The sequence below is a fragment of the Ranitomeya imitator genome, chromosome 1 (assembly GCF_032444005.1).
Source record: "Ranitomeya imitator isolate aRanImi1 chromosome 1, aRanImi1.pri, whole genome shotgun sequence".
NCBI lineage: Eukaryota > Metazoa > Chordata > Amphibia > Anura > Dendrobatidae > Ranitomeya > Ranitomeya imitator.
In genome coordinates, this window is record NC_091282.1 from 1217659218 (window position 1) to 1217911456 (window position 252239).

General features: G+C 48.1%; 4 protein-coding genes across 10 annotated transcripts; 2 read left to right on the plus strand and 2 right to left on the minus strand.

Annotated features, from left to right (window-relative positions):
• Positions 1–23173: 23173 nt before the first annotated feature.
• LOC138657327 (probable N-acetyltransferase camello) lies at positions 23174–77029 on the plus strand. 2 transcript variants are annotated; one of them, XM_069745058.1, is made up of 2 exons: positions 23174–23289; positions 74863–77029. In XM_069745058.1, exon 2 carries the CDS (start codon positions 74891–74893, stop codon positions 75548–75550), a length of 660 nt encoding a protein of 219 aa, XP_069601159.1. In that variant the 5' UTR covers positions 23174–23289; positions 74863–74890; the 3' UTR covers positions 75551–77029. The 2 variants fall into 2 exon arrangements, with proteins under 2 accessions (XP_069601159.1, XP_069601160.1); XM_069745059.1 differs by lacking the exon at positions 23174–23289 and adding an exon at positions 23423–23501.
• Positions 23236–103766, plus strand: LOC138657324 (probable N-acetyltransferase camello). 4 transcript variants are annotated; one of them, XM_069745052.1, is made up of 3 exons: positions 23236–23316; positions 83785–84118; positions 102857–103766. In XM_069745052.1, exons 2-3 carry the CDS (start codon positions 83813–83815, stop codon positions 103553–103555), a joined length of 1005 nt encoding a protein of 334 aa, XP_069601153.1. In that variant the 5' UTR covers positions 23236–23316; positions 83785–83812; the 3' UTR covers positions 103556–103766. The 4 variants fall into 4 exon arrangements, with proteins under 4 accessions (XP_069601153.1, XP_069601155.1, XP_069601152.1 ...); XM_069745054.1 differs by lacking the exon at positions 23236–23316 and adding an exon at positions 77347–77370; XM_069745051.1 differs by lacking the exon at positions 23236–23316 and adding an exon at positions 78704–78854.
• Positions 103767–109062: 5296 nt separating this feature from the next.
• On the minus strand, positions 109063–128250 carry LOC138657328 (SLAM family member 9-like). Of its 3 annotated transcripts, none has more exons than XM_069745061.1 (5): positions 128191–128250; positions 113249–113539; positions 112079–112354; positions 111706–111831; positions 109063–110631 (listed from the first exon to the last, which is right to left on the minus strand). In XM_069745061.1, the coding sequence occupies exons 2-5, from the start codon at positions 113511–113513 to the stop codon at positions 110321–110323; spliced, it is 978 nt and encodes a 325-aa protein (XP_069601162.1). In that variant the 5' UTR covers positions 113514–113539; positions 128191–128250; the 3' UTR covers positions 109063–110320. The 3 variants fall into 3 exon arrangements, with proteins under 3 accessions (XP_069601162.1, XP_069601161.1, XP_069601163.1); XM_069745060.1 differs by lacking the exon at positions 128191–128250 and adding an exon at positions 127682–127789 and having other exon boundaries at positions 109194–110631; XM_069745062.1 differs by lacking the exon at positions 128191–128250 and adding an exon at positions 120343–120418 and having other exon boundaries at positions 110204–110631.
• Positions 128251–169150: 40900 nt separating this feature from the next.
• Positions 169151–170173, minus strand: LOC138658385 (uncharacterized; the record flags this gene model as incomplete). The annotated part of the gene is made up of 1 exon (XM_069745828.1): positions 169151–170173. A coding segment is annotated over exon 1 (1023 nt), but the record flags the coding sequence as incomplete, so codon positions are not given.
• Positions 170174–252239: the final 82066 nt, after the last annotated feature.

Below are 252239 nucleotides of genomic sequence, written 5' to 3' on the forward strand. Positions count from 1 at the left end.
TTTATGGAGGTCTGACCTGGCTGTGCCCCTTTATGGAGGTCTGACCTGGCTGTGCCCCTTTATGGAGGTCTGACCTGGCTTTGCCCCTTTATGGAGGTCTGACCTGGCTGTGCCCCTTTATGGAGGTCTGACCTGGCTGTGCCCCTTTATGGAGGTCTGACCTGGCTGTGCCCCTTTATGGAGGTCTGTCCTGGCTTTGCCCCTTTATGGAGGTCTGACCTGGCTGTGCCCCTTTATGACCGTCTGACCTGGCTGTGGCCCTTTATGGAGGTCTGACCTGGCTTTGCCCCTTTATGGAGGTCTGACCTGGCTGTGCCCCTTTATGGAGGTCTGACCTGGCTTTGCCCCTTTATGGAGGTCTGACCTGGCTGTGCCCCTTTATGGAGGTCTGACCTGGCTGTGGCCCTTTATGGAGGTCTGACCTGGCTTTGCCCCTTTATGGAGGTCTGACCTGGCTGTGCCCCTTTATGGAGGTCTGACCTGGCTGTGCACCTTTATGGAGGTCTGACCTGGCTGTGCCCCTTTATGGAGGTCTGACCTGGCTTTGCCCCTTTATGGAGGTCTGACCTGGCTGTGCCCCTTTATGGAGGTCTGACCTGGCTGTGCCCCTTTATGGAGGTCTGACCTGGCTGTGCCCCTTTATGGAGGTCTGTCCTGGCTTTGCCCCTTTATGGAGGTCTGACCTGGCTGTGCCCCTTTATGGAGGCCTGACCTGGCTGTGCCAGTTTATGGCCGTCTGACCTGGCTTTGCCCCTTTATGGAGGTCTGACCTGGCTGTGCCCCTTTATGGAGGTCTGACCTGGCTGTGCCCCTTTATGGAGGTCTGACCTGGCTGTGCCCCTTTATGGAGGTCTGACCTGGCTTTGCCCCTTTATGGAGGTCTGTCCTGGCTTTGCCCCTTTATGGAGGTCTGTCCTGGCTTTGCCCCTTTATGGAGGTCTGTCCTGGCTTTGCCCCTTTATGGAGGTCTGACCTGGCTGTGCCCCTTTATGGAGGTCTGACCTGGCTGTGCCCCTTTATGGAGGTCTGACCTGGCTGTGCCCCTTTATGGAGGTCTGACCTGGCTGTGCCCCTTTATGGAGGTCTGACCTGGCTGTGCCCCTTTATGGAGGTCTGACCTGGCTGTGCCCCTTTATGACCGTCTGACCTGGCTGTGGCCCTTTATGGAGGTCTGACCTGGCTTTGCCCCTTTATGGAGGTCTGACCTGGCTGTGCCCCTTTATGGAGGTCTGGCCTTGCTGTGGCCCTTTATGGAGGTCTGACCTGGCTTTGCCCCTTTATGGAGGTCTGACCTGGCTGTGCCCCTTTATGGAGGTCTGACCTGGCTGTGCCCCTTTATGGAGGTCTGACCTGGCTTTGCCCCTTTATGGAGGTCTGACCTGGCTGTGCCCCTTTATGGAGGTCTGACCTGGCTTTGCCCCTTTATGGAGGTCTGACCTGGCTTTGCCCCTTTATGGAGGTCTGACCTGGCTTTGCCCCTTTATGGAGGTCTGACCTGGCTGTGCCCCTTTATGGAGGTCTGGCCTTGCTGTGGCCCTTTATGGAGGTCTGACCTGGCTGTACCCCTTTATGACCGTCTGACCTGGCTGTGCCCCTTTATGGAGGTCTGACCTGGCTGTGCCCCTTTATGGAGGTCTGACCTGGCTGTGCCCCTTTATGGAGGTCTGACCTGGCTGTGCCCCTTTATGGAGGTCTGACCTGGCTGTGCCCCTTTATGGAGGTCTGACCTGGCTGTGCCCCTTTATGACCGTCTGACCTGGCTTTGCCCCTTTATGGAGGTCTGACCTGGCTTTGCCCCTTTATGGAGGTCTGTCCTGGCTTTGCCCCTTTATGGAGGTCTGACCTGGCTGTGCCCCTTTATGACCGTCTGACCTGGCTGTGGCCCTTTATGGAGGTCTGACCTGGCTGTGCCCCTTTATGGAGGTCTGACCTTGCTGTGGCCCTTTATGGAGGTCTGACCTGGCTTTGCCCCTTTATGGAGGTCTGACCTGGCTGTGCCCCTTTATGGAGGTCTGACCTGGCTTTGCCCCTTTATGGAGGTCTGACCTGGCTGTGCCCCTTTATGGAGGTCTGACCTGGCTGTGCCCCTTTATGGAGGTCTGACCTGGCTTTGCCCCTTTATGGAGGTCTGACCTGGCTGTGCCCCTTTATGGAGGTCTGACCTGGCTTTGCCCCTTTATGGAGGTCTGACCTGGCTGTGGCCCTTTATGGAGGTCTGACCTGGCTGTGCCCCTTTATGACCGTCTGACCTGGCTGTGGCCCTTTATGGAGGTCTGACCTGGCTTTGCCCCTTTATGGAGGTCTGACCTGGCTGTGGCCCTTTATGGAGGTCTGACCTGGCTGTGGCCCTTTATGGAGGTCTGACCTGGCTGTGCCCCTTTATGGAGGTCTGACCTGGCTGTGGCCCTTTATGACCGTCTGACCTGGCTGTGGCCCTTTATGGAGGTCTGACCTGGCTTTGCCCCTTTATGGAGGTCTGACCTGGCTGTGCCCCTTTATGGAGGTCTGACCTGGCTGTGCCCCTTTATGGAGGTCTGACCTGGCTGTGCCCCTTTATGGAGGTCTGACCTGGCTTTGCCCCTTTATGGAGGTCTGACCTGGCTGTGGCCCTTTATGGAGGTCTGACCTGGCTTTGCCCCTTTATGGAGGTCTGACCTGGCTGTGGCCCTTTATGGAGGTCTGACCTGGCTGTGGCCCTTTATGGAGGTCTGACCTGGCTGTGCCCCTTTATGGAGGTCTGACCTGGCTGTGGCCCTTTATGACCGTCTGACCTGGCTGTGGCCCTTTATGGAGGTCTGACCTGGCTTTGCCCCTTTATGGAGGTCTGACCTGGCTGTGCCCCTTTATGGAGGTCTGACCTGGCTGTGCCCCTTTATGGAGGTCTGACCTGGCTGTGCCCCTTTATGGAGGTCTGACCTGGCTTTGCCCCTTTATGGAGGTCTGACCTGGCTGTGCCCCTTTATGGAGGTCTGACCTGGCTTTGCCCCTTTATGGAGGTCTGACCTGGCTTTGCCCCTTTATGGAGGTCTGACCTGGCTGTGCCCCTTTATGACCGTCTGACCTGGCTGTGCCCCTTTATGGAGGTCTGACCTGGCTTTGCCCCTTTATGGAGGTCTGACCTGGCTTTGCCCCTTTATGGAGGTCTGACCTGGCTGTGCCCCTTTATGACCGTCTGACCTGGCTGTGCCCCTTTATGGAGGTCTGACCTGGCTGTGCCCCTTTATGACCGTCTGACCTGGCTGTGGCCCTTTATGGAGGTCTGACCTGGCTTTGCCCCTTTATGGAGGTCTGACCTGGCTGTGGCCCTTTATGGAGGTCTGACCTGGCTGTGGCCCTTTATGGAGGTCTGACCTGGCTGTGCCCCTTTATGGAGGTCTGACCTGGCTGTGGCCCTTTATGACCGTCTGACCTGGCTGTGGCCCTTTATGGAGGTCTGACCTGGCTTTGCCCCTTTATGGAGGTCTGACCTGGCTGTGCCCCTTTATGGAGGTCTGACCTGGCTGTGCCCCTTTATGGAGGTCTGACCTGGCTGTGCCCCTTTATGGAGGTCTGACCTGGCTTTGCCCCTTTATGGAGGTCTGACCTGGCTTTGCCCCTTTATGGAGGTCTGACCTGGCTGTGCCCCTTTATGGAGGTCTGACCTGGCTTTGCCCCTTTATGGAGGTCTGACCTGGCTTTGCCCCTTTATGGAGGTCTGACCTGGCTGTGCCCCTTTATGACCGTCTGACCTGGCTGTGCCCCTTTATGGAGGTCTGACCTGGCTGTGCCCCTTTATGGAGGTCTGACCTGGCCGTGCCCCTTTATGACCGTCTGACCTGGCTGTGGCCCTTTATGGAGGTCTGACCTGGCTGTGCCCCTTTATGGAGGTCTGACCTGGCTTTGCCCCTTTATGGAGGTCTGACCTGGCTGTGCTCCTTTATGGAGGTCTGACCTGGCTTTGCCCCTTTATGGAGGTCTGACCTGGCTGTGCCCCTTTATGGAGGTCTGACCTGGCTGTGCCCCTTTATGGAGGTCTGACCTGGCTGTGCCCCTTTATGGAGGTCTGACCTGGCTGTGGCCCTTTATGACCGTCTGACCTGGCTGTGCCCCTTCATGGAGGTCTGACCTGGCTGTGCCCCTTTATGGAGGTCTGACCTGCCTGTGCCCCTTTATGGAGGTCTGACCTGGCTGTGCCCCTTTATGGAGGTCTGACCTGGCTGTGCCCCTTTATGGAGGTCTGTCCTGGCTTTGCCCCTTTATGGAGGTCTGACCTGGCTGTGCCCCTTTATGGAGGTCTGACCTGGCTGTGCCCCTTTATGGAGGTCTGACCTGGCTGTGCCCCTTTATGGAGGTCTGACCTGGCTGTGCCCCTTTATGGAGGTCTGTCCTGGCTTTGCCCCTTTATGGAGGTCTGACCTGGCTGTGCCCCTTTATGACCGTCTGACCTGGCTGTGGCCCTTTATGGAGGTCTGACCTGGCTTTGCCCCTTTATGGAGGTCTGACCTGGCTGTGCCCCTTTATGGAGGTCTGACCTGGCTTTGCCCCTTTATGGAGGTCTGACCTGGCTGTGCCCCTTTATGGAGGTCTGACCTGGCTGTGGCCCTTTATGGAGGTCTGACCTGGCTTTGCCCCTTTATGGAGGTCTGACCTGGCTGTGCCCCTTTATGGAGGTCTGACCTGGCTGTGCCCCTTTATGGAGGTCTGACCTGGCTGTGCCCCTTTATGGAGGTCTGACCTGGCTGTGCCCCTTTATGGAGGTCTGACCTGGCTTTGCCCCTTTATGGAGGTCTGACCTGGCTGTGCCCCTTTATGGAGGCCTGACCTGGCTGTGCCAGTTTATGGCCGTCTGACCTGGCTTTGCCCCTTTATGGAGGTCTGACCTGGCTGTGCCCCTTTATGGAGGTCTGACCTGGCTGTGCCCCTTTATGGAGGTCTGACCTGGCTGTGCCCCTTTATGGAGGTCTGACCTGGCTTTGCCCCTTTATGGAGGTCTGTCCTGGCTTTGCCCCTTTATGGAGGTCTGTCCTGGCTTTGCCCCTTTATGGAGGTCTGTCCTGGCTTTGCCCCTTTATGGAGGTCTGACCTGGCTGTGCCCCTTTATGGAGGTCTGACCTGGCTGTGCCCCTTTATGGAGGTCTGACCTGGCTGTGCCCCTTTATGGAGGTCTGACCTGGCTGTGCCCCTTTATGGAGGTCTGACCTGGCTGTGCCCCTTTATGGAGGTCTGACCTGGCTGTGCCCCTTTATGACCGTCTGACCTGGCTGTGGCCCTTTATGGAGGTCTGACCTGGCTTTGCCCCTTTATGGAGGTCTGACCTGGCTGTGCCCCTTTATGGAGGTCTGGCCTTGCTGTGGCCCTTTATGGAGGTCTGACCTGGCTTTGCCCCTTTATGGAGGTCTGACCTGGCTGTGCCCCTTTATGGAGGTCTGACCTGGCTGTGCCCCTTTATGGAGGTCTGACCTGGCTTTGCCCCTTTATGGAGGTCTGACCTGGCTGTGCCCCTTTATGGAGGTCTGACCTGGCTTTGCCCCTTTATGGAGGTCTGACCTGGCTTTGCCCCTTTATGGAGGTCTGACCTGGCTTTGCCCCTTTATGGAGGTCTGACCTGGCTGTGCCCCTTTATGGAGGTCTGACCTGGCTTTGCCCCTTTATGGAGGTCTGACCTGGCTGTGCCCCTTTATGGAGGTCTGACCTGGCTGTGGCCCTTTATGGAGGTCTGACCTGGCTTTGCCCCTTTATGGAGGTCTGACCTGGCTGTGCCCCTTTATGGAGGTCTGACCTGGCTGTGCCCCTTTATGGAGGTCTGACCTGGCTGTGCCCCTTTATGGAGGTCTGACCTGGCTGTGCCCCTTTATGGAGGTCTGACCTGGCTTTGCCCCTTTATGGAGGTCTGACCTGGCTGTGCCCCTTTATGGAGGCCTGACCTGGCTGTGCCAGTTTATGGCCGTCTGACCTGGCTTTGCCCCTTTATGGAGGTCTGACCTGGCTGTGCCCCTTTATGGAGGTCTGACCTGGCTGTGCCCCTTTATGGAGGTCTGACCTGGCTGTGCCCCTTTATGGAGGTCTGACCTGGCTTTGCCCCTTTATGGAGGTCTGTCCTGGCTTTGCCCCTTTATGGAGGTCTGTCCTGGCTTTGCCCCTTTATGGAGGTCTGTCCTGGCTTTGCCCCTTTATGGAGGTCTGACCTGGCTGTGCCCCTTTATGGAGGTCTGACCTGGCTGTGCCCCTTTATGGAGGTCTGACCTGGCTGTGCCCCTTTATGGAGGTCTGACCTGGCTGTGCCCCTTTATGGAGGTCTGACCTGGCTGTGCCCCTTTATGGAGGTCTGACCTGGCTGTGCCCCTTTATGACCGTCTGACCTGGCTGTGGCCCTTTATGGAGGTCTGACCTGGCTTTGCCCCTTTATGGAGGTCTGACCTGGCTGTGCCCCTTTATGGAGGTCTGGCCTTGCTGTGGCCCTTTATGGAGGTCTGACCTGGCTTTGCCCCTTTATGGAGGTCTGACCTGGCTGTGCCCCTTTATGGAGGTCTGACCTGGCTGTGCCCCTTTATGGAGGTCTGACCTGGCTTTGCCCCTTTATGGAGGTCTGACCTGGCTGTGCCCCTTTATGGAGGTCTGACCTGGCTTTGCCCCTTTATGGAGGTCTGACCTGGCTTTGCCCCTTTATGGAGGTCTGACCTGGCTTTGCCCCTTTATGGAGGTCTGACCTGGCTGTGCCCCTTTATGGAGGTCTGGCCTTGCTGTGGCCCTTTATGGAGGTCTGACCTGGCTGTACCCCTTTATGACCGTCTGACCTGGCTGTGCCCCTTTATGGAGGTCTGACCTGGCTGTGCCCCTTTATGGAGGTCTGACCTGGCTGTGCCCCTTTATGGAGGTCTGACCTGGCTGTGCCCCTTTATGGAGGTCTGACCTGGCTGTGCCCCTTTATGGAGGTCTGACCTGGCTGTGCCCCTTTATGACCGTCTGACCTGGCTTTGCCCCTTTATGGAGGTCTGACCTGGCTTTGCCCCTTTATGGAGGTCTGACCTGGCTGTGCCCCTTTATGACCGTCTGACCTGGCTGTGGCCCTTTATGGAGGTCTGACCTGGCTGTGCCCCTTTATGGAGGTCTGACCTTGCTGTGGCCCTTTATGGAGGTCTGACCTGGCTTTGCCCCTTTATGGAGGTCTGACCTGGCTGTGCCCCTTTATGGAGGTCTGACCTGGCTTTGCCCCTTTATGGAGGTCTGACCTGGCTGTGCCCCTTTATGACCGTCTGACCTGGCTGTGGCCCTTTATGGAGGTCTGACCTGGCTGTGCCCCTTTATGGAGGTCTGACCTTGCTGTGGCCCTTTATGGAGGTCTGACCTGGCTTTGCCCCTTTATGGAGGTCTGACCTGGCTGTGCCCCTTTATGGCCGTCTGTCCTTGCTGTGCCCCTTTCTGGCTGTCTGTCCTGAAGCCGCCCCTTTATGGCCGTCTGTCCTGGTGCTGCCCCTTTATGGCTGCCTGTCCTGGAGCCGCCCCTTTATGGCCTTCTGTCCTGGTGCCGCCCCTTTATTGACGTCTGTCCTGGAGCCGCCCCTTTATAGCCTTCTGTCCTGGTGCCGCCCCTTTATTGACGTCTGTCCTGGTGCCGCCCATTTATGGCCGTCTGTCCTGGTTCCGCCCCTTTATGGCCATCTGTCATGGTGCTGCCCCTTTATGGCCATCTGTCCTGGTGCCGCCCATTCATGGCCGTCTGTCCTGGTTCCGCCCCTTTATGGCTGTCTGTCCTGGAACTGCCCCTTTATGGCCTTCGGTCCTGGTGCCGCCCCTTTATGGCCGTCTGTCTTGGTTCCGCCCCTTTATGGCTGTCTGTCCTGGAACTGCCCCTTTATGGCCATCTGTCCTGGTGCCGCCCATTTATGGCCATCTGTCATGGTGCCGCCCCTTTATGGCCGTCTGTCATGGTGCCGCCCCTTTATGGCCGTCTGTCCTGGTGCCGCCCATTTATGGCCGTCTGTCCTGGTTCCGCCCCTTAATGGCTGTCTGTCCTGGAACTGCCCCTTTATGGCCTTCGATCCTGGTGCCGCCCCTTTATGGCCATCTGTCATGGTGCCGCCCCTTTATGGCCGTCTGTCCTGGTGCCGCCCATTTATGGCCGTCTGTGCTGGTTCCGCCCCTTTATGGCTGTCTGTCCTGGAACTGCCCCTTTATGGCCTTCGATCCTGGCTGTGCCCCTTTATGGCCATCTGTCATGGTGCCGCCCCTTTATGGCCGTCTGTCCTGGCTGTGCCCCTTTATGGCCGTCTGACCTGGCTGTGCCCCTTTATGGAGGTCTGACCTGGCTTTGCCCCTTTATGGAGGTCTGACCTGGCTGTGCCCCTTTATGGAGGTCTGACCTGGCTGTGCCTCTTTATGGAGGTCTGACCTGGCTGTGCCCCTTTATGGAGGTCTGACCTGGCTGTGCCCCTTTATGGAGGTCTGACCTGGCTTTGCCCCTTTATGGAGGTCTGACCTGGCTGTGCCCCTTTATGGAGGTCTGACCTGGCTGTGCCCCTTTATGGAGGTCTGACCTGGCTGTGCCCCTTTATGGAGGTCTGACCTGGCTTTGCCCCTTTATGGAGGTCTGACCTGGCTGTGCCCCTTTATGGAGGTCTGACCTGGCTGTGCCCCTTTATGGAGGTCTGACCTGGCTGTGCCCCTTTATGGAGGTCTGTCCTGGCTTTGCCCCTTTATGGAGGTCTGACCTGGCTGTGCCCCTTTATGACCGTCTGACCTGGCTGTGGCCCTTTATGGAGGTCTGACCTGGCTTTGCCCCTTTATGGAGGTCTGACCTGGCTGTGCCCCTTTATGGAGGTCTGACCTGGCTTTGCCCCTTTATGGAGGTCTGACCTGGCTGTGCCCCTTTATGGAGGTCTGACCTGGCTGTGGCCCTTTATGGAGGTCTGACCTGGCTTTGCCCCTTTATGGAGGTCTGACCTGGCTGTGCCCCTTTATGGAGGTCTGACCTGGCTGTGCCCCTTTATGGAGGTCTGACCTGGCTGTGCCCCTTTATGGAGGTCTGACCTGGCTTTGCCCCTTTATGGAGGTCTGACCTGGCTGTGCCCCTTTATGGAGGTCTGACCTGGCTGTGCCCCTTTATGGAGGTCTGACCTGGCTGTGCCCCTTTATGGAGGTCTGTCCTGGCTTTGCCCCTTTATGGAGGTCTGACCTGGCTGTGCCCCTTTATGGAGGTCTGACCTGGCTGTGCCCCTTTATGGAGGCCTGACCTGGCTGTGCCCCTTTATGGAGGTCTGACCTGGCTGTGCCCCTTTATGGAGGCCTGACCTGGCTGTGCCAGTTTATGGCCGTCTGACCTGGCTTTGCCCCTTTATGGAGGTCTGACCTGGCTGTGCCCCTTTATGGAGGTCTGACCTGGCTGTGCCCCTTTATGGAGGTCTGACCTGGCTGTGCCCCTTTATGGAGGTCTGACCTGGCTTTGCCCCTTTATGGAGGTCTGTCCTGGCTTTGCCCCTTTATGGAGGTCTGTCCTGGCTTTGCCCCTTTATGGAGGTCTGTCCTGGCTTTGCCCCTTTATGGAGGTCTGACCTGGCTGTGCCCCTTTATGGAGGTCTGACCTGGCTGTGCCCCTTTATGGAGGTCTGACCTGGCTGTGCCCCTTTATGGAGGTCTGACCTGGCTGTGCCCCTTTATGGAGGTCTGACCTGGCTGTGCCCCTTTATGGAGGTCTGACCTGGCTGTGCCCCTTTATGACCGTCTGACCTGGCTGTGGCCCTTTATGGAGGTCTGACCTGGCTTTGCCCCTTTATGGAGGTCTGACCTGGCTGTGCCCCTTTATGGAGGTCTGGCCTTGCTGTGGCCCTTTATGGAGGTCTGACCTGGCTTTGCCCCTTTATGGAGGTCTGACCTGGCTGTGCCCCTTTATGGAGGTCTGACCTGGCTGTGCCCCTTTATGGAGGTCTGACCTGGCTTTGCCCCTTTATGGAGGTCTGACCTGGCTGTGCCCCTTTATGGAGGTCTGACCTTGCTGTGGCCCTTTATGGAGGTCTGACCTGGCTTTGCCCCTTTATGGAGGTCTGACCTGGCTGTGCCCCTTTATGGAGGTCTGACCTGGCTTTGCCCCTTTATGGAGGTCTGACCTGGCTGTGCTCCTTTATGGAGGTCTGACCTGGCTGTGCCCCTTTATGGAGGTCTGACCTGGCTTTGCCCCTTTATGGAGGTCTGACCTGGCTGTGCCCCTTTATGGAGGTCTGACCTGGCTTTGCCCCTTTATGGAGGTCTGACCTGGCTGTGGCCCTTTATGGAGGTCTGACCTGGCTGTGCCCCTTTATGACCGTCTGACCTGGCTGTGGCCCTTTATGGAGGTCTGACCTGGCTTTGCCCCTTTATGGAGGTCTGACCTGGCTGTGGCCCTTTATGGAGGTCTGACCTGGCTGTGGCCCTTTATGGAGGTCTGACCTGGCTGTGCCCCTTTATGGAGGTCTGACCTGGCTGTGGCCCTTTATGACCGTCTGACCTGGCTGTGGCCCTTTATGGAGGTCTGACCTGGCTTTGCCCCTTTATGGAGGTCTGACCTGGCTGTGCCCCTTTATGGAGGTCTGACCTGGCTGTGCCCCTTTATGGAGGTCTGACCTGGCTGTGCCCCTTTATGGAGGTCTGACCTGGCTTTGCCCCTTTATGGAGGTCTGACCTGGCTGTGGCCCTTTATGGAGGTCTGACCTGGCTTTGCCCCTTTATGGAGGTCTGACCTGGCTGTGGCCCTTTATGGAGGTCTGACCTGGCTGTGGCCCTTTATGGAGGTCTGACCTGGCTGTGCCCCTTTATGGAGGTCTGACCTGGCTGTGGCCCTTTATGACCGTCTGACCTGGCTGTGGCCCTTTATGGAGGTCTGACCTGGCTTTGCCCCTTTATGGAGGTCTGACCTGGCTGTGCCCCTTTATGGAGGTCTGACCTGGCTGTGCCCCTTTATGGAGGTCTGACCTGGCTGTGCCCCTTTATGGAGGTCTGACCTGGCTTTGCCCCTTTATGGAGGTCTGACCTGGCTGTGCCCCTTTATGGAGGTCTGACCTGGCTTTGCCCCTTTATGGAGGTCTGACCTGGCTTTGCCCCTTTATGGAGGTCTGACCTGGCTGTGCCCCTTTATGACCGTCTGACCTGGCTGTGCCCCTTTATGGAGGTCTGACCTGGCTTTGCCCCTTTATGGAGGTCTGACCTGGCTTTGCCCCTTTATGGAGGTCTGACCTGGCTGTGCCCCTTTATGACCGTCTGACCTGGCTGTGCCCCTTTATGGAGGTCTGACCTGGCTGTGCCCCTTTATGACCGTCTGACCTGGCTGTGGCCCTTTATGGAGGTCTGACCTGGCTGTGGCCCTTTATGGAGGTCTGACCTGGCTGTGCCCCTTTATGGAGGTCTGACCTGGCTGTGCCCCTTTATGGAGGTCTGACCTGGCTGTGCCCCTTTATGGAGGTCTGACCTGGCTTTGCCCCTTTATGGAGGTCTGACCTGGCTTTGCCCCTTTATGGAGGTCTGACCTGGCTGTGCCCCTTTATGGAGGTCTGACCTGGCTTTGCCCCTTTATGGAGGTCTGACCTGGCTTTGCCCCTTTATGGAGGTCTGACCTGGCTGTGCCCCTTTATGACCGTCTGACCTGGCTGTGCCCCTTTATGGAGGTCTGACCTGGCTGTGCCCCTTTATGGAGGTCTGACCTGGCCGTGCCCCTTTATGACCGTCTGACCTGGCTGTGGCCCTTTATGGAGGTCTGACCTGGCTGTGCCCCTTTATGGAGGTCTGACCTGGCTTTGCCCCTTTATGGAGGTCTGACCTGGCTGTGCTCCTTTATGGAGGTCTGACCTGGCTTTGCCCCTTTATGGAGGTCTGACCTGGCTGTGCCCCTTTATGGAGGTCTGACCTGGCTGTGCCCCTTTATGGAGGTCTGTCCTGGCTTTGCCCCTTTATGGAGGTCTGACCTGGCTGTGCCCCTTTATGGAGGTCTGACCTGGCTGTGCCCCTTTATGGAGGTCTGACCTGGCTGTGCCCCTTTATGACCGTCTAGATAAACTTGGCACACATGTGGTCAAATGAAAGTGAGATTTAATTGAAAGAGAGAACATACAATACTGACGTTTCGGTCTTGGGTTAGACCTTCATCAATGCACCTCTCTTATTTCATAGACTGATGTACTAATAGGAGATTAATCCCTCTGCTTGTGGCTGGTGCAGCTATAAATAGCCGGCTACACTGGGCGCCGGTGCTGTGCTGTGCGGACGCGGCATCCACCACTCAGGACGGCCATAAAGGGGCACAGCCAGGTCAGACCTCCATAAAGGGGCAAAGCCAGGACCAAAGGCCATAAAGGGGCAGCACCAGGACAGACGGCCATAAAGGGGCGGCACCAGGACCAAAGGCCATAAAGGGGCAGCACCAGGACAGACGGCCATAAAGGGGCGGCACCAGGATCGAAGGCCATAAAGGGGCGGCACCAGGATCGAAGGCCATAAAGGGGCGGCACCAGGACAGACAGTTATAAAGGGGCGGCACCAGGACAGACAGTTATAAAGGGGAGGCACCAGGACAGACGGCCATAAAGGGGTGGCACCAGGACAGACGGCCATAAAAGGGCGGCACCAGGACAGACAGCCATAAAAGGGCGGCACCAGGACAGACAGCCATCAAGGGGCGGCACCAGGACAGCCTGACCTGGCTTTGCCCCTTTATGGCCGTCTGACCTGGCTTTGCCCCTTTATGGCCGTCTGACCTGGCTTTGCCCCTTTATGGCTGTCTTTCCAGGCTGTGCCCCTTTATGGCCGTCAGTCCTGGCTGTGCCCCTTTATGGCCGTCTGTCCTGGATGTGCCCCTTTATGACCGTCTATCCTGGTGCCTCCCCTTTATGGCCGTCTGTCCTTGCTGTGCCCCTTTATGGACGTCTGTCCCGATGCCGCCCCTTTATGGCCATGTGTCCTGGTGCTGCCCCTTTCTGGCTGTCTGTCCTGAAGCTGCCCCTTCATGGCCATCTAACCTGGTGCCGCCCCTTTATGGTTGCCTGTCCTGGAGCCGCCCCTTTATGGCCATCTTTCCTGGTGCCGCCCCTTTATGGCCATCTGTCCTGGTGCCGCCCCTTTATGGCCATCTGTCCTGGTGCCGCCCCTTTATGGCCATCTGTCCTGGTGCCGCCACTTTATGGCCATGTGTCCTGATGCTGCCCTGTTATGATCAGGTGGCTGTAACAACTCAGCATGGCCTCACATCTCTCACACAATCTTACCCACTGCTCCAGGCCATGATGTGGTTTCTGTTTCATGCCAGCTCCATGTTCTGTGTCTCTGCTCTCTGCATGCCTCATGGCTGTGTGTATAGGGGGCCGGCGCCTGAACTCTCTGGTTCTTATAGGAATCAGGTGCACCTGTCCAATCAGTTCCTGACCAATTACCAAGAGGCCTCCTGTATATAGTGCAGCTCCACCCTGTGGTCTGGGCCTGTGCAATGTGTTTGCTCAGTTAGTGTTTAGCTGCTGAGTTTGCCAGGCCTTGCTCTGAGTTACTCCCTCTCTGGAGGCTTTTCTCTGTGCTATTGCCTTGTTCTTGTAGTCCGCCCTCCAGGAGGCAGAATATCCTGGTCCCTGTGTCTTTGTCCCTGTGTCTTGTTCTATTGCCTTGTCTGTACTTTGTCTTTTCTCGGTCTCCTTGTCTGTGGCTTTCTTCCCTGCTTTCTTTCCTTGTGTTCTCAGTCTGCTTACACTCCGCACTCTTGCGGCTCTGCACTCAGACTTTGCTTCGCACTCTCTGGCTTTGCTCTGTGGCTCCGCTCTTTGCGGTTCTATCTGGCTCCGCTCTTTGCGGTACTATCTGGCTACGCCTCCTGTGTTTCTGCACTTGGCTCCGTCTCTGCTCTTGGCTCCGCCTCCAGCGTCTCCGCTCTTGGCTCCGCTTCCAGCGTCTCCGCTCTTGGCTCCGCCTCCAGCGTCTCCGCTCTTGGCTCCGCCTCTAGCGTCTCCGCTCTTGGCTCCGCCACCAGCATCTCCGCTCTTGGCTCCGCCTCCAGCATCTCCGCTCTTGGCTCCTCCTCCAGCGTCTCCGCTCTTGGCTCCGCCTCCAGCGTCTCCGCCCTTGGCTCCGCCTCTTGCGGCTCCGCCCTTGGCTCTGCCTTCGCCTTCTCTTCTCTTAGTTCCCCCTTCTACTTGTTATTTGGTCCTCCTGTGTGAACAGGTCCCTACCTGTTTCTTCATACCTCATTCCTTTCTGCTTGTTTCCTTTCCTGCACCTCCTGTGTGAACAGGTCCCTACCTGTTCCTTCATTCTCCTTTCCTTCTGGCTTGTTTCCGTACCTGCATCTTCTGTGTGTACAGGTCCCTACCTGTTCCTTCATCACACTCACAATAGGACTGCACTCGGGTGTCATCTGAGTGCAGCCTGATTCATACACCACATCAACCAGTCTTGTGTATCCTGTGTTTCTGCCAGTCCTGCCGTTCCTGCCCTGCCTTCCAGTCCTGTGTTCCTGCTGTCCTAGCCAGTCCTGTTTCCTGCCGTGTCTCTGCCAGCCCTGAGTTCTCTGCCGTGTCTCTACCAGCCCTGTCTCAGCCGTGCCAGCCTACTCGTCTGAGTTCCAGCCGTGTTCTTCTGTCAGTCCTGCCTATTGCCCGCACCAATCCTGGTGTTCCTGTCTCCCAAGTGGGATCAGCAGCCACAGCCAGACACCACCCTGGAGTAGCACCTGGCAGCTGCACAAGCCTGTCCTCACCATCAGAGGCTCCAGTGAAAACCCAGGCAGCTGTCATAGTCACGCCCCTTCCAGGGTAGTCTGGTTTGTGGCACAGTGGGGCCACAAAACCCCCGAGCTCACGCCCACCAGTCAGGGCATGAGCGTGACAGTGGCCTTGGAGCAGCATGAAATGACCTTCGCTGGAGCAGTGGTAACTTTACTGACCGCAACCCCTGATCCTATCACCGCAACTAGAAGTAGCCGTGGGGTGTGCCTAACCAGACCTAGACACCTCGACACAGCCTAAAGACTAAATATCCCTAAAGATGGAAATAGGAAAACTCTCTTGCCTCAGAGTAGACCCCCAAAGGATAGGTAGCCCCCACAAATTACGACTGTGAGTGGGAGAGGAAAAGACACACGCAGACAGAAAACAGGGATAAGCAAAGGAGGCCACTTCTACCTAGATAGGAAAGGATAGTACAGGATACTATGCGGTCAGCATAAAACACTACAAAATATCCACAGCAGAAAAATACAAAAACTCCACCACCTAACTAAAGATGTGGAGAGTATATCTGCGACTCCAGCGAGTCCAACTAGACTGAGAAAAACAACAGGCACAGTCTAGCAGGAACAAAATAGAAACAAGATAAGCACAGAAAATAAACACACAGCAGTGTGTCTAAAAAAATGTAGAAAACACTTATCTTAGCTGAATTGGCAGCAAGCCGGAGGGGCCAGGCAGAGGACCAACACTTCCAAAGGAACATTGACTACTGGCAAGGACTAATGAGTCCTGCACAGCTAAATACCCCAGTCCGAATTGCAATTAGCAGAAACACCTGTCCAAGACTGCTGCTCAAGAATAACTGCATTACCATCAACAACCACCGGAGGGAGCCCAAGAGCAGAATTCACAACACTGCCCCTTTCTGGCTGTCTGTCCTGAAGCTGCCCCTTTATGGCCTTCGATCCTGGTGCCGCCCCTTTATGGCAGTCTGTCCTGGTGCCGTCCCTTTATGGCCGTCTGTCCTGGTGCCACCCCTTTATGGCCTTCGGTCCTGGTGCCGCCCCTTTATGACTGTCTGTCCTGGTGCCGCCCCTTTATGGCCGTCTGTCCTGGTGCCGCCCCTTTATGGCCGTCTGTCCTGGTGCCGCCCCTTTATGGCCGTCGGTATGTGAGCGTGGGGGAGAGAGCAGTGCAGTATGTCAGAGCGGAGGATAGAGCAGCGCAGTATGTGAGCGCGGAGGAGAGAGAGCAGCGCAGTATGTGATAGTGGGGGAGAGAGCAGCGCAGTATGTGATAGTGGGGGAGAGAGCAGTGCAGTATGTGATAGTGGGGGAGAGAGCAGTGCAGTATGTGAGTGCGGGGGAGAGAGCAGAGCAGTATGTGAGTGTGGAGGAGAGAGCAGGGCAGTATGTGAGAGCGGGGGAGACAGCAGAGCAGTATGTGAGTGTGGAGGAGAGAGCAGCGCAGTATGTGAGCGCTGGGGAGAGAGCAGAGCAGTATGTGAGTGTGGAGGAGAGAGCAGCGCAGTATGTGAGAGCAGCAGAGAGCAGCGCAGTATGTGAGTGTGGAGGAGAGAGCAGAGCAGTATGTGAGTGTGGAGGAGAGAGCAGAGCAGTAGGTGAGTGTGGAGGAGAGAGCAGAGCAGTAGGTGAGTGTGGGGGAGAGAGCAGAGCAGTAGGTGAGTGTGGAGGAGAGAGCAGAGCAGTAGGTGAGTGTGGAGGAGAGAGCAGAGCAGTAGGTGAGTGTGGAGGAGAGAGCAGAGCAGTAGGTGAGTGTGGAGGAGAGAGCAGAGCAGTAGGTGAGTGTGGGGGAGAGAGCAGAGCAGTAGGTGAGTGTGGAGAGAGCAGAGCAGTAGGTGAGTGTGGAGGAGAGAGCAGAGCAGTATGTGAGTGTGGAGAGAGCAGAGCAGTATGTGAGCGTGGGGGAGAGAGCAGAGCAGTATGTGAGTGTGGAGAGAGCAGAGCAGTATGTGAGTGTGGGGGAGAGAGCAGAGCAGTAGGTGAGTGTGGAGAGAGCAGAGCAGTAGGTGAGTGTGGAGGAGAGAGCAGAGCAGTATGTGAGTGTGGAGAGAGCAGAGCAGTAGGTGAGTGTGGAGGAGAGAGCAGAGCAGTATGTGAGTGTGGAGAGAGCAGAGCAGTAGGTGAGTGCGGAGGAGAGAGCAGAGCAGTATGTGAGTGTGGAGAGAGCAGAGCAGTATGTGAGCGTGGGGGAGAGAGCAGAGCAGTAGGTGAGTGTGGAGAGAACAGTGCAGTATGTGAGTGTGGAGGAGAGAGCAGAGCAGTAGGTGAGTGTGGAGGAGAGAGCAGAGCAGTATGTGAGTGTGGAGGAGAGAGCAGAGCAGTAGGTGAGTGTGGAGGAGAGAGCAGAGCAGTATGTGAGTGTGGGGGAGAGAGCAGAGCAGTAGGTGAGTGTGGAGAGAGCAGAGCAGTAGGTGAGTGGAGGAGAGAGCAGAGCAGTATGTGAGTGTGGAGAGAGCAGAGCAGTAGGTGAGTGTGGAGGAGAGAGCAGAGCAGTATGTGAGTGTGGAGAGAGCAGAGCAGTAGGTGAGTGCGGAGGAGAGAGCAGAGCAGTATGTGAGTGTGGAGAGAGCAGAGCAGTATGTGAGCGTGGGGGAGAGAGCAGAGCAGTAGGTGAGTGTGGAGAGAGCAGAGCAGTATGTGAGTGTGGAGGAGAGAGCAGAGCAGTAGGTGAGTGTGGAGGAGAGAGCAGAGCAGTAGGTGAGTGTGGAGGAGAGAGCAGAGCAGTAGGTGAGTGTGGAGGAGAGAGCAGAGCAGTAGGTGAGTGTGGAGGAGAGAGCAGAGCAGTAGGTGAGTGTGGAGGAGAGAGCAGTGCAGTAGGTGAGTGTGGAGGAGAGAGCAGAGCAGTATGTGAGTGTGGAGGAGAGAGCAGAGCAGTAGGTGAGTGCGGAGGAGAGAGCAGAGCAGTATGTGAGTGTGGAGGAGAGAGCAGAGCAGTAGGTGAGTGTGGAGGAGAGAGCAGAGCAGTAGGTGAGTGAGGAGAGAGCAGAGCAGTAGGTGAGTGTGGAGGAGAGAGCAGAGCAGTAGGTGAGTGAGGAGAGAGCAGAGCAGTAGGTGAGTGTGGAGGAGAGAGCAGAGCAGTAGGTGAGTGTGGAGAGAGCAGAGCAGTAGGTGAGTGTGGAGGAGAGAGCAGAGCAGTATGTGAGTGTGGAGAGAGCAGAGCAGTAGGTGAGTGTGGAGGAGAGAGCAGAGCAGTAGGTGAGTGAGGAGAGAGCAGAGCAGTAGGTGAGTGTGGAGGAGAGAGCAGAGCAATAGGTGAGTGAGGAGAGAGCAGAGCAGTAGGTGAGTGTGGAGGAGAGAGCAGAGCAGTAGGTGAGTGTGGAGAGAGCAGAGCAGTAGGTGAGTGTGGAGGAGAGAGCAGAGCAGTATGTGAGTGTGGAGAGAGCAGAGCAGTAGGTGAGTGTGGAGGAGAGAGCAGAGCAGTATGTGAGTGTGGAGAGAGCAGAGCAGTAGGTGAGTGCGGAGGAGAGAGCAGAGCAGTATGTGAGTGTGGAGAGAGCAGAGCAGTATGTGAGCGTGGGGGAGAGAGCAGAGCAGTAGGTGAGTGTGGAGAGAGCAGAGCAGTATGTGAGTGTGGAGGAGAGAGCAGAGCAGTAGGTGAGTGTGGAGGAGAGAGCAGAGCAGTAGGTGAGTGTGGAGGAGAGAGCAGAGCAGTAGGTGAGTGTGGAGGAGAGAGCAGAGCAGTAGGTGAGTGTGGAGGAGAGAGCAGTGCAGTAGGTGAGTGTGGAGGAGAGAGCAGAGCAGTAGGTGAGTGTGGAGAGAGCAGAGCAGTAGGTGAGTGTGGAGGAGAGAGCAGAGCAGTAGGTGAGTGAGGAGAGAGCAGAGCAGTAGGTGAGTGTGGAGGAGAGAGCAGAGCAGTAGGTGAGTGAGGAGAGAGCAGAGCAGTAGGTGAGTGTGGAGGAGAGAGCAGAGCAGTAGGTGAGTGAGGAGAGAGCAGAGCAGTATGTGAGTGTGGGGGAGAGAGCAGAGCAGTATGTGAGTGCGGGGGAGAGAGCAGAGCAGTATGTGAGTGTGGAGGAGAGAGCAGAGCAGTATGTGAGTGTGGGGGAGAGAGCAGAGCAGTATGTGAGTGTGGGGGAGAGAGCAGAGCAGTAGGTGAGTGCGGAGGAGAGAGCAGAGCAGTATGTGAGTGTGGAGAGAGCAGAGCAGTATGTGAGTGCGGGGGAGAGAGCAGAGCAGTATGTGAGTGTGGAGGAGAGAGCAGAGCAGTATGTGAGTGTGGAGGAGAGAGCAGAGCAGTATGTGAGTGTGGAGAGAGCAGAGCAGTATGTGAGTGTGGAGGAGAGAGCAGAGCAGTAGGTGAGTGTGGGGGAGAGAGCAGAGCAGTAGGTGAGTGTGGAGGAGAGAGCAGAGCAGTAGGTGAGTGAGGAGAGAGCAGAGCAGTAGGTGAGTGTGGAGGAGAGAGCAGTGCAGTAGGTGAGTGTGGAGGAGAGAGCAGAGCAGTATGTGAGTGTGGAGGAGAGAGCAGTGCAGTAGGTGAGTGTGGGGGAGAGAGCAGAGCAGTAGGTGAGTGTGGAGGAGAGAGCAGAGCAGTATGTGAGTGTGGAGGAGAGAGCAGTGCAGTAGGTGAGTGTGGAGGAGAGAGCAGAGCAGTATGTGAGTGTGGAGGAGAGAGCAGAGCAGTAGGTGAGTGTGGGGGAGAGAGCAGAGCAGTAGGTGAGTGTGGAGGAGAGAGCAGAGCAGTAGGTGAGTGTGGAGGAGAGAGCAGTGCAGTAGGTGAGTGTGGAGGAGAGAGCAGAGCAGTATGTGAGTGTGGAGGAGAGAGCAGAGCAGTAGGTGAGTGTGGGGGAGAGAGCAGAGCAGTAGGTGAGTGTGGAGGAGAGAGCAGAGCAGTATGTGAGTGTGGAGGAGAGAGCAGAGCAGTATGTGAGTGTGGGGGAGAGAGCAGAGCAGTATGTGAGTGTGGGGGAGAGAGCAGAGCAGTAGGTGAGTGCGGAGGAGAGAGCAGAGCAGTATGTGAGTGTGGAGAGAGCAGAGCAGTATGTGAGTGCGGGGGAGAGAGCAGAGCAGTATGTGAGTGTGGAGGAGAGAGCAGAGCAGTATGTGAGTGTGGAGGAGAGAGCAGAGCAGTATGTGAGTGTGGAGAGAGCAGAGCAGTATGTGAGTGTGGAGGAGAGAGCAGAGCAGTAGGTGAGTGTGGGGGAGAGAGCAGAGCAGTAGGTGAGTGTGGAGGAGAGAGCAGAGCAGTAGGTGAGTGAGGAGAGAGCAGAGCAGTAGGTGAGTGTGGAGGAGAGAGCAGAGCAGTAGGTGAGTGTGGAGAGAGCAGAGCAGTAGGTGAGTGCGGGGGAGAGAGCAGAGCAGTAGGTGAGTGTGGAGGAGAGAGCAGAGCAGTAGGTGAGTGTGGAGAGAGCAGAGCAGTATGTGAGTGTGGAGGAGAGAGCAGTGCAGTAGGTGAGTGTGGAGGAGAGAGCAGAGCAGTATGTGAGTGTGGAGGAGAGAGCAGAGCAGTAGGTGAGTGTGGGGGAGAGAGCAGAGCAGTAGGTGAGTGTGGAGGAGAGAGCAGAGCAGTAGGTGAGTGTGGAGGAGAGAGCAGTACAGTAGGTGAGTGTGGAGGAGAGAGCAGAGCAGTATGTGAGTGTGGAGGAGAGAGCAGAGCAGTAGGTGAGTGAGGAGAGAGCAGAGCAGTAGGTGAGTGTGGGGGAGAGAGCAGAGCAGTAGGTGAGTGTGGAGAGAGCAGAGCAGTAGGTGAGTGTGGGGGAGAGAGCAGAGCAGTATGTGAGTGTGGAGGAGAGAGCAGAGCAGTAGGTGAGTGCGGGGGAGAGAGCAGAGCAGTATGTGAGTGTGGAGGAGAGAGCAGAGCAGTAGGTGAGTGTGGAGGAGAGAGCAGAGCAGTATGTGAGTGTGGAGGAGAGAGCAGAGCAGTAGGTGAGTGTGGGGGAGAGAGCAGAGCAGTAGGTGAGTGTGGAGGAGAGAGCAGAGCAGTATGTGAGTGTGGAGGAGAGAGCAGAGCAGTATGTGAGTGTGGGGGAGAGAGCAGAGCAGTATGTGAGTGTGGGGGAGAGAGCAGAGCAGTAGGTGAGTGCGGAGGAGAGAGCAGAGCAGTATGTGAGTGTGGAGAGAGCAGAGCAGTATGTGAGTGCGGGGGAGAGAGCAGAGCAGTATGTGAGTGTGGAGGAGAGAGCAGAGCAGTATGTGAGTGTGGAGGAGAGAGCAGAGCAGTATGTGAGTGTGGAGAGAGCAGAGCAGTATGTGAGTGTGGAGGAGAGAGCAGAGCAGTAGGTGAGTGTGGGGGAGAGAGCAGAGCAGTAGGTGAGTGTGGAGGAGAGAGCAGAGCAGTAGGTGAGTGAGGAGAGAGCAGAGCAGTAGGTGAGTGTGGAGGAGAGAGCAGAGCAGTAGGTGAGTGTGGAGAGAGCAGAGCAGTAGGTGAGTGCGGGGGAGAGAGCAGAGCAGTAGGTGAGTGTGGAGGAGAGAGCAGAGCAGTAGGTGAGTGTGGAGAGAGCAGAGCAGTATGTGAGTGTGGAGGAGAGAGCAGTGCAGTAGGTGAGTGTGGAGGAGAGAGCAGAGCAGTATGTGAGTGTGGAGGAGAGAGCAGAGCAGTAGGTGAGTGTGGGGGAGAGAGCAGAGCAGTAGGTGAGTGTGGAGGAGAGAGCAGAGCAGTAGGTGAGTGTGGAGGAGAGAGCAGTACAGTAGGTGAGTGTGGAGGAGAGAGCAGAGCAGTATGTGAGTGTGGAGGAGAGAGCAGAGCAGTAGGTGAGTGAGGAGAGAGCAGAGCAGTAGGTGAGTGTGGGGGAGAGAGCAGAGCAGTAGGTGAGTGTGGAGAGAGCAGAGCAGTAGGTGAGTGTGGGGGAGAGAGCAGAGCAGTATGTGAGTGTGGAGGAGAGAGCAGAGCAGTAGGTGAGTGTGGAGGAGAGAGCAGAGCAGTATGTGAGTGTGGAGGAGAGAGCAGAGCAGTAGGTGAGTGTGGGGGAGAGAGCAGAGCAGTATGTGAGTGTGGAGGAGAGAGCAGAGCAGTAGGTGAGTGTGGGGGAGAGAGCAGAGCAGTATGTGAGTGTGGAGGAGAGAGCAGAGCAGTAGGTGAGTGTGGAGGAGAGAGCAGAGCAGTATGTGAGTGTGGAGGAGAGAGCAGAGCAGTAGGTGAGTGTGGAGGAGAGAGCAGAGCAGTAGGTGAGTGTGGAGGAGAGAGCAGAGCAGTAGGTGAGTGTGGAGAGAGCAGAGCAGTATGTGAGTGTGGAGGAGAGAGCAGAGCAGTAGGTGAGTGTGGAGAGAGCAGAGCAGTAGGTGAGTGTGGAGGAGAGAGCAGAGCAGTATGTGAGTGTGGAGGAGAGAGCAGAGCAGTAGGTGAGTGTGGAGAGAGCAGAGCAGTAGGTGAGTGTGGGGGAGAGAGCAGAGCAGTAGGTGAGTGTGGAGAGAGCAGAGCAGTAGGTGAGTGCGGGGGAGAGAGCAGAGCAGTATGTGAGTGTGGAGGAGAGAGCAGAGCAGTATGTGAGTGTGGAGGAGAGAGCAGAGCAGTAGGTGAGTGTGGAGGAGAGAGCAGAGCAGTAGGTGAGTGTGGAGAGAGCAGAGCAGTAGGTGAGTGTGGAGGAGAGAGCAGAGCAGTAGGTGAGTGTGGAGAGAGCAGAGCAGTAGGTGAGTGTGGAGGAGAGAGCAGAGCAGTATGTGAGTGTGGAGGAGAGAGCAGAGCAGTAGGTGAGTGTGGAGGAGAGAGCAGAGCAGTATGTGAGTGTGGGGGAGAGAGCAGAGCAGTATGTGAGTGTGGAGGAGAGAGCAGAGCAGTATGTGAGTGTGGAGAGAGCAGAGCAGTAGGTGAGTGTGGAGGAGAGAGCAGAGCAGTAGGTGAGTGTGGGGGAGAGAGCAGAGCAGTAGGTGAGTGTGGAGAGAGCAGAGCAGTAGGTGAGTGTGGGGGAGAGAGCAGAGCAGTAGGTGAGTGTGGGGGAGAGAGCAGAGCAGTAGGTGAGTGTGGAGAGAGCAGAGCAGTAGGTGAGTGTGGGGGAGAGAGCAGAGCAGTAGGTGAGTGTGGAGAGAGCAGAGCAGTAGGTGAGTGCGGGGGAGAGAGCAGAGCAGTAGGTGAGTGTGGAGAGAGCAGAGCAGTAGGTGAGTGCGGGGGAGAGAGCAGAGCAGTAGGTGAGTGTGGAGGAGAGAGCAGAGCAGTATGTGAGTGTGGGGGAGAGAGCAGAGCAGTATGTGAGTGTGGAGGAGAGAGCAGAGCAGTAGGTGAGTGTGGAGAGAGCAGAGCAGTAGGTGAGTGTGGAGAGAGCAGAGCAGTAGGTGAGTGCGGGGGAGAGAGCAGAGCAGTAGGTGAGTGTGGAGAGAGCAGAGCAGTAGGTGAGTGTGGAGGAGAGAGCAGAGCAGTAGGTGAGTGTGGAGGAGAGAGCAGAGCAGTAGGTGAGCGCTGCCATAGACTGTGAGAAGGACAGCCATGATAGGCCATGGACTTCCTTACCTCCCACCCTGCACCAGCCTATATCTGTGCTCTGTATATTGGGGGCTGTAGACTTCTGCTCCTCTCAGATACAGTTACAGCAGCTGAGGGGAAGCTGAGAGCAGGGCATTGTGGGTAGAGGCTGGGAGAGAGAAGTGCACTGTGACTGCAGGGCATTGTGGGTGGTGGTGTGCAGGCAGTGCAGAGCCGTCCGTTCACAGCAGGGTGCCGGCTCTTTGTGTCACTACAGGAAGGCGCTCAGGTTTGTTCCGTTCCTGTGTATCCTCCGGTCAGTGCCCCTCCCCCGTGCTGTGTGCTGTATATATATATATATATATATATATATATATATATATATATATATATATATATCTCCTCCATGTTCCTCCTCACTGGCTGTAGATGATGTGCTCCCAATCTGACAGTCATCTCCTCCCCTGTGACCCCGCGAGCTGCTGTATAGGGGGCAGAGAGGTCAGTTTTGTTATTTCTCTGTATTTGTGCTTCATGAATGAGCATTTCACATCCAGCGTCCCCCCATCATAAGCTACAGGGTCCCCCCATCATAAGCTACAGGGTCCCCCATCATAAGCTACAGGGTCCCCCCATCATAAGCTATAGGGTCCCCATCATAAGCTACAGGGTCCCCCATCATAAGCTACAGGGTCCCCCATCATAAGCTATAGGGTCCCCATCATAAGCTACAGGGTCCCCCATCATAAGCTACAGGGTCCCCCATCATAAGCTACAGGGCCCCCCATCATAAGCTACAGCCCCCCCCCCATCATAAGCTACAGGCCCCCCATCATAAGCTACAGGGTCCCCATCATAAGCTACAGGCCCCCCATCATAAGCTACAGGGTCCCCCCATCATAAGCTACAGGCCCCCCCATCATAAGCTACAGGCCCCCCCATCATAAGCTACAGGCCCCCCCATCATAAGCTACAGGGTCCCCCATCATAAGCTACAGGCCCCCCCATCATAAGCTACAGGGTCCCCCCATCATAAGCTACAGGGTCCCCATCATAAGCTACAGGGTCCCCCATCATAAGCTACAGGCCCCCCCATCATAAGCTACAGGGTCCCCATCATAAGCTACAGGCCCCCCCATCATAAGCTACAGGCCCCCCATCATAAGCTACAGGGTCCCCATCATAAGCTACAGGCCCCCCCATCATAAGCTACAGGCCCCCCCATCATAAGCTACAGGGTCCCCCCATCATAAGCTACAGGACCCCCATCATAAGCTACAGGGTCCCCATCATAAGCTACAGGGTCCCCCCATCATAAGCTACAGGGTCCCCATCATAAGCTACAGGGTCCCCATCATAAGCTACAGGCCCCCCATCATAAGCTACAGGGTCCCCCCATCATAAGCTACAGGGTCCCCCCATCATAAGCTACAGGGCCCCCCATCATAAGCTACAGGGCCCCCCATCATAAGCTACAGGGTCCCCCCATCATAAGCTACAGGGTCCCCATCATAAGCTACAGGGTCCCCATCATAAGCTACAGGCCCCCCATCATAAGCTACAGGGTCCCCCCTCATAAGCTACAGGGTCCCCCCTCATAAGCTACAGGGTCCCCCCATCATAAGCTACAGGGCCCCCCCTCATAAGCTACAGGCCCCCCCATCATAAGCTACAGCCCCCCCCCATCATAAGCTACAGTGCCCCCCATCATAAGCTACAGGGTCCCCCCTCATAAGCTACAGGGTCCCCCCATCATAAGCTACAGGGTCCCCATCATAAGCTACAGGGCCCCCCCTCATAAGCTACAGGGTCCCCCCATCATAAGCTACAGGGTCCCCATCATAAGCTACAGGGTCCCCCCATCATAAGCTACAGGGTCCCCCATCATAAGCTACAGGGTCCCCCCATCATAAGCTACAGGGCCCCCCATCATAAGCTACAGGGCCCCCATCATAAGCTACAGGGCCCCCATCATAAGCTACACGGTCCCCATCATAAGCTACAGGGTCCCTATCATAAGCTACAGGGTCCCCCCATCATAAGCTACAGGGTCCCCATCATAAGCTACAGGGCCCCCCATCATAAGCTACAGGGCCCCCCATCATAAGCTACAGGGTCCCCCATCATAAGCTACAGGGTCCCCCCATCATAAGCTACAGGGTCCCCCCATCATAAGCTACAGGGTCCCCCATCATAAGCTACAGGGCCCCCCATCATAAGCTACAGGGTCCCCCATCATAAGCTACAGGGTCCCCCCATCATAAGCTACAGGGTCCACCATCATAAGCTACAGGGTCCCCCCATCATAAGCTGCAGGGCCCCCCATCATAAGCTACAGGGCCCCCATCATAAGCTACAGGGCCCCCATCATAAGCTACAGGGTCCCCATCATAAGCTACAGGGTCCCCCCATCATAAGCTACAGGGCCCCCCATCATAAGCTACAGGGCCCCCATCATAAGCTACAGGGCCCCCATCATAAGCTACAGGGTCCCCATCATAAGCTACAGGGTCCCCCATCATAAGCTACAGGGTCCCCATCATAAGCTACAGGGTCCCTATCATAAGCTACAGGGTCCCCCCATCATAAGCTACAGGGTCCCCCCATCATAAGCTACAGGGCCCCCCATCATAAGCTACAGGGCCCCCCATCATAAGCTACAGGGTCCCCCCATCATAAGCTACAGGCCCCCCATCATAAGCTACAGGGTCCCCATCATAAGCTACAGGCCCCCCCATCATAAGCTACAGGGTCCCCCCTCATAAGCTACAGGCCCCCCATCATAAGCTACAGGGTCCCCATCATAAGCTACAGGCCCCCCATCATAAGCTACAGGCCCCCCCATCATAAGCTACAGGGTCCCCCCTCATAAGCTACAGGGTCCCCCCATCATAAGCTACAGGGCCCCCCCTCATAAGCTACAGGCCCCCCCATCATAAGCTACAGCCCCCCCCCCCATCATAAGCTACAGTGCCCCCCATCATAAGCTACAGGGTCCCCCCTCATAAGCTACAGGGTCCCCCCATCATAAGCTACAGGGTCCCCATCATAAGCTACAGGGCCCCCCCTCATAAGCTACAGGGTCCCCCCATCATAAGCTACAGGGTCCCCCCATCATAAGCTACAGGGTCCCCCCATCATAAGCTACAGGGCCCCCATCATAAGCTACACGGTCCCCCATCATAAGCTACAGGGTCCCCCATCATAAGCTACAGGGTCCCCATCATAAGCTACAGGGCCCCCATCATAAGCTACAGGGCCCCCCCATCATAAGCTACAGGGCCCCCATCATAAGCTACACGGTCCCCCATCATAAGCTACAGGGTCCCCCATCATAAGCTACAGGGCCCCCATCATAAGCTACACGGTCCCCCATCATAAGCTACAGGGTCCCCATCATAAGCTACAGGGTCCCCATCATAAGCTACAGGGTCCCCCCATCATAAGCTACAGGGTCCCCCATCATAAGCTACAGGGTCCCCCCATCATAAGCTACAGGGTCCCCATCATAAGCTACAGGGTCCCCATCATAAGCTACAGGGTCCCCCCATCATAAGCTACAGGCCCCCCCATCATAAGCTACAGGGTCCCCCATCATAAGCTACAGGGTCCCCATCATAAGCTACAGGGTCCCCCATCATAAGCTACAGGGTCCCCCCATCATAAGCTACAACCCCCCCATCATAAGCTACTGGGTCCCCATCATAAGCTACAGCCCCCCCCCCCCCATCATAAGCTACAGTGCCCCCCCATCATAAGCTACAGGGTCCCCCCATCATAAGCTACAGGCCCCCCCATCATAAGCTACAGGGTCCCCCATCATAAGCTACAGGGTCCCCATCATAAGCTACAGGGTCCCCCATCATAAGCTACAGGGTCCCCCATCATTAGCTACAGGGTCCCCATCATAAGCTACAGGGTCCCCCATCATAAGCTACAGGGCCCCCCATCATAAGCTACAGGGCCCCCCATCATAAGCTACAGGGTCCCCCCATCATAAGCTACAGGGTCCCCATCATAAGCTACAGGCCCCCCCCATCATAAGCTACAGGGCCCCCATCATAAGCTACAGGCCCCCCCATCATAAGCTACAGGGTCCCCATCATAAGCTACAGGGTCCCCCCATCATAAGCTACAGGGCCCCCCATCATAAGCTACAGGGTCCCCATCATAAGCTACAGGGTCCCCCATCATAAGCTACAGGGTCCCCCATCATAAGCTACAGGGTCCCCATCATAAGATACAGGGTCCCCCATCATAAGCTACAGGGTCCCCCCATCATAAGCTACAGGGTCCCCCATCATAAGCTACAGGGTCCCCCCATCATAAGCTACAGGGTCCCCATCATAAGCTACAGGGTCCCCCCATCATAAGCTACAGGGCCCCCCATCATAAGCTACAGGGTCCCCATCATAAGCTACAGGGTCCCCCATCATAAGCTACAGGGTCCCCCATCATAAGCTACAGCCCCCCCCCATCATAAGCTACAGCCCCCCCCCCCCCATCATAAGCTACAGTGCCCCCCCATCATAAGCTACAGGGTCCCCCCATCATTAGCTACAGGGTCCCCATCATAAGCTACAGGGTCCCCCATCATAAGCTACAGCCCCCCCCATCATAAGCTACTGGGTCCCCATCATAAGCTACAGGGTCCCCATCATAAGCTACAGGGTCCCCATCATAAGCTACAGGGCCCCCCATCATAAGCTACAGGGCCTCCCATCATAAGCTACAGGGTCCCCCATCATAAGCTACAGGACCCCCATCATAAGCTACAGGCCCCCCCATCATAAGCTACAGAGTCCCCCCATCATAAGCTACAGCGTCCCCATCATAAGCTACAGGGTCCCCCATCATAAGCTACAGGGTCGCCCCATCATAAGCTACAGGGTCCCCCATCATAAGCTACAGAGTCCCCCCATCATAAGCTACAGGGTCCCCATCATAAGCTACAGGGTCCCCATCATAAGCTACAGGGTCCCCATCATAAGTTACAGGGTCCCCCATCATAAGCTACAGGGCCCCCCATCATAAGCTACAGGGTCCCCATCATAAGCTACAGGGTCCCCATCATAAGCTACAGGGTCCCCCATCATAAGCTACAGGGTCCCCATCATAAGTTACAGGGTCCCCCATCATAAGCTACAGGGCCCCCCATCATAAGCTACAGGCCCCCCATCATAAGCTACAGGGTCCCCCCATCATAAGCTACAGGGTCCCCATCATAAGCTACAGGGTCCCCCCATCATAAGCTACAGTGCCCCCCCATCATAAGCTGCAGGGTCCCCCCATCATAAGCTACAGGGTCCCCCATCATAAGCTACAGGGTCCCCATCATAAGCTACAGGGTCCCCCCATCATAAGCTACAGGGTCCCCCATCATAAGCTACATGTTCCCCATCATAAGCTACAGGACCCCCCCCATCATAAGCTACAGGGTCCCCCCATCATAAGCTACAGGGTCCCCATCATAAGCTACAGGGTCCCCCCATCATAAGCTACAGTGCCCCCCATCATAAGCTACAAACCCCCCCATCATAAGCTACAGGGTCCCCATCATAAGCTACAGGGTCCCCCCATCATAAGCTACAGGCCCCCCCATCATAAGCTACAGGGTCCCCATCATAAGCTACAGGGTCCCCCCATCATAAGCTACAGGGTCCCCCCATCATAAGCTACAGGGTCCCGCATCATAAGCTACAGGGCCCCCCATCATAAGCTACAGGGTCCCCATCATAAGTTACAGGACCTCCCCCATCATAAGCTACAGGGTCCCCCCATCATAAGCTACAGGGCCCCCCATCATAAGCTACAGGGCCCCCCATCATAAGCTACAGGGTCCCCATCATAAGCTACAGGGTCCCCATCATAAGCTACAGGGTCCCCCCATCATAAGCTACAGGGTCCCCCCATCATAAGCTACAGGCCCCCCCATCATAAGCTACAGGGTCCCCATCATAAGCTACAGGGTCCCCCCATCATAAGCTACAGGGTCCCCATCATAAGCTACAGGGTCCCCATCATAAGCTACAGGGTCCCCCCATCATAAGCTACAGGGTCCCCCATCATAAGCTACAGGGCCCCCCATCATAAGATACAGGGTCCCCATCATAAGCTACAGGCCCCCCCATCATAAGCTACAGGGTCCCCATCATAAGCTACAGGGTCCCCATCATAAGCTACAGGGTCCCCCCATCATAAGCTACAGTGCCCCCCCATCATAAGCTGCAGGGTCCCCCCATCATAAGCTACAGGCCCCCCCATCATAAGCTACAGGGTCCCCATCATAAGCTACAGGGTCCCCCCATCGTAAGCTACAGGGTCCCCATCATAAGCTACAGGGCCCCCCATCATAAGCTACAGGGTCCCCATCATAAGCTACAGGGTCCCCATCATAAGCTACAGGGCCCCCCATCATAAGCTACAGGGTCCCCATCATAAGCTACAGGACCCCCCCCCCCATCATAAGCTACAGGGTCCCCATCATAAGCTACAGGGTCCCCATCATAAGCTACAGGGTCCCCATCATAAGCTACAGGGTCCCCATCATAAGCTACAGGGCCCCCCATCATAAGCTACAGGGTCCCCATCATAAGCTACAGGACCCCCCCCCCCCCCATCATAAGCTACAGGGTCCCCATCATAAGCTACAGGGTCCCCCATCATAAGCTACAGGGCCCCCCATCATAAGATACAGGGTCCCCATCATAAGCTACAGGCCCCCCCATCATAAGCTACAGGGTCCCCCATCATAAGCTACAGGGCCCCCCATCATAAGCTACAGGGCCCCCCATCATAAGATACAGGGTCCCCCCATCATAAGCTACAGGGTCCCCCCATCATAAGCTACAGGGTCCCCCATCATAAGCTACAGGGCCCCCCATCATAAGATACAGGGTCCCCATCATAAGCTACAGGCCCCCCCATCATAAGCTACACGGTCCCCATCATAAGCTACAGGGTCCCCATCATAAGCTACAGTGCCCCCCCATCATAAGCTACAGGGTCCCCATCATAAGCTACAGGGCCCCCCATCATAAGCTACAGGGTCCCCATCATAAGCTACAGGGTCCCCATCATAAGCTACAGGACCCCCCCCCCATCATAAGCTACAGGGTCCCCATCATAAGCTACAGGGTCCCCATCATAAGCTACAGGGCCCCCCATCATAAGCTACAGGGTCCCCATCATAAGCTACAGGACCCCCCCCCCATCATAAGCTACAGGGCCCCCCCCTCATAAGCTACAGGGTCCCCATCATAAGCTACAGGGTCCCCCCATCATAAGCTACAGTGCCCCCCATCATAAGCTACAGGACCCCCCCCATCATAAGCTGCAGGGTCCCCATCATAAGCTACAGGGTCCCCCCATCATAAGCTACAGGCCCCCCCATCATAAGCTACAGGGTCCCCCCATCATAAGCTACAGGGTCCCCATCATAAGCTACAGGCCCCCCCATCATAAGCTACAGGGTCCCCCCATCATAAGCTACAGGGTCCCCATCATAAGCTACAGGGTCCCCATCATAAGCTACAGGGTCCCCCATCATAAGCTACAGGGCCCCCCATCATAAGCTACAGGTTCCCCATCATAAGCTACAGGACCCCCCCCATCATAAGCTACAGGGTCCCCCCATCATAAGCTACAGGGCCCCCCATCATAAGCTACAGGGTCCCCATCATAAGCTACAGGACCCCCATCATAAGCTACAGGGTCCCCATCATAAGCTACAGGGCCCCCCCATCATAAGCTACAGGCCCCCCCATCATAAGCTACAGGGTCCCCATCATAAGCTACAGGGTCCCCCCATCATAAGCTACAGGGTCCCCATCATAAGCTACAGGGTCCCCATCATAAGCTACAGGGTCCCCCCATCATAAGCTACAGGGTCCCCATCATAAGCTACAGGGCCCCCCATCATAAGCTACAGGGTCCCCATCATAAGCTACAGGCCCCCCCATCATAAGCTACAGGGCCCCCCATCATAAGCTACAGGGTCCCCATCATAAGCTACAGGGTCCCCATCATAAGCTACAGGGTCCCCCCATCATAAGCTACAGGGTCCCCATCATAAGCTACAGGCCCCCCCATCATAAGCTACAGGGTCCCCCCATCATAAGCTACAGGGTCCCCATCATAAGCTACAGGGTCCCCATCATAAGCTACAGGGTCCCCCCATCATAAGCTACAGGGTCCCCCATCATAAGCTACAGGGCCCCCCATCATAAGCTACAGGTTCCCCATCATAAGCTACAGGACCCCCCCCATCATAAGCTACAGGGTCCCCCCATCATAAGCTACAGGGCCCCCCATCATAAGCTACAGGGTCCCCATCATAAGCTACAGGACCCCCATCATAAGCTACAGGGTCCCCATCATAAGCTACAGGGCCCCCCCATCATAAGCTACAGGCCCCCCCATCATAAGCTACAGGGTCCCCATCATAAGCTACAGGGCCCCCATCATAAGCTACAGGGTCCCCATCATAAGCTACAGGGTCCCCATCATAAGCTACAGGGTCCCCCCATCATAAGCTACAGGGTCCCCATCATAAGCTACAGGGCCCCCCATCATAAGCTACAGGGTCCCCATCATAAGCTACAGGCCCCCCCATCATAAGCTACAGGCCCCCCCATCATAAGCTACAGGGCCCCCCATCATAAGCTACAGGGCCCCCCATCATAAGCTACAGGGTCCCCATCATAAGCTACAGGGTCCCCCCATCATAAGCTACAGGGTCCCCATCATAAGCTACAGGGTCCCCCCATCATAAGCTACAGGCCCCCCCATCATAAGCTACAGGGCCCCCCATCATAAGTTACAGGGTCCCCCATCATAAGCTACAGGACCCCCATCATAAGCTACAGGCCCCCCATCATAAGCTACAGGGTCCCCCATCATAAGCTACAGGGTCCCCCATCATAAGCTACAGGACCCCCATCATAAGCTACAGGCCCCCCATCATAAGCTACAGGGTCCCCCATCATAAGCTACAGGGTCCCCCCATCATAAGCTACAGGGTCCCCCATCATAAGCTACAGAGTCCCCCCATCATAAGCTACAGAGTCCCCCCATCATAAGCTACAGGGTCCCCATCATAAGCTACAGGGTCCCCCCATCATAAGCTACAGGGTCCCCCCATCATAAGCTACAGGGTCCCCCCATCATAAGCTACAGGGTCCCCCATCATAAGCTACAGGGCCCCCCATCATAAGCTACAGGGTCCCCATCATAAGCTACAGGGTCCCCCCATCATAAGCTACAGGGTCCCCCATCATAAGCTACAGGGCCCCCCATCATAAGCTACAGGTTCCCCATCATAAGCTACAGGGTCCCCATCATAAGCTACAGGCCCCCCATCATAAGCTACAGGGTCCCCCCATCATAAGCTACAGGGTCCCCATCATAAGCTACAGGCCCCCCATCATAAGCTACAGGCCCCCCCATCATAAGCTACAGGACCCCCATCATAAGCTACAGGGTCCCCATCATAAGCTACAGGGTCCCCCCATCATAAGCTACAGGGTCCCCCCATCATAAGCTACAGGGTCCCCATCATAAGCTACAGGCCCCCCATCATAAGCTACAGGCCCCCCCATCATAAGCTACAGGACCCCCATCATAAGCTACAGGGTCCCCATCATAAGCTACAGGGCCCCCCATCATAAGCTACAGGCCCCCCCATCATAAGCTACAGGGTCCCCCATCATAAGCTACAGGGCCCCCCATCATAAGCTACAGGGCCCCCCATCATAAGCTACAGGGTCCCCATCATAAGCTACAGGTCCCCCCATCATAAGCTACAGGGTCCCCCCATCATAAGCTACAGGGTCCCCCCATCATAAGCTACAGGGTCCCCCATCATAAGCTACAGGGCCCCCCATCATAAGCTACAGGGCCCCCCATCATAAGCTACAGGGCCCCCCATCATAAGCTACAGGGCCCCCCATCATAAGCTACAGGGTCCCCCCATCATAAGCTACAGGGTCCACCATCATAAGCTACAGGGTCCCCATCATAAGCTACAGGGTCCCCATCATAAGCTACAGGGTCCCCATCATAAGCTACAGGCCCCCCCATCATAAGCTACAGGGTCCCCATCATAAGCTACAGGGCCCCCCATCATAAGCTACAGGGTCCCCCATCATAAGCTACAGGACCCCCATCATAAGCTACAGGCCCCCCATCATAAGCTACAGGGTCCCCCATCATAAGCTACAGGGTCCCCATCATAAGCTACAGGGTCCCCATCATAAGCTACAGGGCCCCCCATCATAAGCTACAGGCCCCCCATCATAAGCTACAGGGTCCCCCCATCATAAGCTACAGGGTCCCCATCATAAGCTACAGCCCCCCCCCCCCATCATAAGCTACAGGGTCCCCCCATCATAAGCTACAGGGTCCCCATCATAAGCTACAGCCCCCCCCCCCATCATAAGCTACAGAGTCCCCCCATCATAAGCTACATAGTCCCCCCATCATAAGCTACAGGGTCCCCATCATAAGCTACAGGGTCCCCCATCATAAGCTACAGAGTCCCCCCATCATAAGCTACATAGTCCCCCCATCATAAGCTACAGGGTCCCCATCATAAGCTACAGGGTCCCCCATCATAAGCTACAGGGTCCCCATCATAAGCTACAGGGTCCCCCCATCATAAGCTACAGGGTCCCCATCATAAGCTACAGGGCCCCCCCATCATAAGTTACAGGGCCCCCCATCATAAGCTACAGGGTCCCCCCATCATAAGCTACAGGGTCCCCATCATAAGCTACAGCCCCCCCCCCCCCCATCATAAGCTACAGGGTCCCCCATCATAAGCTACAGCCCCCCCCCCATCATAAGCTACAGGGTCCCCATCATAAGCTACAGGGTCCCCATCATAAGCTACAGGGTCCCCCCATCATAAGCTACAGGGTCCCCATCATAAGCTACAGGGTCCCCATCATAAGCTACAGGGTCCCCATCATAAGCTACAGGGCCCCCCCATCATAAGCTACAGGGTCCCCATCATAAGCTACAGGGTCCCCATCATAAGCTACAGGGTCCCCCCATCATAAGCTACAGGGTCCCCATCATAAGCTACAGCCCCCCCCCCCATCATAAGCTACAGGGTCCCCATCGTAAGCTACAGGGTCCTCCATCATAAGCTACAGAGTCCCCCATCATAAGCTACAGGGTCCCCCATCATAAGCTACAGGGTCCCCCATCATAAGCTACAGGGTCCCCCATCATAAGCTACAGCCCCCCCCCATCATAAGCTACAGGGTCCACCATAATAAGCTACAGGACCCCCCATCATAACCTACAGGGTCCCCCATCATAAGCTACAGGACCCCCCATCATAAGCTACAGGGTCCCCCCATCATAAGCTACAGGCCCCCCCATCATAAGCTACAGGGTCCCCCCATCATAAGCTACAGGGTCCCCCCATCATAAGCTACAGGGTCCCCCCATCATAAGCTACAGGCCCCCCCATCATAAGCTACAGTGCCCCCCCATCATAAGCTACAGGGTCCCCCCATCATAAGCTACAGGGTCCCCATCATAAGCTACAGGGTCCCCCCATCATAAGCTACAGGCCCCCCCATCATAAGCTACAGGGTCCCCATCATAAGCTACAGGGTCCCCCCATCATAAGCTACAGGCCCCCCCATCATAAGCTACAGGGTCCCCCATCATAAGCTACAGGGTCCCCCCATCATAAGCTACAGGGTCCCCATCATAAGCTACAGGGTCCCCCCATCATAAGCTACAGGCCCCCCCATCATAAGCTACAGGGTCCCCCATCATAAGCTACAGGGCCCCCCATCATAAGCTACAGGCCCCCCCATCATAAGCTACAGGGTCCCCCCATCATAAGCTACAGGCCCCCCCATCATAAGCTACAGGCCCCCCCATCATAAGCTACAGGGCCCCCCATCATAAGCTACAGGCCCCCCCATCATAAGCTACAGGGCCCCCCATCATAAGCTACAGGCCCCCCCATCATAAGCTACAGCGTCCCCCATCATAAGCTACAGGCCCCCCCATCATAAGCTACAGGGTCCCCCATCATAAGCTACAGGGTCCCCCCATCATAAGCTACAGGCCCCCCCATCATAAGCTACAGGGTCCCCCATCATAAGCTACAGGGTCCCCCATCATAAGCTACAGGCCCCCCCATCATAAGCTACAGGGTCCCCCCATCATAAGCTACAGGCCCCCCCATCATAAGCTACAGGGTCCCCCATCATAAGCTACAGGCCCCCCCATCATAACCTGCAGGGTCCCCCCATCATAAGCTGCAGGGTCCCCCCATCATAAGCTACAGGCCCCCCCATCATAAGCTACAGCGTCCCCCATCATAAGCTATAGGGTCCCCCCATCATAAGCTACAGGGTCCCCATCATAAGCTACAGGGTCCCCCCATCATAAGCTACAGGGCCCCCCATCATAAGCTACAGGGTCCCCCATCATAAGCTACAGGGTCCCCCATCATAAGCTACAGGGTCCCCCATCATAAGCTACAGGGTCCCCCATCATAAGCTACAGGGTCCCCCCATCATAAGCTACAGGGCCCCCCATCATAAGCTACAGGGTCCCCCATCATAAGCTACAGGGTCCCCCCATCATAAGCTACAGGGCCCCCCATCATAAGCTACAGGGTCCCCATCATAAGCTACAGGGTCCCCCCATCATAAGCTACAGGGTCCCCATCATAAGCTACAGGGTCCCCCCATCATAAGCTACAGGGCCCCCCATCATAAGCTACAGGGTCCCCATCATAAGCTACAGGGTCCCCCATCATAAGCTACAGGGTCCCCCATCATAAGCTACAGGGTCCCCCCATCATAAGCTACAGGGTCCCCCATCATAAGCTACAGGGTCCCCCATCATAAGCTACAGGGTCCCCCCATCATAAGCTACAGGGCCCCCCATCATAAGCTACAGGGTCCCCATCATAAGCTGCAGGGTCCCCCCATCATAAGCTACAGGGTCCCCATCATAAGCTACAGGGTCCCCCCATCATAAGCTACAGGGCCCCCCATCATAAGCTACAGGGCCCCCCATCATAAGCTACAGGGCCCCCCATCATAATCTACAGGGTCCCCATCATAAGCTACAGGACCCCCCATCATAAGCTACAGGGCCCCCATAATAAGCTACAGGGCCCCCCATCATAAGCTACAGGGTCCCCATCATAAGCTGCAGGGTCCCCCCATCATAAGCTACAGTGCCCCCCCCATCATAAGCTACAGGGTCCCCCCATCATAAGCTACAAGCCCCCCCATCATAAGCTACAGGGTCCCCATCATAAGCTACAGGGTCCCCCCATCATAAGCTACAGGCCCCCCCATCATAAGCTACAGGGTCCCCATCATAAGCTACAGGGTCCCCCCATCATAAGCTACAGGGTCCCCATCATAAGCTACAGGGCCCCCCATCATAAGCTACAGGGTCCCCCATCATAAGCTACAGGGTCCCCCCATCATAAGCTACAGAGTCCCCCCATCATAAGCTACATAGTCCCCCCATCATAAGCTACAGGGTCCCCATCATAAGCTACAGGGTCCCCCATCATAAGCTACAGGGTCCCCATCATAAGCTACAGGGTCCCCCCATCATAAGCTACAGGGTCCCCATCATAAGCTACAGGGCCCCCCCATCATAAGTTACAGGGCCCCCCATCATAAGCTACAGGGTCCCCCCATCATAAGCCACAGGGTCCCCATCATAAGCTACAGCCCCCCCCCCCCCATCATAAGCTACAGGGTCCCCATCATAAGCTACAGGGTCCCCATCATAAGCTACAGGGTCCCCATCATAAGCTACAGGGTCCCCCCATCATAAGCTACAGGGTCCCCATCATAAGCTACAGCCCCCCCCCCCATCATAAGCTACAGGGTCCCCATCGTAAGCTACAGGGTCCTCCATCATAAGCTACAGGGTCCCCCATCATAAGCTACAGGGTCCCCCATCATAAGCTACAGGGTCCCCCATCATAAGCTACAGGGTCCCCCATCATAAGCTACAGCCCCCCCCCATCATAAGCTACAGGGTCCACCATAATAAGCTACAGGACCCCCCATCATAACCTACAGGGTCCCCCATCATAAGCTACAGGACCCCCCATCATAAGCTACAGGGTCCCCCCATCATAAGCTACAGGCCCCCCCATCATAAGCTACAGGGTCCCCCATCATAAGCTACAGGGTCCCCCCATCATAAGCTACAGGCCCCCCCATCATAAGCTACAGTGCCCCCCCATCATAAGCTACAGGGTCCCCCCATCATAAGCTACAGGGTCCCCATCATAAGCTACAGGGTCCCCCCATCATAAGCTACAGGCCCCCCCATCATAAGCTACAGGGTCCCCATCATAAGCTACAGGGTCCCCCCATCATAAGCTACAGGCCCCCCCATCATAAGCTACAGGGTCCCCCATCATAAGCTACAGGGTCCCCCCATCATAAGCTACAGGGTCCCCATCATAAGCTACAGGGTCCCCCCATCATAAGCTACAGGCCCCCCCATCATAAGCTACAGGGTCCCCCATCATAAGCTACAGGGCCCCCCATCATAAGCTACAGGCCCCCCCATCATAAGCTACAGGGTCCCCCCATCATAAGCTACAGGGTCCCCATCATAAGCTACAGGCCCCCCCATCATAAGCTACAGGGTCCCCCCTCATAAGCTACAGGCCCCCCATCATAAGCTACAGGGTCCCCATCATAAGCTACAGGCCCCCCATCATAAGCTACAGGGTCCCCCCATCATAAGCTACAGGGTCCCCCCATCATAAGCTACAGGGTCCCCCCATCATAAGCTACAGGGTCCCCCCATCATAAGCTACAGGGTCCCCATCATAAGCTACAGGGCCCCCCCTCATAAGCTACAGGGTCCCCCCATCATAAGCTACAGGGTCCCCATCAAAAGCTACAGGGTCCCCCCATCATAAGCTACAGGGTCCCCCATCATAAGCTACAGGGTCCCCCCATCATAAGCTACAGGGCCCCCCATCATAAGCTACAGGGCCCCCATCATAAGCTACAGGGCCCCCATCATAAGCTACAGGGCCCCCATCATAAGCTACACGGTCCCCCATCATAAGCTACAGGGTCCCCATCATAAGCTACAGGGTCCCCCCATCATAAGCTACAGGGTCCCCCCATCATAAGCTACAGGGTCCCCCCATCATAAGCTACAGGCCCCCCATCATAAGCTACAGGGTCCCCCCATCATAAGCTACAGGCCCCCCATCATAAGCTACAGGCCCCCCATCATAAGCTACAGGGTCCCCCCATCATAAGCTACAGGCCCGCCATCATAAGCTACAGGGCCCCCCATCATAAGCTACAGGGTCCCCCCATCATAAGCTACAGGCCCCCCATCATAAGCTACAGGGTCCCCATCATAAGCTACAGGCCCCCCCATCATAAGCTACAGGGTCCCCCCTCATAAGCTACAGGCCCCCCATCATAAGCTACAGGGTCCCCATCATAAGCTACAGGCCCCCCATCATAAGCTACAGGCCCCCCCATCATAAGCTACAGGGTCCCCCCTCATAAGCTACAGGGTCCCCCCATCATAAGCTACAGGGCCCCCCCTCATAAGCTACAGGCCCCCCCATCATAAGCTACAGCCCCCCCCCCATCATAAGCTACAGTGCCCCCCATCATAAGCTACAGGGTCCCCCCTCATAAGCTACAGGGTCCCCCCATCATAAGCTACAGGGTCCCCATCATAAGCTACAGGGCCCCCCCTCATAAGCTACAGGGTCCCCCCATCATAAGCTACAGGGTCCCCATCATAAGCTACAGGGTCCCCCCATCATAAGCTACAGGGCCCCCCCATCATAAGCTACAGGGTCCCCCATCATAAGCTACAGGGTCCCCATCATAAGCTACAGGGTGCCCCCCATCATAAGCTACAGGGCCCCCCATCATAAGCTACAGCCCCCCCCCCCCATCATAAGCTACAGGGCCCCCAACGTAAGCTACAGGGTCCCCCATCATAAGCTACAGCCCCCCCCCCCATCATAAGCTACAGGGTCCCCCCATCATAAGCTACAGGGCCCCCATCATAAGCTACAGCCCCCCCCCCCCCCATCATAAGCTACAGGGTCCCCCCATCATAAGCTAAAGCCCCCCCCCCCATCAAAAGCTGCAGGGCCCCCATCATAAGCTACAGGGCCCCCATCATAAGCTACAGCCCCCCCCCATCATAAGCTGCAGGGCCCCCCATCATAAGCTACAGGGTCCCCATCATAAGCTACAGGGTCCCCCCATCATAAGCTACAGGGTCCCCCATCATAAGCTACAGGGCCCCCATCATAAGCTACAGGGCCCCCCATCATAAGCTACAGGGCCCCCATCATAAGCTACAGGGCCCACCATCATAAGCTATAGGGCCCCCATCATAAGCTACAGCCCCCCCCCCCCATCATAAGCTGCAGGGTCCCCCCATCATAAGCTACAGGGTCCCCCCATCATAAGCTACAGGCCCCCCATCATAAGCTACAGGGTCCCCCCATCATAAGCTACAGGGTCCCCCCATCATAAGCTACAGGCCCCCCCATCATAAGCTACAGGCCCCCCCATCATAAGCTACAGTGCCCCCCATCATAAGCTACAGCCCCCCCATCATAAGCTACAGGGTCCCCATCATAAGCTACAGGGCCCCCCATCATAAGCTACAGGGTCCCCCATCATAAGCTACAGGGCCCCCCATCATAAGCTACAGGGCCTCCCATCATAAGCTACAGGGTCCCCCATCATAAGCTACAGGACCCCCATCATAAGCTACAGGGTCCCCCCATCATAAGCTACAGGGTCCCCCATCATAAGCTACAGAGTCCCCCCATCATAAGCTACAGGGTCCCCATCATAAGCTACAGGGTCCCCCATCATAAGCTACAGGGTCCCCCCATCATAAGCTACAGGGTCCCCCATCATAAGCTACAGAGTCCCCCCATCATAAGCTACAGGGTCCCCATCATAAGCTACAGGGTCCCCCCATCATAAGCTACAGAGTCCCCATCATAAGTTACAGGGTCCCCCCATCATAAGCTACAGGGTCCCCCCATCATAAGCTACAGGGTCCCCATCATAAGCTACAGGGTCCCCCCATCATAAGCTACAGTGCCCCCCATCATAAGCTGCATGGTCCCCCCATCATAAGCTACAGGGTCCCCCCATCATAAGCTACAGGGTCCCCATCATAAGCTACAGGCCCCCCCATCATAAGCTGCAGGGTCCCCCCATCATAAGCTACAGGGTCCCCCCATCATAAGCTACAGGGTCCCCATCATAAGCTACAGGGTCCCCCCATCATAAGCTACAGGGTCCCCCATCATAAGCTACAGGTTCCCCATCATAAGCTACAGGACCCCCCCCATCATAAGCTACAGGGTCCCCCCATCATAAGCTACAGGGTCCCCATCATAAGCTACAGGGTCCCCCCATCATAAGCTACAGTGCCCCCCCATCATAAGCTACAGGGTCCCCCATCATAAGCTACAAACCCCCCCATCATAAGCTACAGGGTCCCCATCATAAGCTACAGGGTCCCCCCATCATAAGCTACAGGCCCCCCCATCATAAGCTACAGGGTCCCCATCATAAGCTACAGGGTCCCCCCATCATAAGCTACAGGGTCCCCATCATAAGCTACAGGGTCCCCATCATAAGCTACAGGGTCCCCCCATCATAAGCTACAGGGTCCCGCATCATAAGCTACAGGGCCCCCCATCATAAGCTACAGGGTCCCCATCATAAGTTACAGGACCTCCCCCATCATAAGCTACAGGGTCCCCCCATCATAAGCTACAGGGCCCCCCATCATAAGCTACAGGGCCCCCCATCATAAGCTACAGGGTCCCCATCATAAGCTACAGGGTCCCCATCATAAGCTACAGGGTCCCCCCATCATAAGCTACAGGGTCCCCCCATCATAAGCTACAGGCCCCCCCATCATAAGCTACAGGGTCCCCATCATAAGCTACAGGGTCCCCATCATAAGCTACAGGGTCCCCCCATCATAAGCTACAGTGCCCCCCCATCATAAGCTGCAGGGTCCCCCCATCATAAGCTACAGGCCCCCCCATCATAAGCTACAGGGTCCCCATCATAAGCTACAGGGTCCCCATCATAAGCTACAGGGTCCCCATCATAAGCTACAGGGCCCCCCATCATAAGCTACAGGGTCCCCATCATAAGCTACAGGGTCCCCATCATAAGCTACAGGGCCCCCCATCATAAGCTACAGGGTCCCCATCATAAGCTACAGGGCCCCCCATCATAAGCTACAGGGTCCCCCCATCATAAGCTACAGGGTCCCCATCATAAGCTACAGGGTCCCCATCATAAGCTACAGGGTCCCCCCATCATAAGCTACAGGGTCCCGCATCATAAGCTACAGGGCCCCCCATCATAAGCTACAGGGTCCCCATCATAAGTTACAGGACCTCCCCCATCATAAGCTACAGGGTCCCCCCATCATAAGCTACAGGGCCCCCCATCATAAGCTACAGGGTCCCCATCATAAGCTACAGGGTCCCCATCATAAGCTACAGGGTCCCCCCATCATAAGCTACAGGGTCCCCCCATCATAAGCTACAGGCCCCCCCATCATAAGCTACAGGGTCCCCATCATAAGCTACAGGGTCCCCATCATAAGCTACAGGGTCCCCCCATCATAAGCTACAGGGTCCCCCATCATAAGCTACAGGGCCCCCCATCATAAGATACAGGGTCCCCATCATAAGCTACAGGCCCCCCCATCATAAGCTACAGGGTCCCCATCATAAGCTACAGGGTCCCCATCATAAGCTACAGGGTCCCCCCATCATAAGCTACAGTGCCCCCCCATCATAAGCTGCAGGGTCCCCCCATCATAAGCTACAGGCCCCCCCATCATAAGCTACAGGGTCCCCATCATAAGCTACAGGGTCCCCATCATAAGCTACAGGGTCCCCATCATAAGCTACAGGGCCCCCCATCATAAGCTACAGGGTCCCCATCATAAGCTACAGGGTCCCCATCATAAGCTACAGGGCCCCCCATCATAAGCTACAGGGTCCCCATCATAAGCTACAGGACCCCCCCCCCATCATAAGCTACAGGGTCCCCCCATCATAAGCTACAGGGTCCCCATCATAAGCTACAGGGTCCCCATCATAAGCTACAGGGCCCCCCATCATAAGCTACAGGGTCCCCCATCATAAGCTACAGGACCCCCCCCCCATCATAAGCTACAGGGTCCCCCCCTCATAAGCTACAGGGTCCCCATCATAAGCTACAGGGTCCCCCATCATAAGCTACAGGGCCCCCCATCATAAGATACAGGGTCCCCATCATAAGCTACAGGCCCCCCCATCATAAGCTACAGGGTCCCCCATCATAAGCTACAGGGCCCCCCATCATAAGCTACAGGGCCCCCCATCATAAGATACAGGGTCCCCCCATCATAAGCTACAGGGTCCCCCCATCATAAGCTACAGGGCCCCCATCATAAGCTACAGGGCCCACCATCATAAGCTATAGGGCCCCCATCATAAGCTACAGCCCCCCCCCCCCATCATAAGCTGCAGGGTCCCCCCATCATAAGCTACAGGGTCCCCCCATCATAAGCTACAGGCCCCCCATCATAAGCTACAGGGTCCCCCCATCATAAGCTACAGGGTCCCCCCATCATAAGCTACAGGCCCCCCCATCATAAGCTACAGGCCCCCCCATCATAAGCTACAGTGCCCCCCATCATAAGCTACAGCCCCCCCATCATAAGCTACAGGGTCCCCATCATAAGCTACAGGGCCCCCCATCATAAGCTACAGGGTCCCCCATCATAAGCTACAGGGCCCCCCATCATAAGCTACCGGGCCTCCCATCATAAGCTACAGGGTCCCCCATCATAAGCTACAGGACCCCCATCATAAGCTACAGGCCCCCCCATCATAAGCTACAGGGTCCCCCATCATAAGCTACAGGCCCCCCCATCATAAGCTACAGAGTCCCCCCATCATAAGCTACAGGGTCCCCATCATAAGCTACAGGGTCCCCCATCATAAGCTACAGGGTCCCCCCATCATAAGCTACAGGGTCCCCCATCATAAGCTACAGAGTCCCCCCATCATAAGCTACAGGGTCCCCATCATAAGCTACAGGGTCCCCCCATCATAAGCTACAGAGTCCCCATCATAAGTTACAGGGTCCCCCCATCATAAGCTACAGGGTCCCCCCATCATAAGCTACAGGGTCCCCATCATAAGCTACAGGGTCCCCCCATCATAAGCTACAGTGCCCCCCATCATAAGCTGCAGGGTCCCCCCATCATAAGCTACAGGGTCCCCCCATCATAAGCTACAGGGTCCCCATCATAAGCTACAGGCCCCCCCATCATAAGCTGCAGGGTCCCCCCATCATAAGCTACAGGGTCCCCCCATCATAAGCTACAGGGTCCCCATCATAAGCTACAGGGTCCCCCCATCATAAGCTACAGGGTCCCCCATCATAAGCTACAGGTTCCCCATCATAAGCTACAGGACCCCCCCCATCATAAGCTACAGGGTCCCCCCATCATAAGCTACAGGGTCCCCATCATAAGCTACAGGGTCCCCCCATCATAAGCTACAGTGCCCCCCCATCATAAGCTACAGGGTCCCCCATCATAAGCTACAAACCCCCCCATCATAAGCTACAGGGTCCCCATCATAAGCTACAGGGTCCCCCCATCATAAGCTACAGGCCCCCCCATCATAAGCTACAGGGTCCCCATCATAAGCTACAGGGTCCCCCCATCATAAGCTACAGGGTCCCCATCATAAGCTACAGGGTCCCCATCATAAGCTACAGGGTCCCCCCATCATAAGTTACAGGGTCCCGCATCATAAGCTACAGGGCCCCCCATCATAAGCTACAGGGTCCCCATCATAAGTTACAGGACCTCCCCCATCATAAGCTACAGGGTCCCCCCATCATAAGCTACAGGGCCCCCCATCATAAGCTACAGGGCCCCCCATCATAAGCTACAGGGTCCCCATCATAAGCTACAGGGTCCCCATCATAAGCTACAGGGTCCCCCCATCATAAGCTACAGGGTCCCCCCATCATAAGCTACAGGCCCCCCCATCATAAGCTACAGGGTCCCCATCATAAGCTACAGGGTCCCCATCATAAGCTACAGGGTCCCCCCATCATAAGCTACAGTGCCCCCCCATCATAAGCTGCAGGGTCCCCCCATCATAAGCTACAGGCCCCCCCATCATAAGCTACAGGGTCCCCATCATAAGCTACAGGGTCCCCATCATAAGCTACAGGGTCCCCATCATAAGCTACAGGGCCCCCCATCATAAGCTACAGGGTCCCCATCATAAGCTACAGGGTCCCCATCATAAGCTACAGGGCCCCCCATCATAAGCTACAGGGTCCCCATCATAAGCTACAGGACCCCCCCCCCCCATCATAAGCTACAGGGTCCCCCCATCATAAGCTACAGGGTCCCCATCATAAGCTACAGGGTCCCCATCATAAGCTACAGGGCCCCCCATCATAAGCTACAGGGTCCCCCATCATAAGCTACAGGACCCCCCCCCATCATAAGCTACAGGGTCCCCCCATCATAAGCTACAGGGTCCCCATCATAAGCTACAGGGTCCCCCCATCATAAGCTACAGTGCCCCCCCATCATAAGCTACAGGGTCCCCCATCATAAGCTACAAACCCCCCCATCATAAGCTACAGGGTCCCCATCATAAGCTACAGGGTCCCCCCATCATAAGCTACAGGCCCCCCCATCATAAGCTACAGGGTCCCCATCATAAGCTACAGGGTCCCCCCATCATAAGCTACAGGGTCCCCATCATAAGCTACAGGGTCCCCATCATAAGCTACAGGGTCCCCCCATCATAAGCTACAGGGTCCCGCATCATAAGCTACAGGGCCCCCCATCATAAGCTACAGGGTCCCCATCATAAGTTACAGGACCTCCCCCATCATAAGCTACAGGGTCCCCCCATCATAAGCTACAGGGCCCCCCATCATAAGCTACAGGGTCCCCATCATAAGCTACAGGGTCCCCATCATAAGCTACAGGGTCCCCCCATCATAAGCTACAGGGTCCCCCCATCATAAGCTACAGGCCCCCCCATCATAAGCTACAGGGTCCCCATCATAAGCTACAGGGTCCCCCCATCATAAGCTACAGGGTCCCCATCATAAGCTACAGGGTCCCCATCATAAGCTACAGGGTCCCCCCATCATAAGCTACAGGGTCCCCCATCATAAGCTACAGGGCCCCCCATCATAAGATACAGGGTCCCCATCATAAGCTACAGGCCCCCCCATCATAAGCTACAGGGTCCCCATCATAAGCTACAGGGTCCCCATCATAAGCTACAGGGTCCCCCCATCATAAGCTACAGTGCCCCCCCATCATAAGCTGCAGGGTCCCCCCATCATAAGCTACAGGCCCCCCCATCATAAGCTACAGGGTCCCCATCATAAGCTACAGGGTCCCCATCATAAGCTACAGGGTCCCCATCATAAGCTACAGGGCCCCCCATCATAAGCTACAGGGTCCCCATCATAAGCTACAGGGTCCCCATCATAAGCTACAGGGCCCCCCATCATAAGCTACAGGGTCCCCATCATAAGCTACAGGACCCCCCCCCCATCATAAGCTACAGGGTCCCCCCATCATAAGCTACAGGGTCCCCATCATAAGCTACAGGGTCCCCATCATAAGCTACAGGGCCCCCCATCATAAGCTACAGGGTCCCCCATCATAAGCTACAGGACCCCCCCCCCCATCATAAGCTACAGGGTCCCCCCCTCATAAGCTACAGGGTCCCCATCATAAGCTACAGGGTCCCCCATCATAAGATACAGGGTCCCCATCATAAGCTACAGGCCCCCCCATCATAAGCTACAGGGTCCCCCATCATAAGCTACAGGGCCCCCCATCATAAGATACAGGGTCCCCATCATAAGCTACAGGCCCCCCCATCATAAGCTACAGGGTCCCCCATCATAAGCTACAGGGCCCCCCATCATAAGCTACAGGGCCCCCCATCATAAGATACAGGGTCCCCCCATCATAAGCTACAGGGTCCCCCCATCATAAGCTACAGGGTCCCCCATCATAAGCTACAGGGCCCCCCATCATAAGATACAGGGCCCCCCATCATAAGCTACAGGCCCCCCCATCATAAGCTACAGGGTCCCCATCATAAGCTACAGGGTCCCCCCATCATAAGCTACAGGCCCCCCCATCATAAGCTACAGGGTCCCCATCATAAGCTACAGGGTCCCCTCATCGTAAGCTACAGGGTCCCCATCATAAGCTACAGGCCCCCCCATCATAAGCTACAGGGTCCCCATCATAAGCTACAGGGTCCCCTCATCGTAAGCTACAGGGTCCCCATCATAAGCTACAGGCCCCCCCATCATAAGCTACAGTGCCCCCCCATCATAAGCTACAGTGCCCCCCCATCATATGCTACAGGGTCCCCTCATCGTAAGCTACAGGGTCCCCATCATAAGCTACAGGGCCCCCCATCATAAGCTACAGGGTCCCCATCATAAGCTACAGGGTCCCCATCATAAGCTACAGGGCCCCCCATCATAAGCTACAGGGTCCCCATCATAAGCTACAGGACCCCCCCCCCCCATCATAAGGTACAGGGTCCCCCCATCATAAGCTACAGGGTCCCCATCATAAGCTACAGGGTCCCCATCATAAGCTACAGGCCCCCCCATCATAAGCTACAGGGTCCCCATCATAAGCTACAGGACCCCCCCCCCCATCATAAGCTACAGGGCCCCCCCCTCATAAGCTACAGGGTCCCCATCATAAGCTACAGGACCCCCCCCCCCCATCATAAGCTACAGGGTCCCCCATCATAAGCTACAGGCCCCCCCATCATAAGCTACAGGGTCCCCCCATCATAAGCTACAGTGCCCCCCCCATCATAAGCTGCAGGGTCCCCCCATCATAAGCTACAGGCCCCCCCATCATAAGCTACAGGGTCCCCCCATCATAAGCTACAGGGTCCCCATCATAAGCTACAGGGTCCCCATCATAAGCTACAGGACCCCCATCATAAGCTACAGGGTCCCCATCATAGGCTACAGGGCCCCCCCATCATAAGCTACAGGCCCCCCCATCATAAGCTACAGGGTCCCCCCATCATAAGCTACAGGCCCCCCCATCATAAGCTACAGGGTCCCCCATCATAAGCTACAGGGTCCCCCATCATAAGCTACAGGGCCCCCCATCATAAGCTACAGGGCCCCCCATCATAAGCTACAGGGTCCCCATCATAAGCTACAGGGTCCCCCCATCATAAGCTACAGGGTCCCCATCATAAGCTACAGGCCCCCCCATCATAAGCTACAGGGTCCCCCCATCATAAGCTACAGGGTCCCCATCATAAGCTACAGGGTCCCCATCATAAGCTACAGGGTCCCCCCATCATAAGCTACAGGGTCCCCCATCATAAGCTACAGGGCCCCCCATCATAAGCTACAGGTTCCCCATCATAAGCTACAGGACCCCCCCCCCATCATAAGCTACAGGGTCCCCCCATCATAAGCTAAAGGGCCCCCCATCATAAGCTACAGGGTCCCCATCATAAGCTACAGGACCCCCATCATAAGCTACAGGGTCCCCATCATAAGCTACAGGGCCCCCCCATCATAAGCTACAGGCCCCCCCATCATAAGCTACAGGGTCCCCATCATAAGCTACAGGGTCCCCCCATCATAAGCTACAGGGTCCCCATCATAAGCTACAGGGTCCCCATCATAAGCTACAGGGTCCCCATCATAAGCTACAGGGTCCCCCCATCATAAGCTACAGGGCCCCCCATCATAAGCTACAGGGTCCCCATCATAAGCTACAGGCCCCCCCATCATAAGCTACAGGGTCCCCCATCATAAGCTACAGGGTCCCCCCATCATAAGCTACAGGGTCCCCATCATAAGCTACAGGGTCCCCCATCATAAGCTACAGGGCCCCCCATCATAAGCTACAGGGCCCCCCATCATAAGCTACAGGGTCCCCATCATAAGCTACAGGGTCCCCCCATCATAAGCTACAGGGTCCCCATCATAAGCTACAGGGTCCCCCCATCATAAGCTACAGGCCCCCCCATCATAAGCTACAGGGCCCCCCATCATAAGTTACAGGGTCCCCCATCATAAGCTACAGGACCCCCATCATAAGCTACAGGCCCCCCCATCATAAGCTACAGGGCCCCCCATCATAAGTTACAGGGTCCCCCATCATAAGCTACAGGACCCCCATCATAAGCTACAGGCCCCCCATCATAAGCTACAGGGTCCCCCATCATAAGCTACAGTCCCCCATCATAAGCTACAGGACCCCCATCATAAGCTACAGGCCCCCCATCATAAGCTACAGGGTCCCCCATCATAAGCTACAGGGTCCCCCCATCATAAGCTACAGGGTCCCCCATCATAAGCTACAGAGTCCCCCCATCATAAGCTACAGAGTCCCCCCATCATAAGCTACAGGGTCCCCATCATAAGCTACAGGGTCCCCATCATAAGCTACAGGGTCCCCCCATCATAAGCTACAGGGTCCCCCCATCATAAGCTACAGGGTCCCCCCATCATAAGCTACAGGGTCCCCCCATCATAAGCTACAGGGTCCCCTATCATAAGCTACAGGGCCCCCCATCATAAGCTACAGGGTCCCCATCATAAGCTACAGGGTCCCCCCATCATAAGCTACAGGGTCCCCCATCATAAGCTACAGGGCCCCCCATCATAAGCTACAGGTTCCCCATCATAAGCTACAGGACCCCCCCCCCATCATAAGCTACAGGGTCCCCCCATCATAAGCTACAGGGCCCCCCATCATAAGCTACAGGACCCCCATCATAAGCTACAGGACCCCCATCATAAGCTACAGGGTCCCCATCATAAGCTACAGGGCCCCCCCATCATAAGCTACAGGCCCCCCCATCATAAGCTACAGGGTCCCCATCATAAGCTACAGGGTCCCCCCATCATAAGCTACAGGGTCCCCATCATAAGCTACAGGGTCCCCATCATAAGCTACAGGGTCCCCCCATCATAAGCTACAGGGTCCACCATCATAAGCTACAGGGTCTCCATCATAAGCTACAGGGTCCCCATCATAAGCTACAGGCCCCCCCATCATAAGCTACAGGGTCCCCATCATAAGCTACAGGGCCCCCCATCATAAGCTACAGGGTCCCCCATCATAAGCTACAGGACCCCCATCATAAGCTACAGGCCCCCCATCATAAGCTACAGGGTCCCCCATCATAAGCTACAGGGTCCCCATCATAAGCTACAGGGTCCCCCATCATAAGCTACAGAGTCCCCCCATCATAAGCTACATAGTCCCCCCATCATAAGCTACAGGGTCCCCATCATGAGCTACAGGGTCCCCCCATCATAAGCTACAGGACCCCCCCCATCATAAGCTACAGGCCCCCCATCATAAGCTACAGGGTCCCCATCATAAGCTACAGGGTCCCCATCATAAGCTACAGGGTCCCCCCATCATAAGCTACAGGGTCCCCATCATAAGCTACAGGGCCCCCCCATCATAAGTTACAGGGCCCCCCATCATAAGCTACAGGGTCCCCCCATCATAAGCTACAGGGTCCCCATCATAAGCTACAGCCCCCCCCCCCCCCATCATAAGCTACAGGGTCCCCATCATAAGCTACAGGGTCCCCATCATAAGCTACAGGGTCCCCATCATAAGCTACAGGGCCCCCCATCATAAGCTACAGGGTCCCCATCATAAGCTACAGGGTCCCCCCATCATAAGCTACAGGGTCCCCATCATAAGCTACAGCCCCCCCCCCCCCATCATAAGCTACAGGGTCCCCATCATAAGCTACAGGGCCCCCATCGTAAGCTACAGGGTCCCCCATCGTAAGCTACAGGGTCCCCCATCATAATCTACAGGGACCCCCATCGTAAGCTACAGGGTCCCCCCGTCATAAGCTACAGGGCCCCCATCATAAGCTACAGGTCCCCCCATCATAAGCTGCAGGGTCCCCCCATCATAAGCTACAGGCCCCCCCATCATAAGCTGTAGCGTCCCCATCATAAGTTACAGGGCCCCCATCATAAGCTACAGGGTCCTCCATCATAAGCTACAGGGTCCCTCATCATAAGCTACAGCCCCCCCCCATCATAAGCTACAGGGTCCCCCCATCATAACCTACAGGGTCCCCCCATCATAAGCTACAGGCCCCCCCATCATAAGCTACAGGGTCCCCCCATCATAAGCTACAGGGTCCCCCCATCATAAGCTACAGGGTCCCCCCATCATAAGCTACAGGCCCCCCCATCATAAGCTACAGTGCCCCCCCATCATAAGCTACAGGGTCCCCCCATCATAAGCTATAGGGTCCCCATCATAAGCTACAGGACCCCCCATCATAACCTACAGGGTCCCCCCATCATAAGCTACAGGCCCCCCCATCATAAGCTACAGGGTCCCCCCATCATAAGCTACAGGGTCCCCCCATCATAAGCTACAGGGTCCCCCCATCATAAGCTACAGGCCCCCCCATCATAAGCTACAGTGCCCCCCCATCATAAGCTACAGGGTCCCCCCATCATAAGCTATAGGGTCCCCATCATAAGCTACAGGACCCCCCATCATAAGCTACAGGGTCCCCCCATCATAAGCTACAGGCCCCCCCATCATAAGCTACAGGGTCCCCCCATCATAAGCTACAGGGTCCCCCCATCATAAGCTACAGGGTCCCCATCATAAGCTACAGGACCCCCCATCATAAGCTACAGGGTCCCCCCATCATAAGCTACAGGCCCCCCCATCATAAGCTACAGGCCCCCCCATCATAAGCTACAGGGTCCCCCCATCATAAGCTACAGGGTCCCCCCATCATAAGCTACAGGCCCCCCCATCATAAGCTACAGGGTCCCCCCATCATAAGCTACAGGGTCCCCCCATCATAAGCTACAGTGCCCCCCCATCATAAGCTACAGGGTCCCCCCATCATAAGCTACAGGGTCCCCCCATCATAAGCTACAGGCCCCCCCCATCATAAGCTACAGGGTCCCCATCATAAGCTACAGGGTCCCCCCATCATAAGCTACAGGGTCCCCCCATCATAAGCTACAGGGTCCCCATCATAAGCTACAGGGTCCCCCCATCATAAGCTACAGGCCCCCCCATCATAAGCTACAGGGTCCCCCATCATAAGCTTCAGGGCCCCCCATCATAAGCTACAGGGCCCCCCATCATAAGCTACAGGCCCCCCCATCATAAGCTACAGGGTCCCCCCATCATAAGCTACAGGCCCCCCCATCATAAGCTACAGGCCCCCCCATCATAAGCTACAGGGCCCCCCATCATAAGCTACAGGCCCCCCCATCATAAGCTACAGGCCCCCCCATCATAAGCTACAGGGCCCCCCATCATAAGCTACAGGCCCCCCCATCATAAGCTACAGCGTCCCCCATCATAAGCTACAGGCCCCCCATCATAAGCTACAGGGTCCCCCATCATAAGCTACAGGGTCCCCCATCATAAGCTACAGGCCCCCCCATCATAAGCTATAGGGTCCCCCCATCATAAGCTACAGGCCCCCCCATCATAAGCTACAGTGCCCCCCCATCATAAGCTGCAGGGTCCCCCCATCATAAGCTGCAGGGTCCCCCCATCATAAGCTACAGGCCCCCCCATCATAAGCTACAGCGTCCCCCATCATAAGCTACAGGGTCCCCCCATCATAAGCTACAGGGTCCCCATCATAAGCTACAGGGTCCCCCCATCATAAGCTACAGGGCCCCCCATCATAAGCTGCAGGGTCCCCCCATCATAAGCTACAGGGTCCCCCATCATAAGCTACAGGGTCCCCCATCATAAGCTACAGGGTCCCCCCATCATAAGCTACAGGGCCCCCCATCATAAGCTACAGGGTCCCCATCATAAGCTACAGGGTCCCCCCATCATAAGCTACAGGGCCCCCCATCATAAGCTACAGGGTCCCCATCATAAGCTACAGGGTCCCCCCATCATAAGCTACAGGGCCCCCCATCATAAGCTACAGGGCCCCCCATCATAAGCTACAGGGCCCCCCATCATAATCTACAGGGTCCCCATCATAAGCTACAGGACCCCCCATCATAAGCTACAGGGCCCCCATAATAAGCTACAGGGCCCCCCATCATAAGCTACAGGGTCCCCATCATAAGCTGCAGGGTCCCCCCATCATAAGCTACAGTGCCCCCCCCATCATAAGCTACAGGGTCCCCCCATCATAAGCTACAAGCCCCCCCATCATAAGCTACAGGGTCCCCATCATAAGCTACAGGGTCCCCCCATCATAAGCTACAGGCCCCCCCATCATAAGCTACAGGGTCCCCATCATAAGCTACAGGGTCCCCCCATCATAAGCTACAGGGTCCCCATCATAAGCTACAGGGCCCCCCATCATAAGCTACAGGGTCCCCCATCATAAGCTACAGGGCCCCCCATCATAAGCTACAGGGTCCCCATCATAAGTTACAGGACCTCCCCCATCATAAGCTACAGGGTCCCCCCATCATAAGCTACAGGGCCCCCCATCATAAGCTACAGGGTCCCCCCATCATAAGCTACAGGGTCCCCCCATCATAAGCTACAGGGTCCCCCATCATAAGCTTCAGGGCCCCCCATCATAAGCTACAGGGTCCCCATCATAAGTTACAGGACCTCCCCCATCATAAGCTACAGGGTCCCCCCATCATAAGCTACAGGGCCCCCCATCATAAGCTACAGGGCCCCCCATCATAAGCTACAGGGTCCCCATCATAAGCTACAGGGTCCCCATCATAAGCTACAGGGTCCCCCCATCATACGCTACAGTGCCCCCCATCATAAGCTACAGGGTCCCCATCATAAGCTACAGGCCCACCCATCATAAGCTACAGGGTCCCCATCATAAGCTACAGGGTCCCCATCATAAGCTACAGGGTCCCCATCATAAGCTACAGGACCCCCCCCCATCATAAGCTACAGAGTCCCCATCATAAGCTACAGGGTCCCCATCATAAGCTACAGGGTCCCCCCATCATAAGCTACAGTGCTCCCCCATCATAAGCTGCAGGGTCCCCCCATCATAAGCTACAGGCCCCCCCATCATAAGCTACAGGGTCCCCCCATCATAAGCTACAGGGTCCCCATCATAAGCTACAGGGTCCCCATCATAAGCTACAGGGTCCCCCCATCATAAGCTACAGGGTCCCCCATCATAAGCTACAGGGACCCCCATCATAAGCTACAGGTTCCCCATCATAAGCTACAGGACCCCCCCCATCATAAGCTACAGGGTCCCCCCATCATAAGCTACAGGACCCCCATCATAAGCTACAGGCCCCCCATCATAAGCTACAGGGTCCCCCATCATAAGCTACAGAGTCCCCCCATCATAAGCTACAGGGTCCCCATCATAAGCTACAGGGTCCCCCCATCATAAGCTACAGGACCCCCATCATAAGCTACAGGCCCCCCATCATAAGCTACAGGGTCCCCCATCATAAGCTACAGAGTCCCCCCATCATAAGCTACAGGGTCCCCATCATAAGCTACAGGGTCCCCATCGTAAGCTACAGGGTCCCCCATCGTAAGCTACAGGGTCCCCCATCGTAATCTACAGGGACCCCCATCATAAGCTACAGGGTCCCCCCATCATAAGCTACAGGGTCCCCCCATCATAAGCTACAGGCCCCCCCATCATAAGCTGCAGGGTCCCCCCATCATAAGCTACAGGCCCCCCCATCATAAGCTACAGGTCCCCCCATCATAAGCTACAGGGTCCCCCATCATAAGCTACAGGGTCCCCATCATAAGCTACAGGGTCCCCCATCATAAGCTACAGGGTCCCCATCATAAGCTACAGCGTCCCCATCATAAGTTACAGGGCCCCCCATCATAAGCTACAGGGTCCCCATTATAAGCTACAGCCCCCCCCATCATAAGCTACAGGGTCCACCATCATAAGCTACAGGACCCCCCATCATAAGCTACAGGGTCCCCCCATCATAAGCTACAGGGTCCCCATCATAAGCTACAGCCCCCCTCCATCATAATCTACAGGGTCCCCATCATAAGCTACAGGGTCCCCCATCATAAGCTACAGGCCCCCCCATCATAAACTACAGGACCCCCCATCATAAGCTACAGGGCCCCCATAATAAGCTACAGGGTCTCCCATAATAAGCTACAGGGCCCCCCATCATAAGCTACAGGGCCCCCATCATAAGCTACAGGCCCCCCATCATAAGCTACAGCCCCCCCCATCATAAGCTACAGGGTCCCCCCATCAAAAGCTACAGGCCCCCCCATCATAAGCTACAGGGTCCCCCATCATAAGCTACAGGGTCCCCCATCATAAGCTACAGCCCCCCCCCCCCCCATCATAAGCTACAGGGTCCCCCATCATAAGCTACAGGGTCCCCCATCATAAGTTACAGGCCCCCCATCATAAGCTACAGCCCCCCCCCCCATCATAAGCTACAGGCCCCCCCCATCATAAGCTACAGCGTCCCCCATCATAAACTACAGGGCCCCCCATCATAAGCTACAGGCCCCCCCATCATAAGCTACAGCCCCCCCCCCCATCATAAGCTGCAGGGCCCCCATCATAAGCTACAGGGCCCCCCATCATAAGCTACAGGGTCCCCCCATCATAAGCTACAGCCCCCCCCCCCCCCCATCATAAGCTGCAGGGCCCCCATCATAAGCTACAGGGCCCCCCATCATAAGCTACAGGCCCCCCCATCATAAGCTACAGGGCCCCCCATCATAAGCTACAGGGGCCCCCATCATAAGCTACAGGGTCCCCATCATAAGCTACAGGGTCCCCCCATCGTAAGCTACAGGGTCCCCCATCATAAGCTACAGGGCCCCCCCATCATAAGCTACAGGGCCCCCCATCATAAGCTACAGGGCCCCCCATCATAAGCTACAGTGCCCCCCATCATAAGCTACAGGGCCCCCCCATCATAAGTTACAGGGTCCCCCATCATAAGCTACAGGGTCCCCCCATCATAAGCTACAGGGTCCCCATCATAAGCTACAGCCCCCCCCCCCCATCATAAGCTACAGGGCCCCCCCCATCATAAGTTACAGGGTCCCCATCGTAAGCTACAGGGTCCCCATCATAAGCTACAGGGTCCCCATCATAAGCTACAGCCCCCCCCCCATCATAAGCTACAGGGTCCCCCATCATAAGCTACAGGGTCCCCCATCATAAGCTACAGGGTCCCCATCATAAGCTACAGCCCCCCCCCCCATCATAAGCTACAGGGCCCCCCCATCATAAGCTACAGGGTCCCCCATGATAAGCTACAGGGTCCCCCATCATAAGCTACAGCCCCCCCCCATCATAAGCTACAGGGTCCCCCATCATAAGCTACAGCTCCCCCCCCATCATAAGCTACAGGGTCCCCCATCATAAGCTACAGGGTCCCCCATCATAAGCTACAGGGTCCCCATCATAAGCTACAGCCCCCCCCCCCCCCATCATAAGCTACAGGGCCCCCCATCATAAGTTACAGGGTCCCCATCATAAGCTACAGGGCCCCCCATCATAAGCTACAGGGCCCCCATGATAAGCTACAGGGTCCCCATCATAAGCTACAGCCCCCCCCCCCATCATAAGCTACAGGGCCCCCCATCATAAGTTACAGGGTCCCCATCATAAGCTACAGGGTCCCCATCATAAGCTACAGGCCCCCCCATCATAAGCTACAGGGCCCCCATCATAAGCTACAGGCCCCCCCATCATAAGCTACAGGGCCCCCCATCATAAGCTACAGGGCCCCCATCATAAGCTACAGGGCCCCCCATCATAAGCTACAGGGTCCCCCATCATAAGCTACAGGGCCCCCATCGTAAGCTACAGGGTCCCCCATCATAAGCTACAGGGTCCCCCCATCGTAAGCTACAGGGTCCCCCCATCATAAGCTACAGGGCCCCCCATCATAAGCTACAGGGCCCCCATCGTAAGCTACAGGGTCCCCCCATCGTAAGCTACAGGGTCCCCCCATCATAAGCTACAGGGCCCCCCATCATAAGCTACAGGCCCCCCCATCATAAGCTACAGGGTCCCCCCATCATAAGCTACAGGGCCCCCCATCATAAGCTACAGGGTCCCCATCATAAGCTACAGGGCCCCCATCGTAAGCTACAGGGTCCCCCCATCGTAAGCTACAGGGTCCCCCATCATAAGCTACAGCCCCCCCCCCATCATAAGCTACAGGGTCCCCCCATCATAAGCTACAGTGCCCCCCATCATAAGCTACAGTGCCCCCCATCATAAGCTACAGGGTCCCCCCATCATAAGCTACAGGACCCCCATCATAAGCTACAGGGTCTTCCATCATAAGCTACAGGGCCCCCATCATAAGCTACAGCCCCCCCCCCCCCCCATCATAAGCTACAGGGTCCCCCCATCATAAGCTACAGCCCCCCCCCCCATCATAAGCTACAGGGTCCCCCATCATAAGCTACAGGGCCCCCATCATAAGCTACAGGGCCCCCATCATAAGCTACAGGGTCCCCCATCATAAGCTACAGGCCCCCCCATCATAAGCTATAGGGCCCCCATCATAAGCTACAGCCCCCCCCATCATAAGCTGCAGGGCCCACCATCATAAGCTACAGGGTCCCCCCATCATAAGCTACAGGCCCCCCATCATAAGCTACAGGGTCCCCCCATCATAAGCTACAGGGTCCCCCCATCATAAGCTACAGGCCCCCCCATCATAAGCTACAGTGCCCCCCATCATAAGCTACAGCCCCCCCCATCATAAGCTACAGGCCCCCCCATCATAAGCTACAGGGTCCCCATCATAAGCTACAGGGCCCCCCATCATAAGCTACAGGCCCCCCCATCATAAGCTACAGCCCCCCCCCCATCATAAGCTACAGGGTCCCCCATCATAAGCTACAGGGTCCCCCCATCATAAGCTACAGGGTCCCCCATCATAAGCTACAGGGTCCCCATCATAAGCTACAGGGTCCCCCCATCATAAGCTACAGGGCCCCCCATCATAAGCTACAGCCCCCCCCCCCCATCATAAGCTACAGGCCCCCCCATCATAAGCTACAGGGTCCCGCATCATAAGCTACAGGGCCCCCATCATAAGCTACAGGGTCCCCCCATCATAAGCTACAGGGTCCCCCCATCATAAGCTACAGTCCCCCATCATAAGCTACAGGGTCCCCCCATCATAAGCTACAGGGCCCCCATCATAAGCTACAGGCCCCCCCATCATAAGCTACAGCCCCCCCCCCCCATCATAAGCTACAGCCCCCCCCCCCCCCATCATAAGCTACAGGTTCCCCCATCATAAGCTACAGCCCCCCCATCATAAGCTACAGGGCCCCCATCATAAGCTACAGGGTCCCCCCATCATAAGCTACAGGGTCCCCCCATCATAAGCTACAGGGTCCCCCATCATAAGCTACAGTCCCCCATCATAAGCTACAGGGTCCCCCCATCATAAGCTACAGGGCCCCCATCATAAGCTACAGGCCCCCCCATCATAAGCTACAGGGTCCCCCCATCATAAGCTACAGCCCCCCCCATCATAAGCTACAGGGTCCCCCCATCATAAGCTACAGGGTCCCCAAATCATAAGCTACAGGGTCCCCCATCATAAGCTACAGCCCCCCCATCATAAGCTACAGGCCCCCCCCATCATAAGCTTCAGGGTGCCCCCATCATAAGCTACAGTGCCCCCCATCATAAGCTACAGGGTCCCCCCATCATAAGCTACAGCCCCCCCCCATCATAAGCTACAGGGTCCCCCATCATAAGCTACAGTGCCCCCCATCATAAGCTACAGGGTCCCCCCATCATAAGCTACAGGGTCCCCCCATCATAAGCTACAGGGTCCCCCCATCATAAGCTACAGGGCCCCCCATCATAAGCTACAGGGCCCCCCATCATAAGCTACAGTGCCCCCCATCATAAGCTACAGGCCCCCCCCATCATAAGCTACAGGGTGCCCCCATCATAAGCTATAGGGTCCCCCATCATAAGCTACAGTGCCCCCCATCATAAGCTACAGGGTCCCCCCATCATAAGCTACAGGGTCCCCCCATCATAGGCTACAGGGTCCCCATCATAAGCTACAGGGTCCCCCCATCATAGGCTACAGGGTCCCCCCATCATAAGCTACAGGGCCCCCCATCATAAGCTACAGTGCCCCCCATCATAAGCTACAGGGCCCCCCATCATAAGCTACAGGGTCCCCCCATCATAAGCTACAGGGTCCCCCATAATAAGTACAGCGTCCCCCATCATAAGCTACAGGGTCCCCCATCATAAGCTACAGGACCCCCCCCATCATAAGCTACAGGGTCCCCCCATAAGATTCTCCAGGTCACCCATCAGATTCTACCATGTCCCCCCATTAGATGCTACAGGGTCCGGCTCTCGCTGCCTTAACTGCTGCATATGCGGCATCATTGCTGCGTGATCTTGTGTGCGTTGTTGCAATCCTGAATTTGGGGACCAAAGTATCGGAACCTGTGGACGCTGCAGATACTTTTCCATCTCTTTCTTCTCCTTCATATATTTGCCTCTTTTTCATCTTTCCTCCTTTTTATCATCTTTGCCGTTCTTTTTCTCATTAAAGTGCCATGTCGGCGCCGTTATACTGATTACACTGATACCTGTGATCAGGATTGTGCTCAGTGACTACAGTGTCAGGTCGGCGCCGTTATACTGATTACACTGATACCTGTGATCAGGATTGTGTTCAGTGACTACAGACAGTGTCAGGTCGGTGCCGTTATACTGATTACACTGATACCTGTGATCAGGATTGTGCTCAGTGACTACAGTGTCAGGTCGGCGCCGTTATACTGATTACACTGATACCTGTGATCAGGATTGTGTTCAGTGACTACAGACAGTGTCAGGTCGGTGCCGTTATACTGATTACACTGATACCTGTGATCAGGATTGTGCTCAGTGACTACAGACAGTGTCAGGTCGGTGCCATTATACTGATTACACTGATACCTGTGATCAGGATTGTGCTCAGTGACTACAGACAGTGTCAGGTCGGTGCCGTTATACTGATTACACTGATACCTGTGATCAGGATTGTGCTCAGTGACTACAGTGTCAGGTCGGCGCCGTTATACTGATTACACTGATACCTGTGATCAGGATTGTGCTCAGTGACTACAGACAGTGTCAGGTCGGTGCCGTTATACTGATTACACTGATACCTGTGATCAGGATTGTGCTCAGTGACTACAGACAGTGTCAGGTCGGTGCCGTTATACTGATTACACTGATACCTGTGATCAGGATTGTGCTCAGTGACTACAGACAGTGTCAGGTTGGAGCCGTTATACTGATTACAGTGATACCTGTGATAAGGATTGTGCTCAGTGACTACAGACAGTGTCAGGTCGGTGCCGTTATACTGATTACACTGATACCTGTGATCAGGATTGTGCTCAGTGACTACAGACAGTGTCAGGTCGGTGCCGTTATTCTGATTACACTGATACCTGTGATCAGGATTGTGCTCAGTGACTACAGACAGTGTCAGGTCGGTGCCGTTATACTGATTACACTGATACCTGTGATCAGGATTGTGCTCAGTGACTACAGACAGTGTCAGGTCGGTGCCGTTATACTGATTACACTGATACCTGTGATCAGGATTGTGCTCAGTGACTACAGACAGTGTCAGGTCGGTGCCGTTATACTGATTACACTGATACCTGTGATCAGGATTGTGCTCAGTGACTACAGACAGTGTCAGGTCGGTGCCGTTATACTGGTTACACTGATACCTGTGATCAGGATTGTGCACAGTGTCTACAGAAAGTGTCAGGTAGGTGCCGTTATACTGATTACACTGATACCTGTGATCAGGATTGTGCTCAGTGACTACAGACAGTGTCAGGTCGGTGCCGTGATACTGATTACACTGATACCTGTGATCAGGATTGTGCTCAGTGACTGCAGACAGTGTCAGGTCGGTGCCGTGATACTGATTACACTGATACCTGTGATCAGGATTGTGCACAGTGTCTACAGAAAGTGTCAGGTAGGTGCCGTTATACTGATTACACTGATACCTGTGATCAGGATTGTGCTCAGTGACTACAGACAGTGTCAGGTCGGTGCCGTGATACTGATTACACTGATACCTGTGATCAGGATTGTGCTCAGTGACTACAGACAGTGTCAGGTCGGTGCCGTTATACTGATTACACTGATACCTGTGATCAGGATTGTGCTCAGTGACTACAGACAGTGTCAGGTCGGTGCCGTTATACTGATTACACTGATACCTGTGATCAGGATTGTGCTCAGTGACTACAGACAGTGTCAGGTCGGTGCCGTTATACTGGTTACACTGATACCTGTGATCAGGATTGTGCACAGTGTCTACAGAAAGTGTCAGGTAGGTGCCGTTATACTGATTACACTGATACCTGTGATCAGGATTGTGCTCAGTGACTACAGACAGTGTCAGGTCGGTGCCGTGATACTGATTACACTGATACCTGTGATCAGGATTGTGCTCAGTGACTGCAGACAGTGTCAGGTCGGTGCCGTTATACTGATTACACTGATACCTGTGATCAGGATTGTGCTCAGTGACTACAGTGTCAGGTCGGAGCCGTTATACTGATTACACTGATACCTGTGATCAGGATTGTGCTCGGTGACTACAGACAGTGTCAGGTCGGTGCCGTTATACTGATTACACTGATACCTGTGATCAGGATTGTGCTCAGTGACTACAGACAGTGTCAGGTCGGTGCCGTTATACTGATTACACTGATACCTGTGATCAGGATTGTGCTCAGTGACTACAGACAGTGTCAGGTCGGTGCCGTTATACTGATTACACTGATACCTGTGATCAGGATTGTGCTCAGTGACTACAGACAGTGTCAGGTCGGTGCCGTTATACTGATTACACTGATGCCTCCGCCATTTCATTCTTTCCTCCGCCATCTCATTCTGTCCTCTGCCTTCTCATTCTGTCCTCCGCCATCTCATTCTGTCCTCCGCCATCTCATTCTGACCTCCGCCTTCTCATTCTGTCCTCCGCCATCTCATTCTGTCCTCCGCCATCTCATTCTGTCCTCCGCCTTCTCATTCTGTCCTCCGCCATCTCATTCTGTCCTCCGCCTTCTCATTCTGTCCTCCGCCTTCTCATTCTGTCCTCCGCCATCTCATTCTGTCCTCCGCCTTCTCATTCTGTCCTCCGCCATCTCATTCTCTCCTCCGCTTTCTCATTCTGTCCTCCGCTTTCTCATTCTGTCCTCCGCCATCTCATTCTGTCCTCCGCCATCTCATTCTGACCTCCGCCATCTCATTCTGTCCTCCGCCTTCTCATTCTGTCCTCCGCCTTCTCATTCTGTCCTCCGCCATCTCATTCTGTCCTCCGCCTTCTCATTCTGTCCTCCGCCATCTCATTCTCTCCTCCGCTTTCTCATTCTGTCCTCCGCTTTCTCATTCTGTCCTCCGCCATCTTATTCTGACCTCCGCCATCTCATTCTGTCCTCCGCTTTCTCATTCTGTCCTCCGCCTTCTCATTCTGTCCTCCGCCTTCTCATTCTGTCCTCCGCCTTCTCATTCTGTCCTCCGCCTTCTCATTCTGTCCTCCGCCATCTCATTCTGACCACCGCCTTCTCATTCTGACCTCCGCCTTCTCATTCTGTCCTCCGCCATCTCATTCTGTCCTCCGCCTTCTCATTCTCTCCTCCGCCTTCTCATTCTGTCCTCCGCCTTCTCATTCTGTCCTCCGCCTTCTCATTCTATTCTCTGCCTTCTCATTCTATCCTCCGCCATCTCATTTTGTCCTCCTCCTTCTCATTCTCTCCTCTGCCTTCTCATTCTGTCCTCTGCCTTCTCATTCTATCCTCTGCCTTCTCATTCTGTCCTCCGCCATCTCATTCTGTCCTCCGCCTTCTCATTCTATCCTCCGCCATCTCATTCTGTCCTCCGCCATCTCATTCTATCCTCCGCCATCTCATTCTATCCTCCGCCATCTCATTCTGTCCTCCGTCTTCTCATTCTCTCCTCCTCCGACTTCTCATTCTCTCCTCCGCCTTCTCATTCTATCCTCTGCCTTCTCATTCTGTCCTCCGCCATCTCATTCTGTCCTCCGTCATCTCATTCTGTCCTCCGTCTTCTCATTTTTTCCTCCGCCTTCTCATTCTATCCTCCGCCATCTCATTCTGTCCTCCGCCTTCTCATTCTATCCTCCGCCATCTCATTCTATCCTCCGCCATCTCATTCTGTCCTCCGCCATCTCATTCTGTCCTCCGCCTTCTCATTCTGTCCTCCGCCATCTCATTCTGTCCTCCGCCTTCTCATTCTCTCCTCCGCCTTCTCATTCTGTCCTCCGCCTTCTCATTCTATCCTCTGCCTTCTCATTCTATCCTCCGCCATGTCATTCTGTCCTCCGCCTTCTCATTCTATCCTCCGCCATGTCATTCTGTCCTCCGCCTTCTCATTCTCTCCTCCGCCTTCTCATTCTATCCTCCGCCATGTCATTCTGTCCTCCGCCTTCTCATTCTATCCTCCGCCTTCTCATTCTATCCTCCGCCATGTCATTCTTTCCTCCGCCTTCTCATTCTCTCCTCCGCCTTCTCATTCTGTCCTCCGCCTTCTCATTCTTTCCTCTGCCTTCTCATTCTTTCCTCCGCCTTCTCATTCTCTCCTCCGCCTTCTCATTCTGTCCTCCACCTTCTCATTCTGTCCTCCGCCTTCTCATTCTGTCCTCCGCCATCTCATTCTTTCCTCTGCCTTCTCATTCTTTCCTCCGCCTTCTCATTCTCTCCTCCGCCTTCTCATTCTGTCCTCCGCCATCTCATTCTGACCACCGCCTTCTCATTCTGTCCTCCGCCTTCTCATTCTGTCGTCCGCCTTCTCATTCTCTCCTCCGCCTTCTCATTCTATTCTCTGCCTTCTCATTCTATCCTCCGCCATGTCATTCTGTCCTCCGCCTTCTCATTCTATCTGTCTGGGATCTGATATTTGTCAGGACTTTCTTAATCCCACGAATCCCTGATATCACTGGCCGGGAAGGTCAAGAGTTCCAGCCTCTGAGATCTTTGGAGCTAACAGCTCTCTACCGCCCCCTATCGTCCGGACAATTAGACGATTTGCCGACGATCATCGGAGAAGGCCGCAGCCTGTTGGCTCCACTCGGCCGGTTATCGGAAAGCTAATGGTGAGCGTACGGCGTATACACCTCCGGATGCCAACACATGGAGTATGTGTTCACACCCCGCCACGATCACAGCTAACTCTCCGATAACCCCAGACTACTCGCCGACACCACTAATCTGTTTTGGTTGATTAGACACTGTACGTAGCTCATGGCTTTGAGGCGTGGTTTATAGAACAGAAGGAACAGAACGATTAGATTTTATAATTCAAAGGGAGGCAGTGTGTCTGACAAATATGCAAATGATTTTACACGGGGACAAAACAATGCAGCGTAAACAGAAGAACTTACTGCACCGATCGCAGAGACGATTCCGAGCGATTGGATTGGTCGGTCCATACACAGGGCCCCTGCATATATGATATGTATCTGTGCGAGCACCGGTGATAATTGGGGTAGGTCTTTATCAGACCCTGAGTCCCACCAGCACACCCCTCTACTATGACCCCACAACGGCCCGGACTCAGCACTTCAGAATTTTAGGAACTCCCAATTTATGTAATAACTCCTCATAGAGCGATCTCCGAAGGCCGGACTGATATCTCTTCTATCGGGATGTTGGCTATGCTTAGCTCTAACATGGCCGAGCTGCTGCTGCTGGGGGTTTTACCCCTATGGATTTGGGACTTTTTGATGTTATGATTATGAGAAAATGTCTGTATTGGCCTAGTTATCCCAGTGCCAACAATGTACGTCTCATTAATATTGGATGTATAGAAATTCCAATATTCCATATTGGTGGGGGGAACATGAGGGACCTCAAGGAGTTTTAATATTTTCTTTGACACTGTCCTCCTCTTCATTCTTTCCTCCTCCTTCATTCTTACCTCCTCATTCTCATTCTTTCCTCCTCCTTCCTTCTTTCCTCCTCATTCTTTCTTCCTCCTTTCCTCCTCCTCATTCTTTCCTCCTCCTCATTCTTTCCTCCTCCTTCATTCTTTCCTCCGTCTTTTCTTCTTCCATTTCATGATCTTTCTTCCTCCTTCCATGATGGGGTAGATCTTCCGAGCTCCATTCTGATTTACTCATAGATCCTTAGTTTTGCCAATGATTTTCATCATGGCCAATATACCAGGAACATTCTCCTCAGCCTTCCACATACAGTGCTCAGCATAAATGAGTACACCCCAACAGATTTGTTAGAAAACTGTTGGTTCAACACTACAAAATACTCCCACAACTGTCGGCCATTGATTGCAAACACTATTTGTTATTTTGGACTCCAAAGAAGAAATTTTTACCAACAAATTGATTCCAGACAATGTTGCAAAAATGAGTACACCCCAATGAAAGTCTTAGGAGAAGAGCTAAAGTTTAAACTCCAAAATTCTAATTAAACAAGAATTCCACCTCAGATTGGTATTCTTCATTACACCGGTGTCCATAACACGGGCGACTATAAGAGGGTGATCCTGAAAAAGAAAACCCTTTACCATTTCATGCTGTCAGCAATGGCACCACATGGAAGAGAAATGTCAGAAGACGAAAGAAAATCATTTCTGTACTCAAGAAAGGTGACGACTACAAGAAGATCAGTGAAACTTTACTAACCAATCAGATACTGGAACAAAAGTGATAGAAAATGTAAGAAAGATGGAACTGCAGAATCTCAGACGTCCAAGCGGCCACAAAAGTGACCACCTAAACAGGAACGTTGTCTGGTGAGAAGGGGAAAGAAAATCCGCCTGTAAGTTCCCTGCCATTATTTAAAGAAGTGGAAAGCCGATCTGGGGGACACAAACCAGTGCACACTGCAGAGGAGCCACAGCATGGGGGGCGTCCACGGAGGAACCGCTCCTAAAATCCAGACACAAAAAAGCCTCCTACAATGTGCCGGGGCCCAGGGTGAGAAATATGGAGACACTGGGACTCTGTGCTCCGGGGGATGAGACCAAGAGAAAGATTTTTAGAACTAATGGCTTCATGACTGCAGAGACCCGTGTGTCGTAACCAGTGCCTTCCCCCGTCCCACCACTCCGTAATAAAAGATACCAACAATCCTGGATGGGTTGAACAGGTCGGTCACAGTTTTATTAATTGCAAAGTAGAGAAGGGCAATTACACATCGCGACGCACTCATTGCTGAAGGCCCCAGCCGACGACCGCTGGGCCAGCAAGCCGATGAGAGGTTACGAACCTTTGCCCCCCTCTACCTACCGCCACTGTGACGTATATAAAAGAACATCAAAATCTTTTTTTTTTTTTTTTTTTAAATTTAAAATTCAAAACATTTTAACAGTAATTGCACAGCACATTTATCAATTTATAAGGGAGGGAGGGTGGGACAACAGCTTCCAAGGGTCAACCGGGGAGAAAGAGGGAGAACCTGGCCCGGTCACTGGAATTTAACCCCTGAGGGTGTGGCCTGACTCACCTCCTCTCCCCGGTTGGTCCGCTGGGCGTCCCAATCATGACCTCACCTGGGGAGGTAGTGGGAGGGGGGAATTGGGCACTGCACTGATTTCCCCTCTAGCTATCCCTTAGGGGCTCTGCAGTCAGAGGCACGTTCCTTATACAGTGCCGTGCCTACCAGACTGCAGAGACCCGTGTGTCGTAACCAGTGCCTTCCCCCGTCCCACCACTCCGTAATAAAAGATACCAACAATCCTGGATGGGTTGAACAGGTCGGTCACAGTTTTATTAATTGCAAAGTAGAGAAGGGCAATTACACATCGCGACGCACTCATTGCTGAAGGCCCCAGCCGACGACCGCTGGGCCAGCAAGCCGATGAGAGGTTACGAACCTTTGCCCCCCTCTACCTACCGCCACGGAGGATCATGTGTATGACCTACACAAGACTCCGACCCCCACACAACATCATTAGAGCCTGTTCAACACCATCCCGCAAACCCTCCAAGAATATGTCCAGTCCGATGTCCGTGAGGTGGATGCCATCTGGTCTCAGCAAAGCAAAATTGTTCCCTTCTAACTCCTGGTGTCGAACCACAATGCCGTAATTTTCTCTCACAAACTTCGACATCTTTGTGTTAATCCTTTTTCTTGCGTTTTCGATGGCTTTTACGTCCTTAGCTCCGTGCCAGACCGCTCGAGGTATTATCTCTGACCACACCACCACCATATCTGGTAATAAACAGACAAACCGCTCGATGTCCGTTGACATTACTGTGTACAGCTCGGCCCCTTTCCGCTTGCCCAAATCATTGCCTCCGGCATGTAGCACCAGAACCACCGGCCCCTTGGCCTTCTTAGCGATGTCGACCAACTCCGGGAAGATCTGACGCCACCGAAGCCCTCTGACGCCTCTCCAGTTGACTTCCAAATTCGGAAAGCCAAAATTGGTTCCCCCCGTCCTGAGTTTGGCCCTTTTGCACGCCCAGTAGACAAAAGAATGCCCCACTACCCAAACTGTGGGCTTAAAGCTGCCTGGAAGAGACAAGAAGTGTTAGAGCAGGTCTGGTCTTATGTATCTTGCAAAGCATGCGGATTTCCAGCGGCCCATTCTCTGCACCTCGACTTCCGATACCCCCGCTCTAGCTGCTTCGGTCGCCGCCCCTATTCGGAATGAATGTGTCCCATATTCCTTTGGAACCACGCCGAGTGCCTCTAGGCACTGTCTAAAAATCGCTTGAAATTGATATTTAGTAAGAGGGGACCCGTCGGTGTGTGAAAGGAGGAATCTACCCGGATGTCTTACTAGCGCATAGTTTTTAACTATTTTTACGGGGCATATAGGGCCGCCTGACGCCTTGACCAATACCCATGTCCCCCTCCCGGTGGGGTCGCACTTGGATCTCCGTACTCTAATGCGCAGAGCTTCGCTGCATATGACGAGGTCTTCATTGATTAAGCCGCCTATTGATGCTGTTTTTGACTGGGGCACTAATTCGCTGATGCGAAGTGCCCCGAAGAAGGCGATTGCGAACGCTGCGGATATCAGCGTTGCCTCGTATTGTGATTTGCACACCGATGAAGAAATTGCAATTATGTCGGCCAGCAGCCTTAAGGAAACTGGGCGTCGGCATTCCTGACTAGGTTGCAGCCTTCTCCAGCCTTTAACGGCTTGTTTGATGAAAAAATATTTGGTTACGTCCACCCACCCCAGCAGCTGAAAGAAGAATGCTATTCCCACCAGATGACGTTGCGCTAATGTCCCTGACGCACCTCCCTGCCTGAGCTTTTCTAAAAGTTCTACTAGGACGTCGCATCTCGTCCGGTTGCACCTATCGACTGGTCTTCCTTGCGTTAGCGAGCACCACTCCTCCCACGCCTTACCGTAAACCTGCCAAGTCGCCGGTGTCACTGAAGCGCGGATCAAGGGCATCAATGATTGGACACCATGTCCAAGAGAGAAGGAGGACACCGCAGGCCCGACGTTCGCGCCCTGGGGAGGAAGAGTTTGAATGCCTGCCAATCGGAAGATAACAAAGAGTTAACAATTTTATCATCGACAGTCGCCGTAAATCTGGCCCGGCACCAGATGTTGTGCTTCAGGCATAATAGTGCTAGGCGGCGCAACAGCGCGAGTACCGGCTGAGAAGAAGAGGACATGCTGTTTAGGGCTTTTGCTGTTCTCAGCTGCTTTGTTGTAAATCTGATGTTTGTATTTTCCAATTGGGCACCCCATAGCTCGACTGATGTTACTATCGCCAGAATTTCCACCAGTGCTGGGTCACGGCCCCATGCGGCCGTGGTCCATAGTTCAGGCCATTGGCCTTTGCACCACTGGTTTTTGTATATCGCCGCAAAACCATCAGTAATATTTCCACCAACCATCAAGTCTAAATCTTTGCTTGGCGTCTCCTGCGCCATAACGCATGTATGCCCATTGTAGGACTCCAGGAATGTCCTCCAGACCAGCAAGTCTGCCTTCAGGGAACGGTTTAGCCTAATTCTGTGGCTCGGCTGGGCTATGCCCTTGGTTGCCAGTGATAGTCGGCGTGAAAACGCTCTGCCCGCCGGCATTACACGACAGGCAAAGTTGAGCAATCCTAGCAGGGACTGCATCTGCTGCAGGGTAACTTTTTTTGCTTCGTAGCAATTTTTAACCATTTGCAGAGTTTTTTGCAGCTTATCAGCTGGTAATCGAAACACCATTGCATTGGTGTCTATTTCAATACCGAGGAAAGGCAAAACGTTACAAGGGCCGACTGTTTTATCCGGTGAAAGTGGTACCCCAAATTTTTTGGCTAAAAACTTAAACTTTTGGAGAAGAAAGGAGCAGAGTCTGGAGTCCCCGGGACCGACGAACAAAAAATCGTCGAGGTAGTGAATCGTTGAGTTGCTACCAGTTTCGTATCGTAATACCCAGTCTAGGAAGGTGCTGAAAAGCTCGAAGTAATGACAGGAAATGGAGCAGCCCATTGGTAGGCACATATCAAAGTAAAATAGCCTGTCCACCTCACAGCCTAATAAATGAAAACATTCCGGGTGAACGGGCAAAAGGCGGAAGGCTGACTCTATGTCGGATTTCGCCAGCAGGGCACCGGGCCCGGCTGCGCGCACGAGCTCGACCGCCTTGTCAAAAGAAGAGTAGGTTACGGACGAGTCTTCCGCGGGTATTGCGTCGTTAACCGATGCGCCTTTCGGGTAGGAAAGGTGATGTATTAGCCGATATTTTCCTGGCTCCTTTTTGGGAACAATACCTAAAGGCGAGATTCTGAGATTTTTAAATGGCAACGAACTAAAAGGTCCCGCCATCCTGCCCAGCTCAACTTCTTTTTGGATTTTTTGCTGTAAAATATCAGGGAATTCGCGTGCCGATTTTAAATTATTTGCAATAGTTGGCGAGGGGCTGGGTTTGAAAGGGATATAAAAACCGTGTTTAAAACCGAAATATAGTTGTTCTGCCGCTTCTTTATTGGGATAACGGCTTAGCCATGGGCCCATTGCGGTTACGTTCACTGGGGTTAAACCTCGCAGGTGCTCTATTTGACTGGCGGGTACATCTGGCCGCAGGGTGTCCTCCTCCGCAGGAGGAGCATTCGTGTCTATATTTACAGGACCCTTGGAAACGGCAGTATCCATCGTTAAACAGTAAGCAGGCCCCAGGTCCGCGTGCGACCACTGTGTTCTGGCCTGCTGCTGTTGAGTGATAAGTGGTCGCTGCCGAAAAGGGGGGCTGCTTTTGGGACAACATCAGTCGTAACCAAACGTCCGTCGCTTTCACCCCCCAGCCCAAGTCTGGTTGCATGGCCAACCGCCTGCGGAACTCCTCGTCGTACCGTTTCCATGCCGCCCCGCTGTGGCACTTATATGAATTATATATTAGATCTTGGTAAATAAATAATTCGGAACAACGCTCTGGGTGCTTTTGGCCCATTATACATCCGAGAACCGCGAAGGCCTGGAGCCAGTTATTCATTGTTTGAGCTATTTTTGGTTTGCTCCTATCTTGCAACCGCTCGCCAGTCCTCCTTTCCTTGTCTACGGACTGTTGGTCGGCCGATAACAGTGACCATATATCCACATAACCATTTTCCCAAATTTTTTGCTTTGTCTCCAAGTCAACATGCGCTCCCAGTGGGCTAACTCCACAGAAAAATGCATCCTTGTGCAGACTAGCTGCTTGGGTGGTGCTAGCATCAGTTGGTACGCCTGGGCGTGTCAACTGCTGAACTAGGGTCTTAATAGCAGCCGCCAGCTCGCTTTCTCCCACATTTTGCAATGTAGAATGTTCACCAACATCAAAGAACTCACCGCTGTCAGATGCCGGCCGAGTGTCTCCGGACGGAGGTACTCTGGCTCCTGCCGTGGCGCTGTCCTGGTGCTGGCCGCCCGCCCGGGAGGATGAAGATGGCAGGCCAGCGGCCAGCGCCGTGGCACGGGGATGTATTCTCGTCTGGTGCCGAGCGTCCCCTGGAGAGGGAGGTGCTCCGGCGTCAGTTGTCTCCATGGTTCGGTGCTGGCTGGTGGACCGGGGAGGTACGTATGGCGTGTCTCCCTGTGCGTCAGCCCAGGACGGAGCTCGGTGCTGGCTGGTGGACCGGGGAGGTACGTATGGCATGTCTCCCCGTGCGTCAGCCAATGACGGAGCACGTGACGGATGAGATCTGTCGTGTGCTCGATGATGAGAGGCTATTGGGGCTCCGATCTCTGCCTGGTCGGTAACGGGGGGTGTCAGTGTCTGTTCCCACCGGGTACCCGCTCTGGGTGTCCGGTGAGACCGCCGTCTTTCGGCGTGTGACCGGTACCGCCCGTTGTGACTCCCCGATGTTTCTGAACCGGTTGTGGATGGCGAACGCCATCTGGAGGAGCGGGATCTGTGGTGGCTCCTGCGTGAGTGGTGTCGGCGTCTGGAGTGGGAATGGCGACAGCTAGAGGGACAGCGGGAACGGTGGCGGGAATCTACTGATGAGGGTGAGGACGATCTGCGGCATCTATGTCTGCGATCGCCCTGTCTAGGGGTTGTGTTAGGTGCATTTACCTCGGGAGTAAGGGGGACGTTATCTTGGCCACGGGGCGTGAGTGGCGGTGCAGGGGGTAGAGCCGGGGAAGGTGCGGAGACTATTAGGCTGGAACCGCAGGGTGAGCGCAAAAGGGCGGGGACTGATAGGAAACTGTGTGCAATTTGCGTTTGGGAGCATGGGGGTGTTGGCGGCGCGTAATTTATTGCAGCTGTGTTAGTGTTTGGTGCGACTGTATGTGTGTTTGGTGCATACATTCCTGGCTGTGGAGCGTGCTGGCTGGTCTGAATAGACCAGGCATCACGCTCTGCGGCCGTGTTCGTGGCTCTGGCCCCCGACTGCCTGCCCCCCCGCACAGGCAACGCCGATGTGCCTGCTGGGGGGACGCGGTGGGCCAGGGGTGGGCTGGCCAGAGGTCCACGGTGCTGCAGTCCTGTTCTGGCAGGGGCCGGTCCAGCGCTCCGTGGTGGGTACTGGCACGGGGGGCTAGTGAGCGCTGTCTGTGAGGCGCCCCCCCGACCGATTTGGCGGGTTGGGGCCCCACAGACTAAAGCTGCGCTGCTGCTGCCTCCCGGGGAGTAAGTGGGCATCAGGGAGGGGAGAGTCCCTGACGCTGCAGGGGACTCGCGGTGTGCCTGGGCTGGCTGCCCACGCTGCCCCCTGGTCCTCTTGAGCGGCTGGCGCGCCGCCGAGGACACCGAGGCAGCGGGCGATCCCCTGCATGCCTCCGCAGCACTGAATATCTGCCGGGAGGAAGTGGGGCCAGAAGTGGGCGTGTCCCACAGGGCCCGCACTGCACTCTGGGAGGCAGGGCGGCCTGTGTGAGAGGGGGAGGCTGCAACTATGTGCGCCGGGCCCTGGGCCTTAGATTGGGGACCGGAAGTGACCGGGGCCCGGGCGCACTTGTAGTTAGGAGCGGGCGCTTGGCACCGGCGGGCAGCGGAGCCCGATGTAAACGTCGCGACGCCCGCCGCGCCCCCCGGAGCCACACGTGGGGCAGGAGCACGGCGGCTAGTCAGCGCCGGCTCTGCTCCAACATGCAGGCGCTCGGGAGGACGGGAGGAACGCCCCGAGCGTCTACCTGGCGTCGCAGCTGTACCATGATCAGCGGGAGCGCCGGGAGCTGAGAGAGGAGGCCCAGGGTGACCGAGGTCTGCGGTGGACGGGGCCAACACTAAGGGCAGGTGAGTAGGGGTTAGCTGCGCTGGGGAGACAGGAGAGAACGAGGCCCCAGGGGAGCATGTTGCAGGGACAGAGCCCTGGGGGATGCCGGGGAGGCTAATGGATGAGGAGGGGGCACAGGAAGGTGAGCACCCAGGCCAGAATTAGGGGATCGCGACCATTGCTCACCTTCCTGTGCAGCTCCTTGCTGCAGGGCCTCGGTCGCAGGGGCAGCCATGGTGGCCAGGAGATCAGGGACACAACAGCTTCCAAGGGTCAACCGGGGAGAAAGAGGGAGAACCTGGCCCGGTCACTGGAATTTAACCCCTGAGGGTGTGGCCTGACTCACCTCCTCTCCCCGGTTGGTCCGCTGGGCGTCCCAATCATGACCTCACCTGGGGAGGTAGTGGGAGGGGGGAATTGGGCACTGCACTGATTTCCCCTCTAGCTATCCCTTAGGGGCTCTGCAGTCAGAGGCACGTTCCTTATACAGTGCCGTGCCTACCAAACTGGTGAGGTGTACAAGCAAAAATGCAGGGTGCTTACAGTGAGACCTGGTTTTGGCTGTGTCCTTACATGGAGCTGCATGAGCCATGCTTATGTCGGGGGGCACATGAGCTGCTGGTCTTGGGGGACACATGAGTTGGTGGTGTTGTGGAACACATGAACCCTGATAGTGTTGGGGGTCATATGAGCTGGTGGTGTCGGGGAACACATGAGCTGGTGGTGTCGGGGGAACACATGAGCTGGTGGTGTTGGGGGACACATGAGCTGGTGGTGTTGGGGGACACATGAGCTGGTGGTGTTGGGGGAACACATGAGCTGGTGGTGTTGGGGGACACATGAGCTGGTGGTGTTGGGGAACACGAGCTGGTGGTGTTGGGGGACACATGAGTTGGTGGTGTTGGGGAACACATGAGCTGCTGGTGTTGGGGGACACATGAGTTGGTGTTGGGGAACACATGAGCTGCTGGTGTTGGGGGACACATGAGTTGGTGGTGTTGGGGAACACATGAGCTGCTAGTGTTGGGGGGCACATTAGCTGCTGGTGTCGGGGGCGGCACATGAGCTGCTGGTGTCGGGGGGCACATGAGCTGTTGGTGTCGGGGGGGCACATGAGCTGCCAGAGTCGAGGGGGGCACATGAGGTGTCGGGGGGCACATGAGCTGTTGGTCTTTGGGGGCACATGAGGTGTCGGGGGACACGAGCTGTTGGAGTCGGGGGGCACATGGGCTTCCGGTGTCAGGGGAGGCACATGAGCTGCCAGTGTCAGGGGGGGCACATGAGCTGCCAGTGTCAGGGGGGGCACATGAGCTGCCGATGTCGGGGGGGCACATGAGCTGCTGATGTCGGGAAGGCACATGAGCTGCCGGTGTTGGGGGGGGGGCACATGAGCTGCCGGTGTCGGGGGGGGGGGCACATGAGCTGCCGGTGTCGGGGGAACATGAGTTGCCGATGTTGGGGGGGGGCACATGAGCTGCCGGAGTTGGGGGGGCACATGAGGTGTCGGGGGAGGGGGGGCACATGAGCTGCCGGTGTTGGGGGGGGGGGCACATGAGCTGCCGGTGTCGGGGGAACATGAGTTGCCGATGTTGGGGGGGGGCACATGAGCTGCCAGAGTCGAGGGGGGCACATGAGGTGTCGGGGGGCACATGAGCTGTTGGTCTTTGGGGGCACATGAGGTGTCGGGGGACACGAGCTGTTGGAGTCGGGGGGCACATGGGCTTCCGGTGTCAGGGGAGGCACATGAGCTGCCAGTGTCAGGGGGGGCACATGAGCTGCCAGTGTCAGGGGGGGCACATGAGCTGCCGATGTCGGGGGGGCACATGAGCTGCTGATGTCGGGAAGGCACATGAGCTGCCGGTGTTGGGGGGGGGCACATGAGCTGCCGGTGTCGGGGGGGGGGGCACATGAGCTGCCGGTGTCGGGGGAACATGAGTTGCCGATGTTGGGGGGGGGGCACATGAGCTGCCGGAGTTGGGGGGGGCACATGAGGTGTCGGGGGAGGGGGGGCACATGAGCTGCCGGTGTTGGGGGGGGGGCACATGAGCTGCCGGTGTCGGGGGAACATGAGTTGCCGATGTTGGGGGGGGGGCACATGAGCTGCCGGTGTTGGGGGGGGGGCACATGAGGTGTCGGGGGAGGGGGGGCACATGAGCTGCCGGTGTTGGGGGGGGGCACATGAGCTGCCGGTGTCGAGGGAACATGAGTTGCCGGTGTTGGGGAGGGTACATGAGCTGCCGGTGTTGGGGGGGGCACATGAGCTGCTGGTGACAGAGGGGGCACATGAGCTGCCAGTGTCGGGGGGAGGACACATGAGCTGTTGGTGTCGGGGGGGTGGGGGGTGAACATGAGCTGCCGATGGGGAAGCACGTGAGCTGCCGGTGTCGAGAGGCGCATGTTATTGATGGGATCATGAAGTCACAGATGTGCTGCTCTATAGTGACAGAGAAGATGCCGCCATCTCTTGGCCCTCGGTAGACAGCAATTTCGCCATCGCCGCCGCCTCGCCCCTACCTTCTGTCTCTTCCCCACTATCCCATAGAATGTAAGTCCGCAAGGACAGGGTCCTCTCCCCTCTGTACCAGTCCGTCACTGTAAACCTGCTTACTGTAATCGATATCTATAACTCTGTACGTAACCCCTTCTCATGTACAGCACTATGGAATTAATGGTGCTATATAAATAAATAATAATAATATTTTCCCACATGACAGTGATACAAAACGGCCATCTGCTCCATTTCTGTTTCTGGAGAAGAACAGGTGATGGTGACTCAGCGGCCAAGTGTCTCCTGACAACCGACCCCTATGGGAAGTTCTGGAGACAAGTTGTCATCACTCTCCATCCAGCATCCAGGCTCTAGAGCTGGTTCTGGCGATGGAGAAAGATGGACGCTGCAATAAGTGGCCACTTTGTACTCTCCAGGTGGAGCAGACTCGGTGCCTCCACACACATCATGGAGGTCACACACAACGTTAGATGGAGGAGTTATTGATGGGTGTACTCATTTATGCTCAGCATTGTATAAGTATTGCATAATTTCGTCATGAAGGTACATAAATGTCTGAGATTGAGGTTCTCCTACCTGTCTTCTGTCTCCACAGGTTCTTCCACGTATAGCACTGTGGGACCATGGCTGACTACACCATACGGGTGTACAAGAACCGGGACTACAATGCCGTCCGTATGCTGTTTGCTGAAGGCATGGTGGAGCACATCCCGGCCACTTGTGCCTACTTGCTGAAGCTTCCCCGGGCCCAGTTTGTGCTCTTCATATCCTTCATCACCCTGCTCCTAATCTCCAGGTCCTACCTACTCTCTCTAGTAAGCCTGGCCATTGTGTTCACTGCAGGACGGCGCTTACTGACCTCCGAGTACCACCAGTATGTGGACAAGTGTCAGAGAGAAGACTTGCTCGACATTGAGGAGTCCTACATGGCAAGTAACAACTCTTGTTTCTGGGTGGTGGAGACTGACGGCAGGGTCATAGGCATGGTGGGCGTCCAGTCAGCCCCCCGCTCTAGTGAAGTCATGGTGTTGAGACGGCTGTCAGTGGCTAAGGACAAAAGACATCTAGGAATCGCCAGCGCTTTGTGCCAGAAGGTCATGGACTTCACTCGACAACGTGGCTACAAAATGTTGACTCTGGAAACGTCAATGATACAAGTCGCTGCTCATAAATTGTATGAAAAATTAGGCTTCGAAAAAACAGATGTGAAGATCGTTCCATCACTGATTGGAAGATTCGCCAATTTCTCTATCCTGACCTATGAATATCGGATTAAAGACTAGTGGGACAGACACACCTCATGGACTGAAGGCTGGACTGATGCACACCATTAATATTATTGCATGAAGGCAAAGTACAGGAAATCCGTCAATATGTCGGCCGTCACGGTTCATCTGAACCTGTGTGGATTTGTCTATCACATTATTGCATTTTTTGCCATTGTTCCAAAGGGAAACACTCAGACACCCCCTCATATAAGAGTTAAGGTCCCCATGGTCCCATCACAGCCGAGGGCGGATGACACTTCTGAGCACAAGTTTTATTTTCCACAGTAGTAAATGTTAGTAAAAACTTTGTCAATAAAAAATATCCTGTGTGTTGAGCGGAGTCTGAAATGGTTGATGGTGGTAACACCTGATGACTTCAGGGTCATATGAAGACCTATGCTATGAGGATGGAGCCAGGACCATGAAGACCAATGCTATGAGGATGGAGACAGGAACATGAAGACCAATGCTATGAGGATGAAGGCAGGACCATGAAGACCAATGTTATGAGGATGGAGACAGGAACATGATGACCAATGCTATGAGGATGAAGGCAGGACCATGAAGACCAATGCTATGAGGATGAAGGCAGGACCATGAAGACCAATGTTATGAGGATGGAGACAGGAACATGATGACCAATGCTCTTGAGGATGGAAGCAGGACCATGAAGACCAATGCTATGAGGATGGAGACAGGAACATGAAGACCAATGCTATGAGGATGAAGGCAGGACCATGAAGACCAATGTTATGAGGATGGAGACAGGAACATGATGACCAATGCTCTTGAGGAAGGAAGCAGGACCATGAAGACCAATGCTATGAGGATGGAGACAGGAACATGAAGACCAATGCTATGAAGATGAAGGTAGGACCATGAAGACCAATGTTATGATGAGGATGGAGGCAGGAACATGATGACCAATGCTCTTGAGGATGGAAGCAGGACCATGAAGACCAATGCTCTTGAGGATGGAAGCAGGACCATGAAGACCAATGCTATGAGGATGGAGCCAGGACCATGAAGACCAATGCTATGAGGATGGAGGCAGGACCATAAAGACCAATGTTATGAGGATGGAGACAGGAACATGATGACCAATGCTATGAGGATGAAGGCAGGACCATGAAGACCAATGTTATGAGGATGGAGACAGGACTATGAAGACCAATGTTATGATGAGGATGGAGGCAGGAACATGATGACCAATGCTCTTGAGGATGGAAGCAGGACTATGAAGACCAAGGCTATGAGGATGGAGGCAAGAAGAGGATCACCACCGATATAACCATGACCAGAAATCATGTAAAATGAGTTATGAGACATTAATACATTACATTGTGTGAGATGAGGTTGATGAAAGGCAGAAATTTACCTCCAGGAAGTTGGTCGCCTTTGCTCATAGCGTTTAGCTCCAGATCCACTGTATATCTGCTGGTTTTGTCTTCATATTTTATGCTATGAATATAAAGGGTTTTCTTAGTAGAGTAAGTTTTTTTCCAACCATAGAATAAAGGTAACTTATTGATCATTGGAGATCTGACTGCAAACCCCAAAGATCCCAAAAACGGTTCAACAGCGGCTTCTTCCAGCAGCCGCGTAGATTAAGCCCCTTCCTCAGGATCGATATGGTTCCTATCAATAGGGAGTAACTTACTGTCTTGGGAAAATCTCTCTGAGTTCTGCTTTTAGTGTTTGTAAGATCATTTCTGTGATATACAGAGATTGCATAATTCCATCAACACCCATGATCGCTGGCTCCTCCATGACCATGAAGTCTCTCATCTCTGAGGAGCGACGTATCAGCTGGATACATTTATTGTTTCCCATGGGTGAGTTGTTTCACATCGGAAGACTCTTTATATTTCTGATGGACCTCAGTGAGATAAATATGTGTATGAGCAGCACAAGGTTTGTCTGAGTTATCAGCTTCTGATGGAGAACAATGTGATCTAAAGCTACCACTGATGTCTTCTCACCCAGGTTTTCTTTCTTAACTGCTCAGTACAGAAAAGAATAGTGTGGCGTGTATCCTGTATGGACAACTGCTGCCATACAAACTGAAGAGGGCCCCTAAGTCACCTCTGTCCCCTCCAAGCTTTTCAGTCTCCTGTAGGTTTCTCAAGACTGATGTCTCCAGACTCCTCTGTCCTCTCCAGACTCCTCTGTCCACTCCATACTACTCTGACCTATGCAGGCTCCCTGTCTCCTACAGACTCCTCTGTCCTCTCAAGAGGCTCTTCCAGACTCTTCAGTCACCTCCCGCCCCAGACCCCTCTGTCCTCTCTGGGCTTCCCTGTCCTTCCCGGGCACTCCTCTGTCCTCCCTGGCTCGCCTTTCATCCCTGGTCTTCGCTCCTCTATCCTCCCCGGGCTCCGCTCCTCTGTCCTCCTCGGGCTCCGCTCTCCTGTCCTCTCCAGACTCCCCTGTCCTCTCCAGGCTCATCTGTCCTCTCCAGGCTTCTCTGTCCTCTCCAGACTCCCCTGTCCTCTCCGAGCTCCTCTGTCCTCTCCAGGCTTCTCTGTCCTCTCCAGGCTTCTCTGTCCTCTCCAGGCTTCTCTGTCCTCTCCAGGCTTCTCTGTCCTCTCCAGGTTCCTCTGTCCTCTCCAGGCTCCCCTGTCCTCTCCAGGCTCCCCTGTCCTCTCCAGACTCCCCTGTCCTCTCCAGACTCCCCTCTCCTCTCCAGACTCCCCTGTCCTCTCCAGACTCCCCTGTCCTCTCCAGGCTTCTCTGTCCTCTGCAGGTTCCTCTGTCCTCTCCAGGCTCCTCTGTCCTCTCCAGACTCCCCTGTCCTCTCCAGGCTTCTCTGTCCTCTGCAGGTTCCTCTGTCCTCTGCAGGTTCCTCTGTCCTCTCCAGGCTCCTCTGTCCTCTCCAGGCTTCTCTGTCCTCTCCAGACCTCTCTGTTCCCTCCATACTCCTCTTTACCTCCGGGTTCTTAACTCATAACTTTGCATCAGAGTTGCATGAAGAAGCTTCTGACTGGCTTACTGCAGCTAATATGCCCTTATATTCTTCAGGTTGTCGGTGCTCAGGTCATTTACAGATAAGAGAAGTTCATATGTGAGATGCAAAAATTGTCTTATCTACCAGAGGTTCAAAAAGAGTTAATGGGTGTGGGAGCCTTCAGCACTTCTGCCCAGGCTTCCCACCATCCCCCATGTTAGACCTTTCACCCTGTCACATCTGTAGATGACATTGTTCCGTATCCTCAGCGGTGGAGGTGGAGTCGGCAGGTTATTATGATAAAGACGACAGGTGACTCTCCAGTGTCTGCAGGACGAGTCGGGAGAAGACGATCACCTCCACCATCCACAGGTGGGTCTGTTAATCCACCACCACACAGGACTCTTCCCCCTCCGATTTGTCACTCATGAGAGCCGCCATCCTCTTCTGCTGCAAGTACTTTCGTTTGTGGCCTGAATTAGGTGACAACTGGGTGCGGCCATGAGATCTTCCCTGTGTGGTTGTCGCCCAACAGTCCAAGAAGATCAACCTTTCAGGCTTCTAGGAAAGAGGGGCCGGTCCTGAACGAGGACGAGCGAATCAATTCTTGATTAATCAAATGAGGTTAAAATTTCCCAAAATTTGTGGCTTCTATCGAATGGGAATTTTTGGGGATTCAATTTTTCTGGATTAATGTGTAGTGGAAAATAGCTGTCCGTGTTGCCGCCTCCTGCCCATCCTCCGCTCACTCCTTTAGGCACCTGCTCTGGTTTCCTCTTTACTCCTCGGTGACACTTCTCAGGCCACCGATTAGGTCTTGATTCACATTATGACACTGGCACGCGGGGCGACATAGGTATAATATCGTGACGTCAATGTGTTCTGAGGCCTAGTCGGTGGCGTCCAAAGCATCAGTGAAGAACCAAAGCCGGTGCCTCCAGGAGAAAGCACAGGACATCTGGGGGTCTCCAGTGGCACGGACAGCACCGGGGCGAGGTCAGGAGGACATTGTATTGTATTTTATCCCCTTCCCATTGTACTTTGGGGTCTGTAATTGGGGCTCATTCAAATAGAATTTCCTGGCTGAAATCAAGTTTCTTCCTCCTCATTCTTTCTTTTTCCTTCTCATTATTTCCTCATTCATATTTTCCTCATCCTTCTCATACTTTCCTCATTCTCATTCTGTCCTTCTCATTCTTTCCTCCTCCTTTTCATTCTTTCCTCCTCATTCATTCTTTTTCCTTCTCATTCTTTTCTTCTCATTCTTTCCTCATTCTCATATTTTCCTCATCCTTTTCATTCTGTCCTCCTCCTTTTCATACTGCCCTCCTTTTCATTCTTTCCTCATTTTCATTCTTTCCTCCTTTTCACTCTTTCCTCCTCCTTTTCATTCTTTCCTCCTTTTCATTCTGTCCTCATTTTCATTCTTTCCTCCTTTTCACTCTTTCCTCCTCCTTTTCATTCTTTCCTCGTCCTCCTCCTTTTCATTCTTTCCTCCTCCTTCATTCTTTCCTCCTTTTCTTCTTCCATTTCATGATCTTTCTTCCTCTTTCCATGATGGGGTAGATCTTCCGAGCTCCATTCTGATTTACTCATGGATCGTTACTTTTGTCTGATTTTCATCATGGCCAATATACCAGGAACATTCTCCTCAGCCTTCCACATACAGTGCTCAGCATAAATGAGTACACCCCAACAAATTTGTTAGAAAACCGTTAGTTCAACACTACAAAATACTCCCACAACTGTCGGCCATTGATATCAAAGACTATTTGTTATTTTGGACCCCAAAGAAGAAATTTTACTAACAAATTGATTCCAGACAATGTTGCAAAAATGAGTACACCCCAATGAAAGTCTCAGGAGAAGAGCTAAAGTTTAAACTTCTAATTAAACTAGAATTCCCCCTCAGATTAGTATTCTTCATTACACCTGTGTCTATAACACGGGCGACTATAAGAGGGTGATCCTGGAAAAGAAAACCCTTTACCATTTCATGCTGTCAGCAATGGCACCACATGGAAGAGAAAAACTGACCTAGCTTCAAAGGTACTTCCAACTATCATTAAACCTATAACATACGGAAGCATATCCCAAGTAGTAAAAAAATAACTAATTTTATTAACAAAAAGATAAACATACAAGTTTTATAAAAACTTTTGAAACAAGTATTGTCTTAGCGAGTAGATACAAAAATTGACCTGAAAACACAGGATTATCATAAGAAAATGAGGCAACTTTCAGAATAGGGGTGGTAATAACATGTAGCGATATTTCTTACAGTATGTATAGGGGAATTACATTGCAGTTTATATGATATATTTAAATATAGTATAAACTTTCTTTGCAAGGAAAATGGCGCCATCCTGAAAACCAGGTCATGTAGACCATTCTCATATAAACCAATGCTTACCTTTTCCCATAGGTTTAATCACCACAAACCTGAGTAGCACTAATGCACCTTATTTTATATACTCTCCTATGATGGTATATTTTCTGAGTGAGCACTTTATTCCTCCCGGGTGGAGATTAAAATATATATATATATATATATATATATATATATATATATATATAATCTTTATAATATGAGTTAGCGAATTAGTATAATATCTTGAGCCCAGTCTGATTGCACAGAATTTTTCACTGGCTTTTTTTTTGGAATTATGTGGATATCACCTTTTAATCAGGGTTATGTTGGCGCTATGCATTTATTGAAAGAATATACAACATTCAGCAATTTGTTGAATTATACCTAGGTGTTACATTTTCCTTGCAAAGAAAGTTTATACTATATTTAAATATATAAACTGCAATGTAATTCTGGTATACATACTGTAAGAAATATCACTACATGTTATTACCATCCCTATTCTGAAAGTTGGCTCATTTGCTTATGATAATCCTGTGTTTTCAGGTCCATTTTTGTATTGTCTTAGCGGGTAGATACTGGTTTCAAAAGTTTTTATAAAACTTGTATGTTTATCTTTTTGTTAATTAAATTAGTTATTTTTTTACTACTTGGTATATGCTTCCGTATGTTGTAGGTTTAATGGCACCACATGGAAGAGAAATGTCACAAGACCTGAGAAAGAAAATTATTTCTGTACACAAGAAAGGTGACGTCTACAAGAAGATCAGTGAAACTTTTCTGACCAGTCAGATACTGGAGCAAAAGTGATAGAAAATGTAAAAAAGCTGCAACTGCAGAATCTCAGAGACGTCCAAGCGACCATGAAAGTGACCACCTAAACAGGAATGTCTTCTGGTGAGAAGGGGGAACAAAATCCGCCTGTAAGTTCCCTGCCATTATTTAAAGAAGTGGAAAGCCGATCTGGGGGACACAAACCAGTGCACACTGCAGGGGGGCGACAGCATGGGGGGCGTCCACGGAGGAACCGCTCCTAAAATCCAGACACAAAAACACCTACAATGTGCCGGGGCCCAGGGTGAGAAATATGGAGACACTGGGACTCTGTGCTCCGGGGGATGAGACCAAGAGAAAGATTTTTAGAACTAATGGCTTCATAACTGGTGAGGTGTACAAGCAAAAATGCAGGGTGCTTACAGTGAGACCTGGTTTTGGCTGTGTCCTTACATGGAGCTGCATGAGCCATGCTAGTGTCGGGGGGCACATGAGCTGCTGGTGTTGGGGAACACATGAGTTGGTGGTGTTGGGGAACACATGAGCCCTGATAGTGTTGGGGGCCATATGAGCTGGTGGTGTTGGGGAACACATGAGTTGGTGTTGGGGAAAACATGAGTTGGTGGTGTTGAGGAACACATGAGCTGCTGGTGTTGGGGGACACATGAGTTGGTGGTGTTGGGGAACACATGAGTTGGTGGTGTTGGGGAACACATGAGCCCTGCTAGTGTTGGGGGCCAGATGAGCTGTTGGTGTCAGGGGAGCACATGAGCTGGTGGTGTTGCGGGTGCATGACATAGTGCTTACAGTGAGACCTGGTTTTGGCTGTGCCCTTACATGGAGCTGCATGAGCCATGCTAGTGTCGGGGGGCACATGAGCTGCTGGTGTTGGGGGACACATGAGTTGGGGAACACATGAGCCCTGATAGTGTTGGGGGCCATATGAGCTGGTGGTGTCGGGGGAGCACATGAGCTGGTGGTGTTGGGGAACACATGAGTTGGTGGTGTTGGGGAACACAAGAGCTGGTGGTGTTGGGGAACACATGAGTTGGTGGTGTTGGGGAGCACATGAGCTGGTGGTGTTGGGGAACACATGAGTTGGTGTTGGGGAGCACATGAGCTGGTGGTGTTGGGGAACACGAGTTGGTGGTGTTGGGGAACACATGAGCTGGTGGTGTTGGGGAACACATGAGTTGGTGGTGTTGGGGAGCACATTAGCTGGTGGTGTTGGGGAACACATGAGTTGGTGGTGTTGGGGAGCACATGAGCTGGTGGTGTTGGGGAAAACATGAGTTGGTGGTGTTGGGGAACACATGAGCTGCTGGTGTTGGGGGACACATGAGTTGGTGGTGTTGGGGAACACATGAGTTGGTGGTGTTGGGGAACACATGAGCCCTGCTAGTGTTGGGGGCCAGATGAGCAGTTGGTGTCGGGGGCCATATGAGCTGTTGGTGTCGGGGGAGCACATGAGCTGGTGGTGTTGCGGGTGCATGACCCCTGCTGGTGTTGGTGGGCACATGAGTTGCTGGTGATGTGCTGCTCTGTAGTGACAGAGAAGATGCCACCATCCCAGTCCTCGGCAGATGGCACTTTATCACATGACAATAACATAAAACTCACATGTGCTGCATTTCTGGAGAAGAACAAGTGACTCAGTGGCCAAGTGTACCCTGACAACCAGACCCTATGGAGAGCTCTGGAAACAAGTTGTCATCACTTTCCATTCGGCATCCAGGCTCTAGAGCTCGTTCTAGAGATGGAGAAAGATGGATGTTTTAATCTGTCACCACCTTGTTCCTTCCAGGCCTAGGAGACTCGGTGCCTCCTCACACATCATGGGAGGTCACACACAATTAATGATGGGGGTGCACTCATTTTTACATTAACTAATTTGAATAAAACTGAAGCTTTTGTAATGAGAGTTACAGTATATTATAACCCCGCTGATGTTATGGGGGAAAAATGTTCTATGAAACTCAGACTTGTCAAAATATTGGAAAATGTTCTTGTGTTCTGTCAGATATTTATTACACTCTGACTTTTCAAAGGGGGTGTACTCATTTATGCTCAGGATTGTGTAAGTATTGCATAATTTCGTCATGAAGGTATATATATGTCTGAGATTGAGGTTCTCCTACCTGTCTACTGTCTCCACAGGTTCTTCCACGTATAGCACTGTGGAACCATGGCTGACTACACCATACGGGTGTACAAGAACCGGGACTACAATGCCGTCCGTATGCTGTTTGCTGAAGGCATGGTGGAGCACATCCCGGCCGCTTATGCCTACTTGCTGAAGCTTCCCCAGGTTCAGTTTGTGCTCTTCATATCCATCATCACCCTGTTCCTAATCTCCAGGTCCTACCTACTCTCTCTAGTAAGCCTGGCCATTGTGTTAACTGCAGGATGGCGCTTACTGACCTCCGAGTACCACCAGTATGTGGACAAGTGTCAGAGAGAAGACTTGCTCGACATTGAGGAGTCCTACATGGCAAGTAACAACTCTTGTTTCTGGGTGGTGGAGACTGACGGCAGGGTCATAGGCATGGTGGGTGTCCAGTCAGCACCCCGCTCTAGTGAAGTCATGGTGTTGAGACGGCTGTCAGTGGCTAAGGACAAAAGACATCTAGGAATCGCCAGCGCTTTGTGCCAGAAGGTCATGGACTTCGCTCGACAACGTGGCTACAAAATGTTGACTCTGGAAACATCAATGATACAAGTCGCTGCTCATAAATTGTATGAAAAATTAGGCTTCGAAAAAACAGATGTGATGATCGTTCCAACACTGATTGGAAGATTCACCAATTTCTCTATCCTGACCTATGAATATCGGATTAAAGACTAGTGGGACAGACACACCTCATGGACTGAACACTGGACTGATGCACAAAATTAATATTATTGCATGAAGGCAAAGTACAGAAAGTCCGTGAATATGTCGGCCAGCGCGGTTCATCTGAACCTCTGTGGATTTGTCTATCACATTATTGCATTATTTGCCATTGTTCCAAAGGGAAACACTCAGACACCCCCTCATATAAGAGTTGAGGTCCCCATGGTCTCATCACAGCCGAGGGCGGATGACACTAATAAGCACAGGTTTTATTTTCCACAGTAGTAAATGATGTTAGTAAAAACTTTGTCAATAAAAAATATCCTGTGTGTTGAGCGGAGTCTGAAATGTTTAATGATGGTGACACGTGACAACTTCAGGGTCATATGAAGACCAATGCTATGAGGATGGAGGCAGGAACAAAAAGACCAATGCTATGAGGATGGAGGCAGGACTATGAAGACCAATGCTATGAGGATGGAGGCAGGACCTTAAAGACCAATGCTATGAGGATGGAGGCAGGACTATGAAGACCAATGCTATGAGGATGGAGGCAGGACCTTAAAGACCAATGTTATGAGGGTGGAGGCAGGACCTTAAAGACCAATGTTATGAGGATGGAGGCAGGACCATGAAGACCAATGCTATGAGGATGGAGGCAGGACTATGAAGACCAATGCTATGAGGATGGAGATAGGAACATGAAGACCAATGCTATGAGGATGGAGGCAGGAACATGAAGACCAATGCTATGAGGATGGAGGCAGGAACATGAAGACCAATGCTATGAGGATGGAGGCAGGACCTTAAAGACCAATGTTATGAGGATGGAGGCAGGACCATGAAGACCAATGCTATGAGGATGGAGGCAGGACCATGAAGACTAATGCTATGAGGATGGAGATAGGAACATGAAGACCAATGCTATGAGGATGGAGGCAGGACCTTAAAGACCAATGTTATGAGGATGGAGGCAGGACCATGAAGACCAATGCTATGAGGATGGAGACAGGAGCATAAAGACCAATGCTATGAGGATGTAGACAGGAACATGAAGACCAATGCTATGAGGATGGAGGCAGGACCTTAAAGACCAATGTTATGAGGATGGAGGCAGGACCATGAAGACCAGTGTTATGAGGATGGAGGCAGGACCATCAAGACCAATGCTATGAGGATGGAGATAGGAACATGAAGACCAATGCTATGAGGATGGAGGCAGGACCTTAAAGACCGATGATATGAGGCTGGAGGCAGGACCATGAAGACCAATGCTATGAAGATGGAGGCAGGACCATGAAGACCAATGCTATGAGGATGGAGGCAGGACCATGAAGACCAATGCTATGAAGATGGAGGAAAATCAGGACCACCACCTATACAACCTGTCATGAACTGGGGGTGTTTGGTTGCCCCAGTTTTTCAGGGGATTTACTATATCCCACTTTCCAGTTCCGGTTTAGAACTTGCAGCTCTCTGGCACCCCCTTACCCTCAGGTCTGTCAGGGAACTACACCTAGGATGAGTGGTCGCCAGAAGGGCCGCCTTGCTGTGTACTGGCTATTGGGCATGCTGCAGTGAGGGCAATATAACTTCCCAGTCAGGCGGGAAATACACGTATAAATGTCCATCCGTCACTGCCAGAGTCTCCCCAAATGCCTAGAACTCTTTGCTGCCACTAGCTCCTAGTTCTTATGATTAATATCGGGACAGGAGCCAACCCAATCAGTAGCGTTGATTTAGTTCAGCGGATGTGGCAATAAGTTATTAGAGCAAGGAAAACAAAACTAGTAAATATTATAGCTTTTACTCCAAAAATAAATAGGCAGTGTTTGCTAAAAGTATATAAAAGATATTACAAATGAGACAATTACAGTATGTACAGGCAATTACAAAATAAAGATAAGCTTACATGTTTCAGTTACTGGCACGCCACGTGGAGATGGTTGGCGGGGGAGGGGAACCATCTCATTTCATCAGGTCACAATTCACAGCCTCTGATAGCTGGATCCCTGGGCAAATTACACTCTCCTCATTGGGCTTCATAATCTTATACTCGTTGTTCATGACCTTACTGAGTGGGTGGACCTCTGGAATGTACTCCCCTTATCCAACAGTTACTAAAAACTCATAACCGTCATAACTTGGGCTGCGAGGCTCGTAGAGTGGTGGCAGAACCATCATTTTTCTGAGTATGAAATTGGTGTGTTTTTTTAAGTCTAAACATGAAGTGGCTGTATGACCCAGTTAAGTAGAAATCCATTTCTCGGATTCTGCTGGTGCCGAAGCTTATAAAACTCACTGCTGGGTGGTTCTACCGATGCACATGCCAAAAATGTATTTGTCTTACTTCCAGGTCTAATCTGCGTGATCATATATCAGTGTAGGGGAACAAAGAGATCTGAAGCCATGTGCTCCTACTTTTTACTTTCAGTTTCCCAGCTGTATACAGGATGGAGGGTGTTATAATAATAATATGTGTATGAGCAGCACGAGGTTTGGCTGAGTGTCATCTGCTTCTGATGGAAAACAAAGTGATACATAGCCACCACTGATGTTTCCACTCCCCAGGTTTTCTTTCTTAAGTGCTCAGTACACTTAATGTGGCGAGTATCCTGTATGGACAACTGCTGCCATACAGACTGAAGAGGGCCCCTCGGTCACCTCTGTCCCCTCCAAGCTTTTCAGTCTCCTGTATGTTTCTCAAGACTGTCCTTGCCAGGCTCTGTCTTCTCTAGGGTCTCCTGTCCTCTCCAGGCTCATCTGTTCTTCCCGGCTCCTCTGTCCTCTCCAGACTCCCCTGTCCTCCCCAGGCTTCCCTGTCCTCCCCAGTCTCCTCTGTTCTCTCCAGACTCCCCTGTCCTCCCCAGGCTTCCCTGTCCTCCCCAGTCTCCTCTGTTCTCTGCAGGCTCCCCTGTCCTCCCTAGGCTCTTCTGTCCTCCCCAGAACCTTCTATCTTCTCCAGGCTCCTCTGTATTCGTCAGGCTTCTCCGTCCTCCCCAGGCTGATCTCTCCAGGGTCCTCTGTTCTCCCCAGGCTCCTCTTTCCTCTCCAGGCTACCCTGTCCTTCCTAGGCTCCTCTGTCCTACAGGGTTCCCTGTCCTCTCCAGGCTCCTCTGTTCTCCCCAGGCTCCCCTGTCCTCCCCAGGCTCCTCTGTCCCTCTCAGACTTTTCTATCCCTACATAGCCATATCTCCCTCAATGCTTCTCTGTCCTCTCCAGGGTCCTCTGTCCTCCCCAGGGTCCTCTGTCCTCACCAGGTTCCACTGTCCTCTACAGGCTCCTCTATCTTCCCCAGGCTCCTTTGTCCTCCCTAGGCTCCTTTGTCCTCTCCAGGCTCCTCTGTCCTCTCCGAGCTCCTTAGTCCTCTCCAGGCTCCTCTGTCCTCTCCGAGCTCCTCTGTCCTCTCCAGGCATCTCTGTCCCTCTCAGACTTTTCTATTCCTACATAATCGTATCTCCCTCAATGCTCTGTCCTCTCCAGGCTCCTCTGTCCTCCCCAGGCTCCTCTGTCCTCCTTAGGCTCCTCTGTCCTCTCCAGGGTCCTCTGTCCTCCCCAGGCTCCTCTGTCCTCTACAGGCATGTCTTCCCTAGGCTCCTCTGTTCTCCCTTGGCTCCTTTGTCCTCTCCAGGCTCCTCTGTCCTCCAGGCTCCTCTGTACTCTCCGAGCTCCTCTGTCCTCTCCAGGCTTCTCTGTCTTCTACAGGCATGTCTTCCCCAGGCTCCTCTGTTCTCCCTTGGCTCCTTTGTCCTCTCCAGGCTCCTCTGTCCTCCAGGCTCCTCTGTACTCTCCGAGCTCCTCTGTCCTCTCCAGGCTTCTCTGTCCTCCCCAGGCTCCTCTGTCCCTCTCTGACTTTTCTCTCCCTACATAATCATATCTCCCTCAATGCTTCTCTGTCCTCTCCAGGCTCCTCTGTCCTCCCTAGGCTCCTCTGTCCTGACCAGGGTCCTCTGTCCTCCCCAAGTTCCTCTTTCCTCTCCAGGCTCGTCTGTCCTCACCAGGTTCCTCTGTCCTCTACAGGCTCCTCTATCTTCCCCAGGCTCCTCTGTCCTCCCTAGGCTCCACTGTCCTCTCCAGGCTCCTCTGTCCTCCAGGCTCCTCTATACTCTCTATGCTCCTCTGTCCTCTCCAGGCTCCTCTTTCCTCTGCAGGCTTATCTGTCCTCTCCAGGCTTCTCTGTCCTCCCTAGGCTCCTCTGTCCTCTCCAGGCTCCTCTGTCCTCTCCAGGCTCCTCTGTCCTCCAGGCTCCTCTATACTCTCTGAGCACCTCTGTCCTCTCCAGGCTCCTCTTTCCTCTGCAGGCTTCTCTGTCCTCCAGGCTCCTCTGTCCTCTCCAGGCTCCTCTGTCCTCTCCAGACCTCTCTGTTCCCTCCATACTCCTCTTTCCCTCCGGGTTCTTAACTCATCACTGTGCATCAGAGTTGCATGAAGAAGCTTCTGACTGGGTTACTGCAGCTAATATGCCCTTATATTCTTCAGGTTGTCGGTGCTCAGATCACTTACAGATTAGGAGTTAATATGTGAGGTGGAAAAACTGTTTAACAGAGGTTCAAAAAGAGTTAATGGGTGTGGGAGCCTTCAGCACTTCTGCCCAGGCTTCCCACCATCCCCCATGTTAGACCTTTCACCCTGTCACATCTGTAGATGACATTGTTCCGTATCCTCAGCGGTGGAGGTGGAGTCGGCAGGTTATTATGATAAAGACGACAGGTGACTCTCCAGTGTCTGCAGGACGAGTCGGGAGAAGACGATCACCTCCACCATCCACAGGTGGGTCTGTTAATCCACCACCACACAGGACTCTTCCCCCTCCGATTTGTCACTCATGAGAGCCGCCATCCTCTTCTGCTGCAAGTACTTTCGTTTGTGGCCTGAATTAGGTGACAACTGGGTGCGGCCATGAGATCTTCCCTGTGTGGTTGTCGCCCAACAGTCCAAGAAGATCAACCTTTCAGGCTTCTAGGAAAGAGGGGCCGGTCCTGAACGAGGACGAGCGAATCAATTCTTGATTAATCAAATGAGGTTAAAATTTCCCCAAATTTGCGTCTTCTATCGAATGGGAATTTTTTGGGATTCAATTTTCCTGGATTCATATGTAGTGGAAAAGTTATAAAAATACGGTAATATAATATCCTCATCATCCGCCCTGAGCTGCCCCTACTGCTACCTCCTGCCCATCCTCCGCTCACTCCTTTAGGCACCTGCTCTGGTTTCCTCTTTACTCCTCGGTGACACTTCTCAGGCCACCGATTAGGTCTTGATTCACATTATGACATTGTGGCACGCGGGGCGACATAGGTATAATATCATGATGTCAAGATGTGCTGAGGCCTAGTCAGTGGCGTCCAAAGCATCAGTGAAGAACCAAAGCCGGTGCCTCCAGGAGAAAGCACAGGACATCTGGGGGTCTCCAGTGGCACGGACAGCACCGGGGCGAGGTCAGGAGGACATTGTATTGTATTTTATCCCCTTCCCAGGTTATCCTCTTATTGTACTTTGGGGTCTGTAATTGGGGCTCATTCAAATAGAATTTCCTGGCTAAAATCGAGCAAATTTGCAGATTCACAGTCCTGAGAGAACAGTAGTAGCCGCGAGTTACTGCTAGAAGTCCCTTTTCCTTTTATTGAGGTTACTCCCTTTAATTTGTTCCCCTCATTTATTTTGTCTCTTCATTTATTTAGGCTTTCATTTAAGTCCCTTTTTATTTTGGCCCCTCCTTTTTTCTCCTTTTATTTAAGCTCCACCCTTTATTTTGGCTCCTCCCTTATTGTTTTTTTTTATATTTTACTTCCTCTTTTTATTTTGTCTCTTTTTTTATTTTGGCCTTTACTTTTATGTTGGCTCCTCCTTCCATGTTGATACCGTTTTAATTTTGGTCCCTCCTGTTATTTTGGGCCCACTCCTTTAATTTAGGCTCCTCCTTTAATTTTGGCTCCTTTCATTTTTGCTCTGCCTTTCATTTAGGCCCCTCCTTTAATTTTGGCTCCTCCTTTCATTTTTGCTCTGCCTTTCATTTAGGCCCCTCCTTTAATTTTGGCTCCTCCTTTCATTTTTGCTCTGCCTTTCATTTAGGCTCCTGCTTTAATTTTGTCTCTTTTCATTTTTGCTCTGCCTTTCATTTAGGCCCCTCCTTTCATTTTGGCCCCTCCTTTCATTTTTGGCCCCTCCTTTCGTTGAGACTCTTCCATTTATTTTGGCTCCTCCTTTCATTTAGGCCCCTCCCTCTGTGATCAGCAATTTCTTTTGCTCCCTATAGGTTTAGTTGCCTGCAGTTTATAATCATTCTGTCCTGGAGTCTGTAATGTGAACCGTCTCTCCATTTATAACATTCCTTCGGAGTTTGTTAATGGACATAGCAGCCATTCTAAAAAAATAAAAAATCAGAACTAGTGATGGGTGAGCTGTCACGATATGGTATGAAATATCATATAAGTAGCTTCTCTTGCTCAAGGCTGTGGGCTAACAAGCCCCCCTTCCCTTTCACTCAGCCAAGAGCTGCCTTGTCAATGTAGATGGGGGAAGAAGAGTTTATTACCTCTAGCTCAGAGAGCAGAAGTATTTACGACCGGCATTTCCTGTGTAAGCTCTTGTCCAGTTATAAGTGAACTAGAAACTTCGAGGATCCATGAAAGATTCTTTGTTTAGTTTTTGTAAGATATTAGGCAAACGATTTAAGCTAGAAATAGGAAAAATATATATTCCTTAACATCACTCGGCGGAGCTGTCAACCGCTGTAAACATGAACTTCTAACTCCATCTGGTAAAGAAGTAGGGATTTCTCTGTAAATATGTATCCCAGATAGGACATATTTGATCTCATTAGAATGCCCACGTTAATCCGAGATGAATGATGGGTTTGTTATGACTATGACATGTTTTGTAGCGAAGTTATAGAAATTAGAGAGAATAGTTTTAAGTTTAGTCAGAATGTAGAGAGAGGAGGGTCTGGATAAACCAGCCTTTCTGTGATGTCACAGCCTTATGGTTTTAAGTGTCTGGAAGGCTCTGAGGAGACTCTTCTTCCTGCTTGCTTGCTTGCGTCTTCTTTTCCTGGAAGAGCTGAACTGGGACGTATGGAAAACTGCACTAGCCTGGGTGCCTGCCATGCTTTGAACATGTGAGTGTTACTTTTTCTCATTTAATCCCTGTTTATTTCATAATTACCCTTGTACATATTTGCAATTGTCTCATTTGTAACATCTTTATAAAATATTTTTGATAAAGCACTGCCTAATTTTTTATGGGATATAATATTATATGTTAGTTCATTCTCCATGCTCTAAACGTACCCTGTCTCTTGAAGAGAATTACGCTACTGTGTGGGGTTAGCTTCGGACCCGTTTAATCGAAGCTGGTGGCAGCGATAGTGTGCAGACTGTTGAGTGATGCTGTAGCGACTGCGGCGTTGATAATTATTGTTCCTGCCTGAGTGGGAGTAGTTATCGCGTCGCTGCAGCGTGCCCAATAGCCAGTACATAGCAGGCAGCCTTTCTGGCGACTAATTACCCAGGATGCAGTACCTAATCTGACCTGAGAGTAAGGGGGCGCCAGAGAGCTGCAAGTTTTAAGTGGAACTGTAAGCGGGATATACATAAATCCCTGCAGTTTGTGGTATATTGAAAGCAGTGGGATACCTAGAATAAGCCCCTGCTGTAAACTAAGAGGTCAATAGCCTTGTGTGTGTTTTCTCATCACATTGTTAGCAGTGGAGGGATAACTAAGATAAGCCCCCCTGCACATGTGATAGCGATCTGTTGGCCTGAAGTCACACCAACCCGTGACGTAGGGGTGACGGTCACGGTGTGAATCGTGACAAATTGGTGGCAGCGGTCAGGGGAATCCTGACATGAGCGTACTCGACTGAGCATCCAGGTGCTGGAGATGCTCGGGCGCCATGCTCGATTTCCTGCCCCACGTTTCAGCCACTATTCATGCGGGGATTGCCAGCCATGCTGTACCATGTTGGTAATGGCCAAGCAAGTGATACACTGGCGCACCTGTAGGGAAAAGAAGGGGGTAGTGTAAGCTGCTGCTGTCGGGTCAGCCTCTGTGCTGACTATTGCCCGTGAAAGCCACTAAACATGAAAACACCTGCGCTTCTAATAGTCGCTGTTTCTCTTATAACCACCCACTATGGGTGTATGAAGAATCATATACTAAGAACCTATGGAACACACCTATAGGGAAACCCAAAATATATAGTGTGTGAGGAGGCAAAAACTTCCATTTCTTCACTAGATGTGCATGATCATGATTAAGCCCCCTAGGCGCTAAACTGTCCAGGGTGAAAATCCAATGTGATTCTGCGCTTGAGGTAATCGCCCCTTCTTGTGATTGTGCAAACCACCTGAATCTCACAAAAATATACTCCCCGTGTGGATTTATTATGGGATTCCAAAAAGTGTCTAGAAAGTGGGTGACCGTTGAAACCCTTTCTATATTATTGAGGCTATGTTCACACGCTGCGGATTTTGCTGCGAGTCCGCAGCAGTTTCCCATGAATTTACAGTACAATGTAAACCTATGGGAAACACAATCCGCAGTGCACATGCAGGGGAAAAAACTGCGCGGAAACACAGCGGGTTACATTCCGCAGCATGTCAATTCTTTGTGCGGAATCCGCAGTGGTTTACACCTGCTCCATAATAGAAAACCACAGGTGTAAAACCGCAGGTGGAATCCGCACAAAAAACGCGATAAATCCGCAGTGGACCATTCTACGTGTGCAAATACCCTAAGGGTCTTGCTACACAGGCATTGTAATAAATATATGACCCCAGTAGTAAAACAAGACATACAATCTTTAATGTAAAATGTTTTATTATTTTGAGGGTCATAAAACGTAGTTTGTTTCTTTTTTCTAAAAGTAGTGCGGATGCAACATGAACATGTGCCACAGGGTGTGAAGCCCATAGGGCGCACACCCGAAGGTAATGGTCTGGTCATTAGGGGCTATCATGTTGCCCAATGTTTGGGCTTTCCTGTATATACATTTGGGGTGATCTGGTAAAAGCCCTGAAGAATAAACCAGTGTTTCCGAATTATATTAGTGAACTGTTTATGATTGTGGTGATACTGGGTAATTATCGGTAAATTATGGATTTGATACGCTTTGGTCAATGAGTTGGTTGTGGCTGTCTTGATTCTGTGGCTCAATGTGCCTGGATGTTTTTTGGACCTGTTGTTTAGCTGTTTCCAGCAGTGGATCAGAATATCTTTCTTCCAGGAACTGGCGAGTTAGGTGACCTGTTTCCTTGGTATAATCCTGGAGCCTAGAACAGTTGTGTCTCACACGTGTGAATTGGCCTTTAGGAATATTGATCAGCCATGTGGGGAGATGGAAACTGTTGATATCAATAAAGCTGTTGGCGTCCACGTCCTTACGATGGCACCTAGTGTAAATTCCATTGGTTTCCACATAAAGTTCTAGATCCAGATCTTAGTTGTGCTAGTAGTTGAGGTGAATTATATGCCGAATGTATTCCTGATTAGATTTATGATAAATTCATCTAGGTCCTTTTGAGGACCGTCCCAAATAAACAACACGTCATCTATGAAGCGTCGCCACTTAACCAAGCCGGGACATAAATGCCCGGATTGGAATATGTGTAACTCCTCCCACTTGGCCACATACAGGTTCGCATAGCTGGGTGCAAAGCGTGTACCCATCGCTGTACCCCATGTCTGCAAATAAAATTGACCCTCGTACATGAAATAATTGTGTTGAAGAACGAATAAAATGCTTTCCACAATGAATTCAGCCAGGATTTCGGTATATATCCTGTAACGGGGTCTACCAAGCTGGGGTACCTCTTTCAGTACCACCCCGTGTTTTCGGAGGTCCGCTCTGTGTTGACTGGAGTCTAAATGAAGGACGCTGGCTGGAATTGCTTGATTACATGGTCGCATATAAAAGATCACTGCTTCTCCACGTATTTCCAGTCTGACAACACTTTATTCACAGGACACAGAATATATCACACAGATACAGAGGGCAGGCCAATAGAAAAGCGGCAGGCCAGGCATACATTACAATAGCCGCAGGTGGCCGGAGCCTGCCGATATTTACTGTGGGAATTACAAAGGTGGGGGGGCGGACATAAGGGGAATATCGTGTCCCCTCTGCCCAGGGGCGCAGCCTGTGGGCTGATGCATCTCACATGGAACCTATTATACATACATATAACTGCACAACATATTCTGGGTGCTGAGTGGTTTCGTAACACGTAACATATCCCAAGTTTTTTAAGAAAATATCCCACTGCCTCGCAACCCTATTGGTGGTATATGATGGTATCAGGGGTGAACCTAGCCTCTCTGCTGCCTGAGACGAACTGCAAAACGGTGCCCCCCCCCCCAACATAGTGAAATCAGTACAAATAAGTCTTAGCAAGACCATATCTGACAACCTCAGCTCATCCACACAGGGTAACACACACCAACTCTGCAGTATCCCACTTCCTTACTGCTTTCAGATCTCAAAACCCCAGCTTGTTCCCATAGCTTATCTACTTCTGACAGTCTGATGGAGGGAAGCTGTGAACCGTGACAGAGCTGTGCAGCAGCAGTATGTGGGGCCGGTGGGGGCGGGTGATGTTTTTTACAGTTACTTACTGCCGGTTACTGCTCTGCGACTAGTCCGACTTCCAGCAATGTGTGCGTCCCAGCAGGTCAGGAGATTGGGCACCGCCTCTGCACCTCAGCCCGGGTAAGTAACAGTCACCTGCAGGGCACGCCACACTTTAGGTTGTTGTGACACTGCACTGTCTGAGAGTGTCAGAGCAAGGATTACAGGGAGAGTCGGCACCACGTGTTCTGACTGCCGCTACCTGTCTTTAAGGATGTTCTGCCGCCTGAGGCAAAGTATTCAACTTGCCTCATGATAGCAGCACCACTGGATGGTATATAATGATTTGATGTCTAGGGTACCTAAAATACATCCATTCTTCCAAGAAATATTTTCCAGGGTTTGTTATGTGTGAGTGGTATCTTTGAGGTAAGCCGGTACTAGTGTCATGCATTTCTGAAGATCTGTGTCGACATACCGGGAAAGATTTGAAGTTAGGGGATTTATGCCCGAAATTATAGGCCTTCCACGGGGGCAGGTTTGATCTTTATGCAGTTTTGGGATATGGTAAAATATGGCTATACTTGGTGCTTTGTTCATAATAAAACAAAACTCCTTTTTATTTACCATACCCTGGCATTTGCCTTTTGTGGCTAGAATGTTATGTCTTTTAATATATCTGGCCGTTAGGTCACTACTTAATTTCTTGTAGGTAACTGAATCTCCCAGTAGCCTCATTGTGATACATAGATCTATTTAATACAACAATGCCTCCGCCTTTATCCGCGGGGCGTATAATTATGTCATTGTTGGCCTGGAGATTTTGGATAGATCTACGATCTTGAGTGCTTAAATTTTGTAGTATGAACTTCAAGTTCTTTTGCTTCATTCGTCCGATATCTGCTGTTACCATTGTTTCAAATGTGCAGAATGCACTCGAGTATTCCTGAACTGGATTGAACGTAGATGGATTTGCCAAATTAGTGTGAACATAACTGGATGTTACTGGTTGAGCCTGGCTTGACATAGGAGGACCTTTCTTCAGAAAGTACTTTTTTATCGCCAAATTACGTAGACATTTTTTTAAACTAATATATAGATCAAACGGCTACTCCTTGGTTGTCTAAGGAACTATGACCTCTGCATTGTCAGATGGAATTTTCAAATAGGGCCTTCTGGTACTGCAACATTATATTTGCCCTCTCTGCCATGGGAAAGAGAGATGGAAAGTTCTCCTTGTAGCATGGGTCTAGAAGGGTGACCATCCAGTAATTAGTGTTGGTCAAAATGTGTACAACGCGATGATCACGGGAGGGCAGAGGAGCATAAACTCAGCCATGTGTGTCAGACTGCCAACAGCCAAAACTTCCGTGTCCCCACCAGGACGATGACTTTACATCTCTTCCTCTTCAGCCCATCCACACTGAACAGACGGGACAAGTGGGACAACTCATAAAGTCCCATGGATTCCAGTACCACCTTTATGCTGATGAAACTCAGATCTACCTTTCTGGCCCAGACGTCACCTCTCTGCTGTCCAGAATCCTGGACTGTCTATCAGCCATATCCTCCTTCTCCTTTCGCTTCCTTAATCTCAATGTGGACAAATCTGAACTCATCATCTTTCCTCCATCTTATAGATCTTCCTTACCTGACCTATCTATCGCAACTAACATCACGCATTCCCCCGTACCGAAAGTCCGCTACCTCGGAGTAACCCTTGACTCTGCCCTGTCCTTCAAACCGCACATGCAAGGTCTTTCTACTTCCTGTCGCCTCCAGCTCAAAAATATCTCCAGAATCCGTCCTTTCCTCAACCCTCACTCTACTAAAATGCTTGTGCATGCCCTCATCATCTCCCGCCTTGACTACTGCAACATCCTTTTCTGCGGCCTCCCTGCTAACACCCTTGCACCTCTCCAGTCCATTCTTAACTCTGCTGTCTGACTAATTCATCTCTCTCCTCACTACTCCTCCGCTTCTCCCCTCTGCAAATCTCTTCACTGGCTTCCATTCCCTCAGCATATACAGTTCAAATTACTAATACTGACCTACAAAGCCATTCACAACCTGTCTCCTCCATATATCTCTGAACTAATCTCCGGTCCTCCCAAGACCTCCTTCTCTCCTCCACACTTATCTGCTCCTCACCCAACCGCCTCCAAGACTTCTCCCGAATATCCCCCATCCACTGGAATTCTTTGCCCCAACACATCCAACTATCAACCACATTCGGATCCTTCAGACGGAACCTGAAAACCCACCTCTTCAGGAAAGCCAACAGCCTGCACTGACCCCGCTGCCTCCTCACCACTACCGAAGCTACCGCCTCACCAACACCGGAGCTACCGCCTCACCAACACCGGTGCTCCTACAACCCTCAACCTACTGTCTCCTTCCCCACCATCCTGTAGAATGTAAACCCGCAAGGGCAGGGTCCTCGCCCCTCTGTATCAGTCTGTCATTGTTAGTTTGCTTACTGTGATATCTGTAATTTGTATGTAACCCCTTCTCATGTCCAGCACCATGGAATCGATGGTGCTATATAAATAAATAATAATAATCTACTATCCTTACAACTGGGACATCCCCAGGTACTATGAGGAGGTGCTCAAGTTTACCAGGGAATAATAACTGGAGAGACTCAAGCCCGACTTGTGGAAAAAAACCAAAGACCGTCCATAAGCTTATCCGAGTCAAGGACTGAAGGGAGTCTATTCCAGGGCTCCCTTTGGTTACAGAAAAGATTGTGTTGAAAAATGTGGCTTCCAGCAGGTTAACCAACAGGCACAAAGACCGGGCAAGGATGGCCATTCAGGGGGTCTGCCCCTGAGAACTTTCATGCATGCCCGTGGACAGCACAAGAAGAGTTGTAGGGGAGGCAACTTTGTGTGCTGAAATTGGTCAAGTGACTCACAGGCCATAATTCCTGAATATCAAAGCCCTGCGTATAAAACCGCAGCAGATTTGGCTTCAAGAGGGAGAGGAACAGATGCGGACCAGGGATGGTGCTGAGGCCAGCGTAACAGTCCTCATCGAGAAATTCCAAAGACCATATGTTGCCCGTAAAGAGCTGAGCCCCACTCATTTCGCCCCAGGCCCAGGAGACATTTGCTGACAGTCAAGCAGTGGAGATACAGACCAGAGTCAGAACAACAGGTTGGGAGGAGGTGGTTGCTGCATCGGAGGCTCAATGTCCATAATAGAGTTTGTCAGAAAGACGTGCGGTGCAGTGGGAAAACCCGGTGACGCCCGCTAGGGCCAGAGGTAAAGAAAGAACCTACGTGGTGACTCCCGTGAACGGGTGGACCACCTTCTTGAAGAGAACAGTAGCATCATGTAGTGAAGAATGTTCGCTGCTCTTTCACTCGCATCGTTATCTGGTTCATTGTGGGTTTGTTTTGTTTTTATCACAGGGAAGAGAAAATTGATCCAGATTCTGATCCACAGTTAAAATCATTAAGTCTTTATTCCAGAAGAATTAAAAATTTGTAGAAAAATTCAAAAATACAAAATACAGGAAACAAAGTCCTCTGTGATGGAGGAGTCGTAGGGGGGGACACAAAACATGAGGATACCACAGGATGTTTGTTAATTCTTTTGGAATAAAGACTTCATGATTTTAACCCTGCTGTGGGACTATGAAAAAAATCACTGCTTTGGTATCATGTGGTCTATATGACCCCAGGCTCAAAATCGTCATATTTCATTAAAATGAACATGCTGGCTAATCACGTTTTATTCTGTCATCAGAACACAGTTATGAAATCAAACGTAACATTGAAGTGATTTATTTGTCATTATCAAACACAAAATGAAATTTATGCCAAAATGCTTTACTAATAATTAAAAGTATTAAAATTCAATAAAAAAAAATGCACAATAACTGCAACTGTGTGGATTTTAGTAAAAACATAATGACAACTGTTAAATATGCTTATTTCGTACATTTATTTAATCAGGACTCTTCACCAGGTGCTTACTCTTAAAGAAAAATGTCATGATATTCTCATAAAAAATGTAGTGGTTTTTTGGATTTTCCACAACAAAAAAAAAACACATTGCAGCAAAACATAAAATAGGTGAAGTAGTTACAAAGAGATTGTCCATTTGTTAATATCAACGTTTGTTCCCCATTTTTCCTGAGATTCTGAATAGTGGCTCAGTGCTAAGCACGGCAGCCTCGCAGCGCTGGAGTCCTGGGTTCTAATCCCACCTTGGACAACATCTGCAAAGAATTTGTATGTTCTCCCTGTGTTTGCATGGGTTTCCTCCCACATTCCAAAAACATACTGATAGGGAATTTAGATTGTGAGCCCCATTGGGGACAGTGATGATAATGTGTGCAAACTGTAAAGCGCTGCGGAATATGATAGCGCTATATAAAAATGAAGATTATTATTATAATAGTTGTGAAGAAACCAGATTGTATCTTAATTTTCCAGACAACCATGTTTTTTGCAAACCAAAAGAACTGGCTTTTTTTATCTGTATATTGGCTTGTGAATTTAAGTGTTTATGTCTGGTGGGTCAAGAAGACAGACTTGCCAACCAACTGATATACTATCTAACATACTGTGTAAGTCTGTAATAGTGACTGTACATTGAGTGTGTTAAGCTTTGTTTATTGATGTGTGCTTGTATGCTAATAGTGCTACTTAATCCCATCACCATTGTTTACCTCATTATTCTGTTTGGAGTAATATATGGGGCTCATTATTCTGTATAGAGGACTATGTGGTACCAATTATACTGTATGGAGCAATATATGGGGCCATTATACTGTATGGGGCAATATATGGGGCTCATTATTCTGTTTGGAGCAATATATGGGGCTCATTATTCTGTATGGAGCAATATATGGGGCTCATTATTCTGTATAGAGGACTATGTGGTGCCAATTATACTGTATGGAGCACTATATGGGGCCATTATACTGTATGGGGCAATATATGGGGCTCATTATTCTGTATGGAACAATATATGGGGCTCATTATTCTGTATGGAGCAATATATGGGGCTCATTATTCTGTATAGAGGACTATACTGTCCGGTTTCTGAGCTAATGTAGAATGCACAATAGATATCACTCATGCAATGTAAGAAGTGAAATCTTTGGCATTGTACTATACCTTTATTTCTCTGCCGTATCGGTGCATTATGAATTGTGGTATGTGTTAAAGGGGCCCACCGGGACTCTTTCGCCCAGGGCCCATGAAAACCTGGAGCCGGCTCTGGCTGCAATGAAACAAAGAGTGAAAAATGTAAAGGGGTCTGAATACTTTCCGTACCCAGGGATAAGAGTCGGAGGTTATACAATGGGGGTGAGGGGTGGAGGTCATATACCGGGGGTGAGGTCTGCAGGTTATACACTGGGGGGGTAGTGAGAGCCAGAGGCTATACACCCTGGGCGAGGGGTGAAGGTTATGGAGCGCCCCCGTAGGGCAGTGGTGTACTCAGAGCCAGGCCCTTCGGTTCTCAAGGGGGATGTCACGGTGGCTGACCCGGTCCGTGGCCCTCGGGAGGTCCGTTGTAAATGGGGAAAGGTCTTTAAAGGGATAGTGTTCGTGAAGCCACCTGTGGTATTCGGTCAGGGTGACCGATGCTGCTTAGGGGTCCGCTGGGGTGATGTTATGGCAGCTAGATAGTATACCTTCCCACAGGCGAAATGTGTCCCCAGGGCTTCCCAGTGTGTAGATGGTGAGAGGCGCAGTGAAGAACGAGGACACAAGGTTGCAGTCTCTTTACCTTTACTGAAGGCTTCAGCGTCCACAGTCCAGAGCACCAGATCACAGGGCAGGCAGGGTCTGGCCGGTCCGAAGGCAAATCCAGAGTCCCTTTATCCAGGTGGAAATCAGTAGCCTTCTTCTAGCGCCTGGGTGTTGTAGTACCTCCCTGCTGTGCTTCTCGGTAAGGTCTTCGCAACTGTTGTGGATGTTATGTCTTTCTCTCTCTGTCCCCCTGATGGTAAGGATAGGACAAACCTGTATGACTGATGGCCTGAGGCTTTTTACAGGGACTCTAGCACGCCCCGGCCCCCACAGTTGCCACCGTGCCTCCTGGGTATAAGATCGAGCAACTAATATGGAACTAGCTGTCCTGCCGGTCTCTGAAGCCAGGCTTGGAGACGATGACTCCCTCGATGTTCCGGCTACCGGCTTCTGCGCCTCAGAGGGAGGCAGAGTATTGCAGGGCAGAACTCCCTCTGGTTTCCTCTCCTTTTGCTATGACTTCGTTTCTCACTCTCTGCAACACAATTCTCCTTCAATGTCTCTTTCTTAGGATGCTGCCGCATCAGTAGGCAGGCACAGCTCCATGTCCTTCTGTCTAGGCCTATGACAGGATCCCACCCCAGAAGCGCAAGCATTGCTTGAAAAAGGTCCACGGACCGAAACGTTGCAGATGGCAGAATAAATACGGGAGCTGTTTTTTCACAATTGCTGTGGTGCTGTCCTTCTCTTCATGCGCTTCTGGATTTACCTACTGGGATGGATCCCCTGGTGAGGACGTGCACTCTGCTGTCCATAGAGACATTGCCATTATAGGGTGCGGCTTTACTATTAATATTTGATACTAGGATCCCACCCCAGTCAGGGACCCACTACCTGAGCGGAGCTCAGATAGCAGTTCACTGGGTGAAGCCCAGCTCACTTCTGCCTCACTTCCTATCCAGACTACCAGTTTTTACCTAATTGTGAAGAGTGCCCTACTAAATAGGAGCATAGCTCCCCCTGGTGGACTCTAGTGTGAAGTGTGGTTTGTGATACCTGGTAAAGTGATCTCCTTTATTCCCATCAGACATAACATCACTCCCCCTGGTGGAAGAATGACATTACTGCAACGACCAGGACCCTGGGGCGCTGCACTTATACACCAGGGGTGGAGGTTATTCACTGGGGGGCGAGTGCCAGATGTTATACATCGGGGGCTGGGGCTGAAGGTTATATTGCACAGGCGAGGGGAGGAGGTTAGACACCACAGGTGAATGGTGTAGGTTATACACCAGGGGTGAGGGTCGGAGGTTATACACCAGGGGTGAGGGCCAGAGGTTATACACCAGGGGTGAGGGGCAGATGTTATATTGCACAGGCGAGGGAAGGAGGTTAGACACCACAGGTGAATGGTGTAGCTTATACACCAGGGGTGAGGGTCGGAGGTTATACACCAGGGGTGAGGGTCAGAGGTTATACACCAGGGGTGAGGGGCAGATGTTATATTGCACAGGCGAGGGAAGGAGGTTAGACACCACAGGTGAATGGTGTAGGTTATACACCAGGGGTGAGGGTCGGAGGTTATACACCAGGGGTGAGGGCCAGAGGTTATATTCCACGGGCGAGGGGAGGAGGTTAGACACCACAGTTGAATGGTGTAGGTTATACACCAGGGGTGAGGGGGTGGAAGTTATACATGCAGGGTGAGGGCCAAATGTTATATTCCACAGGTGAGAGGAGGTTAGATACCACAGGTGAATGGTGTAGGTTATACACCAGGGGTGAGGGGTCAGAGGTTATACACCAGGGATGAGGGTCGGAGGTTATACACCAGGGGTGAGGGGCAGATGTTATATTGCACAGGCGAGGAGAGGAGGTTAGACACCACAGGTGAATGGTGTAGGTTATACCCCAGGGGTGAGGGTCGGAGAATATACACCAGGGGCAATTCATCTGAATGAGAGATCAGGATCCCATGATTGTGAAGAGCAGCCCATCACTTCTCTCCATATTGCGGATGGACCTGTGATGGATTCCACCACCCGCTTTATACCTGTCTTGTATTGAGGACATACTTCTTACTGTACTGACTGTTCTCAATGTCTCGTTTTATTGCAGCTCGCCCAGCAGCAGATGATGGCGGACGTCTTGATAAGAACTTATGAGAGCACAGACTATGACGTTGTCCGTGTGTTATTTGCAGAAGGAATGATGGACTATGTTTCCAGTACCAGCTTTTACTTGTTGAGCCTTCGTCAGGTTCACATGGTCATCCTTGTGTCGTTCTTTACCTTCTACTTGTTCTTCAGATCCTTCTTCGTGTCTCTGTTGGTGGTGGTGGCTCTTTTGGCAGGAGGTCGTCTCGCCATACTATTTGCCTTCCATAGGGGTATAAACAAAACTTACCAGACAGACTTACAGAACATAGAGGAGTCCTACATGCTAAGGAAGAACGCCTGCTTTTGGGTGGCAGAAGTCAATGGTCAGGTAGTTGGCATGGTGGGCGTCCAACCCATGGAAGACTCCCCCCATGACGTGGTGTTAAGACGTTTGTCAGTGGCTAAGGAGCAGCGGCACAAGGGCATCGCCACGAATCTCTGCAGACACGTCATTGACTTTGCTCGGCAGCGAGGATACAAACATGTGACTTTAAACACGTCAACCATACAACACGGCGCTCATCAGCTCTACCTGAACATGGGCTTCAGGAAAGTGAGGGCCAAGCCGGTGTCAAGTCGAATGGGAAGGATGGCAAATGTGACGGTCACCTACTACACGTATGATCTAAAGTCAGAACCTATGTTTGGGAAGTTCTAAAAACATTCATTATTACATTAATAAAGCATCTTTTGTTTCCAACTTTAGACTATAGTCCCCCCAAGACGCTAAATGTCACAACCCCAATTGATAAATGATCTAGCGGTAAACATGGCTTCTTCTTTGAGTGACTGTGCTTGCCTTATGGTCCTGGACCTAAATGAATAAAACAGTCAGCAGCTGCTTTCTTTTGTGGTTGCGGCCAACAGTTGTTGTGCAGTGGATTATATGAGTTTCTGTTTGGTTACTGTACTCTGCATAGGCAGCAAACAAGATGACTAAGCCTGAGCAAGATAGTAATGACCCAGGTGAGCTGCCCTCTGCAGATCTTTGCCCATAACTTGTAATTTCAAAAGAGGAGAGAATTGCTGGGGGAGCTGGCCCTACTTATAAAAAGTTTCCACTTAAAAAAAAACAAACACTAATATTATAACAGACTTTACAATTTACACATTCTTTCCAAACCTAACCAGGGGTATTGCTAAGATTAGTGTTAGGGCTAGGGTTAGCGCCCGTTAGCAGTCAGTGTTAGAGTTAGAGCTGGGATTAGGGTTGCGGTGATGGCTCGGCTAGGGTTGTGGTGAGCGCTGACGTTAGGGTTGCAGTGAGTGCTGGGCTTAGGGTTGTGGTGAGGGTTGGCGTTAGGGTTGTGGTGAGGGCTGGCGTTAGGGTTGTGGTGAGGATTGGGCTTAGGGTTGTGGTGAGGGTTGGCGTTAGGGTTGCAGTGAGCGCTGACATTAGGGTTGTGGTGACGATTAGGCTTAGGGTTGTGGTGAGTGTTACAGAACCCCCAGCACCAAGAATATGTTATGCAGTATATATTATGTATAATAGGTTCCATGTGAAATGCATCAGTCCACAGACTGCACCCCTGGTCAGAGGGGACAAGATATTCTCCTTCTGACCTCCCCCACCTTTGTAATTCCCACAGTAAATATCAGCAGGCTCCAGCCCCCTGCGGCTATTGTAATGTATGTCTGGCCTGCTTTTTCTATTGGCCTGCCCTGTGTATCTGTGTTATATATTCTGTGTGCTGTGAATAAAGTGTGTTCTTTTAGACTGGAAATACGTGGAGTAGCAGTCAGCTTTTATATGCTCTCACGTAATCAAGGAATTCCAGCCAGCGTCCTTCATTCAGAATCCAGCGAAAGCAGAGTGGACCTCCTGAAACACGGGGGGTGCTGAAAGAGGTACTACAGCACAGTAGACCCCGTTACACTGGTGGCAGACAGCGGGATGTGATACCCCTTCTACAGGAGGAAATGAATGAATGGAAGACAACTACCAGGTAGTGGGGAAAATAGCCGACACCACCTATAATGTCGCCGATTGTGACGACCCCAGGGTTATCCGCATGTTCCATGTGAATATGCTGAAGCCCTATCGGGTGCGCCCTGAATAGGTAGTGGCCATCTGTGCACCTGAGGCAGAGGATTTAGGACTTCCCTTGCCTGATGTCTTAGGGGAGAGGACTCAGTCTAAAACATGGGACCAGGTACACTGAGGTGAAGACTTAGGTCCCCGGGAGAGACAGCAGGCGGAGGAGTTGTTGAGGCAGCGACAGAGGATGTTTTCAGGGAAACCCGGGTACACTCACCTGGCACAACACAAGGTTGAGACCCAGGATCAGACCCCCCTGCGACAACCCCCCTTCCGCGTCCCTGAGTCTGTACGAGAAGGGATGCGACAAGAGATACAAGAGATGTTGCGTTTAGGGGTCATTGAAGAGTCAGATAGTCCCTGGGCATCCCCCGTAGTGTTAGTGCCCAAGAAGGATGGGACTACACGGTTTTGTGTAGACTATCATAAGCTCAATGAGAAAACAGTGACGGATGCGTATCCCATGCTGCGTGTGGATGACTTGTTAGACCGGCTGGCAGGGGCAAAGTATTTGACCACCATCGATCTATGCAAAGGCTACTGGCAGATTCCCCTTAGTCCTGATGCTATTCCCAAGTCGGCATTTGTCACCCCGTTCGGCTTATTCCAGTTTCGAGTTATGCCATTCGGGATGAAGAATGCCCCGGCGATCTTCCAGAGGCTGGCTGACCGGCTTCTGGATGGTCTCCAGGACTATGCTTGTGCCTACCTGGATGACATTGCCATCTACAGTGCGACATAGGAAGAGCATCTAAATCACCTAGAGACAGTATTAGACAGGATCCACAAGGCCGGAATCACCCTGAACCCAAACAAGTGTCATGTGGGCAAAGCAGAGGTTCAGTATTTAGGGCATTGGGTGGGGAGTGGGAAACAGAGACCAGAACCAGCCAAGATTGAGGCCATAGCCAAATGGCCCACCCCAAGCACTATAACCCAGGTCATGGCGTTTCTAGGGACAGTGGGGTATTATAGGAAATTCGTTCCCAATTACAGCAGCGTAGCCAAGGCCCTCACTGATCTGACCCGTAAGAACCAAACCCGCCAGGTAACCTGGACCCCAGAGTGTGAGGAAGCCTTCCGCCAGCTAAAGGACGCCCTCACCAATACCCCTGTATTGGCCGCACCCGATCCAACTAAACGTTTCCTTGTTCACACAGACGCTTCTATGTTTGGATTGGGGGCATTAGTGAGCCAAGTCAGGCCGGACGGCCAAGAACACCCGGTAGCTTACTTGAGTCGGAAACTACTGCCCCGTGAAGTGAGCTATGCGGCCATCGAGAAGGAGTGCCTGGCAATAGTATGGGCACTCAAAAAGTTACAACCATATTTGTATGGACGACAGTTTTCCCTCCTAACGGACCATAATACCCTAGTCTGGCTTAATTGGGTCTCCGGAGACAACGCCAGATTGCTGCGGTGGAGTTTAGCCCTACAACCTCTGGACTTCACCATCCACTACAGACCTGGCAAACAAAACGGTAATGCCGATGGACTAAGTCGACAAACGGAACTTGTACCAACCCCATAAACTTCGGTCATCCCCAAACCGATCCGTTAAGGATCAGACTGTGTATGCCGATCGCGTCGCTGAAAAGGGGAGCCGTGTTACAGAACCCCCAGCACCAAGAATATGTTATGCAGTATATATTATGTATAATAGGTTCCATGTGAAATGCATCAGTCCACAGGCTGCGCCCCTGGTCAGAGGGGACAAGATATTCACCTTCTGACCTCCCCCACCTTTGTAATTCCCACAGTAAATATCAGCAGGCTCCGGCCCCCTGCGGCTATTGTAATGTATGTCTGGCCTGCTTTTTCTATTGGCCTGCCCTGTGTATCTGTGTTATATATTCTGTGTGCTGTGAATAAAGTGTGTTCTTTTAGACTGGAAATACGTGGAGTAGCAGTCAGCTTTTATAGCTCTCACGTAATCAAGGAATTCCAGCCAGCGTCCTTCATTCAGAATCCAGCAAAAGCAGAGTGGACCTCCTGAAACACGGGGGGTGTTGAAAGAGGTACTACAGCACAGTAGACCCCGTTACAGTGAGGGTTGGCGTTAGAGGTGTGGTGAGAGCTGGCATTAGAGTTGTGGTGAGGGCTTAGGGTTGTGGTGAGGGTTGGCTTTAAGAGTTGTGGTGAGAGCTGGGGTATGTTAGGGCTATGGATAGAGCGAGAGTTTGGGTCAGTGTTAGGGCTAAATCTGGGGTTAGTGTTGCGGTGAGGGCTGGGGTTATGGTTGCGGTGAGTGCTTAGTGTTGTGAGGGCTGGGGATAGGGTTATAGTGAAGGCTGAGGTTAGGTTTGTGGTGAGGGCTGAGGTAAGAGTTGTGGTGAGGGCTGAGGTTAGGGTTGTGGTGAGAGCTGGGGTTAGTGTGGTGGTGAGAGCTGGGGTTAGTGTGGTGGTGAGAGCTGGGCTTAGTGTTGTGGTGAGGGCTGGGTTAGGGTTGGAGTGAGGGTGGGCCTTAGTATTGTGGTGAGGGCTGGGCTTAGTGTTGTGGTGAAGGCTGGGCTTAGTGTTGTGGTGAAGGCTGGGCTTAGTGTTGTGGTGAGGGCTGGGCTTAGTGTGGTGGTTAGAGCTGGGCTTAGTGTTGTGGTGAGGGCTGGGTTAGGGTTGGAGTGAGGGCGGGCCTTAGTGTTGTGGTGATTGCTGGGCTTGGTATTGTGGTGAGGGTTGGGCTTAGTGTCATGGTGAGGGCTGGGGTTAGGGTTGGAGTGAGGGTGGGCCTTAGTGTTGTGGTGAGGGCTGGGCTTAGTCTTGTGGTGAGGGCTGGGGTTAGGGTTGGAGTGAGAGCTGGCCTTAGTGTTGTGGTGAGGGCTGGGGTTAGGGTTGGAGTGAGAGCTGGCCTTAGTGTTGTGGTGAGGGCTGGGCTTAGTCTTGTGGTGAGGGCTGGGGTTAGGGTTGGAGTGAGAGCTGGCCTTAGTGTTGTGGTGAGGGCTGGGGTTATGGTTGGAGTGAGGCTGGCTTTAGTGTTGTGGTGAGAGCTGGGCTTAGTGTTGTGGTGAGGGCTGGGGTTATGGTTGGAGTGAGGCTGGCTTTAGTGTTGGAGTGAGAGCTGGCCTTAGTGTTGTGGTGAGGGCTGGGTTAGGGTTGGAGCAAGGGCGGCCTTAGTGTTGTGGTGAGGGCTGGGCTTGGTCTTGTGGTGAGGGCTGGGTTTAGTATTGTGGTGAGGGCTGGGGTTAGGGTTGGAGTGAGGGTGGGCCTTAGTGATGTGGTGAGGGCTGGGCTTAGTCTTGTGGTGAGGGCTGGCTTTAGTGTTGTGGTGAGAGCTGGGCTTAGTGTTGTGGTGAGGGCTGGGGTTATGGTTGGAGTGAGGGCTGGGCTTAGTGTGGTGGTGAGAGCTGGGGTTAAGGTTGGAGTGAGGGCTGGCCTTAGTGTCATGGTGAGGGCTGGGGTTAGGGTTGGAGTGAGGGCTGGCCTTAGTGTCATGGTGAGGGCTGGGGTTAGTGTTGTGGTGAGGGCTGGCCTTAGTGTTGTTGTGAGGGCTGGGCTTAGTGTTGTGGTGAGGGCTGGGGTTAGGTTTGGGGTTAGAGTATTATAATATATAAAGGTAAAAATTATTATAACAGCATATACCTTATTTTAACCCTTCAAGCCATAAGATTTATTTTTACATCCTTTGTCATGTTCCTCGATTCCTTAGCCCTCTACTTAGTAAGAAATGATGGGGCACCATGGCACTCGGAGGTCTACCGAAGACCCCTGTATCTGCCATCTTGGTCCTCCTGTGAGGATGAGCGCCATAGGAGAACACAATGTCTCTGTATCACCCAGGTCTGTGGTAATGTCGTATACATTGTAAGCGATCGCACGTTCAAGCCATCTAAAGGGACTGAAAAATGCAGAAAAAAAACATTTCAAAAGTTTTTTCAAAACCAAGAAAAAAAGTCTAAAAATTCAAGTCACTTTCCATTTCCCTTAAATATAGAAAATCTGTGTCCAGAAAAGTTTGATTAATTAAAATGTCAAATGAATTAACCCGACTGGCAAACACCATAAGGAGGAATAGAAATCATAAAAATTGCTAAAAAAATGCTAAAAAAAGTGCTTTAACTACCTCAAGATAGTGTCAATAAAATGACAACTCACCACAGAAAAAAGCACAAACCCTGAGTAGAGGACCGAGTGTGATAAAAGCATTTTATTAATTTACAGTGTTGAAAATACAATCACAATGCAGGTAAAGTGTTATTTTGTTTTAGCGACCGATCATAAAAAGCAAAATACATTTTTTTCTTCTTTTTATTTTCCTTTCTTTACATTTTGGTTAATTGAAATAATTTGTTTTTATTCACTATTGTTTTCTACGCAGCGCCACACACAATCCTGATGGATTTACTGCATGTGCATCATAGGATTAATGATATAGTGAAGTCGGTATATAGCGGAGCGTTGGATGGCAGGACGGTTTTCCCTGAGGAAGAAATGCGTGGGCAGTACCGTCCATTGGCCACTAGAGGCGCCATCCAGAGACAGTGGTGACGTCCCCCGCTCAACACTGGGCGGAGCGCACGCCCCGCGCACATAATCCTTGTGCGGCATCGGAGAGCTACAACTGTGGGGTTTCTTTGCACTTTACAGTCCAGAATAATTATTTTTATATTTTGATAGAGGCACAAATATGTTCATTTATTTTCTGTTTTTATTGCATTTTTGTGGGGGAAAGGCGGTGTTGTGACTTGTGACTTTTTACCCTTTTTTTCAATGTTTTCCTTATTCGTTTGTGGACTATCGCTGTCAATGAGCGCTAAAAATCAGAAATGGCAGGACCGCTGTTATTTATTTCATCTCATCTCTCCCAAGAAATGGAATTATAAAAAGATCAGGCCGTCGTACGGACCTTGAAGTGGTGGCAATAAAAGCTACAGCTCATTCAACAATCACAGGAACCTCCCTCACCGTTTCGTGGGTGGAAGAATAAAGACGTCATGGCTCCCAGAATATGGCCACTGAAGACCATGACTTAAGAGTTTTTTACATTTTTGAAAGTAGCTCAAGAAAAAAAAGCAAAAAAACAACATAAACCTGGAATCACCATAACCGAGCTAAGACACCGAGCAAAGCGACCACAAGATGTCACCAATGAAGGTCGTAAACACAAAACCCCCCAAACAATCTAGACATATTATTTTTACGGTCAGATCTTTCAGTACATTTTATAGTATTCTGAATGGGACAAACCGACAGCCGGTCCTACTACAATTGAGCCCTCATATGGCTGCCGACGGAAAAAAAACCCAGTCATGGATTCTAGAAAGTGAGGAGCAACGTTCTCGCTCCCCATCTCTTCTGAGACGTGACTCTTCATGTTGGCCTCCAGCCCTAGTCACCGCAGACGTGGACTATCATCATATAATGTGATCGCGCTCAGGTATCTGTATAACGTCAGCTGACCGCTTCCTGGTCAGAGGAGGCTCTGCTCAGCTCTGGATCCATACTGGACGCCCCTTCTGAGCCACATTGACCTGGTTCCGGGCAGCTTGGGAAATCTTCGGGAGGCGGCTCCACTAAACTGTCATGGTTCTCATCTTCTTCAGGTCCTCTGTCATCATTGGTACGAACATCACAGGGTGGTGTTCTTCCATTTTCCAGAGTTTTATTAAGTAGCGGAAGCCCAGACTCCGATGTATCTTCTGGCATCACATCTGCAGACTCTCCAGAATCATGCCCAATCTCATGTCCTCTACTTGTTCTACCTGGAAAAACAAGAAGGAAAGTTTTATCTTATTGTCTTACATAAGAGTCAATGAGATGATGGACCTACGTCCATCATACAGATGGGGCAGTGGAAAGGTCCATTTCTCAGTTTCTTACCAACATTTCCCTAATGTGCTCATAAAAGAACTTACACCAACTGAGGCGGCCACCTGGCCATGATCCCCCTCTAGTCAGACTATATTGAGGCTCAGTGTTGTATGTAGCCATGATGGAGCTTCTGTGGAGGTTCATGGAGCCACTACTGCACCCCAATATCTCAGGTATCACAATGATGATGGCCGCTCCATCTGATGTTGTACTGAGGAACTGTCCGACCCCCAGTTCAATGTGAACACCTACTTTGTGGTTACAAATTTGTTTGTTTTGTTGCTACATCTGAGACCATTGCATAGTGGTCTCTAGTGGAATGCTGAATACCTCAGGTCTATGCACTCCTGGGGGTCCTCAGTGATACTGTTCTATAGTTACTGTTCTTATTGGGCATTGTTTACGTTGATTCTAAAGATCTTGCAGATCGTGGCTCTATCTTTGTGGATGCCGCTTGAACCTTTTGGATTCAGGGAAGTGAATGGGTCTTTTGGATGTCACTAGACTGGAGGCAAAGTGAGGTCCCAAGTGCCCGGCTCTGTCACCTGGAAAACTAGAAAACAGGGAGCCCATTGATTTCCAGCTTTGCAGGTGAACATAGTGTCCAGATTTCAGACACCGGCCGCTGGCTATGGCAGATGTAGAAGAGAAGGGCAACCTACTCCTCCACCACCAGACGATGTCTTCACCTCTATGTACAAGTCCCACCACCAAGACGTACGCAGCTCCCGCAGAATACAAGAACATGTCCTCCTGTGCTGACATATGGAGCTGCTGCAGATCTGGTCACTTGTACGTAATCCCAACATCCTGGGAATAAGAGGCTTTTGGGGATGGAGGGGATCAGGATTCCCACCACAGACAGAGATTCCACCACCCAAGAATGATGAGTGGTCCTGTATACAGATCTATGCTGGAGCCACATCACAATGTCCCATCCTGCAGGAAATGTGTGCAGCACTTACATTTCTTGTAACCGAGGACAAGACCAAGAACGATGGCGATGACTGCAATGATGATGATGAAGATGACGATGAAGATGATAAAACTCCAGTTGTAAAGATCCGATGTTGCTTTCTTACAGATTTCGTCTAGAAGATAATCAGACATCATGGATTATGTATTACTACCACCAAGTGGTCACCGCTCTCCATGATGAACCACAGAGACAAGGAACCATGTCCTGGTGATGAAACCTGGCACCATTTATAGGCACAACCTCGTCATTCACTTCACTGATGACAGTTTTCACTACACTTATTCAAACAGTAAAATATAGAAAAAGCATCAAGTCCTGCACACGAGAAGGATCCCAATGCTGGAGATATTATGACATACCAGGAGCCAGTACTGTGATCTCTGCAGAAGTCTTGGCACCTAAGGGGTTTGATGATTTACAAGTGTACGACCCACGAAATCCAGGATCCCAGAAGTCTACAGACAAGTATCTGGAGCGGTCAATGATGGTGATGTTCTCAGTGATTTCTCTTCCATCTCTTAGTAAGGTCACATTGAGTGGCCCCGATCCCTGGACGCTGCACTCCAGGAGGACGTGACATTGAGCCCCATGTATTGTCTCATTCACCTTTCGCAGAGTCGGCTCATTCACTGGTTCTGTAAGAAGACAGAGTAGTATGGTGAGAAGACTATCAACCCAGCCTTCATCTCACCTTATAGAGGAGCCTCTCTATAGGAGCTCCTCCATGTGTGACCTGATGTCTGTCCTCACTGGCTACATTGCTGGTCCACACTCCACGGTGCTGCTCTTCCTTCCTTATTTGTCTTATAGCAGCATCGTCCGGTCATTGTAACAACCGGCAGATCCCAATGATGTCTCCTCAGTATGGACATCACCCTCCAGACCCTGCCCGAGCCTCTATAGTGCTATTCTGACTTCTCGTCCTGACTTTGGTCCCAAATGTCCCAGTCCTGTCTTTGTCTCCTGTGGTTCCATTCTTGATACCCCTATGTTGCTTTAGTTTTGTCTATGACTTGTCATCCCGGGTACTATCACCCACCATAGCCTGCCTTCCCAGTACTTACCCGGACTATCCATACCTCTGTATCCACATCGTGTATCCACGCCTGTGCCTAACACCATGTACACGTGCACACACAGAGGCTGGGACCAAGGGCCCAACCAGGAAAGTCCATACCTAGACTGGTGAAGGGCTCTTTAGACTCCGCACCTTGGTTTAGCGATTGCCAAACTGGATGCGGTATAATTGTCCCACTGTCTCGATTAATTTCATATCACAAATCTTTCAGCCAAATAAACCCAAAGTCATCACCTTCATCTGTACAAAGATATAGGGGATTAGTATTGAAAAGCAACAAATGAAAGCAGCCGACCGATGTCCACACGTATACGGAACAAGCACAACCACCACACACCGTCCACAGCAGACGGTCCTCACTTTACCTTGGGCAGGTCACGTTGGTTTGGGATTGCATGTTACATCCAATGAGTGAATGCTGAGAGTTGGAGGGTTAGGCTACCGGACTCACCGATCACAAGGAGATGGATGACGGCCACCACTTTCAGGTTCACCACTTGCTCATACGTGCCGCTGTCGCCTTCTGTCAGGTTTCTCATCTCAATTTCTCCAGTTCTTGAGGAGAAGTGGACACGATGGGTATATGGTGGTCGGACATTCTCGCTGCCGTGATAAGTCACTATAAGAACGTGGCTGAGTTTCCTGAGATCATATACGATATCATTAGAGATTTTTACTGGAGGGAAAGTCACAGAAGATCCAATGGCTCTGTACATCTGATGTGGCCTGGTAACAGCATTTCCTAAAGAGACATAAAAAGAACAAAGTTACAAAACTCCTAACGTAAGTAAAAGCTGCAACTATGGAAACACTTTACAGGAAAGCAGAGCTCTGCTGTGGTGTCTGTGGCAGTAGGACTGAACATCAGGTTGGGTCTATCCCCCTTCCCCATTAGTGATGTGCTGCACAGGGTCAGGAAAGCAAAAGAGAAACCAAACCAGAGAAACAAGAGGCTACAGATACAAGAATGAGAGGTGCCCAGAATAGATAACCCGGGGTAAACTGTGCAAGCAGGCAGGATCAGTATAAAACCAACTCAATGGTAACAACAACCTACAATTACACAAGAATGAGATGTGCCCGGCACAAAAGTGCACAACTGTCCTGTCCTTGTATGGAAACCGATGTGGAGCCAAGCCAAGAATACCAGCTGTCTACTATCCTACATGAATGGGAGACAATAGACCCAACAACCCAGGACTATCCAGTCCATAGATGGTGACCAGTATGGAGCCAAGCCAAGAATACCAGCTGTCTACTATCCTACATGAATGGGAGAAAATAGACACAACAACCCAGGACTATCCAGTCCATGGATGGTGACCAGTATGGAGCCAAGCCAAGAATACCAGCTGTCTACTATCCTACATGAATGGGAGAAAATAGACACAACAACCCAGGACTATCCAGTCCATAGATGGTGACCAGTATGGAGCCAAGCCAAGAATACCAGCTGTCTACTATACTACATGAATGGGAGAAAATAGACACAACAACCCAGGACTATCCAGTCCATAGATGGTGACCAGTATGGAGCCAAGCCAAGAATACCAGCTGTCTACTATCCTACATGAATGGGAGAAAATAGACACAACAACCCAGGACTATCCAGTCCATAGATGGTGACCAGTATGGAGCCAAGCCAAGAATACCAGCTTTCTACTATACTACATGAATGGGAGACAATAGACACTACAACCCAGGACTATCCAGTCCATGGATGGTGACCAGTATGGAGCCAAGCCAAGAATACCAGCTGTCTACTATCCTACATGAATGGGAGAAAATAGACACAACAACCCAGGACTATCCAGTCCATAGATGGTGACCAGTATGGAGCCAAGCCAAAAATACCAGCTTTCTACTATACTACATGAATGGGAGAAAATAGACACAACAACCCAGGACTATCCAGTCCATGGATGGTGACCAGTATGGAGCCAAGCCAAGAATACCAGCTTTCTACTATACTACATGAATGGGAGACAATAGACACAACAACTCAGGACTATCCAGTCCATAGATGGTGACCAGTATGGAGCCAAGCCAAGAATACCAGCTTTCTACTATACTACATGAATGGGAGACAATAGACACTACAACCCAGGACTATCCAGTCCATAGATGGAGACCAGTATGGAGCCAAGCCAAGAATACCAGCTGTCTACTATACTACATGAATGGGAGACAATAGACACAACAGCCCAGGACTATCCATTCCATGGATGGTGACCAGTATGGAGCCAAGCCAAGAATACCAGCTGTCTACTATCCTACATGAATGGGAGACAATAGACACAACAACCCAGGACTATCCAGTCCATAGATGGTGACCAGTATGGAGCCAAGCCAAGAATACCAGCTTTTACTATACTACATGAATGGGAGAAAATAGACACAACAACCCAGGACTATCCAGTCCATAGATGGAGACCAGTATGGAGCCAAGCCAAGAATACCAGCTGTCTACTATACTACATGAATGGGAGACAATAGACACAACAGCCCAGGACTATCCAGTCCATAGATGGAGACCAGTATGGAGCCAAGCCAAGAATACCAGCTGTCTACTATCCTACATGAATGGGAGAAAATAGACACAACAACCCAGGACTATCCAGTCCATGGATGGTGACCAGTATGGAGCCAAGCCAAGAATACCAACTGTCTACTATCCTACATGAATGGGAGACAATAGACCCAACAACCCAGGACTATCCAGTCCATGGATGGTGACCAGTATGGAGCCAAGCCAAGAATACCAGCTGTCTACTATCCGACATGAATGGGAGACAATAGACCCAACAACCCAGGACTATCCAGTCCATGGATGGTGATCAGTATGGAGCCAAGCCAAGAATACCAGCTTTTACTATACTACATGAATGGGAGAAAATAGATACAACAACCCAGAACTATCCAGTCCATAGATGGAGACCTGTATGGAGCCAAGCCAAGAATACCAGCTGTCTACTATCCTACATGAATGGGAGAAAATAGACACAACAACCCAGGACTATCCAGTCCATGGATGGTGACCAGTATGGAGCCAAGCCAAGAATACCAGCTGTCTACTATCCGACATGAATGGGAGACAATAGACCCAACAACCCAGGACTCTCCAGTCCATGAATGGTGACCAGTATGGAGCCAAGCCAAGAATACCAGCTGTCTACTATCCTACATGAATGGGAGACAATAGACCCAACAACTCAGGACTATCCAGTCCATGGATGGTGACCAGTATGGTGCCAAGCCAAGAATACCAGCTGTCTACTATCCTACATGAATGGGAGAAAATAGACACAACAACCCAGGACTATCCAGTCCATGGATGGTGACCAGTATGGAGCCAAGCCAAGAATACCAGCTGTCTACTATCCTACATGAATGGGAGACAATAGACACAACAACCCAGGACTATCCAGTCCATGGATGGTGACCAGTATGGAGCCAAGCCAAGAATACTAACTTTCTACCCCAGCCGGCTCTCTTATTTACTTGGTGTCCCCGCAAGATACAGCATGGGCTCTTATACTAATATATTCATGTGTGGGGACGCATGTGGGGGTGCACGCAAGCGTCCCAGAAGCAAAGCGTCACGAAGATAAGCGTCGTGATACAGCAGTTATTCCATGGCAAAGAACTAACATCCATCTTCTCTCTTCACACAGGTATAACTTCCCACCTCTGCTTGCTGTCTCATCTGCTGCAATAGACTCTTATGGTATAACTTCCCACCTCTGCTTGCTGTATCATCTGCTGCAATAGACTCTTATGGTATAACTTCCCACCTCTGCTTGCTGTATCATCTGCTGCAATAGACTTTTATGGTATAACTTCCCACCTCTGCTTGTTGTCTCATCTGCTGCAATAGACTCTAATGGTATAACTTCCCACCTCTGCTTGTTGTCTCATCTGCTGCAATAGACTCTAATGGTATAACTTCCCACCTCTGCTTGTTGTCTCATCTGCTGCAATAGACTCTTATGGTATAACTTCCCACCTCTGCTTGTCTCATCTGCTGCAATAGACTCTAATGGTATAACTTCCCACCTCTGCTTGTTGTCTGCTGTCTGTCATCTGCTGCTTTACCATCTAGAATCATATTTTCATGTGTTGCTAATTCATCGGTATAATTTATTTGTTGCATTGTACTTAAATCTCACTGTTGCATATCCATGACTGGGATCAGTGTAGATCTTATCTGGTGGAAGGTGTGAAAGTAGATTTTACGAGGCTGAATTTTTTTTTTTTTAGATGATCAAAGACAAAGGCCCCTGGTGTGCTGGCCCCAGCTGCCAAATTATCCTCAACCAGTTCCCACAATCCATCTCTTCTGACCCAGCAGTCTGGACTATAAATTTAGAAACATCCTTAGGGGTGCACGCATGTGGGGGTGCACGCAAGTGTCCCAGAAGCAAAGCATCACGAAGATAAGCATCGTGATACCGCAGTTATTCCATGGCAGTTAGTCAGGGCAGGAGTCAGGTAACCCACACTCTGCTCTCCCTTCTATCCATGTGCTTTATTCCTATCCTCCTGTGTTCCCTTGCAATCCACATTCACCGCCCAATCCCCCCTCCATCACGACTCATACACATCAGCTCCTTTCTCCTTCCATCTCCCATGTACAGCTCCCATGCACTTCTCACCTTCTTGAAAAACCTCAGTCCATCTTGCCCAAACACACTGCACAAAAAAACTTCATTCAATTCCAAAAGCTACTTGCTCTTTATCTTCCTACTCCTACTGATTTCAGGGGACATCTCCCCCAACCCCGGTCCACCATCCACCAACCTCAACCCCTACCCTACCTCACATCGAAACCTTAATAATCTTACTAATATTATTTGCACTCCTTCATCTCCTTCTTTTAATTGTGCCATTTGGAATCCACGGTCTGTATGCAACAAGCTTCCTTTCCTACACAATTACTTTCTGAACAACTCTCTGAATCTGTTGGCCCTCACGGAAACCTGGATTCAGGATTCTGACACGGTCTCCCCTGCTGCCATTTCCCATAGAGGCTTACAATTCTCACATTCTCCGAGACCAACAAACAGACCTGGTGGTGGAGTTGGCATACTCCTGTCCCCACAATGCACTTTCCAGGTCATCCCCCCAGTTCCATCACTCTCATTCCCTTCTTTTGATGTCCACACCATCAAGCTCTTTTGTTCCCTCTCCCTCAGAGTAGCGGTCATATACCGGCCCCCAGGCTGACCCACCCACTTCCTGGACCATTTCTCTGCCTGGCTGCCGCACTTCATGTCCTTAGAACTACCAACCCTTATCCTGGGAGACTTCAACATCCCCATAAACAGCCTTACTTCCACATCAGCATCCCAGCTTCTATCACTAACCACTTCTCTCGGCCTCTCACAACTCTCACCCTCTGAAACACACAAAGACGGTAACACCCTGGACCTGGTTTTCACCCGGCTCTGCTCAATCTCTTACCTAGATAACTCACCGCTTCCCCTCTCTGACCACACCATTCTCTCCTTCACACTCACAATCCCTCGCTTACCCCAGCACCCTCCTACCTACCACACATTCAGAAATCTACATACCATTAACCCTCATACACTTTCAGACTCCCTACGCTCATCATTGTCCCCAATCTCTTCGTTTTCCTGTCCTGATCTGGCTGTACATCACTGCAATGACACTCTTAGAAGCATCCTGGACCAAGTAGCGCCCCTCACCCTCAGAACCTCCAAACACAGAGTGAAACAGCCCTGGCTCACATCGCAAACCCAATTTCTCCAGCGATGCTCTAGGTGTGCTGAACACTTATGGAGGAAAACTCGCACACCAGAAGACTTCATACACTTCAAATTTATGTTAAGGACCTATAACTCTGCCCTTCACCTCGCCAAACAGACATACTTCACCACTCTGATCTCCTCACTATCCAACAACCCCAAGAAAAAAATGTTATACCGTTCATTCCCTCCTCAGGCCAAAAGCACAAGCCCCTATCACAGATATTTGTGCTGATGACCTGGCCTCCCACTGTATAGAGAAAATAGACAATATCCATCAGGAAATCCGCTCCCAATCACCAAGTTCAGTGACTCCCATCCCTCCCTGTATTTCCCCTGGCTCACTCTCCACATTCGATCCCATCACAGAAGAAGAAGTCTCCAGGCTCCTCTCCTCTTCTCGTCCGACTACATGCACCACCGACCCCATTCCCTCACATCTCTTCCAGTCTCTCTCTCCAGTCGTCACAACTCACCTAACTACAATCTTTAATCTCTCCCTCTCCTCTGGGATTTTCCCCTCCTCCTTCAAACACTCTATCATTACTCCATTACTAAAGAAACCCATCCTCGCCCATCCTGCACAAACAACTACAGACCGGTCTCCAATCTCCCCTTCATCTCTAAACTCTTGGAGCGCCTGATGTACTCCCGCCTTACCCGTTACCTCTCCACTCATTCCCTCCTAGACCCTTCACGGTCCGGTTTCCGCCCCCTACATTCGACAGACACTGCACTCATCAAAGTGACCAATGACCTTCTGACAGCAAAACGTAATGGTGACCACTCTCTGCTTTTTCTTCATGTTTTCTGGTGACCACTCTCTGCTCATTCTTCTCGATCTTTCTGCAGCTTTCGACACTGTTGACCACCCTCTCCTACTCTCTAGGCTCCAGTCACTTGGCATTAAGGACACTGCTCTCTCCCGGTTCTCCTCCTCTCTTTCTGACCGCTCCTTCAATGTTCTGTTCTCTGGCTCCACTTCATCTCCTCTTCCTCTCACTGTTGGGGTACCTCAGGGCTCAGTCCTTGGCCCCCTTCTCTTCTCCCTCTACACGGCCCCAATTGGACAGACCATCAGCAGATTTGGCTTTCAGTACCATCTTTATGCTGATGACACACAACTATACACGTCATCCCCTGACCTTACCCCCGCTGTACTACAGAACGCCACTGACTGTCCGCAGTCTCCAACATCATGTCCGCTCTGAAACTCAACCTCTCCAAAACTGAACTTCTGCTCCCGCCATCTACTAACCTCCCTAAACCTGACGTTTCCCTCTCCTGTGGGTGGCACCATAATAACGCCCCGGCAGCAGGCGCGCTGTCTGGGTGTTATGTTTTACTCCGATCTCTCCTTCACCTCCCATATACAATCTCTTGCCCGCTCGTGCCGCTTACACCTAAAGAACATCTCTAGAATCCGCCCTTTTCTCACCATGGAAACAACAAAAACCCTCACCGTCGCCCTGATCCACTCCCGCCTGGACTACTGTAACGCTCTATTAATTGGCCTCCCCCACACGCGACTTTCCCCTCTCCAGTCCATCCTTAATGCAGCAGCCAGGGTCGTCCATCTGGCTAGTCATTACTCAGATGCATCCGCTCTTCACCAGTCGTTACACTGGCTACCCATTCATTACAGGATACAATTCAAAGTACTTGTTCTCACCCACAAAACTCTCCACAGTGCGGCACCCCCTTACATCTCCTCCCTCATTTCTGTCTATCGGCCTAACAGACCACTGGGCTCTGCAAATGACTTTCGACTAACCTCTGCACTAATCCGTACCTCCCACTCCCGACTCCAAGACTTCTCCCGTGCTGCGCCAATTGTTGTGAATTCTGTTGTCGGGCTCCCTCCTGTGGTCAGGAATGGTACTTCGGCTGGTTCTGTCCATGGAATTCCTCTGGTGGGTGTTTCTGAGTTTCCTTCCACAGGTGACGAGCTTAATTCGTTAGCTGGCTACTCTATTTATCTCCTCTTGGATCATTGCTAGATGCCAGCTGTCAATGTTGTACTATGGCTCTAGTTTGCTCCTGGATCGTACTGGTTACCTGTTACTCCAGCAGAAGCTAAGTTCCTCTTTACTATTTTGCTTGTTTGCTATTTTTTCTGTCCAGCTTGCTATTGTTAGGCCATGTTCACACAGTGCGTTTTTTACTGCGGAACCGCCGCGATTTTGCCGCTGCGGCTCTGCAGCTGTTTTCCATGGAGGGTACAGTACACTGTACCCTATGGAAAACAGGAACCACTGTGCACATGATGCGGGAATCGGGAAAAAAAGCTGCGCTGAATAGCTGCGGTAAAAAAGAAGTACCATGTCACTTCTTTTTGCGGAACTGCAGCGGTTCTGCACCCATAGACCTCCATTGTGAGGTCAAACCCGCAGTAAAACCCGCAGATGAAAAATATATCTGCGGGTTTTACTGCGGTTTGTGGTGCAGAACCGCTGCAGTGTGGCTGCCCCCCGTGCCCCAATCCCACCCCCCCATGCTCCGATGCCACCCCCGTGCTCCGACGCCCCCCCCCCCGTGCCCTAATCTCCCCCCCTTATACTCACCCGGCGTCCCGGTGTCCGTCCGTCCATCTTCTCCCTGGGCGCCGCCATCTTCCAAAATGGCGGGCGCATGCGCAGTGCACCCGCCGAATCTGCCGGCCGGCAGATTCGTTCCAAAGTGCATTTTGATCACTGAGATATAATCTATCTCAGTGATCAAAATAAAAAAAATAGTAAATGACCCCCCCCCCCCCTTGTCACCCCCATAGGTAGGGACAATAAAAAAATAAAGAATTTTTTTTTTTCCCACTAAGGTTAGAATAGGGTTAGGGTTAGGGGTAGGGTTAGGGGTAGGGTTAGGGGTAGGGTTAGGGTTAGGGGTAGGGTTAGGGGTAGGGGTAGGGTTAGGGGTAGGGGTAGGGTTAGGGGTAGGGTTAGGGGTAGGGTTAGGGGTAGGGTTAGGGGTAGGGTTAGGGGTAGGGGTAGGGGTAGGGTTAGGGTATTTTCAGCCATTTTAACCCTAAAAAACTCCCTAGAAAACACACAGACTCTGCATAGAAAACTGCATTAAAAAACGCACTAAAAAACGCATCAAAAAACGCACCAAAAAAGCACCAAAAAAAGGACCTGCGTTTTCTGCCAAGAGCTGCGGTTTTTAGTGCAGAAAAAAAAGGATGGAAATCAGGAACGTGTGAACATGGCCTTAAATATTGCCTTGCTTGCTGGAAGCTCTGGGACGCAGAGGGGCGCCCCCCGCACTCTGAGGCAAGGTAGGCTTATTTTTCCTCTTAAGGGCTAGCTAGTTTCTAAGGCTGTGTCGAGTTGCATAGGGTTAGGGTTAGGAGCGCTCCACGGCTACCTCTAGTGTGTGTGATAGGATTAGGGATTGCGGTCAGCAGAGTTCCCACTTCCCAGAGCTTGTTCTGTGTTTTGTGGCTATCAGGTCTTTCCGGGTGCTCTTAACCATCAGGTCCATTGTTGTCCTAACCACCAGGTCATAACAGCCAATCCTCTGGAATGCTCTACCCCAAGATATTAGGACCATCCATAATTTGCATAGTTTTAGGCGCTCGCTCAAAACACATTTGTTCAGAGCGGCCTATCACGTTCCCTAATCAAAGTTATGTTATGTTTGTGTGTGTGTAGCCCATTCACTATCTCCATCTATCCCCCACCCCCTGAAGATGGCCGGACCCTCATTGTAAATACATCATTGTAAATACACACCTGTGCTCTGTATCTCCCCTCCTCATTGTAGATTGTAAGCTCTCACCAGCAGGGGCGGCTTATTGTGCTTTAATTATTGTATTGTTAACGTTGTTACTTATGACTGTTGTGTTTGAAGCTGTTAAACTGTAAAGCGCTGCGGAATATGTTGGCGCTATATAAATAAAGATTATTATTATTATTATGTGTGTAAATTAATTTGTATATTGAATAAAATAATTTTGGGCTTAATACACTCGATTGTTTGGGCTTTATTCCATGTCCTGTTTCTTTGCGTTGAGTGATGTACCAGCAGAATAGTGATTGCAGCTCTGAAGCTTAGGACAGTCTGCATCTGCTGCTCTTTATCAGGGTACCGGGTGTCAGGATTCCAGTGATGAAATATCTGGGGGTTGCAGTTTCTGAATATTTGGGTGGGAAGACGAATCTATGTTTCCCTTTCACTTTGAGTCGTGTGGTTTTCATTTTTGCATTGTTTCACTATTACACACAGGGAGGGACGGCCGGTATACAAGACGGTAAGTCCGGGACTTTCCACAGTAGAGGACTCAGCTTCATGGACCAGGCACCAGGTAATGATCATCCACTCCTGAGACCGGAGGTAAGAAAATCTACAGACAGAACCAGAGCTCCAACAGAACCAGAGCTTCAACAGAACCTGTGGACAGAACCAGAGCTCCAACAGAACCAATGTACAGAACCAGTGCTCACACAGAACCTATGGAAAGAACCAGGGCTCCAACAGAACCTGTGGACAGAAGAAGAGCTCCAACAGATCCAATGTACAGAACCAGTGCTCACACAGAACCTATGGAAAGAACCAGAGCTCCAACAGAACCAATGGACAGAACCAGAGCTCCAACAGAACCAATGTACAGAACCAGTGCTCACACAGAACAGACAGAACCAGAGCTCCATCAGAACCTGTGGACAGAAGAAGAGCTCCAACAGAACCAATGTACAGAACCAGTGCTCACACAGAACCTATGGAAAGAACCAGGGCTCCAACAGAACCTGTGGACAGAAGAAGAGCTCCAACAGAACCAATGGACAGAACCAGAGCTCCAACAGAACCAATGTACAGAACCAGTGCTCACACAGAACAGACAGAACCAGAGCTCCATCAGAACCTGTGGACAGAAGAAAAGCTCCAACAGAACCAATGTACAGAACCAGTGCTCACACAGAACCTATGGAAAGAACCAGAGCTCCAACAGAACCAATGGACAGAACCAGAGCTCCAACAGAACCAATGTACAGAATCAGTGCTCACACAGAACCTATGGAAAGAACCAGGGCTCCAACAGAACCAATAGACAGCCAGAGCTCACACACACAGAACCAATGGACAGAACTAGAGCTTCAGTAGAACCTGTGGACAGAACCAGAGCACCAACAAAACAGACAGAACTAATAGACAGAACCAGAACTCTAGCACAACCTTTGGACAGAACCAAAGCGTCACCAGAAGTATAGAGGATTAAAACAGAGCTCCAGCAGAAACTATGGACAGAACCAGAGTTCCACTAGAACCAATGGACCGAACTAGATCAGCACTAGAATCATTCTGGACTAAAATAGAGCTATATCAAAAGTAATGGCCAGAACTAGAGCTCGGACAGAACTAGAGCATCACCAGAAGCATACTGGACTAACACAGAGCTCCACCAGAACCAATGGACAGAACTAGAGCTCTATTAAAACATACTGGACTAAAATACAACTACATCAAAACCAATAGACGGAACCAGAGCTCCAACAGAACAAATGGACAGAACAAGAGCTCTACCAGAAGCATACTGAACTAAAATACAGCTCCACCAGAACCAATGAACAAAACTCCAACACAACTTATAGATAGATCCAGACCTCCTCCAGAACCTATGGACATAAATGGAGCTCCAACAGAACCAATAGACAGAACTAAAGCTCTACCAGAAGCATACTGGGCTAAAATGGATCACCAGACCCGATGGACAGAACCAATGCTCCAAAACAAGCAATGGACTTAACAAGAGTTCCACTAGAATCGATGAGCAGAGCCAAAGCTCCAACAGAACCAATGGACTGAACCAGAACTTCACCAGAACAAATGGGCAGAAACAGAGCTTCATCAGACCCAATGGACAGAACCAGAGCTCACCAGAAGTATTCTGAACTAACATAAAACTGGACCAGAACCAATGGACAGAACCAAAACTGCAACACAACCTATAAACAGAACCAGTGTTCTAACACAACCTATTGGCAGAAACAGAGCTCCAACAGAACCAATGGACAGAACCAGAGCTCCAACAGAACCAATGGACAGAACCAGAGCTCCACCAGAAGCATACTGGACTAAAATAGGGTTCCCCAGAACCAATGCACAGAACCAAAGCTCCAGCAGAATCAATGGTCAGAAAAAGAGCTCTGAGAGCAAGAAACCCAACAGAACCAATGGACAGAGACCAGAACTTCACCATAAGCAATGGGCAAAACTAGATCTCTGCCATAAGCAGAGTGTTTAGACTAAAACAGAGCTCATAAGAACCAACAGACAGAACCAGCGCTCCATCAAATGCATACTGGACTAAAAAAGAGCACCACCAGAACCAACGGCAAAACCAGAGCTCCATCAGAAGCATACTGGACTAAAACACAGCTCCGCTAGAACTAATGGATAGAACAAGAGTTCTACCTGAACCAATGGAGAGAACCAGAGCTACAGCAGAACCAACAGAAAGAACAAGAACTCCCCCATAAGCAGAACCAGAGCTACGGCAGAAGCACGGCTAATGGAGAGAAGGAGTACTCCACCAGAACAAAAACCAGAACTCATGAGCAGACTGGTATCGTACACAGCCCATCAGGACAATGATAGGATAGATTGGGTTTGATATTAATAAATATCAGGCAGTCTCTTATCGGTGCGATACAAGATGGTACAAGGTTCCTGGATGGACTACGAAGGTGAGTGACGAGACTGAGTGCAGGAGCACGACCTTGCTGAAACTTATTGTACTACAATGGCCGTGGAATGCCTCCATTCTCCTAATACTTCATTATTTACTTGCATAGCACCTCCTTATCATATAGCGCTGTACCTAGCAGTAGAAAATGGGATAATAGATAATAATACCCTCTGTAAGTTAGTGCCTAGATACCTCAGTTGCCCTAATAATTGGATGAGAGTACCAATGTAAGGTATACTCCTGCATTATAAAAAAAACATTTACTGCAAATATAATTATTTATTGATTCAATACATGAAACATGAACATTTAAAAATCAAAAAGGAAGGAGGTTGAGGTTCAACATGACAAGTTGCATCAATCATTAAAATATATACATAATTATTGTAATGTTACATTGTTGATGTAATAATCATATAGCTGTGTTACATAAAGGAACAAAATATAAAGAAACATAAAGAAAAGAGCTGAAGCCAGGTAATCTTAAAATGGCAAGCACTATAAATGCCGTATGACTCCACATTCACCAAAGTCATTATTATAAAAATGATTTGTTCATATTAAGTTGAGGTGATTATGGACCCCATGGCAGTCCCCTAATATAAAAACTTACTTTCATGTTAGAAACTAAAGTTACATAGAAAAGTGTCTTTTGCACTTATGATAAGTCACATTTACCATAGAGAGGTTATATTTATATCACACCGATATCACTGGGACCCAACACAACTCATGCACAGCAGCCATTGACACACAACAATGTAGAAAGCTATATGATGTTCTGTGCGAGACCTTATGATCTCAGCCATGCAGTGTGGTTATATCTTACACAGTAAAGGTCATGACAGTAAATTAAGAAATTGAAATTTCTGTTTAACCCCTTTGATTATGTTTCACCACTGGGACAGAAAATCCATTAGATAAATTATTGCAGCAGAATGAGCTCATAACTATTTACTCAGCGAGCTCAGCCTCATTGACCACAGTAAGCCCACACCTGACATATAAGTACAAGCAGTATCATATACATACACGACTATATAAAGCAAGCAGTCCTCACTGTAAGTAGCAAAAGCAATAAATACAAGTATTGGAAGGAACGTGGGGGGCATCGTACTGAAAACAGTCTGCGGGAGATGATGAGAGATGATTTGATCTGAGACTTTCTGCTTTAATACGAATTGGAAATCCCCTTATTATGTAATATATAGGAAAGCAGTGATGTCAGTAATGTCAGTAATTCAGGGAATGTATGAGTCACTCATTTCCCATAAATGATCGCAGGCAGCCTTACTGATTGTTTTCACTTTATATTTTATTACATGTTGTGACCCCCTTTAAGACCCACTTTTTATAAACCTGTTGTTTGGTAAGTGAGGAGAACACTTGGTAAATAACACATTTGTGCATCCAAGTAATTCTGACAATGTTGTGATGATACATAACACATGCTGAAAAAACACATAAAACGCACTTTTCCTTATTTTTTCACCTTCACCTACTACAATATATCTAAAATTTGTGAATATTCTACAAAGTGCAATAAGAAATCATATTTATATAGGATGAAATTGTGGCCTAATTCTAGGACTGCTCTGTACAGCATGCAGAGAGTCCCTTCACATTTTTCTTTTAACCTTAAAAATAAAACTTATCTAAAACATCGTACAATGATAACTATAGAAAGCCTCCGTGCTTCACATAATGCATACTAATATAATTATCTATCATGATGTTCTATTCTGCACATTACACAGCAGTAAAGGGTGTGGACTATAATATGGTGTATATGGGAAAACATCCTGAATGTAAAGAGAAACAAGAAGAAACTCATTATAACCTAAGACACTCTAAATATAGTATGTCATTGTACTAAAAACTATTTGTATAATATTGGGGAGATTAGAGTCATGGGGTAGTAATAGACCCCATGGCAGTTCCCTGACATATAAACTTATCCTCTTCTTACAGACAAAAAAATCTTTATAGAAAATAATATTTTGAACTTAAAAGTGAGTCACTTGTAGCATAGAGAGGTTTCATATATCATATCCATATTCAATGGAGCCCACCCATGTTCAGCAGATATGGACACACCGTAATGGACATTCCTATGTTTGTATATATCATTGTCCTTGGATAAACACATAATGAGCATTGTTATTTGTTATAACGTCATTTAATTAAATGTCATGTCATAGCAATTCAGAAACAAAAACTGAAACCACCATTCTTCCCCTGTGACCACGGTCTTTCCCATGACACTTAAAACCTCGGGTAGATATTATAACTGCAGAATAACAACCCACATGTGACAATGGTGAGAACTAGAGGCTTTATCCAGTGAGCTCACACTCAATAGTCACAGTAATACTGCACCTGATCTGTATGTCTTATACAGAAAGGACTATGCACAGCATGTGATTCTCACCTCCATCTGCCCAAATAATGAGCAGTAGTAAATACAGGAACATGGGGGGCTTCATGCCTGCAGCGATCATTGTCAGCGTGTGCTTCAATGAGGAGCCAGTAGCTAATGATGAGTGAATCACAGAAGTCATGTGCCTTACTATAAGACTCCTAAGGAACTCCCCGTTACTCCTGACTGCGGAGACCTGTGTGTCGTAACCAGTGCCTTCCCCCGTCCCACCACTCCGTAATAAAAGACACCAACAAACCTGGATGGGTTGAACAGGTCGGTCACAGTTTTATTATTTGCAAAGTAGAGAAGGGCAATTACACATCGTGACGCACTCATTGCTGAAGGCCCCATCCGACGACCGCTGGGCCAGCAAGCCGATGAGAGGTTACGAACCTTTGCCCCCCTCTACCTACCGCCACTGTGACGTATATAAAAGAACATTTTTATTTTTTTTTTTTTTTTTTTTTTTTAAATCTAAAATTCAAAACATTTTAACAATAATAGCGCAGTACATTTACCAGTTTATAAGGGAGGGAGGGTGGGACAACAGCTTCCAAGGGTCAGCCGGGGAGAAAGAGGGAGAACCTGGTCCCGTCGCTAGCATTTAACCCCTGAGGGTGTGGCCTAACTCCCCTCTTCTCCCCGGTTGGTCCGCTGGTCGTCCCAATTATGACCTCACCTGGGGAGGTAGTGGGAGGGAGGAATTGGGCACTGCACTGATTTCCCCTCTAGCTATCCCTTAGGGGCTCCGCAGTCAGAGGCACGTTCCTTATACAGTGCCGTGCCTACCAGACTGCGGAGACCTGTGTGTCGTAACCAGTGCCTTCCCCCGTCCCACCACTCCGTAATAAAAGACACCAACAAACCTGGATGGGTTGAACAGGTCGGTCACAGTTTTATTATTTGCAAAGTAGAGAAGGGCAATTACACATCGTGACGCACTCATTGCTGAAGGCCCCATCCGACGACCGCTGGGCCAGCAAGCCGATGAGAGGTTACGAACCTTTGCCCCCCTCTACCTACCGCCACGGAGGATCATGTGTATGACCTACACAGGACTCCGACCCCCACACAGCAGCATTAGAGCCTGTTCAATCCCATCCTGCAAACCCGTCAAGAACATGTCAAGCCCGACGTCCGTGAAGTGCATGCCGTCTGGTCTTAGTAAAGCTAAATTGTTCACTTCTAGCTCCTGGTGGAGAACCACAATGCTGTAATTTTCTCTCACAATCTTCGACATCTTTGTGTTAATCCTTTTTCTTGATTTTTCGATGGCTTTCACATCCTCGGCTCCGTGCGAAAGTGCTCGAGGAATTATCTCGGACCACACCACCACCATATCCGGTACTAAACAAACCGCTCGATGTCTATGTCGACCCTCTCCGGGAAGATCTGACGCTACCGGAGCCCTCTTATGCCTCTACAGTTGTCCTCCAGCTTCGGGAAGCCAAATGTTGTTCCGCCCGGCCGTAGTTTGGCTCTTTCGTACGCCCAGTAGACAAAAAGAATGCCCCACTACCCAAACTGTGGGCTTAAAGCTACCTGTAAGAGACAAATAGTTGTTAAAGCAGGTCTGGTGTTATGTATCTGACAAAGCATGCGGATTCCCAGCAGCCCATTCTCTGCGCCTCGACTTCCGATAACCCCGCTCTAGCTCCCCGTACGTCTTACTACCGTATAGTGTTTGACTATTTCTAGAGAGCATATAGGGCCGCCTGACGCCTTGACCAATACCAATGTCACCCTCCCGGTGGGGTCGCATTTGGATCTCCGTACTCTAATGCGCAGAGCTTCGCTGCATATGACGAGGTATTCGTTGATTAAGCCGCCTACTGATGCTGTTTTTTGACTGCGGCACTAATTCCCTGATGCGAAGTGCCCCGAAGAAGGTGATTGCGAACGCTGCAGATATCAGCGTGGCCTCGTATTGCGACTTGCACGCTGATGATGATATTGCAAGTATGCCGTCCAGTGGCCTTAAAGAAAGTGGGCGACGGCCTTCCTGGCTAGGTTGACGCTTTTCACAGCCTTTACGGCTTGCTTGATGAAAAATATTTGTTTACGTGCACCCACCCCAGCAGCAGAAAGAAGAACGCTATTCCCAATAAATGACGCTGCGCTAATTTCACTGACTCACCTCTACGCCTGAACCGTTCTAAGAGTACTGCTAACACCCGGTCGCACCTATTGACTGGTCTTCGTTAAGTTAGCGAGCACCACTCCTCCCACGCCTTACCGTAGACCTGCCAAGTAGCCGATGTCACTGAAGCACGGATTAAGGGAATCAGTGCTTGGCCTCCGTGGCCTAGGGGGAAGCAGGACACTGTAGGACCGATGGCTGGGCATTGGGAAGGAAGGAAAACTTTGAAGGCCTGCTAATCGGAAGATAACAAAGTTAACGATTTTATCATCTATATTTGCTGTAAAGCTGGCACGGCAACAGATGTTGTGTTTGAGGCACCATAGTGCTAGGCGGCGCAACAGCGCGAGTGCTGGCTGAGAAAAAGAGGACATGCTGTTTAGGGCTTTTGCTGTCCTCAGCTGTTGGGTTGTCAATCTGATGCTCATATTTTCCAATTGGGCACCCCATAGCTCGCCTGATGTTACTATTGCCCAAATTTCTACCAGTGATGGGTCACGGCCCCATGCGGCCGTGGTCCATGGTTCAGGCCATTGGCCTTTGCACCACTAGTCCTTGTCCGCATTATCAAAAACCATATTCCACCGTTCTCAGAGTCCACCTCAGGGACCCTCGTTCCACCGTCCGATGAGCCCAGGACCCTTGAGTTTGTCAAAATGAAAACACTCACCGCTGTCTGATTCTGGCAGAGTGACTCCCATTGATGGAGGAACTCCTGCTTCAGTGTAGTTTATTCGCATTTGCCTCGTTTGGCATTGATTTATTAGTGATTTGTCATAGTTGTAGTAACCGCCTTTTTTGGCATCAATTCAAGTAACTGCCTCGTTCGGCATTAATTCATTATTGATTTATACCGCGCACAACAGATTGCAAGAATTTCCACCAGTGATGGGTCACGGCCCTATGCGGCCGTGGTCCATAGTTTAGGCCATTGGCCTTTTCACCACTGGTCTTTGTAGATTGCCGCAAAACCATCTGTAATATTTCCACCAACCGCTAGGCCTAAATCTTTGCTTGGCGTCTCCTGCGCCATAACGCATGTATGCCCATTGTAGGACTCCAGGAGTGTCCTCCAGATCAGCAAGTCTGCCTTCAGGGAGCGGTTTTAGCCTAATTCTGTGGCTCGGCTGGGATATGCCCTTGGTTGCTAGTGATAGTCGGCGTGAAAAAACTCTGCCCGCTGGCATTACACGACAGGCAAAGTTGAGCAATCCTAGTAGGGACTGCATCTGTTGCGGGGTGACTTTTTTTTTTTTTTTTTTTTTTTTTGCTTCATAGCAATTTTTAAACATTTGCAGAGTTTTTTTTTTTTTTTTTTTTTTTTAGTTTTTTAGCTAGTAATCGAAGCACCATTGCATTGGTGTCCATTTCAATACCGAGAAAGGGCAAAACGTTACAAGGGCCGACTGTTTTATCTGGTGAGAATGGTACTCCGAATTTTCCGGCTAAAAACTTAAACTTTTGGAGAAGAAAGGAGCAGAGTCTGGAGTTCCCGGGACCGACGAACAAAAATCGTCGAGGTAGTGAATCGTTGAGTTGCTAGCGGTTTCGTATCGTAATACCCAGTCTAGGAAGGTGCTGAAAAGCTCGAAGTAATGAAAAAGAAGAGTAGGTTACGGACGACTCTTCCGCGGGTATCGCGTCGTTAACCGATGCGCCTTTTGGGTAGGAAAGGTGATGTATTAGCCGATATTTTCCTGGCTCTTTTTTGGGAACGATACCTAAAGGCGAGATTCTGAGATTCTTAAATGGCAAGGATCTAAAAGGTCCCGCCCTCCTGCCCCGTTCAACTTCTTTTTTTTTTTTTTTTTTTTTATTGTTTTGATTTTTTGTTGTAGAATAGCAGGGAATTCGCGTGCCGATTTTAAATTATTTGCAGTAGTTGGCGAGGGGCTGGGTTTGAAAGGGATATAAAAACCGTGTTTAAAACCGAACTATGGTTGTTCCGCCGCTTCTTTATTGGGATAAAGGCTTAGCCAAGGGCCCATTGCGCCCTTGGAAACGGCAGTATCCATCGTTAAACAGTAAGCAGGCCCCAGGTCCGCGTACGACCACTGTGTTCTGGCCTGCTGCTTGGGGGGGGGTGTTTTTGGGACAGCATCAGTCGTAACCAAACGTCCGTCGCTTTAACCCCCCCCAGCCCAAATCCGGTTGCATGGCCAACCGCCTGAGGAACTTCTCGTCGTACCGTTTCCATGCCGACCCGCTGTGACACTTATATGAATTATATATCAGATCTTGGTAAATAAATAATTCGGAACAACGTTCTGGGTGCTTTTGGCCCATGATGCAGCCGAGAACCGCGAAGGCCTGGAGCCAGTTATTCATCGTTTGAGCTATTTTGGTTTGCTCCTATCTTGTAACCGCTCGCCAATTCTCCTTTCACCACGGACTGTTGGTCGGCCAATAACAGTGACCATATATCAACGTAAGCATTATCCCAAATTTTTTGCCTTGTCTCTAACTCAACGTGCGCTCCTAGCGGGCTTACTCCACAGAAAAATGCATCCTTGTGCAGACTAGCTGCTTGGGTGGTGCTAGTGTCAGTCGGTACGCCTGGGCGTGTCAACTGCTGAACTAGGGTCTTAATAGCGGCTGCCAGCTCGCTTTCTCCCTCCTTTTGTATTGTAGAGTGCTCACCAACATCAAAGAAGTCACCGCTGTCAGATGCAGGCCGAGTGTCTCCGGACGGAGGTACTCTGGCTCCTGCCGTGGCGCTGTCCTGGTGCTGGCCGCCCCCCAGGGGGATGAAGATGGCAGGCCAGCGGCCAGCGCCGTGGCACGGGGATGTATTCTGCTACATTGTGTCTGTTGCCGAGCGTCCCCCTGGAGAGGGAGGTGCTCCGGCTTCTATTGTTTCGATGGTTCGGTGCTGGCTGGTGAACCGGGGAAGTACGTATGACGTGTCTCCCTGTGCGTCAGCCCAGGACGGAGCTCGGTGCTGGCTGGTGGACCGGGGAGGTACGTATGGCGTGTCTCCCTGTGCGTCAGCCCAGGATGGAGCTCGGTGCTGGCTGGTGGACCGGGGAGGTACGTATCTCGTGTCTCCCTGTGCGTCAGCCCAGGACGGAGCACGTGACGGATGACATCTGTCGTGTGCTCGAGGATGAGAGGCTATTGGGGCTCCGATCTCTGCCTGATCGGTAACGGGGGGTGTCAGTGTCTGTTACCACCGTGTACCCGCTCTTGGTGTCCGGTGAGACCGCCGTTTTTCGGCATGCGACCGGTACCCCTCGTTGTAACTCCCCGATCTATCTGAGCCGGTTGTGGATGGCGAGCGATTGCGCCATCTGGAGGAGCGGGATCTATGGTGGCTCCTGTGTGAGTGGTATCGGCTTCTTGAGTGGGAATGCCGACAGCTAGAGGGACAGCGGTAACGGTGGCGGGAATCTACTGATGAGGGCGAGGACGATCTGTGGCATCTATGCCTGTGATCGCCCTGTCTAGGGGTTGCGTTAGGTGCGTTTACCTCGGGAGTAGGGGGGACGTTACCTTGGCCACGGGGCGTGAGTAGGGGAAGGTGCGGAGACTATTAGGCTGTCACCGCAGGGTGAGCGCAAAAGGGGGGGGGGACTGATAGGGAACTGTCTACGATTTGCATTTGGGAGCATGGGGTTGTTGGCGGCGCGTAATTTAATGCGGCTGTGTGAGTTTTTGGTGCGACTGTGTGCGTGTTTGGTGCGTACATTTCTGGCTGCGGGGCGTGCTGGCTGGTCTGGATAGACCAGTCATCACGCTCCGCTGCAGTGCTTGTGGCTCTGGCCCCCGACCGCCCGCCCCCCCGCACAGGCAACGCTGATGTGCCTGCTTGGGTGACGCAGCGGGCCAGGGGTGGGCTGGTCAGAGGTCCACGGTGCTGCAGTCCTGGTGAGGCAGGGGACGCTGCAGCACCCCGTGGAAGGGCCTGGCTCGGGGGGGCTTGTGAGCGCTTTTGAGGGCCCCCCCCGACCGATTTGGCAGGTTGAGGCCCCGCCGCTGTTATTTGGCCGGGCTTGGCGGTCCCAAGCCGGCATCAGGGAGAGGGGTCTCCCTGACGCTGCAGGGGACCAGCAGTGTGCCTGGGCCGGCTGCCCACGCTGGCTCCCGGTCCCCCCGAGCATCTGGCGCGACGCCGAGGGGACCGAGGCAGCGGGCGGCCCCCCGCCTGCCCCAGCACTGCAGTGGGATAGCCGGGAGGAAGTGGGGCCGGAAGTGGGCGTGTCCCGCCCGGCCCGCACTGCACTCTGGGAGGCAGGGCGGGCCTGAACAGGATAACAGGGCGGGGGTTCTAATAAGCGCGCCGGGCCCCGGGTTTCAGAGCGGGGACAAGAAGTGCCTGGGGCCCGGACGCGATCGGCGTATGGAGCTGGCACCGGCGCCTGAAGCAAGCGCTGAGACGTCCGCTGCGCATCCCGGTGCCACACGTGGGGCAGCGCCGGCTCCCCCCCAACATGTAGGCGCACGGGAGGACGGGAAGACCGCCCCGAGCGTCTGCCCTGGGGCGCCGCTGCGGCCCGGTCAGCTGGAGCGCCGGGGGCTCGAAGCGGAGGAACGGGATCTGCAGAGGCCGGGGCCGACACAATGAGCCGGTGAGGGGGGGTCAGTAGCGCTGGGGAGACAGGGGAGGACGAGGCCCCAGGAGGGGGAGCATGCAGGGACGGAGCCCCGGGGGACGACGGAGAGGCCAGGGGGCTCAGAGAGGGCACCGGAGAGGACGAGGCCCCAGGAGGGGGGGTGTGCAGGGACGGAGCCCAGGGGGATGACGGGGAGGCCTGAGGGGATGCTAGGGGGTGAGGAGAGGGCACAGGAAGGTGAGCACCCAAACCAGGATTAGGGGATCGCGACCATTGCTCACCTTCCTGTGCAGCTCCTTGCTGTAGGGCCTCGGTCGCAGGGGCAGCCATGGTGGTCAGGAGATCCGGGGCGACAACAGCTTCCAAGGGTCAGCCGGGGAGAAAGAGGGAGAACCTGGTCCCGTCGCTAGCATTTAACCCCTGAGGGTGTGGCCTAACTCCCCTCTTCTCCCCGGTTGGTCCGCTGGGCGTCCCAATTATGACCTCACCTGGGGAGGTAGTGGGAGGGGGGAATTGGGCACTGCACAGATTTCCCCTCTAGCTATCCCTTAGGGGCTCCGCAGTCAGAGGCACGTTCCTTATACAGTGCCGTGCCTACCATTACTCCTAAGGAACTCCTATATTGCCAGTCACCAGGCCATATACATCACACCACCTTCACACCTTCTTTTCAACATTCTGCTTAGGAATCTTTAGGCTTAAAGGAACAGAGCTTAAGTAGGGTGAAAGCAAAAATACAGCATACTGCATTTTGGAGATTTCCAAAACTCGCCCACGTGTGTCCATGTGCACACTGACAACATGAGCCTGTATGCACACAGTGAAGTTACGTGCACGCACATATGACAGCTGCGCTCAGTCAGCCCACATATTACTAAACAAGAGCCAAGAGATGTCATGTCTGAAGCAGGGAATGTCCACAACATGCAAAATAAGGGTGTGTAAAGGTGCAGCGAACTATTGGGCACATCAAGGGTCCACCGAAGCCCCCCATTACCACACACACACCCTCCTCTCCTTTATTCTTTACCTTCTTTTTCTCTAAATAATGGTACAGGCCTCATTTGGCATCATATACTATTACTATACAAATTAGATTTATTAGAGTTTTTTGTGGCGTCTCCCTTATGAGACACTCTGCTTTGTTACTTGTGTAATGTACTGTGTTTTTAATACTAATTAAATCAAAATTGTATATTTTACCTTAAAGGTTCTCTTCATTTCCCTGGGTTTACTTACACGAGATTTCAGCTTGAGAAAAATGCATTTTTGGGTGACAAACTCCCTTTAACATGAAAGAAAACCGTCCCCATTACATTTTGAGGACCATCACGGTCTCAGACATGACAGAATTTTTGCTGCTGCGGAAACCGCATGGGACATCTACAACATACAGATATATGGGTATGAAGATTAGCTCAAATGAATTGCATACAGGCAGCTCCCCCTAGTGGTGGCTGCAGACAGGATCTTATCATGTATTTCTGTATACAGGGAGCTCCCCCTAGTGGTGGCTGCAGACAGGATCTTATCATGTATCTGTGTATACAGGGAGCTCCCCCTAGTGGTGACTGCAGACAGGATCTTATCATGTATCTCTGTATACAGGCAGCTCCCCCTAGTGGTGGCTGCAGACAGGATCTTATCATGTATTTCTGTATACAGGGAGCTCCCCCTAGTGGTGGCTGCAGACAGGATCTTATCATGTACCTCTGTATACAGGGAGCTCCCCCTAGTGGTGTCTGCAGACAGGATCTTATCATGTATCTCTGTATACAGGGAGCTCCCCCTAGTGATGGCTGCAGAGAGGATCTTATCATGTGTCTCTGTATACAGGGAGCTCCCCCTAGTGGTGGCTGCAGACAGGATCTTATCATGTATCTCTGTATACAGGGAGCTCCCCCTAGTGGTGGCTGCAGACAGGATCTTATCATGTATTTCTGTATACAGGGAGCTCCCCCTAGTGGTGGCTGCAGACAGGATCTTATCATGTACCTCTGTATACAGGGAGCTCCCCCTAGTGGTGTCTGCAGACAGGATCTTATCATGTATCTCTGTATACAGGGAGCTCCCCCTAGTGATGGCTGCAGACAGGATCTTATCATGTATTTCTGTATACAGGGAGCTCCCCCTAGTGGTGGCTGCAGACAGGATCTTATCATGTATCTCTGTATACAGGGAGCTCCCCCTAGTGATGGCTGCAGACAGAATCTTATCATGTGTCTCTGTATACAGGGAGCTCCCCCTAGTGGTGGCTGCAGACAGGATCTTATCATGTATCTCTGTATACAGGGAGCTCCCCCTAGTGGTGGCTGCAGACAGGATCTTACCATGTATCTCTGTATACAGGGAGCTCCCCCTAGTGGTGACTGCAGACAGGATCTTATCATGTATCTCTGTATACAGGGAGCTCCCCCTAGTGGTGACTGCAGACAGGATCTTATCATGTATCTCTGTATACAGGGAGCTCCCCCTAGTGGTGACTGCAGACAGGATCTTATCATGTATCTCTGTATACAGGGAGCTCCCCCTAGTGGTGGCTGCAGACAGGATCTTATCATATATCTCTGTATACAGGGAGCTTCCCCTAGTGGAGACTGCAGACAGGATCTTATCATGTATCTCTGTATACAGGGAGCTCCCCCTAGTGGTGACTGCAGACAGGATCTTATCATGTATCTCTGTATACAGGGAGCTTCCCCTAGTGGAGACTGCAGACAGGATCTTATCATGTATCTCTGTATACAGGGAGCTCCTCCTAGTGGTGACTGCAGACAGGATCTTATCATGTATCTCTGTATACAGGGAGCTCCCCCTAGTGGTGGCTGCAGACAGGATCTTATCATGTATCTCAGTATACAGGGAGCTCCCCCTAGTGGTGGCTGCAGACAGGATCTTATCATGTATCTCTGTATACAGGGAGCTCCCCCTAGTGGTGGCTGCAGACAGGATCTTATCATGTATCTCTGTATACAGGGAGCTCCTCCTAGTGGTGGCTGCAGACAGGATCTTATCATGTATCTCTGTATACAGGGAGCTCCCCCTAGTGGTGACTGCAGACAGGATCTTATCATGTATCTCTGTATACAGGGAGCTCCCCCTAGTGGTGACTGCAGACAGAATCTTATCATGTGTCTCTGTATACAGGGAGCTCCCCCTAGTGGTGACTGCAGACAGGACCTTATCATGTATCTCTATATACAGGGAGCTCCCCCTAGTGGTGGCTGCAGACAGGATCTTATCATATATCTCTGTATACAGGGAGCTCCCCCTAGTGGTGGCTGCAGACAGGATCTTATCATGTATCTCTATATACAGGGAGCTCCCCCTAGTGGTGGCCGCAGACAGGATCTTATCATGTATCTCTGTATACAGGGAGCTCCCCCTAGTGGTGGCTGCAGACAGGATCTTATCATATATCTCTGTATACAGGGAGCTCCCCCTAGTGGTGGCTGAAGACAGGATCTTATCATGTATCTCTGTATACAGGGAGCTCCCCCTAGTGGTGACTGCAGACAGGACCTTATCATGTATCTCTGTATACAGGGAGCTCCCCCTAGTGGTGGCTGCAGACAGGATCTTATCATGTATCTCTGTATACAGGGAGCTCCCCCTAGTGGTGACTGCAGACAGGATCTTATCATGTATCTCTGTATACAGGGAGCTCCCCCTAGTGGTGACTGCAGACAGGATCTTATCATGTATCTCTGTATACAGGGAGCTCCCCCTAGTGGTGGCTGAAGACAGGATCTTATCATGTATCTCTGTATACAAGGAGCTCCCCTTAGTGGTGGCTGCAGACAGGATCTTATCATGTATTTCTGTATACAGGGAGCTCCCCCTAGTGGTGGCTGCAGACAGGATCTTATCATATATCTCTGTATACAGGGAGCTCCCCCTAGTGATGGCTGCAGACAGAATCTCATCATGTGTCTCTGTATACAGGGAGCTCCCCCTAGTGGTGGCTGAAGACAGGATCTTATCATGTATCTCTGTATACAGGGAGCTCCCCCTAGTGGTGACTGCAGACAGGATCTTATCATGTATCTCTGTATACAGGGAGCTCCCCCTAGTGGTGGCTGAAGACAGGATCTTATCATGTATCTCTGTATACAAGGAGCTCCCCCTAGTGGTGGCTGCAGACAGGATCTTATCATGTATTTCTGTATACAGGGAGCTCCCCCTAGTGGTGGCTGCAGACAGAATCTTATCATGTGTCTCTGTATACAGGGAGCTCCCCCTAGTGGTGGCTGAAGACAGGATCTTATCATGTATCTCTGTATACAGGGAGCTCCCCCTAGTGGTGACTGCAGACAGGATCGTATCATGTATCTCTGTATACAGGGAGCTCCCCCTAGTGGTGGCTGAAGACAGGATCTTATCATGTATCTCTGTATACAAGGAGCTCCCCCTAGTGGTGACTGCAGACAGGATCTTATCATGTATCTCTGTATACAGGGAGCTCCCCCTAGTGGTGGCTGCAGACAGAATCTTATCATATGTCTCTGTATACAGGGAGCTCCCCCTAGTGGTGGCTGAAGACAGGATCTTATCATGTATCTCTGTATACAGGGAGCTCCCCCTAGTGGTGACTGCAGACAGGATCTTATCATGTATCTCTGTATACAGGGAGCTCCCCCTAGTGGTGGCTGAAGACAGGATCTTATCATGTATCTCTGTATACAGGGAGCTCCCCCTAGTGGTGACTGCAGACAGGATCTTATCATGTATCTCTGTATACAGGGAGCTCCCCCTAGTGGTGACTGCAGACAGGATCTTATCATGTATCTCTGTATACAGGGAGCTCCCCCTAGTGGTGGCTGCAGACAGGATCTTATCATGTATCTCTGTATACAGGGAGCTCCTCCTAGTGGTGGCTGCAGACAGGATCTTATCATGTATCTCTGTATACAGGGAGCTCCCCCTAGTGGTGGCTGCAGACAGAATCTTATCATGTATCTCTGTATACAGGGAACTCCCCCTGGTGGTGGCTGCAGACAGGATCTTATCATGTATCTCTGTATACAGGTAGCTCCCCCTAGTGGTGGCTGCAGACAGGATCTTATCATGTATCTCTGTATACAGGGAGCTCCCCCTAGTGGTGGCTGCAGACAGGATCTTATCATGTATCTCTGTATACAGGGAGCTCCCCCTAGTGGTGACTGCAGACAGGATCTTATCATATATCTCTGTATACAGGGAGCTCCCCCTAGTGGTGGCTGCAGACAGAATCTTATCATGTATCTCTGTATACAGGGAGATCCCTCTAGTGGTGACTGCAGACAGGATCTTATCATGTATCTCTGTATACAGGGAGCTCCCCCTAGTGGTGACTGCAGACAGGATCTTATCATGTATCTCTGTATACAGGGAGCTCCCCCTAGTGGTGGCTGCAGACAGGATCTTATCATGTATCTCTGTATACAGGGAGCTCCCCCTAGTGGTGGCTGCACACAGGATCTTATCATGTATCTCTGTATACAGGGAGCTCCCCCTAGTGGTGGATGCAGACAGGATCTTATCATGTATCTCTGTATACAGGGAGCTCCCCCTAGTGGTGGCTGCAGACAGGATCTTATCATGTATCTCTGTATACAGGGAGCTCCCCCTAGTGGTGGCTGCAGACAGGATCTTATCATGTATCTCTGTATACAGGGAGCTCCCCCTAGTGGTGGCTGCAGACAGGATCTTATCCTGTATCTCTGTATACAGAGAGCTCCCCCTAGTGGTGGCTGCAGACAGGATCTTATCATGTATCTCTGTATACAGGGAGCTCCCCCTAGTGGTGGCTGCAGACAGGATCTTATCATGTATCTCTGTATACAGGGAGCTCCCCCTAGTGGTGGATGCAGACAGGATCTTATCATGTATCTCTGTATACAGGGAGCTCCCCCTAGTGGTGACTGCAGACAGGATCTTATTATGTATCTCTGTATACAGGGAGCTCCCCCTAGTGGTGGCTGCAGACAGGATCTTATCATGTATCTCTGTATACAGGGAGCTCCCCCTAGTGGTGACTGCAGACAGGATCTTATTATGTATCTCTGTATACAGGGAGCTCCCCCTAGTGGTGACTGCAGACAGGATCTTATCATATATCTCTGTATACAGGGAGCTCCCCCTAGTGGTGGCTGCAGACAGAATCTTATCATGTATCTCTGTATACAGGGAGATCCCTCTAGTGGTGACTGCAGACAGGATCTTATCATGTATCTCTGTATACAGGGAGCTCCCCCTAGTGGTGGCTGCAGACAGAATCTTATCATGTATCTCTGTATACAGGGAGCTCCCCCTGGTGGTGGCTGCAGACAGGATCTTATCATGTATCTCTGTATACAGGGAGCTCCCCCTAGTGGTGGCTGCAGACAGGATCTTATCATGTATCTCTGTATACAGGGAGCTCCCCCTAGTGGTGGCTGCAGACAGGATCTTATCATGTATCTCTGTATACAGGGAGCTCCCCCTAGTGGTGGCTGTAGACAGGATCTTATCATATATCTCTGTATACAGGGAGCTCCCCCTAGTGGTGGCTGCAGACAGAATCTTATCATGTATCTCTGTATACAGGGAGATCCCTCTAGTGGTGACTGCAGACAGGATCTTATCATGTATCTCTGTATACAGGGAGCTCCCCCTATTGGTGACTGCAGACAGGATCTTATCATGTATCTCTGTATACAGGGAGCTCCCCCTAGTGGTGGCTGCAGACAGGATCTTATCATGTATCTCTGTATACAGGGAGCTCCCCCTAGTGGTGGATGCAGACAGGATCTTATCATGTATCTCTGTATACAGGGAGCTCCCCCTAGTGGTGACTGCAGACAGGATCTTATTATGTATCTCTGTATACAGGGAGCTCCCCCTAGTGGTGGCTGCAGACAGGATCTTATCATGTATCTCTGTATACAGGGAGCTCCCCCTAGTGGTGACTGCAGACAGGATCTTATTATGTATCTCTGTATACATGGAGCTCCCCCTAGTGGTGACTGCAGACAGGATCTTATCATATATCTCTGTATTCAGGGAGCTCCCCCTAGTGGTGGCTGCAGACAGAATCTTATCATGTATCTCTGTATACAGGGAGATCCCTCTAGTGGTGACTGCAGACAGGATCTTATCATGTATCTCTGTATACAGGGAGCTCCCCCTAGTGGTGACTGCAGACAGGATCTTATCATGTATCTCTGTATACAGAGAGCTCCCCATAGTGGTGGCTGCAGACAGGATCTTATCATGTATCTCTGTATACAGGGAGCTCCCCCTAGTGGTGGCTGCAGACAGGATCTTATCATGTATCTCTGTATACAGGGAGCTCCCCCTAGTGGTGGATGCAGACAGGATCTTATCATGTATCTCTGTATACAGGGAGCTCCCCCTAGTGGTGGCTGCAGACAGGATCTTATCATGTATCTCTGTATACAGGGAGCTCCCCCTAGTGGTGACTGCAGACAGGATCTTATCATGTATCTGTGTATACAGCGAGCTCCCCCTAGTGGTGTCTGCAGACAGGATCTTATCATGTATCTCTGTATACAGGGAGCTCCCCCTAGTGGTGGCTCCAGAAAGGATCTTATCATGTATCTCTGTGTACAGGGAGCTCCCCCTAGTTGTGGCTGCAGACAGGATCTTATCATGTATCTCTGTATACAGGGAGCTCCCCCTAGTGGTGGCTCCAGAAAGGATCTTATCACGTATCTCTGTATACAGGGAGCTCCCCCTAGTTGTGGCTGCAGACAGGATCTTATCATGTATCTCTGTATACAGGGAGCTCCCCCTAGTGGTGGATGCAGACAGAATCTTATCATGTATCTCTGTATACAGGGAGCTCCCCCTAGTGGTGGCTCCAGAAAGGATCTTATCATGTATCTCTGTGTACAGGGAGCTCCCCCTAGTGGTGGCTGCAGACAGAATCTTATCATGTATCTCTGTATACAGGGAGCTCCCCCTAGTGGTGACTGCAGACAGGATCTTATCATGTATCTCTGTATACAGGGAGCTCCTACTAGTGGTGACTGCAGACAGGATCTTATCATGTATCTCTGTATACAGGAAGCTCCCCCTAGTGGTGGCTGCAGCCAGGATCTTATCATGTATCTCTGTATACAGGGAGCTCCCCCTAGTGGTGGCTGCAGACAGGATCTTATCATGTATCTCTGTATACAGGGAGCTCCCCCTAGTGGTGACTGCAGACAGGATCTTATCATGTATCTCTGTATACAGGGAGCTCCCCCTAGTGGTGGATGCAGACAGGATCTTATCATGTATCTCTGTATACAGGGAGCTCCCCCTAGTGGTGGATGCAGACAGAATCTTATCATGTATCTCTGTATACAGGGAGCTCCCCCTAGTGGTGGCTGCAGACAGGATCTTATCATGTATCTCTGTATACAGGGAGCTCCCCCTAGTGGTGGCTGCAGACATAATCTTATCATGTATCTCTGTATACAGGGAGCTCCCCCTAGTGGTGGCTGCAGACAGGATCTTATCATGTATCTCTGTATACAGGGAGCTCCCCCTAGTGGTGGCTGCAGACAGGATCTTATCATGTATCTCTGTATACAGGGAGCTCCCCCTAGTGGTGGCTGCAGACATAATCTTATCATGTATCTCTGTATACAGGGAGCTCCCCCTAGTGGTGGCTGCAGACAGGATCTTATCATGTATCTCTGTATACAGGGAGCTCCCCCAAGTGGTGGCTACAGAGAGGATCTTATCATGTATCTCTGTATACAGGGAGCTCCCCCTAGTGGTGGCTGCAGACAGGATCTTATCATGTATCTCTGTATACAGGGAGCTCCCCCTAGTGGTGGCTACAGACAGGATCTTATCATGTATCTCTGTATACAGGGAGCTCCCCCTAGTGGTGGCTGCAGACAGGATCTTATCATGTATCTCTGTATACAGGGAGCTCCCCCTAGTGGTGGCTGCAGACAGGATCTTATCATGTATCTCTGTATACAGGGAGCTCCCCCTAGTGGTGGCTGCAGACCAGATCTTATCATGTATCTCTGTATACAGGGAGCTCCCCCTAGTGGTGGCTGCAGACAGGATCTTATCATGTATTTCTATATACAGGGAGCTCCCCCTAGTGGTGGCTGCAGACAGGATCTTATCATGTATCTGTCTATACAGCGAGCTCCCCATAGTGGTGGCTGCAGACAGGATCTTATCATGTATCTCTGGATACAGGGAGCTCCCCCTAGTGGAGGCTGCAGACAGGATCTTATCATGTATCTCTGTATACAGGGAGCTCCCCTTAGTGGTGGCTGCAGACAGGATCTTATCATGTATCTGTGTATACAGCGAGCTCCCCCTAGTGGTGTCTGCAGACAGGATCTTATCATGTATCTGTGTATACAGGGAGCTCCTCCTAGTGGTGTCTGCAGACAGGATCTTATCATGTATCTCTGGATACAGGGAGCTCCCCCTAGTGGTGACTGCAGACAGGATCTTATCATGTATCTCTGGATACAGGGAGCTCCCCCTAGTGGTGGCTGCAGACAGGATCTTATCACGTATCTCTGTATACAGGGAGCTCCCCCTAGTGGTGGCTGCAGACAGGATCTTATCATGTATCTCTGTATACAGGGAGCTCCCCCTAGTGGTGTCTGCAGACAGGATCTTATCATGTATCTGTGTATACAGGGAGCTCACCCTAGTGGTGTCTGCAGACAGGATCTTATCATGTATCTCTGTATACAGGGAGCTCCCCATAGTGGTGGCTGCAGACAGAATCTTATCATGTATCTCTGTATACAGCGAGCTCCCCCTAGTGTTGGCTGCAGACAGAATCTTATCATGTATCTCTGTATACAGGGAGCTTCCCCTAGTGGTGGCTGCAGACAGGATCTTATATCGTGCATCTCTGTATACAGGGAGCTCCCCCTAGTGGTGGCTGCAGACATAATCTTATCATGTATCTCTGTATACAGGGAGCTCCCCCTAGTGGTGGCTGCAGACAGGATCTTATCATGTATCTCTGTATACAGGGAGCTCCCCCAAGTGGTGGCTACAGAGAGGATCTTATCATGTATCTCTGTATACAGGGAGCTCCCCCTAGTGGTGGCTGCAGACAGGATCTTATCATGTATCTCTGTATACAGGGAGCTCCCCCTAGTGGTGGCTACAGACAGGATCTTATCATGTATCTCTGTATACAGGGAGCTCCCCCTAGTGGTGGCTGCAGACAGGATCTTATCATGTATCTCTGTATACAGGGAGCTCCCCCTAGTGGTGGCTGCAGACAGGATCTTATCATGTATCTCTGTATACAGGGAGCTCCCCCTAGTAGTGGCTGCAGACAGGATCTTATCATGTATCTCTGTATACAGGGAGCTCCCCCTAGTGGTGGCTGCAGACAGGATCTTATCATGTATCTCTGTATACAGGGAGCTCCCCCTAGTGGTGGCTGCAGACCAGATCTTATCATGTATCTCTGTATACAGGGAGCTCCCCCTAGTGGTGGCTGCAGACAGGATCTTATCATGTATTTCTATATACAGGGAGCTCCCCCTAGTGGTGGCTGCAGACAGGATCTTATCATGTATCTGTCTATACAGCGAGCTCCCCCTAGTGGTGTCTGCAGACAGGATCTTATCATGTATCTCTGGATACAGGGAGCTCCCCCTAGTGGAGGCTGCAGACAGGATCTTATCATGTATCTCTGTATACAGGGAGCTCCCCTTAGTGGTGGCTGCAGACAGGATCTTATCATGTATCTGTGTATACAGCGAGCTCCCCCTAGTGGTGTCTGCAGACAGGATCTTATCATGTATCTGTGTATACAGGGAGCTCCTCCTAGTGGTGTCTGCAGACAGGATCTTATCATTTATCTCTGGATACAGGGAGCTCCCCCTAGTGGTGACTGCAGACAGGATCTTATCATGTATCTCTGGATACAGGGAGCTCCCCCTAGTGGTGGCTGCAGACAGGATCTTATCACGTATCTCTGTATACAGGGAGCTCCCCCTAGTGGTGGCTGCAGACAGGATCTTATCATGTATCTCTGTATACAGGGAGCTCCCCCTAGTGGTGTCTGCAGACAGGATCTTATCATGTATCTGTGTATACAGGGAGCTCACCCTAGTGGTGTCTGCAGACAGGATCTTATCATGTATCTCTGTATACAGGGAGCTCCCCCTAGTGGTGACTGCAGACAGAATCTTATCATGTATCTCTGTATACAGGGAGCTCCCCCTAGTGGTGGCTGCAGACAGGATCTTATATCGTGTATCTCTGTATACAGGGAGCTCCCCCTAGTGGTGGCTGCAGACAGGATCTTATCATGTATCACTGTATACAGGGAGCTCCCCCTAGTGGTGACTGCAGACAGGATCTTATCATGTATCTGTGTATACAGCGAGCTCCCCCTAGTGGTGGCTGCAGACAGGATCTTATCACGTATCTCTGTATACAGGGAGCTCCCCCTAGTGGTGGCTGCAGACAGGATCTTATCATGTATCTCTGTATACAGGGAGCTCCCCCTAGTGGTGTCTGCAGACAGGATCTTATCACGTATCTGTGTATACAGGGAGCTCACCCTAGTGGTGTCTGCAGACAGGATCTTATCATGTATCTCTGTATACAGGGAGCTCCCCCTAGTGGTGACTGCAGACAGAATCTTATCATGTATCTCTGTATACAGGGAGCTCCCCCTAGTGGTGGCTGCAGACAGGATCTTATATCGTGTATCTCTGTATACAGGGAGCTCCCCCTAGTGGTGGCTGCAGACAGGATCTTATCATGTATCACTGTATACAGGGAGCTCCCCCTAGTGGTGACTGCAGACAGGATCTTATCGTGTATCTCTGTATACAGGGAGCTCCCCCTAGTGGTGGCTGCCGACAGGATCTTATCATGTATCTCTGTATACAGGGAGCTCCCCGTAGTGGTGGCTGCAGACAGGATCTTATCATGTATCTCTGTATACAAGGAGCTCCCCCTGGTGGTGGCTGTAGACAGGATCTTATCGTGTATCTCTGTATACAGGGAGCTCCCCCTAGTGGTGGCAGCCGACAGGATCTTATCATGTATCTCTGTATACAGGGAGCTCCCCCTAGTGGTGGCTGCAGACAGGATCTTATGTATCTCTGTATACAGGGAGCTCCCCCTAGTGGTGGCTGCAGACAGGATCTTATCATGTATCTCTGTATACAGGGAGCTCCCCCTAGTGGTGGCTGCAGAGAGGATCTTATCATTTATCTCTGTATACAAGGAGCTCCCTGTTATGAAAGGCAATTCAGTATCACAATGGACATAGCGATCAGAGCACATACAGTGATCTGACAATAACCCAAAATTATAGAACGAGCTCTGAGACGTGGGAACTCTGCAGACCACAATCCCTAATCCTCTCCAAACAACACTAGAGGCAGCCGTGGATTGCGCCTAACTCGGCCTATGCAACTCGGCACAGCCTGAGAAACTAACTAGCCTGAAGATAGAAAATAAGCCTACCTTGCCTCAGAGAAATACCCCAAAGGAAAAGGCAGCCCCCCACATATAATGACTGTGAGTAAAGATGAAAAGACAAACGTAGGGATGAAATAGATTCAGCAAAGTGAGGCCCGACTTTCTTAACAGAGCGAGGATAGGAAAGATAACTTTGCGGTCTACACAAAACCCTAAAGAAAACCACGCAAAGGGGGCAAAAAGACCCTCCGTACCGAACTAACGGCACGGAGGTACACCCTTTGCGTCCCAGAGCTTCCAGCAAAACAATTAGACAAGCTGGACAGAAAAAATAGCAAACAAATAGCAAAGAAGAACTTAGCTATGCAGAGCAGCAGGCCACAGGAATGATCCAGGGAAAAACAAGTCCAACACTGGAACATTGACAGGAAGCCAGGATCAAAGCATTAGGTGGAGTTAAGAAGAGAAGCACCTAACGACCTCACCAGATCACCTGAGGGAGGAAACTCAGAAGCCGCAGTACCACTTTCCTCCACAAACGGAAGCTCCCAGAGAGAATCAGCCGAAGTACCACTTGTGACCACAGGAGGGAGCTCTACCACAGAATTCACAACAGTACCCCCCCCTTGAGGAGGGGTCACCGAACCCTCACCAGAGCCCCCAGGCCGACCAGGATGAGCCACATGAAAGGCACGAACAAGATCGGGAGCATGGACATCAGAGGCAAAAACCCAGGAATTATCTTCCTGAGCATAACCCTTCCATTTAACCAGATACTGGAGTTTCCGTCTTGAAACACGAGAATCCAAAATCTTCTCCACAATATACTCCAATTCCCCCTCCACCAAAACCGGGGCAGGAGGGTCAACAGATGGAACCATAGGTGCCACGTATCTCCGCAACAATGACCTATGGAATACGTTATGTATGGAAAAAGAATCTGGGAGGGTCAGACGAAAAGACACAGGATTAAGAACCTCAGAAATCCTATACGGACCAATGAAACGAGGTTTAAACTTAGGAGAGGAAACCTTCATAGGAATATGACGAGAAGATAACCAAACCAGATCCCCAACACGAAGTCGGGGACCCACACGGCGTCTGCGATTAGCGAAACGTTGAGCCTTCTCCTGGGACAAGGTCAAATTGTCCACTACATGAGTCCAAATCTGCTGCAACCTGTCCACCACAGTGTCCACACCAGGACAGTCCGAAGACTCAACCTGTCCTGAAGAGAAACGAGGATGGAACCCAGAATTGCAGAAAAATGGCGAAACCAAGGTAGCCGAGCTGGCCCGATTATTAAGGGCGAACTCAGCCAAAGGCAAAAAGGACACCCAGTCATCCTGATCGGCAGAAACAAAGCATCTCAGATAAGTTTCCAAGGTCTGATTGGTTCGTTCGGTCTGGCCATTAGTCTGAGGATGGAAAGCCGAGGAAAAAGACAAGTCAATGCCCATCCTACCACAAAAGGCTCGCCAAAACCTCGAAACAAACTGGGAACCTCTGTCAGAAACGATATTCTCTGGAATGCCATGTAGACGAACCACATGCTGGAAGAACAATGGCACCAAATCAGAGGAGGAAGCCAATTTAGACAAGGGTACCAGATGGACCATCTTAGAAAAGCGATCACAGACCACCCAAATGACTGACATCTTTTGAGAAACGGGAAGATCTGAAATAAAATCCATAGAGATATGTGTCCAAGGCCTCTTCGGGACCGGCAAGGGCAAAAGCAACCCACTGGCACGAGAACAGCAGGGCTTAGCCCGAGCACAAATCCCACAGGACTGCACAAAAGTATGCACATCCCGCGACAGAGATGGCCACCAAAAGGATCTAGCCACTAACTCTCTGGTACCAAAGATTCCAGGATAACCAGCCAACACCGAACAATGAACCTCAGAGATAACTTTATTCGTCCACCTATCAGGGACAAACAGTTTCTCCGCTGGACAACGATCAGGTTTATTAGCCTGAAATTTTTGCAGCACCCGCCGCAAATCAGGGGAGATGGCAGACACAATTACTCCTTCCTTGAGGATACCCGCCGGCTCAGACAAACCCGGAGAGTCGGGCACAAAACTCCTAGACAGAGCATCCGCCTTCACATTTTTAGAGCCCGGAAGGTACGAAATCACAAAGTCAAAACGGGCAAAAAACAGCGACCAACGAGCCTGTCTAGGATTCAAACGCTTAGCAGACTCGAGATAAGTCAAGTTCTTATGATCAGTCAATACCACCACGCGATGCTTAGCTCCTTCAAGCCAATGACGCCACTCCTCGAATGCCCACTTCATGGCCAGCAACTCTCGGTTGCCCACATCATAATTTCGCTCAGCAGGCGAAAACTTCCTGGAAAAAAAAGCGCATGGTTTCATCACTGAGCAATCAGAACCTCTCTGCGACAAAACAGCCCCTGCTCCAATCTCAGAAGCATCAACCTCGACCTGGAACGGAAGAGAAACATCTGGCTGAAACAACACAGGGGCAGAAGAAAAACGACGCTTCAACTCCTGAAAAGCTTCCACAGCAGCAGAAGACCAATTGACCACATCAGCACCCTTCTTGGTCAAATCGGTCAATGGTTTGGCAATACTAGAAAAATTGCAGATGAAGCGACGATAAAAATTAGCAAAGCCCAGGAACTTTTGCAGACTTTTCAGAGATGTCGGCTGAGTCCAATCATGGATGGCTTGGACCTTAACAGGATCCATCTCGATAGTAGAAGGGGAAAAGATGAACCCCAAAAATGAAACCTTCTGCACACCAAAGAGACACTTTGATCCCTTCACAAACAAAGAATTAGCACGCAGGACCTGAAACACCGTTCTGACCTGCTTCACATGAGACTCCCAATCATCCGAGAAGATCAAAATGTCATCCAAGTACACAATCAGGAATTTATCCAGGTACTCTCGGAAGATGTCATGCATAAAGGACTGAAACACTGATGGAGCATTGGCAAGTCCGAAAGGCATCACTAGATACTCAAAATGACCCTCGGGCGTATTAAATGCAGTTTTCCATTCATCGCCTCGCCTGATTCGCACCAGATTATACGCACCACGAAGATCGATCTTGGTGAACCAACTAGCCCCCTTAATCCGAGCAAACAAATCAGATAACAATGGCAAGGGGTACTGAAATTTAACCGTGATCTTATTTAGAAGGCGGTAATCTATACAAGGTCTCAGCGAACCATCCTTCTTGGCTACAAAAAAGAACCCTGCTCCTAATGGCGACGATGACGGGCGAATATGCCCCTTCTCCAGGGATTCCTTCACATAACTGCGCATAGCGGCGTGCTCAGGCACGGATAAATTAAACAGTCGACCTTTTGGGAATTTACTACCAGGAATCAAATTGATAGCACAATCACAATCCCTATGCGGAGGTAGGGTATCGGACTTGGGCTCATCAAATACATCCCGGTAATCAGACAAGAACTCTGGAACCTCAGAAGGGGTGGATGACGAAATTGACAGAAATGGAACATCACCATGTACCCCCTGACAACCCCAGCTGGACACCGACATGGATTTCCAATCTAATACTGGATTATGGGCTTGTAGCCATGGCAACCCCAACACGACCACATCATGCAGATTATGCAATACCAGAAAGCGAATAACCTCCTGATGTGCAGGAGCCATGCACATGATCAGCTGGGTCCAGTACTGAGGCTTATTCTTGGCCAAAGGTGTAGCATCAATTCCTCTCAAGGGAATAGGACACTGCAAGGGCTCCAAGAAAAACCCACAACGCTTAGCATATTCCAAGTCCATCAAATTCAGGGCAGCGCCTGAATCCACAAATGCCATGACAGAATACGATGACAAAGAGCAGATCAAGGTAACGGACAGAAGAAATTTTGACTGTACTGTACCAATGGTGGCAGACCTAGCGAACCGCTTAGTGCGCTTAGGACAATCAGAGATAGCATGAGTGGAATCACCACAGTAGAAACACAGCCCATTCAGACGTCTGTGTTCTTGCCGTTCAACTCTGGTCAAAGTCCTATCACACTGCATAAGTTCAGGTTTAAGCTCAGGTAATACCGCCAAATGGTGCACAGATTTACGCTCACGCAAGCGTCGACCGATCTGAATGGCCAAAGACATAGACTCATTCAAACCAGCAGGCATAGGAAATCCCACCATGACATCCTTAAGGGCTTCAGAGAGACCCTTTCTGAAAATAGCTGCCAGCGCAGATTCATTCCATTGAGTGAGTACAGACCACTTTCTAAATTTCTGACAATATACCTCTATCTCATCCTGAGCCTGACAAAGAGCCAGCAAATTCTTTTCTGCCTGATCCACTGAATTAGGCTCATCGTACAGCAACCCAAGCGCCAGGAAAAACGCATCAATATTACTCAATGCAGGATCTCCCGACGCAAGAGAAAATGCCCAGTCCTGAGGCTCGCCACGCAAAAAAGAAATGACGATCCTAACCTGTTGAACTGGGTTACCAGAGGAGCGAGGTTTCAAAGCCAGAAATAGTTTACAATTATTTTTGAAACTCAGAAATTTAGTTCTATCTCCAAAAAACAAATCTGAAATAGGAATTCTCGGTTCTAGCAAAGAATTCTGAACCACAAAATCTTGAATATTTTGAACTCTTGCCGTGAGCTGATCCACACATGAAGACAGACCTTTAATGTCCATTGCTACACCTGTGTCCTGAACCACCCAAATGTCTAGGGGAAAAAAAAGGCAAAACACAGTGCAAAGAAAAAAAAATGGTCTCAGAACTTCTTTTTTCCCTCTATTGAGAATCATTAGCACTTTTGGCTTCCTGTACTGTTATGAAAGGCAATTCAGTACCACAATGGACATAGCGGTCAGAGCACATACAGTGATCTGACAATAACCCAAAATTATAGAACGAGCTCTGAGACGTGGGAACTCTGTAGACCGCAATCCCTAATCCTCTTCAAACAACACTAGAGTCAGCCGTGGATTGCGCCTAACTCTGCCTATGCAACTCGGCACAGCCTGAGAAACTAACTAGCCTGAAGATAGAAAATAAGCCTACCTTGCCTCAGAGAAATACCCCAAAGGAAAAGGCAGCCCCCCACATATAATGACTGTGAGTAAAGATGAAAAGACAAACGTAGGGATGAAATAGATTCAGCAAAGTGAGGCCCGACTTTCTTAACAGAGCGAGGATAGGAAAGATAACTTTGCGGTCTACACAAAACCCTAAAGAAAACCACGCAAAGGGGGCAAAAAGACCCTCCGTACCGAACTAACGGCACGGAGGTACACCCTTTGCGTCCCAGAGCTTCCAGCAAAACAATTAGACAAGCTGGACAGAAAAAATAGCAAACAAATAGCAAAGAAGAACTTAGCTATGCAGAGCAGCAGGCCACAGGAATGATCCAGGGAAAAACAAGTCCAACACTGGAACATTGACAGGAAGCCAGGATCAAAGCATTAGGTGGAGTTAAGAAGAGAAGCACCTAACGACCTCACCAGATCACCTGAGGGAGGAAACTCAGAAGCCGCAGTACCACTTTCCTCCACAAACGGAAGCTCCCAGAGAGAATCAGCCGAAGTACCACTTGTGACCACAGGAGGGAGCTCTACCACAGAATTCACAACAGCTCCCCCTGGTGGTGGCTGCAGACAGGATCTTATCATGTATGTCTGTATACAGGGAGCTCCCCCTAGGGAGCTCCCTGTATATAGAGATACATGATAAGATTCTGTCTGCAGTCACCACTAGGGGGAGCTCCCTGTATACAGAGATACACGATAAGAGTATGTCTGCAGCCACCACTAGCAGGAGCTCCCTGTATACAGAGATACATGATAAGATCCTGTCTGCAGTCACCACTAGGGGGAGCTCCCTGTATACAGAGATACATGATAATATCCTGTCTACAGTCACCACTCTAGTGTTGACTGCAGACATGATCTTATCATGTATCTCTGTATACAGGGAGCTCCCTCTAGTGGTGGCTGCAGACAGAATCTTATCATGTGCAGTATTTCTGTATACAGGGAGCTCCCCCTAGTGGTGACTGCAGACATAATCTTATCATGTATCTTTGTATACAGGGAGCTCCCCCTAGTGGTGGTTGCAGACAGGATCTTATCATGTATCTCTGTATACAGGGAGCTCCCCCTAGTGGTGGCTGCAGACAGGATCTTATCATGTATCTCTGTATACAGGGAGCTCCCCCTAGTGGTGACTACAGACATAATCTTATCATGTATCTCTGTATACAGGGAGCTCCCCCTAGTGGTGGTTGCAGACAGGATCTTATCATGTATCTCTGTATACAGGGAGCTCCCCCTAGTGGTGGCTGCAGACAGGATCTTATCATGTATCTCTGTATACAGGGAGCTCCCCCTAGTGGTGGCTGCAGACAGATCTTATCATGTATCTCTGTATACAGGGAGCTCCCCCTACTGGTGGCTGCAGACAGGATCTTATGTATCTGTATACAGGGAGCTCCCCCTAGTGGTGACTGCAGACAGGATCTTATCATGTATCTCTGTATACAGGGAGCTCCCCCTAGTGGTGGCTGCAGAGAGGATATTATCATGTATCTCTGTATACAGGGAGCTCCCCCTAGTGGTGGCTGCAGACAGGATCTTATCACGTATCTCTGTATACAGGGAGCTCCCCCTAGTGGTGACTGCAGACAGGATCTTATCATGTATCTCTGTATACAGGGAGCTCCCCCTAGTGGTGACTGCAGACAGGATCTTATCATGTATCTCTGTATACAGGGAGCTCCCCCTAGTGGTGACTGCAGACAGGATCTTATCATGTATCTCTGTATACAGGGAGCTCCCCCTAGTGGTGGCTGCAGAGAGGATCTTATCATGTATCTCTGTATACAGGGAGCTCCCCCTAGTGGTGACTGCAGACAGGATCTTATCCTGTGTCTCTGTATACAGGGAGCTCCCACTAGTGGTAGCTGCAGACAGGATCTTATCATGTATCTCTGTATACAGGGAGCTCCCCCTAGTGGTAGCTGCAGACAGGATCTTATCATGTATCTCTGTACACAGGGAGCTCCCCCTAGTGGTGGCTGCAGATAGGATCTTATCATGTATCTCTGTATACAGGGAGCTCCCCCTAGTGGTGACTGCAGACAGAATCTTATCATGTATATCTGTATACAGGGAGCTCCCACTAGTGGTGGCTGCAGACAGGATCTCATCATGTATATCTGTATACAGGGAGCTCCCCCTAGTGGTGGCTGCAGACAGGATCTTATCATGTATCTCTATATACAGGGAGCTCCCCCTAGTGGTGGCTGCAGACAGGATCTTATCATGTATCTCTGTGTGCAGAGAGCTCCCCCTAGTGGTGGCTGCAGACAGGATCTTATCATGTATATCTGTATACAGGGAGCTCCCACTAGTGGTGGCTGCAGACAGGATCTCATCATGTATCTCTGTATACAGGGAGCTCCCCCTAGTGGTGGCTGCAGACAGGATCTTATCATGTATCTCTGTATACAGGGAGCTCCCCCTAGTGGTGACTGCAGACAGGATCTTATCATATATCTCTGTATACAGGGAGCTCCCCCTAGTGGTGACTGCAGACAGGATCTTATCATGTATCTTTCTATACAGGGAGCTCCCCCTAGTGGTGACTGCAGACAGGATCTTATCATGTATCTCTGTATACAGGGAGCTCCCCCTAGTGGTGGCTGCAGACAGGATCTTATCATGTATCTCTGTATACAGGGAGCTCCCCCTAGTGGTGGCTGCAGACAGGATCTTATCATGTATCTCTGTATACAGGGAGCTCCCCCTAGTGGAGGCTGCAGACAGGATCTTATCATGTATCTCTGTATACAGGGAGCTCCCGCTAGTGGTGACTGCAGACATAATCTTATCATGTATCTCTGTATACAGGGAGCTCCCCCTAGTGGTGGCTACAGACAGGATCTTATCATGTATCTCTGTATACAGGGAGCTCCCCCTAGTGGTGGCTACAGACAGGATCTTATCATGTATCTCTGTATACAGGGAGCTCCCCCTAGTGGTGACTGCAGACAGGATCTTATCATGTATCTCTGTATACAGGGAGCTCCCCCTAGTGGTGGCTGCAGACAGGATCTCATCATGTATCTCTGTATACAGGGAGCTCCCCCTAGTGGTGACTGCAGACAGGATCTTATCATGTATCGCTGTATACAGGGAGCTCCCACTAGTGGTGACTGCAGACAGGATCTTATCATGTATCTCTGTATACAGGGAGCTCCCTCTAGTGGTGACTGCAGACAGGATCTTATCATGTATCTCTGTATACAGGGAGCTCCCTCTAGTGGTGACTGCAGACAGGATCTTATCATGTATCTCTGTATACAGGGAGCTCCCCCTAGTGGTGGCTGCAGACAGAATCTTATCATGTATCTCTGTATACAGGGAGCTCCCCCTAGTGGTGGCTGCAGATAGGATATTATCATGTATCACTGTATACAGGGAGCTCCCCCTAGTGGTGGCTGCTGACAGAATCTTATCATGTATCTCTGTATACAGGGAGCTCCCTCTAGTGGTGGCTGCAGACAGAATCTTATCATGTATCTCTGTATACAGGGAGCTCCCCCTAGTGGTGGCTGCAGACAGGATCTTATCATGTATCTCTGTATACAGGGAGCTCCTCCTAGTGGTGGCTGCAGACAGGATCTTATCATGTATCGCTGTATACAGGGAGCTCCCTCTAGTGGTGACTGCAGACTGGATCTTATCATATATCTCTGTATACAGGGAGCTCCCTCTAGTGGTGACTGCAGACAGGATCTTATCATGTATCTCTGTATACAGGGAGCTCCCCCTAGTGGTGGCTGCAGACAGAATCTTATCATGTATCTCTGTATACAGGGAGCTCCCCCTAGTGGTGGCTGCAGATAGGATATTATCATGTATCTCTGTATACAGGGAGCTCCCCCTAGTGGTGGCTGCAGACAGGATCTTATCATGTATCTCTGTATACAAGGAGCTCCCCCTAGTGGTGACTGCAGACAGGATCTTATCATGTATCTCTGTATAGAGGGAGCTCCCCCTAGTGGTGGCTGCAGACAGGATCTTATCATGTATCTCTGTATACAGGGAGCTCCCCCTAGTGGTGGCTGCAGACAGGATCTTACCATGTATCTCTGTATACAGGGAGCTCCCCCTAGTGGTGACTGCAGACAGGATCTTATCATGTATCTCTGTATACAGGGAGCTCCCCCTAGTGGTGACTGCAGACAGGATCTTATCATGTATCTCTGTATACAGGGAGCTCCCCCTAGTGGTGACTGCAGACAGGATCTTATCATGTATCTCTGTATACAGGGAGCTCCCCCTAGTGGTGGCTGCAGACAGGATCTTATCATGTATCTCTGTATACAGGGAGCTTCCCCTAGTGGTGACTGCAGACAGGATCTTATCATGTATCTCTGTATACAGTGAGCTCCCCCCAATGGTGGCTGCAGACAGGATCTTATCATGTATTTCTGTATACAGGGAGCGCCCCCTAGTGGTGACTGCAGACAGGATCTTATCATGTATTTCAGTATACAGTGAGCTCCCCCTAGTGGTGGCTGCAGACAGGATCTTATCATGTATCTCTGTATACAGTGAGCTCCCCCCAATGGTGGCTGCAGACAGGATCTTATCATGTATTTCTGTATACAGGGAGCGCCCCCTAGTGGTGACTGCAGACAGGATCTTATCATGTATTTCTGTATACAGGGAGCGCCCCCTAGTGGTGGCTGCAGACAGAATCTTATCATGTATCTCTGTATACAGGGAGCTCCCTCTAGTGGTGGCTGCAGACAGGATCTTATCATGTATCTCTGTATACAGGGAGCTCCCCATAGTGGTGGCTGCAGACAGGATCTTATCATGTATCTCTGTATACAGGGAGCTTCCCCTAGTGGTGACTGCAGACAGGATCTTATCATGTATCTCTGTATACAGTGAGCTCCCCCCAATGGTGGCTGCAGACAGGATCTTATCATGTATTTCTGTATACAGGGAGCGCCCCCTAGTGGTGACTGCAGACAGGATCTTATCATGTATTTCAGTATACAGTGAGCTCCCCCTAGTTGTGACTGCAGACAGAATCTTATCATGTATCTCTGTATACAGGGAGCTCCCCCTAGTGGTGACTGCAGACAGGATCTTATCATGTATCTCTGTATACAGTGAGCTCCCCCCAATGGTGGCTGCAGACAGGATCTTATCATGTATTTCTGTATACAGGGAGCGCCCCCTAGTGGTGACTGCAGACAGGATCTTATCATGTATTTCTGTATACAGGGAGCGCCCCCTAGTGGTGACTGCAGACAGGATCTTATCATGTATTTCTGTATACAGGGAGCTCCCCCTAGTGGTGGCTGCAGTCAGGTTTTGATGTGTCTCAGTAAGCTTCCCTTTGTTTGCATACATTATTTTGCCATTTTCATGCTTGGTAATTGAAATGCATTAGAAGTTTCCTTGTTTTGTGTATCAGATCTGTATATTGATGATGATGGTTCTTTCTTGATGTTCCTTTAATAAAATACAATCAATATTTAAATGTTTCTTGTGTTTGATTTCTCATTAAAAGTTTCATATTGTTTGATAAGGTGTATATTTAATATTGCTAGGTATGTGTTATATTTCATGTACATTTCCTAGGGAAAGTGTAGTTTTAATATTGGACCACTAGACGGAGATAATGAACATAATGTGTAGTTCGTTACAGTAGGAGGGGTCACTGTGATAAGCATGGGAGAGCGTCCTGGTTGGAGATAGAAGGGCCTGGGTGCCCATAGAGCTCAGAAGGACTTTAGTGCCCTGAGGCAATATAGATACCCCGCAACGTTGGTGCTTAAGCATAGTGCCCAACCATCCAACACCCCCATTACCAGCTTGGCCAAAGCGATGCAAATGTCAGCAGCTTCTGGTCGAAAGCTTCATTTACCAGTAGACACGGCAGGGAGGATGGGCAGGTCGCTCGCCAGGTGGCAGATGATTGATTTGGGCTGATGCCCTTGGAGGTGGGGCGAAACGGCTGCTGAGGGAACCCCCACATAAAGCAATCTGGACAGGGAGGACACTGAAATGCCATATGAGATGGTAGGACCTGGGCTCGAGCCGTGTGAGGAGGAAAGGATCAAAGGGAAAGCTGAAATGACGTACACTATAAAACCTGATGTAACCGCTGTAATGGAACTGGATGAGCTGCAAAGGAATGGAGCAGCCCGACTGGAGCCGCGGAGAAGACCTGCCAGTGCAGAGAATGGAGCAACAGGTGAGCTGGCAAGGGACATGATTTTTATATAGAGGGAGGCCAGGGCCTGCAAAGTCCGAGTAGCTCAGCCATGACTATGGCCCTGGCCGACCTTTACAACGCCATCCAGCTTTTTCTATTCTTATAGTACTATGCAGGGGGGGGCATAAAATGAGGGCAGGGGCTGTGCTGAATGGGGGAATAAAATCAGGGGCTGTGCAGAAGGGGAATAAACTGAGGTGAGGCGCTCTGCAGATGGGGGTAATAAAATGAAGAACTGTGCAGTGGAGGAGAAAAGCTAAGGGGCTCCGTAATGAAGTAATAAAACGAGGGGATGTGCAGAAGGGGGAATAAAATGGGCTGTGCAGAGGGGGAATAAACTGACGTGAGGGGCTTTGCTGATGGGGTAATAAAATGAGGGGATGTGAAGAAGGGGGAATAAAGTGAGGGGCTGTGCAGAAGGGGGATAAACTGAGGGGCTGTGCAGAAGGGGGAATGAACTGAGGGGCTGTGCTGAAGAGGAGAATAAACTGAGGTGAGGAGCTCTGTGGATGTGGGTAGTAAAGTGAGGGGCTGTGCAGTGGGGGATAAACTGAGGGGGTGTGCTGAAGGGGGGATAATCTTTGGTGGGAGGCTGTGCGGATGGGGTTGATAACATGAGGGACTGTGCATATGGGGGAAATAAAATGAGGGGCTGTGCTGATGAGGATAAAATTAAGGGCTGTGCAGTTTGGGGGGAATAAACTGAGGGGCTGTGCATGTAAGATGTCCAAGCGTGGTAGTCATGGGCGAGCTTCTGCTCCCACTCACTTTGGCATTCTACAGACAATTGAGGGTCCTGGCTGGGTGTTAGTGTTGTGAGGGTCTTTTGCCCGTGCAGGCCGCTGGTAGCCGATGGTAATGGATGGACAGGACCATGAGTTCCACAGATTAGCAAAAGAGACTTTTGTTCAAACATGGGATCTTTACTGAACTTGATGAGGGTTATATACAAGGCATAGCGAGTACACAGTCTTAAAGGGAAGGTACTGCGTTTATAGATCATTAATAAGTCAATGTAATGTAGCATAACATGCTGTTATAACCAAGATTTGATAGCATTTGAAACATATTTCGTGTGTTATAGGAGTTTAAAAAAGGCACTGGAGGCTGACATTTTGCATTCACAGTAGCAGCATGACACTATCAGTGTCATAATACAGCACCCCATGGTCATAGGAGATAACAGATGGATGCAGACCCTATCTATTGTAATAGAACTGTCACTGCTGTGAACTGGGCAAGCCACAGAAGTGGGAGTGTTCTGCTGCCATATTCATGGAGCCCTCAGATCTGCTAACATAAACAGTACTGCTTCCAGCAGAACATATCCTAGATTGATGGCTGAGGGGAATAAAATGCAGGAGAAAAGCCAGGCAAAATAGCAGAGACATCAAGGAGGAACAGAGTACCATTAGCATTATCAGAACAGGAGATGTCAGCTGCTTGGCAGGAGCTGTGATTAATCCCTTGTAAGATAAGGAGCTGCAGGTCGGCAGTGAATAGCCAGGCATTGTGGAGGGGGTGAGAGAATCATGTAATCTGGGTGAGAGAGACTGATGGGAGAGAGAGAGACAGTAACTGCTGGTGATAGCAGATCACAGGGCAGTCACCCACAAAATGGCGCTGCCCTGTGATGCTACTTTTCATTCTGCCCCAGGGATACTAGACCACCCAAAAGGGGAGGAAACGGTGATGTCAGCAGTTACTGCCCTAATTTTGCTGCTAACAGTAAAGCTGGTAAGTCTCACTATAGCTGCTTGAGGTCTAAAATGGAAAATGCTCCCCCTAGTGGTAAATATATATATTTCTTAGAAAATATACTGTATAATATTTTTCATATAGAAATGTTTGCAAACAGTGCAAACATTGCATTCATAATTAATTAATATCAATGCAACTATATTATACAACTATGCAACTATATTATACAAATATAAGAGACCGTGAATCATATATATCTCTGTCTTGCAGTCCACTACCTGGTTTTTCTAGTACTTTGTTTGAGATCTTAGACCGGGCCCTGACACGGGGTATTATATCTAAGAAGGTTTTTGAAGGCCTGGTTGTCAAATATCTGGTTGTCCCTACCTTCTACCTGCTGCTGAAAGTCCATAATGACCCAGTGGAACCCCCGGGGTGTCCGATTGTCTCTGGCATAGGAGGGCTATGCGACCCTGTTTGTAAATTCATTGAATATTATCTACATCCCTTAGTTGAGTCGCTCCCCTCCTATGTCAGAGACACTGCAGACGTTCTGAGGAAACTTGATGGCCTTACCTTAGAGACAGACATGGTATTTGCAACGGTCGATGTAGAATCTTTGTACACTAGTATCAAGCATGATGATGGGTTAGAGGCGGTCGAGCTCTTTCTGGACATGAGTAACCTTGATTCCCCGATGCGTACCCTGATCCTGGAGCTACTTCATTTCATTTTGACACATAATTTTTTCACGTTCAAAGACCGATATTTTTTACAGAACCGTGGGACTGCCATGGGCGTGGCGTGTGCGCCCTCGTACGCTAATCTCTTTCTCGGATTGTGGGAGAGGGAGATTTTTGGGGAGGGCGCATGGGCCGCTTCCCGTGTACAGTGCTGGTACCGCTATATTGACGACGTGTTTTTGATTTGGCAGGGTCCTGAGCCTGCCCTTTTGGACTTCATCCGTGGACTAAATCGGAATAGCCGTAACATTCGTCTTACACATAGGGTGGCCACAGATGACATTGACTTTCTGGACATTAAGATCATTAGATGTAAGGATGGGGAGATACAGACCGACTTGTTCCGAAAAGAGACGTCAATGCCCTACTGCATTCCACCTCAGCACATACCAGGTCTACAATACGGGCCATACCAATAGGACAGTTTTTGAGAATGAAAAGGATTTGCTCCAAGGATGGGGTCTTTGAGTGCCAGGCCCGGGACCTCACCAGTTGCTTCCAGGATCGGGGGTATAGCAAGAGAGTTATCAAAAAGAGTTATCTTCGTGCCAGAAGGGCCCCCAGAGACTAATTGCTCTGCAGGCCTTCCGTATCCACCCCCACTAAAAGAGATCAGCCACTTAGATTTATCTCCACATTCAACAACAAGTGGGATAGTATTCAGGAGGTCCTGCAGAGACATTCGTCGGTGTTAAAAACGGAACCCACCCTAAACAAGATTCTGCCCGACCGACCCCTCCTTACGGCTAGAAGGGGAAGGAGTCTTAAAGATCAGTTGGTGAGGAGCCATTATGTCTCAGTTCCCCCCAGAATTTTTGGATCGGGACCACAGAGGTGGGGCTGCTTTTCATGCCGCTCTTGTAAGGCATGCAGGAGCATTCTCATGCAGTACTGCTTTTGTAGTTTACTATGCTACGTGTACCTGCAATTTGATTTATATTGGCCTCACCTCTCATGAACTCCGTGTCAGGGTCCGGGAGCATGTCAGAGATATTACAGCTGCAAGGGATGCCGACAATGTCTCCGAACTCAAGACCATTCCGAGACATTTTAGGCTGCATCATGACTGTAACCCGGATGCACTCAAAGTACGGGGGATCGATCGGGTCCACTCCGGTATTAAGGGTGGGGACCTCAAACGCATACTGGCACAAATAGAATGCCGGTGGATCGTATCATTGGGAACTATGGCCCCAAATGGTCTTAACGAGAAATTGTCCTTTGTTCCATTCCTATAGATGGGGTGTAATACTAATCATCTCTTCCTCTGTTTCTTATTTCTTATTTTTTATTTACTTCTGTTGTTTTATTAATTTGTTTTGTTCCCTTTTTTTCTTCTTGTTTTCAGTTGTTCTAATTTAGATTTATATTCATCCTGCACTGATGAATTCGCATTTTCCTGTATTGAGACATTTGCTTTATGGACGTTTGTGGACTTTATAATCAGTTGAAGAAGATGCGACACTGAAACCTTTTTTACTGTCATCACAGAGATTTTGATACTACTTTTGTGACATATGGATTTTATTTAGATATTGCACGTTGCACTTTGTCGATCTTCATGGTTATAATGTTGGAAACAATGCCTGCACGCTCTGCATATCCCTGAGGAGTAGCGTGTATAAGTATATATCTGCAACGCTTGGAACATACGTTACCTGCAGCTCTGGCTTGCCAGTATTTTTTCCCTGGTCCAAAATGGCCGCTGCAGTAGTGTGCATGCGTGATGGACTCTCGAGCAGACCGCGCCCCCAAAGGCATCTGTAAACAGCGACGCCCAGACCTCTGACATCACGGGAGCTTTTCTCCCTCTCTGTGCGCCGTTGTGATGGCCGGAAGGAGCGTGGCACTGACCTGAGGACCCTCCCTCATGCGTCGCATGACTTATACGGTAATTAGTAACACATGGAGCATAGATATATAAAACCCCTTTTTCACTAGTATCCACACGGTCCCCCAAGGAAGCTCAGAACGCGAAACGCGCGTCGGGGCTATTTGACCCCTCTAGTAGGAGACTACACACATAAGCATAACATGTGGCATGTTATTTAGCTAGACTTGCACTTTATGGGCATATTGCAATATGGGTGGATTTAGAAGGGATATGGCAGAGCAATGCTTATGGGTTATCGGCTACTTAGTCTAAGACCACCATCTCCCTACCTTATTAGTGTTTGCACCATTTTTTGCCCGATTTTACTATACATTTGCCTTATACGCTGCTCGTGTTGGCACCCTTACATATGTAATGTGTGTGTGTCTCCTTGTGGTTGGTGTCTTTCAGTCATAACATAGTAACATAACATAGTTAGTAAGGCCGAAAAAAGACATTTGTCCATCCAGTTCAGCCTGTATTCCATCATAATAAATCCCCAGATCTACGTCCTTCTACAGAACCTAATAATTGTATGATACAATATTGTTCTGCTCCAGGAAGACATCCAGGCCTCTCTTGAACCCCTCGACTGAGTTCGCCATCACCACCTCCTCAGGCAAGCAATTCCAGATTCTCACTGCCCTAACAGTAAAGAATCCTCTTCTATGTTGGTGGAAAAACCTTCTCTCCTCCAGACGCAAAGAATGCCCCCTTGTGCCCGTCAGCTTCCTTGGTATAAACAGATCCTCAGCGAGATATTTGTATTGTCCCCTTATATACTTATACATGCATCTACCTTTTCCTCATCACTTGTATTATTTGATTCTTTTTTACTTTTTGTTTTTGTATTTTTGTGAATTAAATTTATATGTTTCACATAAAATTGCTGATGTCATGAATATTTATGGTACAGTGTGAACAGGTGCTGAACCTAGAGTCGCCAACTCGTATATAGTTAAGTAAATAAGGCAGCACACTGTAGCGCTAGAACATGCAAACTTGAAAACATGAAATTTGAACTGCATTACTGCACTAGAAATATGAAAAATTAGAGCTTTTAGCGCATAAAAATGGCCAATTTTATGTGTACCTGGTAGCCCCTTTACAGCATCTCTCTTATACCAGGTCCTACACTTGCCTTACCTCGCTGAGAATAAACGTATCCATCTGAATGGGTACATGTGAAACCTCTTCTTAGACTAAAATTCTCTCTCTCTGTGGAGGGGCATTGGACTTGCTGTAATTAAAACACCTGAAGCTAGGAGGCGGAGTGCACGATCAGAAGGCTAGAGAATACATTTCAAAAACCTGACCAGGTACACATAAAATTGGCCATTTTTATGCGCTAAAAGCTCTCATTTTTCATATTTCTAGTGCAGTAATGCAGTTCAAATTTCGTGTTTTCAAGTTTGCATGTTTTAGCGCTGCAGTGTGCTGCCTTATTTACTTAACTATGAATATTTATGGGGCATTTTGCTCTTGGTTGATTATAGGATTATATATTATACAACTATAATACAACCATAGGAAAACCGCTGGCACCATAGGAAAACGCTAACAAGCCACCTCACTGAAGGACCCGGAAGGACTCCTGCAGCCATTTTTGGTTCTGGGGTCTCCATGGAGACCACCGGAACAACTCGATCGCATGGTGATGTTCCGGTGGGAGAGAGCAGGGAGCCCCCTCCCTGTGCAATTGTTCTCTATACCGCTGTCACTGCTGACATTGATTACTGCCCATTAATGGAAAGTCGCCTAAGTGTGGTTACAGGGAGGGTTCTCTCCTGAGTGTGGCCCAATGTTTGGTTACAATGTCCCTCATACTGGTCCACTCATGGTTGTAAGTTGATACAAATCTGATCTTATCATCCTTGCCTCTGTCACTGTTTTTATTGTGGTACAAGAGTTTGCTGCGTGACGTCTTCCTTGCCCTCTCATAACTGCAATTAATACATCTACTTTCATGAATCACAGGGGGGATATTTTTATTATCCCACCGCTCACACCAATTTGTCATGAACCGGGGTTGTTTGGTTGCCCCCCGGTTCTTTTGTGAAGGGGATTTATCTATATCCCACTACCCAGTTCTGGTTTGGAACTTGCAGCTCTCTGGTGCCCCCTTACCCTCAGGTCAGACAGGGTACTGCACATAGGATAATTAGTCACCAGAAAGGCTGCCTACTATGTACTGGCTGTTGGGCACACACTGCAGTGAGGGTGATATAATTATTCCCAGCCGCAGCCGAGCAATACACTTATAAACCCCGTTCCGTCGCTGCCAGCTTTACCCACCAAGCTCAGTACAGTCCGCTGCCACCAGCTCCTATTGTTTAATCAATCAGGAGCCAACCCAATTAGTAGCGTAATTTACTTCAGAGGATGTGAAAGTACGTTATAGAGCAAGGAGAACCGAAGCTAGTAATTTTATATATTTTACTCCAAAAGGTAAGCAGTGTTTACAAAAGTCCCAAAGATATGATAAAATGAGACAATTATGTATATACAGATGATTACAAAAATAAAAGGGATTAAAGGAAGAAAATAGACTTACAGTTCTTTCATATCATGGCTGACCATGCAGCTGGGGGAGGGGAGCAAATGTCCCAGTGCATAACACATGTGTCTCTCAGCTAGCTTCCTGGGCAAAGACTCACTCATCACTCAGACTCAGCAGGTTGAAGATATACCCTCTGGTCGTGACATCACTGAATGGGCTGAGTTATGAAATGCACTTTTCTCAGAGGGACTGAAGCATACTGAAAACTCCTAATTGTCGTAGCTCGGGGATGGCACCCCGTATAGCGACAGCGGCACTACCATTCTTCCGGGCATGAGCTGGGTGTCAATTTGAGCCCAAACATGAAGTGGATATGAGCCCCAGTTAAGCAGTAGTCCATTTCTCACATTACATTGTGTTTTAATCCTAAAGATTTCAGTGGGTGTCACGATTCCCCTGACCGCTGTCACCAATTGGTCAGGATTCCCACCGTGACAGTCACCCCTACGTCACGGATTGAGGTGACTTTAGGCCAACAGACGGCTATCACATGTGCAGGGGGGCTTATCTTAGTTATCCCTCCACTCCACGATGTGATGAAAAAACACACACAAGGCTATTGACCTCTTAGTTTACAGCAGGGGCTTATTCTAGGTATCCCACTGCTTTTCTATATACCACGAACTGCAGGGATTTATGTATATCCCGCTTACAGTTCCACTTAACACTTGCAGCTCAAACTGTGGCAGTATCACTCCAAGAAGGGGGGCTTAGCCCACGCAGGCTAGCAAGAGAACTACTTATGATATTTCATAACATATCGTGACACCTCCCCCTTTTGGTGTGGGAGGTAGAACCCGACGGTATGCCTCCATGGGCACCTCAGTAGGTTCACCCTGGCGGGAGAGTCCATCTGCATTCCCATGCTCCCTGCCCGTTTTGTGTTCAATGGTGAAGTCAAACTGCTGAAGGGCAAGGCTCCAGCGTAGCAACCTGCTGTTGGTTCCACACATGGCGTTTAGCCAGCGCAGAGGGTTGTGGTCGGTCACCACAGTGAAAGTGTGACCATACAAGTAGGGCTGCAAGCGCTGCAGGGCCCAGACTATGGCCAGGCACTCCTTCTCGATTGTGGAGTAGGCCACTTCCCTCGGCAAAAGTTTCCGGCTCAGGTATAACACGGGGTACTCTTGGTCCTCCGAGTCAACCTGGCTGAGCACAGCACCAAGGCCAAACTCGCTGGCGTCGGTCTGCACCAAGAACGGTCGACTGCTGTCGACTGCTTTCAACACAGGGGCGTTGCACAGTGCGGTTTTCAACGCCTGGAAGGCCCCCTCACAGCCATCTGTCCAGTTGACGATGTGGGGTAGCTTCTTCCTGGTGAGGTCCGTCAAAGGTTTTGCCAGGCTACTATAGTGCTGTACGAAGCGCCTATAGTACCCTGCAGTGCCCAAGAAGGACATCACCTGTTTCTTGGTCACGGGAGTGGGCCAGTTCACGATCACTCCCACTTTGTCAGGCTCTGGCTTCAGGGTGTTCCCGCCTACCCGGTGCCCCAGGTAGTGAACCTCCCTCATGCCCATCTGGCACTTTCCCGGCTTGATAGTCAGTCCTGCTTGGTGAATTCGCCTGAGCACCTCCTCGAGATGCTGCAGGTGTTCCTTCCAGGAGGGACTGAAGATGGCAATGTCATCCAAGTACGCCACGGCGTACGTCTCCAGTCCCTGAAGCAGGAGGTTGACCATCCGCTGGAAAGTGGCAGGGGCATTCTTCATGCCGAAGGGCATGACCGTGGACTCGTACAGTCCGAAGGGCGTGATAAAGGCGGACTTCTCCTGCGCCTCGGGGCTCAGGGGAATCTGCCAGTATCCTCTACTCAAATCCATTATTGTCAGGTATTTTGCGCCAGCTAACTTCTCAAGCAGCTCCTCGATGCGCGGCATGGGGTGCGCGTCAGAGGCTGTGATGGCGTTGAGCCCCCTGTAGTCCACGCAGAACCGGGTGGTCCGGTCCTTCTTTGGCACGAGAACTACAGGTGAGGCCCACGCACTCTTTGACCGTCGAATCACCCCCAGCTGTAACATCTCATCAATCTCTTGGCGCATAATCTGCTGCACCTGGTCAGAGATTCAATAGGGTGTTCGCCGTAGTGGGGCGTGATTCCCAGTGTCCACCTTGTGGACTGCTAACTCAGTCCTCCCAGGTCGGTTGGAGAACACGACCCGGAAAGGTTCCAGTGTGGTTTGCAACTGCACCCGCTGGGGTTCAGTTGACGAGGCGCTTACCTCCATATCCTCAATGGACCCATTGGCCTTGGCTTGGGCCAGCAAGTCCAGGAGGATGTCTTCCTCACCGTCTTCGGGCAAGCTGCAGACCGGTAGGACGAAAGGTTCACGTTCGTGATGAGCCTTCATCATGTTGACGTGAAAGGCCTTTCGCCTACCCCGAGCGTGGTCAAGCGTGACCACGTAAGTGACCGGGTTGAGCTGTTGGTGGACGACGTACGGGCCCTCCCAGGCGGCCTGAAGCTTATCCGTTGGTACGGGGACCAGCACCCACACCTTTTGACCCACGTGGTAGGTCCGCTCCCGGGCGTTCTGGTCATACCAGTGCTTCTGATCAGCCTGAGCCTGCGTCATGTTGTCATGCACCAACTGCGTCAAGGTCTGCATCTTGTCACGGAAGCGCATGACATACTCCACTATGGACACTTCAGAAGGGTTGGGCTCCTCTTCCCAGGATTCTCTTACCAACCCAAGGGGTCTCCGGACTCGCCTGCCGTACAGGAGCTCGAAGGGGGAGAACCCCGTCGAGGCCTGCGGAACCTCTCGGTAAGCGAACAGCAGGTGTGGGAGGTACCGCTCCCAGTCGCGCCCTTGGGTCTCAACCAGCATCTGTTTGAGGGTACCATTGAAGCGTTCACACAAGCCATTGGTCTGTGGGTGATATGCACTCGATACCAGGTGCTTCACCTGCATTCTCTTACAGAGAGCCTCCATTAGGCGAGACATAAATTGGGTCCCTTGATCAGTAAGCATTTCCCTGGGAAATCCTACACGTGAAAAGATAGCCAACAGGGCATCCGCCACCTTATCTGCCCTAGTTGACGACAGAGCTACTGCCTCTGGGTACCAGGTAGCATAGTCTACCACAGTAAGGATGTATTGCTTTCCAGAGCTGCTGGGGACGGCCAGCGGGCCCACAATGTCCACCGCGATCCTCTGGAAAGGCTCCTCTATCACTGGCAAAGGGATCAGGGGAGCCTTAAGAGCAGGCCCCGCCTTCCCCACTCTTTGACAAGTGATACAGGAGCGGCAGTAGTTTGACACATCTGTCCCCATCTTAGGCCAATAGAAGAGTTGAGACAGCCGGGCCTTAGTTTTGCTGATCCCCAAGTGTCCAGCTAGCGGGATCTCATGGGCAATCCGCAACAACTCACCCCGGAATTGCTGCGGGACGACCAGCTGTCTTTCCCTCAACCACTCCTTTTGTGATTCTCCGGGTACTGTCTCCCGGTACAACCTTCCTTGTTCCCAGAACACCTTCTCCTTATCAGTCTCGGAGAAGCGCGTCCCGGCGAGTTGTCTCAAACTCTCTAGGCTCGCATCTGTGTGCAGAGCGGCCTGAAACTCCTGGCTAGGGGAAGCCAAAAGCGACGTCAGGGTCCCTTCCCCACGGGAACCCTCTTGGACCTGCTCTGGGTCCACCTCTGGTTCAGTCACAGTAATGACTGAGGAGGGTCCGGAAGGCAGACAGTTATCTGCGTTCCGGGCACTCTGACTGCGGGTGACAGCAGCTACGTAGGCTGTCTCCCCGGGGGTTTCTACAGTCCCATCAGCCGGCGTTGCTATGGGCTCTACCTCCCCATCCACCCCCAACACTTCAGGGGCAGTGCTACTTATGGGCCAGTTACCTTCCTCGGTGGCACTGGTCACTTTCATGGCATCACCTTCCTCACGGTTCCCATGCATCTCCCCATTTCCTGTAGCACCGACACTTGCCCCTGTTAGGGGTTCCTCAGCCGTCTCACTCCGCAGAGCGACGTGGCTGGGCACGCCTGTACCTATGGACACATTAACCTTCACAGAAAAATCATTATCAGGTTCAGCTGGCACAGGTACAACATTTTCACCATCAATCCTAGGGAAAAAATGGTTATTAGATGCATCATTACAAGATAAAGCATGGTCAGGTAACACATGCGATCTCCCATCATCATCATCATCAGGGTTAACGTTACCCTTATTAGTAGATTGGGGAGGGGTATCAGTGACGTAGTATGCAAACATCCTCCCCAAATCAGTCCCCAACAAAACATCAGTGGGCAAATTATCCGACAGCCCCACTTCCTTCACCCCGCTCCCAGGACCCCAATCAATAAAAACCCGGGCCATCGGTAAGGGACAGCTGATGCCCCCAATCCCAGTGACAGTTAGGGTTTTCCCCGGAATGATTTCTTCAGGGGCCGCCAGTTCGGGTCGGATGAGGGTTCGTTCAGCCCCGGTGTCCTTGAGGCCTGTAGCAACATGGTCTCCCACCGTGACGTGCTGTACGTTGTCACACACCCTCCCAACCACACCACCCACCAAAAGAAATGCGGCATTAGGCCCTGGGGCCTTGGCTGGGGTGTTCTTCTGCTTGGCTGGGCAGTAGGTACTGATATGACCAGTCTGATTGCAGTGGTAACACTTGCGAGGTTCGGTGGTAGGTCTGGTGCTGTTGGCTAAGGGGACAGGACCTCTGGTGCGCTGGCTGGCAGGGGTACTGGCGTTGGTTGCAGGCTTACCCCCTCTCCAGCTGGTGGTGACTGGCTTCCGCGCTTCCGATCTACGGTTGGCCTCATAGGCATCGGCAATCTGCGCTGCTTTCATCACGTCTTTGGGTTCTCTGTCCATCACGAACTGTCGCACTTCAGCTGGGCAAAAATGAAAGAACTGGTCTTTGATCATCAGGTCTCGCAGCTGTGCAAAGGTGGTCACTGACAGTCCTTGGGTCCACTGGTCAAAGTGGGTCCCCAGTCCATGCACCACATCACTGTAACTGTCGTGTGGGCCCCGTTGGTGGGTCCGGAACTTTCTACGGTACACCTCGGGTGTAAGCTGGTACTTGGCTATCAGAGCCTGCTTGATGGCCTCATAGTCACCATCTTGTTCTTGAGGGAGGGCAGCAAACGCCTCCAGAGCTTTACTTCTCAGCCCTGGTGTCAGGTATCGTGCCCATTCATCTGTAGGCAGCAGGTACTGTCTGCAGGCTTTCTCAAAGGCCCGCAGAAAAGTGTCCAAGTCCCCGTCCTTCTCCATAACAGGGAAGAGATCGGGCCGGGGCTTAGGTATCTGAGCGCTGCTGGGCTCACGGCTGGACTGGGACGACCCCTGCATTTGCAGTTGGGCTAACTGCAGCTGGTACTCCCGCTCCGCTTGCCGCTCGGCTCGCTGGGCCTCTCGCTCGGCTCGCTCATGGTATTGCTGAATCAGCTGCCGACGTCCCTCTAGGTCATAGCGCATTGTTGCAGAGCCAGCTGCAGGAGGAGGTCTGCGCCCCCCTGGTTGCCAGTAGGGCCTGTGTTCAGTGGTTGGACCTCTGCTGCAGCACCATGTTCGCTTGTGCTGGCTTCTGCGGCCTCTGGGCTCTGTGGCCTGGCTTGGTCTGCTTCAAATTGCACCAGTTCAGCGACCATTTGAGTCTTGGTCTTACCCTGGGGGTTCAGGCCATGGCACGTGCATATGCCAGCAAGAAAGTCCTTCTTCTGCTGGTTGTACCAGGCTTCCCCTTTCGCAGCCATGGTTGCCAAATAAAAGATAGGATAGAAAAACGAAGAGAAAGGGAAGGGATAATTACCAGTATGCAATTGTCTCACAACTAAAAAGCACTGAGTTCGTTCTCCAAACTTATTTGCGCAGAGTCCTCGCAAGAACTTTCTGCAAGTTTTTAGTGAGAGGAATGATTACTCAAACCAAATCACTAATGCTCTAAGATATCCCACCGCTTTGCCACCAATTGTCATGATTCCCCTGACCGCTGTCACCAATTGGTCAGGATTCCCACCGTGACAGTCACCCCTACGTCACGGATTGAGGTGACTTTAGGCCAACAGACGGCTATCACATGTGCAGGGGGGCTTATCTTAGTTATCCCTCCACTCCACGATGTGATGAGAAAACACACACAAGGCTATTGACCTCTTAGTTTACAGCAGGGGCTTATTCTAGGTATCCCACTGCTTTATATACCACGAACTGCAGGGATTTATGTATATCCCGCTTACAGTTCCACTTAACACTTGCAGCTCAAACTGTGGCAGTATCACTCCAAGAAGGGGGGCTTAGCCCACGCAGGCTAGCAAGAGAACTACTTATGATATTTCATATCATATCGTGACAGTGGGGTATAGATCTCTAGGTGGACATTCGGAATGTGTACCTTTTATATCTCTATCACTAATTGGGGTCAAGTTATGCCCTACTATTAAGTTTGTACATGAACAAAAAAGCACATGGTACTATGGCTGCCTTTACCAGCTTAAAGCCATAAACTACTCAGTGGGGGACTGCTGCACATTGGTATCAAGTTGCATAGAGTGAGTAGTGAGAAGAAGAGTTTCCTATGCAGCTAAAGAGGGGGGTGAGAGAGTCAACAGCGTGTGTCTGGAAAGCCATGGAACCTTCTGGATGTAAACTCAGAAAATGGTATATTTATATTATCGTGACATCTACAACTATAGCCGCGTAGATCGGACCGTCTCCTGAGGTCAGAGGCTTGTGTCTCAAATCAGTCATCTGAGGAGCAGATCCACCTCATTCTTGGGGACTGACCAACCAGGATGGCCCTTATGGTGGCAGCAATATGAGTGGAGTCTGCACATATCAGAGCATTGACAGAAGTGGTTCTCCTGTAGACATCCGTCTATATACACCAATAATCATCAATTTCTAGAGAGATGTTCAGGAAATCTATTCTTTTAGAATTGTAATTATACGTCAAACTGAGTTGGTATTCAGTTGAACCATGAACATCCTGAGCTGCTGCACCGTCCCACCCCACAATACAAGAATGTCATCAATATACCTGAGCCAGCACAGAACATGGTCGGCAGTCAGTGCTCCCACGATTGGAACGCCCGCCAGGGCCTAGGGGTACTCGGTACTTAAAGGGGGATATCAGGGTGGCGGCGACCCGGTCCGTGGCCCTGGGCATCCAAGTAAAAAGAAAAGTCCTTAAAGGGGTTTGAATAAAGTTTGTGTTCGTGACGCCACCTATAGTATTCAGTCAGTGATGACCAATGCTGCTTAAAGGGATCCTCTGAGGTGATGGTATGACTTCCCACAGGTGAAGCTTGGTCCCCAGGGCTCCTGGTGTAGTTGGAACAGGTTGTGGGTGGTGTAGAAAGAAATGGAGGACACAGGGCTGCAGTTTCTTTACCTTTTTACTGAAGGTTCAGGCAGCCACAATTCAGGGTACCGAATCACGGGTGTTGACAGTCTGGCTGGCTTAGAAGCGAATCCGGAATCCCCTTTTCCAGGTTGCGTCGTAAGCCTTCCTTCTAGCGCTGGGGTGTTGTAGTCCCTTGCTGCCTTAGGCCTCTCACAAGGTCCTCATGTTATCTCTCTGTCCCCTTTAGGTAGGAATATACCTGTATGACAGGAAACTCGAGTCTTTTTACAGGATATCGTTCATGACCCGGGCTTTATGCGTTACTGTGTCTTCAGATGTTAATGGTGGACAGGTAACTTGCAATCTGCTGTCCCGCTGGTTTCTGCTGAGATATAGAATACTGCACAACCTCAGTCTTCCAGCTACCGGTTTCATGCGCTCAGTAGGGCGGCAGCTCAGTCGCAGCTAACCCCCCTAGGTCTTCACTTCGCCTGTGCTTAATTTCTCCTTCACACTCTCTACAATCTGTTCTGCTTTCCTTTCTCTCTCTCTCTCTAGGAGCTGCAGCATTTCTCGTGGCTGCATGACCTCTCTGCTTCCTTCTCCTCTGTCTCTCTGACAGGAACTGACTTTCAGACTGACTGACTTTCCCTCCAGACCAGAATATATATATAGGGGAGCCACCCACAAGCTGGATCAGAGCTCCCCCTTCTGGCCTGGAGTGTGAACATGTTGCATGCTTGTGAATACCTGATAAGAGGAATCCTTCACTGCCTCCAAGCGTGACATCGCTCTCCTCGTGAGGAAAGCAACCGGTTACCTGGGGTGTTACACGTTGCCAAAAAATAATCTCTCCTATGAAACAAGGAAGAGATTAGCATACGAGGGCGCACAGACCTCACCAATGGCCGTGCCACGCTTCTGAAGATAGAATGAATCTTTGAACACAAAATAGTTGGGGGTCAGGATGAAGTACAGCAGCTCAAGAATAAGCTCACACATAGGGCCATCCAGGTATGAGGACCCCAAGAAGAGGCAGATCGCATCCGGGCCATGTGTGGCAGATACAAGTGTATAGGGTCTCAATGTCTGCGGTGACAAGCAAAGTACCTGTCAGGAAAATATGAATTATTTTCCCTTGATCGGGTTAGGCTACTTTCACACATCAGGTTTTTGCCGTTAGGCATAATCCGACAAGTTTTGAAAAATACGGATCCGTTTTTTTTCCGCCGGATCCATTTTTTTCTCATAGAGTTGTATTAGTGCCGGATTGCGCCTGATGGCCTCACGTTTCATGCGTTTTCTGTGCCGGATCCGTCAAAAAAGCTGTTTCCGGTGGATGGAGAAAACGTACAGAGAAACTTTTTTTCTGTCCGGAAGGTCGAGCGAGAAGATGTGGGTGTTTGTTGTGGCACAATTTCAGCTTGGCCTCGGCCTCTGCATGCACCATCACCATCACGTCCAGTTTCCTGTCCCTTGCCACGCGCCTTGCCCATTTGAAATGGAGGACAATGCTTTGCATGGTCACTACAAATGGCTGAGTTTAACCCCTTTCTGCCATCCGACGTACTATTCCGTCCATGTGACCTGGAACTTAATCCCCATTGACAGAATAGTATGTCGAAGCCGACCGGCCACACACAAGGGGGGTGTGGCCAATTGGGGCCGGATGTCAGCTGATTCTCACAGCTGACACCTGGCACTAAGTACCAGGAGTGGTAACGGACCGCTCCCGGCACTCTAACCCTCGGAACACTGCGATCAAACATAATTGCAGCATTCCAGATCCGGGACAGGGGCTGACAACCCCTCTGCCTTTGGATCGGAGACCCCGTGGCACGCTGTGGGGTCCCGATCACTGCCATAGAGGCCACATGTCGTCATGACGACATCCAGGTTACCAGAGCTGAGAGACTTCCTGTCATGTGCTGTGCGAGTCAGGAAGTCTCCCAGGTCAGTGCACAGAAGCTGCATCGCTGACAGATCTGCATCCTATAGAAGCGATCAGCCTGCAAGAAATGATTGTCCCATAGTGGGACAAAGTGTAAAAATAAGAATGAATTAAAAAAAATAAAATTATAATTGTAAAAATATTTTAAACAATAATAAAAAATAATAATAAAAATGAATATTTATTTCATCAATAATTAAATATTTGCGTGAAAAAAAAATCAAAACAATGAGGCCGGCGTCAGACTAGAGAGTTTTCCGGCGTATGAGAGGCGCAAAAACAACGCATTGCACACGGACTAATGATTCTCTATGGGGCAGCTCCTATCTGCTGTATATTTCTCAGCCGTATTTTACGGGCGTAGAAAATCGCAGCATGTTGCGTTTGTCACCGTATTGCGCAAAAAAATCTGCCAATGCAAGTCTATGGGGGCGAGAAAAACACAGATTACACACGGACCATGCATGTGACTTGTGAGAAATACGCAGCGGTGTCCTATAGAAAAGTCGACAATTCAGTGCGGTGTACAGTAAAATCACACTGACAGGTTAGCATAGAATAGCTAAAATAAATGTCTACACATAGTATAGGGAGATATATATATATATATCAGTAGACACATATATGTATATATATTTATATTTAATATAGAGCTAGATAGCAGAAAAGCCGGTAATTCAATTGCCGGCTTTTGCTATCTCCTTCCTAAACCCGACATGATATGAGACATGGTTACATACAGTAAACCATTTCATATCACCTTTTTTTTGCATATTCCTCATTACTAATGTTAGTAGTGTGTATGTGCAAAATTTGGGGGCTCTAGCTATTAAAATAAAGGGTTAAATCGCGGAAAAAACTGGCGTGGGCTCTCGCGCAATTTTCTCCGCCAGAGTAGTAAAGCCAGTGACTGAGGGCAGATATTAATAGCCTGGAGAGGGTCCATGGTTATTGCCCCCCCCCCCCCCCCGGCTAAAAACACCTGCCCCCAGCCACCCCAGAAAAGGCACATCTGGAAGATGCGCCTATTCTGGCACTTGGCCACTCTCTTCCCATTCCCGTGTAGCGGTGGGATATTGGATAATGAAGGGTTAATGTCACCTTGCTATTGTAAGGTGACATTAAGCCAGATTAATAATGGAGAGGCGTTAATAAGACAATTAGTTCATCTGAGGTTATGCCAGCAGGAGCCGCAGCACCGCAAGTCTAGGTAGCTACGTTCCCCTTCTTCCCATTCATTCCCCAGATTTTACAGCCAGGAGGCTGAATCCTATATACTAATTCTCTGTACCTACTACAATATAACTCTGTGCACCGGCCTCGGGAGCGGCAGCTCTAAGCTTTATTATAAGCTGCGTTGGGTTTCCATTTGTCGTGTTGTTTGACTTTTAACTGTTTTTATCATGAGTGTTGGTCCTGTATTCAATAAAATTATTTGTGTATCTTTTTTTGGTGATCCCCAGTTTTTGGTCTGCAGCTTTTTCTCTCTATAATTTTTGATGTTTTTGTGTTGACTCTGGGTGTATCCCTTTATATTTGTTGTGGTGCCCTCCCAAACAACTATTGTTTACTGCTATTAATAGATGCTTAATAGATGCGTTTTTTATCATGGTTTTATCGCATTTTTATAGCAAAAAGCGAAAAATCCGCAACGTATGCACACAGCCTTACAATTCCCTAACAAAAAAAAAATGGTTTCAAAATTGTGCTGATATAAAGTAGACATGTGGGAAATGTTAATTAATTAGTAAGCATTTTGCAAAATTTTCAAAATTTTCCTTTTTTTCACAAATAAACGCAAGTCCTATCAAATAAATGTTACCACTATCATGAAGTACAATATGTCACGAGAAAACAATGTCAGAATCACTGGGATCCGTTGAAGAGTTCCAGAGTTATAACCTCACAAAGGGACAGTGGTCAGAATTGTAAGAATTGGCCCGGTCATTAACGTGCAAACCACCCTTGGGGGTAAAGGGGGTAAAATAGCGTGCATGTAGGTAACTATTTTTCTTTTCAGCAAACTGGTGTCAATAACTTGTATAAGACACTCCAACAAAATGTTACAGTAGCCCAGAAATGGCAGAATTTTCTGCGCACTCGGATGTGATCCCTGTGACGGCCAAACCCCTGTTTAAAATAGCTGGATTTTCACTCTGTAATATGGAAAGGACCTGGGCTGGTTGTATTCTGCAGGGCCAACAATCAACTGGAGCAAAAAAACGTGTTCTCTGGATTGCTTTAGGAGAAAATAAACAGAAATAAGGTGCAAAAAAAATGATTCCTGGCCCCTGATTCCTGGGACTCTACATATATGGTAAATATCTGTAACAGGCAGCAGACAGAGCTGGAATGGACCCTCTGGCTATATGCACTGCGGTCTGCCACATACACTGGCAGCAATGAAACAAAGAGGGAAAAATCTAAAGGGGTCTGAATACTTTCTGTACCCACTGTATATGGGCAAGTGACCTAATTTCCCCAACCTGGATTCTCCGAACATTCCCGAAGGTTCAATGATGGTCAATGGAGCAGATCTGTATTCTTACAGCGGGGGTCATGGTCCCTTAAGCTGGCATCGACATGGGAACAGAGGCAAATTCCCCCTTTTATAGTCCACAGCTCTTATTCAGGCATTTTTCCACATGATTGTCGGTGATGGTTGCAGGGCTCATCTCTCATTGTTAGAGTATTTAATCAACCTGCATAGTTTGTACTTTGTTTTGCAAGTCCACCAGCTACATGGACTCATACATTGGATAATGAACATACTCGCAAACATTAATTGTTGATTGACCCTGCGTCCCTGTCCAGCAAAGATAGTAAATAGTGAGCATACTCTGATAAGGTGTAATGTTCGAGTATTAATAGAGCATCTTCATTGTGCTCTAATGTGAGGTTCCAGTCGCTGTGGCTGCATGTCTCGAGGCTGTTCAACGGTCACAACACATGCCGGGATTGCCCAGCAAACACCTCATCAGAGTACGCTCGCTCATCACTAATAGCAAACAACAACCTGCAGCAAAATACAACTCAAGAGTCAACATCCTGACACGTATGAACAATAGTCTATGTCTCTTGACCGACGGAAAAAAGACATGTCTGGCATAACTAAGATTAAATGCTGCGTCGTCACAGCATATACAAATGTAGATACATATTGTCGACGTATTTTTGCTTTGTATAACAGTAGTGCTAATATATTATTTTTATCAATTGACAAAATGTAGAGTAAAGTTTGATTAATTTTTTTTATTAATAATAGGATAAAAGAATAATGGAAAGAACTGAATCAATAGGCGAAATCGTAGTCCAGAAGACAGGCGAGGTCAGATACCAGGTGATCAGTATGGACTTGGCGGAGCCTGGCTAGAGGCCATAGATGTCCAGTATGGATACCGCGGAGCCTGGTTAGAGGCCATAGATGTCCAGTATGGATATGGCGGAGCCTGGTTAGAGGCCATAGATGTCCAGTATGGATATGGCGGAGCCTGGTTAGAGGCCATAGATGTCCAGTATGGATATGGCGGAGCCTGGCTAGAGGCCATAGATGTCCAGTATGGATACTGCGGAGCCTGGTTAGAGGCCATAGATGTCCAATATGGATACTGCGGAGCCTGGTTAGAGGCCATAGATGTCCAATATGGATATGGTGGAGCCTGGTTAGAGGCCATAGATGTCCAGTATGGATATGGTGGAGCCTGGTTAGAGGCCATAGATGTCCAGTATGGATATGGCGGAGCCTGGCTAGAGGCCATAGATGTCCAGTATGGATATGGCGGAGCCTGGTTAGAGGCCATAGATGTCCAGTATGGATACTGCGGAGCCTGGTTAGAGGCCATAGGTGTCCAGTATGGATATGGTGGAGCCTGGCTAGAGGCCATAGATGTCCAGTATGGATACCGCGGAGCCTGGTTAGAGGCCATAGATGTCCAGTATGGATATGGCGGAGCCTGGCTAGAGGCCATAGATGTCCAGTATGGATACCGCGGAGCCTGGTTAGAGGCCATAGATGTCCAGTATGGATATGGCGGAGCCTGGCTAGAGGCCATAGATGTCCAGTATGGATACTGCGGAGCCTGGTTAGAGGCCATAGATGTCCAGTATGGATATGGCGGAGCCTGGCTAGAGGCCATAGATGTCCAGTATGGATATGGCGGAGCCTGGCTAGAGGCCATAGATGTCCAGTATGGATATGGCGGAGCCTGGCTAGAGGCCATAGATGTCCAGTATGGATATGGCGGAGCCAGGCTAGAGGCCATAGATGTCCAGTATGGATATGGTGGAGCCTGGTTAGAGGCCATAGATGTCCAGTATGGATACTGCGGAGCCTGGTTAGAGGCCATAGGTGTCCAGTATGGATACCGCGGAGCCTGGTTAGAGGCCATAGATGTCCAGTATGGATACCACGGAGCCTGGTTAGAGGCCATAGATGTCCAGTATGGATACCGCGGAGCCTGGTTAGAGGCCATAAATGTCCAGTATGGATACGGTGGAGCCTGGTTAGAGGCCATAGGTGTCCAGTATGGATACTGCGGAGCCTGGTTAGAGGCCATAGATGTCCAGTATGGATACGGTGGAGCCTGGTTAGAGGCCATAGGTGTCCAGTATGGATACTGCGGAGCCTGGTTAGAGGCCATAGATGTCCAGTATGGATACTGCGCAGCCTGGATAGAGGCCATAGATGTCCAGTATGGATATGGTGGAGCCTGGTTAGAGGCCATAGATGTCCAATAAGGATATGGTGGAGCCTGGTTAGAGGCCATAGATGTCCAGTATGGATATGGCGGAGCCTGGTTAGAGGCCATAGATGTCCAGTATGGATACTGCGGAGCCTGGATAGAGGCCATAGATGTCCAGTATGGATATGGCGGAGCCTGGTTAGAGGCCATAGATGTCCAATATGGATATGGTGGAGTCTGGTTAGAGGCCATAGATGTCCAGTATGGATATGGTGGAGCCTGGTTAGAGGCCATAGATGTCCAGTATGGATATGGTGGAGTCTGGTTAGAGGCCATAGATGTCCAATATGGAGGCTAATTTGCATATTCCAGGTGCCTTCTGGGAGAAGCAAAGTCTCCCTAAGCTAGAAGATCGTTGGGTACAGCCGGGACCAGCTGCTTCGAAAGCATCACCAAACCAGGGATTCAAGCTTCAGGAGGCTAATTTGCATATTCCAGGTGCCTTCTGGGAAAAGCGAAGAGTCTCCCTAAGCTAGAAGATCGTTGGGTACAGCCGGGACCAGCTGCTTGGAAAGCATCACCAATTTTTGCCTGTAGGACATTATTGCAAGAGAGCTTGGCTGAGTAGATTACATAAGAAGGAAAACACACAGCAAGTCAGCAGGATCTAGGAGCAACATGGCAGATGTGACAACCTACATGGTGAGCTGCAGCATGTGCTACATGTTCACAGATCGACCAGAAGAAGAATCCAATTTCACCTGTCAGAAGTGTAGACTAGTGGCCCTTTTAGAAGAAAAGGTGCGGGGTCTGGAAGAAAGAATAGCAACTTTGAAACTCATCAAAGAGAATGAAGACTTTCTAGACAGAACAGAAGCATCTCTACTGGTCACAGAAGGTGCAAAAAGTGTCAGAGAACCTCCAAAAGCAGATGAGTGGAAGCATGTGACCAAAAGAAGCAAGAAGACCATGGAGAAATCACCAACCACACAACTGAAGAACCGATATCAAATCTTTGTAGAGGATGAAGATGGCACACCTAAGAATGAAGCAATACCAGCAAGCAAAAAAGAAAAGGGCACACAGCAACAAGTGACAGCAAAAAGTACAGCCAAGAAGCAACGAAGAGTGGTGGTGGTGGGAGACTCACTACTGAGAGGCACAGAAGCAGCCATCTGCAGACCGGACATAACTGCAAGAGAAGTATGCTGCCTTCCAGGTGCGATGATCAAGGATGTGACCGATAGGATACCAAAGCTCTTCAGCTCCAAGGACGTCCACCCATTTCTTCTGATACATGTTGGCACCAATGACACGGCAAGGAAGGACCTACCGACAATCTGCAAGGACTTTGAAGAGTTGGGGAAGAAAGTAAAGGAACTGGATGCACAGGTAGTTTTTTCTTCTATCCTTCCAGTAGACGGGCATGGCACCAGGAGATGGAACAGGATCCTTGATGCAAACAACTGGCTAAGACGATGGTGCAGACAACAAGGATTTGGATTCCTGGACCACGGTGTGAATTACTGGTATGATGGACTCCTCGCCAGAGACGGACTACACCTCAACAAACCTGGGAAACACACATTCGCCAGAAGACTCGCTACACTCATCAGGAGGGCGTTAAACTAGAAGAAGAGGGGACGGGAAGAAAAACATTAGACTCGAACAAAGACGACCCAGGAAAACATACTCAGAAGGGAGGTAAGAACATTTCTAAAACAATCCACAGTGAGGAGATTGGAACAAAACAAAATCCTCTAAACTGCATGCTCGCAAACGCCAGAAGCCTGACAAACAAGATGGAAGAACTAGAAGCAGAAATATCTACAGGTAACTTTGACATAGTGGGAATAACCGAGACATGGTTAGATGAAAGCTATGACTGGGCAGTTAACTTACAGGGTTACAGTCTGTTTAGAAAGGATCGTAAAAATCGGAGAGGAGGAGGGGTTTGTCTCTATGTAAAGTCTTGTCTAAAGTCCACTTTAAGGGAGGATATTAGCGAAGGGAATGAGGATGTCGAGTCCATATGGGTTGAAATTCATGGAGGGAAAAATGGTAACAAAATTCTCATTGGGGTCTGTTACAAACCCCCAAATATAACAGAAAGCATGGAAAGTCTACTTCTAAAGCAGATAGATGAAGCTGCAACCCATAATGAGGTCCTGGTTATGGGGGACTTTAACTACCCGGATATTAACTGGGAAACAGAAACCTGTGAAACCCATAAAGGCAACAGGTTTCTGCTAATAACCAAGAAAAATTATCTTTCACAATTGGTGCAGAATCCAACCAGAGGAGCAGCACTTTTAGACCTAATACTATCTAATAGACCTGACAGAATAACAAATCTGCAGGTGGTTGGGCATTTAGGAAATAGCGACCACAATATTGTGCAGTTTCACCTGTCTTTCACTAGGGGGACTTGTCAGGGAGTCACAAAAACATTGAACTTTAGGAAGGCAAAGTTTGAACAGCTTAGAGATGCCCTTAATCTGGTAGACTGGGACAATATCCTCAGAAATGAGAATACAGATAATAAATGGGAAATGTTTAAGAACATCCTAAATAGGCAGTGTAAGCGGTTTATACCTTGTGGGAATAAAAGGACTAGAAATAGGAAAAACCCAATGTGGCTAAACAAAGAAGTAAGACAGGCAATTAACAGTAAAAAGAAAGCATTTGCACTACTAAAGCAGGATGGCACCATTGAAGCTCTAAAAAACTATAGGGAGAAAAATACTTTATCTAAAAAACTAATTAAATCTGCCAAAAAGGAAACAGAGAAGCACATTGCTAAGGAGAGTAAAACTAATCCCAAACTGTTCTTCAACTATATCAATAGTAAAAGAATAAAAACTGAAAATGTAGGCCCCTTAAAAAATAGTGAGGAAAGAATGGTTGTAGATGACGAGGAAAAAGCTAACATATTAAACACCTTCTTCTCCACGGTATTCACGGTGGAAAATGAAATGCTAGGTGAAATCCCAAGAAACAATGAAAACCCTATATTAAGGGTCACCAATCTAACCCAAGAAGAGGTGCGAAACCGGCTAAATAAGATTAAAATAGATAAATCTCCGGGTCCGGATGGCATACACCCACGAGTACTAAGAGAACTAAGTAATGTAATAGATAAACCATTATTTCTTATTTTTAGGGACTCTATAGCGACAGGGTCTGTTCCGCAGGACTGGCGCATAGCAAATGTGGTGCCAATATTCAAAAAGGGCTCTAAAAGTGAACCTGGAAATTATAGGCCAGTAAGTCTAACCTCTATTGTTGGTAAAATATTTGAAGGGTTTCTGAGGGATGTTATTCTGGATTATCTCAATGAGAATAACTGTTTAACTCCATATCAGCATGGGTTTATGAGAAATCGCTCCTGTCAAACCAATCTAATCAGTTTTTATGAAGAGGTAAGCTATAGACTGGACCACGGTGAGTCATTGGACGTGGTATATCTCGATTTTTCCAAAGCGTTTGATACCGTGCCGCACAAGAGGTTGGTACACAAAATGAGAATGCTTGGTCTGGGGGAAAATGTGTGTAAATGGGTTAGTAACTGGCTTAATGATAGAAAGCAGAGGGTGGTTATAAATGGTATAGTCTCTAACTGGGTCGCTGTGACCAGTGGGGTACCGCAGGGGTCAGTATTGGGACCTGTTCTCTTCAACATATTCATTAATGATCTGGTAGAAGGTTTACACAGTAAAATATCGATATTTGCAGATGATACAAAACTATGTAAAGCAGTTAATACAAGAGAAGATAGTATTCTGCTACAGATGGATCTGGATAAGTTGGAAACTTGGGCTGAAAGGTGGCAGATGAGGTTTAACAATGATAAATGTAAGGTTATACACATGGGAAGAGGGAATCAATATCACCATTACACACTGAACGGGAAACCACTGGGTAAATCTGACAGGGAGAAGGACTTGGGGATCCTAGTTAATGATAAACTTACCTGGAGCAGCCAGTGCCAGGCAGCAGCTGCCAAGGCAAACAGGATCATGGGGTGCATTAAAAGAGGTCTGGATACACATGATGAGAGCATTATACTGCCTCTGTACAAATCCCTAGTTAGACCGCACATGGAGTACTGTGTCCAGTTTTGGGCACCGGTGCTCAGGAAGGATATAATGGAACTAGAGAGAGTACAAAGGAGGGCAACAAAATTAATAAAGGGGATGGGAGAACTACAATACCCAGATAGATTAGCGAAATTAGGATTATTTAGTCTAGAAAAAAGACGACTGAGGGGCGATCTAATAACCATGTATAAGTATATAAGGGGACAATACAAATATCTCGCTGAGGATCTGTTTATACCAAGGAAGGTGACGGGCACAAGGGGGCATTCTTTGCGTCTGGAGGAGAGAAGGTTTTTCCACCAACATAGAAGAGGATTCTTTACTGTTAGGGCAGTGAGAATCTGGAATTGCTTGCCTGAGGAGGTGGTGATGGCGAACTCAGTCGAGGGGTTCAAGAGAGGCCTGGATGTCTTCCTGGAGCAGAACAATATTGTATCATACAATTATTAGGTTCTGTAGAAGGACGTAGATCTGGGTATTTATTATGATGGAATATAGGCTGAACTGGATGGACAAATGTATTTTTTCGGCCTTACTAACTATGTTACTATGTTACTATGGTGGAGCCTGGTTAGAGGCCATAGATGTCCAGTATGGATATGGCGGAGCCTGGGTAGAGGCCATAAATGTCCAATATGGATATGGTGGAGCCTGGTTAGAGACCATAGATGTCCAGTATGGATACTGCGGAGCCTGGATAGAGGCCATAGATGTCCAGTATGGATATGGCGGAGCCTGGTTAGAGGCCATAGATGTCCAGTATGGATATGGTGGAGTCTGGTTAGAGGCCATAGATGTCCAATATGGATATGGTGGAGCCTGGTTAGAGGCCATAGATGTCCAGTATGGATATGGCGGAGCCTGGGTAGAGGCCATAAATGTCCAATATGGATATGGTGGAGCCTGGTTAGAGACCATAGATGTCCAGTATGGATACTGCGGAGCCTGGATAGAGGCCATAGATGTCCAGTATGGATACGGCGGATCCTGGTTAGAGGCCATAGATGTCCAGTATGGATATGGCGGAGCCTGGTTAGAGGCCATAGATGTCCAATATGGATATGATGGAGCCTAGTTAGAGGTCATAGATGTCCAGTATGGATATGGCGGAGCCTGGTTAGAGGCCATAGATGTCCAGTATGGATATGGTGGAGCCTGGCTAGAGGCCATAGATGTCCAGTATGGATACTGCGGAGCCTGGATAGAGGCCATAGATGTCCAGTATGGATACGGCGGATCCTGGTTAGAGGCCATAGATGTCCAGTATGGATATGGCGGAGCCTGGTTAGAGGCCATAGATGTCCAGTATGGATACTGCGGAGCCTGGTTAGAGGCCATAGATGTCCAGTATGGATACTGCGGAGCCTGGATAGAGGCCATAGATGTCCAGTATGGATATGGCGGAGCCTGGTTAGAGGCCATAGATGTCCAATATGGATACTGCGGAGCCTGGATAGAGGCCATAGATGTCCAGTATGGATATGGCGGATCCTGGTTAGAGGCCATAGATGTCCAGTATGGATATGGTGGAGCCTGGCTAGAGGCCATAGATGTCCAGTATGGATATGGCGGAGCCTGGGTAGAGGCCATAAATGTCCAATATGGATATGGTGGAGCCTGGTTAGAGACCATAGATGTCCAGTATGGATACTGCGGAGCCTGGATAGAGGCCATAGATGTCCAGTATGGATATGGCGGAGCCTGGTTAGAGGCCATAGATGTCCAGTATGGATATGGTGGAGCCTGGTTAGAGGCCATAGATGTCCAGTATGGATATGATGGAGCCTAGTTAGAGGCCATAGATGTCCAGTATGGATATGGCGGAGCCTGGTTAGAGGCCATAGATGTCCAATAAGGATATGGTGGAGCCTGGCTAGAGGCCATAGATGTCCAGTATGGATATGGTGGAGCCTGGTTAGAGGCCATAGATGTCCAGTATGGATATGGTGGAGCCTGGCTAGAGGCCATAGATGTCCAGTATGGATATGGTGGAGCCTGGTTAGAGGCCATAGATGTCCAGTATGAATATGGTGGAGCCTGGTTAGAGGCCATAGATGTCCAGTATGGATACGGCGGAGCCTGGTTAGAGGCCATAGATGTCCAGTATGGATATGGTGGAGCCTGGTTAGAGGCCATAGATGTCCAGTATGGATACGGCGGAGCCTGGTTAGAGGCCATAGATGTCCAGTATGGATATGGTGGAGCCTGGTTAGAGGCCATAGATGTCCAGTATGGATATGGCGGAGCCTGGTTAGAGGCCATAGATGTCCAGTATGAATATGGTGGAGCCTGGTTAGAGGCCATAGATGTCCAGTATGGATACCGCGGAGCCTGGTTAGAGGCCATAGATGTCCAGTATGGATACGGCGGAGCCTGGTTAGAGGCCATAGATGTCCAGTATGGATATGGTGGAGCCTGGTTAGAGGCCATAGATGTCCAGTATGGATACGGCGGAGCCTGGTTAGAGGCCATAGATGTCCAGTATGGATACTGCGGAGCCTGGTTAGAGGCCATAGATGTCCAGTATGGATATGGTGGAGCCTGGTTAGAGGCCATAGATGTCCAGTATGGATATGGTGGAGCCTGGTTAGAGGTCATAGATGTCCAGTATGGATATGGTGGAGCCTGGTTAGAGGCCATAGATGTCCAGTATGGATACGGTGGAGCCTGGTTAGAGGCCATAGATGTCCAGTATGGATACGGTGGAGCCTGGTTAGAGGCCATAGATGTCCAGTATGGATATGGTGGAGCCTGGTTAGAGGCCATAGATGTCCAGTATGGATACTGCGGAGCCTGGTTAGAGGCCATAGATGTCCAGTATGGATATGGTGGAGCCTGGTTAGAGGCCATAGATGTCCAATATGGATATGGTGGAGCCTGGTTAGAGGCCATAGATGTCCAGTATGGATATGGTGGAGCCTGGTTAGAGGCCATAGATGTCCAATAAGGATATGGTGGAGCCTGGTTAGAGGCCATAGATGTCCAGTATGGATACGGCGGAGCCTGGTTAGAGGCCATAGATGTCCAGTATGGATACGGCGGAGCCTGGTTAGAGGCCATAGATGTCCAGTATGGATACTGCGGAGCCTGGTTAGAGGCCATAGATGTCCATTATGGATACCGCGGAGCCTGGTTAGAGGCCATAGATGTCCAGTATGGATACGGTGAAGCCTGGTTAGAGGCCATAGATGTCCAGTATGGATACGGTGGAGCCTGGTTAGAGGCCATAGATGTCCAGTATGGATATGGTGGAGCCTGGATAGAGGCCATAGATGTCCAATATGGATATGGTGGAGCCTGGTTAGAGGCCATAGATGTCCAGTATGGATACCGCGGAGCCTGGTTAGAGGCCATAGATGTCCAGTATGGATATGGTGGAGCCTGGTTAGAGGCCATAGATGTCCAGTATGGATACTGCGGAGCCTGGTTAGAGGCCATAGATGTCCAGTATGGATATGGTGGAGCCTGGTAAGAGGCCATAGATGTCCAATATGGATATGGTGGAGCCTGGTTAGAGGCCATAGATGTCAAGTATGGATACTGCGGAGCCTGGTTAGAGGCCATAGATGTCCAGTATGGATACTGCAGAGCCTGGTTAGAGGCCATAGATGTCCAGTATGGATACTGCGGAGCCTGGTTAGAGGCCATAGATGTCCAGTATGGATATGGTGGAGCCTGGTAAGAGGCCATAGATGTCCAATATGGATATGGTGGAGCCTGGTTAGAGGCCATAGATGTCAAGTATGGATATGGTGAAGCCTGGTTAGAGGCCATAGATGTCCAGTATGGATATGGTGGAGCCTGGTTAGAGGCCATAGATGTCCAGTATGGATACGGTGGAGCCTGGTTAGAGGCCATAGATGTCCAGTATGGATATGGTGGAGCCTGGTTAGAGGCCATAGATGTCCAGTATGGATACGGTGAAGCCTGGTTAGAGACCATAGATATCCAGATAGAGATATGACAGTCAGAAGGACACAGGTAGAAGGTGAAGGTCCTTCTATGCTTCTCCAGCAGTGATGGTGGATCTGCTGGACTTCAGGGTGCTGGATGTGGAGGTTTCCCGCCTTTTAGATGTCTGTAGGGGAGGTGCAACAACATGTAAACACGCGAGCAGCCCTGGATAATCCACGCCGGCAGGATGATAAGATCCGGCGGAAGATGGAACCTATGAGAAGAAAAGTAAATATAATGTAAGTGATTGGACTCCATATGACATGATACTACTGTGGGGTCATGGAGGCCGGACGGCAGAGGAATCTCATCACACAGAGGTCAGGGATCATCGTCAGCCTTCATACATGTGACAACCCATCACTGACAGATGACACATGCATTCTTCTCACTGACCGACATCACACAACATGGAGATGATTCTCACACTCACCTTTTCTCTTTCTTCCCTTTTTTACATTTTCTGGATTTTCTTGCTCGATATTCCCTTTTATTGCAGATTCTCTTTTCTCGTCAGCTGGAAATTCTGATCAGAAAGAATAAAACAACAATTGACTAAGGATATATTGTTATGGGATCTGCTTTGTGTCTGTCCTGTATATAGTAGGATTGCTCTAGTCCTCAGATCGGGATCCATGGAACATGGACAACATAAGAGACCAAAAACAGAGAAACCAAGTGGAAATATTTCAGCCTTGAAGTCACTATTCACATTATTGGCGCTAGACATATACATACCTGACAATGGAGACGAGGATGGCAAGAGGCTTATAGCATCGTCTCCATCAGATTCAGGAAAAGACTCTTTCTGCCTGTTTGGAAGAAGAAAAATGTGTAAATCACAAGTAATCGCAGTATAAAACGGATTGTCTCACTAGAAGACCGCCGACTATAAGGACTAATAGGACATATGAAAGTCATAGTGGGGAAGGTCTCCTGCTTATTTCTACCAGGTCTAGAGCTCCCAGTAATGACATTATAACCTACTCACATTGCTGAGATTTTCGTGCTTGAGGCTTTCGTACACTCTGGATGGGACTTTGAATCCTCATTGTTCATCGTGCTGTTAGCGATGGTGCAGAGCTAAATACGGGCAAAAATAAGATATGAAATACTTTTTTTTCCTTTTAGAGGTCTTATTTACATATTCTGGATTTATTCATCATATACTTACTTTAGAAAGCCTTTCAGAGGATGAAGTAAAATTTTGGAAGTCGAGGCTTTTGTTGTCCTCACTTGTGTCCTCCTCATTTTCTGAGACCATATGCATGTCTATATCAGCGTGATCTACAAGACATAGGTAATAAAGTGTTATTAGAGGTTGTGGGTATAGCACAGTCACTATTTATCCTTGGTATTAGTGGGATCCGAATGTCACATATTAAGGAAGACGAGACAAACAGCCGCTTAGCCTAGATGATGTCTCCTACTTACTGATAAAGAGGCTGGTGTCCAGATCTGACACAAGATGAGGAATGTATGTCGGCTTCAGATTTAGAAGATTGTCAAAATCTAAGTTACTCACAAATGTATGATCCTTAATCTCAAATGCTCCACCTGGAAAAGAAAAACAAAAGTGGTGAGTGATGAGGACATTGTCAGAAACTTCTTCATATCTGAACAGTTTATCTTAATCTGAGCTAATGACGTAACCGAGCCAACATGAAGGAAACAGAAAGAAAGTCACAGTATGGAGAACTAGAAATAGATGAGCCGAAAGAGAAGTGCTGATCCTCATGGACATGAACGATATGTCCTCGGTGTAATAAGTAAATATTAATACTATTATATCTGTTACCTGTCCCAAGTCTATTCTCAGGATTTCTTCTGAGAAGCTCAGTGATGAGGTTCTTAGCATCAGGGGGAGGAGAGCGTTTGTTATTCCAAGTTATTTTTCCTGTTGTATAGAAAATTACAGAAAATAAAACCTTTGTGTTGGACTGTAAGATAAAGCAAAGGAAATAACTAAATCAATGTAACCAGTCAAAGCAAAGATCGGATCATTCTACTTACCAAGGACAATCTTTTTATTAATCTCAGGTATGGAATCCCCATCAAATGGTACAGATCCCACCAGAAATTCATGGAGGATGATCCCCATTGACCACCAGTCAACAGGTCTTCCGTAGCCTTTCTTCAGGATGACCTCTGGGGCCATGTAATGGTCGGTGCCACATTTCTGGAAATCAACAGAAGATCCAGATGAGAAGTGATGAAACCACTATTATGACAAGTTCTCACCATTAAATACACAATGACAGAAGATAAAATAGAAGTGGAGAAGTTCTCCAGAAATGAAGAACGTAGAGAAGAAACAATAGTGATGGGACTTGTAAAGAACAAGCTAAGTTCCAGTAAGTGATGCCAACCTCACGGTCCTTGAACTCTGTGGAGATGTCCTCTGCTGATTGCTTGTAGGTGTTGGTTTTTGGTAACATGACACCAACTTTTGAAAGCCCAAAATCGGTGACTTTAATGTGTCCTGCAGTTGTAATCAGGAGGCTGTGAAAGAGAAGATGGTTTTAGCCTCACAGATCATGTGATCATAAATGATAACTCTCCCCCCTTATTACATTATAGGGGTAACTTACTTGTACGGTTTCAGGTCTCGGTGCACCACACCATAGCTGTGCAAGTATTCCACAGCAAGAACTGTTTCTGCAAAGTACAGGCGGGCCAAGGGGACAGACAAAGTGCCCCTTCTATTTAGGAGGGACCCACAGTCTCCACCTATAGAAGAAAGGAAATACGAGTGGTGAGGCGTTTATAGAGGAGATCCGCTGAGACATTGGGGCAGAAGAGACTATATACAGATATAATATATAGTGCACAGAATATTGGTCTGAGGTCACGGTGAAATGTCGTCCATATACAGTGATGTCACATCTGGTCTACAGCTGGAGATACCGACGTGCTCAGCGTGGACATACAGGGACATAACACACATAAATGCCTTTCCGTAATATCTACAGTAAATGCTCGGTGGGGATGTGTCATGAGAAGTGAGCGGAGACATCGGGGCAGGAGAGACTATATACAGATATAATGTATAGTGCACAGAATATTGGTCTGAGGTCACGGTGAAATGTCGTCCATATACAGTGATGTCACATCTGGTCTACAGCTGGAGATACTGACGTGCTCAGCGTGGACATACAGGGACACACATAAATGCCTTTCCATAATATCTACAGTAAATGCTCGGTGGGGATGTATCATGAGAAGACATTGTGGCAGGAGAGACTAAATACAGATATAATATATAGTGCACAGAATATTGGTCTGAGGTCACGGTGAAATGTCGTTCATATACAGTGATGTCACATCTGGTCTACAGCTGGAGATACTGACGTGCTCAGCGTGGACATACAGGGACACACATAAATGCCTTTCCATAATATCTACAGTAAATGCTCGGTGGGGATGTATCATGAGAAGACATTGTGGCAGGAGAGACTAAATACAGATATAATATATAGTGCACAGAATATTGGTCTGAGGTCACGGTGAAATGTCGTTCATATACAGTGATGTCACATCTGGTCTACAGCTGGACATACTGACGTGCTCAGCGTGGACATACAGGGACACACATAAATGCCTTTCCGTAATATCTACAGTAAATGTAAATGCTCGGTGGGGATGTATCATGAGAAGTGAGCGGAGACATCGGGGCAGGAGAGACTATATACAGATATAATGTATAGTGCACAGAATATTGGTCTGAGGTCACGGTGAAATGTCGTCCATATATAGTGATGTCACATCTGGTCTACAGCTGGAGATACCGACGTGCTCAGCGTGGACATACAGGGACACACATAAATGCCTTTCCGTAATACCTGCAGTAAATGCTCGGTTGGGATATAACTGTCCACATGGACAATCCTAACACTATGAGCCGTGAAAAGATGTCAGCAGATACGGGCTGAATATAATACGTGTACATGTCCTACCTCCGACATACTCCATTACCATACACAGGTGAGATCTCGTAGGGAAGGAGCAGAGCATGGAGACCACAAAGGGACAATTAGCGAAGGTCAGGATGTCCCTCTCCAGAAAAACGTCTTCCACATCTTTTGGAGTTTCCAGATTCTTCTTCGCCATTTTCTTCATAGCGAAGATCTGCTGTGAGTCTTTGTGGTGCACTAAGTAGACGGCCCTGGAGAGAAAGAGGGTCCATGGTTAATAATGAGTCCTTATTAACAGTCCGGCTATAGAAGTCATTGGACAAGATAGTGGGGTGGACTTAGATCATGTCCCTATGACAACACTGCATGGCAGAGCACAGAGGCTGAAGCCTTGTCATATGGAACGCTGAGAAATGTCAACAGAAATCTCACCCAAAACATCCACCGCTGATCAGTTTGGATGTCTCGTAGTCGCTCATCTGCGGCTTCCTCGCCGGGATCAATGATTCCATCAAGTTCTATAAGAGAAGAAGAAGAAATGATATTAAGATGCAGAAGCTGCTGGAGAAGAGCTGCAGATGCAGAAACGTCTCGTCCTGCATCATGTCCAATGGGGGAGCTGATGGTCTGCTTCCTGATATTCCAAGGGTTAAAGGCATTTGTTGTTCCTGTGTTTTAAAGGGATGCTACGCACTGGGACTGCAGCTAGCTGAGACAGGGTTAACTGTAGTGGCAGGCCCAGTTTAGGAGGTGGAACTGAGAGTTAGTGGCAACTTCAGGAAGTGACAGTCAGTGGACAGCAGTAAGTGAAGTAGCAGGCCTAGGACAAGAGGCTGCTAGGGACAGCGGGGGCCTAATACTCGGGGCAGTGGAGAAAATACCCTTCTGTGTGATTCCGTCTAATGACCTGGGGCAACCCCGGGATGGACATTGGGGACCTGGGGAAAGATGGACTCAGACTACATGGGGCAGAAGGTATCGCAATCTGGAAATACAGCTAGTGGTGGAGAAGGTTCTCTAGGGCGACAAAAGCCAGTGAGGGGGACGGGCCACCTATACCGAGAACCAGGGCTGAAGATGTATCCGGAACCTGTGGGAGAGATGACAACACGCTGGGCCTCATCCTCTGCATCTGCCTGTACATGCTGCCATTCACACAGTGAACGTGTTTTTATGAACCTCGTGTCTCCTGGATTAATGGCTGCCCTGGTTCCAGAAGAGGAATGCCTCGTCTCAGAGGAAGAAGCTGTCAATCACTAGTGTGGGCGGGGTTATACACAGGAAGCAGCAAATCACTGGTGTGGGTGGGGTTATACACAGGAAGCAGCCAATCACTGGTGTGGGCGGGGTTATACACAGGAAGCAGCAAATCACTGGTGTGGGTGGGGTTATACACAGGAAGCAGCAAATCACTGGTGTGGGCGGGGTTATACACAGGAAGCAGCAAATCACTGGTGTGGGCGGGGTTATATACAGGAAGCAGCCAATCACTGGTGTGCACGGGGTTATGCACAGGAAGCAGCCAATCAATGCTGTGGGCGTGGTTATACACAGGAAGCAGCAAATCACTGGTGTGGTTGGGGTTATATACAGGAAGCAGCCAATCACTGGTGTGCACGGGGTTATGCACAGGAAGCAGCCAATCAATGCTGTGGGCGTGGTTATACACAGGAAGCTGTCAATCACTGGTGTGGGCGGGGTTATACACAGGAAGCTGTCAATCACTGGTGTGGGCGGGGTTATACACAGGAAGAAGCCAATCACTAGTGTGGGTGGGGTTATACACAGGAAGCAGCCAATCACTGGTGTGGGTGGGATTATATACAGGAAGCAGCCAATCACTGGTGTGCACGGGGTTATGCACAGGAAGCAGCCAATCAATGCTGTGGGCGTGGTTATACACAGGAAGCAGCAAATCACTGGTGTGGTTGGGGTTAGACACAGGAAGCTGTCAATCATTGGTGTGGGCGGGGTTATACACAGGAAGCTGTCAATCATTGGTGTGGGTGGGGTTATACACAGGAAGCTCTCAATCAGTGCTGTGGGCAGGATTATACACAGGAATCAGCCAATCACTGGTGTGGGCGGGGTCTTACAGGGCTCAGCGTTCAGAGCACTGCCAGATCTGCAGCAGAGAATATAGTGTAAGGTAATGGACACATGGCAGGAATCAGGGTCTCTGCCTCTACATCGTGCTGCTCTCAGCCTCCCTATAATATAACTGCTATTATCTCCCCAGAATAGAGACGGCCCCTGGTTATATGGGGATCATCCTGGACGGGCCGCTCTCCCCCATGACGCGCAGACATCTCCCTCCATGATACTTACAGTGACAGGCTCGTGGATCTCCGGGATCTCACAGATCACACTCTCAGGATCCGCCAGCTCAGGGGTTTCTACAATAGAGATAAAATGTGTCAGACGCCATTAATCCTACAGACAGAATGCAGCGACATCAGGGAGGAATGACGAGACGTCTGTGGGGGGATTAATCCTCGGAATATGGGGGCTCGGAGTATGGGGACGGCCGCGCAGCCATAAGTGTCCTGTCACTGATGGAGGACCCCGATCACCACATGAGGAGCCCCCACCCTCGCTGCACATGTGAGTGATGGGAAGAGACCTGGAGCAGAGCCGCCAGATGCAAATTAGCCTGGAAGAGCAGTGGGGCGTGTCCCTGCACTCAGACTCTTCTGCCACGCCCCCAGTGCACTTCCATCCTGATTTGCATATGACTTCTACCTCCCATTCCTCCGGACCGGCACATTGGAGGCCATAAACCGCCCGGTCCTCCCACTACTCCACATGTGACATGGCCGCCCGGGTCCCATCACTCCGAGGGGAGAAAGTAAATGTGACGTTCTCGCTGTCCTGTAGAAGCTCCGGATATTTCCGGTAGACGGTGGTGTGATCGCTCACCTGTGCTCAGATCGCTGCTCGGCCCCGGCTGACTCGTATCAGGGTCAGGGGATTCCGGGGGGACATTTTCCCCGTCTTTGTCGTCGCCTTCTGGTGTCTCCTGATAGATAGAAAATATAGAATAAGATGTGGAACCTTCCACTGATCCCCGAATCCGTAAATCAGAAGGACTGACCCTGCATCTACAGACGCCCAGTGTCACCGGACAATCAGGCGCCATCATGGAAATAAAGGCTGCTTGTGGCCACTACAATCAGTGCTTTATCAGCAGGAGATTATCAGGACAGGACTATTTTTCTCGTGCCGTGTAGTCCTGCTGCCCTGAGCAACCCCGCCCCATTACTGATTGGCAGCTTCCTGTGTATAACCCCACCCACACCAGGGATTGGCAGCTTTCTGCCTGTAAATAGTGTACAAAGGAAGTAGTCAATCACTGGTGTGGGTGGGGTTACACACAGGAAGCAGCAAATCACTGGTGTGGGTGGGGTTATACACAGGAAGCTGCCAATCACTGGTGTGGGTGGGGTTACACACAGGAAGCAGCCAATCACTGGTGTGGTTGGGGTTATACACAGAAATCAGCCAATCATTGGTGTGGGTGGGGTTATACACAGGAAGCTGCCAATCACTGGTGTGGGCGGGATTATACACAGGAAGCAGCCAATTACTGGTGTGGGTGGGGTTATACACAGAAATCAGCCAATCATTGGTGTGGGTGGGGTTATACACAGGAAGCTGCCAATCACTGGTGTGGGCGGGATTATACATAGGAAGCAGCCAATCACTGGTGTGGGTGGGGTTATACACTGGAAGCTGCCAATCACTGGTGTGGGTGGGGTTACACACAGGAAGCAGCCAATCACTGGTGTGGGTGGGGTTATACACAGGAAGCTGCCAATCACTGGTGTGGGCGGGATTATACACAGGAAGCAGCCAATTACTGGTGTGGGTGGGGTTATACATAGGAAGCAGCCAATCATTGGTGTGGGTGGGGTTATACACAGGAAGCAGCCAATCACTGGTGTGGGTGGGGTTATACACAGGAAGCAGCCAATCACTGGTGTGGGCGGGGTTATACACAGGAAGCTGTCAATCACTGATGTGGGCGGGGTTATACACAGGAAGCAGCCAATCACTGGTGTGGGCGGGGTTATACACAGGAAGCTGCCAATCACTGGTGTGGGTGGGGTTATACACAGGAAGCAGCCAATCATTGGTGTGGGTGGGGTTATACACAGGAAGCAGCCAATCACTGGTGTGGGAGGGGTTATACACAGGAAGCAGCCAATCACTGGTGTGGGCGGGGTTATACACAGGAAGCAGCCAATCACTGGTGTGGGCGGGGGTTATACACAGGAAGCTGTCAATCACTGGTGTGGGCGGGGTTATACACAGGAAGCAGCCAATCACTGGTGTGGGCGGGGTTATACACAGGAAGCTGCCAATCACTGGTGTGGGTGGGGTTATACACAGGAAGCAGCCAATCACTGGTGTGGGTGGGGTTATACACAGGAAGCAGCCAATCACTGGTGTGGGCGGGGTTATACACAGGAAGCTGCCAATCACTGTTGTGGGTGGGGTTATACACAGGAAGCAGCCAATCACTGCTGTGGGCGGGGTTATACACAGGAAGCAGCCAATCACTACTGTGGGCTGGTATATTCACAGGAAGCAGCCAATCAATGCTGTGGGCGGGGTTATACACAGGAAGCAGCCAATTATTGCTGTGGGCGGGGTCTTACAGGGCTCAGCGTTCAGAGCACTGCCAGATCTGCAGCAGAGAATATAGTGTAAGGTAATGGACACATGGCAGGAATCAGGGTCTCTGCCTCTACATCGTGCTGCTCTCAGCCTCCCTATAATATAACTGCTATTATCTCCCCAGAATAGAGACGGCCCCTGGTTATATGGGGATGGTCCTGGACGGGCCGCTCTCCCCCATGATCGGTGACGCGCAGACATCTCCCTCCATGATACTTACAGTGACAGGCTCGTGGATCTCCAGGATCTCACAGATAATGATAATAATTATTATTATTATTATTATTATTATTATTATCACACTCTCAGGATCCGCCAGCTCAGGGGTTTCTACAATAGAGATAAAATGTGTCAGACGCCATTAATCCTACAGACAGAATGCAGCAACATCAGGGAGGAATGACGAGACGTCTGTGGGGGGATTATTCCTCGGAATATGGGGGCTCGGAGTATGGGGACGGCCGCGCAGCCATAAGTGTCCTGTCAGTGATGGAGGACCCCGATCATCACATGAGGAGCCCCCACCCTCGCTGCACATGTGAGTGATGGGAAGAGACCTGAGCCGAGCCGCCAGATGCAAATTAGCCTGGAAGAGCAGTGGGGCGTGTCCATGCACTCCGACTCTTCTGCCACGCCCCCAGTGCACTTCCATCCTGATTTGCATATGACTTCTACCTCCCATTCCTCCGGACCGGCACATTGGAGGCCATAAACCGCCCGGTCCTCCCACTACTCCACATGTGACATGGCCGCCCGAGCCCCATCGCTCCGCGGGGAGAGAGTAAATGTGACGTTCTCGCTATCCTGTAGAAGCTCCGGATATTTCCGGTAGACGGTGGTGTGATCGATCACCTGTGCTCAGATCGCTGCTCGGCCCCGGCTGACTCGTATCAGGGTCAGGGGATTCCGGGGGGACATTTTCCCCGTCTTTGTCGTCGCCTTCTGGTGTCTCCTGATAGATAGAAAATATAGAATAAGATGTGGAACCTTCCACTGATCCCCGAATCCGTAAATCAGAAGGACTGACCCTACAGGCGCCCAGTGTCACCGGACAATCAGGCGGCATCATGGGAATATTCCTCAGAACGTTCTCAGTCCCGGAGGAGTAAGAGACGTGATCACTATTGATCCTTACCAGGCGTTCCGGGGAGCGGGCCGGACCTTCCAGCACACGCAGGACTTTTTCGGCCGGTTCTTTAATAAAAGCCAAGTCTCCATATTGAGATCTTTCTTCAGCCTATAAAGAAGGAAGGAAACAAAAAAGGAAATCGTGAGAATGGAGGCGGCCATTGTGTAATGAGCAATATTGGGGACACCAGAAGCTCCTGTCCACCATTATCACCCATCATTGTGGAGAAGCAAGGGCGTAACTACCACGGTCGCAGCGGTCGCCACTGTGACCGGGCCCGGCGGATCAGGGGCCCGGTGGGTCAGATGCACACCGACACCAGCAAAAGTTAAAATCTGTTACCGTGCAGGAGATTCCTCCACACGGCAACACACAGACCTGCCCTCCAAGCGATAGCGTAGCTACCGGGGGGGCAGAGGAGGCGGTGGCCCAGGGCCCCGCGCTCTGAGGGGGCCCACCCGGAGCTATGCTATGCACAGCACGGCCGATACAGTTACATTCTGCGACAGAGCAGGGAGACACAATCTCCCTGCTCTGCCGCCCGGCCACTGTGCGGCCCCTGGAGAGGCTATGGGGGGCCCTATGCCAGCAGTGGGCCCCCACCTGTCATCGCAGGGTCAGCTTCATGAGAGAGGGTGCGTTACACTCCTCCCATCATCCCCCTGTCAGCGCCTGACGTCACCAATGCCGACACTGACAGGGGGTAGTGATGATGTCAGTACCCGGCGCCCGCTGTCTGGAGATGAGTGGGTGGTCAGAGCACCGCGGGAACAAGGAGGAAGAAAGGTGAGTATTGTTTTGTTTTTTTATCGGGTGCATTATACTATACAGGCTGCCTAATGGGGGTGCATTATACTATACAGGCTGCCTAATGGGGGGGCATTATACTATACTGGCTGCTAATGGGGGTGCATTATACTATACAGGCTGCTAATGGGGGTGCATTATACTATACAGGCTGCTAATGGGGGTGCATTATACTACACAGGCTGCCTAATGGGGGTGCATTATACTATACAGGCTGCCTAATGGGGGGGCATTATACTATACTGGCTGCCTAATGGGGGTGCATTATACTATACAGGCTGCCTAATGGGGATGCATTATACTATACTGGCTGCCTAATGGGGGTGCATTATACTATACAGGCTGCTAATGGGGGTACATTATACTATACAGGATGCCTAATGGGGGGGCATTATACTATACAGGCTGCCTAATGGGGGTACATTATACTATACAGGCTGCTAATGGGGGTGCATTATACTATACAGGCTGCTAATGGGGGTGCATTATACTATATAGGCTGCCTAATGGGGGGGCATTATACTATACTGGCTGCCTAATGGGGGTGCATTATACTATACAGGCTGCCTAATGGGGGGGCATTATACTATACTGGCTGCCTAATGGGGGTGCATTATACTACACAGGCTGCCTAATGGGGATGCATTATACTATACTGGCTGCCTAATGGGAGTGCATTATACTATACAGGCTGCCTAATGGGGGGGCATTATACTATACTGGCTGCCTAATGGGGGTGCATTATACTATACAGGCTGCCTAATGGGGATGCATTATACTATACTGGCTGCCTAATGGGGGTGCATTATACTACACAGGCTGCCTAATGGGGGGGCATTATACTATACAGGCTGCTAATGGGGGTGCATTACACTATAAAGGCTGCCCAATGGGGGTGCATTACACTATAAAGGCTGCCTAATGGGGGTGCATTATACTATACAGGCTGCCTAATGGGGGTGCATTATACTATACAGGCTGCCTAATGGGGATGCATTATACTACACAGGCTGCCTAATGGAGGTACATTATACTATACAGGCTGCCTAATGGGGGTGCATTATACTATACAGGCTGCTAATGGGGGTGCATTATACTATACAGGCCTATGGGGAGTGTATTATACTATACAGGATGCCTAATGGGGGTGCATTATACTATACAGGCTGCTAATGGGGGTGCATTATACTATACAGGCTGCTAATGGGGGTGCAATATACTATACAGGCTGCTAATGGGGGTGCAATATACTATACAGGCTGCTAATGGGGGTGCATTATACTACACAGGCTGCCTAATGGGGGTGCATTATACTACACAGGCTGCCTAATGGGGGGGCATTATACTATACAGGCTGCTAATGGGGGTGCATTACACTATAAAGGCTGCCCAATGGGGGTGCATTACACTATAAAGGCTGCCTAATGGGGGTGCATTATACTATACAGGCTGCCTAATGGGGGTGCATTATACTATACAGGCTGCTAATGGGGGTGCATTATACTACACAGGCTGCCTAATGGAGGTACATTATACTATACAGGATGCCTAATGGGGGTGCATTATACTATACAGGCTGCTAATGGGGGTGCATTATACTATACAGGCTGCTAATGGGGGTGCATTATACTATACAGGCTGCTAATGGGGGTGCAATATACTATACAGGCTGCTAATGGGGGTGCATTATACTATACAGGCTGCTAATGGGGGTGCAATATACTACACAGGCTGCCTAATGGGGGGGCATTATACTATACAGGCTGCTAATGGGGGTGCATTATACTACACAGGCTGCTAATGGGGGTGCAATATACTACACAGGCTGCTAATGGGGGTGCATTATACTATACAGGCTGCTAATGGGGGTGCAATATACTACACAGGCTGCCTATTGGGTGGGCATTATACTATACAGGCTGCCTAATGGGGGTGCAATATACTATACAGGCTGCTAATGGGGGTGCATTATACTATACAGGCTGCTAATGGGGGTGCAATATACTATACAGGCTGCTAATGGGGGTGCATTATACTATACAGGCTGCTAATGGGGGTGCATTATACTATACAGGCTGCTAATGGGGGTGCATTATACTATACAGGCTGCTAATGGGGGTGCAATATACTATACAGGCTGCTAATGGGGGTGCATTATACTATACAGGCTGCTAATGGGGGTGCATTATACTATACAGGCTGCTAATGGGGGTGCATTATATTATACAGGCTGCTAATGGGGGTGCATTATACTACACAGGCTGCTAATGGGGGTGCAATATACTACACAGGCTGCTAATGGGGGTGCAATATACTATACAGGCTGCCTAATGGGGGTGCAATATACTACACAGGCTGCCTAATGGGGGTGCAATATACTATACAGGCTGCCTAATGGGGGTGCATTATACTATAAAGGCTGCCTAATGGGGGTGCATTATACTATACAGGCTGCCCAATGGGGGTGCATTATACTATACAGGCTGCCTAATGGGGGTGCATTATACTATACTGGCTGCCTAATGGGGGTGCATTATACTATAAAGGCTGCCTAATGGGGGTGCATTATACTATACAGGCTGCTAATGGGGGTGCATTATACTATACAGGCTGCCTAATGGGGGTGCATTATACTATACAGGCTGCCTAATGGGGGTGCAATATACTACACAGGCTGCTAATGGGGGTGCAATATACTATACAGGCTGCCTAATGGGGGTGCATTATACTATACAGGCTGCCTAATGGGGGTGCATTATACTACACAGGCTGCCTAATGGGGGTGCATTATACTATACAGGCTGCCTAATGGGGGTGCATTATACTATACAGGCTGCCTAATGGGGGTGCATTATACTATAAAGGCTGCCTAATGGGGGTGCATTATACTATAAAGGCTGCCTAATGGGGGTGCATTATACTATAAAGGCTGCCTAATGGGGGTGCATTATACTATACTGGCTGCCTAATGGGGGTGCATTATACTATAAAGGCTGCCTAATGGGGGTGCATTATACTATACAGGCTGCCTAATGGGGGTGCATTATACTATACAGGCTGCCTAATGGGGGTGCATTATACTATAAAGGCTGCCTAATGGGGGTGCATTATACTATAAAGGCTGCCTAATGGGGGTGCATTATACTATAAAGGCTGCCTAATGGGGGTGCATTATACTACACAGGCTGCCTAATGGGGGTGCATTATACTATACTGGCTGCCTAATGGGGGTGCATTATACTATAAAGGCTGCCTAATGGGGGTGCATTATACTATACAGGCTGCTAATGGGGGTGCATTATACTATACAGGCTGCCTAATGGGGGTGCATTATACTATACAGGCTGCCTAATGGGGGTGCATTATACTACACAGGCTGCCTAATGGGGGTGCATTATACTATACAGGCTGCCTAATGGGGGTGCATTATACTATACTGGCTGCCTAATGGGGGTGCATTATACTATAAAGGCTGCCTAATGGGGGTGCATTATACTATACAGGCTGCCTAATGGGGGTGCATTATACTATACAGGCTGCCTAATGGGGGTGCAATATACTACACAGGCTGCCTAATGGGGGTGCATTATACTACACAGGCTGCCTAATGGGGGTGCAATATACTACACAGGCTGCCTAATGGGGGTGCATTATACTATAAAGGCTGCCTAATGGGGGTGCATTATACTATACAGGCTGCCTAATGGGGGTGCAATATACTACACAGGATGCCTAATGGGGGTGCATTATACTATACTGGCTGCCTAATGGGGGTGCATTATACTATACAGGCTGCCTAATGGGGGTGCAATATACTACACAGGATGCCTAATGGGGGTGCATTATACTACACAGGCTGCCTAATGGGGGTGCATTATACTACACAGGCTGCTAATGGGGGTGCATTATACTATACAGGCTGCTAATGGGGGTGCATTATACTACACAGGATGCCTAATGGGGGTGCATTATACTACACAGGCTGCTAATGGGGGTGCATTATACTATACAGGATGCTAATGGGGGTGCATTATCCTATACAGGCTGCTAATGGGGGTGCATTATACTATACAGGATGCCTAATGGGGGTGCATTATACTATACAGGATGCTAATGGGGGTGCATTATCCTATACAGGCTGCTAATGGGGGTGCATTATACTACACAGGCTGCTAATGGGGGTGCATTATACTATACAGGCTGCTAATGGGGGTGCAATATACTATACAGGCTGCCTAATGGGGGTGCATTATACTACACAGGCTGCTAATGGGGGTGCATTATACTACACAGGCTGCTAATGGGGGTGCATTATACTATATAGGCTGCCTAATGGGGATGCATTATACTATACAGGCTGCTAATGGGGGTGCATTATACTACACAGGCTGCTAATGGGGGTGCATTATACTATACAGGCTGCTAATGGGGGTGCATTATACTATACAGGCTGCTAATGGGGGTGCATTATACTATACAGGATGCCTAATGGGGGTGCATTATACTATACAGGCTGCCTAATGGGGGTACATTATACTACACAGGCTGCTAATGGGGGTGCATTATCCTATACAGGCTGCCTAATGGGGGTGCATTATACTATACAGGCTGCTAATGGGGGTGCATTATACTATACAGGCTGCCTAATGGGGGTGCATTATACTATACAGGCTGCTAATGGGGGTGCATTATACTATACAGGATGCCTAATGGGGGTGCATTATACTATACAGGATGCCTAATGGGGGTGCATTATACTATACAGGATGCCTAATGGGGGTGCATTATACTATACAGGCTGCTAATGGGGGTGCATTATACTATACAGGCTGCCTAATGGGGGTGCATTATACTATACAGGATGCCTAATGGGGATGCATTATACTATACAGGCTGCTAATGGGGGTGCATTATACTATACAGGCTGCTAATGGGGGTGCATTATACTATACAGGCTGCCTAATGGGGGTGCATTATACTATACAGGCTGCTAATGGGGGTGCATTATACTATACAGGCTGCCTAATGGGGGTACATTATACTATACAGGCTGCTAATGGGGGTGCATTATCCTATACAGGCTGCCTAATGGGGGTGCATTATACTATACAGGCTGCTAATGGGGGTGCATTATACTATACAGGCTGCCTAATGGGGGTGCATTATACTATACAGGCTGCTAATGGGGGTGCATTATACTATACAGGCTGCCTAATGGGGGTACATTATACTATACAGGCTGCTAATGGGGGTGCATTATCCTATACAGGCTGCCTAATGGGGGTACATTATACTATACAGGCTGCTAATGGGGGTGCATTATACTATACAGGCTGTCAATGGGGGTGTATTATCCTATACAGGCTGCCTAATGGGGGTGTATTATACTACACAGGCTGCTAATGGGGGGGCATTATACTATACAGGCCTATGGGGAGTGTATTATACTATACAGACCTATGTGGAGTGTATTATACTATACAGACCTATGGGGAGTGCATTATACTATACAGGCCTATGGGGAGTGTATTATACTATACAGACCTATGGGGAGTGTATTATACTATACAGGCCTATGGGGAGTGCATTATACTATACAGACCTATGGGGAGTGTATTATACTATACAGACCTATGGGGAGTGTATTATACTATACAGGCCTATGGGGAGTGCATTATACTATACAGGCCTATGGGGAGTGCATTATACTATACAGACCTATGGGGAGTGTATTATACTATACAGGCCTATGGGGAGTGTATTATACTATACAGACCTATGGGAAGTGTGTTATACTATACAGGCCTATGGGGAGTGCATTATACTATACAGGCCTATGGGGAGTGTATTATACTATACAGACCTATGGGGAGTGTATTATACTATACAGGCCTATGGGGAGTGTATTATACTATACAGACCTATGGGAAGTGTATTATACTATACAGGCCTATGGGGAGTGCATTATACTATACAGACCTATGGGGAGTGTATTATACTATACAGACCTATGGGGAGTGTATTATACTATACAGACCTATGGGGAGTGTATTATACTATACAGGCCTATGGGGAGTGTATTATACTATACAGACCTATGGGGAGTGTATTATACTATACAGACCTATGGGGAGTGTATTATACTATACAGGCCTATGGGGAGTGTATTATACTATACAGACCTATGAGGAGTGCATTATACTATACAGACCTATGGGGAGTGTATTATACTATACAGACCTATGAGGAGTGCATTATACTATACAGACCTATGAGGAGTGCATTATACTATACAGACCTATGAGGAGTGCATTATACTATACAGACCTATGGGGAGTGCATTATACTATACAGGCCTATGGGGAGTGTATTATACTATACAGACCTATGAGGAGTGTATTATACTATACAGACCTATGGGGAGTGTATTATACTATACAGACCTATGGGGAGTGCATTATACTATACAGACCTATGGGGAGTGTATTATACTATACAGACCTATGGGGAGTGCATTATACTATACAGACCTATGGGGAGTGTATTATACTATTCAGACCTATGAGGAGTGCATTATACTATACAGACCTATGGGGAGTGTATTATACTATACAGACCTATGGGGAGTATATTATACTATACAGACCTATGGGGAGTGTATTATACTATACAGACCTATGTGGAGTGTATTATACTATACAGGCCTATGGGGAGTGTATTATACTATACAGACCTATGGGGAGTGCATTATACTATACAGACGTATGGGGAGTGCATTATACTATACAGACCTATGGGGAGTGTATTATACTATACAGACCTATGGGGAGTGTATTATACTATACAGACCTATGAGGAGTGTATTATACTATACAGGTCTATGGGGAGTGCATTATACTATACAGGTCTATGGGGAGTGTATTATACTATACAGACCTATGGGGAGTGTATTATACTATACAGACCTATGGGGAGTGTATTATACTATACAGACCTATGGGGAGTGTATTATACTATACAGACCTATGGGGAGTGTATTATACTATACAGACCTATGGGGAGTGCATTATACTATACAGACCTATGGGGAGTGTATTATACTATACAGACCTATGGGGAGTGTATTATACTATACAGACCTATGAGGAGTGTATTATACTATACAGACCTATGGGGAGTGCATTATACTATACAGACCTATGGGGAGTGTATTATACTATACAGACCTATGGGGAGTGTATTATACTATACAGGCCTATGGGGAGTGTATTATACTATACAGGCCTATGGGGAGTGTATTATACTATACAGACCTATGAGGAGTGTATTATACTATACAGACCTATGGGGAGTGTATTATACTATACAGACCTATGGGGAGTGTATTATACTATACAGACCTATGGGGAGTGTATTATACTATACAGGCCTATGGGGAGTGTATTATACTATACAGACCTATGAGGAGTGTATTATACTATACAGACCTATGGGGAGTGTATTATACTATACAGGCCTATGGGGAGTGTATTATACTATACAGGCCTATGGGGAGTGTATTATACTATACAGACCTATGGGGAGTGCATTATACTATACAGACCTATGGGGAGTGTATTATACTATACAGGCCTATGGGGAGTGCATTATACTATACAGGCCTATGGGGAGTGTATTATACTATACAGACCTATGGGGAGTGTATTATACTATACAGACCTATGGGGAGTGCATTATACTATACAGGCCTATGGGGAGTGTATTATACTATACAGGCCTATGGGGGTGTATTATACTATACAGACCTATGGGGAGTGTATTATACTATACAGACCAATGAGGAGTGCATTATACTATACAGACCTATGGGGAGTGTATTATACTATACAGACCTATGGGGAGTGTATTATACTATACAGACCTATGGGGAGTGTATTATACTATACAGGCCTATGGGGAGTGTATTATACTATACAGACCTATGGGGAGTGCATTATACTATACAGACCTATGGGAAGTGTATTATACTATACAGACCTATGGGGAGTGTATTATACTATACAGACCAATGAGGAGTGTATTATACTATACAGGCCTATGGGGAGTGTATTATACTATACAGACCAATGAGGAGTGTATTATACTATACAGACCTATGGGGAGTGTATTATACTATACAGACCAATGAGGAGTGTATTATACTATACAGACCTATGGGGAGTGTATTATACTATACAGACCAATGAGGAGTGTATTATACTATACAGACCTATGGGGAGTGTATTATACTATACAGACCTATGGGGAGTGTATTATACTATACAGACCAATGAGGAGTGTATTATACTATACAGACCTATGAGGAGTGTATTATACTATACAGACCAATGAGGAGTGTATTATACTATACAGACCTATGAGGAGTGTATTATACTATACAGACCAATGAGGAGTGTATTATACTATACAGACCTATGGGGAGTGTATTATACTATACAGACCTATGAGGAGTGTATTATACTATACAGACCAATGAGGAGTGTATTATACTATACAGACCTATGAGGAGTGTATTATACTATACAGACCAATGAGGAGTGTATTATACTATACAGACCTATGGGGAGTGTATTATACTATACAGACCAATGAGGAGTGTATTATACTATACAGACCTATGGGGAGTGTATTATACTATACAGGCCTATGGGGAGTGTATTATACTATACAGACCTATGGGGAGTGTATTATACTATACAGACCTATGAGGAGTGTATTATACTATACAGACCTATGAGGAGTGTATTATACTATACAGGCCTATGGGGAGTGTATTATACTATACAGACCTATGGGGAGTGTATTATACTATACAGACCTATGGGGAGTGTATTATACTATACAGACCTATGAGGAGTGTATTATACTATACAGACCTATGAGGAGTGTATTATACTATACAGACCAATGAGGAGTGTATTATACTATACAGGCCTATGGGGAGTGTATTATACTATACAGACCTATGGGGAGTGTATTATACTATACAGACCTATGAGGAGTGTATTATACTATACAGGCCTATGGGGAGTGTATTATACTATACAGGCCTATGGGGAGTGCATTATACTATACAGACCAATGAGGAGTGTATTATACTATACAGGCCTATGGGGAGTGTATTATACTATACAGGCCTATGGGGAGTGTATTATACTATACAGGCCTATGGGGAGTGTATTATACTATACAGACCAATGAGGAGTGTATTATACTATACAGGCCTATGGGGAGTGTATTATACTATACAGACCTATGGGGAGTGTATTATACTATACAGACCTATGAGGAGTGTATTATACTATACAGGCCTATGGGGAGTGCATTATACTATACAGACCAATGAGGAGTGTATTATACTATACAGACCTATGAGGAGTGCATTATACTATACAGGCCTATGGGGAGTGTATTATACTATACAGACCTATGGGGAGTGTATTATACTATACAGACCTATGGGGAGTGTATTATACTATACAGACCTATGAGGAGTGTATTATACTATACAGACCTATGAGGAGTGTATTATACTATACAGACCTATGGGGAGTGTATTATACTATACAGGCCTATGGGGAGTGTATTATACTATACAGACCTATGAGGAGTGTATTATACTATACAGACCTATGAGGAGTGTATTATACTATACAGGCCTATGGGGAGTGTATTATACTATACAGGCCTATGGGGAGTGTATTATACTATACAGGCCTATGGGGAGTGTATTATACTATACAGGCCTATGGGGAGTGTATTATACTATACAGACCTATGAGGAGTGTATTATACTATACAGACCTATGAGGAGTGTATTATACTATACAGACCTATGGGGAGTGTATTATACTATACAGACCTATGGGGAGTGTATTATACTATACAGACCTATGGGGAGTGTATTATACTATACAGGCCTATGGGGAGTGCATTATACTATACAGGCCTATGGGGAGTGTATTATACTATACAGACCTATGAGGAGTGTATTATACTATACAGACCTATGAGGAGTGTATTATACTATACAGACCTATGAGGAGTGTATTATACTATACAGGCCTATGGGGAGTGTATTATACTATACAGACCTATGGGGAGTGTATTATACTATACAGACCTATGGGGAGTGTATTATACTATACAGACCTATGAGGAGTGTATTATACTATACAGGCCTATGGGGAGTGTATTATACTATACAGACCTATGGGGAGTGTATTATACTATACAGACCTATGGGGAGTGTATTATACTATACAGACCTATGGGGAGTGTATTATACTATACAGGCCTATGGGGAGTGCATTATACTATACAGGCCTATGGGGAGTGTATTATACTATACAGACCTATGGGGAGTGTATTATACTATACAGGCCTATGGGGAGTGTATTATACTATACAGACCTATGAGGAGTGTATTATACTATACAGACCAATGAGGAGTGTATTATACTATACAGACCTATGAGGAGTGTATTATACTATACAGACCTATGGGGAGTGTATTATACTATGCAGACCTATGGGGAGTGTATTATACTATACAGACCTATGGGGAGTGTATTATACTATACAGACCTATGGGGAGTGTATTATACTATACAGACCTATGAGGAGTGTATTATACTATACAGACCAATGAGGAGTGTATTATACTATACAGACCTATGAGGAGTGTATTATACTATACAGACCTATGGGGAGTGTATTATACTATACAGACCTATGGGGAGTGTATTATACTATACAGACCTATGGGGAGTGTATTATACTATACAGACCTATGAGGAGTGTATTATACTATACAGGCCTATGGGGAGTGTATTATACTATACAGACCTATGGGGAGTGTATTATACTATACAGACCAATGAGGAGTGTATTATACTATACAGACCTATGGGGAGTGTATTATACTATACAGACCAATGAGGAGTGTATTATACTATACAGACCTATGGGGAGTGTATTATACTATACAGACCTATGAGGAGTGTATTATACTATACAGGCCTATGGGGAGTGTATTATACTATACAGACCTATGGGGAGTGTATTATACTATGCAGACCTATGGGGAGTGTATTATACTATACAGACCTATGGGGAGTGTATTATACTATGCAGACCTATGGGGAGTGCATTATACTATACAGACCTATGGGGAGTGCATTATACTATACAGACCTATGGGGAGTGTATTATACTATACAGACCTATGGGGAGTGTATTATACTATACAGACCTATGGGGAGTGTATTATACTATACAGACCTATGAGGAGTGTATTATACTATACAGACCTATGGGGAGTGTATTATACTATACAGACCAATGAGGAGTGTATTATACTATACAGACCTATGGGGAGTGTATTATACTATACAGACCTATGAGGAGTGTATTATACTATACAGACCTATGGGGAGTGTATTATACTATACAGACCTATGGGGAGTGTATTATACTATGCAGACCTATGGGGAGTGCATTATACTATACAGACCTATGGGGAGTGCATTATACTATACAGACCTATGGGGAGTGTATTATACTATACAGACCTATGGGGAGTGTATTATACTATACAGACCTATGGGGAGTGTATTATACTATACAGACCAATGAGGAGTGTATTATACTATACAGACCTATGGGGAGTGTATTATACTATACAGACCAATGAGGAGTGTATTATACTATACAGACCTATGGGGAGTGTATTATACTATACAGACCTATGGGGAGTGTATTATACTATACAGACCAATGAGGAGTGTATTATACTATACAGACCTATGGGGAGTGTATTATACTATACAGACCTATGGGGAGTATATTATACTATACAGACTTATGGGGAGTGCATTATACTATACAGGACTATGGGGAGTGTATTATACTATACAGACCTATGGGGAGTGTATTATACTATACAGGCCTATGGGGAGTGTATTATACTATACAGACCAATGAGGAGTGTATTATACTATACAGACCTATGGGGAGTGTATTATACTATACAGGGCTATGGGGAGTGTATTATACTATACAGACCTATGGGGAATGTATTATACTATACAGACCAATGAGGAGTGTATTATACTATACAGACCTATGGGGAGTGTATTATACTATACAGACCTATGAGGAGTGTATTATACTATACAGACCAATGAGGAGTGTATTATACTATACAGACCAATGGGGAGTGTATTATACTATACAGACCTATGGGGAGTGTATTATACTATACAGACCTATGAGGAGTGTATTATACTATACAGACCAATGAGGAGTGTATTATACTATACAGGCCTATGGGGAGTGTATTATACTATACAGACCTATGAGGAGTGTATTATACTATACAGACCTATGAGGAGTGTATTATACTATACAGACCTATAGGGAGTGTATTATACTATACAGACCTATGGGGAGTGTATTATACTATACAGACCTATGGGGAGTGTATTATACTATACAGACCTATGGGGAGTGTATTATACTATACAGACCAATGAGGAGTGTATTATACTATACAGACCAATGAGGAGTGTATTATACTATACAGACCTATGGGGAGTGTATTATACTATACAGGCCTATGGGGAGTGTATTATACTATACAGGCCTATGGGGAGTGTATTATACTATACAGACCAATGAGGAGTGTATTATACTATACAGACCTATGAGGAGTGTATTATACTATACAGACCAATGAGGAGTGTATTATACTATACAGACCAATGAGGAGTGTATTATACTATACAGACCAATGAGGAGTGTATTATACTATACAGACCTATGGGGAGTGTATTATACTATACAGACCAATGAGGAGTGTATTATACTATACAGACCTATGGGGAGTGTATTATACTATACAGACCAATGAGGAGTGTATTATACTATACAGGCCTATGGGGAGTGTATTATACTATACAGACCAATGAGGAGTGTATTATACTATACAGACCAATGAGGAGTGTATTATACTATACAGACCTATGGGGAGTGTATTATACTATACAGGCCTATGGGGAGTGTATTATACTATACAGGCCTATGGGGAGTGTATTATACTATACAGACCAATGAGGAGTGTATTATACTATACAGACCTATGAGGAGTGTATTATACTATACAGACCAATGAGGAGTGTATTATACTATACAGACCAATGAGGAGTGTATTATACTATACAGACCTATGGGGAGTGTATTATACTATACAGGCCTATGGGGAGTGTATTATACTATACAGGCCTATGGGGAGTGTATTATACTATACAGACCAATGAGGAGTGTATTATACTATACAGACCTATGGGGAGTGTATTATACTATACAGACCTATGGGGAGTGTATTATACTATACAGGCCTATGGGGAGTGTATTATACTATACAGACCAATGAGGAGTGTATTATACTATACAGACCTATGGGGAGTGTATTATACTATACAGGCCTATGGGGAGTGTATTATACTATACAGGCCTATGGGGAGTGTATTATACTATACAGACCAATGAGGAGTGTATTATACTATACAGACCTATGGGGAGTGTATTATACTATACAGGCCTATGGGGAGTGTATTATACTATACAGGCCTATGGGGAGTGTATTATACTATACAGACCAATGAGGAGTGTATTATACTATACAGACCTATGAGGAGTGTATTATACTATACAGACCAATGAGGAGTGTATTATACTATACAGACCAATGAGGAGTGTATTATACTATACAGACCTATGGGGAGTGTATTATACTATACAGGCCTATGGGGAGTGTATTATACTATACAGACCAATGAGGAGTGTATTATACTATACAGACCTATGAGGAGTGTATTATACTATACAGACCAATGAGGAGTGTATTATACTATACAGACCAATGAGGAGTGTATTATACTATACAGACCTATGGGGAGTGTATTATACTATACAGGCCTATGGGGAGTGTATTATACTATACAGGCCTATGGGGAGTGTATTATACTATACAGACCAATGAGGAGTGTATTATACTATACAGACCTATGAGGAGTGTATTATACTATACAGACCAATGAGGAGTGTATTATACTATACAGACCTATGAGGAGTGTATTATACTATACAGACCAATGAGGAGTGTATTATACTATACAGACCAATGAGGAGTGTATTATACTATACAGACCTATGGGGAGTGTATTATACTATACAGACCAATGAGGAGTGTATTATACTATACAGACCTATGGGGAGTGTATTATACTATACAGACCAATGAGGAGTGTATTATACTATACAGACCTATGGGGAATGTATTATACTATACAGACCAATGAGGAGTGTATTATACTATACAGACCTATGAGGAGTGTATTATACTATACAGACCTATGAGGAGTGTATTATACTATACAGACCAATGAGGAGTGTATTATACTATACAGACCTATGGGGAGTGTATTATACTATACAGACCAATGAGGAGTGTATTATACTATACAGACCTATGGGGAATGTATTATACTATACAGACCAATGAGGAGTGTATTATACTATACAGACCTATGAGGAGTGTATTATACTATACAGACCTATGAGGAGTGTATTATACTATACAGACCAATGAGGAGTGTATTATACTATACAGACCAATGAGGAGTGTATTATACTATACAGACCTATGGGGAGTGTATTATACTATACAGGCCTATGGGGAGTGTATTATACTATACAGACCTATGAGGAGTGTATTATACTATACAGGCCTATGGGGAGTGCATTATACTATACAGACCTATGGGGAGTGTATTATACTATACAGACCTATGGGGAGTGTATTATACTATACAGACCTATGGGGAGTGTATTATACTATACAGACCTATGAGGAGTGTATTATACTATACAGACCAATGAGGAGTGTATTATACTATACAGACCTATGGGGAGTGTATTATACTATACAGACCAATGAGGAGTGTATTATACTATACAGGCCTATGGGGAGTGTATTATACTATACAGACCAATGAGGAGTGTATTATACTATACAGACCTATGGGGAGTGTATTATACTATACAGGCCTATGGGGAGTGTATTATACTATACAGGCCTATGGGGAGTGTATTATACTATACAGACCAATGAGGAGTGTATTATACTATACAGACCTATGGGGAGTGTATTATACTATACAGGCCTATGGGGAGTGTATTATACTATACAGGCCTATGGGGAGTGTATTATACTATACAGACCTATGAGGAGTGTATTATACTATACAGACCTATGAGGAGTGTATTATACTATACAGACCAATGAGGAGTGTATTATACTATACAGACCAATGAGGAGTGTATTATACTATACAGACCTATGGGGAGTGTATTATACTATACAGACCTATGGGGAGTGTATTATACTATACAGGCCTATGGGGAGTGTATTATACTATACAGACCAATGAGGAGTGTATTATACTATACAGGGCTATGGGGAGTGTATTATACTATACAGACCTATGGGGAATGTATTATACTATACAGACCAATGAGGAGTGTATTATACTATACAGACCTATGAGGAGTGTATTATACTATACAGACCTATGGGGAGTGTATTATACTATACAGGGCTATGGGGAGTGTATTATACTATACAGACCTATGGGGAATGTATTATACTATACAGACCTATGGGGAGTGTATTATACTATACAGACCAATGAGGAGTGTATTATACTATACAGACCTATGGGGAGTGTATTATACTATACAGGGCTATGGGGAGTGTATTATACTATACAGACCTATGGGGAATGTATTATACTATACAGACCTATGGGGAGTGTATTATACTATACAGACCAATGAGGAGTGTATTATACTATACAGACCTATGGGGAGTGTATTATACTATACAGACCTATGGGGAATGTATTATACTATACAGACCTATGAGGAGTGTATTATACTATACAGACCTATGAGGAGTGTATTATACTATACAGACCAATGAGGAGTGTATTATACTATACAGACCAATGAGGAGTGTATTATACTATACAGACCTATGGGGAGTGTATTATACTATACAGACCTATGGGGAGTGTATTATACTATACAGACCTATGAGGAGTGTATTATACTATACAGACCAATGAGGAGTGTATTATACTATACAGACCTATGGAGAGTGTATTATACTATACAGACCAATGAGGAGTGTATTATACTATACAGGCCTATGGGGAGTGTATTATACTATACAGACCTATGGGGAGTGTATTATACTATACAGACCTATGGGGAGTGTATTATACTATACAGACCAATGAGGAGTGTATTATACTATACAGACCTATGGGGAGTGTATTATACTATACAGACCTATGGGGAGTGTATTATACTATACAGACCTATGAGGAGTGTATTATACTATACAGACCAATGAGGAGTGTATTATACTATACAGACCTATGGAGAGTGTATTATACTATACAGACCAATGAGGAGTGTATTATACTATACAGGCCTATGGGGAGTGTATTATACTATACAGACCTATGGGGAGTGTATTATACTATACAGACCTATGGGGAGTGTATTATACTATACAGACCTATGGGGAGTGTATTATACTATACAGACCTATGAGGAGTGTATTATACTATACAGACCAATGAGGAGTGTATTATACTATACAGACCTATGGGGAGTGTATTATACTATACAGACCTATGAGGAGTGTATTATACTATACAGACCTATGGGGAGTGCATTATACTATACAGACCTATGGGGAGTGTATTATACTATACAGACCTATGGGGAGTGTATTATACTATACAGACCAATGAGGAGTGTATTATACTATACAGACCAATGAGGAGTGTATTATACTATACAGACCTATGGGGAGTGTATTATACTATACAGACCTATGAGGAGTGTATTATACTATACAGACCTATGGGGAGTGCATTATACTATACAGACCTATGGGGAGTGTATTATACTATACAGACCTATGGGGAGTGCATTATACTATACAGACCTATGGGGAGTGTATTATACTATACAGACCTATGAGGAGTGTATTATACTATACAGACCTATGGGGAGTGTATTATACTATACAGACCTATGGGGAGTGCATTATACTATACAGACCTATGGGGAGTGTATTATACTATACATACCTATGGGGAGTGTATTATACTATACAGACCTATGAGGAGTGTATTATACTATACAGACCTATGGGGAGTGTATTATACTATACAGACCTATGGGGAGTGTATTATACTATACAGACCTATGGGGAGTGTATTATACTATACAGGACTATGGGGAGTGTATTATACTATACAGACCTATGGGGAGTGTATTATACTATACAGACCTATGGGGAGTGCATTATACTATACAGACCTATGGGGAGTGTATTATACTATACATACCTATGGGGAGTGTATTATACTATACAGACCTATGGGGAGTGTATTATACTATACAGACCTATGGGGAGTGCATTATACTATACAGACCTATGGGGAGTGTATTATACTATACAGACCTATGGGGAGTGTATTATACTATACAGACCTATGGGGAGTGTATTATACTATACAGACCTATGGGGAGTGTATTATACTATACAGACCTATGGGGAGTGTATTATACTATACAGACCTATGGGGAGTGCATTATACTATACAGACCTATGGGGAGTGTATTATACTATACAGACCTATGAGGAGTGTATTATACTATACAGACCTATGGGGAGTGTATTATACTATACAGACCTATGGGGAGTGCATTATACTATACAGACCTATGGGGAGTGTATTATACTATACATACCTATGGGGAGTGTATTATACTATACAGACCTATGAGGAGTGTATTATACTATACAGACCTATGGGGAGTGTATTATACTATACAGACCTATGGGGAGTGTATTATACTATACAGACCTATGGGGAGTGTATTATACTATACAGGACTATGGGGAGTGTATTATACTATACAGACCTATGGGGAGTGTATTATACTATACAGACCTATGGGGAGTGCATTATACTATACAGACCTATGGGGAGTGTATTATACTATACATACCTATGGGGAGTGTATTATACTATACAGACCTATGGGGAGTGTATTATACTATACAGACCTATGGGGAGTGCATTATACTATACAGACCTATGGGGAGTGTATTATACTATACAGACCTATGGGGAGTGTATTATACTATACAGACCTATGGGGAGTGTATTATACTATACAGACCTATGGGGAGTGTATTATACTATACAGACCTATGGGGAGTGTATTATACTATACAGACCTATGGGGAGTGCATTATACTATACAGACCTATGGGGAGTGTATTATACTATACATACCTATGGGGAGTGTATTATACTATACAGACCTATGAGGAGTGTATTATACTATACAGACCTATGGGGAGTGTATTATACTATACAGACCTATGGGGAGTGTATTATACTATACAGACCTATGGGGAGTGTATTATACTATACAGACCTATGGGGAGTGCATTATACTATACAGGCCTATGGGGAGTGTATTATACTATACAGACCTATGGGGAGTGTATTATACTATACAGACCTATGGGGAGTGTATTATACTATACAGGCCTATGGGGAGTGCATTATACTATACAGACCTATGGGGAGTGCATTATACTATACAGACCTATGGGGAGTGCATTATACTATACAGACCTATGGGGAGTGCATTATACAATACAGGCCTATGGGGAGTGTATTATACTATACAGGCCTATGGGGAGTGTATTATACTATACAGGCCTATGGGGAGTGTATTATACTATACAGGCCTATGGGGAGTGTATTATACTATACAGACCTATGGGGAGTGTATTATACTATACAGACCTATGGGGAGTGTATTATACTATACAGACCTATGAGGAGTGTATTATAATATACAGACCTATGGGGAGTGTATTATACTATACAGGCCTATGGGGAGTGTATTATACTATACAGGCCTATGGGGAGTGTATTATACTATACAGACCTATGGGGAGTGTATTATACTATACAGGCCTATGGGGAGTGCATTATACTATACAGACCTATGGGGAGTGCATTATACTATACAGACCTATGGGGAGTGCATTATACTATACAGACCTATGGGGAGTGCATTATACTTTACAGACCTATGGGGAGTGCATTATACTATACAGGCCTATGGGGAGTGCATTATACTATACAGACCTATGGGGAGTGCATTATACTATACAGACCTATGGGGAGTGCATTATACTATACAGACCTATGGGGAGTGCATTATACTATACAGACCTATGGGGAGTGCATTATACTATACAGACCTATGGGGAGTGCATTATACTATACAGGCCTATGGGGAGTGTATTATACTATACAGACCTATGGGGAGTGCATTATACTATACAGGCCTATGGGGAGTGTATTATACTATACAGACCTATGGGGAGTGCATTATACTATACAGACCTATGGGGAGTGCATTATACTATACAGACCTATGGGGAGTGCATTATACTATACAGACCTATGGGGAGTGCATTATACTATACAGGCCTATGGGGAGTGTATTATACTATACAGACCTATGGGGAGTGCATTATACTATACAGGCCTATGGGGAGTGTATTATACTATACAGACCTATGGGGAGTGCATTATACTATACAGGCCTATGGGGAGTGTATTATACTATACAGACCTATGGGGAGTGCATTATACTATACAGACCTATGGGGAGTGTATTATATTATACAGACCTATGGGGAGTGCATTATACTATACAGGCCTATGGGGAGTGTATTATACTATACAGACCTATGGGGAGTGCATTATACTATACAGGCCTATGGGGAGTGTATTATACTATACAGGCCTATGGGGAGTGCATTATACTATACAGACCTATGGGGAGTGCATTATACTATACAGACCTATGGGGAGTGTATTATACTATGCAGGCCTATGGGGAGTGTATTATACTATACAGGCCTATGGGGAGTGTATTATACTATACAGGCCTATGGGGAGTGTATTATACTATACAGACCTATGGGGAGTGTATTATACTATACAGACCTATGGGGAGTGTATTATACTATACAGACCTATGGAGAGTGCATTATACTATACAGACCTATGGGGAGTGTATTATACTATACAGACCTATGGGGAGTGTATTATACAATACAGGCCTATGGGGAGTGTATTATACTATACAGGCCTATGGGGAGTGTATTATACTATACAGAGCTATGGGGAGTGCATTATACTATACAGACCTATGGGGAGTGCATTATACTATACAGACCTATGGGGAGTGCATTATACTATACAGACCTATGGGGAGTGTATTATACAATACAGGCCTATGGGGAGTGTATTATACTATACAGGCCTATGGGGAGTGTATTATACTATACAGACCTATGTGGAGTGTATTATACTATACAGGCCTATGGGGAGTGTATTATACTATACAGACCTATGGGGAGTGCATTATATTATACAGACCTATGGGGAGTGTATTATACTATACAGACCTATGGGGAGTGCATTATACTATACAGACCTATGGGGACTGCATTATACTATACAGACCTATGGGGAGTGCATTATACTATACAGACCTATGGGGAGTGTATTATACTATACAGGCCTATGGGGAGTGTATTATACTATACAGGCCTATGGGGAGTGTATTATACTATACAGGGCTATGGGGAGTGTATTATACTATACAGACCTATGAGGAGTGCATTATACTATACAGACCTATGAGGAGTGCATTATACTATACAGGCCTATGAGGAGTGCATTATACTATACAGGCCTATGAGGAGTGCATTATACTATACAGGCCTATGGGGAGTGTATTATACTATACAGACCTATGAGGAGTGCATTATACTATACAGGCCTATGAGGAGTGTATTATACTATACAGGCCTATGAGGAGTGTATTATACTATACAGACCTATGAGGAGTGCATTATACTATACAGGCCTATGAGGAGTGCATTATACTATACAGGCCTATGAGGAGTGTATTATACTATACAGACCTATGAGGAGTGCATTATACTATACAGGCCTATGGGGAGTGTATTATACTATACAGACCTATGGGGAGTGCATTATACTATACAGGCCTATGGGGAGTGTATTATACTATACAGGGCTATGGGGAGTGTATTATACTATACAGGGCTATGGGGAGTGTATTATACTATACAGACCTATGAGGAGTGCATTATACTATACAGACCTATGGGGAGTGTATTATACAATACAGGCCTATGGGGAGTGTATTATACTATACAGGCCTATGGGGAGTGCATTATACTATACAGACCTATGGGGAGTGTATTATACTATACAGACCTATGGGGAGTGTATTATACAATACAGGCCTATGGGGAGTGTATTATACTATACAGGCCTATGGGGAGTGCATTATACTATACAGACCTATGGGGAGTGCATTATACTATACAGACCTATGGGGAGTGTATTATACAATACAGGCCTATGGGGAGTGTATTATACTATACAGGCCTATGGGGAGTGTATTATACTATACAGACCTATGAGGAGTGCATTATGCTATACAGGTCTATGGGGAGTGTATTATACTATACAGGCCTATGGGGAGTGTATTATACTATACAGACCTATGGGGAGTGTATTATACTATACAGACCTATGGGGAGTGTATTATACTATACAGACCTATGGGGAGTGTATTATACTATACAGACCTATGAGGAGTGTATTATGCTATACAGGCCTATGGGGAGTGTATTATACTATACAGACCTATGGGGAGTGTATTATACTATACAGACCTATGAGGAGTGTATTATGCTATACAGGCCTATGGGGAGTGTATTATACTATACAGACCTATGGGGAGTGTATTATACTATACAGACCTATGGGGAGTGTATTATACTATACAGACCTATGGGGAGTGTATTATACTATACAGACCTATGGGGAGTGTATTATACTATACAGGCCTATGGGGAGTGTATTATACTATACAGACCTATGGGGAGTGTATTATACTATACAGACCTATGGGGAATGCATTATACTATACAGACCTATGGGAAGTGTATTATACTATACAGACCTATGGGGAGTGTATTATACTATACAGGCCTATGGGGAGTGTATTATACTATACAGACCTATGGGGAGTGTATTATACTATACAGACCTATGGGAAGTGTATTATACTATACAGACCTATGGGGAGTGTATTATACTATACAGACCTATGGGAAGTGTATTATACTATACAGACCTATGGGGAGTGTATTATACTATACAGGCCTATGGGGAGTGTATTATACTATACAGACCTATGGGGAGTGTATTATACTATACAGGCCTATGGGGAGTGTATTATACTATACAGACCTATGGGGAGTGTATTATACTATACAGGCCTATGGGGAGTGCATTATACTATACAGACCTATGGGGAGTGCATTATACTATACAGGCCTATGGGGAGTGCATTATACTATACAGACCTATGGGGAGTGTATTATACTATACAGGCCTATGGGGAGTGTATTATACTATACAGGCCTATGGGGAGTGCATTATACTATACAGACCTATGGGGAGTGTATTATACTATACAGACCTATGGGGAGTGTATTATACTATACAGGCCTATGGGGAGTGTATTATACTATACAGGCCTATGGGGAGTGCATTATACTATACAGACCTATGGGGAGTGTATTATACTATACAGGGCTATGGGGAGTGTATTATACTATACAGGCCTATGGGGAGTGTATTATACTATACAGGCCTATGGGGAGTGCATTATACTATGCAGACCTATGGGGAGTGTATTATACAATACAGACCTATGGGGAGTGTATTATACTATACAGACCTATGGGGAGTGTATTATACTATACAGACCTATGGGGAGTGTATTATACTATACAGACCTATGAGGAGTGTATTATACTATACAGACCTATGGGGAGTGTATTATACTATACAGACCTATGGGGAGTGCATTATACTATACAGACCTATGGGGAGTGTATTATACAATACAGACCTATGGGGAGTGTATTATACTATACAGACCTATGGGGAGTGTATTATACTATACAGGCCTATGGGGAGTGTATTATACTATACAGACCTATGGGGAGTGTATTATACTATACAGACCTATGGGGAGTGTATTATACTATACAGACCTATGAGGAGTGTATTATACTATACAGACCTATGGGGAGTGTATTATACTATACAGGCCTATGGGGAGTGTATTATACTATACAGGCCTATGGGGAGTGCATTATACTATACAGACCTATGGGGAGTGTATTATACAATACAGACCTATGGGGAGTGTATTATACTATACAGGCCTATGGGGAGTGTATTATACTATACAGGTCTATGGGGAGTGTATTATACTATACAGACCTATGGGGAGTGTATTATACTATACAGACCTATGAGGAGTGTATTATACTATACAGACCTATGGGGAGTGTATTATACTATACAGGCCTATGGGGAGTGTATTATACTATACAGGCCTATGGGGAGTGCATTATACTATACAGACCTATGGGGAGTGTATTATACTATACAGACCTATGGGGAGTGTATTATACAATACAGGCCTATGGGGAGTGTATTATACAATACAGACCTATGGGGAGTGTATTATACTATACAGGCCTATGGGGAGTGTATTATACTATACAGACCTATGGGGAATGCATTATACTATACAGGGCTATGGGGAGTGCATTATACTATACAGACCTATGGGGAGTATATTATACTATACAGACCTATGGGGAGTGCATTATACTATACAGGCCTATGGGGAGTGTATTATACTATACAGACCTATGGGGAGTGTATTATACTATACAGGCCTATGGGGAGTGTATTATACTATACAGGGCTATGGGGAGTGTATTATACTATAATAGACCTATGGGGAGTGTATTATACTATACAGACCTATGGGGAGTGTATTATACTATACAGGCCTATGGGTAGTGTATTATACTATACAGGGCTATGGGGAGTGTATTATACTATAATAGACCTATGGGGAGTGTATTATACTATACAGGCCTATGGGGAGTGTATTATACTATACAGGCCTATGGGGAGTGTATTATACTATAATAGACCTATGGGGAGTGTATTATACTATACAGGCCTATGGGGAGTGTATTATACTATACAGGGCTATGGGGAGTGTATTATACTATAATAGACCTATGGGGAGTGTATTATACTATACAGGGCTATGGGGAGTGTATTATACTATAATAGACCTATGGGGAGTGTATTATACTATACAGACCTATGGGGAGTGTATTATACTATACAGGCCTATGGGGAGTGTATTATACTATACAGGGCTATGGGGAGTGTATTATACTATAATAGACCTATGGGGAGTGTATTATACTATACAGGGCTATGGGGAGTGTATTATACTATAATAGACCTATGGGGAGTGTATTATACTATACAGACCTATGGGGAGTGTATTATACTATACAGGCCTATGGGGAGTGTATTATACTATACAGGGCTATGGGGAGTGTATTATACTATAATAGACCTATGGGGAGTGTATTATACTATACAGACCTATGGGGAGTGTATTATACTATACAGGCCTATGTGGAGTGTATTATACTATACAGGCCTATGGGGAGTGTATTATACTATAATAGACCTATGGGGAGTGTATTATACTATACAGGCCTATGGGGAGTGTATTATACTATACAGGGCTATGGGGAGTGTATTATACTATAATAGACCTATGGGGAGTGTATTATACTATACAGGGCTATGGGGAGTGTATTATACTATACAGGCCTATGGGGAGTGTATTATACTATAATAGACCTATGGGGAGTGTATTATACTATACAGACCTATGGGGAGTGTATTATACTATACAGACCTATGGGGAGTGTATTATACTATAATAGACCTATGGGGAGTGTATTATACTATACAGACCTATGGGGAGTGTATTATACTATACAGGCCTATGGGGAGTGTATTATACTATACAGGGCTATGGGGAGTGTATTATACTATACAGAGCTATGGGGAGTGTATTATACTATACAGACCTATGGGGAGTGTATTATACTATACAGGCCTATGGGGAGTGTATTATACTATACAGGGCTATGGGGAGTGTATTATACTATAATAGACCTATGGGGAGTGTATTATACTATACAGGCCTATGTGGAGTGTATTATACTATACAGGCCTATGGGGAGTGTATTATACTATACAGGGCTATGGGGAGTGTATTATACTATACAGGCCTATGGGGAGTGTATTATACTATACAGACCTATGGGGAGTGTATTATACTATACAGACCTATGGGGAGTGTATTATACTATACAGACCTATGGGGAGTGCATTATACTATACAGACCTATGGGGAGTGCATTATACTATACAGACCTATGGGGAGTGTATTATACTATACAGACCTATGGGGAGTGTATTATACAATACAGACCTATGGGGAGTGTATTATACTATACAGGCCTATGGGGAGTGTATTATACTATACAGACCTATGGGGAGTGTATTATACTATACAGACCTATGGGGAGTGCATTATACTATACAGACCTATGGGGAGTGTATTATACAATACAGACCTATGGGGAGTGTATTATACTATACAGGCCTATGGGGAGTGTATTATACTATACAGGCCTATGGGGAGTGTATTATACTATACAGGGCTATGGGGAGTGTATTATACTATACAGGCCTATGGGGAGTGTATTATACTATACAGGCCTATGGGGAGTGTATTATACTATACAGGCCTATGGGGAGTGTATTATACTATACAGGCCTATGGGGAGTGTATTATACAATACAGACCTATGGGGAGTGTATTATACAATACAGACCTATGGGGAGTGTATTATACAATACAGACCTATGGGGAGTGTATTATACTATACAGGGCTATGGGGAGTGTATTATACTATAATAGACCTATGGGGAGTGTATTATACTATACAGGCCTATGTGGAGTGTATTATACTATACAGGCCTATGGGGAGTGTATTATACTATACAGGGCTATGGGGAGTGTATTATACTATACAGAGCTATGAGGAGTGTATTATACTATACAGACCTATGGGGAGTGTATTATACTATACAGGCCTATGGGGAGTGTATTATACTATACAGGGCTATGGGGAGTGTATTATACTATAATAGACCTATGGGGAGTGTATTATACTATACAGGCCTATGTGGAGTGTATTATACTATACAGGCCTATGGGGAGTGTATTATACTATACAGGGCTATGGGGAGTGTATTATACTATACAGGCCTATGGGGAGTGTATTATACTATACAGACCTATGGGGAGTGTATTATACTATACAGACCTATGGGGAGTGTATTATACTATACAGACCTATGGGGAGTGCATTATACTATACAGACCTATGGGGAGTGCATTATACTATACAGACCTATGGGGAGTGTATTATACTATACAGACCTATGGGGAGTGTATTATACAATACAGACCTATGGGGAGTGTATTATACTATACAGGCCTATGGGGAGTGTATTATACTATACAGACCTATGGGGAGTGTATTATACTATACAGACCTATGGGGAGTGCATTATACTATACAGACCTATGGGGAGTGTATTATACAATACAGACCTATGGGGAGTGTATTATACTATACAGGCCTATGGGGAGTGTATTATACTATACAGGCCTATGGGGAGTGTATTATACTATACAGGCCTATGGGGAGTGTATTATACTATACAGGGCTATGGGGAGTGTATTATACTATACAGGCCTATGGGGAGTGTATTATACTATACAGGCCTATGGGGAGTGTATTATACTATACAGGCCTATGGGGAGTGTATTATACAATACAGACCTATGGGGAGTGTATTATACAATACAGACCTATGGGGAGTGTATTATACAATACAGACCTATGGGGAGTGTATTATACTATACAGGCCTATGGGGAGTGTATTATACAATACAGACCTATGGGGAGTGTATTATACAATACAGACCTATGGGGAGTGTATTATACTATACAGACCTATGGGGAGTGTATTATACTATACAGACCTATGGGAAGTGTATTATACTATACAGACCTATGGGGAGTGTATTATACTATACAGACCTATGGGGAGTGTATTATACTATACAGACCTATGGGGAGTGTATTATACTATACAGGCCTATGGGGAGTGTATTATACTATACAGACCTATGGGGAGTGTATTATACTATACAGGCCTATGGGGAGTGTATTATACTATACAGACCTATGGGGAGTGTATTATACTATACAGACCTATGGGGAGTGTATTATACTATACAGGCCTTTGGGGAGTGTATTATACTATACAGACCTATGGGGAGTGTATTATACTATACAGACCTATGGGGAGTGTATTATACTATACAGACCTATGGGGAGTGTATTATACTATACAGGCCTATGGGGAGTGTATTATACTATACAGGCCTATGGGGAGTGTATTATACTATACAGACCTATGGGGAGTGCATTATACTATACAGACCTATGGGGAGTGCATTATACTATACAGACCTATGGGGAGTGTATTATACAATACAGGCATATGGGGAGTGTATTATACTATACAGGCCTATGGGGAGTGCATTATACTATACAGACCTATGGGGAGTGTATTATACTATACAGACCTATGGGGAGTGCATTATACTATACAGACCTATGGGGAGTGTATTATACAATACAGACCTATGGGGAGTGTATTATACTATACAGGCCTATGGGGAGTGTATTATACTATACAGGCCTATGGGGAGTGTATTATACTATACAGGGCTATGGGGAGTGTATTATACTATACAGGGCTATGGGGGGTGTATTATACTATACAGACCTATGGGGAGTGTATTATACTATACAGGCCTATGGGGAGTGTATTATACTATACAGGCCTATGGGGAGTGTATTATACTATACAGGGCTATGGGGGTGTATTATACTATACAGACCTATGGGGAGTGTATTATACTATACAGACCTATGGGGAGTGTATTATACTATACAGGCCTATGGGGAGTGCATTATACTATACAGACCTATGTGGAGTGTATTATACTATACAGGCCTATGGGGAGTGTATTATACTATACAGGGCTATGTGGAGTGTATTATACTATACAGGCCTATGGGGAGTGTATTATACTATACAGGCCTATGGGGAGTGTATTATACTATACAGGCCTATGGGGAGTGTATTATACTATACAGGCCTATGGGGAGTGTATTATACTATACAGGGCTATGGGGGGTGTATTATACTATACAGACCTATGGGGAGTGTATTATACTATACAGGCCTATGGGGAGTGTATTATACTATACAGGCCTATGGGGAGTGTATTATACTATACAGGGCTATGGGGGGTGTATTATACTATACAGACCTATGGGGAGTGTATTATACTATACAGACCTATGGGGAGTGTATTATACTATACAGACCTATGGGGAGTGTATTATACTATACAGACCTATGGAGAGTGTATTATACTATACAGACCTATGGGGAGTGTATTATACTATACAGGCCTATGGGGAGTGTATTATACTATACAGGGCTATGGGGAGTGTATTATACTATACAGACCTATGGGGAGTGTATTATACTATACAGACCTATGGAGAGTGTATTATACTATACAGACCTATGGGGAGTGTATTATACTATACAGGGCTATGGGGGGTGTATTATACTATACAGACCTATGGAGAGTGTATTATACTATACAGGCCTATGGGGAGTGTATTATACTATACAGGGCTATGGGGGGTGTATTATACTATACAGACCTATGGGGAGTGTATTATACTATACAGACCTATGGGGAGTGTATTATACTATACAGGCCTATGGGGAGTGCATTATACTATACAGACCTATGTGGAGTGTATTATACTATACAGACCTATGGGGAGTGCATTATACTATACAGGCCTATGGGGAGTGTATTATACTATACAGGGCTATGGGGAGTGTATTATACTATACAGACCTATGGGGAGTGTATTATACTATACAGACCTATGGGGAGTGTATTATACTATACAGGCCTATGGGGAGTGTATTATACTATACAGACCTATGGGGAGTGTATTATACTATACAGACCTATGGGGAGTGTATTATACTATACAGGCCTATGGGGAGTGTATTATACTATACAGACCTATGGGGAGTGCATTATACTATACAGACCTATGGGGAGTGTATTATACTATACAGACCTATGGGGAGTGTATTATACTATACAGACCTATGGGGAGTGTATTATACTATACAGGCCTATGGGGAGTGTATTATACTATACAGGCCTATGGGGAGTGCATTATACTATACAGACCTATGGGGAGTGTATTATACTATACAGACCTATGGGGAGTGTATTATACAATACAGACCTATGGGGAGTGTATTATACTATACAGGCCTATAGGGAGTGTATTATACTATACAGGGCTATGGGGAGTGTATTATACTATACAGACCTATGGGGAGTGTATTATACTATACAGACCTATGAGGAGTGTATTATACTATACAGGCCTATGGGGAGTGCATTATACTATACAGACCTATGGGGAGTGCATTATACTATACAGACCTATGGGGAATGCATTATACTATACAGACCTATGGGGAGTGCATTATACTATACAGACCTATGGGGAGTGTATTATACTATACAGACCTATGGGGAGTGTATTATACTATACAGACCTATGAGGAGTGTATTATACTATACAGGCCTATGGGGAGTGTATTATACTATACAGGCCTATGGGGAGTGTATTATACTATACAGACCTATGGGGAGTGTATTATACTATACAGACCTATGGGGAGTGTATTATACTATACAGGCCTATGGGGAGTGTATTATACTATACAGACCTATGGGGAGTGTATTATACTATACAGACCTATGGGGAGTGTATTATACTATACAGACCTATGAGGAGTGTATTATACTATACAGGCCTATGGGGAGTGTATTATACTATACAGACCTATGGGGAGTGTATTATACTATACAGACCTATGGGGAATGCATTATACTATACAGACCTATGGGGAGTGCATTATACTATACAGACCTATGGGGAGTGTATTATACTATACAGACCTATGGGGAGTGTATTATACTATACAGACCTATGAGGAGTGTATTATACTATACAGGCCTATGGGGAGTGTATTATACTATACAGGCCTATGGGGAGTGTATTATACTATACAGACCTATGGGGAGTGTATTATACTATACAGGCCTATGGGGAGTGCATTATACTATACAGACCTATGGGGAGTGCATTATACTATACAGACCTATGGGGAGTGTATTATACTATACAGGCCTATGGGGAGTGTATTATACTATACAGGCCTATGGGGAGTGTATTATACTATACAGACCTATGAGGAGTGTATTATACTATACAGGCCTATGGGGAGTGTATTATACTATACAGGCCTATGGGGAGTGCATTATACTATACAGACCTATGGGGAGTGCATTATACTATACAGACCTATGGGGAGTGTATTATACAATACAGACCTATGGGGAGTGTATTATACTATACAGGCCTATGGGGAGTGTATTATACTATACAGGCCTATGGGGAGTGTATTATACTATACAGGCCTATGGGGAGTGCATTATACTATACAGACCTATGGGGAGTGTATTATACAATACAGGTCTATGGGGAGTGTATTATACTATACAGACCTATGGGGAGTGTATTATACTATACAGGTCTATGGGGAGTGTATTATACAATACAGACCTATGGGGAGTGTATTATACTATACAGGCCTATGGGGAGTGTATTATACTATACAGGCCTATGGGGAGTGTATTATACTATACAGGCCTATGGGGAGTGTATTATACTATACAGACCTATGGGGAGTGTATTATACAATACAGACCTATGGGGAGTGTATTATACTATACAGGCCTATGGGGAGTGTATTATACTATACAGGGCTATGGGGAGTGTATTATACTATACAGACCTATGGGGAGTGTATTATACTATACAGACCTATGGGGAGTGTATTATACTATACAGGCCTATGGGGAGTGCATTATACTATACAGACCTATGGGGAGTGCATTATACTATACAGACCTATGGGGAGTGTATTATACTATACAGGCCTATGGGGAGTGCATTATACTATACAGACCTATGGGGAGTGCATTATACTATACAGACCTATGGGGAGTGTATTATACAATACAGACCTATGGGGAGTGCATTATACTATACAGACCTATGGGGAGTGTATTATACAATATAGACCTATGGGGAGTGCATTATACTATACAGACCTATGGGGAGTGTATTATACTATACAGGCCTATGGGGAGTGCATTATACTATACAGACCTATGGGGAGTGCATTATACTATACAGACCTATGTGGAGTGTATTATACTATACAGGCCTATGGGGAGTGCATTATACTATACAGGCCTATGTGGAGTGTATTATACTATACAGGGCTATGGGGAGTGTATTATACTATACAGACCTATGGGGAGTGTATTATACTATACAGGCCTATAGGGAGTGTATTATACTATACAGACCTATGGGGAGTGTATTATACTATACAGACCTATGGGGAGTGTATTATACTATACAGACCTATGGGGAGTGTATTATACTATACAGACCTATGGGGAGTGTATTATACTATACAGGCCTATGGGGAGTGTATTATACAATACAGACCTATGGGGAGTGCATTATACTATACAGGCCTATGGGGAGTGTATTATACTATACAGGCCTATAGGGAGTGTATTATACTATACAGACCTATGGGGAGTGTATTATACTATACAGACCTATGGGGAGTGTATTATACTATACAGGCCTATGGGGAGTGCATTATACTATACAGGCCTATGGGGAGTGTATTATACTATACAGGCCTATGGGGAGTGTATTATACTATACAGGCCTATGGGGAGTGCATTATACTATACAGACCTATGGGGAGTGCATTATACTATACAGACCTATGGGGAGTGTATTATACAATACAGACCTATGGGGAGTGTATTATACTATACAGGCCTATGGGGAGTGTATTATACTATACAGGCCTATGGGGAGTGTATTATACTATACAGGCCTATGGGGAGTGCATTATACTATACAGACCTATGGGGAGTGTATTATACAATACAGGTCTATGGGGAGTGTATTATACTATACAGACCTATGGGGAGTGTATTATACTATACAGGTCTATGGGGAGTGTATTATACAATACAGACCTATGGGGAGTGTATTATACTATACAGGCCTATGGGGAGTGTATTATACTATACAGGCCTATGGGGAGTGTATTATACTATACAGGCCTATGGGGAGTGCATTATACTATACAGGCCTATGGGGAGTGTATTATACTATACAGGCCTATAGGGAGTGTATTATACTATACAGACCTATGGGGAGTGTATTATACTATACAGGCCTATGGGGAGTGTATTATACTATACAGGCCTATGGGGAGTGTATTATACTATACAGACCTATGAGGAGTGTATTATACTATACAGGCCTATGGGGAGTGTATTATACTATACAGGCCTATGGGGAGTGCATTATACTATACAGACCTATGGGGAGTGCATTATACTATACAGACCTATGGGGAGTGTATTATACAATACAGACCTATGGGGAGTGTATTATACTATACAGGCCTATGGGGAGTGTATTATACTATACAGGCCTATGGGGAGTGTATTATACTATACAGACCTATGAGGAGTGTATTATACTATACAGGCCTATGGGGAGTGTATTATACTATACAGGCCTATGGGGAGTGCATTATACTATACAGACCTATGGGGAGTGCATTATACTATACAGACCTATGGGGAGTGTATTATACAATACAGACCTATGGGGAGTGTATTATACTATACAGGCCTATGGGGAGTGTATTATACTATACAGACCTATGGGGAGTGTATTATACTATACAGACCTATGGGGAGTGTATTATACTATACAGGCCTATGAGGAGTGTATTATACTATACAGGCCTATGGGGAGTGTATTATACTATACAGACCTATGGGGAGTGTATTATACTATACAGACCTATGGGGAGTGTATTATACTATACAGGCCTATGAGGAGTGTATTATACTATACAGGCCTATGGGGAGTGTATTATACTATACAGACCTATGGGGAGTGTATTATACTATACAGACCTATGGGGAGTGTATTATACTATACAGACCTATGGGGAGTGTATTATACTATACAGACCTATGGGGAGTGTATTATACTATACAGACCTATGGGGAGTGTATTATACTATACAGACCTATGGGGAGTGTATTATACTATACAGGCCTATGGGGAGTGTATTATACTATACAGGCCTATGGGGAGTGTATTATACTATACAGGCCTATGAGGAGTGTATTATACTATACAGACCTATGGGGAGTGTATTATACTATACAGACCTATGGGGAGTGTATTATACTATACAGGCCTATGGGGAGTGTATTATACTATACAGACCTATGGGGAGTGTATTATACTATACAGGCCTATGAGGAGTGTATTATACTATACAGGCCTATGGGGAGTGTATTATACTATACAGACCTATGGGGAGTGTATTATACTATACAGACCTATGGGGAGTGTATTATACTATACAGGCCTATGGGGAGTGTATTATACTATACAGACCTATGGGGAGTGCATTATACTATACAGACCTATGGGGAGTGTATTATACTATACAGGCCTATGGGGAGTGTATTATACTATACAGACCTATGGGGAGTGTATTATACTATACAGACCTATGGGGAGTGTATTATACTATACAGGCCTATGGGGAGTGTATTATACTATACAGACCTATGGGGAATGCATTATACTATACAGACCTATGGGGAGTGTATTATACTATACAGGCCTATGGGGAGTGTATTATACTATACAGGACTATGGGGAGTGTATTATACTATACAGACCTATGGGGAGTGTATTATACTATACAGGACTATGGGGAGTGTATTATACTATACAGACCTATGGGGAGTGTATTATACTATACAGACCTATGGGGAGTGTATTATACTATACAGACCTATGGGGAGTGCATTATACTATACAGACCTATGGGGAGTGTATTATACTATACAGGCCTATGAGGAGTGTATTATACTATACAGGACTATGGGGAGTGTATTATACTATACAGACCTATGGGGAGTGTATTATACTATACAGGACTATGGGGAGTGTATTATACTATACAGACCTATGGGGAGTGTATTATACTATACAGACCTATGGGGAGTGTATTATACTATACAGACCTATGGGGAGTGTATTATACTATACAGACCTATGAGGAGTGTATTATACTATACAGGCCTATGGGGAGTGTATTATACTATACAGACCTATGGGGAATGCTATTATACTATACAGACCTATGGGGAGTAGTATTATACTATACAGGCCTATGAGGAGTGTATTATACTATACAGGACTATGGGGAGTGTATTATACTATACAGACCTATGGGGAGTGTATTATACTATACAGACCTATGGGGAGTGTATTATACTATACAGACCTATGAGGAGTGTATTATACTATACAGGCCTATGGGGAGTGTATTATACAATACAGACCTATGGGGAGTGTATTATACTATACAGACCTATGGGGAGTGTATTATACTATACAGACCTATGGGGAGTGTATTATACTATACAGACCTATGGGGAGTGTATTATACTATACAGACCTATGGGGAGTGTATTATACTATACAGACCTATGAGGAGTGTATTATACTATACAGGCCTATGGGGAGTGTATTATACAATACAGACCTATGGGGAGTGTATTATACTATACAGACCTATGGGGAGTGTATTATACTATACAGACCTATGGGGAGTGTATTATACTATACAGGCCTATGGGGAGTGTATTATACTATACAGACCTATGGGGAGTGTATTATACTATACAGGGCTATGGGGAGTGTATTATACTATACAGACCTATGGGGAGTGTATTATACAATACAGACCTATGGGGAGTGTATTATACTATACAGACCTATGGGGAGTGTATTATACTATACAGGCCTATGGGGAGTGTATTATACTATACAGACCTATGGGGAGTGTATTATACTATACAGGGCTATGGGGAGTGTATTATACTATACAGACCTATGGGGAGTGTATTATACTATACAGACCTATGAGGAGTGTATTATACTATACAGACCTATGGGGAGTGCATTATACTATACAGACCTATGGGGAGTGTATTATACAATACAGACCTATGGGGAGTGTATTATACTATACAGACCTATGGGGAGTGTATTATACTATACAGGCCTATGGGGAGTGTATTATACTATACAGGCCTATGGGGAGTGTATTATACTATACAGGGCTATGGGGAGTGTATTATACTATACAGACCTATGGGGAGTGTATTATACTATACAGACCTATGGGGAATGCATTATACTATACAGACCTATGGGAAGTGCATTATACTATACAGACCTATGGGGGGTGTATTATACTATACAGGTCTATGGGGAGTGTATTATACTATACAGACCTATGGGGAGTGTATTATACTATACAGGCCTATGGGGAGTGTATTATACTATACAGACCTATGGGGAGTGTATTATACTATACAGGCCTATGGGGAATGCATTATACTATACAGACCTATGGGAAGTGTATTATACTATAATAGACCTATGGGGAGTGTATTATACTATACAGACCTATGGGGAGTGTATTATACTATACAGACCTATGGGGAGTGTATTATACTATACAGGCCTATGGGGAGTGTATTATACTATACAGACCTATGGGGAGTGTATTATACTATACAGGCCTATGGGGAGTGTATTATACTATACAGGCCTATGGGGAGTGTATTATACTATACAGACCTATGGGGAGTGTATTATACTATACAGACCTATGGGGAGTGTATTATACTATACAGGCCTATGGGGAGTGTATTATACTATACAGGTCTATGGGGAGTGTATTATACTATACAGACCTATGGGGAGTGTATTATACTATACAGGCCTATGGGGAGTGTATTATACTATACAGGTCTATGAGGAGTGTATTATACTATACAGACCTATGGGGAGTGTATTATACTATACAGACCTATGGGGAGTGTATTATACTATACAGACCTATGGGGAGTGTATTATACTATACAGGCCTATGGGGAGTGTATTATACTATACAGGTCTATGGGGAGTGTATTATACTATACAGACCTATGGGGAGTGTATTATACTATACAGACCTATGGGGAGTGTATTATACTATACAGGCCTATGGGGAGTGTATTATACTATACAGGCCTATGAGGAGTGTATTATACTATACAGACCTATGGGGAGTGTATTATACTATACAGGTCTATGGGGAGTGTATTATACTATACAGGCCTATGAGGAGTGTATTATACTATACAGACCTATAGGGAGTGTATTATACTATACAGGTCTATGGGGAGTGTATTATACTATACAGGCCTATGAGGAGTGTATTATACTATACAGACCTATAGGGAGTGTATTATACTATACAGGTCTATGGGGAGTGTATTATACTATACAGGCCTATGAGGAGTGTATTATACTATACAGACCTATGGGGAGTGTATTATACTATACAGGTCTATGGGGAGTGTATTATACTATACAGGCCTATGGGGAGTGTATTATACTATACAGACCTATGGGGAGTGTATTATACTATACAGACCTATGGGGAGTGCATTATACTATACAGACCTATGGGGAGTGTATTATACTATACAGACCTATGAGGAGTGTATTATACTATACAGACCTATGGGGAGTGTATTATACTATACAGACCTATGGGGAGTGTATTATACTATACAGGCCTATGGGGAGTGTATTATACTATACAGACCTATAGGGAGTGTATTATACTATACAGACCTATGGGGAGTGTATTATACTATACAGACCTATAGGGAGTGTATTATACTATACAGACCTATGAGGAGTGTATTATACTATACAGACCTATGGGGAGTGTATTATACTATACAGACCTATGGGGAGTGTATTATACTATACAGACCTATGGGGAGTGTATTATACTATACAGACCTATAGGGAGTGCATTATACTATACAGGCCTATGGGGAGTGTATTATACTATACAGACCTATAGGGAGTGTATTATACTATACAGGTCTATGGGGAGTGTATTATACTATACAGGCCTATGGGGAGTGTATTATACTATACAGACCTATAGGGAGTGTATTATACTATACAGGTCTATGGGGAGTGTATTATACTATACAGACCTATAGGGAGTGTATTATACTATACAGACCTATGAGGAGTGTATTATACTATACAGACCTATGGGGAGTGTATTATACTATACAGGTCTATGGGGAGTGTATTATACTATACAGGCCTATGGGGAGTGTATTATACTATACAGACCTATGGGGAGTGTATTATACTATACAGACCTATAGGGAGTGTATTATACTATACAGGTCTATGGGGAGTGTATTATACTATACAGGCCTATGGGGAGTGTATTATACTATACAGACCTATAGGGAGTGTATTATACTATACAGGCCTATGGGGAGTGTATTATACTATACAGACCTATGGGGAGTGTATTATACTATACAGACCTATAGGGAGTGTATTATACTATACAGGTCTATGGGGAGTGTATTATACTATACAGGCCTATGAGGAGTGTATTATACTATACAGACCTATGGGGAGTGTATTATACTATACAGGCCTATGGGGAGTGTATTATACTATACAGACCTATGGGGAGTGTATTATACTATACAGACCTATGGGGAGTGTATTATATTATACAGACCTATGGGGAGTGTATTATACTATACAGGCCTATAGGGAGTGTATTATACTATACAGGCCTATGGGGAGTGTATTATACTATACAGACCTATGGGGAGTGCATTATACTATACAGACCTATGGGGAGTGCATTATACTATACAGGCCTATGGGGAGTGCATTATACTATACAGACCTATGGGGAGTGTATTATACTATACAGACCTATGGGGAGTGTATTATACTATACAGACCTATGTGGAGTGTATTATACTATACAGACCTATGGGGAGTGCATTATACTATACAGACCTATGAGGAGTGCATTATACTATACAGACCTATGAGGAGTGCATTATACTATACAGACCTATGGGAAGTGTATTATACTATAATAGACCTATGGGAAGTGTATTATACTATACAGACCTATGGGGAGTGTATTACACTATACAGGCCTATGGAGAGTGTATTATACTATACAGGCCTATGGGGAGTGTATTATACTATACAGACCTATGGGGAGTGTATTACACTATACAGGCCTATGGGGAGTGTATTATACTATACAGGCCTATGGGGAGTGTATTATACTATACAGACCTATGGGGAGTGTATTATACTATACAGGCCTATGGGGAGTGTATTATACTATACAGGCCTATGGGGAGTGTATTATACTATACAGGGCTATGGGGAGTGTATTATACTATAATAGACCTATGGGAAGTGTATTATACTATACAGACCTATGGGAAGTGTATTATACTATACAGGCCTATGGGGAGTGTATTATACTATACAGGCCTATGGGGAGTGTATTATACTATACAGGGCTATGGGGAGTGTATTATACTATAATAGACCTATGGGAAGTGTATTATACTATACAGACCTATGGGGAGTGTATTATACTATACAGGCCTATGGGGAGTGTATTATACTATACAGGCCTATGGGGAGTGTATTATACTATACAGGGCTATGGGGAGTGTATTATACTATACAGGTCTATGGGGAGTGTATTATACTATACAGACCTATGGAGAGTGTATTATACTATACAGACCAATGAGGAGTGTATTATACTATACAGACCAATGAGGAGTGTATTATACTATAATAGACCTATGGGAAGTGTATTATACTATACAGGCCTATGGGGAGTGTATTATACTATAATAGACCAATGAGGAGTGTATTATACTATACAGACCAATGAGGAGTGTATTATACTATACAGACCAATGAGGAGTGTATTATACTATACAGGCCTATGGGGAGTGTATTATACTATAATAGACCTATGGGAAGTGTATTATACTATACAGACCTATGGGGAGTGTATTATACTATACAGGCCTATGGGGAGTGTATTATACTATAATAGACCTATGGGAAGTGTATTATACTATACAGGCCTATGGGGAGTGTATTATACTATACAGGCCTATGGGGAGTGTATTATACTATACAGACCTATGGGGAGTGTATTATACTATACAGGCCTATGGGGAGTGTATTATACTATACAGGCCTATGGGGAGTGTATTATACTATACAGGGCTATGGGGAGTGTATTATACTATACAGACCTATGGGGAGTGTATTATACTATACAGACCTATGGGGAGTGTATTATACTATACAGACCTATGGGGAGTGCATTATACTATACAGGCCTATGGGGAGTGTATTATACTATACAGGCCTATGGGGAGTGTATTATACTATACAGACCTATGGGGAGTGCATTATACTATACAGACCTATGGGAAGTGTATTATACTATAATAGACCTATGGGAAGTGTATTATACTATACAGACCTATGGGGAGTGTATTATACTATACAGGCCTATGGGGAGTGTATTATACTATACAGACCTATGGGGAGTGTATTATACTATACAGACCTATGGGGAGTGTATTATACTATACAGACCTATGGGGAGTGTATTATACTATACAGGCCTATGGGGAGTGTATTATACTATACAGGCCTATGGGGAGTGTATTATACTATACAGGGCTATGGGGAGTGTATTATACTATACAGGCCTATGGGGAGTGTATTATACTATACAGGGCTATGGGGAGTGTATTATGCTATACAGACCTATGGGGAGTGTATTATACTATACAGACCTATGAGGAGTGTATTATACTATACAGACCTATGAGGAGTGTATTATACTATACAGACCTATGGGGAGTGTATTATACTATACAGACCTATGAGGAGTGTATTATACTATACAGGGCTATGGGGAGTGTATTATGCTATACAGACCTATGAGGAGTGTATTATACTATACAGACCTATGGGGAGTGTATTATACTATACAGACCTATGAGGAGTGTATTATACTATACAGACCTATGGGGAGTGTATTATACTATACAGACCTATGGGGAGTGTATTATGCTATACAGACCTATGGGAAGTGTATTATACTATACAGACCTATGGGGAGTGTATTATACTATACAGACCTATGGGGAGTGTATTATACTATACAGGCCTATGGGGAGTGTATTATACTATACAGGCCTATGGGGAGTGTATTATACTATACAGACCTATGGGAATTGTATTATACTATACAGACCTATGGGGAGTGTATTATACTATACAGACCTATGGGGAGTGTATTATACTATACAGACCTATGGGAATTGTATTATACTATACAGACCTATGGGGAGTGTATTATACTATACAGACCTATAGGGAGTGTATTATACTATACAGACCTATGGGGAGTGTATTATACTATACAGGCCTATGGGGAGTGTATTATACTATACAGACCTATAGGGAGTGTATTATACTATACAGACCTATGGGGAGTGTATTATACTATACAGACCTATGGGGAGTGTATTATACTATACAGGGCTATGGGGAGTGTATTATACTATACAGGTCTATGGGGAGTGTATTATACTATACAGGCCTATGGGGAGTGTATTATACTATACAGACCTATGGGGAGTGTATTATACTATACAGACCTATGGGGAGTGTATTATATTATACAGACCTATGGGGAGTGTATTATATTATACAGACCTATGGGGAGTGTATTATACTATACAGACCTATGGGAATTGTATTATACTATACAGACCTATGGGGAGTGTATTATACTATACAGACCTATGGGGAGTGTATTATACTATACAGACCTATGGGGAGTGTATTATATTATACAGACCTATGGGGAGTGTATTATACTATACAGACCTATGGGAATTGTATTATACTATACAGACCTATGGGAATTGTATTATACTATACAGACCTATGGGGAGTGTATTATACTATACAGACCTATGGGGAGTGTATTATACTATACAGACCTATAGGGAGTGTATTATACTATACAGACCTATGAGGAGTGTATTATACTATACAGGTCTATGAGGAGTGTATTATACTATACAGACCTATGAGGAGTGTATTATACTATACAGACCTATGGGGAGTGTATTATACTATACAGACCTATGGGAAGTGTATTATACTATACAGACCTATGGGGAGTGTATTATACTATACAGACCTATGGGGAGTGTATTATACTATACAGACCTATGGGGAATGTATTATACTATACAGGCCTATGGGAATTGTATTATACTATACAGACCTATGGGGAGTGTATTATACTATACAGACCTATGGGGAGTGTATTATACTATACAGACCTATAGGGAGTGTATTATACTATACAGACCTATGAGGAGTGTATTATACTATACAGACCAATGAGGAGTGTATTATACTATACAGGCCTATGGGGAGTGTATTATACTATACAGGCCTATGGGGAGTGTATTATACTATACAGGTCTATGAGGAGTGTATTATACTATACAGACCTATGAGGAGTGTATTATACTATACAGACCTATGGGAAGTGTATTATACTATACAGACCTATGGGGAGTGTATTATACTATACAGACCTATGGGAATTGTATTATACTATACAGACCTATGGGGAGTGTATTATACTATACAGACCTATGGGGAGTGTATTATACTATACAGACCTATGGGAATTGTATTATACTATACAGACCTATGGGGAGTGTATTATACTATACAGACCTATGGGGAGTGTATTATACTATACAGACCTATGGGGAGTGTATTATATTATACAGACCTATGGGGAGTGTATTATACTATACAGACCTATGGGAATTGTATTATACTATACAGACCTATGGGGAGTGTATTATACTATACAGGCCTATGGGGAGTGTATTATACTATACAGGCCTATGGGGAGTGTATTATACTATACAGGTCTATGAGGAGTGTATTATACTATACAGACCTATGAGGAGTGTATTATACTATACAGACCTATGGGAAGTGTATTATACTATACAGACCTATGGGGAGTGTATTATACTATACAGACCTATGGGAATTGTATTATACTATACAGACCTATGGGGAGTGTATTATACTATACAGGTCTATGAGGAGTGTATTATACTATACAGACCTATGGGGAGTGTATTATACTATACAGACCTATGGGAATTGTATTATACTATACAGACCTATGGGGAGTGTATTATACTATACAGACCTATGGGGAGTGTATTATACTATACAGACCTATGGGAATTGTATTATACTATACAGACCTATGGGGAGTGTATTATACTATACAGACCTATGGGGAGTGTATTATACTATACAGACCTATGGGGAGTGTATTATATTATACAGACCTATGGGGAGTGTATTATACTATACAGACCTATGGGAATTGTATTATACTATACAGACCTATGGGAATTGTATTATACTATACAGACCTATGGGGAGTGTATTATACTATACAGACCTATGGGGAGTGTATTATACTATACAGACCTATAGGGAGTGTATTATACTATACAGACCTATGAGGAGTGTATTATACTATACAGGTCTATGAGGAGTGTATTATACTATACAGACCTATGAGGAGTGTATTATACTATACAGACCTATGGGGAGTGTATTATACTATACAGACCTATGGGAAGTGTATTATACTATACAGACCTATGGGGAGTGTATTATACTATACAGACCTATGGGGAGTGTATTATACTATACAGACCTATGAGGAGTGTATTATACTATACAGACCTATGGGGAATGTATTATACTATACAGGCCTATGGGAATTGTATTATACTATACAGACCTATGGGGAGTGTATTATACTATACAGACCTATGGGGAGTGTATTATACTATACAGACCTATAGGGAGTGTATTATACTATACAGACCTATGAGGAGTGTATTATACTATACAGACCAATGAGGAGTGTATTATACTATACAGGCCTATGGGGAGTGTATTATACTATACAGGCCTATGGGGAGTGTATTATACTATACAGGTCTATGAGGAGTGTATTATACTATACAGACCTATGAGGAGTGTATTATACTATACAGACCTATGGGGAGTGTATTATACTATACAGACCTATGGGAAGTGTATTATACTATACAGACCTATAGGGAGTGTATTATACTATACAGACCTATGGGGAGTGTATTATACTATACAGGCCTATGGGGAGTGTATTATACTATACAGACCTATAGGGAGTGTATTATACTATACAGACCTATGAGGAGTGTATTATACTATACAGGTCTATGAGGAGTGTATTATACTATACAGACCTATGGGGAGTGTATTATACTATACAGACCTATGGGAAGTGTATTATACTATACAGACCTATGGGGAGTGTATTATACTATACAGACCTATGGGGAGTGTATTATACTATACAGGTCTATGGGGAGTGTATTATACTATACAGGTCTATGGGGAGTGTATTATACTATACAGACCTATGAGGAGTGTATTATACTATACAGACCTATGGGGAGTGTATTATACTATACAGACCTATGGGAAGTGTATTATACTATACAGACCTATGGGGAGTGTATTATACTATACAGACCTATGGGGAGTGTATTATACTATACAGGTCTATGGGGAGTGTATTATACTATACAGGTCTATGGGGAGTGTATTATACTATACAGGTCTATGGGGAGTATATTATACTATACAGGTCTATGAGGAGTGTATTATACTATACAGGTCTATGGGGAGTATATTATACTATACAGGTCTATGGGGAGTGTATTATACTATACAGACCTATGGGGAGTGTATTATATTATACAGACCTATGGGGAGTGTATTATACTATACAGACCTATGGGAATTGTATTATACTATACAGACCTATGGGAATTGTATTATACTATACAGACCTATGGGGAGTGTATTATACTATACAGACCTATAGGGAGTGTATTATACTATACAGACCTATGGGGAGTGTATTATACTATACAGGCCTATGGGGAGTGTATTATACTATACAGACCTATAGGGAGTGTATTATACTATACAGACCTATGAGGAGTGTATTATACTATACAGGTCTATGGGGAGTGTATTATACTATACAGGTCTATGGGAAGTGTATTATACTATACAGACCTATGGGGAGTGTATTATACTATACAGACCTATGGGGAGTGTATTATACTATACAGACCTATGGGAAGTGTATTATACTATACAGACCTATGGGGAGTGTATTATACTATACAGACCTATGGGAAGTGTATTATACTATACAGACCTATGGGGAGTGTATTATACTATACAGACCTATGGGGAGTGTATTATACTATACAGGTCTATGGGGAGTGTATTATACTATACAGGTCTATGGGGAGTGTATTATACTATACAGGTCTATGGGGAGTGTATTATACTATACAGGTCTATGAGGAGTGTATTATACTATACAGGTCTATGGGGAGTATATTATACTATACAGGTCTATGGGGAGTGTATTATACTATACAGACCTATGGGGAGTGTATTATACTATACAGACCTATGGGAAGTGTATTATACTATACAGACCTATGGGGAGTGTATTATACTATACAGGTCTATGGGGAGTGTATTATACTATACAGACCTATGGGGAGTGTATTATACTATACAGGTCTATGGGGAGTGTATTATACTATACAGACCTATGGGGAGTGTATTATACTATACAGGTCTATGGGGAGTGTATTATACTATACAGACCTATGGGGAGTGTATTATACTATACAGACCTATGGGAAGTGTATTATACTATACAGGCCTATGGGGAGTGTATTATACTATACAGGTCTATGAGGAGTGTATTATACTATACAGACCTATGGAGAGTGTATTATACTATACAGACCTATGAGGAGTGTATTATACTATACAGACCTATGAGGAGTGTATTATACTATACAGGTCTATGGGGAGTGTATTATACTATACAGGCCTATGGGGAGTGTATTATACTATACAGGTCTATGAGGAGTGTATTATACTATACAGGCCTATGGGGAGTGTATTATACTATACAGACCTATGAGGAGTGTATTATACTATACAGACCTATGGGGAGTGTATTATACTATACAGACCTATGAGGAGTGTATTATACTATACAGACCTATGAGGAGTGTATTATACTATACAGACCTATGGGGAGTGTATTATACTATACAGACCTATGAGGAGTGTATTATACTATACAGACCTATGAGGAGTGTATTATACTATACAGACCTATGAGGAGTGTATTATACTATACAGACCTATGAGGAGTGTATTATACTATACAGACCTATGAGGAGTGTATTATACTATACAGACCTATGGGGAGTGTATTATACTATACAGACCTATGAGGAGTGTATTATACTATACAGACCTATGAGGAGTGTATTATACTATACAGACCTATGAGGAGTGTATTATACTATACAGACCTATGAGGAGTGTATTATACTATACAGACCTATGAGGAGTGTATTATACTATACAGACCTATGAGGAGTGTATTATACTATACAGACCTATGGGGAGTGTATTATACTATACAGACCTATGAGGAGTGTATTATACTATACAGACCTATGGGGAGTGTATTATACTATACAGACCTATGAGGAGTGTATTATACTATACAGACCTATGAGGAGTGTATTATACTATACAGACCTATGAGGAGTGTATTATACTATACAGACCTATGAGGAGTGTATTATACTATACAGACCTATGAGGAGTGTATTATACTATACAGACCTATGAGGAGTGTATTATACTATACAGACCTATGGGGAGTGTATTATACTATACAGACCTATGAGGAGTGTATTATACTATACAGACCTATGAGGAGTGTATTATACTATACAGACCTATGGGGAGTGTATTATACTATACAGACCTATGGGGAGTGTATTATACTATACAGACCTATGAGGAGTGTATTATACTATACAGACCTATGGAGAGTGTATTATACTATACAGACCTATGAGGAGTGTATTATACTATACAGACCTATGAGGAGTGCATTATACTATACAGACCTATGGGGAGTGCATTATACTATACAGACCTATGAGGAGTGTATTATACTATACAGACCTATGAGGAGTGTATTATACTATACAGGTCTATGGGGAGTGTATTATACTATACAGGCCTATGGGGAGTGTATTATACTATACAGGTCTATGAGGAGTGTATTATACTATACAGGCCTATGGGGAGTGTATTATACTATACAGACCTATGAGGAGTGTATTATACTATACAGACCTATGGGGAGTGTATTATACTATACAGACCTATGAGGAGTGTATTATACTATACAGGCCTATGGGGAGTGTATTATACTATACAGGTCTATGAGGAGTGCATTATACTATACAGACCTATGGGGAGTGCATTATACTATACAGACCTATGAGGAGTGTATTATACTATACAGACCTATGAGGAGTGTATTATACTATACAGACCTATGGGGAGTGTATTATACTATACAGACCTATGAGGAGTGTATTATACTATACAGACCTATGGAGAGTGTATTATACTATACAGACCTATGAGGAGTGTATTATACTATACAGACCTATGAGGAGTGTATTATACTATACAGACCTATGGGGAGTGTATTATACTATACAGACCTATGAGGAGTGTATTATACTATACAGGCCTATGGGGAGTGTATTATACTATACAGGTCTATGAGGAGTGTATTATACTATACAGGGCTATGGGGAGTGTATTATACTATACAGACCTATGGGGAGTGTATTATACTATACAGACCTATGGGGAGTGTATTATACTATACAGGTCTATGTGGAGTGTATTATACTATACAGACCTATGGAGAGTGTATTATACTATACAGACCTATGGAGAGTGTATTATACTATACAGACCTATGGGGAGTGTATTATACTATACAGACCTATGGGGAGTGTATTATACTATACAGACCTATGGAGAGTGTATTATACTATACAGACCTATGGGAGTGTATTATACTATACAGACCTATGGGGAGTATATTATACTATACAGACCTATGGGGAGTGTATTATACTATACAGACCTATGGAGAGTGTATTATACTATACAGGCCTATGGGGGTGTATTATACTATACAGACCTATGAGGAGTGTATTATACTATACAGACCTATGGGGAGTGCATTATACTATACAGGTCTATGTGGAGTGTATTATACTATACAGGCCTATGGGGAGTGTATTATACTATACAGGCCTATGGAGAGTGTATTATACTATACAGGTCTATGTGGAGTGTATTATACTATACAGGCCTATGGGGAGTGTATTATACTATACAGACCTATGGAGAGTGTATTATACTATACAGGCCTATGGGGAGTGTATTATACTATACAGACCTATGGGGAGTGTATTATACTATACAGGCCTATGGGGGTGTATTATACTATACAGACCTATGGGGAGTGTATTATACTATACAGGTCTATGTGGAGTGTATTATACTATACAGGTCTATGTGGAGTGTATTATACTATACAGACCTATGGAGAGTGTATTATACTATACAGACCTATGGGGAGTGTATTATACTATACAGACCTATGGGGAGTGTATTATACTATACAGACCTATGGAGAGTGTATTATACTATACAGGCCTATGGGGAGTGTATTATACTATACAGACCTATGGAGAGTGTATTATACTATACAGACCTATGGGGAGTGTATTATACTATACAGACCTATGGAGAGTGTATTATACTATACAGACCTATGGGGAGTGTATTATACTATACAGACCTATGGAGAGTGTATTATACTATACAGGCCTATGGGGGTGTATTATACTATACAGACCTATGGGGAGTGTATTATACTATACAGGTCTATGTGGAGTGTATTATACTATACAGACCTATGGAGAGTGTATTATACTATACAGACCTATGGAGAGTGTATTATACTATACAGGTCTATGTGGAGTGTATTATACTATACAGACCTATGGAGAGTGTATTATACTATACAGACCTATGGAGAGTGTATTATACTATACAGACCTATGGGGAGTTTATTATACTATACAGGACTATGGGGAGTGTATTATACTATACAGACCTATGGGGAGTGTATTATACTATACAGACCTATGGGGAGTATATTATACTATACAGACCTATGGGGAGTGTATTATACTATACAGACCTATGGGGAGTGTATTATACTATACAGACCTATGGGGAGTGTATTATACTATACAGGTCTATGTGGAGTGTATTATACTATACAGACCTATGGAGAGTGTATTATACTATACAGACCTATGGGGAGTGCATTATACTATACAGACCTATGGGGAGTGTATTATACTATACAGACCTATGGAGAGTGTATTATACTATACAGACCTATGGAGAGTGTATTATACTATACAGGCCTATGGGGGTGTATTATACTATACAGACCTATGAGGAGTGTATTATACTATACAGGTCTATGAGGAGTGTATTATACTATACAGACCTATGGGGAGTGTATTATACTATACAGACCTATGGGGAGTGTATTATACTATACAGGTCTATGTGGAGTGTATTATACTATACAGGTCTATGTGGAGTGTATTATACTATACAGACCTATGGGGAGTGTATTATACTATACAGGCCTATGGGGAGTGTATTATACTATACAGACCTATGGGGAGTGTATTATACTATACAGGCCTATGGGGAGTGTATTATACTATACAGACCTATGGGGGGTGTATTATACTATACAGACCTATGGGGAGTGTATTATACTATACAGACCTATGGGGAGTGTATTATACTATACAGACCTATGAGGAGTGTATTATACTATACAGACCTATGGAGAGTGTATTATACTATACAGACCTATGGGGAGTGTATTATACTATACAGGTCTATGTGGAGTGTATTATACTATACAGGCCTATGGGGAGTGTATTATACTATACAGACCTATGGAGAGTGTATTATACTATACAGACCTATGGGGAGTGTATTATACTATACAGGTCTATGTGGAGTGTATTATACTATACAGGCCTATGGGGAGTGTATTATACTATACAGACCTATGGAGAGTGTATTATACTATACAGACCTATGGAGAGTGTATTATACTATACAGGCCGATGGGGAGTGTATTATGCTATACAGGTCTATGAGGAGTGTATTATACTATACAGACCTATGGGGAGTGTATTATACTATACAGACCTATGGAGAGTGTATTATACTATACAGACCTATGGGGAGTGTATTATACTATACAGGTCTATGTGGAGTGTATTATACTATACAGACCTATGGGGAGTGTATTATACTATACAGACCTATGGGGAGTGTATTATACTATACAGGTCTATGTGGAGTGTATTATACTATACAGGCCTATGGGGAGTGTATTATACTATACAGACCTATGGGGAGTGTATTATACTATACAGACCTATGGGGAGTGTATTATACTATACAGGTCTATGTGGAGTGTATTATACTATACAGACCTATGGGGAGTGTATTATACTATACAGGTCTATGTGGAGTGTATTATACTATACAGGCCTATGGGGAGTGTATTATACTATACAGACCTATGGGGAGTGTATTATACTATACAGACCTATGGAGAGTGTATTATACTATACAGACCTATGGGGAGTGTATTATACTATACAGGTCTATGTGGAGTGTATTATACTATACAGGCCTATGGGGAGTGTATTATACTATACAGACCTATGGGGAGTGTATTATACTATACAGACCTATGGAGAGTGTATTATACTATACAGACCTATGGGGAGTGTATTATACTATACAGGTCTATGTGGAGTGTATTATACTATACAGGCCTATGGGGAGTGTATTATACTATACAGACCTATGGGGAGTGTATTATACTATACAGACCTATGGAGAGTGTATTATACTATACAGACCTATGGGGAGTGTATTATACTATACAGGTCTATGTGGAGTGTATTATACTATACAGGCCTATGGGGAGTGTATTATACTATACAGACCTATGGGGAGTGTATTATACTATACAGGTCTATGTGGAGTGTATTATACTATACAGGCCTATGGGGAGTGTATTATACTATACAGACCTATGGGGAGTGTATTATACTATACAGACCTATGGGGAGTGTATTATACTATACAGGTCTATGTGGAGTGTATTATACTATACAGGCCTATGGGGAGTGTATTATACTATACAGACCTATGGGGAGTGTATTATACTATACAGACCTATGGGGAGTGTATTATACTATACAGACCTATGGGGAGTGTATTATACTATACAGACCTATGGGGAGTGTATTATACTATACAGACCTATGGGGAGTGTATTATACTATACAGACCTATGGGGAGTGTATTATACTATACAGGTCTATGGGAGTGTATTATACTATACAGACCTATGGGGAGTGTATTATACTATACAGACCTATGGGGAGTGTATTATACTATACAGACCTATGGGGAGTGTATTATACTATACAGACCTATGGGGAGTGTATTATACTATACAGGACCTATGGGGAGTGTATTATACTATACAGACCTATGGGGAGTGTATTATACTATACAGACCTATGGGGAGTGTATTATACTATACAGACCTATGGGGAGTGTATTATACTATACAGGACCTATGGGGAGTGTATTATACTATACAGGTCCTATGGGGAGTGTATTATACTATACAGGACCTATGGGGAGTGTATTATACTATACAGACCTATGGGGAGTGTATTATACTATACAGACCTATGGGGAGTGTATTATACTATACAGGACCTATGGGGAGTGTATTATACTATACAGACCTATGGGGAGTGTATTATACTATACAGACCTATGGGGAGTGTATTATACTATACAGACCTATGGGGAGTGTATTATACTATACAGACCTATGGGGAGTGTATTATACTATACAGGACTATGGGGAGTGTATTATACTATACAGACCTATGGGGAGTGTATTATACTATACAGACCTATGGGGAGTGTATTATACTATACAGACCTATGGGGAGTGTATTATACTATACAGACCTATGGGGAGTGTATTATACTATACAGACCTATGGGGAGTGTATTATACTATACAGACCTATGGGGAGTGTATTATACTATACAGACCTATGGGGAGTGTATTATACTATACAGACCTATGGGGAGTGTATTATACTATACAGGTCTATGGGGAGTGTATTATACTATACAGACCTATGGGGAGTGTATTATACTATACAGACCTATGGGGAGTGTATTATACTATACAGGACCTATGGGGAGTGTATTATACTATACAGACCTATGGGGAGTGTATTATACTATACAGACCTATGGGGAGTGTATTATACTATACAGACCTATGGGGAGTGCTATTATACTATACAGACCTATGGGGAGTGTATTATACTATACAGACCTATGGGGAGTGTATTATACTATACAGGTCTATGGGGAGTGTATTATACTATACAGACCTATGGGGAGTGTATTATACTATACAGACCTATGGGGAGTGTATTATACTATACAGGACTATGGGGAGTGTATTATACTATACAGACCTATGGGGAGTGTATTATACTATACAGACCTATGGGAGTGTATTATACTATACAGACCTATGGGGAGTGTATTATACTATACAGACCTATGGGGAGTGTATTATACTATACAGACCTATGGGGAGTGTATTATACTATACAGACCTATGGGGAGTGTATTATACTATACAGGTCTATGGGGAGTGTATTATACTATACAGACCTATGGGGAGTGTATTATACTATACAGACCTATGGGGAGTGTATTATACTATACAGGTCTATGGGGAGTGTATTATACTATACAGACCTATGGGGAGTGTATTATACTATACAGACCTATGGGGAGTGCATTATACTATACAGACCTATGGGGAGTGTATTATACTATACAGACCTATGGGGAGTGTATTATACTATACAGACCTATGGGGAGTGTATTATACTATACAGACCTATGGGGAGTGTATTATACTATACAGACCTATGGGGAGTGTATTATACTATACAGGACCTATGGGGAGTGTATTATACTATACAGACCTATGGGGAGTGTATTATACTATACAGACCTATGGGGAGTGTATTATACTATACAGACCTATGGGGAGTGTATTATACTATACAGGCTATGGGGAGTGCATTATACTATACAGACCTATGGGGAGTGTATTATACTATACAGGCCTATGGGGAGTGTATTATACTATACAGACCTATGGGGAGTGCATTATACTATACAGACCTATGGGGAGTGTATTATACTATACAGACCTATGGGGAGTGTATTATACTATACAGGTCTATGGGGAGTGTATTATACTATACAGACCTATGAGGAGTGTATTATACTATACAGACCTATGGGGAGTGTATTATACTATACAGACCTATGGGGAGTGTATTATACTATACAGACCTATGGGGAGTGTATTATACTATACAGACCTATGGGGAGTGTATTATACTATACAGACCTATGGGGAGTGTATTATACTATACAGACCTATGGGGAGTGTATTATACTATACAGACCTATGGGGAGTGTATTATACTATACAGACCTATGGGGAGTGTATTATACTATACAGACCTATGGGGAGTGTATTACTATACAGACCTATGGGGAGTGTATTATACTATACAGACCTATGGGGAGTGTATTATACTATACAGGACCTATGGGGAGTGTATTATACTATACAGACCTATGGGAGTGTATTATACTATACAGACCTATGGGGAGTGTATTATACTATACAGACCTATGGGGAGTGTATTATACTATACAGACCTATGGGGAGTGTATTATACTATACAGACCTATGGGGAGTGTATTATACTATACAGACCTATGGGGAGTGTATTATACTATACAGACCTATGGGGAGTGTATTATACTATACAGACCTATGGGGAGTGTATTATACTATACAGACCTATGGGGAGTGTATTATACTATACAGACCTATGGGGAGTGTATTATACTATACAGACCTATGGGGAGTGTATTATACTATACAGACCTATGGGGAGTGTATTATACTATACAGACCTATGGGGAGTGTATTATACTATACAGACCTATGGGGAGTGTATTATACTATACAGACCTATGGGGAGTGTATTATACTATACAGACCTATGGGGAGTGTATTATACTATACAGACCTATGGGGAGTGTATTATACTATACAGACCTATGGGGAGTGTATTATACTATACAGACCTATGGGGAGTGTATTATACTATACAGGACCTATGGGGAGTGTATTATACTATACAGACCTATGGGGAGTGTATTATACTATACAGACCTATGGGGAGTGTATTATACTATACAGGCCTATGGGGAGTGTATTATACTATACAGACCTATGGGGAGTGTATTATACTATACAGACCTATGGGGAGTGTATTATACTATACAGACCTATGGGGAGTGTATTATACTATACAGACCTATGGGGAGTGCATTATACTATACAGACCTATGGGGAGTGCATTATACTATACAGACCTATGGGGAGTGCATTATACTATACAGACCTATGGGGAGTGTATTATACTATACAGACCTATGGGGAGTGTATTATACTATACAGACCTATGGGGAGTGCATTATACTATACAGACCTATGGGGAGTGCATTATACTATACAGGACCTATGGGGAGTGTATTATACTATACAGGCCTATGGGGAGTGTATTATACTATACAGACCTATGGGGAGTGCATTATACTATACAGACCTATGGGGAGTGTATTATACTATACAGGCCTATGGGGAGTGTATTATACTATACAGACCTATGGGGAGTGCATTATACTATACAGACCTATGGGGAGTGTATTATACTATACAGGCCTATGGGGAGTGTATTATACTATACA

Excerpts from the sequence above, each read along its gene's own strand:
- LOC138657328 (XM_069745060.1), bottom strand. The coding sequence starts at position 127,751 with ATGATCGCTGCAGGCATGAAGCCCCCCATGTTCCTGTATTTACTACTG. Across the intron at positions 112,355-113,248 it reads CATCCATCTCCTTGTGATCG|AACCAGTGAATGAGCCGACT; the intron begins GTGAGTCCGGTA and ends GTCTTCTTACAG. Across the intron at positions 111,832-112,078 it reads GATCACAGTACTGGCTCCTG|ACGAAATCTGTAAGAAAGCA; the intron begins GTATGTCATAAT and ends ATTATCTTCTAG.
- LOC138657327 (XM_069745058.1), top strand. The coding sequence starts at position 74,891 with ATGGCTGACTACACCATACGGGTGTACAAGAACCGGGACTACAATGCC.
- LOC138657324 (XM_069745052.1), top strand. The coding sequence starts at position 83,813 with ATGGCTGACTACACCATACGGGTGTACAAGAACCGGGACTACAATGCC. Across the intron at positions 84,119-102,856 it reads ACATTGAGGAGTCCTACATG|CTCGCCCAGCAGCAGATGAT; the intron begins GCAAGTAACAAC and ends GTTTTATTGCAG.